The 263,764-nt window shown below is 42.8% G+C and overlaps 75 protein-coding genes across 75 annotated transcripts; 35 read left to right on the top strand and 40 right to left on the bottom strand.

Moving 5' to 3' along the window:
• Positions 1-7,040: 7,040 nt before the first annotated feature.
• F5B22DRAFT_642312 (renal dipeptidase) lies at positions 7,041-8,393 on the top strand (the record flags this gene model as incomplete). The annotated part of the gene is made up of 3 exons (XM_047978104.1): positions 7,041-7,239; positions 7,302-7,461; positions 7,514-8,393. The coding sequence occupies 3 exons, from the start codon at positions 7,041-7,043 to the stop codon at positions 8,391-8,393; spliced, it is 1,239 nt and encodes a 412-aa protein (XP_047835517.1).
• Positions 8,394-26,568: 18,175 nt separating this feature from the next.
• On the bottom strand, positions 26,569-27,749 carry F5B22DRAFT_271360 (TcdA/TcdB toxin, pore forming domain-containing protein). Its single transcript, XM_047970206.1, has one exon. It carries the CDS (start codon positions 27,456-27,458, stop codon positions 26,691-26,693), a length of 768 nt encoding a protein of 255 aa, XP_047835516.1. The 5' UTR covers positions 27,459-27,749; the 3' UTR covers positions 26,569-26,690.
• Positions 27,750-29,810: 2,061 nt separating this feature from the next.
• Positions 29,811-31,162, bottom strand: F5B22DRAFT_271322 (uncharacterized protein). The gene is made up of 3 exons (XM_047970205.1): positions 30,750-31,162; positions 30,068-30,691; positions 29,811-30,017 (listed from the first exon to the last, which is right to left on the bottom strand). The coding sequence occupies exons 1-3, from the start codon at positions 31,040-31,042 to the stop codon at positions 30,008-30,010; spliced, it is 927 nt and encodes a 308-aa protein (XP_047835515.1). The 5' UTR covers positions 31,043-31,162; the 3' UTR covers positions 29,811-30,007.
• An 846-nt stretch (positions 31,163-32,008) lies between these two features.
• Positions 32,009-35,463, top strand: F5B22DRAFT_589306 (uncharacterized protein). Its single transcript, XM_047973731.1, has 8 exons — positions 32,009-32,834; positions 32,917-33,137; positions 33,225-33,422; positions 33,498-33,521; positions 33,597-34,100; positions 34,181-34,310; positions 34,402-34,749; positions 34,871-35,463. The coding sequence occupies exons 1-8, from the start codon at positions 32,578-32,580 to the stop codon at positions 35,031-35,033; spliced, it is 1,845 nt and encodes a 614-aa protein (XP_047835514.1). The 5' UTR covers positions 32,009-32,577; the 3' UTR covers positions 35,034-35,463.
• An 897-nt stretch (positions 35,464-36,360) lies between these two features.
• F5B22DRAFT_589296 (Calreticulin family-domain-containing protein) lies at positions 36,361-39,291 on the top strand. Its single transcript, XM_047973730.1, has 4 exons — positions 36,361-36,900; positions 36,979-37,261; positions 37,317-38,101; positions 38,160-39,291. Exons 1-4 carry the CDS (start codon positions 36,712-36,714, stop codon positions 38,661-38,663), a joined length of 1,761 nt encoding a protein of 586 aa, XP_047835513.1. The 5' UTR covers positions 36,361-36,711; the 3' UTR covers positions 38,664-39,291.
• A 596-nt stretch (positions 39,292-39,887) lies between these two features.
• On the bottom strand, positions 39,888-42,767 carry F5B22DRAFT_633442 (methyltransferase domain-containing protein; the record flags this gene model as incomplete). The annotated part of the gene is made up of 1 exon (XM_047976829.1): positions 39,888-42,767. The coding sequence occupies one exon, from the start codon at positions 42,765-42,767 to the stop codon at positions 39,888-39,890; it is 2,880 nt and encodes a 959-aa protein (XP_047835512.1).
• A 1,722-nt stretch (positions 42,768-44,489) lies between these two features.
• F5B22DRAFT_271095 (density-regulated protein DRP1) lies at positions 44,490-45,975 on the top strand. The gene is made up of 4 exons (XM_047970202.1): positions 44,490-45,026; positions 45,147-45,166; positions 45,291-45,378; positions 45,466-45,975. Exons 1-4 carry the CDS (start codon positions 44,960-44,962, stop codon positions 45,873-45,875), a joined length of 585 nt encoding a protein of 194 aa, XP_047835511.1. The 5' UTR covers positions 44,490-44,959; the 3' UTR covers positions 45,876-45,975.
• Positions 45,956-47,453, bottom strand: F5B22DRAFT_271106 (uncharacterized protein). Its single transcript, XM_047970204.1, has 3 exons — positions 47,094-47,453; positions 46,749-47,034; positions 45,956-46,700 (listed from the first exon to the last, which is right to left on the bottom strand). Exons 1-3 carry the CDS (start codon positions 47,233-47,235, stop codon positions 46,076-46,078), a joined length of 1,053 nt encoding a protein of 350 aa, XP_047835510.1. The 5' UTR covers positions 47,236-47,453; the 3' UTR covers positions 45,956-46,075.
• A 294-nt stretch (positions 47,454-47,747) lies between these two features.
• F5B22DRAFT_271098 (von Willebrand factor type A domain-containing protein) lies at positions 47,748-49,028 on the top strand. The gene is made up of 2 exons (XM_047970203.1): positions 47,748-48,164; positions 48,219-49,028. The coding sequence occupies exons 1-2, from the start codon at positions 47,874-47,876 to the stop codon at positions 48,804-48,806; spliced, it is 879 nt and encodes a 292-aa protein (XP_047835509.1). The 5' UTR covers positions 47,748-47,873; the 3' UTR covers positions 48,807-49,028.
• An 88-nt stretch (positions 49,029-49,116) lies between these two features.
• F5B22DRAFT_642304 (Sybindin-like protein) lies at positions 49,117-50,401 on the bottom strand (the record flags this gene model as incomplete). Its single annotated transcript, XM_047978103.1, has 3 exons — positions 49,117-49,468; positions 49,568-49,690; positions 50,376-50,401. 3 exons carry the CDS (start codon positions 50,399-50,401, stop codon positions 49,117-49,119), a joined length of 501 nt encoding a protein of 166 aa, XP_047835508.1.
• Positions 50,007-51,234, top strand: F5B22DRAFT_271067 (HRDC-like protein). The gene is made up of 3 exons (XM_047970200.1): positions 50,007-50,674; positions 50,776-50,903; positions 50,965-51,234. Exons 1-3 carry the CDS (start codon positions 50,475-50,477, stop codon positions 51,084-51,086), a joined length of 450 nt encoding a protein of 149 aa, XP_047835507.1. The 5' UTR covers positions 50,007-50,474; the 3' UTR covers positions 51,087-51,234.
• A 584-nt stretch (positions 51,235-51,818) lies between these two features.
• On the bottom strand, positions 51,819-53,425 carry F5B22DRAFT_271080 (uncharacterized protein). The gene is made up of 2 exons (XM_047970201.1): positions 52,439-53,425; positions 51,819-52,387 (listed from the first exon to the last, which is right to left on the bottom strand). The coding sequence occupies exons 1-2, from the start codon at positions 53,142-53,144 to the stop codon at positions 51,999-52,001; spliced, it is 1,095 nt and encodes a 364-aa protein (XP_047835506.1). The 5' UTR covers positions 53,145-53,425; the 3' UTR covers positions 51,819-51,998.
• A 983-nt stretch (positions 53,426-54,408) lies between these two features.
• Positions 54,409-56,938, bottom strand: F5B22DRAFT_589267 (armadillo-type protein). The gene is made up of 2 exons (XM_047973729.1): positions 56,572-56,938; positions 54,409-56,518 (listed from the first exon to the last, which is right to left on the bottom strand). Exons 1-2 carry the CDS (start codon positions 56,840-56,842, stop codon positions 54,660-54,662), a joined length of 2,130 nt encoding a protein of 709 aa, XP_047835505.1. The 5' UTR covers positions 56,843-56,938; the 3' UTR covers positions 54,409-54,659.
• A 155-nt stretch (positions 56,939-57,093) lies between these two features.
• Positions 57,094-58,174, top strand: F5B22DRAFT_589266 (RWD domain-containing protein). The gene is made up of 2 exons (XM_047973728.1): positions 57,094-57,292; positions 57,350-58,174. The coding sequence occupies exons 1-2, from the start codon at positions 57,226-57,228 to the stop codon at positions 57,973-57,975; spliced, it is 693 nt and encodes a 230-aa protein (XP_047835504.1). The 5' UTR covers positions 57,094-57,225; the 3' UTR covers positions 57,976-58,174.
• Positions 58,175-59,651, bottom strand: F5B22DRAFT_589265 (uncharacterized protein). Its single transcript, XM_047973727.1, has one exon. The coding sequence runs from the start codon at positions 59,436-59,438 to the stop codon at positions 58,278-58,280; it is 1,161 nt and encodes a 386-aa protein (XP_047835503.1). The 5' UTR covers positions 59,439-59,651; the 3' UTR covers positions 58,175-58,277.
• Positions 59,652-59,714: 63 nt separating this feature from the next.
• F5B22DRAFT_271038 (uncharacterized protein) lies at positions 59,715-61,624 on the bottom strand. The gene is made up of 5 exons (XM_047970199.1): positions 61,116-61,624; positions 61,007-61,035; positions 60,803-60,943; positions 59,814-60,734; positions 59,715-59,756 (listed from the first exon to the last, which is right to left on the bottom strand). Exons 1-4 carry the CDS (start codon positions 61,330-61,332, stop codon positions 60,369-60,371), a joined length of 753 nt encoding a protein of 250 aa, XP_047835502.1. The 5' UTR covers positions 61,333-61,624; the 3' UTR covers positions 59,715-59,756; positions 59,814-60,368.
• Positions 61,625-63,548: 1,924 nt separating this feature from the next.
• F5B22DRAFT_270892 (formyl transferase) lies at positions 63,549-65,255 on the bottom strand. The gene is made up of 4 exons (XM_047970197.1): positions 65,221-65,255; positions 65,080-65,140; positions 64,784-64,833; positions 63,549-64,716 (listed from the first exon to the last, which is right to left on the bottom strand). The coding sequence occupies exon 4, from the start codon at positions 64,706-64,708 to the stop codon at positions 63,854-63,856; it is 855 nt and encodes a 284-aa protein (XP_047835501.1). The 5' UTR covers positions 64,709-64,716; positions 64,784-64,833; positions 65,080-65,140; positions 65,221-65,255; the 3' UTR covers positions 63,549-63,853.
• Positions 65,256-67,792: 2,537 nt separating this feature from the next.
• On the top strand, positions 67,793-68,941 carry F5B22DRAFT_642296 (uncharacterized protein; the record flags this gene model as incomplete). Its single annotated transcript, XM_047978102.1, has 2 exons — positions 67,793-67,843; positions 67,901-68,941. 2 exons carry the CDS (start codon positions 67,793-67,795, stop codon positions 68,939-68,941), a joined length of 1,092 nt encoding a protein of 363 aa, XP_047835500.1.
• Positions 68,942-69,586: 645 nt separating this feature from the next.
• On the bottom strand, positions 69,587-70,953 carry F5B22DRAFT_270536 (uncharacterized protein). The gene has a single exon (XM_047970193.1). It carries the CDS (start codon positions 70,587-70,589, stop codon positions 69,870-69,872), a length of 720 nt encoding a protein of 239 aa, XP_047835499.1. The 5' UTR covers positions 70,590-70,953; the 3' UTR covers positions 69,587-69,869.
• Position 70,954: 1 nt separating this feature from the next.
• Positions 70,955-73,275, bottom strand: F5B22DRAFT_270824 (Aldehyde/histidinol dehydrogenase). Its single transcript, XM_047970196.1, has 2 exons — positions 72,236-73,275; positions 70,955-72,172 (listed from the first exon to the last, which is right to left on the bottom strand). The coding sequence occupies exons 1-2, from the start codon at positions 72,957-72,959 to the stop codon at positions 71,118-71,120; spliced, it is 1,779 nt and encodes a 592-aa protein (XP_047835498.1). The 5' UTR covers positions 72,960-73,275; the 3' UTR covers positions 70,955-71,117.
• A 556-nt stretch (positions 73,276-73,831) lies between these two features.
• On the bottom strand, positions 73,832-75,516 carry F5B22DRAFT_270483 (armadillo-type protein). Its single transcript, XM_047970192.1, has 3 exons — positions 75,132-75,516; positions 74,542-75,064; positions 73,832-74,489 (listed from the first exon to the last, which is right to left on the bottom strand). The coding sequence occupies exons 1-3, from the start codon at positions 75,424-75,426 to the stop codon at positions 73,874-73,876; spliced, it is 1,434 nt and encodes a 477-aa protein (XP_047835497.1). The 5' UTR covers positions 75,427-75,516; the 3' UTR covers positions 73,832-73,873.
• Positions 75,517-76,096: 580 nt separating this feature from the next.
• On the top strand, positions 76,097-77,454 carry F5B22DRAFT_270455 (uncharacterized protein). Its single transcript, XM_047970191.1, has 4 exons — positions 76,097-76,611; positions 76,664-76,694; positions 76,793-76,920; positions 77,000-77,454. Exons 1-4 carry the CDS (start codon positions 76,312-76,314, stop codon positions 77,117-77,119), a joined length of 579 nt encoding a protein of 192 aa, XP_047835496.1. The 5' UTR covers positions 76,097-76,311; the 3' UTR covers positions 77,120-77,454.
• A 1,233-nt stretch (positions 77,455-78,687) lies between these two features.
• Positions 78,688-79,773, top strand: F5B22DRAFT_642291 (uncharacterized protein; the record flags this gene model as incomplete). Its single annotated transcript, XM_047978101.1, has 1 exon — positions 78,688-79,773. One exon carries the CDS (start codon positions 78,688-78,690, stop codon positions 79,771-79,773), a length of 1,086 nt encoding a protein of 361 aa, XP_047835495.1.
• A 1,068-nt stretch (positions 79,774-80,841) lies between these two features.
• F5B22DRAFT_589239 (ribosomal protein L6) lies at positions 80,842-82,724 on the bottom strand. The gene is made up of 6 exons (XM_047973726.1): positions 82,633-82,724; positions 82,415-82,508; positions 82,205-82,252; positions 81,883-82,138; positions 81,625-81,802; positions 80,842-81,553 (listed from the first exon to the last, which is right to left on the bottom strand). The coding sequence occupies exons 2-6, from the start codon at positions 82,458-82,460 to the stop codon at positions 81,500-81,502; spliced, it is 582 nt and encodes a 193-aa protein (XP_047835494.1). The 5' UTR covers positions 82,461-82,508; positions 82,633-82,724; the 3' UTR covers positions 80,842-81,499.
• Positions 82,725-82,928: 204 nt separating this feature from the next.
• On the top strand, positions 82,929-84,572 carry F5B22DRAFT_589236 (vacuolar protein sorting-associated protein 26-domain-containing protein). Its single transcript, XM_047973725.1, has 4 exons — positions 82,929-83,336; positions 83,402-83,479; positions 83,568-84,040; positions 84,122-84,572. Exons 1-4 carry the CDS (start codon positions 83,198-83,200, stop codon positions 84,395-84,397), a joined length of 966 nt encoding a protein of 321 aa, XP_047835493.1. The 5' UTR covers positions 82,929-83,197; the 3' UTR covers positions 84,398-84,572.
• Positions 84,405-88,800, bottom strand: F5B22DRAFT_269818 (nucleoporin Nup120/160-domain-containing protein). The gene is made up of 3 exons (XM_047970189.1): positions 87,672-88,800; positions 85,591-87,621; positions 84,405-85,535 (listed from the first exon to the last, which is right to left on the bottom strand). The coding sequence occupies exons 1-3, from the start codon at positions 88,309-88,311 to the stop codon at positions 84,688-84,690; spliced, it is 3,519 nt and encodes a 1,172-aa protein (XP_047835492.1). The 5' UTR covers positions 88,312-88,800; the 3' UTR covers positions 84,405-84,687.
• Positions 88,647-90,675, top strand: F5B22DRAFT_269744 (DNA repair protein rhp51). Its single transcript, XM_047970186.1, has 3 exons — positions 88,647-89,068; positions 89,139-89,286; positions 89,339-90,675. Exons 1-3 carry the CDS (start codon positions 88,982-88,984, stop codon positions 90,151-90,153), a joined length of 1,050 nt encoding a protein of 349 aa, XP_047835491.1. The 5' UTR covers positions 88,647-88,981; the 3' UTR covers positions 90,154-90,675.
• A 1-nt stretch (position 90,676) lies between these two features.
• On the top strand, positions 90,677-92,501 carry F5B22DRAFT_269745 (uncharacterized protein). Its single transcript, XM_047970187.1, has one exon. It carries the CDS (start codon positions 90,701-90,703, stop codon positions 92,285-92,287), a length of 1,587 nt encoding a protein of 528 aa, XP_047835490.1. The 5' UTR covers positions 90,677-90,700; the 3' UTR covers positions 92,288-92,501.
• A 1,110-nt stretch (positions 92,502-93,611) lies between these two features.
• Positions 93,612-95,754, top strand: F5B22DRAFT_270074 (putative histidine acid phosphatase). The gene is made up of 2 exons (XM_047970190.1): positions 93,612-93,635; positions 93,686-95,754. Exon 2 carries the CDS (start codon positions 93,878-93,880, stop codon positions 95,312-95,314), a length of 1,437 nt encoding a protein of 478 aa, XP_047835489.1. The 5' UTR covers positions 93,612-93,635; positions 93,686-93,877; the 3' UTR covers positions 95,315-95,754.
• Positions 95,755-95,827: 73 nt separating this feature from the next.
• On the bottom strand, positions 95,828-98,063 carry F5B22DRAFT_633427 (major facilitator superfamily transporter; the record flags this gene model as incomplete). Its single annotated transcript, XM_047976828.1, has 7 exons — positions 95,828-95,898; positions 96,000-96,167; positions 96,250-96,340; positions 96,466-97,218; positions 97,293-97,718; positions 97,838-97,941; positions 98,024-98,063. 7 exons carry the CDS (start codon positions 98,061-98,063, stop codon positions 95,828-95,830), a joined length of 1,653 nt encoding a protein of 550 aa, XP_047835488.1.
• Positions 98,064-100,156: 2,093 nt separating this feature from the next.
• On the top strand, positions 100,157-101,363 carry F5B22DRAFT_269768 (uncharacterized protein). The gene is made up of 4 exons (XM_047970188.1): positions 100,157-100,294; positions 100,448-100,474; positions 100,574-101,198; positions 101,271-101,363. Exons 1-3 carry the CDS (start codon positions 100,244-100,246, stop codon positions 100,970-100,972), a joined length of 477 nt encoding a protein of 158 aa, XP_047835487.1. The 5' UTR covers positions 100,157-100,243; the 3' UTR covers positions 100,973-101,198; positions 101,271-101,363.
• A 6,680-nt stretch (positions 101,364-108,043) lies between these two features.
• On the bottom strand, positions 108,044-108,880 carry F5B22DRAFT_269630 (uncharacterized protein). Its single transcript, XM_047970185.1, has one exon. The coding sequence runs from the start codon at positions 108,723-108,725 to the stop codon at positions 108,237-108,239; it is 489 nt and encodes a 162-aa protein (XP_047835486.1). The 5' UTR covers positions 108,726-108,880; the 3' UTR covers positions 108,044-108,236.
• A 2,924-nt stretch (positions 108,881-111,804) lies between these two features.
• F5B22DRAFT_269565 (uncharacterized protein) lies at positions 111,805-113,507 on the top strand. Its single transcript, XM_047970184.1, has one exon. The coding sequence runs from the start codon at positions 112,052-112,054 to the stop codon at positions 113,282-113,284; it is 1,233 nt and encodes a 410-aa protein (XP_047835485.1). The 5' UTR covers positions 111,805-112,051; the 3' UTR covers positions 113,285-113,507.
• Positions 113,508-113,605: 98 nt separating this feature from the next.
• Positions 113,606-114,781, bottom strand: F5B22DRAFT_269560 (DUF962 domain-containing protein). Its single transcript, XM_047970183.1, has 3 exons — positions 114,631-114,781; positions 114,449-114,532; positions 113,606-114,345 (listed from the first exon to the last, which is right to left on the bottom strand). Exons 1-3 carry the CDS (start codon positions 114,661-114,663, stop codon positions 113,875-113,877), a joined length of 588 nt encoding a protein of 195 aa, XP_047835484.1. The 5' UTR covers positions 114,664-114,781; the 3' UTR covers positions 113,606-113,874.
• Positions 114,782-116,146: 1,365 nt separating this feature from the next.
• On the top strand, positions 116,147-117,434 carry F5B22DRAFT_269492 (RNA polymerase Rpb7-like domain-containing protein). The gene is made up of 4 exons (XM_047970181.1): positions 116,147-116,591; positions 116,643-116,723; positions 116,790-116,959; positions 117,019-117,434. The coding sequence occupies exons 1-4, from the start codon at positions 116,343-116,345 to the stop codon at positions 117,032-117,034; spliced, it is 516 nt and encodes a 171-aa protein (XP_047835483.1). The 5' UTR covers positions 116,147-116,342; the 3' UTR covers positions 117,035-117,434.
• A 112-nt stretch (positions 117,435-117,546) lies between these two features.
• On the bottom strand, positions 117,547-120,611 carry F5B22DRAFT_269518 (phosphoribosylaminoimidazole carboxylase). The gene is made up of 8 exons (XM_047970182.1): positions 120,392-120,611; positions 119,640-120,328; positions 119,440-119,586; positions 118,906-119,365; positions 118,653-118,805; positions 118,568-118,583; positions 118,307-118,436; positions 117,547-118,189 (listed from the first exon to the last, which is right to left on the bottom strand). The coding sequence occupies exons 1-8, from the start codon at positions 120,426-120,428 to the stop codon at positions 118,010-118,012; spliced, it is 1,812 nt and encodes a 603-aa protein (XP_047835482.1). The 5' UTR covers positions 120,429-120,611; the 3' UTR covers positions 117,547-118,009.
• Positions 120,612-123,038: 2,427 nt separating this feature from the next.
• Positions 123,039-125,325, top strand: F5B22DRAFT_642277 (L-lysine-aminomutase; the record flags this gene model as incomplete). Its single annotated transcript, XM_047978100.1, has 9 exons — positions 123,039-123,308; positions 123,361-123,521; positions 123,577-123,941; positions 124,065-124,131; positions 124,239-124,405; positions 124,484-124,636; positions 124,783-124,817; positions 124,887-124,998; positions 125,153-125,325. 9 exons carry the CDS (start codon positions 123,039-123,041, stop codon positions 125,323-125,325), a joined length of 1,503 nt encoding a protein of 500 aa, XP_047835481.1.
• F5B22DRAFT_269317 (uncharacterized protein) lies at positions 125,215-125,818 on the top strand. The gene is made up of 2 exons (XM_047970179.1): positions 125,215-125,294; positions 125,385-125,818. The coding sequence occupies exon 2, from the start codon at positions 125,458-125,460 to the stop codon at positions 125,719-125,721; it is 264 nt and encodes an 87-aa protein (XP_047835480.1). The 5' UTR covers positions 125,215-125,294; positions 125,385-125,457; the 3' UTR covers positions 125,722-125,818.
• Positions 125,819-129,768: 3,950 nt separating this feature from the next.
• Positions 129,769-131,586, top strand: F5B22DRAFT_269195 (uncharacterized protein). The gene has a single exon (XM_047970178.1). The coding sequence runs from the start codon at positions 130,311-130,313 to the stop codon at positions 131,376-131,378; it is 1,068 nt and encodes a 355-aa protein (XP_047835479.1). The 5' UTR covers positions 129,769-130,310; the 3' UTR covers positions 131,379-131,586.
• An 825-nt stretch (positions 131,587-132,411) lies between these two features.
• F5B22DRAFT_589184 (uncharacterized protein) lies at positions 132,412-133,213 on the top strand. The gene has a single exon (XM_047973724.1). It carries the CDS (start codon positions 132,625-132,627, stop codon positions 132,871-132,873), a length of 249 nt encoding a protein of 82 aa, XP_047835478.1. The 5' UTR covers positions 132,412-132,624; the 3' UTR covers positions 132,874-133,213.
• Positions 133,214-134,440: 1,227 nt separating this feature from the next.
• On the bottom strand, positions 134,441-139,337 carry F5B22DRAFT_269177 (uncharacterized protein). Its single transcript, XM_047970177.1, has 2 exons — positions 135,251-139,337; positions 134,441-135,182 (listed from the first exon to the last, which is right to left on the bottom strand). Exons 1-2 carry the CDS (start codon positions 139,147-139,149, stop codon positions 134,531-134,533), a joined length of 4,551 nt encoding a protein of 1,516 aa, XP_047835477.1. The 5' UTR covers positions 139,150-139,337; the 3' UTR covers positions 134,441-134,530.
• A 2,230-nt stretch (positions 139,338-141,567) lies between these two features.
• On the top strand, positions 141,568-144,613 carry F5B22DRAFT_589181 (uncharacterized protein). The gene is made up of 3 exons (XM_047973723.1): positions 141,568-142,412; positions 142,510-144,497; positions 144,548-144,613. The coding sequence occupies exons 1-2, from the start codon at positions 142,104-142,106 to the stop codon at positions 143,953-143,955; spliced, it is 1,755 nt and encodes a 584-aa protein (XP_047835476.1). The 5' UTR covers positions 141,568-142,103; the 3' UTR covers positions 143,956-144,497; positions 144,548-144,613.
• On the bottom strand, positions 144,474-147,123 carry F5B22DRAFT_269144 (putative amino acid permease). The gene is made up of 4 exons (XM_047970176.1): positions 146,601-147,123; positions 146,330-146,537; positions 146,065-146,274; positions 144,474-146,002 (listed from the first exon to the last, which is right to left on the bottom strand). The coding sequence occupies exons 1-4, from the start codon at positions 146,968-146,970 to the stop codon at positions 144,943-144,945; spliced, it is 1,848 nt and encodes a 615-aa protein (XP_047835475.1). The 5' UTR covers positions 146,971-147,123; the 3' UTR covers positions 144,474-144,942.
• A 386-nt stretch (positions 147,124-147,509) lies between these two features.
• On the bottom strand, positions 147,510-150,508 carry F5B22DRAFT_589178 (family 47 glycosyl hydrolase). Its single transcript, XM_047973722.1, has 3 exons — positions 150,260-150,508; positions 148,189-150,175; positions 147,510-148,127 (listed from the first exon to the last, which is right to left on the bottom strand). Exons 2-3 carry the CDS (start codon positions 149,965-149,967, stop codon positions 147,957-147,959), a joined length of 1,950 nt encoding a protein of 649 aa, XP_047835474.1. The 5' UTR covers positions 149,968-150,175; positions 150,260-150,508; the 3' UTR covers positions 147,510-147,956.
• A 728-nt stretch (positions 150,509-151,236) lies between these two features.
• Positions 151,237-152,321, top strand: F5B22DRAFT_269062 (uncharacterized protein). The gene is made up of 3 exons (XM_047970175.1): positions 151,237-151,691; positions 151,768-151,995; positions 152,087-152,321. The coding sequence occupies exons 1-3, from the start codon at positions 151,356-151,358 to the stop codon at positions 152,285-152,287; spliced, it is 765 nt and encodes a 254-aa protein (XP_047835473.1). The 5' UTR covers positions 151,237-151,355; the 3' UTR covers positions 152,288-152,321.
• A 34-nt stretch (positions 152,322-152,355) lies between these two features.
• F5B22DRAFT_642270 (uncharacterized protein) lies at positions 152,356-153,097 on the bottom strand (the record flags this gene model as incomplete). Its single annotated transcript, XM_047978099.1, has 3 exons — positions 152,356-152,682; positions 152,742-152,958; positions 153,021-153,097. 3 exons carry the CDS (start codon positions 153,095-153,097, stop codon positions 152,356-152,358), a joined length of 621 nt encoding a protein of 206 aa, XP_047835472.1.
• Positions 153,098-153,696: 599 nt separating this feature from the next.
• F5B22DRAFT_589167 (nuclear distribution protein pac-1a) lies at positions 153,697-155,781 on the top strand. Its single transcript, XM_047973721.1, has 3 exons — positions 153,697-154,044; positions 154,117-154,285; positions 154,343-155,781. The coding sequence occupies exons 1-3, from the start codon at positions 154,010-154,012 to the stop codon at positions 155,546-155,548; spliced, it is 1,410 nt and encodes a 469-aa protein (XP_047835471.1). The 5' UTR covers positions 153,697-154,009; the 3' UTR covers positions 155,549-155,781.
• A 297-nt stretch (positions 155,782-156,078) lies between these two features.
• F5B22DRAFT_589164 (WD repeat domain-containing protein) lies at positions 156,079-157,641 on the top strand. Its single transcript, XM_047973720.1, has 3 exons — positions 156,079-156,404; positions 156,478-157,305; positions 157,370-157,641. The coding sequence occupies exons 1-3, from the start codon at positions 156,182-156,184 to the stop codon at positions 157,408-157,410; spliced, it is 1,092 nt and encodes a 363-aa protein (XP_047835470.1). The 5' UTR covers positions 156,079-156,181; the 3' UTR covers positions 157,411-157,641.
• A 502-nt stretch (positions 157,642-158,143) lies between these two features.
• On the bottom strand, positions 158,144-161,728 carry F5B22DRAFT_657237 (uncharacterized protein; the record flags this gene model as incomplete). Its single annotated transcript, XM_047980028.1, has 5 exons — positions 158,144-159,768; positions 159,903-160,070; positions 160,139-160,462; positions 160,583-161,063; positions 161,111-161,728. The coding sequence occupies 5 exons, from the start codon at positions 161,726-161,728 to the stop codon at positions 158,144-158,146; spliced, it is 3,216 nt and encodes a 1,071-aa protein (XP_047835469.1).
• A 926-nt stretch (positions 161,729-162,654) lies between these two features.
• F5B22DRAFT_268801 (RNI-like protein) lies at positions 162,655-164,353 on the top strand. Its single transcript, XM_047970174.1, has 2 exons — positions 162,655-163,043; positions 163,132-164,353. Exons 1-2 carry the CDS (start codon positions 162,849-162,851, stop codon positions 164,197-164,199), a joined length of 1,263 nt encoding a protein of 420 aa, XP_047835468.1. The 5' UTR covers positions 162,655-162,848; the 3' UTR covers positions 164,200-164,353.
• Positions 164,354-164,661: 308 nt separating this feature from the next.
• F5B22DRAFT_268796 (Dynamin central region-domain-containing protein) lies at positions 164,662-167,441 on the bottom strand. Its single transcript, XM_047970173.1, has 4 exons — positions 167,184-167,441; positions 166,710-167,093; positions 165,040-166,653; positions 164,662-164,983 (listed from the first exon to the last, which is right to left on the bottom strand). Exons 1-4 carry the CDS (start codon positions 167,280-167,282, stop codon positions 164,672-164,674), a joined length of 2,409 nt encoding a protein of 802 aa, XP_047835467.1. The 5' UTR covers positions 167,283-167,441; the 3' UTR covers positions 164,662-164,671.
• A 1,692-nt stretch (positions 167,442-169,133) lies between these two features.
• On the bottom strand, positions 169,134-170,633 carry F5B22DRAFT_268784 (uncharacterized protein). Its single transcript, XM_047970172.1, has 2 exons — positions 170,467-170,633; positions 169,134-170,414 (listed from the first exon to the last, which is right to left on the bottom strand). Exon 2 carries the CDS (start codon positions 170,204-170,206, stop codon positions 169,235-169,237), a length of 972 nt encoding a protein of 323 aa, XP_047835466.1. The 5' UTR covers positions 170,207-170,414; positions 170,467-170,633; the 3' UTR covers positions 169,134-169,234.
• Positions 170,634-171,016: 383 nt separating this feature from the next.
• F5B22DRAFT_589150 (uncharacterized protein) lies at positions 171,017-171,792 on the bottom strand. Its single transcript, XM_047973719.1, has 3 exons — positions 171,477-171,792; positions 171,146-171,390; positions 171,017-171,056 (listed from the first exon to the last, which is right to left on the bottom strand). The coding sequence occupies exons 1-2, from the start codon at positions 171,514-171,516 to the stop codon at positions 171,194-171,196; spliced, it is 237 nt and encodes a 78-aa protein (XP_047835465.1). The 5' UTR covers positions 171,517-171,792; the 3' UTR covers positions 171,017-171,056; positions 171,146-171,193.
• Positions 171,793-172,011: 219 nt separating this feature from the next.
• F5B22DRAFT_589148 (protein phosphatase PP2A regulatory subunit B) lies at positions 172,012-174,920 on the top strand. The gene is made up of 7 exons (XM_047973718.1): positions 172,012-172,203; positions 172,272-172,390; positions 172,471-172,511; positions 172,615-172,712; positions 172,791-173,445; positions 173,505-174,097; positions 174,161-174,920. The coding sequence occupies exons 2-7, from the start codon at positions 172,353-172,355 to the stop codon at positions 174,182-174,184; spliced, it is 1,449 nt and encodes a 482-aa protein (XP_047835464.1). The 5' UTR covers positions 172,012-172,203; positions 172,272-172,352; the 3' UTR covers positions 174,185-174,920.
• A 96-nt stretch (positions 174,921-175,016) lies between these two features.
• F5B22DRAFT_589135 (UAA transporter family-domain-containing protein) lies at positions 175,017-177,395 on the top strand. The gene is made up of 6 exons (XM_047973717.1): positions 175,017-175,258; positions 175,340-175,873; positions 175,935-175,960; positions 176,023-176,039; positions 176,110-176,453; positions 176,525-177,395. The coding sequence occupies exons 2-6, from the start codon at positions 175,613-175,615 to the stop codon at positions 177,149-177,151; spliced, it is 1,275 nt and encodes a 424-aa protein (XP_047835463.1). The 5' UTR covers positions 175,017-175,258; positions 175,340-175,612; the 3' UTR covers positions 177,152-177,395.
• A 204-nt stretch (positions 177,396-177,599) lies between these two features.
• Positions 177,600-182,048, top strand: F5B22DRAFT_589131 (uncharacterized protein). Its single transcript, XM_047973716.1, has 5 exons — positions 177,600-178,300; positions 178,378-180,020; positions 180,075-181,195; positions 181,248-181,335; positions 181,508-182,048. The coding sequence occupies exons 1-5, from the start codon at positions 178,219-178,221 to the stop codon at positions 181,865-181,867; spliced, it is 3,294 nt and encodes a 1,097-aa protein (XP_047835462.1). The 5' UTR covers positions 177,600-178,218; the 3' UTR covers positions 181,868-182,048.
• Positions 182,049-182,983: 935 nt separating this feature from the next.
• F5B22DRAFT_268533 (uncharacterized protein) lies at positions 182,984-186,909 on the top strand. Its single transcript, XM_047970171.1, has 4 exons — positions 182,984-183,271; positions 183,336-184,767; positions 184,819-186,645; positions 186,700-186,909. The coding sequence occupies exons 1-4, from the start codon at positions 183,074-183,076 to the stop codon at positions 186,723-186,725; spliced, it is 3,483 nt and encodes a 1,160-aa protein (XP_047835461.1). The 5' UTR covers positions 182,984-183,073; the 3' UTR covers positions 186,726-186,909.
• Positions 186,910-187,172: 263 nt separating this feature from the next.
• On the bottom strand, positions 187,173-189,060 carry F5B22DRAFT_268497 (TLC domain-containing protein). The gene is made up of 2 exons (XM_047970170.1): positions 187,988-189,060; positions 187,173-187,928 (listed from the first exon to the last, which is right to left on the bottom strand). Exons 1-2 carry the CDS (start codon positions 188,468-188,470, stop codon positions 187,347-187,349), a joined length of 1,065 nt encoding a protein of 354 aa, XP_047835460.1. The 5' UTR covers positions 188,471-189,060; the 3' UTR covers positions 187,173-187,346.
• Positions 189,061-189,651: 591 nt separating this feature from the next.
• Positions 189,652-192,772, top strand: F5B22DRAFT_633411 (Dor1-domain-containing protein; the record flags this gene model as incomplete). Its single annotated transcript, XM_047976827.1, has 2 exons — positions 189,652-190,944; positions 191,891-192,772. The coding sequence occupies 2 exons, from the start codon at positions 189,652-189,654 to the stop codon at positions 192,770-192,772; spliced, it is 2,175 nt and encodes a 724-aa protein (XP_047835459.1).
• A 350-nt stretch (positions 192,773-193,122) lies between these two features.
• F5B22DRAFT_268494 (uncharacterized protein) lies at positions 193,123-195,238 on the bottom strand. Its single transcript, XM_047970169.1, has 3 exons — positions 195,118-195,238; positions 193,791-194,929; positions 193,123-193,718 (listed from the first exon to the last, which is right to left on the bottom strand). Exons 2-3 carry the CDS (start codon positions 194,910-194,912, stop codon positions 193,473-193,475), a joined length of 1,368 nt encoding a protein of 455 aa, XP_047835458.1. The 5' UTR covers positions 194,913-194,929; positions 195,118-195,238; the 3' UTR covers positions 193,123-193,472.
• Positions 195,239-196,410: 1,172 nt separating this feature from the next.
• On the bottom strand, positions 196,411-197,935 carry F5B22DRAFT_589120 (Prefoldin beta-like protein). Its single transcript, XM_047973715.1, has 3 exons — positions 197,582-197,935; positions 197,295-197,461; positions 196,411-197,111 (listed from the first exon to the last, which is right to left on the bottom strand). Exons 1-3 carry the CDS (start codon positions 197,609-197,611, stop codon positions 196,940-196,942), a joined length of 369 nt encoding a protein of 122 aa, XP_047835457.1. The 5' UTR covers positions 197,612-197,935; the 3' UTR covers positions 196,411-196,939.
• F5B22DRAFT_589114 (alkaline dihydroceramidase) lies at positions 197,936-200,379 on the bottom strand. The gene is made up of 10 exons (XM_047973714.1): positions 199,878-200,379; positions 199,659-199,821; positions 199,563-199,601; positions 199,316-199,463; positions 199,110-199,249; positions 199,018-199,051; positions 198,781-198,951; positions 198,568-198,717; positions 198,495-198,504; positions 197,936-198,392 (listed from the first exon to the last, which is right to left on the bottom strand). Exons 2-10 carry the CDS (start codon positions 199,740-199,742, stop codon positions 198,251-198,253), a joined length of 918 nt encoding a protein of 305 aa, XP_047835456.1. The 5' UTR covers positions 199,743-199,821; positions 199,878-200,379; the 3' UTR covers positions 197,936-198,250.
• Positions 200,380-201,286: 907 nt separating this feature from the next.
• On the top strand, positions 201,287-204,244 carry F5B22DRAFT_268400 (uncharacterized protein). Its single transcript, XM_047970167.1, has 2 exons — positions 201,287-202,999; positions 203,055-204,244. The coding sequence occupies exons 1-2, from the start codon at positions 201,437-201,439 to the stop codon at positions 204,006-204,008; spliced, it is 2,517 nt and encodes an 838-aa protein (XP_047835455.1). The 5' UTR covers positions 201,287-201,436; the 3' UTR covers positions 204,009-204,244.
• F5B22DRAFT_268405 (ankyrin) lies at positions 204,083-205,668 on the bottom strand. Its single transcript, XM_047970168.1, has 8 exons — positions 205,353-205,668; positions 205,233-205,258; positions 205,019-205,147; positions 204,849-204,951; positions 204,754-204,767; positions 204,436-204,673; positions 204,280-204,374; positions 204,083-204,208 (listed from the first exon to the last, which is right to left on the bottom strand). Exons 1-8 carry the CDS (start codon positions 205,414-205,416, stop codon positions 204,158-204,160), a joined length of 720 nt encoding a protein of 239 aa, XP_047835454.1. The 5' UTR covers positions 205,417-205,668; the 3' UTR covers positions 204,083-204,157.
• Positions 205,669-206,950: 1,282 nt separating this feature from the next.
• On the bottom strand, positions 206,951-208,619 carry F5B22DRAFT_268123 (uncharacterized protein). Its single transcript, XM_047970166.1, has 3 exons — positions 207,661-208,619; positions 207,461-207,528; positions 206,951-207,393 (listed from the first exon to the last, which is right to left on the bottom strand). Exons 1-3 carry the CDS (start codon positions 208,239-208,241, stop codon positions 207,302-207,304), a joined length of 741 nt encoding a protein of 246 aa, XP_047835453.1. The 5' UTR covers positions 208,242-208,619; the 3' UTR covers positions 206,951-207,301.
• A 1,620-nt stretch (positions 208,620-210,239) lies between these two features.
• On the bottom strand, positions 210,240-211,854 carry F5B22DRAFT_268121 (prefoldin). Its single transcript, XM_047970165.1, has 5 exons — positions 211,696-211,854; positions 211,429-211,593; positions 211,223-211,332; positions 211,045-211,162; positions 210,240-210,965 (listed from the first exon to the last, which is right to left on the bottom strand). The coding sequence occupies exons 1-5, from the start codon at positions 211,718-211,720 to the stop codon at positions 210,928-210,930; spliced, it is 456 nt and encodes a 151-aa protein (XP_047835452.1). The 5' UTR covers positions 211,721-211,854; the 3' UTR covers positions 210,240-210,927.
• A 424-nt stretch (positions 211,855-212,278) lies between these two features.
• F5B22DRAFT_642250 (uncharacterized protein) lies at positions 212,279-213,936 on the bottom strand (the record flags this gene model as incomplete). The annotated part of the gene is made up of 4 exons (XM_047978098.1): positions 212,279-212,780; positions 212,837-213,121; positions 213,185-213,744; positions 213,811-213,936. The coding sequence occupies 4 exons, from the start codon at positions 213,934-213,936 to the stop codon at positions 212,279-212,281; spliced, it is 1,473 nt and encodes a 490-aa protein (XP_047835451.1).
• An 831-nt stretch (positions 213,937-214,767) lies between these two features.
• On the top strand, positions 214,768-217,330 carry F5B22DRAFT_589073 (ATPase). Its single transcript, XM_047973713.1, has 3 exons — positions 214,768-215,247; positions 215,321-215,805; positions 215,873-217,330. The coding sequence occupies exons 1-3, from the start codon at positions 214,924-214,926 to the stop codon at positions 217,257-217,259; spliced, it is 2,196 nt and encodes a 731-aa protein (XP_047835450.1). The 5' UTR covers positions 214,768-214,923; the 3' UTR covers positions 217,260-217,330.
• Positions 217,320-219,152, bottom strand: F5B22DRAFT_589071 (putative pre-mRNA splicing protein). Its single transcript, XM_047973712.1, has one exon. It carries the CDS (start codon positions 219,145-219,147, stop codon positions 217,582-217,584), a length of 1,566 nt encoding a protein of 521 aa, XP_047835449.1. The 5' UTR covers positions 219,148-219,152; the 3' UTR covers positions 217,320-217,581.
• Positions 219,153-221,510: 2,358 nt separating this feature from the next.
• F5B22DRAFT_268093 (glycosyltransferase family 17 protein) lies at positions 221,511-223,282 on the bottom strand. Its single transcript, XM_047970164.1, has one exon. It carries the CDS (start codon positions 223,199-223,201, stop codon positions 222,083-222,085), a length of 1,119 nt encoding a protein of 372 aa, XP_047835448.1. The 5' UTR covers positions 223,202-223,282; the 3' UTR covers positions 221,511-222,082.
• Positions 223,283-223,712: 430 nt separating this feature from the next.
• On the top strand, positions 223,713-225,965 carry F5B22DRAFT_589064 (pyridoxal phosphate-dependent transferase). Its single transcript, XM_047973711.1, has 5 exons — positions 223,713-224,373; positions 224,496-224,754; positions 224,832-225,394; positions 225,500-225,616; positions 225,694-225,965. Exons 1-5 carry the CDS (start codon positions 223,968-223,970, stop codon positions 225,825-225,827), a joined length of 1,479 nt encoding a protein of 492 aa, XP_047835447.1. The 5' UTR covers positions 223,713-223,967; the 3' UTR covers positions 225,828-225,965.
• F5B22DRAFT_589058 (uncharacterized protein) lies at positions 225,966-229,415 on the bottom strand. The gene is made up of 3 exons (XM_047973710.1): positions 226,849-229,415; positions 226,656-226,794; positions 225,966-226,599 (listed from the first exon to the last, which is right to left on the bottom strand). Exons 1-3 carry the CDS (start codon positions 228,785-228,787, stop codon positions 226,485-226,487), a joined length of 2,193 nt encoding a protein of 730 aa, XP_047835446.1. The 5' UTR covers positions 228,788-229,415; the 3' UTR covers positions 225,966-226,484.
• A 740-nt stretch (positions 229,416-230,155) lies between these two features.
• F5B22DRAFT_642244 (endoplasmic reticulum-golgi intermediate compartment protein-like protein 3) lies at positions 230,156-231,649 on the bottom strand (the record flags this gene model as incomplete). Its single annotated transcript, XM_047978097.1, has 4 exons — positions 230,156-230,329; positions 230,394-231,156; positions 231,225-231,405; positions 231,457-231,649. The coding sequence occupies 4 exons, from the start codon at positions 231,647-231,649 to the stop codon at positions 230,156-230,158; spliced, it is 1,311 nt and encodes a 436-aa protein (XP_047835445.1).
• Positions 231,650-232,678: 1,029 nt separating this feature from the next.
• On the top strand, positions 232,679-234,175 carry F5B22DRAFT_267907 (acetyltransferase). Its single transcript, XM_047970163.1, has 2 exons — positions 232,679-233,303; positions 233,458-234,175. The coding sequence occupies exons 1-2, from the start codon at positions 232,919-232,921 to the stop codon at positions 233,679-233,681; spliced, it is 609 nt and encodes a 202-aa protein (XP_047835444.1). The 5' UTR covers positions 232,679-232,918; the 3' UTR covers positions 233,682-234,175.
• On the bottom strand, positions 233,869-237,311 carry F5B22DRAFT_589052 (Six-hairpin glycosidase-like protein). Its single transcript, XM_047973709.1, has 8 exons — positions 236,485-237,311; positions 236,120-236,424; positions 235,900-236,002; positions 235,737-235,843; positions 235,435-235,576; positions 234,679-235,371; positions 234,190-234,551; positions 233,869-234,105 (listed from the first exon to the last, which is right to left on the bottom strand). Exons 1-8 carry the CDS (start codon positions 236,670-236,672, stop codon positions 233,981-233,983), a joined length of 2,025 nt encoding a protein of 674 aa, XP_047835443.1. The 5' UTR covers positions 236,673-237,311; the 3' UTR covers positions 233,869-233,980.
• Between the last annotated feature and the right edge of the window lie 26,453 nt (positions 237,312-263,764).

Raw genomic sequence — 263,764 nt, 5'->3', positions numbered from 1 at the left:
AAAAGGTCCTATATATTTAAATATTAACTTTTTATAATAAAACCTTATATTTTTTATTAATAATATAATTAAATTTTTAACCTTAAAGGTTATTAATTTATATTTATTATTATAATATTCCGTATATTATTTTAATATAATTTACTATTGCTTTACTATTTTATTTTTAATTATTTTTAATTTATTAAATTATTCTTATATAATTAGGACTTTTTTTAATATAAAGTTATCCTTAATAAATAATTTAAATTTAAAAATGTAACTATATAGGGCTTTAAAGGGTAACTTTTTAATTATTAAATTAACTATTAAATTTATAGTAAAAAAGGCTTATAAAAGAAGTTAAAGCTAATTAATTTATTCTTTATTAATAAAATATTATAAATAACCTTTAATTATTTAGTTTATTTATTTTATTTAACTATTAATTTTAAAGTAAAATGTAATTAAAAGGTATTATTTTATTTTAAAGTAATAATAAAGGTTAAATTAAAATTAACTTATAAAAATAATACCTTTATTTAAAATTATACCTTAGAAGTTATTATATAGGCATTTAATTTTATTATAAAAAAGGATAGTTAATTCTATTAAAGTAATAGTAATATTAATTAAAAATAGGTATATAAGCTTAATAAATCTATTAATAATAATTAATATAAAGTTAATTAGTTTTCCTTTATAAAAGGTCTTGGATAAACCTATAATAAAGTTTATAAAAAGTTCCTATATAGGTTAATTAGGAATTAGTAAGGTATTTAATTTGCTATATTCTTAATAGTGTTTTACCTTTATCCTAAAGCAGATTGTATAGGATTTTATATACTTTTAAACATTGTTTTATATATTTTTCTAAAAGAATTTATAGCGTAGAAGTTTTAAAGTATAGGTTTAATTAAAGTAATTAATAATAGGTTAATTATAATATAATTTAATAAGTTAAAAATGGAAGGACTTTTTAAAGGGAATATAAACCCTTTCCTTATAGTGAATTAGGTCTTTTTTTATTAATTATTAAGGGTCTATAGCCTTTTTAGCCTTAAGTTAACGTAAAATTACTTAATATTTAAAATCTTTTTATTAAACCTTTAAGATTAAGTTATTTAGGTTTTTAAATAACTTTAGGTTTTTATTCTTTTTAATACTTATAATTATTTATATTTATTTATATATAATTACTTATATAAAAATAATTTATTTAATAGGTATATATATAATATATAGCTTATTAATTAATACTTTAAGGTATAAATTAAAAACTTTAAATTACTATATTATAATAATCTTCCTTTTTAATATAGGAAGGATATTTATATTAACGGGTAAAATAGCTATAAAATTAAAGCGGTATAAAGGTAAATTAACCCTATTTTTCTTACTTACCCTATATTTAATAATAAAGTTAAAAGGAATTAAATATATATATTAATAGGCTTACTTTTTATTTAACTTTAAAGTCCTTATAAATATTTAAAGATTATTATAATTAGTTAATACTTTAATTAATAAATAGCTTCTTTAAAGGTAATGCTATTAATACTTAAAGCAATTTATTATTATAAGCATTTTTTAATTAAAAATATTATATTGCATTTTTTATTTAAAAAACTTATAGGAATAAAATATAATTAATTTAAATATACTTTAATTATTTTATCAGGATAGGTTACTTATAAATGCTACTTTAAAGGAATTAGTTTTTAATAATATTTACTTTTTAAGGCTAAAATGTATAAAAAGAATAGCCTTCTTAAATATAATTTAAAGATCTTTAAATACTTTTACTATAGTTATATTTAATAAGATTTAACCCTTTTTTATTCCAAATGTATCTTTTTTTAAATAATGCATTAATAATAATACAATTTAAGAAAATCTATTTATAAAGTAGCAATAAAAGTTATAAAATCTTAAGAATTATTATAGTTTTTTATAAAAATTTAAGATAAGTTATTAATTAATTATATTAATTTTTAAAGAATTTATTTTAATACTTTAATTAAAAATAATATAACTTAAAAATTTAATTTTTTTTAATAAAATTAATACTTAAAGGGCTTAATATAAAGGTTCACTTTTTATAATCTTTCAATAATAGCTTAAATATATTTTATATATAATTCTTTATTTATAAAAAATATAAAGATATTATTTAAATAAACAATATAAAAAATATTTAAAATATTATTAAATACCTTTTATATATAGTTTTAAAAGGTAATAGGAACATTTAATAAACCTATAGGTATAATTAGAAATTTATAATAGCTATAATAAATATAAAAGGTTGTTTTTTATTTATTTCCCTTTTAAATATAAATATAATAGTAGGTATTTTTTAGGTTAACTTTTATAAATATTTTCGTTTAAGAGATTTTATCCAATAACTTTAAAATAAAGGGTAAAATATAACAATTCTTATATAAAATATAGTTAAATCCCCTATAATCCATATATAAGTATAAACTTTTATCTTTTTTAAAAATAAAAAGGATAAATACTTCGGTTAAATTAATTAATTTTTTAATTTTTTTAACCTTTAACATTTTATTTAACTACCTTTATAGTTCTTTAAGTTTATTTTATATTAAAGGGTATATAAAATAATAAGGAATTATAATATTTTCTTTAAGTTTAATAGTTAAATTGCCTCTTTTTAAGTAGGAAAGTATATTAGCTTTATTTATATTAAAGAAATCTATAAGGTTATAAAACTTTTATAAAATATTATTAAATTTTATATAAGATATATATAATTTTAACTCTTTTAATTAAATTAATTTTAATAATTGGATAATTATTTAATAATATAGTTTATTTTTATAAACTTTTATAAATTAATATAAAATAAATATTTTAAAGTAATAAGCTTTAAGTTTAAAAAATTAACAATTTATACCTAAATTTAATATAATTCTTTAATCCTTTAAGGTAATTTAAAATAATAAAATAGGGCTGCCTTTTAAATAATAATTATAATTAATAACTATATATATATATTTAAACTTATAAATAATATTATAATTATTAATTAATTTATAAATAACCTAATAGGCTTTATATAATAAAAAACTACTACTTATAATATATTATAATAAAAGGGTTTAAAAAGGAGCTTTTTTTAATTTATAATAAAGTATAAAAGTAAGGCTAATATAATTATATTTAATATAAGAATTTAAATTAATATAAATTTATAAAGGTAGTTTTTTTAAGCTAAATATATAAATTATATAAAGGGTATAAAAATAATATATAATAAATATATAAGGGGGTAGATTTAATTTAATGCTTTTTATTAGTTTAAAAGGTATTAAGCTTTTAATTTATTTCCTAATTGTTTATTATATTCTGGAAAATTATAGCATTTTATTAAAAGGGGGATATAAAAATAATATAATAACTATTATTTATTTTTAGCTTTATCCTACTTTTTATTTATTTAAAATTTTTAAATGGTTTATTTTTATATTATATAGCTTATATAGTTAAAGTTTCGGTTTTATTTAAGTTAAATATAGTTTAAAGTAATATAGCTTAATTAACTATAATTAAAATAAATTACTTTTTTATAGTTTCCTTAATTTGGTCCATTTCCATTATTGCTTTATAAATAATTTAAAGGAGCTTTAAAGGGAGGTTAACTTTTTAAAATAAAGTTATTAAATTAGCAGTTTTTTTAATAATTAAAACCTTAAAAATATTAATAATAACTATTACTATTATTTCCTTAATAGCTATAATTATTATTATTACTTTAATAATTATTATTATTACTACTACCTTTATAATTATTAATATAATTATAGTTAAAGCTATTATTATAGCTATTATTATTATATCCTTTATATTTATTTTTATAATTATTATTAATAGTTTAGCTATTACTTTAGCTTTGGACTATATTTATAGGTGGTTTACTATTGGTTTAGGTATTCTTTAATTTAGGCTTTTTTTTTCTGCAGTTAACCCATTAGTCCTTGCTTATTAATTCCTAGCGTTATTATATTACATTAACTATTTTGGTCCTGGTCTTCGGTAAGGGGTTATAGAAATTTATTAATTCTTTTTATAGGGGTCCACTTAATTTTTAATAATATAATAGGGCTTTTTTACCTTTATTTCGTTTTAAATCCTAACTTTTAATATTAATTAAATATTAATTAAAAAGTTTTAAGTTTTAATTAATATATTATATAGCTTTTTTAAATTATATATTAATATTAATTTATAAAAAGGATAATTAGTATAATAAGGTTTTGGTCCAATTTAAAAATATATTTTAATTAAACTTTATTTACTTCCTTTTTATATATTTAAGCTTTTTTTTTATAATTTAATATATATTTTTATAATTTTTATTTATTTTATTATATATATAAAGAATTTTAGGAATATTAATTTTAAACTTATAATTAGCCTTATAGAATATAGTTTTTAATTCTTTTACTTATTTTAACTATTTTAAATAGGTAAATTTTATATTAAGGGGGTTATAATTAAATTTAAAAAGTTAAATTAAATTAATTTTTTTAAAAAAGTAGCATTTATAATAGTATATATAATTTAAATATAATTAATATATATAACTATTTTAATTATACTTTATATTAAAGCTAAATAATAAAGGGTTATTATTATTAAAATTATCCTTTTTTTAGTTTTAATAGTATTATTAATTATTAAAGGTTTATAAATTATTAAGGTTAAAATAATGCTTTAATTTATTTAAACTTAATATTTTTAAATTCTTTCCATTTTTATTTAAATATAATTTAAAAGGGGTATAGGTTACTTTTAAATTTTAAGCAACCTTCTTTTTTTTAAAAAGTTATTTCTTTAACTTTATAATTCTAATTAAGAATTAAGCATTTATTTATTATAATAATTAAACATTAGCTTTATTTATTAAATTAGGGTTATTAGGAGATTTTGGTAATTAATTTTAAGTTTATTGTTTTTTTAAAGATAAATTATACTAATTTTATCCTTAAGCTATCGTTAAAGACTTTCCTTAGTTCAAATTTCCTAAAAGAGCGTTAACTTTAATTATTTATTTATATATAAGTATATTATAATTAATAATATTATAAATAACCTTAAGGGGAAGCTTTAAAATTATTATAAATAGGTTAAATTTTAAAGGTTAAGTATAATATTATAAGTCTCTTTAATTTTATAATAGGTATTTAATAAAACTAAAGCTTAAAAAAGGGAAGAATCTCCTTTAAAACGTATATAGGAAGGGTATATAATATATATAAAGTATATATACTTTAAGGGCCTTAGGATACTATAGTATAATAGCTTCATTTATTAGATTAGGGTTATTGGAAGATTTTAATAGCTAATTTTAAATTTATTATTTTTTTAAAGATAAATTATATTAGCTTTATCCTTAAGCTATTATTAAAAACTTTATTTAATTTAAATTTTTTAAAAGAGCATTAGCTTTAATTATTTATTTATATATAGATATATTATAACTAATAACGTTATAAATAACCTTAAGAAAAAGCTTTAAAATTATTATAAGTAGGTTAAATTTTAAAGGTTAAGTATAATGTTATAAGTTTTTTTAGTTTTATAATAGGTATTTAATAAAACTAAAGCTTAAAAAAGGGAAGAATTTCCTTTAAAGTATATATAGGAAGGGTATATAATATATATAAAGTATATATATTTTAAGAGCTTTAGGATATTATAATATAATAAATATATTTTCTTTAAAAAGTTTAATATTTAAATTAATTAAAAAGTATTTATATAATATAATAATAATAAAGCTTATAAAAAATTAATTATATTTTATTTAATATATAAATTATTATAATTATTATATATTAATATTATTTATTTATTATTATATTAAGTGTAAATTTATAATATAAAAACTTTTTTAAATTAATTTAATATAATTTTATTATTAAATTATCCTTTAAATAAAGCTTAAAAAAATTAATTATTTTATAAATTTATATTTTATTATATAAACTATTAATATTAAATATTTTTACCTTTAAAGATTATTATTAATAAAAGGATATAATTATTAATAATAATATATTTTAATATTATTATTTATTTACCTTTATTAATATCTTTTTTAAATATTAACTAATTAATTATTTTATAAATAATTTAATAATTATTATTAATACTTTATTTAACCTTTATTTTATTTATATTATATTAATAATTCTTTAAAATATTAATAACTTTTAAAGGTTTATATTAATTATTATAATATTATTAACTTTTAAATAATTAATAAATTTTATTAAATAAAGCTTTAATATTATAATAAAAAAACCTTTTTAATAATATTAATATTATTAAATATAAAATTTATAAAGGTTTAAAACTTAATTAATAATAATATATAGTTTAATTTAATTTAATTAACTATTTAATATATTAATTAATATTTTAAATAAGGTAAAAAAGATTAAAAGCTTTAATTTATTTCTTTTTAAGTTAAAATTCTATTAAAATAATATTATAAAATAGTTTTAAAAATATCTTACTTTTATATTATTATTTTAATATTTAAACTAAGCTTAATATTATAAATAATACTTTAATAACGCTTTTTTTAAAAAATTAAAAGTATTATAAAATTTAATATAAAAAGGCAATTCGATTAAATATAAAAAAAAGGTCAAAAGGTAAAAACTAATTATGTTAGGTATAGGGATTTATATATGTAAATTCGTATAAAAAGCGCGTAACGGGGTGGCCGATGACGTGGTGGCCCGGGACCCTTGCGATTTGCTTAGCTTCCGTAAAACCAGCTGTCCATCGCTGGTTATTTTAAATATATTATCTCGATATAGGTATTTCAAATTCTTGCCGCTTGAAACTCTTTGCGGAATTTACAGTGCCGTGCGGCTACATGATATTATCGGGCTCCGTCGGATAGCTTTATACGTAATTAAATACCAGGTAGTGAGGTATAATTCACTAGGCAACCTGGTATGTGTCTTAGTTTTGACACCCCGACTCCTTCTTTTTTTCTGTTTCTCGGGAATAAGATCGAAATGCATTCAAAAGGCACCAAATCTCATCAAACTGGGATGGAAACTGGGGCAAGATCATCCAGGCACAAGTTTGGCCTTATAGTTACATCATTCACCATTTTTCTCGTTGTAGTTGGCTACCACTGCCACCAAATCACCAACGTCGCGATCCCAACGCACGGGGAGACCAGGGATGGTCTTGACATCGCTCCGATCATTGGTGAGTGTCTTCCCTGATGAGATATATTGTCTATTGATACTCATCGATGTTGTCGCTCTTAGATGGCCACGTCGACTTTCCTATATGGATCAGAGCTTTTTATCAGAATCATATTTATCAACAAAACTTCACTCGGGAAGGTCCCCTATATGGACAGGTCGACTTTCCACGATTAGAAGCGGGTCATCTACGAGGCGCCTTTTGGAGTGTTTATGTAGAATGGTAGGATGACCCGTCCAAGATCTCCGTGGCAGTCTGCTTAAAAATGAAACAGTCCTAGTGAACCAAATGATCACAGTGATGCTGCTTACCAGGAGATAATTCATGATACTCTGCAACAGATCGACCTCGTTTATCGCTTGGTACGCGAGTTTCCCGGCTACCTCAAGCATGCTTTCACAGCCGCAGACGTCGAAAGGGAACTCAACGATGGCAAATCACAAAGAGTTATTTCGCTTATGGGGATAGAAGGTCTACATCAAATCGGCAACAGCGCAAGTATATTGCGCATGTATCACTCTTTGGGAGTGAGGTACGCGACACTTACGCATACCTGCCACAACGCGTACGCGGACAGTGAGGAACCGAAACAACCACTACACAGCGGGCTATCGAGCCAGGGTCGCGCTATTGTGACTGAAATGAATCGTCTTGGTATGATCGTTGACATATCACACACGAGCTTTGACACCCAGCGAGATGTCTTAGGTGTTTCACTGGCACCTGTGATATACTCGCATTCAAATGCCTATACAATGCACAACCATACGCGAAATGTCCCGGACGATAAACTTCTACAATTAAAAGTTAATGATGGAGTGATCATGGTGGCATTCTATCCAGAGTTTCTTGGGGACAATGCATCCTTGGCGCTAGTTGCAGACCACGCACAGTACATCGGAGAGAAGATAGGATATCGCCATGTTGGAATTGGATCAGACTTTGACGGCATGGCCGAAGGACCTACAGGGCTTGAAGACGTATCGAAATATCCCGACCTGATTCAAGTTCTACGAGATCGGGGCGTCAGAGAGACTGACATTCGCGGAGTCGCAGGATTCAACGTTCTGCGAGTTTTGAAGCGTGCAGAAGAAGTTGCGAAATCTCTAGATGGAATGAGGCCCTTGGAGGATGATGTGAAACCATTTTTTTAAAGGAAAGCGTGATATTGGATGCTTCTTGTATTATGGGTGGGATGAAACGGCTAAAAGATGAAAGTACGAGAGAGAAGGGGGTCAACTGAATAGTGTTACAAACACAGAATGGACGGCCAACTCTTAATCGGTTCTTTTCCTTTTCTCGTTCCCCACTTTCCCCTTCTCACTGATGGATCTAATGGATCTATTCTTGGCTATGGATCCTATAGATCCAAAGGATCATAGATCCAGTGTACGAAGGTACATTCTGAATAACTTCATGTTCATTTCCTATATCTATATATTGTTCACATTCATCCTGTATCTAGTCACTCGTTTCTAGTTCCTTAGCTATCAACTTACTTCATTGACTACTATTTAGACTTCTATCACTGCATAGTGGTGGGAGTCCCTTAAAATCTCCCTAACGAACATATTGTCTAAGATCTATTGTTACCTGCAAATGAAGAACTTCCGACGTACTGCCTTTACCTTTCAGGTGATGTAGAGCAGGTTCGTTACAAATAGCTCTACCCAACAGCCAGGGGAAAATTCTCACATCCCCATCATATTGCTCAAGGTGCTTGCAATTGAGGCGATTCCAAATGTTGGTGTCATAGTACTGCCTAGCTGTAGTTTTATATATTTGTTCTATTATTATATAAGGAGGGAAGTTCTAGTTTTTACCCCTTATTCCCTTTTTTAACGTTATATATAATGTTCTTTAATTTATATTATATATTAAAAATTAAACTTTTTTAATTTTATAATAATATTCCTTTCTTTTAAATATAATTAACTTTAATTATATAAGTTTAAATTTATTTATAATATAATTATATAATATATATATTATATTATTTATTTTAAGTTATATTCCTTTTTAAAGTAATATAATAATACCTTATAGCTTTATAATAAAATTTTTTATTATAGTAATTAATTATTTATTTTATATACTTTTTTATTTTTCCTTTTTCCTTTTTTATATTTATTTTATTACCTTTTTATAATTATAATATTTAACTTTATTTTTAATTTTTTAAAAAAGGTTTTTTTAAATACTTTATTTATACCTTTTTTTATTTTCTTTTATTTATTATTATTATTATTATATTAATATATATATTTATTTTTATAAATAAAAAGTTTTACCTTTATTATTTTTAAATTAACTTTAATATATATTATAAAAAGAGTAATATTATTTAAAAGGTAATATTATTTTACTTTATATATATATTTAAAGGTAATATTTTTTTAACCTATTATATTTAATATAATAAATATTATAATTTATATAAATTAAAATATTAATTATATTTTATTAATATTTTATTTTTATTTTATAATTTCTTTTATTATTTTTAATTTTTAATTATATTTTTTTAAATAAATAATACCTTTAATAATTAAAAACGTTTATAATTTAAATTTACTTTTATTTTAATATATTATTAATATTATTATTATTATTATTAATTTAATTATATTATATTATAAAGTTATTATTTTAATTATTAATTTTACCTTTATATTTAAAAATATAAAAAAGGAAGTTTATAAAATATATATAACGCATCTCCCACTTGACCTGGCCACCCAATTGAGCTGGCCACCCTTATAATCTATATAAAACCCCATTATTTCAATGTTTAATAACTTTACGAATACTAATTGTACGATTTAATGATTAGTACCGTTAAATCCGTTAATTAAAGGGAAATCCAGTGGTATTTTTTACTATTTTTTATAAAATTTATTAAGCGAGATATTGAGCAATACGCTAAAAGGGCGCTAGGTAAGGATTATTTTAACGCTTACTTTAGCGTATTGCTTAATAACTCCACCAATATAGGTCGTATGAATTAATGAAGGGTACCGTTAAATAGCTCTTTTTCTTACAAATCTAGTGGTATATTTCATTATTCCATACGAACAATATTCGTAAAGTTATTAAATTATCACGTGATTAGCGCACCGATGTTTTTTGTATGGGCTAGGGGGGTGGCCAGGTCAAGTGGGAAATGCGTTATTTATAAATATTAAAAAAATAAAGATAATATATATTACCTTTATATAATTATTTCTTTAATATTTATTAATATTTTTTTTATTTCTTAAAAGGATTATATTATTTATAATGCTTATTTTCATTATTATTATTAATTTACCTTTACTTTATAATTATATCTTTATTTTAATAATAAAAAAGAAGTTTATATTTAAAAAAACTTTTAATTATTTTATTTTTAATTTAAAAATATAATTATTATAGCTTAACATTTTATTAAGGAGAATTTTTATAATTTTTTTTTAATAAATTTTTATTTTTATTTTCCTATTTTTTATTTTTATTATGTTTTTATTATAATAGTATTAATATTTTAATTTAAAATTTTTTACTATTTAACTTTATAGTTATAAAGCTTAATAATAATAAAGTTATTAAAATTTTTAACTTTTTCTTTTTTATTTTTTAAATAATTTAATTTTAAATTAATATAATTATAATTAAAAAAAGTATAAATTTAATTTAATAATATAAATTTTAATCCTATTAGTTTTTATTATTCTTTTTTTAATTTTTTAATATTTATTTAATTTTACTTTAATTTTCTTTTTATTTAATTTAGTTTAATTTAATTTAATTTTAATTTAAGTAATGCTTTAATATTTAATTACTTTATTTTTATTATTTATAGCTTTTTAATTTACTTTTATTATAATAATAAATTTTTAATCTTTTTTTTTAATAAATTTTTAAAATAATTCTTTTTTTCTTTATATAAATTTATAATTTTCTTTTATATTCCCTTTTATATATAGTTTTTAATAATTATTTTACTTAAGGTATTTTTAATTAATATAATAATTTTAATTTAAAAGGGTTAAAATAATAAAATATTATTAATTTATTTTTTTAACCTTTAAAGTTTATTATTAATTTTTAAATTAATTAATAAAGGGTTAATTATTTAATTTTATATTTAAATCCTATACTTTTTTTTCTTTTATTATTTAAAATCTTTTTAAATAATTATTTTATTTTTTTTAATTTTATTATTATTTTATAAAATTATCCTTTTTACTTTATTATTATATAGTTTATTTAAAATTAATTATTTTAAAATGCCTTTTTTTAATAAATATATTAATAATATATAAAATATTAAAAATATTTTATATTATTAAAATAATTATATAATTATAGTTTATTAATATATTTATATTATTTTAAAGGGGCTTATTTATTTATTTTTTAATTTTAATATAGGTTAGCTTATTTTAATATTTTTTATATTAATTTAAACTTTATTTCCTATTATATAGCTTAAAACGTTTAATTAATATATATTTATATTTTTAATATAATATTTTTAAAATATAATTATTAATATTTTAACTTTTTTTATTACTTTTTAAATTTTATTAATTATATTTAATATAATTAAAAATTTATTTTATTAAACTTTTATTTTAATTTTAATTAAATCCTTTATTAATTTAATTTTTATAATAAGGTATTAATTATAATTTATAAAAAAAGGGGTTAGCTTTATAATTTTAAATATTTAATTATTTATTATAAATTTAATTAAAGATAATTAATTTATTTAATTATTTTAATAATAATCATAATAACCTTTTAAATATTATTTTATTATAATATTAATAATCTTTATTTACTTATTAGTTTTTAAATAATATATTATTAAAGTATATAACTATATATTTAAATAATAATTTAACTTTTTTAAAAGTAGGATATAAATTATAAGCTTTTATTTAATATAATTATTTTTAATATATTATATAACGCATCTCCCACTTAACCTGGTCACCCAATTAACCTGGCCACCCCATTAACCTATATAAATAACATCGGTGCACTAATTATATAATAATTTAATAACTTTATAAATAATAGTTATATAAAATAATAAAATATATTATTAGATTTATAATAAAAGGAGCTATTTAACAATACTTCTAATTAATTTATATAACTTATATTCATAGAATTATTAAGCAATATGTTAAAGTAAACGTTAAATTAATTCTTACTTAGCACCTCTTTAACGTATTACTTAATATTTCGCTTAATAAATTTTATAAAAAACAGTAAAAGATACTATTGGATTTTCCTTTAAATAATAGATTTAAAGGTATTGATTATTAAATCGTATAACCAATATTTATAAAGTTATTAAAGATTGAAATAATAGGGTTTTATATAAGTTAAGGGGGTAGCTAGGTTAATTGGGTAGCCAGGTTAAGTGGGAAATACGTTATCCTTTAATAAAGGTAGCTATATTTTAAAATATCTTTAATTAAAAGTAAAAGCATTTTAAAAGGTTTTAGCTTTTATATTAATTTAAATATTCTATTAATATAAAGCTATATATCCTATATATAATTTTTAACTTTATTATTATATTTTTAAAAATATATAAATGTTCCTTTATATAAATATAGCTTTATTTTATTATATAATTATTTATAAATACTTTAAATTTTACCTTTATTTTATTAAAGAAATATTAAACTTTTAAGTTTTTTATTATATTAATTAACTTTATTATTAATAAAGAATTTTAATATATTTAATTTATAATAATATTTATTAATTTATTATTATTAAAGGAAAATAGTTATATTAAAATAATATTATTATACCTTTATCCTATTTATTTATTTAATAAGAAAAGGGCTTTATATAATAGTTGGAATTATATATTAATTTAAATATAAAGAAGAAAAGAGAACTATTGTATAGTGGCCCTTTTTGGCCAGGTCCTTTATAGGATAAGGATAATTATGGTTTGTAGGTTAGGTGGCAACAGCTGTCCAAATTAGCAGATGTATATAAGTGTGGTGGACCGTTTGGTAGCCCTGTACGCGTAGGGTATATGGATACCTATTGCTATTAGTTATAATCTATAATTACCCCCCTTTAAAAAAAATAGCTGCATCCTTATAGATTTAAATAGTAGGCCTTTAAATTAATGCTTTTTAAGCAAAGGAGGGGTACCTTTAAGTTTCCACTTATTGGTTTTAATTAAGGCTCTTATCCGTTATATTATATAATAAGTTTTTCTATAATTAATATTAAAAGGTTTTTTTATATTTATAATTTATATATTAGTTTAACCTTATTATTTTATATTTTATTAATATGTTCTTTTTTTAACTATTGTTATTAGTTTATTATTATTAAGGTATTCTTTATTAAATTTATTATCCTTTATAGCTTATAGCTAAGCTTTTAGCTATATAGGTGGTTTTATAAAATTTATATTTATATTATAAAACTCCTTTAATAATCTTATATTATTTTTAAAATTTTTAGCTAAGTATTATTTATGGTTTATATTTTATCCTTTTTAATTAACTTAATATTGTAGCTTTTTATAATACGTTTACGATATAAGGATCCTTTTAATTATGAATTCCTTTTTGCTTTTGGGCTTAATAACTTTTCCATTGGGATTTTTTACTGCTTATTTTGGTAAAGGGTTGTTTGGATACTTTTATAATTGGTTGGTATAATATTTATTAATTGTTTATTATGTAGGAGGAACTTCCAGAGTGTAGGTATTATTATTATATGTTAAAATCCTAAACTTTTATTGTATTATTGGATAGTTTAACTTATTTAAAGGGCAATTAGTTTATTAAAATTATTATTTTTTTAAAATAAATATATAATTATTTATATTAAAGTTAAGCTTATAATAAGATTTATTAACCTATTTTACTATATGTTTTTATATATTAGTTATAGTTACTTTTATAGTTTTTATAAATTAAATAATCTTTTTAGCTTTAATTTATATATCTTTATATAAAGCTTTCTTTTTTACGGGTAATTTAATAAGCTTTTATTTTATGGTCCTATTTTTCTAATTGAAATTAAATGGTATTAAAAATCCCATTTTTACTTTATAAGGGGCTATTTTTATAAATTAATAAGGTAAAGCTGCCTATATATAATTTATAGTTAGAATTCTTTTTAATTAATTATTTTAATAATGATTTATATATAGTTATAAATATTAATTAAAATATTTATTTATAATTTTAATTTAATTAATAGTTTTATAATATTTAAATAATATTAATATATACTTTATATTTATTAAGTTATATAATTTATTTATAAAGGTTAATATAAATTATAGTTTTTAGTTAAATATAATTATTATAGGTATCCTAAATACTTTAAAAGGTCCTTTATAATATATCTTAATAGTATTAGTAGCTATTATATATATTATATATAGGATTATTTATATATACTTTCTTAATTAATTTATTATAATTAATGCATTATTGTACTTATATTTATCTTTTAATATTTATTTAAAATCTATTATTAAGTGCCTTTATACCTTTTTAGCTATAGGTAAAGGCTTTAATATACTTAATGTTTTATTCCTTAATACTTTAACTAGTTTATACTTTAAGCAATTTACTATATATATATTACAATTATTATTAAGCTTTAACTATTAGTAATATATAGTAACTAGCTTTTTAGTTTTTATATACTTTAAATATATTATAGGTATATAGTTATAAGCTTCCTTAATTAATAATATATATAGGTAGCTAATATTAAGTATTATTAACCTTTTATTATAGGTAGTAAGGCCATTTTAGATTATTTATAAGTTATTTTTATAAGTTTCTTTTACTTTTTATTAATATATATTTATCCTTAGGTTTTTATAATTTACTTTTAAGATTTAGTTTATTAATTTATATCCCTTTAAAATATATTTAATTTAAAAGATTAATATTAATTTTAATAAGGGGCATAATTTATATAATATTGCTGGGTATAACTTATAAAACATAATTAATTATAAGCTTAATAGAGTTACTTTCCCCTTTTAAAAAGGGAAGAGGTTAATTATTAATTAAAATAGTATAATATATTAATAAGCCTTTTTTTTTTTTTATTAAATATATAGGTCTTATTATTTTTATAATAGTAAATTAACTATTATATTTTCCTTACCCGGGCAATATATAATTTTAAAATTATACTTTAAAAAGAGTGTTACCTAATAAACCTATTATAAGTTTAAGCATTGCTTTATATTAAAATACTTTAAAGCTTTATAATTTATAAATATTATAAACAGGTTTCCCTATATATTAATAAGTTTAGCTTTTTACTTTTTAAAAGCTAATACTACCATTAATATTTCTTTATTATATATAGTATAATTTAATTTAGCATTATATATAATTTTAAAAAAAAACGTTATTAGGTATTACTTATTATTATACTTTTATAATAGAACCTTTATAGCTATACTATTTAATATATTAATTTTTACCCTTATAGGGAGATTATAGTTAAAATGTTACAATGTAGGGGTTATAATTAGAAGTTCCTTTAACTTTTAAAACGCTTACTTATAATTGTCCGTTTAAATAAATGGTATATCCTTCTTTATTAATTAGTTTAAGGGTTTAGCAATTTAGCTATAATCTTTAATAAACTTCCAATAAAAATTATAAAAACCTAGGAATAATTAAATACCTTTTACTATTATTAATAATTCTTAATTCCTTATAACCTTTACTTTAGCTTAATTTATATATATATTATTTATAGTAATTATATAGCTTAAGTAATATATTTTTATAATATAAAACTTTAACTTCTTAAGGTTAACTTATAAACCAATACCCTTTAATTATTTAAAAACTTTTTTAATATAAATATAATATTCCTTAATATTATTAAAGTAAATAAGGATATTATTAATATATACGTTATAAAAGTTATTTAAAAAATTAAATAATATATTATTAATATATCTTTAAAATATTATAGGCTTATTTATAAAACTAAATAGTAATATATAATAATAATAAAATTTATAATAGGTATAAAATGTTATAAGATCTTTTTACCTTTTTTTTATATAAATATAATTAAAAGCTTATTATATATTAATTTTAATAAAGATTTTTACCTTTAAAATTTATAATAAGGTCTTTTTAATTAATAGTAATAGGTACCTATCCTTTTTTATTAAACTGTTTAGCTTTTAATAATTTATATATAAATGTAAACTGCTATATAGCTTTTTTATAAATAGGATTAATAAAGTAAAGGGTATATTATTAAGTTTAATAAAACCTTTTTATAACTATTTTATTAAGTACTTTTAAATAACTTTTAGCTTATTTAATAATATTTTATATAATAAATAATAGCTTAAGCTAGCTTTAAACTTCCCTTTAATAAACTTTATCTTATAGTCTATTCCTTATTAATAAAGGGGTAAGGTGTTTAAGTTTACTTTATTAAAGGTATATAAAAGGTTATAATATTTTTTAAGTATAACTTTTATAGCCTTCCTCTTTAGCTTTTTATTCTTTTCTTTTAAAAATTTACCTATACTCTTTATATACTTTTTAATAACCTTATTAATTTAATATATTAAAAGGCTTTATATACTTTTTTTATTATAATCTTATTTAATTATTATATTAAAAAGGTTTATATTAAATATATTAATGTTTAATAATCTTTCCTTATATTAATTAATTTTATTTCTTTTTATATAATAAGGACTTTAGGTATTCTTTTATTAACCCTTTATAATACTCTTTTCTGCTTTAGTTTATTTTAATGCTTTTTAGCTTCCTTAATTTTTTTATAGGTTAGCTAGGGGGGTAAAAGCAGAGTTCCATTTATAATATACTTTATTTTAACTATATTCTTTATAATAGGATTTTAAATTGCTATAATTAATATTATTATAATGGATGTTTTATATTTAAGGATAATAATCTTAAATATTATACCTTATTTTACCTTATTATATTATTATACTTTTTGCCTTTATTTTTCCTTTTGTTTTAATTTTTAATTAAAACCTTTATTTTTATATTAAACATCCTTTTAATAATATAAATATTATAATTAAATATTTATTTTATTTATTTTAATATTATAGCTTATTCTTTAAATAAGTAATAATAATTTAAGGAATATTAATTAATAATAATTATAATTAAGAAGGATATTATATACTTTAAACTATTTATAATTAAGGATTATATTATATTATATATTAAGAATAAAGAATAGTACCTATAAAAACATCCTTCCTTAAATTTTTAAACTTAATTCCTATACTTTAATTATATTTTATTTATTTTTATTATTATATCCTATAATAGGATAAAAGGGTATAATAATTTCTATAAGTTTTAAATATTATTTAATCTTTTTATTAAAATATATATTTATAATAATATATAAATTAGCTCCTATATCTTTAAAAGTATTATAGATTTATAATAATAATCCATTATTACTTAATGTATAAATATATAAAAGGGGTTTCCCTTTTAAGTATTTATTTATTAAATAGGATCCTTTATAATTTTCTTTTAATACCTTCCTTAAATAGAAGTTTACTTTTTTTAAGGTTATTCTTTTAACTATTTATTTTAAAACTTATTATTATTTATATTATTAAATATAAATATATAATTAATAATAATAGCATTAATATAAGCTTTTTTATCCTTTATTATAATTTCTTTTAAAGGATAATCTTAAAATATATAATTAATTTATTTATAATTAAAGTATTTCCCTTTATTAATCAGCTTTTATATTTTATTTTAAGTTATATTAGTAATTTAAATATAATTGCTACCTTAGTAATTACTTTTATTACTTGTACTGCTTTTATAATTAGTAATAAAAGTATTACTTATAATACCTTTATAACTATTACCATTATCCTTTATAATAGTATTCTCCTTTTTATAATTTATATTTTTCTTTTAATTACCTATATATAAATAATATACTATTTAAATGTAATATTTATAATATATATTAAAATTAATGCTATCTTTAAAATATTTGGAAATAGTTTTATTTATTAATTAAATTAATAGTTTATTTTTAAAATGCTTTTTCTATTTAGCTTTATTAAGGTTAGTTTTATTAATTAAATATACGAAGTTGTTTTTAAAAGCAGGAAACTTTTTAAGCTTAAACTTCTTAGGACTATTTTCTATATATAGGTTATAATATTCTACCTTAGCCTTTTTATTAGTATTTATATTATACTAGATCTTTTATAAATAATCGAATAACTTTTTAAAGGTTTTAATTTAGTTTAAATAGGAGCTTTTTAAATAGGGCTATAAGTCTTTAAAGGCTAACCTGCCTAAATGTATTTTAATATTTTATATTTTAATTAAATTAATAGTAAACTAGTTATGGTTGGTTTTTAATTAACCTTTTATATTATAGTACTATACTTTAAAGGCATTATTATCCTTTACGGAATTATTATAAAACTTAGAAATAAATACTTTAATAGATTTATAAGTACTTCCCTTAATATAAATAAATCCTAAAGTACTTTAATATTAATTAATTAAATCTATTATATATTAATTAATTTTAATAATTTAAGCTTTTAGCTTATTATGCTTAATAATAACAGTTGTTAACTTATTAAATAGTTTATTAATGGTTTATTAATTAGCTTATAAATATATTAAACCTTTTCAGCATTTGTTATTTATTTTATTTTTATTATAATATTTATTTAATAATATATATAGGTTATATATATTATTATAAAGTTAAATTACTTTACTTTTATTAATATTTATTAATTTATTTATTTATAATATTAATATATTTATTATAGTTTTATTCTTTTTTAATAGCTTATATAAATTTTAAGATTATTATTAATAGTTTATTATTATAAAGGTTTATAGCTTAAACTTTTATTATATCTTTTTAAAGTATTCCAATATATTTTTCTATATTATAAAGTTTATTATATTATTAAAATTAGGAATTTTTACCTTTAACTTTATAAAGAATGTAATAAATAGTATTATAGGAATTTTATCTTTAATATAGCTTTCCATTAACTTATTAATAAATGTTTAACCTTCTTTCTTATATTGTAAGTTGTTGGTAACGTAACGTTTATTAATAAATATAGGCTTTAAAATAGCAGCTTAATAATATAGTACCGCTTTTTTAAAAGCGGAATCTTTACCTTTGTTTTTATAACCTATAATGGTAATCTCTTTATAATTAGGTTTTAACATTATTAAAACTTTAAAAGATTATTTTTAGAACTTGGTACGGGGTTTTTTATTATTTTATAGCTATATATTAATAATGTTATTTAATAAAAATTAAACTTCTTTTTTAATATATTCCTATTAAACTATATATATATTATTATTTTATACTATAACTAATTTAATATAGTATGGCCTAATCTTTTTAATTTAAAGGTAAGTTTAGATTGGAACCGATTAGTTATAAGATGATTTATATATTAACTTAATTTTATATAATCGATAGGAAATATTTAAAAAGGTAATCCCTATACCTTTATAATAAAGGAGATATTTAAATTGTTATATAAAGGCTTTACTTTTAAAAATAAAGCTTTATATAATAGTTAAAATTATATATTAATTTAAATATAAAGAAGAAAAGAGAACTATTATATAGTGGCCCTCTTTAGCTAAGTCCTTTATAGGATAAGGATAATTACGGTTTATGGGTTAGGTAGCAATAGCTGTCCAGACTGGTAGGCGTATATAAGTGTGGTGGACCGTTCGGTAGCCTTGTATATATAGGGTATATAGGTACCTACTACCACTGGCCACAATCCGTAACTATATATTATTCTTTTATTTATTATATCCTATTTATTTTTTAATATATAGCTTTATTTTTAAAATAATATATTTAGGATTATAATATATTTTTTTAATTTATAAACTATTTAAAACTTAAAGTTATTTAAAATTTTTAATCAATAGATTTATTATTAATTTAATAGTTTTATAATAATAAAGTATTAAAAGGTTTTATAATTTATAATAATTTTAATTATATTTTTATACCCTTATAGCTTTAATTATTATTTTTTAAATACTTTTATTATTATTAATAATTCTTTATTATAAATTTTATAATTATATTTAATTAAAGAATATTTTATTAAAAAAAAGGTAATTAAATATTATTAATTTATTTTATTAATTTAAAAAAGCATTTCTTTTAATGCTTAATTTAAAGTATTTACTTTTATTATTATTTCTTTTAAAGGATTATAATAAAATAATATTAATATTATTATAAAAGCTTTTTTTAAAGTTTAAAATACCTTTATTATATTATTATTTAAAGGGGTAATTTATTTAATTTTAAATATAAAGCTTATAAATAATCTTATTATTTATAAAAAGCTTTAAATAAAGCATTAATAATAATTTATAAAACTTATAAATTATTATAATTCTTTTAATATTTTAAATAACTATTATATTATTTTTCTTTAATTAATTTATTTATAAAATAAAAGCTTTTTATAATTTAATATTAATTTTAACTTTTAACCCTTTTACTTAACGCATTTCCCACTTGACCTGGCCACCTAATTAAGCTGGCCACCCCCCCAGCCCATACAAGAAAGGTCGGTGCGCTAATCACGTGATAATTTAATAACTTTACGAATATTAATCGTATAAAATAATAAAATATACCATTAGATTTATAATAAAAAGGGCTATTTAACGGTACCCTCCATTAAATTCTACGATTTATATTTGTGGAGTTATTAAACAATACGCTAAAGTAAGTATTAAAATAATCCTTACTTAGCGCCACTTTAGCGTATTGCTTAATATCTCGCTTAGTAAATTTTATAAAAAATATTAAGAAATACCTTTGAATTCCCCTTTAACTAATGGATTTAAAGGTATTAATTATTAAATTGTACGATTAATATTCGTAAAGTTATTAAAGATTGAAATAATAGGGTTTTATATAGGTTATTAGGGTGGCCAGGTCAATTAGGTGGCCAGGTTAAGTGGGAGATGCGTTATTAAAAGAATAATTATATAAATATAAAATATTATTACTTTAAATTATAAACTTATATTTTTAAAGCTTAAATAAAATTTATTAATAATATAGTTAATAATATTTATAAAATTAATATTATTACTTAAATAAATATTAAAAGGGAAATAAAAATATAATATAAAGTAATAATATTTAAACCTTTAATTAAAATTTTAAACCTATTTATATAAATAAATAATTAAAAGATTATTATAATTAAAAGAATTAAAAAAGGCTTTATTAAATTAAAATCCTTAAATATATTAATTTTTAATTTAAAATATATATTTAAAGGAATAATTTTTAATTAAACTATTAATTATTATATAATTAATTAAGCTATAATAAAAGTAAAATAATTAACCTATATTAATATATTTATTACTATTTAAAGGTAATAAAATATTTAAAGGTATATTTCTTACTTATAGGATTAATAAATAAAAAAAAAGTAATAAAGATAAATAAACTTAATAAAAAATAAACCGCTTAAATCTATATTATTAATAAAGATAAAGATAAAGTTATATTAATAATTAAGGAAGGAATTTATAAAAAATTATATTAAAGTAATTATAAATTAATATTTAAATATATAAAGTATATTAAAAGTTTTATAAATTTAAAGATTATTAATATATATTATTAAATAAATTAAACTTTTATAAAGTAAATTATAATATAAGTTATTAAAGATAATTTAAAATTAATAAAAAAAATAGTTAAATTAAATAATAAAAAATAAAATATAAAACTTAAAATTTAAAATAAATAATTAATTAATTAAATTATAAGTAATATATTTATAGTTTAAAAGGTTATCTTTAAAAGAAATAAATTATAATATTCTTTTAAAAATTTAATAATTTTAAATTTAAAAAGAACCTTTTATATCTTTAATAAAATAGTTAAATTTTTAAACTTTAAATAAATTAAATTAAAAAACTTAATTATAATAAAAGATTTAATAATATTTATTTTAAGCTATAAAAAGGTAAATATTAATATTTAAAGATTTAAAGGGTTAAAAATTATATAATTATTAAATATAATAACGCATCTCCCATTTAACCTGGCCACCCTAATAACTTATATAAAACCCCATTATTTTAATCTTTAATAACTTTACGAATACTAATAGTACGATTTAATAAGTAGTACCTTTAAATCCGTTAGTGAAAGGGGAATCCAGAGGTATTTTTTACTATTTTTTACAAAATTTATTAAGCGAAATATTAAGCAATACGCTAAAGGAGCGTTAAGTAAGGATTAATTTAGCGCTTACTTTAGCGTATTGCTTAATAACTCCGCGAATATAAGTTGTAAAAGTTAATAATAGGTACCGTTAAATAGCTCTTTTTATTACGAATCTAATAATATATTTTATTATTTTATACAATTAATATTTGTAGAGTTATTAAATTATTATATAATTAGCGCACCGACGTTATTTGTATGGGCTAGGGGGGTGGCCAGGTCAATTGGGTAGCCAGGTTAAGTGGGAGATGCGTTATATTATAAAAACTTTATAATTAATATAATGCATCTCCCACTTGACCTGGCCACCCAATTGACCTGGCCACCCCCCTAGCCCATACAATAAACGTCGGTACGCTAATCACGTGATAATTTAATAACTCTATAAATAATAGTCGTATAAAACATTAAAATGTACCATTAGATTCGTAATAAAAAGAGCTATTTAACGGTACTCTTTACTAATTCTTACGACTTATACTCGCGGAGTTATTAAGCAATACGCTAAAGTAAGCGCTAAATTAATCCCTACTTAGTGCCCCTTTAACGTATTGCTTAATATCTCGCTTAATAAATTTTATAAAAAATAGTAAAAAACACCGTTGGATTCCCCTTTAATTAATGGATTTAACGGTATTAGTTATTAAATCGTACGATTAGTATTCGTAAAGTTATTAAAGATTAAAATAATAGGGTTTTATATAAGTTATTGGGGTGGCCAGGTTAATTGGGTGGCCAGGTCAAGTGGGAGATGCGTTAATAATATTATTATATTATCTTTTAATATTACGTTATTTAGTTTTAAAGGTTAATAAAGTTATATTTTTAATATATAAAACTTTTAATTATTAAAATAAGCAAGTTAATTAATTAAAGGTTTTAAAGTATATATATATTATTATTAAGTAAATTTTACTTTATTCTTAAAGCGTATACTAGTAATTTTATAAGGTAGATCCCCGGAATTGGAGCTATCTTAACTTACCCCCTATATTATATTATCTATTAATATGTCCTCTATTTTAATATACTAGGTTATAACCTTCGTTAAGCTATATATACTACGGAAGGCTATATGTATTAACCATTAATTAAATCATTAACTGACCTATTAATTAACCTATTAACCTATTCATTTATTTATACGGCCAGCCCTAAGGGCTAAAAGCTATAACTACTCTTATAAAGGTTATAAATACTTAAAAATAGGTATAAAAATAACCTTAAATAACTTTAAAGGTAATAATTATTATTATAATTTATAAAACTTAATATATTCCCTTTAAAGTAATAATTTATAATTAGTTATTATATAGTTTAATTTATTATAACGTTTATATTTATTATAATTTTAACATTTTAAATGTTTTTACTTAATAGAATTAATAAGTATTTAAATTAATAAAATAAAAGTAGTTTTATAATTAAAAGATATTTAATTTAATAGTTTAATTTAGTTTAATTTAAAGCTATTTATTAATTTTAAACTATTTAAATCTATAGGAGTAATACCTTTTATTATATTAAAATTAATATAAGTAACTTTATAATTATTCCTTTAACCTTAACTTAATTAAAATAAAAGTTTAATAAATTTATTATATATAATAAAAATAGCTTTACATTTATTTAATTTACTTTATAAGTAAAGTAATAAGGTTAAATAAAGGTTTTAAATATAAAAGGAATTTAACTATTATTAAATATTTATATTTTATAAATTCTTCTTTTAAATAATAAGGAAATTATATATAAAATTTATATTTTTAAATTATAAAGCTTTTAACCTTTTTAATATTTATATAATTTTATTTAAATTATAATAGATTTATTATAATACTTTTATTATTTTAAAAAAGTTTTATATATTAAATTTAATAATAAATAATTATAAATATATAATTTATTATACTTTTTAATTTAACTTTATATATATATATATAAACTTAGCTTTTAAGCTACTTATTATATTTTTATTAACTTATAATTTTCCTTTTAAAAGGGGTAATTAGACTTCAAATTTTTAAGGACCTATAAAAAGAGGAGGGTTTAATAGGATAAAAGAAGGTTTTTGGTACGAAAGAGTAGAAATAGCTATATTTTAAATAGCGCGTAGCTTTGCTATTTCTACTACGTAGGTAACCTTTAACTATTTTAATTGGGCGTTAAAGTCCTGGGCCAGGTTGGCTATAGCAATAGAAATAGCCGTTTAAATTAAGGCTTAAATCTGGTTTACGTTTAAATATTAATTTATTATTCCAAGTACTATATAGTTAATTTTATATGTAAAAACTAGCTTAACTGTACGAAAGGGTATAATTAAAAGGGGTATTGGTTAGCGGAGGGGGTTAGTAACGAAGAAACGAGCGAAAAGCTGTGTAGGGGGCGTATTTATATAGGGTAGGTTCGATTGTGGAGGGGGTCGAATAAAGGGTTAATTGTGTAAGGGGTCCGGTAGGTGATCGCGTAGGGGGTCGAATAGGTAACCGCAGAGGGGGTCGAATAGAATAAGGGTTGTAGCTGTGAAGGGGGCTATAGGGTAGGCTACGAAGGGAGCCTTGGTAGTAACGAAGGGTGATGAAGGGGGGGGGGGGGGGGTTAAGGGCAAGAGCTATGCGAGAGCTTTGTTAAGTTAAAATTATATATAATATATAGCTTAACGTAACGAACTTCTATTATATAAAAGCTTTCCTATAGTTATATAAATATACATTAATTAATCCTTAAAGGTTAACCATAAAGGGGGTTAAAAGAGGTTTAGCTATAAAGGGGGTTAATTAAATTTAAAAAGTAAAGAAACTTTAAAATATAAGTAAAAAGGCTATATAAAAAGGTACCTTTATTATATAAAGCTTAAGTTATTTAATAATTAATAAATTAAGGATTATATAATTATTATAATAAGTATAATATATAATATTATTAATGAATATTAAAAATATATTATTAATTATATAATAATAAAGTAAGGAATGATTTATTAAGTTATAACCTTTATTAAGCTATATATATTATAAAAGGCTATATATATTAACCATTAATTAAACCATTAATTAACCTATTAATTAACCTATTAACCTATCCATTTATTTATATAGTTAATATTAAGGATTAAGAGCTATAATTAATAACTTATTAATTATTATTTATTATTATAAATTCCCTTTAATATTTTTTATTATTTAAAGTTTATTTATTAATATAATTTTTAAAGTTAAAACTTTAATATAAATTTATTTTATTATATTTATTTATTATTATATTAAATTTTAATATATTTTATATTTAATATCTTTTTATTTAAATTTCTTTATTAATATATTTATATTTTCCTTTAAAGTAATAGTTTAAAATATTATATTTATTATATAAAGTAATAATTATTAAAAAAATTATTAAAACTATTTTAAAATCTTTATAAATCTTTATAATATATTTTTTAAAGTTATAATATTTAAATTTAAATTTTATAAAGCTATTATAATTATTACATAATTATTAATAATATTAATAATTATATATTTATATATAAAAAGTTTTATTAAAGTAGGAATATTAAAGGTTAAAAGTTTTAATTTTATAATATTTTAAAGGTAAATTTAAAGTATTTATATAAATTAATCCTTAAAGAAAAATATTACCTATTTTTTAAATATAATAAACTATTGTAATACTATTTAACTATAGTTTTATATATTTATTCTATTATTATATAAGGAGGGAAGTTTTAATTTTTGCCCCTTATTCCCTTTCCTAGCGTTATATACAATGTTCCTTAGTCCGTGCTGTATATCGGAAATTAGGCTTCCTTGGTTCCGTGACAGCTGCTGCTACGGGTATCACCTTACCTTCCAGCCACACGCTCTTTAATGACCTCTTTGAAGATCTGAACAGGGCTTCATACTTTGCTTTGCAAACCCCGGTGTTGGCGTCTACTCTCCAGAAGGCTTGGTGCTCAATAGAGTAGAAATAGACAACATCGCCGACAAAACCCCCTAGCTGAGTCGTCGCTGTCAGTGCCGCGGGCGCATTTCTTGTGAATAGCATTCGCTTCTTAGACACCTCATAATACGCCCGTCCTACCATTTCATCAGTAGTTTCATTGCCGAGTTTCTTCACCTTGTAATGGTCACGATGATATACTGCCCTTGCAGCTGATTCCGTTTGTCCAAGTCTTGGAGGTGGGTGTCCACACCTGCACTCCCTTGGGGATATGTGTCGGCGTCGACCTGTACGGTAGAGGTGCTTTTGTTCTTCAAATCGACTTTCAGTGTTTCGCCATTTGACTTGAGAACTAAAAGGGACTCATAATTGGCGTCCGAGGTGAAGATACTTATATCACAGACTTTAGCAGACGACTCATCAACGATTTCAACAGTCTGAGGTTTCAGTGTTCTGACATCAAGAAGCCATTTTGTAGTACTTTTTGAGCTTGACAGGGTTATATCCGCAATTTTCTCTAGCCCAATAGCATAGGAGCCCCCGGCGCCCTGGATCGTGTAACTCAACCGGCTCGACATTGGATATGGAAGTGGCGGTACCTGGAGCCTCATCGAGTTCGAGGTCAACGCAATAGTAACCCCCGTATCCACATACTCATGCGAAATCGTATCAATGATCCAGTGAATAGGGGGGCGAAAGAAGTCGAAGAGGAAGCTTTCCTCTCCTTCACCTTCCATCCGTCGCAAGACGTCAAAGCCATAGTCTCCGCGAGATGTAGAGAATGGCAGGTAGTTGTAGTTGTACCTGATAAACGACTTGGGGGTCAGCGGCAGGACGAGGCACTTGTATTCATCGTCACTCTTCACAGGTAGCTGGCAGGTGTCGGACTGTATTCCAATCTTCTTTCGGACATTGAGAGCCTTGCTACGGTCCAAGTCCATCCTCGTAGTTGTTCCTGCCCACCAGAGACCACCGCTGACATATGTGCGGTATATATACTGGCTATCGAACGTGACTGTGCGAGTGTTGAGGTCGACTTTCTTGATGACCGCGCATCGCTTTGGCAACAAGACCTTGGCATCATCTTCAAGTGTGTAAGCACCGCGCTTGTACGCGTCTTCCGCATCGCCAAAGTAACGCCCAACCTCCTGTGCGTTGGACGCCACCTTGCCCAGTGCTTCGACCAAACCCCCAAACGCAATGCCTAACCCGGCCAGGGGTACTGCCACGCTGCCTAGTACGCCGCTCAGGGTCGAAGCACCGACAATGCCTGCCGCAGTAGCTCCTGCGGCCACACCTAGGCTGATAGAGTCGAAGGCAAGGTGTACTATAAAGACAGCCTTCTGGTCCTCGGTCTCGGCGTGGGCGAGCTCAACGGCATCCAAAACTACATTGGCACCGGCGAAGATGATACCCGCCACCTCAGAAGCAGTCCCTAGACCACGACTGAGCGCCCGTGTGCAGCTTGTCAAAGTCTTCTGCCCCGTCTTTTCGCTCTCGACGAGCAATTTAGCCAGTTGTGCTACCTTGGACGTGTCTTGCAGTACACCATGACCGAGCTGCGCAATGTTGATGTAGCTGTGTGCACCTGGAGGGCCATCGCCAGCGTTGACCCGTCACTAGGAAGCCCAACCGCGGGTTTCTCCGATGGCTCCTCAATGAGTGTCTTGATAACAAACATAGAATTCAGACCGTCTACGGCTTCGGCGTCGAGGGCGTTGCTGCGACGGGCTAGGCTGCCCTTTGCATACTCAAACCCTCGAGCCATCCGCTTCAACTTCTCGTCCATAAGAGTCCGGAACCGCTTGATGTGTTCGTCATCGGTGCTGATCCATCGTGTCTGTGACGGATCCTCGACATTGATAAACTGAATCCGGTAAGTGTTGCCACTTGTCTCCTCTTCTATGTTTTTGAGGATCGGCATCCACGATCCATCCAAACCATGAGCCTTCTCAAGATCCTGTACTTCTCCTTCTTCTATCGCTCGCTGTCTAGGACCGCCTTCGGAGGGCCGAAGATTAGAATGCTCGTCAACGACTTCATACACCGCTCCCCCATGAGGTGAGAGGCGGCGACGGATGGGCAGTTGTTGGAGCGAAACTTCAGAAGCGATGCCTACGCAGGGAGTCAATAGGGAGTCGATATCCTGCGGCGGGACGCTTCAAGAGCCATGCCTGGGAAGGGGCGTGAGGGGGCTCTGCGGCGGGAGATCAGGAATTGTACAATTTACCAAATGAGGCGGAGGTTGTCGGCGCTAAGAGAACACCTCACCAACTAACATTGGCAGGCATCCTCATCCCACGATAATCCGAACTTGATCATTGCCTTTTACTTGAATGGCACAAACGTATCTGGCCCCTGGACTACCGTCTTTTGCATTATCATCACCTCGTTTCTGAAACCAACGAATCTACGCCTTCGTGGTGTTATGTTCTCGTTGATTCAGTCTCGAAAACCAACTCCCTTCTCTGATCCGAGGCTCCCAATGTTAATAGAAAATCATACCAATGCAAAGGAGTATTTAGAGCCTTACACCCACCACCTTTGTCCTGGAATTTCAATATCAACCATAATCACTCAACATCAACCGAACAGTTACCTGCGACAAACAAGAAGACAAACAAAATTCATTCCAGCATTTGAGGATTCTAAGACTATCTTAAAAGGTATGCCTATTATCTCATGTCTTCAGGTACACATCAGTATTAACAACTCGCAAGATGTGCCAATACGTCAGATACACAACCGAGTGTGGGTGTGAGACCCATGACGAAATGATCGGATCCCCGTGTAACCGGGTGGGCCAGGCAGGTCATTTCAGGGTGATCGTCGATAACAAATCCACGGCGAGATGCTTTCGATGCCGCACTCCGCCACAATAGTCACGGCAAAGTGTGGGGTTCAATTGGGCTGGGCCACGGAAGAGGGGGAAGCGAAGCAATGTTGATGGTCTACTGTCAAACTCATGTCACTCATTTCGACCAGGATACTAAGTACAGGTGTTAAATTGTTTTCGCTAGTTGTTATCGTCCAACTCTCGTCATTCATTTGCACCTGGATATAGGTGCGAGTTGCAGAATTTTGGTCTGTTATCATTCAACATATATCATTCATTTAGATCTGGATCTAAAGAATAGATGGGAACTGCATTTTTACCACCATTACCACGCTCGTTTTATCTATATATATAAAATACAATCCGCTCATTTGATTCAATTTGAGATTTAACTGCTCCTTCTCCTATAACTCTATTTCCACGTAAGCAGAAAATTGAGGGATAAGGCATTGCGAATAACAGCAGTGATTCTGCGTGACATCTTGTTATAAGTACCTGAGTAGTACAGCATAGTTGCAGCAACAACATCATCCTCCTCAAGTAGTCTTCCTAACATACATAACTAGATCACTGAATGACTCGTGAAATGGGAAGTGCAACTCATGATAATTTTGCTCGAGAAGTTTGTCGACCCTCGAAGAGTCTAGGTTAGTTCTAATCGCTACTTGTTAAACATCGGTTTTAAAGCATCATCTTAATACCTTGGAAGCTCACCTTAAAACAGAATCATTTATCTTCCTATCCCATATTATAACACCGGGACAGCAAATGTCTGCTATAATCTCTTTCACCGGAATATCGGCACAAATGGACAGCAGAACACTTGAATTGTCCAAGGCAAGAAATGCCTGGGGATCTTCAAGCATGGTAAACTCGGTAAGAGATAAAGCGTCTTGATGTTCTTGTGTATATACCGGGTCTTGCACATATCGCTTACTCGAAGCCGATAATACATTCTGTTCAATGAAGATCGATTGAATAGCAGACAATAGTATATGCTGGAGGACGGAGCGATGGTTAAGTTGAGTCTGTATTGTTAAGGGCCCTAATGCAACGCCAATGATTTTATCCAAAGCAATAGGGGATTTTACTTTAGCAAGTGCCGCTTGAAGCTGTTGGTAGTAGTCGCTAGTCCTCCATTGTCGTCCGATATCTTGGTAAGCTTTGAGCAAATCTTCGGTAGAAAATATCTGCAAATTATTTTCATCGGGAATGAGAGGGGTTTCTAGCTCTCTGTAACAGGCATTAATCTCCATCGCCAGGTATGCACGCTGGGGAGAGAAAAACTCAATGTCTCTCTCCCTTGTAAGAGATTCGATTGAGTTGTAGTTTATAACCCTGTTATATTGCATCGTTAGAGAGGGGATCGGTTGAATGAGTGGACATAATCACTGACCAAGTTGAACCCCCAACGTATAACTCGGCTCTCGACGTAAGTTGTTCCCGGGGGTGATCAACGGGGTTCGTATAATTGACTCCGTTGATGCCCCTTAGTGTGATATATCGACGACCCGAAGTAACTGTCTTGCAAATTTCGAGTTCTTGACCGACCTTCCGCATGGCTTCTTTGGTGAATAACGGGGTGCCCTGGTTGTAGATAGCCTTGATCTCATTGATTATCGACTTCATTTGAGCGAGTTTCTGGTCGGACTCCTCCATTGCAATACCTCTTACGTTATGTGGCAACATGATGGAACAGTGCGTGGCTGCTGGGACGGCTGCCTGGGTGAAAAACTGTTATATTGTTGGTAATGGTTTGCAGATTCCCCTGCTTTTATGCGACGTGTCTGAGGGTCAAGCCCCGCCCCTGTACAAGGCATGTGGCTTAAGTGGCCCTGGAGGTTAGGTTTCAACGTCCTCTTGCGGTCATATGGATAAAAAGAGGGGAAAGTTGAGCTGGTGGGACAGTTATTGTCAGATATAAGGAATATGATCTTAGCCGGAATATTGGCTAATGGGTGTCTAATGATAGACCCATGTCAGGGGTACAGGGTGTCAGAATTAAGGGTTAATTTAAATGGATTACCGCAGGCTACCCGTTGGGACTCCACTTCCGTCTCCAACTTTCTGACTTCCAGTAGAAGCGTTGGGGTCTTTGACTTGAAAATGACCGGTTGACTTAATAAAATCCGCCGGTACTTCCAAATTAGTATAATCTCCACCAAAATAGAAGTAGTTCCTGTTTTATATATATATACGCTATATTTATACTTTCTATTTAAATATTAAAAATATTACTAGTTACCTTTATTAGAATTATTAAGTTAACTAATTTTTTAATTTTAAATTAATGGTTAATATATTTATTAAATATAAGCGATGGTATATAGAATTCAATGTATTGATTGATGATCTTGTTTTTATCTATATAAAGCTTGAATAATGTCACGACGGGCGCAATGTGCAGTGTCGTCGGTGAATACTGGAAACACACTATTAATTATATGGTGACGAAGTAAGGAATGACTTGCCAGGTCATGACCTTCGTCAACTAGGCTATATACACTACGGAAGGCTGTACGCACTGACCACTAACTGACCCACTAACCTAGCCACTCATTTGACCCAACCTGTACGGCTAGCCCCAAGGGCTAGGAGCCGTAACTAATAAGTATAAATAGTTAAACAATCTTCCACTTTAGAGAAAGAGAAGAGAGATCAAGGCCCTAGAGACCCCTAGTAGATTATTAATGAATATGACTAAGTTCCAAGCCCTCTACAAGAGCCCTTGTCACAATATGGGATGACACTTGAAGACACATGCATTCAGTTCACAAAATTGCGGCTCTGCGAGCTGAAGTCCTGCAGATCCAGTGTACTAGACCTTCGATAGTCTGAGGCTGCCTACCAGTTCACCAGAACCAGCTAGTGGTGACGTCGAATCAACTGCATAGATACAATATGTGAGAGCGGGGTTGGCGACAAATAATTCGGATTGTGATGTTGGCAGATGACAGGCTACATGGTGTTTCAGCTTGCTTCTCGTAACGACTATTGCGAAAGAGGGAGATCACAAGCCTGATAGTAATCGGCAAGAAGTAACCATGCTAAAGGGAGTGCTTCTGATAGACTACAACTGACTTATAAAAGCCATGCCGGTTGATACTGCACGATTATTACTTCTCTAAGCTTCGAGCAACTTGTTAGCTTTCTCTGTGTTGTCGTTGACTAATTATCTACAACCTCGACCATTTGGGTCTCGTTCACTTACCTTAAATTTCACAATGACTCAACAATTCGAGTTTCAGTCACGCCTCAAGGTGAATCTAAAGACTGCAGATGGATTCTACGACCAGGGCATGGCCGTAACCCAAGGCATCATCAACTCCAGCTTCGAAGGCCTATACAACAGGTACCCTGACCTGCAGAAGATCGAATGGGACAATGATGAAGCCGAGATGAAGGCAGACTTGCTACCCTCGCGAATTCTCATCCCTGACAGCGTTGGGTTGAACCTGACAAAAGTGTATCATCAGATTCGGTTCGTGTTCTTGAGCCTTGCCAATTCTTTGTACCTTCGTCCCCGTTGACTATAAACTTCCGCTAAAACCATACCGACTCAGGTTTAGCAAAGGGACCCTGAAAAAGAAGGGGACCGTTCAACGAACATACACCTTGGACGGCTGGATGGTGTGTGTCGCCTGCGACCTAGACCAGCAGTTCATCAACAGGAAGGCGGCAGACAAGGAAACGAAGACGGAGAAGGCACAACGCGAGTTCATTGAAAACGAATTCGACGTGCCGGGGGATTATCGCATCGAACGTCTCTATGCTAAGTTAACTTGTAATTCTACTTTCACTCTCCTTTCTTGATGGCTATATGCTGCCGATCGATTGCTAACGCGATGGGTGACGTTCTCTTCATTACTAGCCGCGAATTGGAACAACTTCGATATGGATAATTCAGTATTTCTCGATTCAGACGGTAAAGTAATGAAATACGACGACTGGAAAGATGATGACGATGCTGCTGCCTCTGCATTTTCAAGTCTCTGTAGCTCCTGGGCTAGAGCTATGAATAAGAAGGGACTGACGACGCTGGGTATCAAAGTCTCTCTACCTGACAAGGGTGTGTGACATCTCAAGAATCGAAGATTGTTATGCTTTGGAACGTTCTTATCACTGACACTTAAGGTTAATATAGTTGCCAAGGAGCACCCTACATTCAGTAAGCGCAGATTCTTCAAATAACTTAACAGCCTGCTTCTAGGGACATGACTGTTAACTTTAGATCGTAACGTAGCTCCCACCTCCATGATTCATCAGATCTACCCTTACCGAGATAAGGATGGTAAATCCAGTACCGGCTTCACAACTCTCGGGAATGCCAATTGCCTTCTGTACCTTGAGAAGGTCGGGGGTGCCAAGCTACCTGACTCGAAACAAGTCGGCTTTTCAGGGAATTTCTGCCATCCTGCCTCAGGTCAGCTACCAGAGGTGAGCGGGTCATTTCTCGTGACCCAACCGCTCTTCGTGGAGAAATTCCTCCTAGAGCAGCTGCAGTCACTTAATCAAGCAACGACTATATGGGTCGGGCCTCTATACGGCAGTGCCAATGGCTGGGGCTTCCCTTACGACTGCGGCCATGACCCTGATCACCAGTCATATACCAGCAGCGTCTTCCAGTTCCAGAAGAGTGCGGATGGAAACAAGTATACGTATACGAGGAACATTGACAAATCGAAGGGGCCGGTAAACGATCAGAACATTGATAACGGGAAGACGTGGTGGCAGTCGGAGCATTGGAGTGAGTACTGTTACCAGACCTTCACATCCGCATCGGGCATGTCGATCCCTTACTGATGCGTTTCAACTTTTTCTTCTCAGGCAAGGCCTCTTCAACATTTACATTATCTCCCGGTACAGCAAAAATGGAGCTCAAGGGAGAGTTCCAATATTGCCGCGGTATCAAGATCGCCAACAATTCTTCCATGTCGAATCCCCAGCATCACTCTCAGTAAGTCAACTGATTCTCAGGAAGATAGCCGTTCCATAATCGCATTAGAAAAAAAAAGGTATGTCTGCTGATGAAAGTGCTTCAACTCCAGTGAGCTGTACTCTGGAAAATGGAACATCGGAATCACCATGGTGACCGTGGACGGAGGAGTCGAGCTCGTCCTGGGCGATTCGTCCAACAGCGACAACCCGATGCACCTAGAGATGACGGGAGAGATGACGGAATCCGAGTCTCTCAAAGCCTACCATACCAACGAAACAGAGCTACGTGACGCCATCGGCAAGAATATTAAACAGCGCATGAAGGAGCTAGGAAAATCCCTCACCAGTGGCGTCCATAGCCCTGGGAGATTCGTGTACTCTGGTGCTGGTCAGCTTGACTTTTCGAACCCTCTATTTACCAACAATGGATCTGTGATCGCTACGGTCACCTGGAAGCCGTATGTATTACCCCGAGCCCAAGATGAGAGCCATTTCTTCTTCTTCTTCTCCTCCTTTTTTTTTTCCCGGAAAGAATACTCCTATTTCATTTACAGTAGGCTGCTGACGAATGAACAATAGTATCCCTGCGGAGAAAAAGGTTCTCGTCAACCCCCTTAAGAAGGCGACGACATCCACATCGACTACGGCGCGGTATGTGAGTCTGAAGAGTGCGAACAATGTTAACAACCCGATGATTCCTCACCCATCGAAGCTGGGCAAGCTTGTTGTGGCTTCCGAGTAGCGAATGAAAGTGATGCTGGGCAGTTAATAGGTAAAGGTAGGAACGGGTCACGAGCGCACTTGAAGTCTCGAAACGCGGATCTCGGTCTAAAGCAGGGGCCGAGTGAGGTGAGGCCCGAGAAACAGCATAAGTGGGTAGTGAAGGGCAGTCCCTGGTTCGGCACAAGCTCGGGAGTGGATTGGCTGAGTTGGGTCTTTCATTGTGGTTATGATTCCCTGTATTTGACACCTAAACATGTGTCGTGAATATAGCCAATACGGCTATGGCGCGGGGTTGCAGTTATAGCCTATACAACCCTTCGCACTTCAATGCAAATCAATCAGCCAATATGATCAACTTCGCTCGCACGACCAATCATTGTCTTTGTAACCAGTTGTGATCTATGTGGCCCATATGATCAAAGACGGTACATGGTAAATGTAGCCTTTGTAGTCAGGTCAATTGTCGTCAACTGTTGTCAACACCCACAGCCAATGGGGGTCTTTCGTCATGTGGCTAGGCTTCATGTGGCTGATGGTAATGTGGCTGATCACACGTGGTTGCCCAGCTTATACCTACCTAGAGGTACTTCCTGTTCGGGTCTCTTGAAGAAACCCAGCTGAGAAGAAAAATGCTATATTAGAGAGCCTAGAATCGAAATATCAAAGGCATAAGATTAAATGTTAGAGACATAGTTTCATAGGAAGTGGGCTGTTTTATTAAACTTCTAGTGTACTCACTGGTATTTGGCAGTGTAGAATGAGTATACTTAGTAAGCTTACCGTCTATCGAGCCAATCAGATCCGCCAATTGATGTGCTAACCTAGCGGCTTTAGGCACCTTAGCCGTAAGGCATTATGGCACGGTTTTGCGACATGTAAGGCCCCGGAGTCTGCTAAAAATGGTGCTCTTGGCAACCGACTAGCGGTGCTCCATCTGATTCTGATGGGAACTGATACAGTGTATTAACTAAGTAGGATTCCTAGTGATAGAATGAATCATGGAAGCTTTGGCTGATAGGTTCGACCAACTGTAGCTTATCCAAGCTGTCGAGACTGTAAGACAATCATGTTCGTGTAGGTCTCTACAAATGCATACCTACTTGATTATATCTCTGCATATTGCAGGCTGGGGCGTGGTTACATAAGTACATACGAAGTACCTACCTACCCTTCTGGAGTGGGGACACATGTACCTCTTCTAGGTTGTACCCTAATCCCCACTAAGAGCTACTTTAGGTGCTGTGCTGCATCTAAAGGACACTGGGCAGTTTGCGCTAACCTCCCTTATAAGCATGGTACCTACTGGGGATGCCGGGCGCTGCAGCGATAGCTTACTGCCGCGGCCCCCCCAGCTGTCCCTCTCCCCCCCAAAAGGCCACGTTGGTGTTCTCCTAGAAGCAAAAAGGTTCTAGCAACTTCGCGCAGATAATAAATTCCAATTGATTGTCTCCTTCTCTCCGCTCGATGTCTTTCTTCCTTTAGTCTTTCGTGGAGAATCATTTTTCTTCGTCGTCAGCTCTGGGAATCCTTCATCGTCGTTTCCCATTCCCCTCGTCCTCCTCGTCTTGATCTGATCTCCCTTACCATCGCCGGGTCGGCTGCCGTCGATAACTAAAAGCTCTTTCGTGGACAGCTGTCTCTTTCTCCGCCATTTGGCTTCTTCATTGATTCTATATATATTTTATTCACTAGCAGTTATGCATCTCAACTCCGCTGTCGCTATTGCCCTTCTGGCAGGCGGTGCCCAAGCCCATGGCTTCCATGGCATGGGAGGCCCTCACGGTCACGCTGGCCAACACCACATCCCAGGTGCTCCTGGTGCCGGTGGCGCTGCCGCGAAGCCATCCACCTCGTATACCATGCCTGCCGTGATGCCCACATTCACTGTGAGTCTATCCTATGTTATAGCTTCCTAGCGCATACTGGAGGTGGTGAAAATGCTAACTGCTGTTCTTGCCGCATAGCCTACTACCGCCAAGGGCGAATTCGTCGAGCAGTTCGGTAATGGCTGGGAATCTCGATGGAAAGCCTCCCACGCCAAGAAGGACACCAAGGGCTCGGAAGAGGAATGGGCCTACGTTGGCGAGTGGGCAGTTGAAGAGCCCTATATCTACAATGGCCAGGTTGGCGACAAGTATCTCGTCGCTAAGAACGCTGCCGCCCATCACGCTATCTCTGCCAAGTTCCCCAAGGCGATTGACCCTAAGGACAAGACTCTTGTGGTCCAATACGAGGTCAAGCTGCAGAGTATGTTTCTCATTGCTTTCTCACATCTTTACATAAGCTAATCGTATCTGTCCAGAGGGTCTCGAATGCGGTGGTGCCTACATGAAGCTCTTGCGTGACAACAAGGCGCTTCATCAAGAGGAGTTCAGCAACGCCTCTCCATACGTCATTATGTTTGGTCCCGACAAGTGCGGCCACACCAACAAGGTTCACTTCATTTTCAACCACAAGAACCCTAAGACTGGCGAATACGAGGAGAAGCATCTTTCTTCCCCTGCCCAGGCCGACATTGACAAGTTCACTCACTTGTACACTTTGATTGTCCAGCCCAACAACACCTTTACTGTACAAAAGGATGGCGAGACCGTTCGTGAGGGCAGCCTCCTTGACCAGTTCTCACCAGCTGTCAACCCCCCAGAGGAGATTGACGACCCTGAAGATAAGAAGCCCGAGGACTGGGTTGACGAGGCACGTATTCCTGACCCTGAGGCCAAGAAGCCAGAGGACTGGGATGAGGATGCGCCATTCGAGATTGTCGATGAGGAAGCTGAAAAGCCTGAGGATTGGCTCGAGAACGAGCCCACGACCGTTCCCGACCCCGAGGCCCAGAAGCCTGAAGATTGGGATGACGAAGAGGATGGCGATTGGGTTGCCCCTCTTGTGCCCAACCCCAAGTGCGCTGAGGTTTCTGGATGTGGTTCTTGGACCAAGCCCATGAAGAGCAACCCCGACTACAAGGGTCCCTGGAGTGCCCCGTACATTGACAACCCTGACTACAAGGGAGTCTGGGCACCTCGCAAAATTGCTAACCCTGACTACTTTGAAGACAAGACCCCTGCCAACTTTGAACCCATTGGCGCTGTAAGTTAATTGCCCTAGTCTCTTTTCGAAGTGCGTTCACTGACTTGTAGGAAAATAGATTGGCTTTGAGCTTTGGACAATGCAAGCTGACGTGTCGTTCGACAACATCTACATTGGTCACTCCATCGATGAAGCCAAGAAGCTAGCCGACGAGACTTTCTTCGTCAAGCAACCCGTTGAGAAGGCTATTGAACAGGCCGAGAAGCCCAAGGATGCTGACAAGCCCAAGTCTCCATCTGACCTCAAGTTCCTCGACGACCCTGTAACCTACGTCAAGGAGAAGCTCGACCTCTTCCTCACCATTGCTGCCAAGGACCCCGTTGAAGCCATCAAGTTCGTTCCTGAAGTTCCTACCGCTATTGGCGGTCTTCTAGTCACCATCCTTGCTCTTGCTGGTATCCTCACATCTGGAGGCAGCGCCCCAGCCCCCGTCAAGAAGGCGGCTGCTGATGCTAAGGAGAAGGCCAAGGACGCCAAGGACAAGGCTGCTGAAGCTGTTTCTACTGGTGCCGAGAATGTCAAGGCTGAGGTGAACAAGCGGGCTGGAAAGGGCTCATCGTAAGGTGCGAGATAGTTGGGTTATGCAAGGAGTAAAAATAATTGCACCTCTACGTGGTTAGGGCTGGCCTGGAGATGGCCAGGGCCTGTAATACTATACCACCAAGGATAGGGTCTCTTTGTTGCAGTCGGTTACTTCGCATGGCGTACGTGTGTATTTACTTATTCCCAATAAATTGGTCAATTTATATATCTATGGAAAATTTTGTGCAGTGATTGATTATAGGGTTATCTCATGACGAATTGGCTAGTTGTGACTATCATCAATCTAGCTTCTAGAGTAGAGTATATGTCCCAGCACATCTATTGCCGAGGATTTGAATAGTCTCGTTTCAACTTGCCTGTTTGACTTGACACAATCTAGCCATGAATGCGACCTGAGACATAAATGGGAGATAGGAGTGCCTACTTAGTAGATCGGGTTAACCATGTAGAAGTAAGTTTAGCCTATAGGGCGGATGAATGCTTATCACGGATTCCGTGGTTAAAGCTTAGAAGCCGTATTATATTATACTGCAGAGCTAGCTATCTTTGGTTGCTTAAGTATACTTTTGGTGGATGGTAGACGTTGAATTCGATTACTTGCCAGTGTTAGTGTACGATCGCACATATAATTCACCGTGCGAGTGTCGATGGCTTCATTAAGTATTTGTGTATTTGTCCTACCGAGTCTCTAGTTCGATGGCTTGAGTAGATAGGTAGTTTAATGTAGTTCTGTAACGAATCACGGCATATCACAGACCAGGAGAAATACGAAGTTTTCCTTTCGTCCCTTAAGATCGATATAACCATCACCGTTATCGATCACAAAATGTCAAGACAAAAAAGACAAGAGGAGAGAGCGCTTTTGTTTTTTTATATTCTGTTTTTTTCTTCTTCTATTTCGTCTTCATTTCCTTTCTTAATCCATTCCTAACCAAACCGCACGGGTATCAACGCTATCAATGACTGCCTACCTGCCTAATCCACTTACGTCCAATCCTTCACTCCCTACCATCATGACCCATTCATTCATCTCATCCACTGACCGGGCGCCGTCCCCTTGTATGCAACCTCATTATCCCGGTACGTAACGCGCGCATCTGCGTACGAGTCATAAGACAAATATACTTAGTTAGACCATGTATATCCAAGTAAGTTACCAAACAAAAGAAAAGATAATGGTAGACTCAGGACTGAGTCTAGAGTCTGGCTTTCACACCCCTGCCGCGATATCACCTCCGGTAAATTAATTCCTTGGCTTCCTCGCGAAGCCGTTCAACATCCTGTATCCCGCACCACAGCTCCGACCCTCTTCGATGACGCCATGGACGCCCTCAAGACACTTGCCCGCCTCGCGGACCTCGGCAGCGTCGAGCCAGAGGCGGCCCTCGCCCGCAACTTTCTCCATCTCGCAGCGCAGGAGCCAGCGCTCCCACGCCCAACTACCAGCAAGCCCGGCGATGCTGGCGGCGCCATTGGTTGAGCCCTGAACCATGGCTGCGATCTCACGAGTCCTCTCGATGCCTTGGCTGTCGCGGACGACAGGGAGAGGCTTCTCTCCGGCTGGGACCTTGGTGTGGCCCATAGGGAGGCACATCCAAGCGCGGCGGACCTCGCTGAAGCCAGCTCGGCCCAGACGGCCCAGGAAGAGTCGAGTAGGGCTCGGGTCGTAACCCAGGGTCTTGAGCGAGAAGCCAAACTCGACTGATTTGGCGAGGCCAAGGGGACCTGCGTTCATGATGTCTGAGTCGATTACTGAGAAATCAAGATAGCCATCAGGCTTCAAGACTCGCATGATCTCGCTGAGGCAGCTCTCCCACTCATCTTCACCGTTCTCGCCGATGAATTTGAGAATAGAGTGAAGCTCCCGAGCAGAGACAAGATCAAAGTGTCCGTCGGGGAAGGGCAGCTTTGTCAGTCGCTCAACGGCGACCTGGCGGTGGTTTGATGGGCCACGCATATTGCAGTTTGACAGTTGACGAATTGACTTAGTGGTCACTGTATAGACTTTCGTGTTGGGATAGGTGATGGCGCAATGCCAGGCCCAATCGCATGTTGCTTGACCACCAAGGTCGAGAATGCGAGCACGGCTCTGGGCGCCTCCGATGCGAGAAAGTCTTGCCAATTGCTTAGCGATGGGGGCGGAGAATAGTCGTCCGTTGTTCAAAGCCTTGACTGCGCTTACGTGCCAGTTGGCTGTAGCCATCTGAGCGAACGCTTCCTCCTCCTTTTCACGCTTCAGCTTCTCCGGGTCATCAACGAGAACATCGTCACCACGAACAACGTTGGCACTCATGCGCTTTCGTGCGGACTGGGGGACTACCGACAATTGATACTTGCCGAGTAGCTGATTGCGATGGGCCTCACGTAAAGCAATGCGTTGCGCCTGGAGAGCCTCGAACCGTGGGAGACGGTGGACGAAGGCGTCTGATTGACTAGATCGGATGATATAGTCCTGGAAGGCCCGGTAGTATGCAGATTCTTTTTGAGCAAGCTTGGAGGGAAGAGTACGGGGAACATTTGTCTGGACCACGATTTCCGAGAATCGAACGGTCTTCTTCTTCTGAGTGATTGGGGATGCATCGGATTCTGCCTCGGATCCCTTTTCCTCACCCTTTACACTGATCTCAATTGTCTCTTGCTCCTCCGTGGGACTCGACTGTGACTCGTCTTCTACGACAACGCCTTGGAGATAAGCTTTTTGCGCCATAAGCCAGAGCTCTGTACGATCAAGGTTGACAAGAGCCGCTGACTGCTGCTTCTTTGGGTATTCAGGGTCATACACTTCTACAAGATCGGCTGCTACTAGGTTGTCATCTGGAGATGTGGGCTCAATCGCAGCAATGGGTGATGTAACGGGGCTCCTTCGTTCAATGCGGCGTGCTGTTAAGGGAGTCTGTGGGAGAGTGTTCTTAGCCCGTACAACCTGCTCCAGAATAATCGGTCGAGCGGTGGGCATGCCATCCGACATAGTGCCCCTGATTTCGATAATGTGTTCAACCGGGGCCGTGATTGTGGTGGAATCGATGTGTTGTACTGGCACAAATGCTGGTCGTGCAGGCATAGGGGGAGCTGGCTCTAGCCATGGACAGCGATAGAATTGTTCTGCAGTAGTTGAGGTAGGTGTTGCAGCATCATCAGGTGTCTTGGTAGGCAGATGCCAAGTGTGTCTTGCTCGTGGCGAAAGGCCGGAAAAGAAACCGCCGGGAGATGGGATCTCAAGTCTCGTCAATCCATTAAGAGGTTGTCGGCCTCCAGTTGTTAGCCTTAGGGACGGTCGGGTCTCAGAAAACAACCGCCGACTTTGCTGTGTCATCTCAGGCAGTCTCTCCTCCGGAAGTTCAATGACCTGCTCAGTTCGGTACTCATCGTCGGTATCCTCACTTCCAGATAATGCCTGTAATGTTGCTAGAGCAGCAGGCTGTAGCTGTACTCCAGACCAATCAGCCAAAGGAGCCTCGTCCGACTCCATAACTGGTGTTACTGGCGCGGACATAGCTGCCATCTGGTCGGATGTGAAGCTGCCATCTAAAGACGGTGGGGCTGATATCCTTGGTACTTCTTGAGCCTGTTGGGATTTCATGTAAGAAATCACTGCGGGGGACATCTCAACTCTTGACGGTGGTGTTGGTGGGATAGGAGTGGTGAGTTTCTTCATATCTGGTCTTCCAGACCAGCTCTCTAGACCAGATTCCCGCTCACCTGGGATAACTAGGGGCGGCAGCTCACGATGAGATGAAGAAGAAGTTGTTCTCGAGTGCTTTGCGGGAGCCGCACGTGAGTTCTCCTGGTACATTTGCGATGAAGTTCTCGTCATCTTTTGGCGGGAGTCTTCATCATCTGATACATCATATATATCATCGAATTCTGTGACATCAGTACTGACACTAGCCCTATTCCATGGATTTGAGCATGTTGATGGTGAAGCACTCTCGTCGAAAGATGCCGTCGACGGGGAATCGGGTAATATGGGTGCTGACATGAAGTGATAACCACGCGGCGTGGGGAACTGATCACTACGGGGTGATAGCCATTGCACTATCTTCTCATTTGTCGGCCGAGCCTGAACTCTCCGTTGGTTCTGCAGAGCAGCTCGCTTGCGTTGTGAAACTTCAGGCTCTTCCATTATTGTATTAAGTGACCTTCCCGGCCTTCGAACCTGCGAAGGTGACGGAGGTGGCTGATAGGTGCTCGCCGGTAAGAGAAACAAATCAGACATCTTGAAATGGGATGTACGGTGGAAAGTTCAATAATCCAATAAAGACCGAGGTAGTTTACGATAAGAGAAAAATCCGAAATCAGCAGTGAAATGGACGTCCAGCGTCATAGAAGGTAAATAAGGGACATGGAAAAAAAGAGCCCCCAATGACTGGAATGCTTCGGTCGACGAAGCGAAATAAGAAACGAGGCAACCGAAAGGAAGCTTAAAGAGAGGAGAACAGAAGGAACCCAGCCTACCGGGCGCTTGGGTATGAGTAGTTTTATTCCTTGGGGCTGTGAACCTCAAGCGGCTACGGTGATGGGGAACATTCTACGAAGAAGCCATCAGGCGCTTCCCCCAAGCGAGGACAGGCGCAGTCACACAGAACGCACATAACCTTGCATAACGACTGCAGGTTTGCCCAGAATGCACACTTACGCGAGCCCGATTGGGGCATGAGGGCGTGAAAACCATGGGCGAAGAGGACTCGCGGTGTCGCTGACAGATGGTAGTCTGCGATGCGATCGAGTTGGCGGCCGACAACTCAGCCCAATCACGGCTGGCCAGTCGGTCGGCGTGGAGAGATATTCTTAGAACCCATGTCGGCGCATCCAATCATGGGGCTGGCGCCGAGCGGTGGAGCGGGTGGGCAGCCGGTGATTGGAAGCCGACTCCATGTTCCCAAGCCAATGGCGAGGAGCTGCCTGCATCGGGCGCTTAATAGCCTAACGTCGCTCCGTGACCGTAAGCACGATAATCCGTGATTGGACATGCGACGCTCACGATGGGATGACTCGAGAGAATGGGGATGCAGACCACCGGAAGCAACTGCGAAGGGATACGTCATAGGCAGGCCTTGATTCCCTACTACGGTATGTATATTGATCGTGCCGACGGGGTCCGGTTCAGTGGCCAGTTACTGCAGGTGGTCTGGTAAATGGTCTGGAAGAAACAGCGCGCTTGGCCGGCGGCTCGCTGTGCCACTGTTACCCCCAGCCGTAACCAGGTTATAGTCTAGCTGGCATATCCATGTGACATATCATTCAGACTAGCGAGAGCAGTTCTTGAGGTTATCCAGGCCATCCATGGCAGCCCGACTGGATGTGGGGTGGTTTCGAAGCGCGTAGCAACAACCATTGTGGTGGACGGGCGGACGGTGGGTGGTGTGAGGCTACTATGAGCTGACAACGAAAGGGAGAGATGGATGTCTGTCGGTTGGAGAGGAGAGAACTAGACGCTGTCTAGACACCTAACTGCCAATGCTTCTAGATCGATGGTAAGATGTAAAGAATCTCAAAGCCTAGATGCATTGCAACGATAACGATAATCTGCTATGCGCGTCACAACATTGACAGCTACCTACCTACCTACCGGTATTGGATTGTCATGGAATGGCACATCTCCATGTATTGTAGTTTGTAGAATGATGATAGGGACCTACTCTGTAGTGTCCTTAACACTGTCCCTACCTGTATAATAACCTAGGTTGTAGCTGCCAACAGCAGCAATTTGACAACTGCATATGTACCTACTGGATGTGCTCGAGAGTTCAACGCCCGATTATGTAACTAAACGGAAAGAATTCAATAGGAGACTCCCGTCCAACAATGAATATGCCATGCCTACTTCTTACCTATCTTTGTAGAAATTTAATATAGATACCTACTATAAGGTATGGTTAACCTTCTTTGAATTTCTAGCCTTACATAGTACCTACATAGTAGGTACCGTAGGTGAGAATTGGGATGAAAATGCTGTGACTAGGCTGCGACTGGACAGAAGCTGGGCACTGCAACCCCAAGCAAGTGGGTCGACTTCTATTCAATCGCATCGTGTTTGAGCACGCGGTGCAATCACCAAACTACCCCACCATCGTCAATGACCCCGCCATCTCTTTCATGCCACCTTCAAATCAACAAGCAAAGCAACCAAAAAAAAAGAAGGCCACCAAGCCCGCTGATCTCGCGATACCCCGTCAATGCTGATGTAACCACAAGCGGGACTACACAAATCAGACCTCATAGCTTCATACACCTACCTACACCTACACATACAACAAGTACAATTTGATTGATTGCTTGATTGCTTGCTTGATTGATCGATCAATTGATTGGGCCATGGCAGACACCGAGCAACCAGAAGTTCCGAGCGAACCCCAGAGTCGCCATGTCACCTATTGCGGCGGTAAGTCGGTCCTAGCTGCTAGCGAACTGCTTGCTACCTATGCATCCCATTCCCTCTTTCCACCTCGCGCCCTGTAATGTGGGGGAGAGGAAGCTCAGCTAATAAACAATGTCGGCTCAGTTTGCATGCTACCCCCAGAGGTATGAAGCGCCCTCGCTACTGTCATAAACCAAGCAACCAAACCAACTACGAGCCTACACCCAGACCAGACCGATCGAACCAGTGAACAGAGGAGAAAGACGATGCTAATCTGCACAACTATAGTACTGCGAGTATGGCGGCACAGTCAAGAAATGCCAGGATTGGCTGCAGAAAGCTCACCCTGCCATGTATGAACATATATGGTCAGCCGGTACGTGTAGTCTAGTCTTCCATCCATCTCCGTCGATGCCAAAGCGGCGACATTGGCTAACCGAACCAACCGCGTGATAATATACAGAAGCGCTAGAAGCCGCCACCGCATCGCTATCCGTCGAGGCCCAGAAGCGCGCCGCCAAAGACGCCCAGAAGAAGGCCGCCCAGGCCGAGAAGGCCGAGCAGAAGCAAGCCGACAAGATGGCCAACAGCGTCGTCACGATAAAGCGCGTCGAGCGGAACAAGCGGAAGTTCGTGACGGCCGTGTCGGGCCTGGAGGCCTTCGGCCTCGACCTGAAGAAGGTGGCCAAGGAGTTCGGCAAGAAGTTCGCCACGGGGTCCTCCGTGACCAAGGTGCCCAGCGGCGGCGAGGAGATCGTCGTCCAGGGCGATGTGAGCGACGAGATCGAGGAGTTCCTCCTGGAGAAGTACAAGGAGATACCGGAGGACAACATTGAATTAGTAGACGACAAGAAGAAGAAATCGTCGTCGTGATTCCCCGTTCTCAGAATCCACTATAGTCACGCTGGGAGGCATCAAGATATTCGATTAATGAAAACGCTAATTCTTTTTGTCCCGAGGCAAATGTGATGCCGTTTAGCCGGCCTGATGATATCCCGTGGTCCCTAGCCGAACGCCGTGCGCCTAATCCTTTCTTGTGTACATGCAAACCGTCGTTTACCTAGGCCATCACTCTAAGGTCCCCGTTTCCTTAGCGTCCTCCTTGTTGTTGGCGCCGCCGGGGCTGCTTTTGCTGCTGGGGCGGTCTTCGTTGTGGCCGATTTGATTGTGCTCATCACGTTCTTCTTGGCGGCGGGAGCGGCTCTCGTTCTCGAGGCAGCCGTTTTCTTCTTTACCACGGTTGCGGTACTTGCCTCGCTCGATTCGCTGGCCATACTGGCCTTCCGTTTACCCCGAGTAGCGGTAGTAGATGGTGGTGGCGCTGCTGCTTTGCGTGTCCGGCCGGTTGCTGTCGTCGCGGTAGTTCCAGCACTGGAGCTTGCTGTTGAGGAGGCGGTGGCTTTCCTCGCGGTGGTTGCTGGTCGCGTAGATTTGGCTCTTTCTACTATACTTGAAAGGATATTTGAAGAAGCTTTGTGTGCTGGTGCTTTCATAGGTGATGCAGGCCGGCTGATTATAGATTTTGTAGGCGAAGCCGGCCGGTCTCTAGGGAGAACACGCGTATTTGATGATGTTGGTGACAGAATTGCTGATGCTGGAACCGGCGGCTTTGATATCGCAGGCGCGCCCCGTACTCTCTTCTTAGGGTTGTCGATAGCTTCGCCTTGATTCTCCTTGTCCGCGCCAGAAATCTCGGTGCTAACTACTGTTAGTTTATATGCGCAAAGGTCATGTTGAAAGCCGCACCTCAACCGTTTATACCCGCGAACCGGGCTGGCCGTAGGCACTGGCTTCCGGGGGATAGGCTTAGGCGATGTGCCATCCTTTGCTGGGACCGGCGGAGGCTTGTTTACATACTGAGGCCTGGGTGCGAGCCGAGTGTTTTGTGAGTTAAGTGTCCTCTTGGGAAGGTCCTCCATCCTAAGCTTTCGTAGTGTCGTTGGAACACGATTGACGCGCATTTCTACGCGTGATCTCAGCTGCTGTGCTTGTATGTTATACTGAGCCCTTAAGCGCCGCGCGCGTTCGGTAACTGAATTCATTATTATTAAACGCCGTTCCTGGGAGAAACCCCCCTCCATTGATACTTACTTTCTAGCTGAAGGTTGTCAATCAGTGCCTGCTTCTGAGAAAGCGTGATGCCTATTTTGCGCTTCTTGATTATAGGACTCCTCCGCGGGGAAGTGCTCGGCGGCGAAGGAGATTTGCGTTTTTGTGGCCGTACGGGAGCCATGATAATCTGTTGCAGTCAAGTTTCGTATAAGAATCGGTTGAATTACGCGTTCGAGGGTGTTATATATCAGTACAATTGGTGTTCTTGATATGAGCAGCGGATTCAATTTCAAGGGATGCGCGCAGGGGTGAGGAGCTGGCTGGTCGTGTCGAGCCTAGAATGTCCTTGTTTACATTTAAAAGCTACCCCGGTTTCTTGTGTCTGGCCAAACGCGGAACACTGCTTGTCACTACACTGCATCCCGACTGGTCCGAGCACGCATCTGGCCCCACCTGCAAGCGCTGTATTATGTACCTGTTATACCAATTCTAGAGGGGAGCCCAATATGGCTAGGTCGGTACTTACCGGTACATCACCTACGATGTACTTCGTAGTGACATGGTAGTGCTCAGTACAGTGAGCTCAAGGCTGCACTGACCTGACGTCTACAGCACGAAGCTTCCGGTCATCTATCACACCCAACGTCCACATAATTCCAGCCTTGTCGTTCCTAGCTGACCATTCCTTAAGGAACAGCATCGAGCCGCCTTCCCCCCTCACACTGGCAGTCCACGATCCCTCACTACTTGTTCGCAATTGCAATCCGGAACTACCTCACCGTCTATTACGCCCGATAGCCCCGACTTGTGCTTGTCAAGATGCCTCTTCAGGCTGTGATGCTGGTAGTGGACAACTCGGAGAGCAGTCGAAATGGAGATTACACACCGTCCCGCTTTGACGCTCAGGTCGATGCCATAAATATCATATTCGATAGTGTGACACAGGGAAACCCGGAATCGTCCGTTGGCCTGATGAGCATGGGCGGCAAAGGACCCGAGGTCCTTTCGACGTTGACAACGGAGCGAGGAAAGCTGTTGGAAGGTCTACACCGCACCAAGAAAAAGATATCTGGTTCTTCGCACCTTGCCACGGGCATTCAAATTGCTAGTGTATGTCCATCTCGCCCAGTCGACCCTTAGCTCGTACTAATCTTGATGTTATAGCTTGCCCTGAAGCACCGACAGAACAAATCGCAACGCCAACGCATCATTGTATTTGTATGCTCGCCTGTAGCTGATGATAAAAAGAAACTGGTCAGTCTGGCCAAGAAGATGAAGAAGGGAAATATCGATATCGACTTCATCTTGTTTGGTGATCTGGACGACGACGATGTACAGAACAAGTTGGAGGCCTTCAATGAGACTGTGAAGGGTAGTGATAACTCTCATCTTGTTGTCGTCCCTCCAAGTGGCAAACTTCTCAGCGATCAACTTCTTTCTACACCGATACTTGGCGAGGGAGCAGCGGGTGGCTCTGGAGGTGGCGGCATGACCGAAGGCGGAGGAGATTTCGGTGGTTTCGATTTCGACCCAAGCGCTGACCCAGAATTGGCGCTCGCCCTACGCATGAGTATGGAAGAGGAGAATGCCCGACAGGCCAAGGCCGCTAGAGACGAAGAGGCCGCCAAGGGCAAGACGAACCTAGATGATATTAAGGAGGAGGGCGAGAACCAGCCTCTGCTAAATGATCGAGGCGAGCCAAGTGGTGATAAGAAAGACAAGGACAGTGGTGACAAGATGGACACATCATAATCCGATGGGTCCCCCCTTTGAAATACCTGATGCATGCATGAATTTGGGTGTTAGGAGTGTATACTATTAGATGACGATTTGATACACTAGGCTTAGAGGAAATAGTTGTCCCAAGATCAAGGCCACATAGCTACGACTTCATACTTGATGAAAAAAACCCGTTTATTGCAAAGAAACCATTCACTCCTAAACGCCATGCCATGCAAAGAACCCCTAGACTATAACGTGCGTCGAGTTTTCATGCCTCGTGCCCCGAGCTCTCTAGGACTCCCCGATAGTGCTAAGAAGGAGAAACTCATCATGAGCCCCATCACCGAGAAGTATTAATTTCCCTGATGTAGGAATTCAGCTTTCTATCAAAGGTGTCGCAGCGTATAGGCATCTCAAGCGAGTAGAAGGGATTCTTGGTGACATAGTCGGCATACAGATCATAGACTTTGCGCATGGCAACATCCACATTAGCCTGGAGCGTGTCGGTGAAGAGGAGGAACTTGGTGCCAGTCAAGGTATTGAAACACTGTAACCGGAAGTTTTCAGACTCGAGTACCTCAAGACCAGATGGCGGGTCAGGACGATTGGGTATGCTGTCTGAGGCATTTGAAGCACCCTGTTGTTGTTGTTGTTGTTTGAGTGGATTCAAACGGGTGGTAATCGCGTGGACTCTGACGGTAAAGTGGTCAGCTCCCTACAGGAAAGTGATGCCAAAACATCTCGAGGCCCTGAAATTACAGTCCAGCTAAGACAAACTCTTGAGAACTCACCCATGGAAAGTTCCAGCTAGGACCAGATAGTCATTTGTATTCAGCTGATTCAAGCCGTCCCCAAAGGTGCGGTTGTAGATGAGACCCCCAGCCTTGTTAATGACAATAAGAGCTAATATGCCCCTTTCGACACCAATATCATTAGCCACTATTCAGACATTGGGGGATTCAGGGTAGCTTACATGATGATAGCTGCAAGTCGGGAACAATGATGGTGTAGGAAATATGATGCTTTACTCTGACCCTGAAAGCTTCACTTGATCATGTCCAAGCGCTCTTGAGAAGTTCAGTTGACCACCACCACGTAACTTATGAGCTGTGACCTTGGGGATGATGAGTGAGAGTCCTGGCCTGAGGAACGTCCAAAGTTTCCCTACATACACTTTCCCATGTACCTACATGGGAATGAATGTACTTTCCTCAATAAATAGTGGGAGAAGGTACCTACTACAACGCTAATTGGACTCTACAAGTACATACCAGGTACCTAATATAGGTAGCTGCAGATAGGCAGGTCAGCGCATTTCTTGCAGGCAACAAGTCCACTATGTAACGCGCTAGACTGGACATTCAACTCGCGTGCCTTTCAACTTTTAGATCCAGGCCAAATCTCGGAAAATCCCAGAGTTAGGCATCTGATTCAACCTCCTTACAAAGACCACGTCTCTCTCCCGGGCGCCGAAACTGCACAGACACCAATCACAAGGCCACGTATATATTGACCGCATCATTTCGACATCAGGAATTGGCCAATAGCTTCCCGGCGCATCGCTTGCTACTCGTGTCAGACGGCTACGCTTGAGCTCACCACCGATCCCGCTTATTCTTTGACATCGCAATCGCAAATCCTTCCCACCCTTCCACAGCCGATCACTCTGCTCGTGAGCCTGGAGACAAAGCAGCCGCCATGTCGCGCCCTGCAACAGAACAATTTCATCAGACTTCGCGCGCCAAAGCGGTAGCGGCCGGTAACGAAGAGGCATCGACAACGATAAACCTGGGAGAGTTCCAAGATGTCGACACATTAACGCTGTCAGAAGCTGCGCTGGTCATCAATGCGCTGGTAGCGAAGCGACGGAATGACCGCAAGAATATCAATGAGACCGAGTACGCCTGCGCAGGCCCTTCATGTATTTTGATGGTTTTACCATGCTGTACATGATGCTCTTCACACTTGACCATGGAAGCTAATATGTGCTCATGGGCAGGATGTTGACAAAGACCGTTGACTACTTAGACGCTTTTTCACGCTTCAAGAAAAAGGAGAATGTTGAAGCTGTTGAGCGGCTATTAAGCTCTCATAAGGAGTTCCACAAATTTGAACGTGCGCAACTTGGTATGTGACATTTTTCTTCCTCACGTCCTTGTCTACTGCAGGACTCACAATCAAGTCATAGGCTCTCTTTGCTGCGAAACCGCCGAAGAAGCCAAGACGTTAATCCCATCACTCACCGACAAGATCACTGATGAGGATCTGCAAGAGCTGCTTGATGAGGTGAACAAGCTGATGCCGAATTGAGCTGAATACAAGATTGGCTGGTTTGTGATCTTCACTCTGTTGGTGATGTCGATCATAAATGATGCCAGACAAGAACATCTAAACCGTCCACGCGTATATGATATTGCTCACCCCAAGCAACAAAGCACCGCCCGATTTTACCCCTTATCACTCACCAACTTCCTCTAAACCAATAGATCATGAGTGTGTTTCCTGCACGGCGTTTTGCATTGCACATTGCTTGGTTGCATAAAACTTGCGTAAGAAAGGGAGTAGGCTTGCTTTTTTCCCCCTTATTATTTCACGAACTGCATGAATGGCGTTGGGTATGTCTGCTACAGTTGAGGAGTGGAAGAAAATTGCCTTTGGAGGGGAAAAGTCTAGACTAATTTCCATCTTTCCTCTTTTTCCTTCATCCCCTTTACTTCCCCTTAGTTTATTCGTTTTGCTTGTATACCCCTGTCCAAGAGGAAGAGACTGGGCAAAGAACACTGGGGAGATTAGGGGCACCTCTCTAATTCCATTCTTGGGCTCCAAAATTGACGGAATAGAAGGAAGATTGTGTCAAATGTGAGATTAAAGAAGACAATACTTTTATTATAAAAATGTTTTCGTTGGGACCGGCTAGGCTTTCTTGCCTGCCTGCCTGCCTATCTACCTAGTTGACCGCTTATCTTTCGCTCACAATGTGACGAATAGGGGTAGTCAAGTCTCAAGCTCCTCGTACATGGTATCATCTCACACATTTCCAGTCCCTAAAACTCATAGTGCAGGGAACACCTCGTTGGATATGTTCATTAAAGACGCTGCCCTTTTCTTAATCTCATCCATACAGAAACACAAATCAACGACGGAATAGAAAAAGCTGCAAACATTATTCATCTCCATATGCGATATCCCTTCCCTGACGCAACTATCACTACTATCCACCCATCACGGTCCAGTTGCCCAACTATTAGCATACTGTTTGTTCATGCGCTCGTCTTCGGTGGCATTCAGCGTAGCCCGAGGTTGCACCCACGGGAGATTCGACGAGTCGCGGTTACTCTGGATACTGCCGCCGCGGAACCCGGGCGTCAGGAGCGGCGGATGGAGTTGGCCTGCGGCAGATGGCAAAGAGGGACGTCCGGGAGGCGGCAGCGCCGTCGTGTCCGGTGCCTGCGTCGTCTGGACGCCAAGATTGGGACGCTGTGTCTCAGAAGAGTCCAGCTCGGCGTGCGTGGGCTCCGGCTCTCGTATCTCGGGCACGGTCATCTGCTGAGCATTTCCTGGGTGGGCTCCAGGCGTGTATAGCTCGCTGCATCCGGCACGAGTCTCTGGTGCTATGACATGTAAGGATATAGGCGCTTGCATATAAACATATGGAGACATACCTGGAGGAGGAGGAGGAGGGGCAGGAGAATCACCACCTCCACGCCTACCCGTGTTGAATTCAAAATCGAAACCCATAGAGGGCGATTCCATGGGTGTAGGGCTGGAACCCCTCAGCGAAGACATGCGCTTCGACAGACGGCGCCGACGCGCGTACCAGAAGAAGCTCGTGAGAAATACTATGACGCCTATGGCGCTGATAACGCTAATTCCCGCGATAGTGCCATTAGGAAGACCGCTGTCATCTGACGACGAAGAGTTCGTCGGGAGCGGCGCCGGGAGCGTCCTTGTCGCACTGCTTGGGAAACTGGACGTACTAGCGACACTAGTAGACAGTGTCGTGCCGTCTGTCGCCGTGGTGGTGGAAGCTCCTATATGTGTAGAAGACTGCGAGGACGTGGATGTGTCCGGGTCGGAGGTGGTGGAGGTCTCTGTCTCCGTATCTGTCTCGGGGTCCCTAGTCGTGAAATCTGGCAATGTTGTTGTTGTTGTCTGGGTGTGTTCTTCTGTCTTGGTGCTTTCATGACTTTTACTGGATTGCTGATCAAGAGCCTCATCGCAAGGTTTTGGAGAATTGCGGTATGCGCACGGGTCTACCTTGCAACAACCCTCGAAATTGCCGCAATGATAGAAGACGGTCCCCTGCGTACAATCCCCCCGTGCAGCGATGGGCAGAGCAGGCGTGATGAATGGAAAAGTGATCATCATTTTGAAAACTTCGTTCGGGCGGTTAAGGTAGAACCAATGTACAAGAGATATGTAATGGATGGGAGAGAATAATCGAAGTTGACGGGCGAGGTTCTTAGTCGAACGGCCGTACCTGGAGTAGTAGGAACACAGAGGCGAGGCTATGGTATGACCGGTCAAAAGAAAATAGATACAATGTGCCACGGCTGTAAATCAACAATAGGTAGAAGCCGATAATAGTGAGCGTAAATTCCAGCAACAATGTCATTCACGCATTCGCTAGCCGGTTAGCACACCTCTTGCCTCAGTGAGTGTAAAGGTGTAAGAAGAAGCAGACGCCCGGGGAATTACCAACGAAAAGAAATAAAATAGTGAAATTCCCAAGAATCACAAGAAGTCTCAAAGTGATACCCGGCTGTGACCGTCGCTGGGATACGAATCCTAAGGTGTGATTCAAGGTATACAAGTTTGAGAATAGGTATTGTCCTCCTACACGATACCAAGGTGAAGAGCAACCGGCGACAGATGATCAGCGCAAGAAAGACAACGCATCCAGAGCAAGCAACTTCATCCAATACCAAAGGTTACCAACCAGGCCAATATCGCCGAGAACGAGAATGCCCGAAGCGCCTGGGAAACAGTCAGTCATTACATTCATATCACTTCGCGCCCGCAGCCCAACCCGCTCGTCCACACCGCCAGAACGGAGACCCCAGAGGAGAGCGGACACACACACCTATCCCAGAGCCTCGCGACTCCCAGGTCCGTGGACAGCAATACGTCGTGGGAGCAAAGCAGAGCAAGCGCCACACTATAGCAAACGCTCATACCAAGAGGGCAACAGTGCGGTGTTTGCCCGCCGGTATATTTTGCATCGCCCCCAAACCACGATCCACTTACATGCCTCATGGACAAACCTAGACATATGGCTGGGACGAATGATGGCTAGATATAACATATGGCTTAGAGTGAGACAACAATCTACATTATACATGAGACACAAAGTCTCGCTATTATTGTGCTCTCGATACACAAGACGGCCAAATTAGATGCCCCTTTGTGATACGTTTGTGGACATTGTCATGTAATCTCGCGTCTCACTGTGCGTCATCTTTCTTCCTCGTTCATCTACATATGCTGAAATAAAATCGCTTCATTGAGTAAGTACACCAATACTGCAAGCCGTGTTTGCGCGATCTACCACGGGCTATTTATTCATGTAGGGATCCCATCAGCACTCCAGAAAGTTACATAAGCCTTGGACTAGATGAGCCTCAAGGTGAAGGGGCAGTGATCTAACACATTCGTCGCTGTAACACGTCCGGCAGAATTCGGATCACTCTGTATTACGTATACGTACTATTGCTTAGCATGCTGGCACGAATACCTGCTGCCAGAAGAGCTACAATTATCAAAACCCCATGGTTATCAATGAAGAAAGAAAGAATTGTCCTGAATGTATTAAATTCAATTTGAATGCGCTTCCGCTTCTCTACATCGGAGTTCTCGAGCGCTCATAGCCCCATAAAACGCCGTCTAATTCAATTTCTCGAGTAATAACTTAGAGCCCATATTACCCACGGGCTTTTCCTTCTTGCCGCCCGATTTCTTGCCCTTCTTTGGCGCTTTCTCGGCTTCGCCGTCAGTTGTAGCAGCCTCCCGAGCTGCCTTTTGCTCCGGTGTTTCCTCGGTTGCTGCCTTCTCGAGTTGCTTCTTGTTCTTCTTTAGGGTCTTTCTCAATTCGTTCCCATTGGAAAAGTCGTCCGCCTCAAGTAAGTTAAGCACAACGAAAGAGCTAGGTCCTGTCGCCCAGGACATAATGTGCTCCTTGATGACTGGATATAGAATGTCGGCAAAATGAAGCGGTGGGTCACATGGTATAACTTTGCGTGTAGATTTATCAAAGTGGCCACCGGATATCAAGGTCTTGAACATACGTCCGCCATGAGGGAACTTAGAGATATGAGGAGGAGAAGAAAAAGTGGCTGCAGTATCATTTTCTTCGCCACTCTCTTCAGGCTCCGCATCTGGATCACCTCCTGCTGTTGATGCCACGGCTTTCAGTGCTGCGGTCTTGTCCCCATCGCAGGAAATAAGGGCTTCCGTCACCAATTGGCACCCAAACGAGGTAGCTACCAAGTCCTCCGGTGATGAAGCTATGGCAGCCAGTAGCGATGGCGACAGAGCCGCAACTAATTCTTTCCGGCGAGTTTCCGGATCCTTTTTGCTGGTAGTTTTGCGGATTTCCCAAATTTGCTCGAGTAGTTGAAGATCGTTTGCACGGCTTCCATCAAATAACACTTTACTCGCGCCTTCGAGCAGATATCGTATTGTCAACTTGGCGTTGGGGTCATTGGCCAGAAGAACGACGTTGGAAGCTTCATTTTGTTCCGACTTGCCTATTAATTCGGTAATGGTAGATTTTGACATTAACTTCGTGTCATCGATAGTGTCATAGGCAGTAAGTATGATGAGATGACCATGAGGATCGGAGGACACGAGTTGAAATGTGTCCTTGTACGTTTTCAAGATCTGTTTTCGATCTTTAGACGTGCCATATGCTAGAAGTAAGCATACTAGGCGAGCTCCGTGTTTGGTAAAGGCCATATTTTTGAGCAGATCACCATTCTCATCTTCCTTGATCATTTCCATGTATTCCTTGGCTTCCTCAGACCCCTGTTTCACATTCGTGTAGTACTGGTACATAGCATCGTGGAGCATCGTGAAGCCCGTCATCTTCTTCTGGATCAATTGATTGGTCAAATCCAGCAAGTATTTCATGATCGGTCCCCGTTTTCCTGGCTCCTTTTCCAGAATCTCCGAAAGCTCAGCTGTTGGCGCAGCGTCTCCTTCTTTGGTCCCCTTCAAGATGAAGGTATCTGGCCCATACCATTCCCGAAGTAGGATCGCCTTTTGTTCTTTAGACGCAACGCCTCGGTATATATCGTCCAGGATCCAAGATGCTTCTGGGTGGTTGATCATCTTTCGTACACGGCCATAGAACTCAGGAACGATCAGATCCCGGACCTCATTGTCGCCTTCGACAATAAGCTTGCCGATCAAGAACTTAGCGTACCTGCTTTCAGCTAGCAGCGCATAGGTACCCTGGAGCTCTTTCGCGATCATCTTCCGCCTTTCGGGTGTGGAGTATTTGATGGCTGTCTGAACAACGCGGACCGCATCGTGCTTGAGTGCGAAATCCTTCATTCGTCCAGTGGTGATGGCAAACAGCTCTTCGACAAGCTTGTCTCGCTCCTCCTTTGGTACATGCGACTTCCTGCGCAGTCTCTCCCATAGTTTCTTAGCTCGGTTCAATTCGTCGGCAAGAGGTTTGCCAGCCTTCCGCTCTTGGGCCAATTGTTTCTGTTTCTGGTGGGACTCTCTCGAGGTTTGACCTAAACAAGGTGAGTGAAAATCAACAGGTAGCTGCTGGGCGGAACATATTCACCTCTTTCGAAAGTCTTCCCAGCCTCGTCATCTCCATTTTTAGAGCGAGCAGGGCCATTACCATTCCTTTGATCTTTCTTCCCATTTAATGTAGCACCGCCTTCGTCATCCTGATCAGAAATACCGTCAAAGTCGTCGGCGTCACTTATACTATCGTCCTCGTCTGCGGGAGGCGGCGGAGGGCGCTTTTCGAATTTAGGTTTCTTGCTTGTTGAGTCTTTGCTACGGCTAGGGAGCTTCCTCTTACTTCCCGCATCGTTCTTGGGCGCCATGTTTGCTAGATTGGCCAAATTGACGAAGTCGCAAATCTGGTATCAAAGCAAGACACTTGCGCTTACAACTAGCACCAGCTTGAAATTTCCCTGGCGATCCGGCAGAATAAAAAATAATGGGCTTAGAATTTAGGCGGTGAAGTCCACCCCGGGGCGCTATCGATCCTCACCCCGCTATCGATAATGCTGATTGGCGGTGATTGGGAAGCTTGTCCCCCGCATCACTTCTAAAATAATAGGTAGAGATACATGTAAGCTAGACCACCTATCAGAGGCTCAACATCACTGCCCAAGCATTCCATGTTAGATTTACCTTTTTTGCGCGTCGTAAATTTCAATTAAATTTGCACTTGTAAATATTTCAGCCTTGCGACATAATAAAGATGGGCAAAGAAGACCAAATAGAAGAACGCGAAGTTCTTGAATCCATATTCCCCGAAGAAATCACAGGTCCGTCTCGCACGAGGAGTACCCCGCTATGCGCACGCCGTATTGACAAGGCAACAGATATATCAGATACCGAGTATCGCATCGCGATCAAGCTCAACCCCCCAAGCGACGACAATGACGAAGAGGAAGTGGAACCGCCAACGCTGAACCTACACGTGCGGTATCCCGAAGCATACCCCGACGAGGCCCCGATATTAGACTTATCCCCCGTTCCGAATGCGCCCGTACATCCACGGTTCTCCGTGGCAGTGGATAAGGGGCTGCTTCTAAAAGGTTTAGATGACACGATCCAAGAGAGTCTCGGCATGGCCATGGTCTTCACGCTTGTGACGACGCTGACGGAGCTCGCCGAGCAGCTAATAACGGACCGCAAGGAGGCCGCGGATCGTGTGCGGGAAGAGGCTCTACTAGCAGCCGAGCGCGAAGAGAATAAGAAATTCCAAGGCACACCCGTCACACCCGAGACATTCCTCAAGTGGCGCGAGGAGTTCAGGCGTGAAATGGAAGAGCAGCGGCAGCGGGAGGAGGAGGAACGGCTCGCCGAGCTCAAAAAGGCCAAGGTTAAGGAGGCCCCACGGCTCACGGGCAAGCAGCTCTGGGAGCGCGGTCTCGTCGGCAAGGGCGAAGAAGAAGACGACGAGCCGCCTACAGAGCAGGTGGAAAAGCTCAAGGTCGCAGCATAAAGCTGGCTATATGGGAAATGGAGGGTTGGTTCCAAAACTTGAACATAAACTTATTATTGTTGACAGAGACTCAGAACGATCTCAATTGGCATTTACACGGAGTTGTGGCGCATTTTGGGAGAAACTAAAAAGGATTCATCATATCTTGAGCGCTCGGCTACATCTAGTCTACTTTTCCTAGCATTGGGAATAAACCCCCTATTTTAGACTCCAGACTCCGGTATCATGCCAAATTGCCAATGTCCCAGATGTTCGTGAACCCCACTCGTCTTCACCGAATTATTTTCTTGATAGAAAAAGTTTCATTCCTTCATCTCCTCATCGCTCTCATCGTCCTCCCACACATCGTCGTCGTCGTCGTCACCAGCGGGCGCTTCCCCAAGTTCCTTGGCAATTGCAGCAAGGAGTTCTTTGGCGTGCTCCCCTAACCTGTCGTCTTCGTAATCTTGTAACTTGTAAAGGTGAAGACATTGGTTCAGCCACACACGACTCGATATCCACGAGGCTTTCCAGTCTTCCTCGGCTTTCTTTTCTTTTTGCTTCTCGCCTGTGACATAGAGACTCCAACCACCCAAGTACCAAACCTCCACGCTCTGGTCATCCTCCCCTACAAGTCTTTCCAGCACCTCGATGGCCTCTTGCTCCATCTCAACCTCCATAAGTAGCCTAGACAGACCGACTCTGCTGGGGAAATCAGGCACAGCAGGATCTTCAGGTGGTAAATCTTTCCATAGTTCGAGGCTACGGTTCAGCGCGGCCTTAGCATCGTCGAATCTAGATTGTGAAATGCGCACGTTGGCCAAGGTCTGCCACGTCTCAGCAAAGTCGGGCGCGACCATGGTGGCTTCGGTAGTAAGGGACTCGCAGCGCTGCTCGGCGTCCTCTTCCCACGACAGGTCGGTCATATAGACTTCGGCGACCGAGCACAGCGTCATGGCGAGCTTTTTCCGCAGCTCGTCTAATAATATCGTCTGCTCATCGCTCTGCTTGTCCTTCCCTTTCGCGCTCTCGAGAGTCTGGATCCGCGCCTTCAACGCCGCAGCGCCCTTCTCAAACCAGCCGACGCTATCCTTGCCGCCATCCTCGCTCAGCTGCGCCAGCGTGAGGAATTTCTCAGGGCCGCCACCAATGGTCTCGTCCTTAGCCCCGTCTTCGTCAATCGCGACCGCGCGCAAGAGATAAGCTCGCGCCGTCTCAAAGTCGCCTAGCTCGAGACTGATTTGCCCGAGGAAGTTCAGGGCAGAGAGCGCATCGTCGCTCCCTGGAGATGACCCTTCGAGGGCCTTTTCCGCGAGCGTGGCGGCGTCCTGCACATTGCCTTCCTGGAGCTGGAACTCGGCGGCCTTGACGAGAACTTGTGGGGACACGGGCTTATCGTTGTTGGCGCTGCCCCCTCCAGCGGCACGCGAGATGGCGCCTTTGCCCGACTTCTTGGATTTCTTATCTGGGCGCCGAGGTGCCATGGCAAAGAGACTTGTCGCAGACAAAGACGCCTGGTGGGAATTTATCAGCGGCGTTGGGACTGGCTGTAGCTGTACGAGACAACCTGAAAGCGGATTTATGGTAGAGTCCAAACAGAAAACTCAGTATCGATAAGGAATTGGTCTGGAAAGGGTCGTGGGGTAGGTAAGTAGGCATCGGCGATAGCGGGGACGTGTGGAGTGACGACATTAATTAGAGCCAAAGCACCCTACCTAGGTAGAGTAATTAATATAGGAACTGAACGAAATCCAGAATCGCATGAATCAAATATGCTGATAGAAATGCTTTCGTTGGATATCCTAAGACTAACATCAGAATTACTTTATCACGTTAAGAAACTTATCAAATTACCATACTGGATACTACTAGGTCAGATCTAGCCTGTTGCTAAGCAACAATTAACGGAATCGCCATGTGTTAGAGATTTAGCTAGAACGGCAATACAATTCTTATATCCCGATGAAACTAGCGTAAGATGTGAATATAGGAAAACATCTGAGACCTTTTGCGATTAATCTGCGAAATTAGCAGGCTAGGCTAGCTAGCATAATCCCAGTAAGCCCAATAATTTGCGTCAATAATTGAAGGCACTCCCACGACAGAATGCCCAATTATATTTGTATCTCCCAACTCGACTATTGTAATAATATCGAGGTCTGGTTCTCGTCTAAGCATTATCATTATGTTCACGGTCAACTCTTCCCCGTCATGTGGTCCGTTTTGCCCAGTTCATGAAGTTCGTCCTTTAAAAAAAAAACCAGCCCACTGAAATCTTGTAACGAGCGCCAGGGATGATGGGTATCAAAGGGCGGGTAATCGCTCTATCTCACAGGTGCCCCAACCCATGCGAACCCGCAAGTATGATGCATTAAAAATAAACGAGGGTAAGAAAAAATGAAGCCTGCAAGGATTTACTGCACTTCCTGTGCTTGGGCGGATTGAGATGATGCCGGTCGCTCCATGGGGCCTAATTCGGCTCCTTGGCCGCTCTGTGCACGCTTGCGGCCTGGAATAAACCGCGCCAGGCCCTCTCCATGCGCATTGGATTCCTGAGGTTCGGAGAATTTAGCGAAGAAGCTCTTCTTCTTTGGCTGTTGCTGGGTTTGCTTCTGGTCGTCGTTCAAGCCAACATCTTCAAAGCCCTCCTCAGCCGTAGGTAGTTCTCTTTCAAAGGAGCGATGCCTGGGTGAAGATCTAGGGATCCTTGCGAGACCGGCAGAGTCAAGGCTCTGTCGAGGAAAGTCGTGCACAAGGACTGGAGATTTTGCGCAAATATCCTTTGAGGGGAGAAACGGTCAGCACGCCCAAGACAACAATGGTGCGAATGAATAGAAGCAGCGCTTACAAATGATCGGCGATAGGAATCGAAGGATTCGCGAGAAATAGAAAAGTGCTCAATGTCGCCGATGCTACTGCGCGTATCGACGGAGGTGCGGGAGTTGGCAGGACGCCTCGGCCAGAGGCCCTTCTCCTCTGTAGGCGAAGGCTGCATGGTGATTGGTTAGCGAATATGGTAGTTTGTGCCAGGGCGCAGCGGTATGCGGCTTACAGGTAGGTAAACGCCACTGTCGTTGACAACTAATAATGAGACCAGTCAGCTATGCCGATTTGAGTTTCTGACATGAAGCCTGACGCATGGTGCGCCATGGCAGGCTTACCACTCATTTTGTAGTCGCCAGTATCGCGACTCTTGCTGGAGTGGATGCTCCATGCCGACGAGGTCTTGGACCCGACTGTGTCTACCCTTTCGAAACCTCCGTAGGAATCCCTCGAAATCTGCATTCCCGGGCGGGCATTCTCGTCGTTGGGGGCGCTGGCGACGTCGGCGCCGGTGTTTAAGAACGGTCGCTTAGCGAAGGGGTTGCGAATCGGCATGGTCGGATAGTCGGATGAGGGGCGGGGAGGTGATATTGTAGTTATTCAAAGAAAAGCAGGTGAAGAGTGCGTATTGTAGCGATGTGATTGCTATTGAGTATAGGTAGACAGTGTAGATGGTTGTAGTACAATCAATCAATCTATGTCTTTTATGTCTTGCAACGGTATTCAAGAATCATTGCGCAACTAAAAGACAAGTCTAGAAGTCTAGAAGTAAAGTGGGATGACGGGGGTATACCTTTTCCACGGAGATGGACAATGAAGAAATGGAATAAGACATGCACAACGGCAGATGGACATTAAAAGTCCCGGAACGGCGGGAACTACCAACGTAGACAACCTTGGAATTTTGGAATTGAAATAACCTGCCTCACCTGCCACCTGCCTGGCCTATCCCGTTGCGTTACGCTGCGCTGTAAACTTCCTAATTACATCCCAAGTAAGAGGTAGGTACACTACAGAGCAGAGACCCTCTTTGGTCCCTACTTACATGCTGGGGTAAGTAGGTAGTAAGTAAGTAAGCCCACACACACTCCGAGGTTTCTCTACATACCTCCACAAGGTAATCCCCTCCTCCTACGAAGTTAGTGGAAGTGCCGTGCCGTACAGGATGAGTACCTATTGTAACCTGTAGGATGGGTTGTGGAGCATCTTGTTACACGTGTGAGTTGTTTATTACGGGCAAAACGGGTGGTACTAGTAATCCACTGCGGCGGTGTCTCGCGAAGGGGGAAACAGACGATCCTGGGCTGACGATCTGGCGGATTGGGGCCAACCATCGTCGGGCGGGTTGGGTCGGTTCCCTGAATCGGACTTCGGGCACTGGCGGTCTTCGCGAGTTACTTACCGCACGTACTACTAGTATATCCGTGTAGGTATAGTGAGAAAGGCTTTTTTTCTTTCGTACCAATCGTAGAGGTACAAGGGAAAAAAAAGATTTTTTTTTTCTTTTCCCCGAGGTGGACTTTTCAATGCAAAAGTTCTTACTTATTTCTTCATCTCCCTGAATCGCCAAAGTCAAGTCCGTATCAGACAAGAATCAAGTGGTCGATCTATCAATCAAACGAAACACGAAACTCAAACTGCATATGGTACATAGTAGTCAATCCAGAGTAAGGTAACCCCGGACAGACCCGGATTTGTACACTACATCCTGTTTTTGGAAACACAATGGCACGCCATACCAACAGCAGCAGCGAGGTGTGGACAAGTCCCTGCCGAACCTGCGTCCCCCGATGTGCTGCCCTGCACAACTCGAAGCCATCGACCAGACACCGGCTTTGCTGTAGGGACACGGTCGGCAGCGCTCGGCGTTGCGTCAAGTGACTCGCTACTACATCATTGGTCGTAAGATGTGCCCGCTGCTGTGCAAAGTACCTGGTTTGCGGTCCAACTCGGGTTCGGGTTCGAATCTTCCCGTCAACGAGGCCGTCACTGGTGCCGGCTAGCCTTCCTTCGCGCAGATCTACTTAGTACTTCGTAAATAAATAGATACTAGCCTGAAAACTACGGCCGCTCCTTTAGACTATGATGGCCTGCTCTACCTAGCGTCATCATTATGTCACATGCAATCAATGACTTGTGCCTGTCACCACTGGATGATTGTGACTTGTGCCAAGCATTGCTAACATCCTAGGTATCGCTACTGTATTTCGCTCCAGTATGAGATGGCATGATGCTGTTGAGACGATGACCACGCGCATCTGTGGTAGTGCTTAGGATCTTGGGGTAAGATGCATACCTAAGTATGTAGAGCGGTGATCGCCTACTAATTAACCAAGTTCGCTGTGGTGGGAAAACTGTGCCTGCATAGCACAGATGGAGTGAGAAGATCGTCCCGACGGTCTGAGCACAGCCCCATTGTACCGGTAGTGAACAAAACCGCTTCATGTAACAACCCATATCAAGCATGGATAATAGAGGCAGATACCTATTCTCATCGTTACCCGTTAGATAGTGAGACACAGCCCCAGATACAGAAATATCTTGCCCGATATTGCAACAGTATCGAGCTGCTTACATTACAGCATTGCCCATAGTAATCCAAATTCCAATCGGAGTTGTGGGGGCCCAATCCTTCGATGACCTAAAAGGGTTCCGAAAGCCATCATGATTGGCTTATTGCCTTGTCATCGTCACTCTTCCCCTGTGAGAAATGCCAACCAGAGGCTTTCTTTTCCCTCCTCCCCAGAGTAAAGATCAATTGTCAGATTCAGCGACTCAAGAATGAACATAAGCTATTTATCAGACGATAGCCTCGTGAGAGATACGGGTCTTGCACTCAACGAGACAAGTTGTCTCTGTTATATTTTCCGCAACCTCCTAATTTTTTAGACCATCCTATACTATAAGTGCGCCAATTGACAAACATATCCTGACCTATTCGCTAAGAATAACCGAAGCCTGCAGCGTGTTTCATACTCAATATTGTCTCCTTCAACTTGGCTGATGAAGGGGACATAAATCTCGATAAAAGCTAACGAAGAATAGTAGTGTTTGAGGAAGGTTGTGAGATTCGCGTTTAGTTGAACACGACTGTCTTGTGGCCGTTGAGAAAGACTCTTTTCTCACTCCACCACTTGACTGCCGCTGCCAGCACCTGGCTCTCGACGTTACTGCCTTCTTCGACGAGCTCCTTCGGGCTCATCGCATGGTCTACACGTGCGACCCTCTGCTCGATGATCGGGCCTTCGTCCAAGTCGGCCGTAACAAAGTGCGCCGTCGCACCGATGATCTTGACACCCCGTTCAAAGGCCTGGTGATAGGGCTTGGCGCCCTTGAACGATGGCAAGAAACTGTGGTGGATGTTGATGATCTTGCCGCTCATTGCTTCACAGAGACCCGGGCTTAATACCTGCATGTACCGGGCCAGGACCACGAGCTCGATGTTGTTCTTCTTGATGAGGTCCAGGATCTGCTTCTCCTGTTCCAATTTCGTGTCCTTGGTGACCGGTAGATGGTGGAACTCGATTCCGTAGCTCTCGGCGAGAGTGCGGTAGTCAGGATGGTTGGACACAATCAAGGGGATATCAATGCCGAGCTGATTGGTCTTGGTCCTGAATAGCAGATCATTTAGGCAATGTCCAATTTTAGAGACCATGATCAACACCCTCGGCTTTTGACTAGCTGGCCTCAAGTCATACTGGTCTAGCTGCAGTTCTTTTGACAGCTTTTCAATAGGCTCTTTGAGGCTCTCTGTAGACTCAGCATGTCCGAAGTGCACCCTCATGAAGAACTTTTGAGAAGTTCTGTCAGAGAATTGTTGGAGATCTAGGATATTTAATCCTTGACTGGCAAGTAGCCCGGTGATAGCATGGACAATGCCAGGCTTGTCCGGACAAGACAGTGTAAGAATATGATCATCACCGGCAGACATCTTGACGGCTGGCTTGAGAACAAGAAAAATTAGACTGAAGTGATGCTCGCAGACTCTCTGTTGCGACTAACTGACCTTAACATGGATGGGAGTCATTGCCATAGAGGTTTTCTCCTACCATCGGCCTTACTTTCGGCTTCTGGATTAGTGCATGAAGTCAAACTTTATGCTACTATCGAATTGTGCGGCGAGTTGAAAATGCACTACATCTCCAATTGAGGTTCTGGCCAGCTTGAGTTACATCAATTAATTGGTGGGCAATTAACATAACCCTTCCGAGGCGAGCCCGACTCCTTGAGAAAGAGTGTTATGCCTATCCTTGAATCTGCCAAGCGTAGGATGGTGAGGGAAGATGGGTGAACACCCAATACCTAATAGTATGCTCAATAATTTCATCAGGACCTTTCAGCCAAGCCCAGGACTCCCGAAGAGCTGTGTGAAAATCAGTGAGGTATCATCACCTACGGACATCTGTATTCTGGATGTTCTAGTAGTTTGCATGTCATTCCTACCTTCTTAAAGTTTGTCGTTGTTAAAATGGAAATGGATATCTATAGCGTAATTTGTTTTGGGGTTTTATTTTATTTTCCGAGGTCCGATCCTTCTTTCACCTAGGGAGTCGACTGGAACTATGAAATATACATAGAATGCAATGAGCATCTCGGGCAGTAACGCAATGCCTTCCAACAGTTGCCCTACGACTATCGCCGACACGAGCAGCGCTTAGGAGCTAATGCGGAGGGCAAGCGAGTAAGGACGCCACGTTGATTACGGAGAGCGTAAAAGAATGACCCTACACGCATCTGACCTAACCTACTGACTACTGTATCGGCCTTACGACGACAAAGTATGGCGGGGTATCTATTCAGCCGACAATCGCACGAACGAATCCACTGAGCATCTGGGCGCGCTAGCTCGTCGTAGCATCTCGAACTCCAAAAAGGAAGCCTGCGTACGCACTGCTGATTTATATTGGTATTCATATGGTCTAGACGTCGGCTTCCGGCCGCACACAGAGTGCAAGTCCAGTCACTGGAGAGCGAACTCAATTAGGCGGCGGATACAGCGCATCGTTCACGTAAGGGATCATCGGTCCAGCTCGCTCAATGTCGTGGTCAAATGTTTTTCCAACCTCCAGAAGCAAATACGGACGTCGCCGCTAGATAAGCTCATGGATAAGACATACATACTGTATATTCGTATCTCGGAATGAAGCGAGAAATCAGAGACAAACGATCAGCGTGGCGTGCATTGGGGCGCCTGGGCACGGCTTTGGGAACCCTGAAAAGTGTGAGACTAAGACTAAAGACTGAGACTGAGTGTGTGAATGACTGAGTGACTGAGTAAGAAGGAGAGCTGTAAGAATCAGCGTTCCACCATCAACGGTTTTTGCTCGCAAAGATTGCCTGCTTAAGTATATTCTTCACATTGGAGGCCAATGGGCGAGGTTCCAGCAGGGCAGCTCTGCGAGATTCCATTCCATCGGCGACCCGCAGCGCTCGTGTTCGCGCGGATGCAGCTAATTGGTGTAACGTAGTGAGGATATGAAGGGGTAGAAAGGGGGCCACAACTCTTTTTCGCAGGGATGCAAGCTACTTTGGGCAGTGCGTTGGTTGACCGCCTGCAGCAACGCTTGCAGCGACGAGCTGCAAAATCAAATAATGATGTCGGTATTTGGCCCGCCTTAACTGTGGCCAAGTGTCTAGAACAGAGCACAGCGTCGTAACCGGATCCTCATTCGGCCTCGTTGTTGTCGCGAACCGTATCGACCACGTTGAAGAGGATCAGCTCATCGCACACCATTCATCTAGTGCAACGGACTAGAGCAGCTCCCAACAATCAAACAGCCATCGTCGCTACCATCGTTGTTTGAAGTGCAGGCGGCGTCGATGACACTTTGCTGCATATGTGCTGAAAATAGCCCCCTTGTGAGAGAGGGAGGGAATGTTTGGGAAGTGTCACCCGTCCCATTACATGTGCTGCCAGTATCCGCGATGCACGTTATACACCACTATCACCATCAGCAAATGTTTGTGCGTGTGTTCGGGCCGCTGGATGGAGGCTAGAGGGGCAAATGCTAACAGCACGGCTGCTATTTTGTCTGGAATACCCGTCCCATGACCGTTGTTTGCTTGTCTTGCATATTCATTGTTTCCTCAGGTCTGCCGTTGACGAGGGTGTTTTCGGCCCAGAAACCTTGACGCACCTCTCCGGCTATTTCCAACGGTCACTGCAACCCATCTGCATTCTAGATCCTGAGCATGGCGCGTCTTGGCAATTAATATATTCCTTCATCCTCGCAGCTCAGGCACACAGTACAGACCGGTAGACCCGCGTGGGTGCCGGTTCCCCAAGACAAAGAAAACCATGGCTGCTCGTGCAGCTTGTCTTGTAAGATACACATATATATGACCCTCTGTGCTCCGCCGCGGTTTGCGTGCTAAGTCGATGTTTTTATATCCCATTAGCGTCCCGTCAAATCGGATTCCATTTCTCCAAGGCAATTCCCATGGGACCTGATCGACGCCAGTAGGGGATCGCCGCTCGCCTTCAGCTTCTCGCCTTACTTCACCCAGCTCTTGGGTATCGATCGTGGCCGAGGCTGAGGTGTCTGTGCCGTGTACAGACGGAGCCAAGGGTGTTTCACACCCAGGAGGCTCGTATCGCAACAGGAACACATCATCCTGACTGGCTTGGCGTACGAACCTGTGTGACGTCCATGCTCGTAAAATAAAACAGTCTTATTGTAGTGTTCGAGCTACAAGACTGCTAAGCATTACAGCCTGGACCTAGGGAGCTCACCGGTGGGACGGGCCGTGCTTGCTCTCTTGTTCGAACAATCAGATAAGACTCGGCTGGCAGTGGCGACCGCAGTTTCGCACTTTTAAAATTGAGGAAATCAATTCGGCAGCACTCTCGACTTCGACTTCAAGTACAGGCCCTCTCTACAGATATTTCTCTCAGGAGCTCACTCCTATATCGATCCTTAGACCGCCGGTCTCAAGTACACACCACTCAAACACACAACATTCGTTCTTTGCGTTGGATACCCACTACCACATCAACTAGCTCAAACATTTCAACATGGGGGTGCAATTCTTCACTAATTGGGAGTTATGGGAGCAGTTGACTTTTGTAAGCTTATTTCCCGTCGTCGTGCAGCCTCCGACCTCAAGCTAACAGAGACGAAAGGTGTTAGCCGCAGGCATCGTGGTGGTGTTTATAATAGGGTGGATCAAACTATGGTGGATGCAGAGGCTGCTTAAGAAACATACCTTGCTTGACGAGGAGAAACGCGCTCGGCAGACGGAAATGCGCAAGAGCGGGCTTCCTGTTGGGAGAAGGGTCGACATTCCTTTCGGCGTGCGCGCCATCCAGAGCGGCGTAGAAGTCGAGGGCATCTGGATTTCTCGCCCTGCTACCCCCATAGACACCCGTAGCTCCAGCAAGGCTTCCTCTACAACTCTGGATATCGACAGTGAAGTCAGGCCTCAAGATAAAGGAAAGGCCGTAAACAGGCCAACTGCCACAGTCTCCGAAGTTGAGCCCACCCCGAGACCAAGTCCGCGCATTAGCCCGACGGGTAGTCACTTCGACCCAAGCATCCGTCAAGGCAGGGCGCCATCGCCTCCGCCGCACGCAGCATACATAAAACCATACACTTCACAACGCCCGATAAATGAGAATACGCATGTTGCGAGACTACTCCGCGCAACAGCTCAGCCAGATGCCGTCGTGGCCCGGCATCACGTCGAAACTTACATGCCCACATCTTCGTCGTCCAGCATAAACTCTTCCCAATCACCACGTGTCAAGCCAGCAATGGATCGGGTATCTTTCTCATCCGAGGAAGGTCTCGCGTTTTCCAGTCCGCGTCATCCTGCAGATGTCCGCAGCAAGCCCTCGAGCTACCACCGGAGTCCCTTCGATGACGCCGAGTCTCCACCGTCTGCCGCGTCCTCAAGAGCGCAAAGTAAATACTGCTCGAGAGTCCGGGCCGAGACGAGAGGTGACCCGTTCGAAAGCCCAGAAACCGACAGAACGTCAAGCTCGCATCCTCGATCGGCCTCTCGTCCATCGCTGGCATCGACGCGGCCGACTCCTATTCGCACCTACACAGAGCAGCGTGAGAATAGGTCAACGAGGATAGTGAACGCCGGCTTCGAGATATTACCAGCGGGGACCTTCGGCCGTCCAAGCGGTGACGACAACTCGCCAGGGCTCGCCAAATAATCTGCAGTTTCCTGATTTCTGTCAATGTACTGCGAGGCTAGATCTCTTGAGTAATGCAGGCATACACTAAAACGTTAATCCATCATCCACTTGTCTCTTTTCCCAGGTGTAATATAGCGGGAAAATGAGATGACTAAAAATAATGAATGAACACGATCGCGCGATATGCTTCATTCCTTCTTTTCTTTTTGCTGCATTCCTTCACTTATCCCTCCTTCGTTCCATCGGTCTCTACATAGTTATCGCCCAGGGGAAGAAGATAACGAAGCCGCACAAACACGCACATATACACGCAGACAAGGAAAAGGAGAAAGGGCAAGACGCCAAATGTATATAGAGAAAAGAATCTGATAGCGGACGTAAATAAATGAAAAGTCAGAATAGGAAATGTGCATTTCGTGGCTAGCTTGAATTGATTGCATCAGGAAGGTGAGGATGTTTAGAGGTGCGGTTGATAATACCCCGACACTTCTTGTGCCGAGAAGTATGAGGCTATTATGAATTAAACAAGGGCAACATTACAAATTCAAGTGGTGGTGGCAGAGAGATAGGCATTTGTTGCTATGAATTCTTGAATATTCTGTATTGTGCATGCTGTGCGACTTTCATCTTACATTTCGTGGTGTAGCATTACGAAATTCACTCATCACGCATCTCTCAATGAGTACCAGTAAAACATAAAACGGGTTGGCATCTTGGGTATAACGCAGGATCCAAGCGCCAGAGATGTACCATTTAATTGTCATGAGATTTACTCGGCTAGGTATCTTGTTCAATCCCTTACTAGTAACGCTATCGGCGGCAAGGCTCTGAATTTTTTATACGACCACTTGATCGTACAAAACTTCTCATTACTAACTCACCTATCCCCCATATGTCCTCTTCCTAAATCTTAGCAGCATAAAGAATACACCAACTTACCAACCAACTACGGAATAACAGCAGATACAAAACAATCCCACCAACTACTATTCTGCCTAACCTGCCAATCCATTTTATTCAACCACACGAGGATTCGATTCTGCAACAGATCACCCGGCACCAAGGCCCCAACACGCTCCACGACGAACCGGAATAACCGCTGAAACATCTCCCCATGCCTCCGATACCTCTTCACCCACGAATAATGTTCCGCACACGTCGCATCCGAGAAGATTTCCAACCAGGCATGCACCATCTCATGGACAAGGACAACGAGAAGATCGCCCAGTCCCAAACCACCCACCAGCGAAATCCCAATCGCGGCGCGAAACTTATCAAAAAGCCCAGCAACATCTTCGTTTCCATTAGTAAAGAAATGAAGCTTGACAAGAGATCTTGTGCCCCCTCCGTGAAACACACTTACCCGCCTATTCAAGAGTCCGAAGAAGAACAGCGCATCGAGATGCGAAAAGCACTCCGTCACGACGGCCTCGAGTTCGACGGTCTTCACATCGCGGCCGAGGAATAATCGACATCTCTCTGTGAATTGGATAACGTTAGGCGAATTTGGCTCGCGGACCGCGAGACAGTGGTTCTCGACGAGACGGGTTATGGACTTCGCGTCGTGGGATGTGGGATACGCGGGCTGAGACCACAGTGTGAATCGGAAGAATCTATCTGCTATTGCCTCTAGCGTTTTCACCTCGCTCTCGGTTTGTGGTGTCATTTTGCATGCTTATCTACGATAGGTACGTCGCTAATATTTGGAGGTAATCATGGGATACCTTTGATGCTCTATTATAAGTGGAATCTACCGAGAAGATAGACTGTTCAAACGCATCTATCTTCTTTGTCGTAGGGCGAGTTGTAGTACATTGATCAGGAGTCGCTTTATACAGGCAACAAGTATCAATAACCTTGTGCTGATATAAGGTAACATAAATGCCAAGATTGCGATATGAATTCTTTGTTTACTTTAGGGGAGTTTCGCCCAGGTGTAAGAATAAAGGGATTGTATTGGGAGACTTAGTAGTAGGTAGCTATTTGATATCAATAATCGATTACACAGTAAACTGCGAGAATGAACACGAAAGCGCCGCAAAAAAACATATGTAGACACTTATCGTCGTCTTAGTTCACATAAAAGCTCACAAGGATGGCTAAGCCGTTGGGTAGCATTTAATTATATACATTACCAACCTATCTGTATCAGAGTAACAAAAGTCTAACACCACAGTTTCATAGCATTTTCTAACTAGCTATGCGTAGGCATCGCCACATCTGCTTTCTTAGAGATGGCGTCCGCACTTGACCATAAAGCCGTGACCGTCTTTTGTTGTGTGTAGAAGTTGACTCCTGGCCTGCCATAGAAGGTGCTGGCACCACCACCAGCGATACTCTTCTTGTTGCCCGTGAACGAGAACATGGGAAGCGGCACAGGGATAGGAACATTTATACCGACCTGTCCTGCCTCGATATTTCTCCTGAACGTCTCCGCGGTGGGACCTGACCTCGTGAAGATAGCCGTGCCATTGCCATAGTCGTTCTTGTTAATCACTTCGATAGCTTCGTCGAGTGTGTCCACGCTGAGACAGACTAGCACAGGACCAAAGATCTCCTCCTTGTAGCATGTCATATCTGTCGTCACGTTGGTGATGATCGTTGGCGCGATCCAGTTGCCGTTGGGGTACTTTTCAGGCTTGAAGCCACGGCCATCCAACAAGATAGTGGCACCCTCCTTCTCGGCACTCGCAATTATCGACTCAATCCGGTCCTTGCTATAAGTTGAAATAACTGGGCCAAGATCAGCACCTTCTTCAAATCCGCCATTAACCTGAAGCTTCTTTGCACTCTCCGCCAGGTCAGTTAACCACTCCTTTGTCTCACCAACCATCACGAGGGTGCTCAGGGCCATGCAACGTTGACCAGCAGCACCAAACGCAGCACCGACGACTGCATTGATGAACTGGTTCTTGTTACAATCTGGGAGGACAGCCGCGTGGTTCTTGGCGCCCAAATTGGCCTGCACTCGTTTACCATTGGCTGATCCTCTGCTGAAAATGTACTCGCCTGCCTTGTTACCGCCAACAAAGCTGATAGCCTTGATATCTGGCGCATCTAGCAAGAAGTTTACGGCGCGGTGGGCACCGTGGACAACATTGATAACACCATCTGGGAAGCCGGCTTTCTTAGCCAACTCTACAAGGATCATAGCAGCACCTGGATCTCGTTCAGAGGGCTTCAGAACAAGGGTGTTACCGGTCACTGTAGCAATGGGAATACACCAGAGAGGAATCATGGCGGGGAAGTCTATGATCTTGTTAGTGACCTCGGCGAATCTAGAGATTTAAGAGGAGATAGTAAGCCACATACTGAAGGGGCAGATTGCAGCGACAACTCCCAATGGCTCCTTGTACGACCGAGTCTCCATATCTTTGGCAACCTCGAGTACCTCGCCCTTCAGGAACTCTGGGGCGCCACAAGCCGCTTCAGCAACCTGAAGACCACGCAGAACGTCACCCCTAGCATCGGCAAATGTCTTGCCTTGTTCTAGTGTAATGCTAGCCGCTAGCCGATCCCAGTTCTCGCGAATAAGATTTACAAACTTGAACATGATCTGCTGGCGAGCCATGATGCTGGTGTTGCGCCAGGCGGGGAAGGCCTTCTTAGCGCTCTGGACAGCCGCCTCCAGCTCAGCATCAGTCATCTGAGGCACACGCGTGACGAGGTTGTTGGTGGCTGGGTCATGAAGTTCGATGAACTCTTTGGTCTCGCTGGGCACGAACTTGTTATCTATAAAGTAAGGTGTGTCCTCAGGGGATTCAATCTTCTCATGAGTTGTAGGATAGCTGGTAGCAGTTGATGCCAGCGCACTCATGGGACGAAGGTGCTTGGCCGCAACGGCTAACCGCCCGGAGGCAGCAGTTGTGGGAGCCATTCTCGCTGTGGCAAATGTGGAGGGTGTTCGTAGAGAGGAAGAGGGAGAGTAGGACAAAGAGTAAGATGGTAATGAAGAGGAAGAGGAGTAAGAGTAGTAGAGACGGGCCGGTGTCCGACCAGCTCTCACGAGGGTTCTTGTCCTAGCAAGACGATGCATGATGGAGGACCTCACACTCTGCCCAGGTGGCTAACCAACCAACCGTAGTGTGATTTATGGGTGTCAGGTATCGGCAGCAAAGGACGAGCGGGAACGGGACAAGACACTGCTCTTATCTGGGTCCGGTGACCGCCGTCGGCGCCTCTGAGATGCTCTGAACCGCATACCAAAGGTACTACTTCCAGATCACTACTGCTAGGTGCTTATATATTGGGGTCCAATGTGGGGTAGCGGGGGAGATGGGCCCCGCCACTACCGCTGCAAGCCGAACCACCGAACTACCTAGGTACAGGCAGTATACAGGTACAGTTTACAAGTACAGGTCCGTGGCAATAGGGGCGCTGTTTATCTCCTATTATCGGCAATTAGTTACCTAATCCGACCTTCCTGTAGACGTAAGCATTGCAGTGCACCTCCTCTCTGCCACAGACCTGCCATACTTACATGTCCATGGCATTAAGGATCCTGAACTGATTACTTCGGAGGATATTACCTACTTCTAACCCACATAGAGTAGGTAGGTAGAGTAAGGTCAGCTAATGTAGATGTGCGCAGCGCACTAAGAGAGCTATTAGGTAGGTATATTGCTGATCCATAACACACGGGGCTAAGATACACGAAAGTCGGTTGGACATGTGCAGGTGCCGTCAATCGAGTCTCACTATGTTCCTTTCTTCCATGTATAGAATGACCACTATTCGTTATAGAGCCGTTCTGTTTCACTCTTTCTGTCTCAGGTTCTCAGGTTCTACAACACCTAGAACGTCGGGGGAGGAGCGTGCGTCGCCTCTATCCTACTGCACGTTCATATCCTTCCCAAGCTGTCAATGACATGCTTGCCCCTAATTTGGTGCTGCTGCTGTGTGGCGGCATAAGACAGATTCAGCCACCACAGTCGAGAGCCTTCGAGCCGCTCAGTTATTCTCAAAGCTGTATTTTAGCCAGCCGCCGAGGGCACGCAGGCTTTCCCATCGTACGTTCTCATCCGAGTCTTGCATAAGTTCCATGATGCGAGTTTTCAGTCCCAATTTCTCCAATTGGTGCCTCTTCTCGGGAACTTCTTTCACGAGACAGCCGATATCATTACAGGCTATGGCTAAGACAGCCTTGTCGTTTTCCCAAGGCTTTTTCATGATATCTGCAATCTTTCTTGGGATCTCGCCATTCTCGAACTCAAGAATCTTGCGAGCGTTTTCAGTCCAGAACACTTGGTGTCGATGAGGGGGTGACCATCTCAGATGTCCGGATTGGACCTCAGCCACATACTCGTCGAATGTTGTCTTTGTTTTCTGATACTCTTCTAACATCTCCTTAAGCTTGTCTAGGTCTTCCTGTAGATCTGGGTCTGTCATGTGACGTCCACCAACATTCTGAAGTAGCGCTGGCAATCTAGCCAGCACAGCTGTTGGGAGGAGTGTAGATGGATTAGTGTCAAGCAGATTGTGCAGCGTCGATAGGATGAGCCGTGTTGTTTTCTCTTTAGGAGAGAGTCGTAACAACTGGGTGTAGAGAAGAATGATATCGTACTCGCTGCTCATGGGTTAGTGAGTTATCGAAGTCCTTGTCTTGGGGTTGCACATACTCGTTCATCTCGTCACCTATGTCCTCCGATTCGAAACTCAATTGCCAGAGAACTAATAGAACGTGATATAAGAGTTGAATTCCAACTCCGCCGCTCAGACCCTCCAAACCGCCACTTCTCGTAGTGGTGTTTCCACTCCACAGACTGGCAGATGACTCGGCACCAACCCCAGCGGCCTTGCGCAAGATATCGACTAAAGGAGCAACAGCCTCACTTCGCTGCTTCCAGAATAGCTGCCTATTGGTTTGACTGTACAGCAAGGACGAGTATTCCATAACCGCAATATCTTGCAAGCCAGCATCGTTCGAGTTCTTGGTGAGACCACACAGGTAACTTAGGATCAAAGGGAGGAATCGTTCCGTAGCAGAAGACACATCCTGTGCGCTTGACATAAGTGTCGCGAGTACGGTGGACGTGAGTAGAGGGATGGGGTCCTCGAGATTGTTTGAGTGAGCTAGTAGTGGTGTAAAGTGTCGATAGAGATCTGAATCTTTGTAAAGAGCCTTCGCGAGAGCGGGAACGCCTTTGAGTAACGAACGATTTAGCATATCATAAAATGACGGCAGTGAGGAAGAAACTTGAGCACACACCTTGCAACAGATCGCCCAGCAGGACGAGAATGTACTGCACAACATCAGCTCGCCTGCTTGCGGACTCGAGAACACCCGGGTTGCCTGGTTCTCCAAGAAAAAGTATCCGATAGCCATCCAAATCGCTCTCGACGACCTGCTTTCTCTGTTCTTTCCGGACTTTGTCAACGGCTCTAATCTTGGCTAGTTGGCCCTCCGTAATGGTGCCTGCTCTCGCTGCGCCATCCCAGGGAATGGGACGCTGGCGGATGTTGTTCTGCAGCGAACCAAGATAGGGGGGAGGGTCAAGAGACATGGTGTACTGCGCCGCGACAGACAGCAATACAGATGAATATTCGACGGGAGAGAGGATCTCGCAATAGAGACGAGACACCGAGGGATATGGGAGCCTTGCGTTGCGTCGACTGTGTAGATATGATGGGACTAAGAGCGATGTTATTGGGTGGATGACTTGAGCTTTCGTATGAGCCACCAATCAAGTGGAGAGAATGGAGAGGCTTGGGGGAGAGCTCGAGCTTCCAGATCCCGCCAGCCCAATGACATAGTGCATCAATCCACCTGTAGTTAAAGTGGGCCATTGGATATAGTACTTGAAGTCTTGGTGTAGTGAGGATGTCAAGGTACATCTCGGCTTTTTCAACGAGGTTTTCGAGATTACGTACATTGTAATCTCTTTTTAATATCTTGAATGTGTATTGGAAACGTGCTCTTTTATTGTGGTTTTATTTTCCGGTGTTGTTAAATGGTAGATGGAGATGCTGATTTCTAACCTTGCTAGATGCTCGAGCGTCAGGGGTAAAGGTGCCCAGTTCGCAGCAACGTGGCACACCTATATTCAGCGAATAATTCACCTGGATGATTTTTCACACCGAATTTCCAATTTATAAGTAAGGTATTAATAAAAAGGCATACATTTCGACGAGTTAGGTGGATATGACTGAACTGGGATGCCTCATACTCCAGAGCCTGGTATTCTAGTACCCAGCTGAGAGAGTAAGAGGCCCCACAGGAGATAACCGAAGCCCGTAACTACCACTGGTAAGTTGCGACTTACATATATAACTTTCATAACTAATCGTCCTGTTCCCTCGGTCCACCTACATGAGGTGACATATGCACATCCATGACGTGAATTTATAAAATATATTATTCGATATATGTTAGAATATAATGCTGAGCAATGACATCAATACTCGCACCGTTCTTCGCGCCGTCCAGGAAAGGTGACGCCTGGTTTTTCGCCGGGCTCACCTCAAGCTTCCCTAATCTCGACGAGTCAGGTGTTGATGTTATACACGAGCCCCGGCTCTGTGGAAATGGGGAGTCCGTCCGGGGCTGCAAGGTCTTCGACGTTCCCCAGACCGACAGCCCGCAGGTAGAGGAAGTGAAGGGGGACGCTATGATCTCCCACAACGGCGCTGCTTTACAGGACCAAGTTCTCATTTTCCAATACAAAGGCAAAATCCATGCTGTCGATAACGTAAGTCGGTTTGGCCGGTTGAATCGAGTCTCATTGCTAAGTTGCCACGCAGAAATGCCCGCACTCGGCGTTCCCGCTGGCTAGTACGGATATCTACATAAAGGCTTGTATCTCGTTCTTTCAAGGGCGAGTGAGGCTAGAATTGTTCATACTGTATGCTAACTCCTGACCACGCATACAGTGGGCACCCCATTTGATATCGAAGACTTTGGCATAGTATTGAGCTCCGGCATCCATTGCCCTAAGCACGGCTGGTCGTTCGACTTGTTCACAGGAAAGTCGGATCGCAACAACTATATGTTGCGGAGAGTACGTGAGATCCCCCTTTTGACGATGCCGATGATTGTTTTGCACCACAGGTAATGAGCTAATCTTAAGTGTGCTGCAGTGGGAAGTCGAATTGCGCCCAGCGAAGATATCTGGCACAGATACCGATAGTGACGATAGTCAGAAAGGCAACAAAGATGCTCAGGAGGTCTGGGTGAGGCGGAAACAACGGATAGGTTAGATTTTAGATAATCTAGGGGTTGACGGCTCCGATGTTGACGGCCACGAGGTCAACTATTCTGGCATAGCACCTAAGAATAGAGGACAGCTGGACCTGGTTATATAATGAAATAAGCTGGGTAAAAATACGTATTTGTGTGCACACAATCATCACGATGCCCATCCTATAATACAATGAACCTACCTATCGGGTGCTGGAAGAGGAGGGGGTCGATGATAATTATGATGAGGACAGTAAGGCGCTTTGACACTAGCGGCAAATCTAAATAATCCCGTTGAGATGGTTATGGTTTATATACATCTATACCGAGATTGATGACCGATATGGCATACTTTGTTACCATCTGTTTGTCCCATCCACGGCTGCATGCAAGCTCTTAAGGAACCCCTAGTCTGCCTTTGCTTGGCAGCGTGCCCTCGGGAGCGGAACGAACAGCGGAACGATGGAACCCATGTCGAATCAATTTCAGGTACCTACACCTGCCTGTACTCGGTAGATCCGTGTTCATTTCATTTGCGGCCTACCTATCGATAATCACTTAGCACAACGGAGCAGGGGAGAGAGGTAAACATGATCCTTCGTTGGGCGGATCGTATAACAAGTGCGACGGCCAACGCTACCACACCTACAGCACCTAGTGTAGCTTGTACTAAGCGCTGTTGTTGCCAACTCATCGTGCCGTGCGTTGTTGGACCCGTGATCCCATTTGCCTCACGAGTCGATAGCCAACAAACCCATCCGTGACAAGATCTCGACGCTTGAGAAAGAGAAGTCCACCTCCATCTGAAACTGTCATCATTGCAGTAGCTGATCTTGATTTTCCTAGCTTTTCTAGCTTTTCTAGCTCTTCTAGCTCTCCCATCGCCAGCGACAGTCAGGTACCGGTCGTCATCAGCCAATCAGCGAACGGGGATACCCCTGCTAGAAACAGGCCAGAGCCCAACCAACCCCCTCTGTTTTTCTCTCTCTCGCTATTGCGCTCCGTAGTGACGAAGTACACCAACCCCGCGGTTTTTCGCAGCGACCAAGCTTGTCACTCGAGAAAAAGAGGCTGGGAACTTGACATCTGCAGCCCATGTAAAAAGTCGATGCATTAAGGGTCTCGCATCGTCTAACCTGTTCGCCTGTTTTGTCACATTCCTCTCTCAATTCCCTCTTCTTTCTTTTTTTCTAATCTTGCGGTTCAATCTAACAAACAGTTGCTGGCTGAGACTCGGCGACCTGACAACAAGCCAAGCGCCCAACTAACAAAGATACTTCCAAGCACACCCGCCGACGCGGCAAACAGAGGTACCTGCCTATACCTTACTGTTCCACCACACACACTCAGTGGGCGATAAGCGACGCAGGTCAGTCGGGCGGAACGGGACAATACCAGCTCACTCAGTCCAAAGCTGCATGCAACCACTCGACAGCAACCCCATTTTCCGATTCTCGAGCCTAGAGTAGAGTCGGAGGGGCAGCGACCATCATATAAGGTCGAGTGAGTCCACTCGCGCCGCCGTCGCCCTCAATCGTTGCAGCCAACGAGCCCAACCCAACTCGACTTACACGGCGGCACGCTCAAAATGCGACTCACTCGCCCCCCACCTGTGCTTCTCACCCTTCTCTTCACCGCCTTCACCGCTGCAATTCCGTACCCTCGCGATTTGCTCCGAGACCATGGTTTCGGCTATCTGATGCCCGAGGAATGCTCCGAGTATTGCGGTGCCAACAACGAGCTGTGCTGCTCCGCCGATGAGGCTTGCTACACATCCGCCGGTACCCCCACGTGTACTGGCGTAAGCCACCTTCTCGCTGAGCGGGACTATACGACGACATGGACCGAGACACATACCTACACCAGCACAATTAGCTCCTGGTATGTCCCGACAACTACCGCTGGTGTGGGAGATGATGGTGGCCCCTGTATTCCGCCAGAGGGATCGGGTCAGATTGCCTGTGGTAAAATTTGTTGCGCGAATTGGCAATACTGCGCGTACGAGGGCCAGTGTGTGGCCAATCCAGGTTTCAGCACATGGACCGAGGTCGTCACCACCGGTACCTATGTCACCACTCAGTTCTCGGCCCCATACCGGCCCACGAGCGGGCCTTCTGCAACTGAGACTGAGGCCACCGGCACATTCGCGAGCGCTACGGAGTCCGCTTCCAACACCAATGCGGCGGCCGGTGGCTCCACAACAGGCAGCAATTCGCTGAGTGCTGGCGCCATTGCCGGAATCGTCATTGGCACTATCGCCGGTATCATTCTGCTCCTACTGCTTTGCTTCTGCTGCATCGCCAGGGGCTTGTGGGGCGTTGTGTCCGGCATCTTCGGCGGCGGCAAGAAGAGGAGAAGCTCGGAACGCATCGACATCGTAGAGGAGCGATATTCCCGGCATGGTAGCGCTGCGGCTGCTAGACCCGCCCACCGCACTTGGTTCGGAGGAGGTGGCGGTCGCCCTTCGACAGCCGCCTCCAGGAAGGAGAAGAAGAAGTCCGGTAGCGGCCTGGGTTGGGTGGTCGCGGCCATCGGTGCCCTCGCGCTCCTTCTCGGCCTCAAAAGAGGCGACAAACGCAAGTCGGGTAGCCGACCCTCTCGAAGTGAATGGAGCAGTTCATACTACTCTGACTCCTATACTGCGACTAGCCCTAGTGAGTTTACCCCTGCTTGATAAAGTCCGATGAATGAGTGACCTTTTTTTGTACTGACTGAATCTCGCGTCTACAGGTAGTTTTAGTTCAGATAGGAGGACGCGTAGATCAAGACAATCCAGGGGAACACGGACGTCGAGGCAATCGAGAGGGACCAGGGCCTCAACCCGTCCATCGAGAATTTAAGTTCGCTGAGGCTGCATGCACCCCTGCCTCACGACCAATTATCTTTTAGACTCGATACCAGGCTGTCGCAGTCTATCAAACCTTGTTTATAATCCCAGGAGGACGAGCTTCGAACCTCCATTGCACGACCCCGGCGTTAAAGGAAAGAATCGGCACATTCTTATTTCCACGGTTATCCCTGTTGTTGTTGTTTCCGGTATATTGATTTGGATCGATCGAATTGATCGTTCAGGACGTAACGAATATCGTCCGCACGAAAACAGGACCTTTGTGCTTGAGACGATATGAGAACGATATGAGAGGGGTTGAACGATTCTTGGAACGAGGACCCTACCCCATGAATATCATGAAGGAAGATGAAACCGAGGGAAACTTTTCAATGAAGGAAAAGATTTCTTTAAACCCCCTCAAATGAGCTTCTGTATATGCGAATGTACCTAACACCCACGATTTTAATGGATATGAATTTTCCTCCTTCCATACCCCTCCCCCACCATTTCCCTGCCTTCCCCCTCTATTTCTCCCCGGTTATGTATAGTTGGGAAATGGATGTATGCGTGAGGCGGAAAATCGTGAAGATGCAAGGTGGAAAATATGCACGTATATAGAAACCAATCAAACAGATATTCGTCAATCAAAAGGACTTACAGCCGTTTTTGTGTGTGGCTGCAGTGTAGCTCTCAGACAGAATCCTGATTCACTTGCTAATTTTGTCTGTGTATGTATGTCTTAGTGACCATTTGAATGGGTTCATTGCATTTTAGCTAACTGGATAAGTTTTCAAAAATTTTTGTCGTATTTGCTCGGGTATCGATAATGCCACTTAACATTTCAAACGTACTTGCCATAGATAATCCATAGCATCTCATACATTCATTGAACGGAATCATCATACTCGTGTACTCACAACATTGAGAGGCAGTGCACGGCTTATGAATATTTCACATCCTATAGCGCAGTCACGAAAAAAGGGTAAGCGTATGAAAATCAAGCATCATATACCAGAATGATTCTCTTCTTCGTCATCTTTTATTTCTTCTCCTTTCCTATGAAAATCGCTCGTCTAGCTCGTCCGGGCCGTATGCACCTTCACGCATGGACAGCAAGGCGTGTATCGTCAGGCATTTTGACATGGTAGGTAGGTGTAGAGAAGTCGTGACACAAAGATCGCAACAAAATCTCTTAATGAAAGAGAATGAATAGAGCCAAAAGCAGGAATACACGGAAAGATGAAACCCAGGCAGCATCACTAGCATGTACGAAGAATGAATAGATTTTGCCTAAACTTTCTCGAATAAGCCCCGGAACACCGTGAGATGCCGGTCGGGTGGTTCGTTGCATTTTGGTATTCAACCCCATATCTGGAACCCTGTATTTTCGTAAATCGCGAAGCTCTTTCAAAAGAGTCAGGTTGTGGACGCATTAGGTCGTTTCCCGATAATTCCGTTCATTCAGATATTTTTGTTCCATTTTTGTAGCTATTTCCGCTACGTCACATGCAGATGAACCCCGACGACTCCAAGGGACCCAGAAAGCAATAAAGAAATCCCGAATGACCGTTTAGATATCCTCAACAATGTTTGTCTTCTCCGATACGTAGATACCGTCCAAGAACTGGGGTCTATGTTAGTTCATTTGCTCAGGCCGACATAGAAGGAATCAAGCATGTCCAAGGAATTCCTCACCTTTCGGATATCCTTGTTGCGGACACGGCAAATCTGTTGGATATCGGCTGCACTTTGTGAAACAGCCTCTAGGGAGTTGCCGAGGATCAGCAGCTCATCCTTCTGGGCCTTGGAGGCTTCGACATCGACACCGGGCTGCATAACGACTCGGCGAACCAGCTTCTCTCCGACGAAGTTTCTATAGCCTATTCGTTAGAATCCGTCCAAGTCGAAGTTCTCAGATTTCATATATTTCCGAGTAGTGGCGTTGAAACCTACCGGATCTCGACCTCCCACAATCCAGTCTCGCCGTTCTTCTCTAGGTTGACGTTGATGGGAAAGTGAGCGTATACGTAACGCATCTTGTACTTGTAGCCCTTGGTGACACCAACGATCAAGTTGTTGATGAGAGTACGGACAGTTCGGAGAGTGGCGACATTCTTTCTTGAGCCGTGGTGAATCTCGATACCGATGATGTTCTTCTGGGGGTGGGAGAAGTTGACAGCCAGGTGGCTCAGATCCTTAGAGAGCTTGCCTATTATTGCAGTATTAGATTCCCGCGCTCCTGTCCCTGGTCTATGGGGGGTAATCAAAATCGTACCTCTGGGACCCTCGACGTTGACCTTCCTGGACTTGATAGAAACGGTGACTGTTGGTGAAGCTCGTCAGCAATCGTCCGGGGCGTAACTGGTACTCGAAGTCTCGTGTGTCGTGCGCAATTGTCCCCAGCTAACCTAATTCGCTGCGCCCTTCATGTTGCCGAATCTAACTTCCAAAAGAAAAGAATCGGATCCAAATCTTTGTCACGTACCTCCCTCGGGAATCTCCAGGGTCTCCTGACTGTGAATGTACCGCATCTTGACGTGTGTTCTTCAGGTGTGGGGGGAATCGAAGGCGGAGTCGACCTGGAGACAGCAAGTTAGGAAAGTCTGTTGGAGTTGGAGTTGGAGTGGTGAAGCCGTAATTCAATAATAGGAAATACAAATGGCTTGTTGATATAACCGCCAGCGGAATGGGAGCAGGACATACCTGAAGAATTGGCGATGCGACGATTTGCTGTGAAACTTTTGTCGAGTGCACCAAGCAATGTCGAAGAATTTCGTCTAGGGTGGGAAATTCCTGTGAAGTCGCTAAATTGTAGGTACCTAGGTACCTGTCATAGCTCCCACTCATTTTAGGGTTCGTGAGAGGAGCGGGAAAAACTCGGCTGCCGAAGGGTGGGGACGCTTGAGCCAGCATTATATCGATTAGATAATCAAGCCTTTAGTGGAAAGACACAGCCACTACTTAGGTAGAACAAAGCTTCAGCCACAGTTGTTGTGATTCTTGTATCGTGGCTGCGTGGGGTCAATCTCCGGGCTGCGACGCTATCCCTGCATATACCGACTTCTAGGTAACAAACAGCCCCTATGATCACCCATCATCACCAAGCCAGAGACCAAGCTCCTTCAGCCCCACAGCTACTGCTCAAGGCATCAGCTACCTCCCTACCTAGGTATTTACCTATGATCCCGCCGTCATCAAACAAACTTGAGAACATTCCGCATCACTGCCCTATATTTCGTCCAATTGGTGTACGAGACAGTCGCCCGAGATGTCCTACTTTTTCTCGACTCCGGTCGACATCGACATCGTCCTCGATGATACCGACTCGAGACAGATGGTCGACATTAAGACCGATAAGAATAGGCGCGAGAAGGCACCTCTATACATGGATGGAGAGAGTGTGCGAGGTTCGTTTCCCAGATCGCGATATGGTTATAAGTAAGATACACCACTAACGCGCGGTGTTGCTCAGGACAAGCTACAATTCGACCCAAGGACTCAAAGAAGCTGGAACATATGGGCATAAAGGTCCAATTCATCGGCACAATAGGTTAGTACGGCATGAAACGCCCATGAGTAGCATGCAAAGTCTCGCTCCTAGATAGTCCGCAGCTAATGCGCATTCGCCATCTTCATAGAGATGTTCTTCGATCGAGGCAACCACTACGAATTCCTATGTCTAAACCAGGAGCTCGCAGCCCCGGGCGAGCTGCAGCACCCGCAGACCTTCGACTTCAACTTCAAGAATGTCGAGAAGCAGTACGAGTCCTATAACGGCATCAACGTGAAACTGCGGTACTTTGTGCGGGTGACGGTCGCGCGGCGCATGGCCGACGTCATCCGCGAGAAGGACATGTGGGTGTACAGCTACCGCATCCCGCCCGAGATGAACTCTAGCATCAAGATGGATGTTGGTATCGAGGACTGCCTGCACATTGAGTTTGAGTACAGCAAGAGCAAATATCATCTCAAGGATGTCATTGTCGGCCGGATCTACTTCCTGCTTGTCCGCCTCAAGATTAAGCACATGGAGTTGAGCATCATCCGGAGGGAGACAACGGGCGCCACGCCGAACCAATACAACGAGAGTGAAACATTGGTTCGATTCGAGGTATGGCTTCCTTTATCAAGGGATCATGGATCCCTTGATACCTGTTCCACGTTTTATATGACCTTGCTAATCAACCAATAGATAATGGACGGTTCTCCCTCTCGCGGTGAGACCATCCCGATTCGACTCTTCCTCGGCGGATTTGATCTGACGCCAACATTCCGCGATGTCAACAAGAAATTCTCGACACGGTATTACCTAAGTCTGGTGCTGATAGATGAGGACGCCAGACGGTATTTCAAACAGTCTGAGATCGTCCTGTACCGGCAAGCTCCCGATGCTATAACCAATGAACCTCAAGGCGTTGTAACAGTCCCAGAGGGGAAGATCCCCCAGCCATTACCTGCGGCAGCCTAATGGTTTATGAAACTAGTAATTTGTTGTAACGTTGGCGAAGAGGCTAATTTGATTGACCTATTCTGTACATATTCATTAGCGACCTACGAATTTCTTCAGGGGCATGGCCGGATGGCGTTTGGTTGTAGAGGCATGAAATCAAAACCCAAGAACTGGCATTCTGGTATTTCAGAATTGTCGCATCCTTGCCAAAATTATAATTCACTATCTCAAGGTATCATTTCATCCAGTACAACTTTCCCGTATCGTACATGATGAGTTTTGTTGTTATCTACAAGTGCTAGCCCCCTTTACAGGATTTCCATCTCGTCATCTGCGGCGAACCCGAACTGATTATTCTGTATTGCGGCGATGCGATCGAGCTCATCTTGATATTCTTTGCGAATATCAGCAAGGGTCACAACCCTACGTTTCCCACTAACGGGAGCCCCTTTTCCGGATGCAGCTTGTGGATACGGAACCTCTTCTGCCGTAATCCATGCCTGCTTCTGTTCCACACAGCTCAGGACGTTGATCAGCATCAGATATTGTCGTGTGATGACAGTATCGAGGACATCATCGCTGGTAAATTGATCCCCTTCACCTAGCTGACGGAGCTTTTGAATACGATCCATTAGGATCACTGCAGCGCCGCGATAATCATTCCTTTTAATCCGCCAAGAGTAGAGGATTTGGTGATACGGGACGCCGGTGATGACATCCATCGTGTCATGGCACTTCTGTGCTAGAACATCGTCCACTGCACCTTGAAGTCCAGGGAAGGACAACTGTACCAATTCAGCATTGTGGAGATTATCGCACATCCTCTGGATTAAAAAGCGCAATGACGAATGTTGTAAGGCACGGTCCTTCATCGTAATTAGGGTCGAATGCGCAAGCTCAAATCGTGATATGGCCGTAGCTCCACTAAATAGACGGCCTTGTATTTCCGTCCGTAGCAAGTCTGCATCTTTGGTCTTCGTGTTGATGAACTGTAGTGCTAGACGCGCGAAGTCGACAACATAACTGTAGGCCTTATATTTTTCATACAATGAAACTATGTGCGCGTAGTACCGTGGCATACCAGCGAATAACATGTTCCATTCATCATCGTCAAGCAAACCACAGCTATGTCTTCCAGGGTCCGCTTGTGGAATACCTTGGTAAAGTGTCAGTTTTTTATTGTAAGCGGTTATAGAGTTGATTAGACTTACTCATGCCATAAGCCGCCTTCTTGAAGTGCATAGCAGCACTAGGGTGATCACGAAGGGCAAGCGCAACACGACCCTGTATATAAACAGAAAATGGATCATCGTCACAGAATGGAGATAATTCAGTAGCCAGATCAGCTCTATCGCGTACTAACAAAGCGCACTGGATATAGTGAGGCTGCACCTCAATAGTGCTGTCTTGGGCACACAGGTCTGTAGCAGTCTTCGTGATGATGGAATTCATCTCTAGTGGATGACCTTGCCCTGGGTCTGATATGCCAAGAAGATGCCCTATGCTCTCTTCCAAAGCTGTATTGAGTTGATATTCTTCCCCTTGTCGTTTGCCGAGAACTGGAGAAGAGCCTGATGTCGAATTTGATCTATCAGTTCTCGAAAGAGGTGTGGGTAACCGAACATCCGCTAACCAACGAATGAGTTGCAGCCGGCTCAAAGCTTGAAGTAAGTCCCTATAAGCTTGGCCTATGTAAACTCTGTTGTGTAGGGCATCTTCCGGCCGGTCGAACTCGAACTCCATATGAACAAGAAGGATCAGTTGACTGAAGCAGACGTTCCACTGTAGTACAGCAACGTCTTCTGTAGTCTTCACGATAAGTTTACGCCCAAATTCGGTCAGAGGATATTCCGTAGGGCGCTTAGAATACCAGTGCTGATTGAAAGTGCGATGCAACTGCTCGTAGATCTCATTGGTTACGATGTTGAAATTGGGTCCTAAAACATCAGTTACTTGAGCACAATCTTCGTCAGATATCTGACGCCAAAATCCAGCTTTATCTGAAAAGAACTGGATGCGTTCCTGATCCGTCTTCGTTGTCTTTTCGAAAAGCTCCGCGCGAAGCACAGACTGACAAATCTGCAACATGCTGTCTGAAAACCCTTCAACAAAGTTCTGCCCAGTTAATATCAAGGAAGACAGATCGCTATTCTCGCCATGTCGAGACTTTGGGTTGTGGTATATCTGCTCCAACTTGCTGCACTCCCGGATTATAGAAATACTGTCCGCACATACGACTGAAGGCATTCCTGACATAGGTTCGTATACAAAGGACAGTGCCTCACCCCTTGGTTTGTCTATTTCGAGTAAAATTCGGTAAAATTTCCGCCATTGTGTTTCGCTAGAAGTGCGGAATTGGTCATACTCCAAAACGCCCGATGAACTCTTACGTAGGGACGCAGTGGAAGCAATCGCAGAACATATAGACTCAGCTATACTTCGATTAGAGTGGCGCACACTGTCATCCATATCTATGGCCAATTCATACGCTCTCAACGCCGCTTCTAGAGTTGACTGAGGAAATCTGCCTGATAATATGAGCTTAAGCCATCGTTCGCTGGCATCAACTGAATCAGAGGTGCCGGAGACTGGTGCCGATGGAGTAGTTGTATCTGAGTAGACGGATCGCCATTGGTTGTGCCAAGCATTAGGAAGTTCATCCGTCCAGAATGACAACTCCTGGACACGATAAGCAATATTATTCTTCCAGAGAATCCATAATTGGTAGCCACGACTGCCATGACGTTCCGCCACGCAAAAGTCGGCGAGTGTCCATACATCGGATCCAAGAGGCGGTATTGGGACAAACTGGGCGTCCGGGTACATATCGTTTAGGTCAACGGAGTTGCCATCATCAGATTTGAGCGTCCAGAACTTGAATTCTCCTGAGCCAACAGGTGAATATGTCACGCAGGTCCGCTCGCCCTCAATTCGACCTACAATGCGAATTAAGTTGGATTGCATAGGGTCAAGTCGCCATTTGCCTGTCTCATGAGGGTCTCTGGTAGCATTCAGCAGATCGATCGTTCCGATAATTTGGCCGCTATTAAGATTCCAAGCTCGAAATCGGTGGTCAAGACAAACGGTAAACAGAAATGAGGCGGAATCCAAACCAAGACTGGTTCCAACAGCAGCGGCAGCAGCAGTGGTATCGTAGTCGCCTCTGCTGGAGAGAATGCTTTTGAAGCCCTGTACCCATCCCTTCGCATTGTAGAAAGTCTCCTTCCAAGGGGGCTGAGACGCTGCCTGGTTGTCAGTTTTTCATTACGCAGACTAGCAGGGAGTTTCTGACCTGTGTTAAGTTTGCTTTTATCAAGCCGGATATGGCCACCATCCGTAAGAGCAACAATCAGTTGGTCGGTATTGATGGCGATCAGCCTATACGGAGTCTTGAAATTTTGGAGAGCATTAACGGTGAATATTTTGCATGCATCGCCTAGTCCACTCTCAACAAAAGATCGCTTGCGAAAAGAATCGGGCCGCAGAAGAAGGGTGTATAGCTGACCCGCCTCGTCAAGAACGAAGACGGTAAGCGCATCGTGATCGGGAGGATCAGAGAGGGCAATGCAAGAAGGTCGTATAGCATGCGGGAAGTGAAAGTTCAATATGAGATTGGCATCAGGAGCGCGCTCTGGTCTACAGACATCGACAGTTCGGAGGCTCAAGATGCCGTTGTCTTCAAGAACTCTCCATAGGAAGCTCTTCGGATAAGGATGATGTTTGCGATGATAGATTGAGGACGCGGTTGCGAGGTGTCGCGTACGAAGCGCGCCGTCGTCGCCATTCGACCTAATCGAGCCATTGGTCTGGCGCCTGTTTCTCGAGGCATTGGCGGTGGAAGGGAGCTTCACATCAACGACGTAGGTGGCCGATGCTGGCTCGAAGTTTAGTCTCGTCTCTTCGAAAAAAGCCGGGGGGTCGCGAGTAGCCATGCTGAATCCAGCAACGCCCAGCGAAGGGTTGCAGAGGATCAGAATGTCTTGATTGATGTATATGCTGCGAAGTTGCCACGCGATACTGGATAATTAGTTGGGATGAGCATCACCAAGGTAGCAAACAACCAACTTTTGGAGGTTGGGCCAGCCGTAAGTAGAGCACCTACCCATACGCGACGCAAGCTAGCTGCAGCGTTTTGGAGCTTGCAGGGAGCTCTTAGGCTGTTTTGACACTGGACAGTGAGGAATTCTTAACGGGGGCTAACTTAGCCAGGCGAGCCCAGGTACCTTGCTTAGCAGCTAGTCGGCTTCTTATCGCTTATCGTTTCTTGCTGCAGCAATTAAACTTTGGACTTTGGGTGCTAGTCACGTGCTTCCGTGATTTCCCAGCAGGAGCAGATTTGTTTTTTCCCCGCCAATTCTTGCCACTGCTGTCGCGTTGACGCGTTTAGGCAGGTAGCGAGCCCCTGCCTGAACCGGCCATCCATGCATCCAGTTCGATTCTTCACTCCAATCTTTCCCCGTTGCTTTGTGATCGACGTACCGCATTTTTGATTGATAGCCTCGTGGCCTCGGTTTCTCGTTTTACATCTTCAAGCGCCCGTTGTTTTTCTGTCCCGGAATTATTTTTCTACCCCAGAAATCAGATCCGGTTCATATCCCCACGATGGCGGAAGAGTATGAAGAGGAGATGAATGGCGAGGATACCGGTATGACCGGCCCTGGTGCTCCAACACCAATCAGTGCTTTAGAGGTATGCAAATTCAATAGTCTCTAATAACTATACACGGGGAATATTGTATTTACTCAGGCTTCTACCATAGGGGATTGCTGGCCTCACAAAACGTGATTGTCAGCTCTTAATGGATGGTGGTTATCAAACGGTCGAGTCCGTGGCATACGCACCCAAACGCATGCTAGAGCAGGTCAAGGGCATCTCCGAGCAGAAGGCTGCCAAAATGCTGGCTGAAGGTAATGGCTCTTTCATGTGGTATGGCTAAGGTCCTTGACTTACTTGCTTTAGCTTGTAAAATTGTTCCCTTGGGCTTTACTACGGCGACGGAAATGCACCAACGCAGAAGTGAGCTCATATCGATTACAACAGGGTCAAAGAACCTGGACACATTGTTAGCTGGTGGTATCGAGACCGGCTCAGTGACAGAGCTCTTTGGCGAGTTTCGGACAGGAAAGAGTCAAATCTGCCACACACTCGCTGTGACATGCCAGTTGCCCTTCGATATGGGAGGCGGAGAGGGCAAGTGTCTCTATATTGACACTGAAGGCACTTTCCGTCCGGTACGGTTACTAGCTGTCGCCAACCGCTATGGCTTAAATGGCGAAGAAGTGTTAGACAACGTTGCGTATGCGCGCGCATACAACTCGGATCATCAGCAGCAGCTCCTCACTCAAGCATCACAAATGATGTGTGAAACGAGATTCTCGCTCCTGATTGTCGATAGCGCCACGTCTCTGTACCGAACCGACTTCTCAGGTCGAGGCGAGTTGTCGTCCAGACAGACTCACCTGGCTAAGTTCATGCGCAGTCTACAGAGGCTCGCCGATGAGTTCGGAATTGCCGTTGTCATTACCAATCAGGTTGTGGCTCAAGTTGACGGTGGCCCAAGCTCCATGTTCAACCCAGACCCAAAAAAGCCCATTGGTGGCAACATCATCGCCCACGCTAGCACAACAAGAATCAGCTTGAAGAAGGGCCGTGGCGAAACACGAATTGCCAAAATCTATGACAGTCCATGTCTTCCCGAGAGCGATTGCCTTTTTGCCATCAACGAGGATGGTATTGGGGACCCTGCGCCAAAAGATGTGGAGAAGGAATGGTAGACACAGCCACGACTCCTTTGTAACTTTTATTATTAGGGAGCTTCTAATGAGCTACGGTGGTATATAGCTATGCGCGAAAGTAATGAACGAGACGAGACGGACATGCTGTATGAGCGGATTTGCATGGGAGGCGTTACCGAGGGTTTTGATTCACTTCGCATGTTTTTGCTTCTTATCTATCTGGTGGACTATGCCACATGTTCATTTGACGTCGAATCAGTTGTTTCTAGAATTGCTGCCAAGAGATCAATATAGCTTGCTCAAGCTCGATCAAATAAGAGATTCCCTCTTCAAAGCAAAAACAATGAATAAACATATTTTTCTAAAAACTAACCATTTACACAGGTGTCTTGCTAGGTTCATTCCTACTTGGAATATGTTGTTGTGCTATTTTCTATTATGCATATATTTAGCGCTTGTCAAAGAAACGGATGGGACTTTTTTCGAGGGGCTCTAGCCCACCCCTTACTACCTAAAACCCCCCTCTTTCTCGATCACTTACTGCTGACACCAATCATCTTATCTCCCCGCCTCGTGGCTACGCAACATGAATCGAGTCGCTAGTGGTAGAAGCAACCCATCTCACGTAAAACGTTCAGATATCGCTAACGCGAATACCATCTCTGATATCACTGATCTGCCTCATGAAGTCTTCCTTCTTATTATATATTACCTTTCACCAACCGAAGGTGTACTCTGCCGTCGCGTAAGCCGAACTTGGAGAGCAGTCTTCACGAGCGATGACGTATCATGGAACCTTATGAGATGCCATTTTCCCCGCGTGCGGGAGATGAGAAATGCGGCCGGAGATCTGGATCGCTCGGCCTGGGCTCACATATTCCCCAAAGTCGCTCGTCGGTATTTCTATCTGCGCTCTGCTACGCCCAGGGTAATTGAAACCATTTCGCAATGGCAAGGCAATGGATTTTGTCCAGTTCCAGACTGGGATCGTTGGCTGGAGTGGAATTCAAACCTGGCTAGTCTCCAGGTAAGAAACCCCAACTGGTGCCTGGACGATGGGCTTCTCATCTACCGAGATGTCAGCGGTGACTACGTTGCCTACGACTTGGAAACGAGTCGTTGCTTCTCAGTCCCTTTTAATCCCAGTGGTAAGATAGTTCGACGATTACGACTGGCGCACGGTATTCTAGTGATTGAATGGTACAAACCAGAAGAGAATCCCATACCTTATGTCACAAGCTTCATCGAGCAGTTCGCTACGGCGTTTGACGTGCGACAATCCACGGAAGCAGAGTCGGCGGATCTCCCAGGCTCTTGGGACATCCAATTTCGATCTGAGTGGAGACTACATCATGACCCCTTCCCTTACACTGATCGTTTCTTCTCAGCCCATACGGCGACACACTACGCACTCTATCTCTGGCAAGAGGACGGGGCACCCCCAGGAGAAGTGCTGGTGGAACAGCTCACCGTATGGGATATCAGGTGCGCTTCGCCGTATCGTCCATCGGAGGACTCAGGGCCTACGCAGCCAGGACCCAAGATCATTAAGATGTTTAAGAAAGATGATCTTGAGTTCCTTAATATCCGCCAGGGCCGAAGGCCGATGTTCCATGATATATGGCTCGACGAAGCAAATGTATACATCCACGACGAGTCACACCGTTGGCTTATGGGGCCTCAAGCTCCCATCAACCTACCACGTTGCCACTACGTGCGCGCTACCGGGATTCCGTTCTCTGGAATCGGGCCCCGTTGGTTCGATGAATGCGGCGCGGACGGTAATGTCCACATGAACTTCTGTCCGCGAGCCGGATCCGCTGCACACCGCGGCCCTATTGACACATACCGCTTCGATAATGCATGGCCTGGTTGGGCCCCCTGCTGGCGACACGAAGAGTTCCCATATCTAACAGTTAGTGATATGGTAGATGCGCAGGCCTGCGTGCGTATCGTGGCACGCCAATGCTTCGGCATGGAGACGCTGTCCTCGTACGTGCTTCCCAGTATCAGCTCTAGGGCCGAGGCCGACTTGGAAGGTGTATTCGATCATGAAGTCCGCTTTGCGGATGATTTATGGTGGCAGTTGGCTGCGGGTGGCCACATTATGGGTGATGAGAGATGGGTGGTTGGGGAAAATCAGAATGGTGGCATCACTATTATGCGTTTCTGACCTCGTCATCCTTTTCTACAAGCGCGATGCGAACTTGCTGTATATTCGAACCTTGCCTTGCCATGTTCCGTGCATGAATTTGATGTGCAGATTGACATCACATAAGTATATAGTAAGGCATAGATTCATTCCGTTAAGTCCGCCTCGGTTCTCTTATTTCACAATTACCAATGGTAGATAGCATCTTCATCCAAGCCCGTTTGTCTAGGTTGTCCACACAAATAATCAGAATTGCTACCAGTTCCAAATGAATCAGCGCGAGCATATCTCAACCAGAAAGTCCGTCTACGGACACAGCATCTTGCAAACATAATTAAATCCGCTTATAGTCTTCTGGACTAATATAGATATAACGTGGTACACCATACTAGTGGCACGACCAACCCCGCGAGCTCTCCACTCTTACGTGATGGTTTCCTTTCTTGCAATCAGATCCGGAGATGTTTCTTTCGAAAATTGCCTGTCACTAGCTCTATCCACAGGGTATGCGTAGCCGCTATCACCGAGACATAATATCGTAGCCTGCCATACTGACGGAGTAGACGCCGACAGAGAATGTTCCATCTTTGCCACCGAACTCTTACATTAATGCTTCTCAGTATCTGAAAATTATGGCATGATGGCATGACAGTACTGCCGTAATCATAACCAAGAACTCTGTTGACTAGAGTAAGCATGGGAAGATAACAGTAACCGATATCGAGAGCGAGCCAGAGGTTAGAGGGAGAGCAAGCGAGCGAGCGATCGATAAAAAGCCAGTATGTAATGGACAAGGAAAAGCTCAGCGGAGGCCCAGCTACTTGGCACCGGCTTTTTGTAGCGCTATGAAGCTTCGTCCTCTCGCCTAGACAGGACCAAGAAAGGCCGAATTTGCCATCATCCAGACTACTTATGATACGTTGCCGAAGTTGTTTTTCGCTCTCCGATGTCTTTCGAGAAGGGCAGCGAATTGCCTATTCGGAGCATCGACCGGACCAGGCCGCGTCCACTAGCTCTATCACGGGCCTGTTAGCGCTGCTCCTACTGTCGGTCTGCCTACCCATGCACCTTGCCTGCATTCACACTTTCACATGGAGGACGAGGCCTTATTGGAGCGCTGCTCAGTAAGTACACGCATGAATTACCTAGCCTCCACACATTGTACAGGGCTACCGGTATTGTACTGTGAAAGAGGTTGGATAGTGGGGTGGTTGTTCTGCGCAGCTCCTCCGAATTTTTCTGCACATTGCGCTACGCTACGCTACTTCAGATAGAAAGTACAGCACCATCGTGAAAGCATGTAACGTGAACCTGTAAGTGGTTACTTGCGCCTATCATGAGCCTAGGTGGGGAAAGCTGAGGGGTTATTGTTCGTTTCTTCGCGTGGATTTTGACATCCTGTCACTCTAACTTAAATAGCAGTTAAGCTTCTCGTGTTCAGGTTTTCGGGACGTTTTTGAAAGTTTACGGACTTCACTGCTCCCTCGCGACCCGGTTTCCTTCGTCGCTTGTTCTCTTGTATGACTCTTCTCTTAGTCCTGCCGTAGACGGGCTTCAATATTATACACATATATTATTAAAAACATAGTATAATATATCTACTACAGCATAATGGCCTCGAAAGCTGTCCTGCTGTCGTTGGCAGCCTTGCCGCTTGCCCAGGCCGAGACCGTCCTCGGCCTCTACATCTTCTCTCGGCATGGCGACCGTACACCCAAGGCCCTTAAGCCTACAAACCTGACTTCGCTGGGCGCCGAGCAGGTCTACGCCTCGGGCAGCTGGTACCGCAGCCAATATGTCGCTTCTGACGCCGAGACTCCGCTTCTCAGCTTGAGCTCCAATATCGTGAACCTGGAGCAAATGGCCGTCACGGCGCCCCCCATGGACAATGTCCTCCAGAACTCGGCTATGGCTTTCCTCCAGGGTCTCTACCCTCCCGCGGGCGACTTCTCAACACAGGAACTCCGCAACGACACCGAGGTGACCGCTCCGCTCGGCGGCTACCAGTATATCCCCGTCAACGTGGTTTCCACCGCCGCCTCGGGCGCCAACTCGGAGAACAGCGCCTGGCTTCAGGGCGCCAGCGGCTGCGACAATGCCGTGGTGTCGTCGAACAACTACCTCGCGTCGACCGAGTATAAGACGGCCTACGACAACAGCGAGGCCTTCTTCCAGGACCTCCTGCCGGTCATCAACGGCACCTTCGAGGCCAGCGCCGCCAACTTCAAGAACGCCTACTCCATCTACGACTACGTTGACGGCGCCGTTGTCCACAACCAGACAATCCCGTCCTCGGATCTACTCACTAACGAGACTCTGCATGAACTCAAGGTTCTCGCCAACGAGCACGAGTGGGGCCTCGCCTACAACAGCACCGACGAGATCCGTGCCATCGCTGGCTCCACGCTGGCTGGCCAGATCCTCGACGCCCTGAACGGTACTGTCGCCGGTCGCGGTGCTAAGCCCCTGAACATCCAGTTCGGCGCGTACGCCGTGTTCCTGTCCTTCTTCGGTCTCGCCAAGCTGCCCGCCCTGTCCGACGACTTCACTGGCGTCGTCAACTATGCCTCGTCAATGGCCTTTGAGCTCGTTACCAATGCGAGCGTAAGCGATGGGTTCCCTGGTGCGGATGACATCTCAGTGCGCTTCCGGTTCTCCAATGGCTCCGCCGCCTCGATAACCCCCTCTGTCTTCCCACTCTTCGGTCAGGACGAGACCCTGCTTCCCTACAACACCTTCGTCTCGGAGATGAGCAAGTTCGCCATCAAGGATACACCCCACTGGTGCAAGGTCTGCGGTGTCACAACCGGTGATTGCGCCACCGCTTCGTCTGGCAGTGATGGCGAGGGTAGCGGCTCCGGATCGGCCACCGCCTCGAACAACAAGTCCAACATCTCGCTCCCCGTCGCCGGTGTTATCGGCGCCCTCGTCACCCTCGCCGTTGTGCTTGGTGCCGAGGCCCTCATCTACTTCTTCTCCGGCCTCACGCTGGCCAAGAAGTCCACTCTCGCCGCTGCCCAGGCCGCCGCCGCCGGAAACAAGGCTTAAGAGGTCAGAGGAAGAACCCAACGAACAAAAAATAAATAAAGTAAAATCAAAAATAAAAAAGACATTCATTACGTCTGGAACTTATTACCGAGATTGAGCGATTGATTGATAGACTGATTGGTGTTTTTCGATAGCTATCTTTCCCAATCGGCAATAGTCACGAGTCACGAAAGGATTGATGTATGTAATTTGTAGCATTTGTTAAGTATATATGTACCTATCTAAGCAATACCCTATGAAGCAGAGAACAAGCAAGTATTACATACATAAATATCGTCGATCGTGCTAATGAGAATCACCACACGTCTTGAATGAACTACTATCAGTTTCATGATGGTCATATTGATAAGTTAGTATTAGTAATTATTCAAACTGAAATAGCTGAGGACTTGGCGATGTGCGATACAAACCTCAAGGCAAAGCCTAGTATCCATTTCATCGAACACCCAACTTGTCCATAGTTACAAGCTAACAATTGTAATTAAATATATTTTCGCGAACAGGTACTTATAATCATCTCAATCCACACATCTTCAATAGGTCATAGCGATGGAAGAAATCTCTGTTCCGTTTCCCAAAGATGTCTGTTCCGCAGGATTTCGTAAGCGAAGCACAATTACGTGAGTAGATAGAGAAGGACGACCACTGAGAGTAGAATCGGTGATGGTTTCCGGGTATAACTTACACATAGGCACGCTCAGGAAACACACGACAATCTGCACGGCCCCGATAGCGAAGAAGACCTCTCGAATACCGCCGCGTACAAGCCAGTCGTAAGCCTTGAATGTCAATCCGAAGCTGAATAAATTCTTGAAGATGATGAGGCACGTGAAGCCTTCGATAGCGAGATCCCCTATGAGAATTGTTGACATGTCAGAAAATGGATTCTAGCTTCAAAGTTGCCCCTGCTAGGAAGAAGGGTAGTAGAAACCTACGGTACGCATCAACAATATATAGAGAACTCGCCACAGCACCAATTACAGTACCAGCGACCTCGAAACCGAAGAATACAATTGGAACTACCCACTACCGATTTCGTTAGATCAACTCCTCATATAGAATCCAGTACACTCAAAGTGTAATGATGCATTTCGAATCAGGCCCTAATAACTGATCACTATGAAAAGGGGGGAATTGCAAGTGGGACGTACGTGGAATTGACTCTCCAAAGTCCCCTGGGCCGTAACAGCAAAACCAAAGAGGCCCAGGGTAGCGAACACGAGCTGCGGAATCACGAGCACGAGGCGAAACTCGGGCTCATAGATTCCACCATTAAGACGTGTTAACGCCTTCGCCGACCAGTCGGCGAAGACACCAGCGGTGAAAAATCCGAGCAGCGCACCGAGAAACGGTCCTGTATACGCATACCCGGTCTGAACCTCGCCCCAGAAAAGGGGTGGCCCGAGGAATATAGCAGCCAAGATGACGCCGATGAAGACTGTCCATCCGATCATTGTCCCCTGTATGAGCGCTGCCCACAGAAAAGCCGGCTGTGCGAACAGTGGGAGTGGGCGAAACAAGAGCTTCAAAAAATTCTCGTCTGTCTTACGACCATCGAAGAGCGCGAGTCTTTCCGCGAACGTCTTTTTCGGCCGAGCGGGCTGGGGTGTAGTAGTGACTTGTACTCCCTGTTGACCTACGGCTCTCTTTTCCTCATCATTGGTTGATCGGTCTTCCGAGGCTGCAGAGCCGCCGATATCTGTGTTTAGCGACGCGTCGCGCCGGTAGGCAGTTTCCGGACAGAACAAGAATACAGCGACCAGGCATGCGGCGCAGAAGATCGAGACCAGGTTAAAGGTCCACCACCATTTAATCGTATGCGTGATCTTTCCGACGAGGATAGGGGTGAAGAATGCGCCACCGAAGACGGCTAAGTTTGTGAATGCCATTCGTTTGCCTCGTTGCTGTAGTGAGTATTATTCACAGTGAGTCAATTCATCCTTCGTCTGTAGTTACCATGTGTAAGGGTGCTACTGACATGAACAAAATATAAATCTCCGACAGCAGCGTTCACGAGGCCCTCAAAGGGCGCCGTGCCGACCCCCTGGATAATGCGCGCCCATAGCAAGCTCGTGTAGTTGTGTCCGACAGCGCCAGCCCACGCGCTCGTGGCGATCAGGATGACCAGGCCTAGTATGAAGAGATGTCGCTTGCCCCATATCCGGCCCGAAGGCACGAAGAAGAACCCGGCGACGCCCACGCCCAGCAGGAAGTACCCTGTCAGCAGGGCGATGTAAGTGAAGTTCAGCCGGAAATACACCGACAGAGTCAGCGTGTTGGCGGCGAGGATGGGCCCTAGGGCGGTTGCGAAGATGGCCGTGAGCGAGAGGATGAAGGTGATGACATCGCGCTGCCAGAGTGGCCAGTTCAACGGATCATTTGGGTCATCCGACGGCTGGGGGTTCTATTACGATTTCCTTAGTAACAAGTCTTGCATCTCTACTTCCCACGCCCACTCGCACTCCACGAGCGAGGTACGATGCCGGGAACGGGAACTGGGGGGGTGCCTTGTCGTTTTCTTACCAGTATAATGGGGACGGGACCGCTACGATCACACTTGAGGCCGCGCGCATCGGTCGTGTCGGCAATCTGGGGACGATCTGGATCATCGAAGTATCGTGTCGTGCCTGTTTCAGCAACCCCATGTCAATAGGCAATGGACTAATTGTATCAAACTATCTCCTCGAAACCCTCCCCGCATGTTCTTACCTGGTACGTGGCCTGGGACTTCAAGGATTCCTAACCCCATCTTTGCAATCCCAGGGCCTTTCAGGACATGGTTTAATGGTTTCGAGATGCTCCCCACAGGACTCAAGGCTGGTGTTTTCTTGAGATTAGTATCAAAGTCGATACCCCAGATCAGTAGCTCGGACCTACCCTGAAGCTCTCTGCGGGGTGCATGGGACGATACGGCGAATTAGACTCAGGCTACGCTCTCGGAACTGTATCGGAATCCTAAGCCACAAAACTTGCCCAGGGAGACATACCTTGGTGTCTACTGCGTAGATTCCAATATCGCCTGCTTAATCATCCCACACCTAGGTAACCCTTCGTGGCAGCTGTTCCACTGTCTAAGTTAAGCTGTTTCATCGTCATTTCGATACATATCATCGACTTATCCAACTGTTTTATATTCTTCCATTAAGGCTCTTCTCACGTATACAAGCCATCAATCGTACCAAATGCGGCACACACGGACTTTTGGTTTACACATCCTGTCCATGCAGATGGTGGATCAAGGTTAGGTACCTCGAAATCTTTTTACACGCAAAACGTTCAGGTCTTGAGTTACAGGCCACTTGAAACTAGAGTTGGTAAAACTACGATCTAATACCAAGATCACATCATACATGGCGTAGTTTGATAAGCAATTATGAACTTGATCCACAGAGATGCAAAACAGAGTAACGCAACCAAGCGCCCGGGTTCCACTTGTATGATTGTGTAACTTGAGAATGTGGACTAAATAGTCGGTACCTAGGTATGTGAAATCCATCAGTAAAGCCCGTTTAGGCCGGTACAGGCGAGACATACCAAATGGGTAGGTGGACAGCAAGAACACCTATATCATGATGTTTATCGGGGATAATACATGGTAGTTGGCGTAGAATTCAGGGCACAGTCCAGTTACCCCTCAGCTTCATCATGCATTCCGATGGGGAAAGCAGCTCGTGTTCGGAACCCAACCGTCATGTACAAACTGTAGATCGCTGTTCGAAAGATCGATAGTTCGTTGGGCTCGGAGAGTAAGTGACGGACAGACTTAGTAGGTACCTAATATAACAAACCACGATGATAATAGAGCCCTGTGGAACTGTGCTACCCCGCTAATAATAGGGACCGTCTAGGATGGCGATAACACGCACCTATATCATGGAGTTGTGGGCAATAGGTAGAATACTGTACCGTATAATGAATCCGAATACTTGAATCGACGAGGACAGTATCCCTCACGGAAAAATCCGGTTTACTGAGATTACCAAATAATATAACGCTACCTACTAGGTGTTGAGACAGTGTGGGGTCATGCAACACGACATAACTCACGATGAATAAAGTACCTAGATAAACCTGCTCATACGTGTTAAGAATCGCTTGTTGACTTGGGGTGTATCTACAGGGCCTGCTGGCATGCTTGTTTCTTCGTACATAAGTAAATATAGACGACAAGGGCCTGCACGGTCCTTGCACGATGAGAGGCAGTGAGTGAGTGAGTGAGTGAGTGGTACCTTGTTTAGCTCTTGTTCTTCCCTTTTTCTTGCGCATCTTGCCTAACCTCAGCTCGTTGGTAGACTGGCAAATCGTTCGATGATAGCATCGCTCGGAGCTAAGGATCCTAGCTGAGGACTTTCGACCACGAATCAAAGGCCTGGAACGATCCTTGCGACGTCGACGAGGGAATTTCTGCTCCGATTTGCCTCAAGTCACCCAGCCAAAGCTGTATCTAACTCTCTCGGTAACCTATTATCGAACCTTGATGCCCTGCTAGGTATGACACCGATGAATGCCCGATCTGGTAAGCGACTGTCCGAGCTAACTATCGCATGGTTGTGCTTGGCATTTCCGATTCGGGCGAGGTCACATTCTCGCCCACTGCTTCCCCGAGACTATCTTGGAGCTACCTACTTACTTCGTAAATCATGGGGAAAAGAGGATCGTGGGGAAACCTACTTACCTACCTGGTCTGTTTACGCTAGTGTGTCCTCTCTTGCTCCAGTTCTGCTCCAGTCTAGACTACTCGACTACCCAAGCTAGTCTTGGACTGATATCTATCCATCCTTTTGGTGAGACGTTACAGAAAGGTAAGGGCGTGGAAACTCTCTTGCTTCTTCGAGAGAAGACATACCATACCGTACATATTTGAAAAACGACCTACCACTCAAATCGCCAGCACATCATTCAACCGTTGAAGGAGGTAAATTAGCCATCATGAAGCTCGTCGCTATCTTACTTGCCTTTGCTAGTATCGTCGTCACCCAGGTCAGTGACTGCCTCTATTGTCATGTCACCCTCCGACACGTTCTCGCGAGCTTGGACTGTTCAATAGCGAGATTTTCTACGTCTCTACTGCTATCTGTCCCCAGCGTCTTCAATATTAGCCTGTATGGGCGCTAATTTCAAGTTCGACCACAGGACCTTGGTAATCTTCCCGATTGTGCAGTAAGTTTCAGCCCCTCGAGAGGATCACAATGCCATCAAGTTCCAATTTCCAAAAGGCTGGGCTGCGGTTAGCTTGACACAATTAACTCGTATTTATAGAAGAGTTGTCTGGCCGAGTATACAACCGGCAACAAGATAGGGGATTGCGCCAGGCTCGACGCCAAGTGCATCTGCGCTAGCGATACTTTCATCAGCGGCATCGCGTGCTGTTTGGCTGGCGTCTGCAACGCCGACGAACAACAGCAGGCCGTCGACTTTGCCCGTAGTTTCTGCAGCACACAGGGAGTCACAGATCTTCCACAGTCAGTGACCTGTGCCACCGCGTCGCCGTCGTCTTCTTCTTCTTCGCCTGCCAGCACGCCGACCTCTGGGTCGACAAACCCCACAGTCGCAGGCACCCCGAGCGCGACAGTCACGCCGAACGCGGCCTTACCTTCTAAATCGGGGGCTAACGCCGGCCTTTTCGGCGGCGTGCTCGCCGCGTTAGCGATGCTGTGAGGCGGCTATTGGGCAATGCTGCCTTGGATATGCTTGAATTCATCGAAGGCGGGGCGCAAAATGCGAGGATTTATAATATGTACATCGAGATGAGGTCCAGAGCGGCCATGAGCGGCTATGAGCAACACTGAGCGACACTGAGTGGCAGGAAAATGTAATAAGGCTGCGTATTTATGATGAGGGCACAAGTCATAGCTCTTTTAATTTGGCAATGATCACCGGTATTGTATGAAGTATAACATTATGTTGCCTGACACCTCTTGGATGCTCTAAGGCTAGACCGCTTACGTTGTTCCAGGCTGCTCAGATCTCAGGTGATATTACGTGATTTGACGGCATTCGACTGTCTACTATTCGTAGTGTGCCTAGACTGAACGAAGAGATTCCTTATCGACGCCCAAGAGTAGGATACCCTCCCATATGACTCAGGAGATTGGTTGCCGATATGCAGGGAAGAAGACAGGAGGCTTTTACGCCAGGCGCTCCTCCATTATGGTAGGCTGTCTATCTGGCTGACATTCCAGGGTCGGTCTGGGTTAGGAGACGTCTGTGTGCTCGGGGAATCAGCCGAGAGGTTGCGCTAACAAGGTTGACTTAGACCTCCATTAGTGAAGACCAGGCAAGTCGGCTCGCTACACCGTTGGGGGGGTTCGTGCTGACGAGTAGCATTCACAGAGGCTAATAAGGAAGCATGTTCAATACCTCGGCCGACCAGGGCAGTGGCATGCCCTAACCTACCTAGGAGTTTCGCTCCTTCGAGCATGGGGTTATCCGATTACCTCTTGATATGCCCTTGTTGAGATCTGCCGTCACACGCGGATGTGCACAGACGGCCCCAAATCAAACCACTCTCTAAAGAGCGCGTCCCGATTTTCGTCCTTGTATTATAACCAGGTATGTGTCAAAGCCTAGTCTAGCGAATTATACGTGAGAACGACCCCTGATAGACTCCCACAAACCAGGCAAATCGGCAGATGTGGTGCACGTATCCCATCAGAGACTCCCATGACATACATATCTACTCCAGTTCGCGAAGTTCTCCCGTCGAACTGTTAACGGGCCGCTTTTAGCGCCTTGTCATCATGGAACTAGTAAGTTTCTAGAACAAAGCAACCGTGACTGCATCAAGACAACTTACTCATTGATCTTCCTTACCTACCTATGCAACATGCAGGCCCTAAGTTTCTTACATGCATACATAGGGGTGAACGTGCACTCCCGCCGCGATCCAGATAAGCGAGAATGTGGCCCATGATACATATCACCATCCTCCATAAGAGTCTGGCTCTGCCTGTAGAGATGACGCATAACCAGCGGGATGTAACGTACGGTATCGCGTTCGCCTCGCGACAGTCGGCGCTTCTGTGGTTTTTGCCCGTCCCTCGCTGATAAGAAGGGCGATGATAAGAACAGCCGAAAGGATTCAGGTTGGCGTAAAGGTCCTTCGTCGCTCCTTTTTCAGATTTCCCTGCATCTGCAGGCATTCCTTTCCGAGATTTGACCAGGGTGCGCTTTACCGGTCGACATATTGGATCTTGACAGTTAGCCTAGGTACCTTGTCAACTTACTTAGTATAGTAGGTACTTATATATATATATATATATATATATATAATACTATGTATCCCCTGCAACATACGTATACCATTGGGGGCTGGTTGTAGCCAAACTCTGAATTATCGCGTATGTGGCGCTTACTGCGGCTAACCAAGATATAGTTAATTCAACAGCTGTTTCGTAAATTGAGCTGGTCACACCGCTCTAGATACTTAGGCGACGATGGGCAAAATTGTCCACGCTTCCTGTAAACATAGGTCCTGTTCGCGACGGTGAGTTGAACCAAGGAGCATTCCACTAATTGACTGCCTTGGAAACAAGTGTCCTACAAGTACGTCCGGATGTGGCTACCTTACGTCGATGGGTGTCTACGCAGATTTGCTGCATGCAGCTCTCTTCAAGAGTAGGTTCCACTCGGGCGGCTACATGACAGTACATGAGCTGGGGGCGGGAAAGTGATAATATACAGAATATACGTGACATTGTAGAGGCTAAAGGGCTTAACTTGGCGTACATTTGAGGCTTGATGATGTAGGTCCGCCGCCGGTTCGTGTGAGCTGGTTTAGGCGCTGGCCGAAGATGGATGTTGGGCGCGTAGTCGTATTATAGAAGAGCCGCACTATCACACATGTATGTTCCTTGTCAGCTTACAATGACAACATTGGGGTCTACTTCTCTGCCTTTGCCTCTCTCTCCGCCACTTCCTCCGCCTCCGCTTCGGCCGGCGCTCCCGCCATACATGTACGCTGTACTACATATGAGCTTAGGCACTATTGGAGCGGCGGTCCTACACACGAGTCTGCTTCTCGGGTTGGCAATAGCGCACCGATTGTTAAGCTTCTTCTGGAACGCCTAGCACGTAGCAGCTAGGGGTTTTGCTACTATCGTCGACGCAGGTTGAGCCATTATTACGCATCGTGCAAGAGTCCAAGTCAGTGGGAGGGACAGGTGTCAGGCTTGCATGCTGCGACCCTGATTCTGACCACTACAGGCATGTATACCTTGCATGGGATGTGATGCAACGAGGTCTGAGAGTCGGTGCGGACGGCTAACGGGGAATATGGTCTACTAAGTATGTATTTCACTTGCCATAATTCACTTAGGCTGCTGTCGGCAACTTGGCAACTGGTGTTGTCGGAGCCTCTCTCTGTTCTCAATATCGAGATAGACGGGCAGACAGGTGGAGAGAACTTGCACGGGTCTCGTCGATCTGTGCACTCCGGTCGATGATGCGCCACAAGAGCCGATGTTCGAGATCTTCTTGATATTACCTACCTATTGTCCTGTGCTTAGGTACTGTGTAGGTCGTGACGGGAGACGTGATGTGTAGCAGGTAAATTGCCCAAGGTTGAATCTAGCTCGGACACACGCTTACATATTTTTATTAGGCTACTATATTAGGTATTCCGTTTTAAAAGTTGGGGCTAACTCTACCTAGGTACCTGGGTACCTACATACATAACCTATCCTGCACCTACGAGGGAGGTACATGTGTGGCTGCTTAGGTACCTGACTGCAGTGGTAGCTAACGGTACCCAACACCTAGAACCATCAATGCGTAGCGCTAGTAGTTTAGTATTGGGCTCTGACCTGTCGATAGGTACCTATGGAATTACCTAACGTACGTACTTACATAGCCAGGGCCTTACTTGAAGTTTCGTGATATGGCCGCCTCGACCGACAAGTGTATCGTTGCTATAGGGTATTGGATATACCTACATGGAGGTAGATAGCCGTATGCCCAAGGACAAGTAGATGAGTACAGTTGTATTACCTGGGTGCTAGCCGACCGGCCGTCCCGAGACTGTCGAACTGGTCCCGTCAACTTGCAGCTATCCCCTCTTTTTTTCACATGCTATTATCGCCGTTGTCATGTTATATAAGGGCCGATCAGCACACGAAGGGTACTTGTTGGCGAACGGAGGAGCAGCTAGGAGCTGGTTACCTACGTACATGGATACATCCGCAGTAGTTTAGTCGTTGGCTTGGGGCCTCGTACGGTCTTGAATTTTCCTTACCGCCTCGTCGCCAGTTTGATGAGGTTGTAAGTTTACCTAAGTGTCCGAGGTGGGCCGGTACATTTCAGCAACTTGGTGGCAGGATCTTGTACCTACCTACCGCTTTATTGCTGCTTACTTAGGTTGAAACAACTCTACACATGATTAGGTAGGTAGGTGGGCGTTTAATAAGAGAAAGTCTTAACGGGTTAGATAGGCATGCTCTACTAGATAGGTAGCTTGAAACTCGTTCAGTCGAGATCTTACAACAGCTTAATATCATATAGGTACATGGTCATATTACACACCCTGCTGCATACGGGTAGGTGTGATAGCTTCTTACAGGGATTTGCTGACCCCTCTCGATCCTCAGGTCTAAGCCTGAAGTGTATCCTGTGAGCACGTACAGTACTACCTATCCCCTACGCTAAACGCTCGTTCTTGTGTCGTCCTCGTGTCTATCGTCTCTTTTCGGTACCTTTTGCTCACCTTCCGCAGCTCTCTGTACAGATAAGTACTGAGTAGGTATGTTGTTGTTGTCGTGAGTTGGGCAAACCCTAGTCTAGCCTGCCGGTCAACCTCCTTGGCTACCTACATACCCAAAAGCGAGTGTACTTACTACATAGTATGTATGAGACTGGCAATAGGTAGGCACGACCTGGTCTACTTACCGACACACATCGCGCATGCCTTCCTTACCTGGTGTCTACACACGTATGTAGTTAGTAGAGTGCAAAAGTTCCTCCTGCTATCGTCCTGAACCACATCTTCGTCGAGCCTCTGTCTTTGCCTTCTACCATTTCCGCCTGTCCAAGTCACGCCGGTCTACGCAAAATTACCATCGTCCCTTGTCGCGGTCGAGAGCACGGCTATTCCCCTCGATGATCGTATTATAGAGTCGGATATTGGCTGCTTGAGCTCCTCTGCATCGTAGGTAGCATACAGTAGGTAGTTGCCCCCGTCTGTCACACCTGGACCAGGTTCGCGTTGCCCTCGCTCGCAATGGCCATGTCGAAGAAAAGACATCATACGTGCCAACCCGTTCTCCGTCATGGCCCTCGCCGACAGGGACAGGGCTCGTTGGAAACCCATGTCCATATGTACAAGTCTTACCTCTTCGACCAGGCATCAAGCACCCCATCCCGAAGCTTGATAGGGCGCCGAATCTATGTAGTTATGTGTGGTCTCCCTACACCACACACGCACACGCACTGCGTCCCCTAGAGGCCTCATACCTAGTCCGTTTCTTTTCAACTTGTCGATGGATAAATTGGGTCCTGCCTCTACCGTATGATGTATTCTGTTATACTCTTCCCTGGCAGTATGACTCCCCTACGTAGCTTGCCCACTTCGACCTCTGGGGCTAAGACAGGGAAGCCCTGTATCCATTGATCACCGTGTCTTAGCTTCGGCACCTATCTCAACTGATATAAATATCTATATGTATATATATATACATAAAGATCCAGGGCATGCCATCACCGTCTCCTATCTCCAGCTTCACCCCCAGTATTCTTCTTCACGCCGAATTGTGGCTACAGCACAGTATCCATAAGGAGCTGTTTCTTTGACCCTCTTCTCCGTTTTCACATCTTCGAGGTACGTGCGTCCTGTTACCCCCTGTTACCCTGTCTGTCTCCATAGGGAATATGAGGCTCATCACCCGCAGTCACTAGCTCTTCGAAATCATATTGTCTTCTTCTGGGGCGCCCACAATGTGTGACTTTACGAAGAACTACTACATATACACATCTTGTCTAGACCCAGGCACACACTTCTTTCGCACTTCTATGGATGGAAGTCGTAAGACCGCATGCCCAAGGGGACCGCACGAGCGCTACATCGTCCAACCTGGCGAGTGCCCATTATGCGGCTGATACGAAGCCCAGTCGACCGATAGCAAAGCTATCATACTACCAAGCAAGGAGGTTCATAGGCTCGTGACCAATGGTCTCTGATCGAGAAGAAGATCTCGGGAGCCTCCGATTTTTTCTGCATACATGCAGCAACAAAGAGCTTTATTTCCTGGGTACACTGGTGATCGACTCGATGTTTTCTTATGCATAGTTGCCTACCTCTTCTTTTGGAGGAGGGTTCATACGGTTTTCTTGGGCAAGGCGTTGAATCGGGAACGGAACTACAGGTTTAATCCGCACCATTATTTGTATATTTTCAAGGGTGTTTGGCGTCGAGATACCGGAATAAACCATCGCTGGTTGGGTAGAGGGCGGTCTTCTGTAGCTTTGAATGGCGTATCACCAACGGCCGCACCATCGGGAGGCAAAGCAATATGGAAAGAGTCGGAACATTAATGCGTGTGGATCAGGTCGCATGAACAGGAAGCCAAGCAAGATCTATAAATTCCCCCCTCCACGCTCTCACGCCTTTGACGACATATCAATGGAACATAAGCAGGCTGTACTAGTAGGGAGTCGGGATGGTAGATGCGGGCATGAGATACGAATTTCCATTTGCTACTCGGTCTTGGACCACGATGGGTGACGAGTCAGTTGAAGCAGAGCAAGTATAATTACGGTTACTATTATCGGAAGACGGCGTCACCAAAGAAGCCGTAGATGATGGATAGGCTGTCTCGATCCTCTTCCTGAGCCAATTGAAACATGAAAATGTCCCGCAATCTCATCTCTGTTGATCAGTTCAGTCATAGACATGGCATGGTTGACGCGCTATGACTTAGGCATCCTAACAACTCTATTATTTGCGAGCCTTGCCGAATCAGCTGCGCCGCACACGTCTTGAGCCATACCCGAGGCAAATGTGGGACAGCCGTCAGCAATCGTCTACTTTAACGGTTTTGCCTATAACTGGAAGCAGCTGTTTAGATGAGAGCAGGTCATCTGACTGCGGCCGCTTCCCATTCAAGCACCATTTAAACAAGAAGTAAATGCGGCCATGCGCTAACATAACTCTACACCCTGGCCAGGCAGGTCAGCACCGTCGAACAGGGCCCCTCTCAATCGCAAATATAGCGGTTATAACAGGCTTGAATATACACCAGGGGTCATTTAGTGCAGTATACCGTGCCTGGGTATACGCATAGTCCCGGTGGTAGCTTTTCTTTTACTGCCTCAGGTAACCCCCACGACAAATAGATACGTTTTATTATACGGGACCACGGAGGCTTCAAATGAAAAGGCCACGCTTCAAAGTCGCGAGTGGGGTTGTCAAAACAAAACAGGCCCAAGAGTCTTTATACCCCATTTTCCGCCATCCGCATGACCACAGACACGGAACCACGTCACAGCCAACAGATGATTGCTCGCCAAAATGTCTCCCAGGCAATGGTTTCGCTGTTCCAATCTAGTCTAGATACCCAATGATCCGCTCATTTTTGGTTAGCATATGGTGGCTAGCCTATGAGATAGAACAGAGAATCATCTGAGTGTAATATGAATTTTTCATCTAGGAACATTAGAAGCCCTCTTTCCTAGGTCTGGATCCAAATTCATTTCCCTCGCCGTGCAGGAATGATTCTACCGTCTATTCTTCTTTCCCTTCCTTTCTGCCGCGAGGGCCATGAATATCAGTCGTGGTTGAGTCATAGACCAAGATATTGTTGGCTAGCCTGCTTATAGATGGCATGTTACAACTATGTACACAACACGCAGCCTGCCTGATAGCTAGTCGAGCTATACAATTAACGAACCACTGCGAAACCCTAAGCTCAACCTCCCTGCTTCTCTCGTCATTCTATCGGCACGCAAACGCCCACAGTCCACACGCAAAAGAGGGAGCGGGGGGCGGGATGTGAAATCTGGTAGGGGGTTTAGATTGATGCGATATGCTAAGAATAAACACGTGCCATGTGTTGAATAGCAACATTCGCATGTCAATCCACGCAGCAACACCCAAGGTGCAGCGCAGCAGTGCAGGCAGGATCTTCCTACCCACTGGTGTGGCATCTTTCTCGTGCCGTCCTAGGGGCACATATTCATTTCTCTTCTGCTGGAGATCGAGAAGTATGTATGATTCTGGAAAAGAATTGTATAGTGGGATGCATGATATGGGATCTGTATTCGAAAGCCTCTTTGCCACCGCCACGGCTACTCGTTCTCTCACTCCGAATTCTTGCTGCTTGTAGAAAAAAAATGAATGTGCCGTCAAAATCAAACCTGGAAAGGTACCATTCGGCAGCAACACTTTTACTCGCCTGCGTCCGGCGGCCCGGGATCTTCCCATGGCATCCCACCCTCGTCCTCGGTCCCTATCTCCTCCCGACGAGGTACAGATCTCACTCCTCCTACATGTAGATTACCTACCATGTACTACCATGTAACTCGACGGGCGGGATGCGGTTTGCTGCAGCCCAACAGCGAAGAAATTTTCTTGGCAAGCGTCAGCAATACATGACTTCCCGCTTGTCAAACGATGTGGCATCGGGCTCTACTACTAGCGTGCCTCTATAAGCTGGGAGTACCAACGAAATAACGATAACAACGACGATAGTGATGAGAATTATAACAGAAAATAACTAGCCCTTCTCGAAGAATGCCACCCCTTGCCGTTGGTCAATCAAATGGGAATCCCCTTGTGATGCTAGGAGAAGGACATGCCATACCACACCGGATCGTCAAAAGGCATGGCACTGACCCTACTCTACCATCCACTGGTAGTACTTTGCCAAAGTGCCAATACCAGTCGAAGAAGGTAACCGGTTCGAGTAATCAGTTCCATGTCTCTAATCATGTGAGCTTTCTACACTATATCAACGTTGATCTTATTACTGTTATAATAACCGGCATACTGTAGGTAGGCTGGTGTTGTACTGCAATCATGAGGATTCGTATACGCTGGTCTCCCTTTCCCCCTCTTTCCTTCTATCATGTCTGCCTGCTGAATTCATCACTGTCCTATCTATCTAAGTACCCACCAGCGGGGGAGAATTGTTGGACAAGATGGTTATGAAGAAATAAGAAGGTCCTTCATGATCTTCCCAAGGCATAAAGCCACGGGAGCAGGGCTTATACTTTACATATACTAGGTATCTATATGGAAGTGCACATACAAACAGGGGCCACTTACAAAGGGACCCAAGTGTTCGTTTCTTGTCGGAGATAGGTACCCACTAACAAGATTTTATGTACTACTTAAGTAGGACAAAAGCTCCGAAGCGGAGCTGACCTCTCTGCGGTTCTTGATTTCTTCACTCGTGGGGAACATTATTATTTTGTAGGTGATGAAACGACTATCTTGAATTTGATAACACACACACTGACCTACCTGCATACACATTCTCCATATAGGTACACATACATATACTAGTCATACTACTTAGTATATACGCAACAACCTTGAAATGGGCACTTGCTGTAGCATTCTATCCACAACATCCACAACCACTGCTTCGACTAGGGGTGTACACGTACTCTGTACACTATTTGAGAACCCTGGTGGCCATAATCCCCATGTCCTGCCCAGGCAGTCTCCAAGTCAGAAGAAACCTGAGTCCTTGCCTATGCTAGCCGAGACCGGGCAAGCGGGTTACTACGCTCGTTGCGTAAGTAGTCTAGTAGAACGATGTCTTTCGATATGTAAGGATCGTTTCTTGTCGGTCTTCTCTTTCCACAGCTACTGTACGCGAAGATGACGTTTCTCTCGATAATCCGCACGTATCTAAGCGGAGCGGCACAGCAACCCTCCCTTGCCCGACGAAAGCGAGCTTTTTGCTTACCGAGCGTTTGGGTTGTCTAGGTCCCGGGTACCTCACTCTCGCTTCTCCCCACTATTCCACACCCACCTTTTCCCTCAGTCTCGGGTATGTACTTTTATTGTCGCATTATGGCCGCGCTCGGACTGTCTTGGGCGGTCCCTGCGGTCGCTGATGATCGTAGGGGAAAAGATGACTTACATATACTGCCTGCTGTAAGACTGACTTGCTTGCTTGCTGCAGGAAATCTCGGCCTAGAGAGTTGGTTGGTCTTATGTGAGGTGAGGTAGGTGGTGTGTGGTAGTGCGCAGTTGCAGTACCTACTTAGGTAACATAAGCACATAGGAGCAAGTAATTAACATTACTTGCTCCAACCGACCTTGTTGAAATCGGACCCCCTGGTTCCTGCAACATCGGGTTTCCTTTTCAGTTTCCTCCCATTTGTTACCAGTGTTGCGATTGGTTTATTAGACGAGTGGATGTCTTTTGCGGGATCTTTACCTCGTTTGTCGAAAGTCCCTCGGGTACACGTATTTTAAGACTCTCTAACGTAGTGTGGTAAAGTCTAGTCTTGTCTCCTCTAGGCGCGTCTTGTCTCAAGCAGCTCTCCTTGTTGTCCGTAGCCTCGTCGGAAGTCGTAGGCTGTATCATGTGATATCACTAAGCATGCATGCATGTGAGTATGACTACCTGCTTTCCAGATAGATGGAAGGATGATGGATGGACGGGATGGTAGACTGGCTAGCGGACTATTGAGATTGCCAAATGAGATAGATGAAATTGACGAATGAGGCAAGTGACAAATAGGCCGTGTTGGAAACGAAACTACCTTGGTTGCTAATTTACGTGTAACCAGCCGCACGGCGCAACTATGACACCACGCTACTTAGACAGTATACACTGATGTGTAGTGTAGTTCGGAAACCTGGTCCATGTATAACCTGTGCGCCTGCGTAATGTATGTGTAGTGTATGTACATGTATGTATGTTTGTAAGCAATCCTTCGGGAATTTCGATAGAAATTAGTAAAGTCGCACGTGTTGGTTAGCTCGACCCAGAGTTACGGTGAGGAGCCGACTTGGCTGATCCTAGGTAGTACAAAAATAGCGAAACCAACTAACAATACGAAAGAGAGAAATCCTGGACCAACAATTAAACTGAATCGCCGGTATGTGTCACTCATTCAAGGGTGAACCTCCTTTCATACTTCCTCTTCTTAGCAAGAATAGGACTGACTGGTCCACTGCGTGTTTCTTATCGCCGTAAATATTTTCTGAGGTGGATAAGCAATGAGGTAGATAGGTACACGCACAACAGTCCGCGTCATGGGAAAAATACATTTCGTCATGTCGTGACAAAGACATTGTCTTGTGAAGCTCAACGGATAGTGCTTTTGTTCTTTCACCTTGTTGTGTTTGGTGTTTCACCCCCTTCTTTCAAAGAACCTATGCAGTAATGTACAAGTAGAGCTGACTGACCGTAACAGCATTGTTAAACTAACAAGACTTGCAAGACAACACAATAACCAGGAAGCCTCTAGAGTCTTTACAGACAATGCACTCACTCTACCTAAAGTCTTCGACAAAGGCCCTAGAATGGAGCGCATATTTAAGACACCTGGAGTTTCCAGAAGAATTCGGAGGAGAATGTCAGAAGAGGAACATGCTCGTATATTCACCAAAGCTTTTATTTTGAAGGCTTAACAAGACCTGTTGAGTTACCAAAAAGCACCAAAAGGCAAGATAAAACCCCGTCCACAAGTACCATTGTCTACCCAGTGTAGGAACCTCGTTTTCATAAGAGAGGGGGCAAAGCATACAAAATATAATCAGTAAACGGCAGGTCTGAAAACGCCGTCATGTGTGTGAACTCGTACGAGCACTATAGCCAGTGCAACCATATCAATACCACGGTAACGAATTGTCCTACGCATCACAAGCAGCAGGCGTCCGCTAGAGGCGTCTTCGGCAGCATATTTCGGCGCAGTATACGGGAGAGAAAGAACTGCGGCAAAGTCATTCCACACGAGCTGCGAATTGAGGGATACTGCCAGCACTGCTCGATCAAGAAGCAGCAGCTACGGGGCGAGGTAGTCGGGAGAGGCGCGCTGAAAGTCCGGAAGCAGGGCTTCCAGGAAATCTTTCAGGAGGAGCGCAAAGAAGCCGCCAGGAACGCACTGGCGAAATCCGAGAGGCGGAATCATGATGCCAGAGGCAACAAGAAATCGAATCATGACATTATCCATGTCGAAAACAGTGTCTGGCTAAGCGATCTTTATTATCACCCGGAAACTCTAGCGAGGAAGGAAGCATACGCACGAGAAGCCGCGCTGGCGCCGCCGATTGCTGCCCAGAAACAGGTGAGGAACCAGAGCGATCAGGGAAAGGGAGATGTGCGCCATAAAGCACCGACAGCAACAATCCAAGATCGACGGCGGGGAGAAAGGAGAGAGGCCGAAAGCAGAGATGAGTGGATGCCGGCTTACGGCAGCGAGAAGCCTTTGAAGAGACCGCTTCCGCCAGCAGCAGCACGCGGACACACCGGCCGCTTCGCAAACAACAGTAATTACAATGCCGCTCCCGGTCTTCCACCAGCAGTCGGCCCCCCTCCCGTCCCACAGCCTCTTCGTACCCAGCGGAACAACAACAGCCGATCATTCGCATCCAGGGCCCAAGCAACAGGATATCCCGACCCCCGCCACAAGCCGAAGCCCGCCGCATACAGCGTCTCCCCCTCTACTGCTTATTCACCATCCTCATCCTCTCGAAAACACCTTGGCCCAACACAATCCAGCAAAGCCGAGCGACAACAGGATCGCAACAAGATGCGCCAAGGCGAAGACGCGCTGATGCGGGCGCCGGTGCCGTCAGGAGGAGGCAGGGGGCCCAAGGAGCCGAGTCGCTGGGAGACGGGGAAGACGACGTTGTCGGAGCTCGTCGAGAAGACGCGGAGACTGTCTGGTCAGACCGACTCGGACTCGGACGTGTCGTTCGTGTGCCAGACCTCGCGGGCGATTAGCGAGGAGGGGAAGAACAAGAAGAAGGGGAAGAAATCGAAAACATCTGGCGAGAAAGGACGTCGTCATCGTTGAGTAAGTTTGTAGCAACACAAAGGACTTTGGCCCACTCACTTGTTCATCTTTAGGCTTCTTCTCACTTCTCTTCTCTTATGTCGAATCATTATAGAGTAAGTAACTGTATTTGCGTTATGGTAAGTAAGGTGAGTTTTGTTAGTGTTTAGATACCATTCACGATAGTAATCGATCAATATTCTGTTTTCTCCTTCTTTTTTGGGCAACTCTGTTTCATTTGAGGTTTAGTACTAGAAAATGCATGGTCAAATAGGGGAAAGGGTATCGTAACTTCTAACTCGTATATAATATAAATTGTATAAGCAATTAGCGATGGCTCGCTTTCTATACATCTTAAGTAATGCGCCAGGGGTATCAGAAAATCCTCACCACAATGACGCCATAAGCTAGCTATTAACCGTTTCTTCACGAAGTGTCTGACAGCGACTGTCACATTGGCCCACGATATGCGAGAAACGGCCGGACGACGTCCTTTGCCGGGTTCTAGGAGGTGCCCCAGATTATATCAAGAGTCATTCCCCATATCGCATCAACATCGGCGACGTCGATTCAGTTCTAATGAGACCCTCGCCATGGCTTGGGAACAGGAATTATTGAGCCTTGCCATTCTTGACCTTAGCAGCCGCCTTCCGACTCCTAAATTTGGCGATTTCCACTTTCACGGCCTTCTCTACGCGGGCTTGAAGCTCCCGCCGATAGCCGAATTTGAAGAGGAACTCAAGCCACACGAATAGCGGCGCAAGGAAGATGGCCTGGACTAGATTGTCCAATAAAGCAGGCGCTCGGCCTTCGAAAGCCCCATGGCCCAGGAATTGAAGCAGCCAGCAGACGACGTGTACGGCGATGGCGACTTGGTTGGTCAACGTTGGATCGCGGGACAAAGCGGCCTTCCCTAACGCGGCAGCACCCAGACATATAAAAGCTAATATTGTACCGGCGACGGGCTCTAAAAGTACGTATAAGCCGCCCCAGGCTAGCGCAGCGAGGGTGCCGAGATTGAGGTCAAGGTTCGGTATGGTTATGGCGTCGGGAAGCGGAATAAGCGTGCCGGTGTTGGCGCCCTACAGGACAGGAACGAGAAACAGCCCGATTAGACTTAGGTCAAGGAAAGGTTAGAGATGGGGGAGGGGAGGGAGGGGGTGCAAGAGAAAATGAAAGGCGTACAAGAGTGAAGCCACTGAACAGAATCAGTGGAACACAGACCATGTGAATGGCAACATTGACCGCGTTGTCGTGGTATGCACCGTACTTTTTGAGACATGTCAGCATCAGCCAAATTACGTTTTGAGAACAAGCCGGCTTGGCCGGGACAAGGCTGAAGGGCCACCGTAGGGATGATTACTTACGAAGGTGAGCTGCTTTTCAAGATTGAGAGCCATTTCGAGGGTTGAGGTCTCTCTCTAAGATATAAGGTAGATTGTTGTCGTTGTTGAAGCCAACGGGAATAGTGGTGGAGTCCGATTGTGCTCTGGGACAGCCAAGTTCCTGTTCCTCGTCCTATGGTATGGTAGGACCACAGATCCTGTCGACAGATGGATAAGGGTATCCCGACCTACGCACGATACCAACCAAGTAGAAAGCAACGCAAACGTTTATATCATCGAATAAAGACTACATGTGGACCTGTGTAGTGAGAAAAGACGGGCTGCTAATATCTACATCTGGAGCATCCAGATTCAATCATGAGACAGGAGTCAGCTCAAAATGGAACGGGCAAGTGTCCAATTACTTGGAGGGGATTGGGGATCAACAGTGCAGCATTTTTTGTGCTACTCGCGGTACCTGCAGGTACCTACTTTTAGGTACTTCGCTCAATAGGATGGGGTCATCTATTTTAGCATCGATTTTAGAATCCGTCCCAGCATAGGTTAGGTAAGTAACTACATTCACATCAGTGTTCAATCATTAAGCAAGCACCCTGTAGATTCGGCAAATGGAATGCTCAGATAATAAGTGTAGATTCCTACTACCTACCTACCTACCTATGTAGTTATCCATTGTAACAGCCTGGCTGGTGTAGCCGCAAAGGCCCAGGCTATTTGATACAGCCAAGCTGATAACGCCTTAATGCGGTAAGATACAAACCCTACATGTTATCTCCAAAGCTCATCTTGATTCTTATAGTAAGTAGGTTACCTACATATGGATTCTTTAAGAATTATTCATGCTTTTTGCTGTGTTCATCAAATCCACGTGTATCAATCATGGGTAGGGTTCTAGAGGCACATCGACTACCTAAAGGAGAAATGTTCTAGAAGAGGTCATGCACTAAAGAGTGCAAGAGCATGCACCTAATCATGAACTACACAGGCCTACTTGAGCAGTACCAGACAGTACCTACACGGTTAAGGGGGCCTAAGGGTATCTAGTGTAGGTGCGCCCGTACCTACATGTACCCATGTACATACGCAAGGCAGCCAGCCAGCCTTTCCTGCTTCCCTTTGTCTACGGATCCAAATTGTGCGGCCAGCCAGTCGCCAGTCCTCTCTCTCCCAAGCTTGCCCATAACCATTTTCCAGGTAACAACAATCCTTAACATCGCCAACCACTGCAGACGGGTGAACACTGCGCGATTGTTGCGACTCTCTCATTCTCTCTTATTCCAACTTGCGCTTTTCGCAGCTCTTAATTTGATACCCGGACTTTGTACTTTTACCGTTCTTTGATAGCTTTGTTTATTCTGCCTTACCACCCACCAAGAGCCGTTCGTAATCGAGTCTGCGCCCGGTCGCCTGCCGTCATTGTCTATTGTCTATTGTCTGTTGCTTGATCGAGGGCTGTTGCCGACAATCCCTTCTGCTTCTAGGGCTCCTATGGTATGGAATCTCAAGTCTGAATAGAGTTGCCACAGCCATCTTGCACCTTGGCGCCAGCACGCGCGTGCGTGTCCGGGCCTCAGCCAGACCTCAGCGATTACCTTCCCTGCCTCTCGCCGTCTTCGCCTTGACCAATCCAAAGCTTCGCATTCCTTCTCCTCCTCCTCTGCTGCGGCAAACATAAGTACGGCCGACCCGCCGAATCGAAAGATTTATCCACGGTCGATATAACATCTCCGACCATGTTCTTCCTGTACAATCTTGAGCGCAGGGTAACACTGCATCCCTCGTACTTCGGCAAGAACATGCACGAGCTGGTCACTGGCAAGCTGCTGAAAGACGTGGAGGGAACATGCACCGGAAGCTACTATATCATCTCTATTATGGACACCTTTGATATATCTGAGGGGCGCATTCTTCCAGGCAGTGGACTCGCCGAGTTCACTGTTGGCTACCGTGCTGTGGTCTGGAGACCTTTCAAAGGCGAGACGGTGAGACTACTGTACTGCTATCGGCTGGTATCGCATTCTTACAGGATCTAGGTGGATGCTGTGGTTGTTAGTGTGAACCAACATGGCTTCTTCGCCGAAGCTGGCCCTCTCCGCATATTTGTTTCAACCCACGTAAGTATCACTGCGTCGTCCACCTGCGACCCAGTTTGAGAGAGAAGTTGACAAATCCACATCAAGTTGATCCCTCAAGACATCAAGTGGGATCCCAATGCCACTCCTCCTCAGTTCACCAATAACGAGGACACCACCATCGACGTTGGGACCCATGTTCGAATCAAGATACTGGGTACTCGAGCCGAGGTTGGTGAGCTCTGGGCCATTGGTAGCATCAAGGAAGATTACCTTGGGTATGCGCCCTTCCTGCCTTGGCATCGACTTGTGTTTGTTTACTGACATAAATAATCAGCACCTTGCAGGTTTGATGTGAAATCCAGCTCGTTTTCATCGTGGATTTTAGCCGAAGGCCGGTTGACTTCTGGTTTTCGATGGACTATCGCGATATCAAAAACAACTGTGGAGGCGTTGCCATAACTAGATCTTATAGGGCAGATCTTATCTATGCATTAGACTTGCAGCAGCGTTTCATCAGTGCTTATATACAAGGTAAAGTCCAACTACCTACTCGATTCCAATCGTCAGCCAGCCGTGTTCGTACCAGTCTAAGCAAGCCGCCAACTGCGGGGAGGCCCTTACCCTCAAGCCCTACGCCCAAATTGTCGATTTTTTCGATCAAAGGTAGTATGGTGTCGGGAAGTTCGACCGCTAGGTGGGATGAATAATACTACTAATAGCCCGAGTCGGTATTGCTAGTACGGTGATCTTCGATAGCGATGTGCATATACCCCCCCTACCTACTAGCAACTGCACCTGATAGTGAGGGTGTAGTGGCACAGACCAAAAGCAATATTCAGAAAAATTTACAGAGAGCAGGCTCAGCCGAAAAAGAGAATAAACGTAAAGATATTTCCGCCTCCGCTTAATTACTTGAGCCTACCAATAGCTTATGGTACTGAATGAAGCCTGGTTGCTTTATTGCTGTGCGAATAAACTAATACCAGTGCACTATGATGCCTAGTTTGGATTGGTCTATTTGCCGTGAATATGTTTTGTTGCTGGAGAAGTGAAGGACACGCCATGATTCATACCCAGTTAACGTGACCTAGCTTGATACCTACGTAAGGCAAAAATCACATCACGATGTTTTCGTTACAAGCACGTGATCATGCTACTCACAATGGTATCTCTATCTCCTTTTCTACCGTACCTAGTTTGTATAAGACGGTCCTGGACAGCTACTACTCAAATATTGTTTCTTTATCTCCCGGCACCCGAAGACTGTAACATCAGTCACGAATCCAGGAATCCCTTTTCCCCAACTCCCACGAAAGCTTACTCGATCAAGAGTCTCGGTTTAAGTATTTTTCCCAGCCCATGGAGCGAATCGCCTCGTCTTTGGCGAGGACTTCGTTCTTCATCTTCTTTTGGTACGCCTTCATCTTCTCGGCGTACTCGGGGAATGCAGCTCCCAGTATCCTGATAGCTAGGAGGGCAGCGTTTGTGGAGTTGCCTATTCCGACCTGTTGGATGGTAAATAGTCAGCGAGTCGGTCTGGCAGGAGAGTATGGAGAATAGGATATCGAGGAGTCATGGAATCCATGGGAGTTAGACTATATAGAGGGGGTTGGGCTACGTACGGTTGCGCAGGGAATACCTCGGGGCATTTGGACGATAGATAGTAAACTATCCATACCATCCAATACGCTCGCCCTCACGGGAACTCCGATTACTGGTAGGCAAACCTCGCTCGCTACCATTCCGGGGAGACTAGCGATGGTCAACAGTTGGTCTGTGAATCATACCGAAGCTTGCAAGGTTTTCGGAGATTATGTGTGGTCGCCAGACCGGCAGATAGGACTTTCAATCAGAAGCCTATGGTTGAGAAGAAATGTACTCACTGTGCGGCTCCTCCAGCTATATCCCAATAGGTCAAAATTAGCACAGTTCCCTAAATCAAGGCTCTTAGAAAGATGGACCACTTACCAGCTGCAATAATTACTTTGCAACCGGACTTATTCATCTCATCGGCGAAGTTCATCATTTCTTTAGGTGTACGGTGTGCTGACGTGATCCGAACTACGAAAGGTACCTCGAAATCTTTCAATATTTTCAATCCGGCAGTGAGTGTTCCAAGATCTGCCCAGAAAACCAAATGTCAGTATTTGCTATTACTAGAAAACGAGATAGGATTTCGGTGATATGCAGTACAGAGTGAGAGAATGAGAAGAATACTAACCCGAGTCGGATCCCATTGTGACTGCTACCAAGGGGGTCGATTGTGACTGTGACGCCAACACCCCTGATATTTCTTTCGATCCGATGCGCTCTGCCCTAATCTTATCCATGCATTGGATGAGGTGATTAATCCGCTCGGAAAGCTGCTCGACAGACGACTGACCCCATGCAGTTATATGTCCAATTTTTCGCCCTGGCTTCGACTCTTTACCATATAAGTGCAGTGCTGCGCAGGCATGTGAATGGTAGAAGCTATTAGTCAAATCGACGAGTTTATCATGAGAATGGGGCTCGGCGCCACCCAGTATATTTAACATGATAGCAGACGGGAACTGAGCAACAAAGGAAAATTCTGGTGACGGGACCCTGTCTAATATAGCATCTAGTTGAGCACGGAACTGGGATCTTTGAGGTACTAATTCGATACTCAAATGGCCAGAATTGTGCGGTCGAGGAGCAACCTGGCATTCTTGATTAGCAGGTGTGTAGATAAGTCGTGAAATCTTGTAAAGAACGAAAGAGATAATGTACCCACCTCATTTACAATAATCTTGTCGTCATTATCGAGGAACATTTCGACGGCAAATACACCTCGTCCCCAGAGTCGACTGACTACGTCGCAGGCTACCTTTTGGGCCCTCTGAATAATGTCCTCGGCAACGTTCCGCGGTGGGAAAAAGACCTGTTATGAACTTAGCATATGAACTATGATACTGTACGAATAGGGTCGGTTACTTTTGTGCAAATGCTGTCTTCGTGGATCGTCTCAACGACAGGATATGGGTAGACTTTCTTCAGATTTCCATCGTCATCTTCAGTCCGCATTACCATAACGGCCAGTTCCATTTTAAAGGGGACGAACTTCTCGGCATAAAGTGGCTGATCACCCATTTGTTCAACTGCGGTCTTGAAGTCGTCGGCAGAGTTGACTTTAAAATTGCCCCGGCCATCATAAGATCCCTTGGCGCCCTTTAGCATGAAAGGAAACCCGTAGCTTTTCGCGGCCTGTTCAATGGATGTGAGGCGCGCATCGCCGGACTCGATGGCCATCTGAGGAGCAACAGGGAGTCCATTCTGGGCGAAGTATTCCTTTTGCTGGTACTTGTCTTGTATCAGACGTATGGTCTTGTAGGAGGGGTGAACTGGGACCCGCTTCATGACGGTGCCATTTCCATCAGGGGAGGGCACTTCGACACCTTTAGTTGCGATTTCTTCCAACACATCGCACTCGACATGCTCGATCTCAACAGTTAGCACATCGCAGCGTGCGGCTAGAAGTTTGATCTTTTCAGAATCTTTGAATGACCCAGTAACATGAAGATCGTTATGATTAATCTGTTTGGCGGGGCAATTCTCGGCGTCCAGCACTGCAACGGTGATGCCGAGGGGAGCAGCGGCCTGGCAGAGCATTTGCCCAAGCTGGCCTGAAATGAGAAGTCAGCAATTTGATTTTTAATAAATCATTTTGTTATAAAAGTATTTCTCACCTCCGCCCAATAGGCCGATGACAGGGTTCTTAGCCATGATTATGGAAAGTCGAAATACAGATAGCGCTGCCTCCGGAGGACCCTGTTTCGATAAAACCCTTTAACAGCTTCCTGCACCAATTGCTCGAGGATTGAAGTTCACTCCAATGCTCTCAGGAATTATCTCGACAAGTTGAGTCTGTTAATTGTCCTCCTTATGCCTATGCAAAGGTGTGCCAAGCAGGTACCTTGTACCTACCTTAAAATATGTACCGGTATTGCTCCGATCTAGGCTCATTTCATTGCCCGCCTGGCAAGGCCAGGGCTGGGATAGGTTATTGCTGATTGGGGTAAGCGGTGAGAGAGATTGCGGGTCTTTCAGCCACATAGTCCCGAGTAGTAAAGCCACACCTGTCAACATAGAGCTACATCCATGATGTACTACATGTACCTCCTCCAGCGATTTGGGTGCATCTCAAAAGATTCATCGCGTTGGTTGGATAGCAGTAAGGGAAGTAACTTTGGTTCCGCTCCTTTTCTGCTCTGCATAGCCTTCTCGAGCGCATCCACAATAGGATCAGGCCACGAAGGATTCCATGACCAGCACAGTTCTCCGTTACCCTGCATTGCTTTCCTTTGATAGGTACTTGGTCAAGCCACCGGGCCCGACAGCCTGGAAACAGTGCCGTGCGATGATCCTCCATACTGTATTCCTACTGTATACATACCGTATCTGGGGTAAAGAGCCAATAGAGTCAGTCTCCCCAAAGATCCCCTGCTAACTTAAGCGACGTATTGTATCACCACTTGAGATCTTACAACTGTATACCAAGGCGCAGAGCAGAGAAGAGCAGACGTATATACTTATTGCTGAATTTCACAAAGTGTTCTCCGCTTCGACGACGTCGTGAATATAATATCTCCCAGCTTGTCCCGCGTGCAAGCACCGTCCTATCTGGTAAAACATTCTCACCTCTTCCCGCAGCTTCCTACACCTTGGGAAATCGCGGGGACACCGTTCGATTCAGTGCCAAGAGAACTTCTTGTTTGGTTCAATGATGACATACACTACTAACTGACTGGCATGCATGTTAACCCCCCAATCCTGTGGAGATGATTCCGAGCCGCACGTAGGCCTAGGTTAGTTGTTGGTACAGGTAGGTAGGGAGCACCTTTCTGGCACCGCCTTTGTGTGGCATACGTTGACCGAGTTTGCCCAGGGTCATCAACGAAAAACAAGCGGAGGTGCCCATCAATAGGAGGCCCATTGTCTACAGGGGCTACGCATTTTATTGCCTCCAATATTGAGTTGCTAATTGTAGCTTGTGGTGGGCGTCAATAATTAGTTCTCTCATCCCATCTCACCGAGGTGCTCTGCTTCTTGTCGAATATACCAAATGAGCTATCTTGAGACTGCTCTGAAATATGCTTTGTACTATGCCCATATGGAAACCTTGTATTTCTTCCCAACAACAGAAAATCCTTCTGACATTGGCTGGCATGGTCTCAACCGGTGTGCCCCCCACGCAGCACAATATCACGGACTGCATGTCTAGGTATGCAGGTAAGCTAGAGGATCATATAGCAGGATCATGTCTCTGAGCAAATACATCGTTTCCCGTAAAACTGTAGGTTCTTTCTCCAAGTCTGCATTCAAAACGAGGCTAGATGAGCATAGTCGAGGCGTCGAGTACAGTTTAATCATGTGGTTTAGATCTAGCGTCTTGAAGGTAATGGTATATAGTGAGAGTAAATGAAGTGATAGAGTAGCAAGTATATTGTGAAATCTAATACACACATGTCCCTCGTCTCGGTGTATAGGGGAACATTCCCTGTCGTAGTGGTGGTTGTTATGTCAACAATCGAGATCTCAACCCAGACTAGCCACAGCCTTGGGAAATCCATGATGCCCCGAAAACTTGCCGACCTCTCTTTTCTTTTTCAACAATCTTACAGAAAACAGATAGCCACAACGTAGACATACTTATGGATATTCATATGGAATTAAGGCATCGGGGGGGTAGGTGAACAAAGCCAATGAAAATTAACGCTGGGCGTATAAAAATGACTCTCGGGTGCCCTCCACCGGCAGTGTAAGCCAGCTCATGATAGGGGCTAGCACTTTTGCCCCCCATAACAAGTCTTGAAATGGCAATGATCAGAAAGCTCGTTATTTGGGGGCATGATCAGGGTTGTTTCTGAGTGGCTGAGGTGCGATGAGGACAATGGAAAGACTGCAACCAACACGATATTATCTTAATAGCACTGCGGACAGCCACTACATCATTGGCTCTCAAGCGTTCATGCCGGCCGCTAAGGCCAACGAGCATAAGGTATGTGTCTCTCGGTCTGAAATTTACCTGTCCCATCCCAGACTAGACAGGTAATAACGTGTTCTAGTATCACTATCCTTGAACTTAGATGGCGCTGTGTAGGGACAACTTTAACAATAACCCAATGCCCGCTTTCAACACGGCTGTCAGTGACTATTTAACGATTGCCAGCCCTGTTTACTAGGCTAAACGTTGTGGATAGTTGTCTCAATTCTCAAGCCCATTGAACTCGCATCTATCCTTAGAATCTAGCGATAACCTGGAGCATCTATCGTCTCCTACTATACTCGTATCGAATACATCGTCTACGTGGTTCCAGTCTCTCATAGACCACCATGTTTTCTTCCACAGCCCGTAGTCGACGGCTTATTCCTCGACAAGTGATGCCTTGGATCACTGCCTCCTTCCCTATTACCACAACACGTCACATATCGAATATACCATCTTCTTCTACTTACGTAGCCCCGATAGCCAACACTACGTCAATGGAAATGCCCCCGGTTATCTCCAAATCCCATCTGGAAGAGGGAGAGTTCTGGCGTGAACTAGCCCTTTACAGGGATGTCAGCCTCCGTGACTTCTACTCTTGGTCATGGAATATAAATGTAGGCAAGCATCAGCCGAGAACTAACCTTCTCGCTAACGAGATCAAATCAGAATATATTAGAGCAGAAGAATAAACTGTCCGAAACCCTTTACTCTCTGCTTCCAGACGAGGTACCCCGATCGGTGAGTATAGGGGGTATGCAAACAGCTGACGAATTTGTTACCGATGTTTGGGGTGGGATCAAAAAATCCGCCATGTCTGTACGTGTCGTGTAAGTCAACTCTTCTACCATCTCGAAGAATGTTCCCTAGTACTAAGTCCTACAGGCCTTACGTCCTGAGTAGAATTAACTGGGCGGACCCTGCGAATTGCCCAGTATTTCGACAGTTCATCCCATTGAAATCGATAATGATCAAAGACCACCCAAAAGTCGAACCCGACTCCCTCCACGAATTACAGGACATGCCAGTCGAAGATGTCGTACATAGATATCCCGATAAAGCTCTCTTTCTTCGTAAGATGACAAGCACACTCGTCAATGGAAACATGGCTGAAAAATCTCTAGCTCTCTCCGTATGTCCGACCTACTGTATCTTCTGCACAAGATCATACGGCGTAGGCGCCCACACGTATATCACCAAAAAGACATTCAAGCTCGGGAAGAAGAAGCTGGAAAACGCGTTCGCCTACAGTTAGTTCCCTGTATTCATTTGTTTCCCCCCAGGCAGGTTTTACGCCTCGTTGCTCCTACACACTCCCAAAATGCAAACTTGAATATATATTCTGGTAATTACTGACTCCAGCGTATAAAAAGTGAGAAGCCAGCCCCAGCTCAAAGACATTGTTATCTCCGGTGGCGATGCGTATTACCTGCCATCCCAGTATGTATCCCGCTCGTTATTCTCTTCCGATCCTTTTGGGTTTTCGGACGACCTTCACTGAAAATTCCATCATATGCGGTTATGCTGAAACTGAAATTCTGGGACAGTATTCTTGAATGGATCGGGGACGAGCTGATCAGCATGGACAATATCGAGCGGTTCCGAATCGCAACTAAGGGTCTGGCGGTAGCCCCCAATCGAATCCTCGATGACGAAGATGACTGGACGGCGGCACTCATTCGGATCTCAAACAAAGCGAGGAAAGCTGGCAAACGTGAGCTTGTGTTTTTAATATCACCAAAGACCCCATAATATTGTCATAACCAATAGTCACTTACGTGAGGAATCCTAGACTTCGCCCTCCACACGCACTTCAACCATCCCAATGAGATATCGTGGATCACAGAGAAGGCCAGTCGCAAGTTAAGTGAAGCCGCGGTTACAGTTCGCAACCAAACAGTCCTACTGCGCGATATCAACGACAATGTCGCGACTATGTCGTCCTGTATGTTTATCTCTGAAATCATAACCCCCTTGTTCTAATAAGCAAGAAAAACCCCTCTTCGGGATAAAGACTTGATACCACGAGAGCATACAGAGATCCTTCTATCCTATATTAACGAAGTTATCGCTAACTCCAGCGCACTACAGTGATCCAGAAGCTCGCCAAAATGCATATCCACCCAGTGAGTAGCACTCCTACCCAACAGTTCCTTCACAGAAGCCACACACTCACGAGATGCTTACTCGAATAGTACTACGTATATCAGTGTGACATGGTCCCGCGAGTCGAGCATCTACGGACTCCGCTCCAGACTATCCTCGATCTGCAAAAGCAACTGCGCGGTTCGATCGCCGGGTTCGACAGTATGTGATAATCTACCCTGCCCATTCATGTCGACGTGGTAGATGCACGATCTATTTCTAACTCCATCAATACCTCATGATTTCCCTTCTTGAACAGCTCCGCTAGCAGTTTGTCGTGATAGGAAATCTAGCTGACAGAGTTTTCCCGGCGCAGTGCCGAATTTCGTCGTCGACCTTCCCGGGGGCGGTGGCAAGAGATTGGCGTGTGACTACGAATCGTATGACCGGGACACTGGCGTGTCGACGTTCCTGGCACCGGTCATCACGAAGAATGGTAAGGAAGGAAAGATATATGAGTACTATGATCCGATCAAGCCTTCTTCGTAGGCTGATGGGTCGCGGGTAGGGAAAGGGGGGAACACATGCTGGGGAGTTAGTTTGATGAGTGCTTTGGGGTTATGATTGATGATATTTTCTTAAATTATTCCATGGTAACCAGATTGTCACTGATGCAGACGGATGCGCACCAGGTTGATCATGTCATTGGGCACGACCGGTTTTTTATCTTCTATTATGGGTATGGTTATGTTCAGTTCTGTTCAATCGTTCATTGTATGGGCACACGATGTTACGAGTCTTGATTATATCGAACAGGAATCGAACTCACTCCTTAAACACATTCAATTTGTATATGTCGGATATGTGCGTAGGCTAAATTCATTTCTTAACTTCCTTGCCGTTGTAGATTTTCCAGCATACGCGGGAGCTGTGGTAGCTGGTTGAATTACTTACACGCTACCCCATAACCAGTACATAACTGCGCAGCTGCCTGCGTCTTTTCAGACGTTAGACATGTGTTTTTATTATCTGAGATCTCTCTAGAGTACGACCAACCAGCGTGCTTCATGCCCCGGGTTTTCCATCTGCCTACCTTCAGCTTATTTGATAGGTATGTATGCCTACTACTGCCCACCTATCATACAAGGCTTGGCGCGTGGGCAGGCCCTGCGCAAAAAGCATCGAACGAACGGATGAAATAGATTACCAGCTCGCTATCGAAATTACGAGGATGCATGATAGATTTGGACCTGCGTGAGATCGACAGGCAACAACACTCTGTATACATACATAGTGATGCCCCCTCTCGGCGTTCTTTGACGGTAAACGGCAGAATCATCATGATTATGATCTAGATATTAAAAAAGGCTTAACCGAAGGTAACTGTCGTTGGCTATACATATACCTGGTACTACCTCGAACCGGGGGGTTTTAGGCGACCAGAGAGCACGTTTGGGGTGTTGCTTCGAGCATACATCTATTTTGTGCACTTGCTGCCTGCCTGTGTATACTACCTAATACTACCTACGATTGTACAGGCCGATATGTAATTGTTGAGTCAAGGTTACATACATTACACTCAGCTGTCCCTCTCCGTCTCTTTTCTCTCTCTCTCTCTCACCCATGCGGGGCCAATTCCCACCATCCTCTCGCTCAATCAATCAATCAATCAATCACACACTTGATTATTCAGCGTTCTGTTTCTGCTCGCTTAGCAGTCAATATGCGTGCTCTGTGCAATCAATATCTTCCCAAGGCGATGGAGAGTTGGGTCCAACAGGGCGGCTACAAGCAAAGCTAAGATAGGAAAGACGCGAAGGATTGCACTTATGCCGAGAGCTATCAACAGGCGCCTAACACATGTGATGCAATGCGATGTGATTGATGTGATGCGAGGAATGAAGACCAGAGGGAGGGAAGTAGATCGACCAGTTGGAGGTCGCGAATGACTTATATTATATACCTACTACCCTCGGTAAGACTCTGCTAGGAGTTAGCGCATATGTATCACTGGTCAGGTGTTCGCCGCTGCTACAAGATCAACATTGATGGAATTTTTTGACTTTGATTTGAACGCGGGGAAGAAAGGGATGTACCTACAGTACCTACACGTAGGTGTCATGTCTTATCTTAGCAATATTGGGTTTCGTCATGCTATAAGTAGGGACTCTGTTAATAAGTGCTCTTTAACGTAGTGTATGTCCGCTTGCTATTAATTGCGTTCTGGATTCTGACCGTCTGGGGTAATCCGCACATGCGTGGAATTGGTAGAGCATCTTGAATGTCACCTACGGCTTACCGTACCCTGTAATTGCAAGGGAAGTAAAGTGCGCAGACCTTTCCGCTCTCCACGATCACCCGGGGAACTAAGTAACTACCTACGATAGCATCGCAACCAATAGGACGGACCAGTTCTGTCTAGGGTAGGGAGGGAGGGAGGGAGGGAGAGGCGCGACGATCCAGATATCGGTAATAAGAAAAAAATAAAAATAAAAATAAAAAAAAAGTTCGAGATGATGGAAAGAAAGGAGTCTGAAAGGAGAGTGGCTAGACAGACTAGACTAGCAATGGCAGAAATGTGACGCCTACGCTAAGCGTGAGCAGGCTATCCCCGATCGGTGACGTATCGCACAGGGTCTGACGCTGATCAGGGACAGATAGGGCCATAGCTAGCTAGCCAGACCAGACAGACGAGCAGAGCTGTCAAGTCTGCCATCAAGCCAACGAGCTAGTGTAGGCCTGCTTGCTAGGGTCTAATAGCCTGTGGGAGGAATTTGCCGTTGTTGGGTTAGTGTCGACGGCTTCATTTCATCTCTTTGCTCTACCTGAGCTACTCCTATACGGCTAGACGAGTACGTACAGTACTTATATCATAGAACACCCTTCCCAAGCTCTGTAAGGCAACCGGAACATCAGGCTAGCAAAGGGTGGTATGGAAGGCTCTCCCTCTCTCTCTCTCTCTGTGTGTGTGTGTGTGTGTCTAAGATGGTCGTGGTGATGTAGGAAACTCGACAGGAATGCCACGAGGTCATTGGTCGTCACAAATTCCGTCACAGCACACCCGTTCATACGTCCACGTTGGCTCTCTCACTACCCGTAGCGTCATTACCCCTGCACTAACCCAGGCACTAAATCCAGGTACAATAACACTAGACCAACATACTCAACTCTATGGATCAGAGTCGCTGTTGGATAACGGGCAGAGCGGGCAAAACGGGCACGAAGGAATCGGATGGTCTAGCCAGAATCTGGCCATGTTCCTCCGACGAATCTAGATAGGTAGCTCTGACAGGCCTACATAAAGCGTATCTTAACCCCCATTTCCCTTTTGGGATGTGTATAAAGTATGGATGATACCTAGATATAGACGATTGTGGTGTAATTGAACGGTGGGTGGGTAGTGGGTGTCTATGGGTGGTAATAGGATTAAGAATGACAACTCGCTGCTACTTTATTTACCTAACTCTGCCTAACCTACCTACATAGGTAGTAGTTCAGACTTCAATTACCACCTATTTATAGCGTCTTCTTTTCTTCTTTTTCTTCTTGGTCTATTGTATTAGTGATATACATACACTAGAGACATTCCAAGAGTATAGTTCACAGGTAATACATGAGCATGTCGTAGAGCTACTGTACGTGTTATGTACACTACTGTGTAGAGTAGAGCTCGGGGAGCGCCAAGGAATGGGTCAACGTCCACACATACACGTGTAGACTTGTAGACTTGTGCTAGTGCAATGTGTTAGCGCCCAGGTGAAGTCTCTCTTTCGGCATGGCGTTATGTGTTATATGTACCTACTTACATACCTAGTAGTTTATGTAAGTGGTTTATGTAGTCTACTACTGTATAAGGGAGGTAGGTAAAGATGTGAAAGATGTGAGTTATGTTGTAGTATTATTATACTGAGGATGGTAAGTAATTCAAAGCTGCAGTGGTTATGTTTGAAGTCGTATACACGTGGAAGTATTCTCGTGCATACATACATACATACTTACTTACATACATAGTAGTAGACTGGACAAGGAAAAGCTCAGTCAATCGGTCATTCGGCCGGTTCATTCAGTCGGTCAGTAGGTATGCCTGCCTCAGACCTGCCTGACTGTCTAGGTATATCTATCAACCTATTGGCTTCTCCCCAAGTCCTCCCTTCTCGCGCCTCGTTCCTGCATCTGCACCGGCTGTGGCACCGGACCCCAGCAAATGCGCGTGGCCAGGCTAGACCAAATGCTACGGCATAATACGACGTTGGGCTGGCAAGAATACGGCTCGGCTAGCAATTTTTTCATGGATTTCATGGGATTTCATGGAACTCGAACCAGTCCGCAACCAGTCCACGACACAGCTTACCGCTGCATTGCATTCTCGTACCCAGTCCAGATCCAGTCGTACCCAGCAGCAACTCTCGAATCACAGCCCTCTGTTCCATCATTTTCCCTGTTTGTGTAGAGCGACACTGCTGTCTTGTTTATTCGTGGCTTTCCCCCAATTTATCGGGTTACCACTTAGTGAATAGGTAGGTACCTGCTGCAACCATCAGGCCAGGCCACGCTCCCAAGACAACAACGCACACACATACGACATACCTAGTGTACACACAACATAACACAACATAGTACGGTTACAGACGGTAGACTGTGAAGCAGGTTCCGGTATTCTGCTACCTACATAATTACGTAGCAGCAGGTTTACATAGTACTTAGGTACACTACTGGATGCTCAATGGACCTGTACAATAAAACTGCCGCTCATACTAACCAAGTACTAATCTAGCACGTATTATACTAAATGGTAGCATCCGACTCTGTTACCTAGACCCCAAGCACATTAGCACGCGGGTAGCTTTGAGCTTTCTTTCATTCTTCCTTTGAATGTATATGTAGCAGGGACGTCGTTGGATACTCGGAAGCTTGTATCATCATCTGCATCCGTGCCTCCCCTCCCTGTCTCTCTGCCTACCCAACACGCTCTTTCCTTGTGCCGTCTCCAGGGACAAAGCCGATCCCGTCTCCGCCTCAAGTACCTCTCTATACTAGCTTAATTGTTGGTTGCCGCTCTTTAATCTCTCCTCTTCCCCTCCTATCCCTTCCCCTTACTCTTTCTACCCTTTCGATTCCAGTGTACACTACTTCATTTCCGCCCACGTTGGTGCCTCGGTCGCCGAGGCACAATATTTTTGTCTTGTTCGTCGATCGTTGGTTGGCATTCTCGAGCCCGGATTCTCCACATCGTCGCGTTGGAACCTAGTGTTTCTCGACGTCGACTTATCCAAGACAAAAAGCGAGACAAAGACAAACACGTACTACTTCACGTCGTACAAGCACCATTCACTGCGAAAAACCGTCGTCGACCATCTTAACTGTTGTTGCCCGGTTGGGTGGTCGGTTGTGTGCTGCCTCTCAACACCGGAAACGTGCCGACGATATCCTCTCCGGCCAAGAGAGAGAAGCTGTCTGGGCCTGGACGTCACTGGCGACATATTCAAACGACAACTGACGTTGTACCACCAGAGGCACCTGGGTAACTGCCCACCATGTCCCATTCACTGCTGGCTAGTAATATGGACATGGGATCCATGACAACCACGGGCAAGCAGCCATCCGTCTTTGACGATCCCTCTCATAATGTTCTCTTCGATAGTTTAAGCTGGTTGGATGAGGATGACGACCTGAATCTTCGTCTAACACTCGACGATTACCAAACCGACCTAAATGTATCCAGACCCACGACGACAACCGGTCCTCCTTCGCTGTTCCGCCGTCGCCTGTCTGTTAACAAGTTATCGTTCAGCCGCTCATCCACCTCTAGCCGCCCAGGCACTAAAGACTCCTCGGCAGAGCAAGCTCCCATGACAACTCACTCTCGCCGGAAATCTAGAGCCCTTTCTCTCATCACCCCAAAGCATAATCCACAGACATCTGTTGCGTCGATTGACCTGGCTGCCGCCCATTATCAGGATCCTGAGGCGCGTCACAAGATTCGTGCGTATTTGGCTTCGCCGCAAAAGTTTGACGAGGCGCTACAATATGGCTTCCCTGCGAACCATCCATATCCCATCGTCATGCCAACAGACGCGCCGAGAAAAAGTCGAATGCTTTCCCGAGGTCTTTTCGTATCAAACCCGGAGAGATTCAAGACATTTCTCGCCGATGATAGCTCATCAATCTACAGCGAAGAAACTTCAATTCCCGACTCCGAATCTCCTAGAACGCCTCACACTCCCGATAACTTGAACGGTATCAAGCCCTTCTCTCTATCAGGTCAGGGCTCTAACATCCCAAGAAAATTCTCGGAGGGTTACGGGCCAAGCCCCAATGTTTCGCGTGAGATGACACTGCGCATGACATTGACACGGCCTGATTTACGGTCCCACCAAGACGAATCCTACGGCAGCTCAAATGGTGTTGCCCCACGTAGTTCTTCTTCTCAGCCACGACCCCCGATACGACCTTTTCGAGTCGATTCACCCATACTGGACTCTGACAACAACGACGTCACGAAGGAGAGCATGGATCAAATCTTTGCCGATATTGACCGGGAATTAAGTTCGTCATCAGAAGGAGTGGTTAAACGCTTCTGGAATCGGATGCGTCGAGGTTAGCCAAAAAATAACCCCACTTGGGACGAATCTCACATGAATGCACGACGAACCGGACATTATCAACGACACATGAAACTTATTTTCGGCGTGTAGATAGATTTCCCCCTCTCTGCCTTCAACCATCATAGAGCGATCGCTCATTCATTTTCTGTATTATATCCAAGGAGCAATATGTCTACCTTCTTTCCTCATCTCATATCTCCTTTAAGTATGCTCTTACGTGCGCTAGCTGAGAGGGGAGAACATGACCGGGATACCACGTCAACCCGGTCTTCTGATATTTATTAACGAATCTGATTACGGCATGGAGTTAGGAGCTGGTTGGAGGCATCTTTCGAGGGGATTTTGGTACGTCCTAACATTGATTGGACTGGTGCAGTGGTCGTTATAAGAATCTATACAGTTCATCCTGATGGATGCAGTTTAAGAGGTACACAGCACAACCGGAGCAAAATACAATTATCACAGATGATGTGGAATATTACATACCCAGTTCAAGGCTCCAGATTGTACTTCTCGAAGCTTTTATAGCACTACTTTCTTCTACTGTGATTGTCGCGTTTGTTATTTGCGTGTCTGCAGATAGGTACCGAGCATCGTAGCTGCAAGATTGACATCTTGAATCATGCCTGGCCCCATGAACTTGATTCGATTCTTGGCATGGATCGTTCCCCCTCTGGCCAGGCTTGCAATAGACTTATGCGCAGGCACACTCTAAGCAAAACTACACAAGACTGGGAATATACCGTTTTTTTTTTTTTTTTTTTTTTTTTTTTTTAGCTTATTCTCTGTCATGTCATTGATAAATACAAGGGCTATATAGCATCGTGGACGAAGGTTAGAGTGATAGAAAGGCTTATAAGGGAACAAGTTTACTGTATGGGATAGCACTTTCGACTGTGCTATCGCTACTAGGTGCTAGTCCTATCAGTCCTTTAAGCTTAGGAATATCTGCGGGTAGAGAGATGTATGGATGGTGTAGGTCCGATGTGAATCCAGGGGTAGGTAGGTAGGTAGGTAATATCTTGGATAGCGTGCTTAGGTATTCATTGCTTAGATATGCATTACCTAAGTTGGTATGAATAGATACTTTGTAATACTATTGTTGCCTATTGATTACATAGGTCTGTAGGTGCGAAATGTACATGTGTGCCGTGCCTACATATGTGATGTAAGTTGGTAGGTAGGTACATTGCTTCAGGTGAGATGAGTATCATACATACATATATCTACCGTACATACACGCATGCACGTGCGTCTATATGTATGTATATGTATATATGTATGTTGGCTATATTCAGGTACGGGTGAATGTAAACTGGTAGATGTGACGGGATGGGATGGAATGGGGATGATAGGTAGATGGATGCACGCACTTCAGATGATACGACTCTGCAGCGCTCGGACGTCAGGTGTGTCTACCTACCTATCTGCACTGCCTCTGACTACTTGCTTTCTGCTGGGTACGCGAGTGTGTATGTATGTATGTATGTAGGCACAGACTTGAACTATATTCTCTGTACGATATTGAGCTTGTGTTGCTGGCAAGACGTCTTTCCGTGATTATTGGGAAATCTTGATATATCTTTGCGCCGTTCTGTCCTTAGGTGAATAGTAAATTTCCTGCTAAGAAATATGGTGTATATGGATTCTTTCGTTTCAGTCCATACTCTTGTTTTGTTTTTATCTAGTTCGTCTTGCATCCTCGACTTCCGTAGAGTAGATATGGGTTGGACATGAATAGATATATATCCAGGTAAACGAGTCCGCAGGTAGACATCCTAATATATATGAAGTAGCGAAACATATATGAGCAGTGCACGAGCGGAATGAATATATGATGTTTCAAGAAAAGTAGGCCTTTCCTCATTTAATTTTTCCGACATTTATTCCAACTATATTGTATCTGTAACCCCAATCTATCTGTGTTTCCCGTCTCTATGGAGCCTATCTGCTCTTACTGCCTACCTACTCACCTAGTATACATGCGGGACGACATCCCCCGAGCTTCAATATTGAGAAGTCTTGTCTACACACCAATCTACCTACCTAGGTACCTGCCTTCCCACCCTCTATTTTATTATATTATTGCAGCTTTGCAATAGATACATCCCTTACCCCTATTCTTGTTCTTTCCTGTTCCTATCACCGTCTAACTATCCAACCTACCTACTCGGCCGTCCCCATTGACCGAATGAGTCGTAAAACCGGCCCCATCTAGATACCAAATTCATTAGTCCGTCCACTCCTAGCTCCCTCGACAAAGGGAAATAATCAGGCCCTCCCTAGACTCTAAGAGAATATTGGGGTCTATATGCATGCCCATGTTCGCTTCCGCAATTCTCCCCCTCTAAACCAAACCAGAGAGACAGATTGGGGAACAGCGTTGGGGGCTGCCCTAGATAAGGGGGAAATGATAATAATAACTACAATATTTCCCCCAATTACCCTTTCCTTTTTACTTTAAAAACCATTGCAGATAATCACATATTCGTATACACTAGTATTATATGCCGTGGTAGTAGAAGTATATTAAAGAAGAAGAAAAGGGGTATGTGGGTTAGGAAAGATACCGGGAGAGCATAACGTACGCCATTCTAAACCGACAAAGATCTAGCCGGATAGGTATCTATTAATATTCCAACTCCTGTCATATTATAAGGAGTAGTATAGTGAAACTAAATAATGCCAATTCGGGGTTGTATTCCCGTGCTCTGCTCTATCCACAAGAAATCTCATCACGCATCATCAGCAGCTACGTCTATCTACAGCCTTGATCTTAGCCAAAGATCTAGTTATCTCACAGTTCTCCTACTATAGAGCAAATATGTATCTACGAAACAAGTAAAATGTCTAACACAGATATTGATTATTCTCGTTCGTTCAATATACGTAAACGTTCTAGCCAAAAAAAAAAGAAAAGGAACACAATAATGAGAAATCTGACCCAAAGTCCAAGTGTTGCCCCCCATCGACGCCAATGCTGAATACCCACAAGCAAAGCAAGCAAGCAAGTATTCCCCTTGTCAATAATGCCTACATATGCACACACCTGCTTCTGATCGTTCGCTACCGTTCACGACAGAGCGATGGATCAGCCCACCAAACCAGCCTTAACGTGATCCGACACCGCGGCTGTTCAAACGTTCTACTCAGGCCTCGTCATCACTATCGTCGCCCAGAAGTTCGCCCTCGTCATCATCGACAATCGCATAGTCACCTCTCCCGCGGGCAAAGCTATCTCTCGTAGTAAACCTGCGCTGGCCGTTCGACCGTAACCAACTGTAACGACCACCACTGTCCCCTCTGCCGCTAAGTCTCGATGCCGCGGAACTTACCGTTCGCCAGACGCTAGAGGCTACCAAGGGCAGCGCACCAACGACGGCGACGATAGCCGATACGGCAATGACGGGATATTTGACCCACGGCGAGTCCTGGTCCAGGCTACCCTGCTCGCCCAAGCGGATCTGGCCAAATTTGCTTTGCCAGTTACTGTAAACCCACCAGCCCGCCAAGGCGGCAAAGGCGATTGGAATGACCACAGCGAAGAAGATGGCTACTCCTGACACACCACGTTTCTTCTCAAATTCTTCCTCGTGGCCAGGGCATGGGCGATACTTGAAGACTCTCTCTGGGTCAAAAGCGCCGCCCTTGCATGTTGACAAGGGAATGCGGCGGAGAGCGGAACGTTCAGGATACTCATCCAACTCTGGGTTCTCGCGGCACACCTCTTCTGGGTCTTTAGGTTGAAGGCCATCGACAAGAGTACAATAATTGTGAGCGTCGAGCTCATAATTATAATCACTGTAGGGTAGGCACGTCAGTTGATGATAACACTTGCGTAATTGTCATCTGAGTTCAAGTGGACTTACCATTCATAATCTTCCCGCGTACACTCGCACGTCTTAGACGTATATACCTGCTGCAGCTTTCGCTCATTGTAGCAGGCTCTATCTGTCTTTTTGCGGAGGTACCAATTTTTGTGCCCAAACAAGCAGCCATCGGGTTGTAATGGATGCTCTGGAGACCATAGCTCATAGTCGGACTTATTTGGGTCGTCTTCGTCGTGTACACACGGTCTATCACTGAGCCCAGAGAAGTCAAGGTTGAACGTGATCAAGTCCTCGCCTGTATAACCCCAGAGGAGAAAGTTTCGAGAAGCCCCTGATCGTAAAGTGGTGATATCAGCAATAGTCACGTCCGAATCGGTGAATTCCATGTCTTTCCATGATTCGCCACGGTCAAGCGAATAAGAGACTGATTTAGTTTTTGTGTTTCGCTGGGCGAGCACAATGAGAGAACCTTGATCACCGAATGACCAGATCCAGGTACCCTTCTTCACTTCTTTCCAAGTCAAGCCGGCATCCTGTGTCATGAACGTATCGGCCTCTTTTGCGTTGCCAAGAATAGGCCCGACGTTTCCGATCCCGAACATCAGTCCGATGGCGGATTCGGAAGAGTATGCTGTCCCACGCTCTGCTCTTTCGGTGTAGCCGTGGAGATGGAGAGCACAGAAGGCATCGCCTTCTCGACTGGAGCAGGTGTACGGCTTGTTTTCAGAGTCCTTTTGAGGTGGGGGAAGGTAAGACCACAGGGCACCATCGTTATGGCTGATTCGAGTTTGGAGATTCTTCACTTCTGAGTCACTGTCTTGATTCGCGACAGTATTTACGAGCACGACTCCCTCCAAGCCCAACATCTTTTCAAAATCAACATACCATGCGTCATTTGCGTTGACACCAGAAATGCTCATGACGTATGACGTGCCGTTGGAGTTGCTTTTCAGGATTGAGCCATACCGACGACTTTTTTCCGTTTCCGTAGCAACAAAAAGATTAACAGCATGTGTAGAACTGTCAAGGACAGTGTATGAATTTTGATGAGGGACCTGAAAGTTGACTGGGAAGTGTGCGTGTGCATACGTCTTTCCGTCAAGACTGGCTAACGCACTTAACGTTCCCTCGGTCGTGTTTTCAGTTGCCACTACGATGAACTCAGCCATGAGCGCAAATTTAGTGATATGATCCAAAGCCACAATAAACTCAACGTTGGGAACCTCATTTGTATACTCCAGTTGGAGTGGGTTGTTTTCGGCATCATTGCTTTCTTGTGCTCTGGCCGAGCATATGATCTGGGCCTTAGGGCGAAACTTATATGCTTCAGAGCCGCTAAACTCACAACGGTCCACGTAGCGCTTCAGAGTCTGCCAATTGTCGCCACGATCCATTGAAAATGAAGCTTCGATATAGCATTTATCACCAGTACATTTCTGACCATGCCATATGAGCCATTCCGGTCGATTAGGGTGGAACGAAAGAGGTGACATCGGAGATTGTCGGTCTAATGGATCTGGTGCTTTGAATGAATCAATGCTCTTGCCTCGATCAGTTGTATAGTATACCTCCTTTTTGGTGGTGAGGAAAAAAGCCATATCTTTGACGTAGGTATGAGTCACAATGCCGAAAATATCTTTATCTTTGAGCTCTTTTGGTGTAGCCCAGGTTTTGCCGTGGTCGTGGGTGATGTAAATGCTACCGGCGCTGCCTAGTACATTTTCAGGTCGTGCAATGACTGTCTCGTCATCGGAATTGCTATTCTCGCCGCGCTCAAGATAGTGTTTCTCGAACTGATTATAGGATCCCTCGAATACTTTGCTAGTGACTTCGACTTCACTAGTGGAGTTGCTCGGCCGTGATTTCGCATCAGAACATTTCCACTCCTTCTTGTCGTCCTTTTGTTTACCCTCTGTGCGTTTGCACTGGTTTCCTGGGATAAGGCGCCAGCCAGACGAACCCATAAACTTCTCGTCAGGGTCATCGGATGTACAAGCATCTTGAGGGGCAAGTACTCGACCTTCTAGCTTGCATTCATCACCATCTCGTACAAAGTTGAAATCGCACTCAAAGTCGACACTTGTGCATTCGCAACGGGTCGTGTCTTGCGGTAGCCCATTGAATTCTTCCTTAATAAAGCACTTTGCGTCTTTCTTACGCCGCTGGAATTTTTGCGTATGCCCCATCACACAACCAGGTTTACCGTCGTCATTTTTTCGGGCGTACCAATCTTCCATGTCGGACTTCTTGCACGTGTTCTCGTGCAAACCTTCGAAATCAATAGATACCACACAAAAACTAGGTGATTCTTCAGTCCCTTTTTGAGCAGTGAGGATGAACTTTAGGCTAGTCGAGTCTTGCGTTGTTGTTAGTACCCAAGGAAGGATGGCGAGATCGTCGGGTAGTTTTGTGGTTTTCCAGCTCAGGCCGTGATCCAGTGAGTATTTGATCTCTTGAACATCTACCTTTTTACTGTCCTGCACAGCTAGGAGAACTGAGCCCTGGTCACCAAACTCATACTTATGCGGGCCCTTGGGTCCTTCGATCCAGGTCTTTCCGGCATCGTCAGAGATAAAAAGATTAGATTCCCAATAATCTTTCAGGAATTTGCCGCGATTGCCATTGCCCATGACCAGACCAGCGGCAGGACTCGAGAAGACCGAACCAACATTGCTCTGTTCTGTCATCGAGTGGAGGTGTATAAGATCGTCATCTGCTTTGATGACCTCGAAACTCCTGCCATCGTCAAAGGTGATTTTTGTTGTACTCTTCTTCTTAGCTTGTTCTTTTCCTAGTACGTCTTCCCAATTATCAACTTGGTTGACTAGGTAAACACCCTGAATCCCAGTGACTTGCTCGAAATCGACGTGGGCTTCACCATTACGGTTTGTATGCTCGACATTCCTCGTGAAATAGGTGCCGTTCGAGTTGCTAGTGAGCAATGTACCCATGGGAGCAGATGTGCGCTTGCCTGAGCGAACATCAATCTGAATACTGTAATTTGTACTTTCAAGAACCGTGTATGACGTTTGAACGAGCTGATGGTCTTGTGGGAAGACAGCGCGATGCCAGACCTTGGTATCATCAGTCACAAAAAGCGCCATTTCGGTACTTTTAGGGGAGGATATAGCTGCCAAAAAGTACTTCTTGACTCCGAGAATGCTAACAACGCCCTCAACCGGTCCCTTGCCGCTAAGATTAACCTCTTTCTCATCTAGCGTCTCACCATCGTCGAGGCTCTTGAAGTAATTGTCGGACACGAAGAGTCGGTTATCATCTAGTGAGAATATGCCCGGTCTTACAATACATAGTATTCGGGTTTCATCTAGTTTAGAATCGCCCGAAGTGAAGACCGGAGACGACTTGGCCCACTGACAACTCTGTGTTTGCTTGCGGAGTATTTGTGCCTTCTCTTTGAAACCATCGGTAGTATACAGGGTGAGATCCTCGCAGAAGAAGCCTTCACATTCCATACCAGTGAATAAGATTTTGTCGGGATCATCGGCGTGGAAGGTCAGCCAGGTATCTGTATTCTTGCTGGTGTAGGCAGCAGTATAGAACTTTTCCCAGTTCTCTCCCTTGTCTGATGTCCTCCAGTGTACGTTGCCGTATGTCAATACGTATGCGCGATCTGGATCGTACTTGTGCATCACAAGGGCAATACTCTCCCCATGGTCTATGCCTTTAGTCTTGTCCCATGTGGCACCGCCATCAGTGGATCGCCATACCATATGAGGCGCGTTCATTTCGCGAAATAAGACGACATTGGAGCCTGGGAAGTACTCGGGAAAGCCTGGAAGGCTGTCGAACTCGGTGACTACAACAGTAGGTTCGTCTTTTGCATGTACCGTTGGCGCTGTCGAGAGAATAGTGGCTAGAACGAGGAGGGCGGCCCACCACGCCGAGGCGGTTGCGCCCATAGATCGCGACGACCTCATGGTGCTATGGTTATAGGAGGCAGAAATAGAGAAACCATAGCAAGATCACCCGATGTGCGGAAGGACGGCTGGTGGCACCACGAGGCGGGTAGAAGATGGACGATATCGACGAAATCGATGATAGGTATTGGCTGCTGTTGATGATAGACGGCAATAGTGGTTGGAGAACAGCTCTTATCAGTGGTAGTGGTAGTAGTACATGAGGAAAGCGATAATGGACTGAGGGTATATTAAGGTTCTAGATGCGCAAAGGATAGCAAAGGATAGCGGAGTGGGGGGTATTTAGTATAGGTTCTTTGAGTTACTTTCGCAACTGCCGTCGGAAAGGAGATGAAGGGCCAAGATCAAGAAATCAAGAAATCAACAAAACTGGAACATGGCGATAGGAACAAGTTGCAACATGCCTCAGCTCCTCGCCGCGTCATGGATAACCACCTACATAGTAAGTAAAAAAACAGCTGAAGACCTATTGCTACAGCGCTACGCCCTATCAAGGCTGGTGCTGCGTACGTGCACAGGTCCACTGCCATCTAGCCAGCCTGCCCTGCCCTCGCCCTCGCCTACCTGCCACAGGCGGCTCCCTGGATCTCCGAGCACAGGTAGGTACTGTACCTGGACTAAGCCAGAGTTAGGTTAGCTATGTAAGGTATGTATACATAGTATGTATGTATTGGTACATTGGACAGGCGAGGGATCGGGCCACTCGGAGTCGCTTACTTACATATTTCTACGTGCTAGAATGCCAAATCGTTATATCTTTTCATCAATCAATTACCGAGGTAGAGCTTGCGAACGGGGAGCGGGACTACCTAGTCTAGTAGCGTTGGATCAACAGAACCACTAAGTACGTACTTATGATCACTCTTTACATAGTAGAAGACAAGTTAATTAGGCACCTACATTTACATGTTCAACCTACCTATGTAGAATCCGTGCTGTCTTTGATGAGCATATTTGTACTCTGTTAGGAGTTCATCATAACGCCAAGCCTAGAATCCCGGTACTGTAGATCGATCAATCAAGATAGAATCTTGACCGTGGAATGAAACTTGACATGGTTTCCGTGGGCATGTTGCACGTGAACTGCTTTCATCCTCAAGTATATGAAAACTGTGCACAGGTCGAAGGCTACAACTGGTGTATTCCAAGATTGCTCCGTGTCCTCAGGTACGTAGGGCGCATTTCAGTGGTGTCTCATGTCGGCCAGCAGAGGTGGTTGTAGATTATTGTGCCTACCACTCGAGCCACTTACCCGCTAAGGATCGAGTTCTGATGAAACTTGGATGAGCCGGGATATTATTCCCTGTCGATGTATACTTGTGTATCCATAATGGTGAAACGCCCCTTCTACCTGCCTTTTTGAGACGCATGCTCTCCCAATTGGAACGCGCTTAACTTGAAACTTATCTAGCCCATGTGCCTGCCCGTGTGTAGGGTAATACAAGAAAGTCTATCAATAGACTACCGAGTAGGTACTCAGCTCGAGCACTCGAAAACTCTTAATACTGTGCCAGGTAGATATTTTAAGTACTCTTGATTATTTACACCAAGCTACGGTAGAAGCATTGACTAAGTACCCGTTGGGTACATACCTAGGTAGTATGCGAGGAATAGTATGTATATAAGTGATCTCAAAGTTCTGAGGCGCCTGAAATGCCAAAACCCCAAACGAAAATCTCACCGTGGCATAATTGTTCAGTTAGTCCATTTGGTGTCAGTATCCCACGTGCTTTAGCCTACCGGCCGTGTTTCAATTCCTATATGTAAGTATCTATGTACTGTATGTAGGGGTTGGTATTTTCCACATGTTCGTACATGTACAGGTGAGAAATCGGGTGCCTACAGGCACCTAATATTGCAACCCTTTCACAGTAGGAAGAGGGAATATAAGGACCTAGGTAAGCTCAATAATATTACGGAGGTAGGTAAATATCACAGGGTAAATGCGTGCTACCGTGCTACAGGTCGAGGATTCTCACGGCGCATTTGGTTTCTGCCCTTATCCTCCAAGTACACATCGCAAATACTTCCAAGGTTCACTGACCTAGAGGCTAGGCATATAATTGTCCGACCAAGAGTTTTGCTCAAGACGCGTGCCTGCATTTACCCATTTGACATCATCAGCACTCCTGTACGTCATGGCCGTAATACTTATGTGATAGGAGCTCATACCTACCTAGGTATAATTACATGAGTCGCCTACATGCAAGCTGCTTCCAATGGCACGGCACATAGCTACCTACCTACTTTGTTGTACTATGTATCGAAGACGATTACATGGTACTGACATATGCAAGTAGGTAAGTACCAGTTACAAGTACCTACAGACTTGCCTACAGTGCACCCGCATCTACGGTTGGGGGTGTTCTGGTAGGCTACTTTAGCACCTGGGCGACCTGGGCAAGCATGCTAGACCCCCCTGTGACTCGCATAACGCAGCCTACAGTAGTGTGGTGGGGCGGGCGGTCCTGCTCCTCAACCACTTACAGAGCTCTCTCTCTCCCACGACAGCCCATGGCAGCAGCAGACAGACATGGGCATCTTCTCCCTCCTCGTCGTTACCTCCATCCTGTGTGCTTGGTTGCGCGCTTCTTCTTTTTCTCTTCTCCCTCTCTCTGTTTCTTTGTTTACTGTACATACATCATCAACTCATATAGCCGGTCAGCTCCTCCAAACGCTTTGTACCCACGCGTTTGCTGTCACAACTCCTTCTACCCTTTCTTCTCGTTACAGAGTCGTCCCTATTCAACAGCCGACTGCTTGTAAACAAACCTCGTCACTTTTTCTTCCCCAGTAACAACAGCAAGCTGTCCATTTTGCGCCTACAGGCATCGCCAACCATTGCCCACAGCTTCGCACTTCCCCCAGCCCGTTTGTAAAGCCAGGTATCCATATCTACTTGGGCGGCGTTATTATCAGTTTGCTTCGTTGATCCAGCTGTCTCAGCCTCCACCATGGCCTTAGCAGCCGCGTATCAGCAGTTTCTCGCTGCTCCTAATCCCTCCCATCTAGCTGAGAACGCGACTCTAAACTACATCACAACTACCACGACCTTCAGGGGTCCCTCTGACATCATTCAGCATCTCAATACTCTGCGAAAGCAGATTAAAAAAAAGAAGGAGAATATCCTCTCTCTTGTTCACGGCCAGAATGCTATTGCCATTGAAATCGAAACCGTACTTGAGTTTGTCACCTCTGGCGCTTCCTATTTGCCGTCTCTCGACGACAATTTCGTCACTGACCGTACCGTCTACATTCCTATTGTGAGCCGTTTTCCTGTCATTTCATTCTCCTGTTTGCCTGCCGGTATTGCGCCTATTCAGTTTCAACCACTAACTAAATCCTGCGCCTTGGTTGTAGATGCATATCGTTTCCTTTGATGACAATGGCACAATTCTTAACATCCGTCAGAGCTGGGACCAAGGCGCTTTACTGAAGCAACTCGACATTATTGGCAAGACTGGCCGCAATTGGCCAATTCGGGATAGCAAGGAGCAGATTAAGATGATAGAGAATTGTGTCAAAGCTGCCACCGGCACAAGCTCATCGGCCCAAAACTCGACTTCGGTAACAGACCGTTCTAGGGGCAAGCCGACAAGTGCTACACGAGACCCTCATGCTTCACTTTCACTGTTTGAATCGCGCGAGGAGCAGGAACAGGCCCTAGCATCCGTCATCTCTCCAAGAGGTGGAGCTCGCCCACGACAACGCGATTTGAGTGAGATCTTGAATGATGAAGAAGATAATACTCCTTCATCTCCTAGCGCTGGACGGCAGCGATCAATTTCTCCCAGCAAAGGTATCGCACCCCGAGCCGGCCCACGACCACGACAACGTGGTTTTGTCGAGATCCTAGGAGATGAGCCAGTGGGTGGTGCCGAATCTTCAGTGGCCACTCCTGCTCCCAAAATTGGAGCTGGTAAAAACTTCCAGCCAAGTCGCCTGTTTGAAGCTGATGAAGCAGTGGATGAAGACAATTCACTTGATGACATCAAATCCCCGGAGCGTTTCATGAGGCCCCATCCCTCGAAATACGACCATTTTGAATTCACAGACGGCACTGATCTCCCGGATGAACCCCAACCAGATCCTACCCCACGAAGGACGAAGCATAATAGCCAGTGGTCCTTCGATGATTTTGTCACACCCGCTAAGTTTAAGCCAACCAAGTCTCTTCGTCACCAGGAAACGCGTAAATGGGATGCAGACGATGCGGACGCTGTCCAGACTTCAGACGTAGCGGCACACAAACCTCGTCGTGACGCTGAGCCACATTTTGAATTTATCGACGACGGAGAGGCGCCGGCTGATAAGCGCCCAATACGCCCTCGTGGTGCTACGCACAACAGCGGCCTTGGTCTATACCAGAATAACTTATACGATGAGGATGGGAATGCGCCCGCATCCACTGAGGCTCAGCCTCTTGGATCTATTACCAATCTGAAGGACCGCGATCGAGACTTCGAAGCTCATTGGGCCATGAATGACAACCCATCCCCTGACAAAGCCCAGGCCAACGTCACCGTAAGCGATGATCGTAAAAAGGCCGTTAAAATGATGGAGTCCAGTTGGGACGCGTATGACGAATCGCCGGTACAGAAAGAGAACAAGCCAATTACCACTAGAAATGGTGCCAAGAGGACCGACGAACGTGGTATCGCCATTGGCGGTGATGGGATGGGTGGCGGCAAAGGCTCCACGCGAAACTGGCTCTTCAGTGATGAGGACGACACCCAACCGACTAAGCCTGTCCCGGGTAGAAAGCCGCCTCCTTCCAAGACCGGTGGCTTCAACTGGGATTTCTAGGCGACCCGGGATGCCTCAATGCGCTGAAGGAGTATCATGGTGGCTCGCAGGGATACCACCAGCAACTTCGTAATGACCTTTAACGCTACTACGCCAATAACGAGCCATGAAGTCCAGTTATGTAACCGTTGACCTAGCGGCTACTGTAGAATTTTGGTCTTATCATTTTTTTTATTGGAGCATTTACAACATAAGGAGGCGAGGTTGGCTTCGATTGTATTATGACGCGTTAAACAAAACAAACTAAAATGGATAATGATGGAAACCAGGGACCTACTCCCTGTATGATGAACTTTTGCTTCTAGGTATATACTTCCTGTCGTCGGAGCCGCCGTGGCCTGGTTTCAACCCCATGGTTTTGAGATAAGGTATTTGGCTCCAGTCAGTTAGCTTGTAGGAAAAGCCTGTCCTGTATTGTAACCTTCCGACTCATTCGGACTTGAAAACTATCATAAAAGCAGCTAAACGGTGGGTGTGCAAATAAACGTTATTTTGACATCAACATGAATATCACGTACCAATTATTTTCCGACACGAGTGAACTGAATAATCATCATCCGATGTCCCATTTAACTTTGAATGTCTAACGTACGTAACTAAACTTCCAGGGAATTCTGCCAACCCTGTCGATGCTCTTGTCTACGTCTACTTCATTCGATACTTACATTACTAGATCAAAGACCAAACGCAAAGGCTATATATAAACCCCTCCCCAAACACCTAGACATAAATACCCCTTTCATTTACCCCCGCCGTCCCCCTTTTCCCTAACCCCTTGCTTCGCTTCCCTTGGTATCTTCGATATCTTCCCTCATAAAGCATGATACAAAACTGACATTAAAAAAAACATGAAATCATAAACAAGGAGAGACATGCCCGAAATTGTGGATGGGTCAAGACATATATGTCAGCATCTAGAAAAGGAGAAAGAAAAAGAAAAAGGGAAAAAGAAATAGTCAAAAGTGTGCAAAATCCTGATAAACCCTCTCAACACAATATTTTATACAATTTCTTCCACTTGGGCCAGCTCTTCCTCTCCTCTCTCTCCTGGGCGATCAATATAGGCAGGTTGAAGTCGCGCCGGCCGGTATCGACGTCCATGTCGACGACGCGGATATACGACGTCCTGTGCCACAAGTAGTGGCCGACGAAGAAGATGATGACGACGGGGGCGGCGAGGTAGACGAGGAAGAAGCTCTTGGCGAGCTCGGCAGAGGTCATTTCCGTATAATTGACGGGCCACGCGCCGATCCAGAACTGCGCGACCAGGATGAGGATGTTGATGATGAGGCCGACCCAGGAGCCGAGGACGCCGACTTGTGAGTGGAAGGCGAGCTCCGAGACTTTGTGGCCCTTGTAGGCCCATGCCTGGCGGAAGCGGATGTGTGCGAGACAGATCGAGGCCCAGGTGAAGATGGAGGACAGGCCGGAGATGGCGACGAGCCAGTCGAGGACCTCGCCCTCCTGCTTAAGGTCGGCGAGATAGGAGAGCAGGCCTACCGAAGATGAGACTATGATGGCAACCAAGGGTCGTCCCTTCCGGTCGACGTAGGATAAGATCCGGGGTGCTTGGTTCTGGTCAGCCAACGCTGCAAGGGTCCGGGAAGACCCGAATACAGACGAATTCCCAACTGAGATTACAGAAATGAGGATAACCACATTCATGATGGAAGGAAGGACTTCGATGCCGGCGTTCTCAATAGCGATGACGAAGGGCGATGCCCTCGCCGGTTGGTCGTCGTTGAGGAGGAGACGTTGTTCGTTATAGGGCACGAGGAGACCAATGAGCGTGAGAGCAACCACGTAGAATATAGTAATGCGCCAAAACACCTGCTTAATGGCCGTGGGCAGGGATTTCCTTGGATTCGCCGTCTCGGCGGCGGCAAGACCAACCAGTTCAGTGCCTGCAAAAGCGAAGGCAGCAGTGACAAAAACGCTGCATAAACCCTTGAAGCCATTATGAAAGGCGCCGGGGTCTCTCCAGTAGCGGCCTCCGATATATCCCTCTCCTGGGGTACCGCCAATATTGAGTACAATACCCAGCAAGCTACACCGGATTAGCGCCACATTTATGATATGCGCAACTTCGATTGAGCAGAGAGTACTCACATGAAGCCAATAACGGCAACAACTTTAACAATGGCGAATATAAACTCGGCCTCACCGTAGCCTTTGACCCCACACAAGTTGATGAGTATGATAGCTAAAAGAAATATGGTAACGAAGATGGCCTTGTTCAGATTCGAGTTCCAGTACGTAGTAACAATAGACGCTGATATGACTTCAAGGGGAAGGGCAACCATCCATTGCAAGGCGTAGCTATTGACATAGTTAATATGAGTACTATGAAGAAGAGGAGAAGGGGTCAACGCACTTCCAGCCCATAGCGAATCCCCATGAGGGGTGAAGGAAACGAGTCGAATAGGCGGAAAAGGAGCCAGCAACGGGAAACGAGACAGCCAATTCGCCTAGCGCCTGAACGGTACAGTACAACATGGTACCAATGATGAAATACGCGAGAAGGACAGAAGCCGGGCCTCCGCTCTCGAGGGCACGGCCAGACGCAACAAATAGACCAGTTCCTTTTTAAAGAAGCAAGCAAGTCAGCAAAAATGTCCCTCGAATCATGTGCCCAGAATCCATACCGATAGAACCGCCTATAGCAATCATTTGCAGATGCCTTCCCTTCAGTTTCCTGGCGAGATGTGACTGGGCAGTTTGCAGGGTAGCCAGCCGCAAGTCGTAGTAATGCGATCCGGAGCCGTTCCTCGCGATCATGGGGCGATAGAGATGCGCCGCCTCGGCGGCGTGTATCTCGTCCAAGGGGTCCTTCGGCGTGATGCGCTGGGTGGGGTCGCGTCGGAAGCCGTCGAAGAATTGGCCCAGCATGCTCGGCTGCGTTTCGTCGTCGTATAGAGGCTCGCGCATGGTGTAGCTGCTGGCGGGGGCCAACGAGTCCTCCTTGATGGGGAACATGCTCATCTCGATGTCGCGGCTGCTATATGAGGACGGCATGATGGGCGATTGGGGTCTGAGAAGAGGTGAGGCGAGGCAAGGAGCGGCACCCGCCGCTAGGGCGGAATATTCTTGTCGTGTCGCAGAGTGGGATGGAGAAAGAGCGTCACGGATGTGGTGAGAACGAAGGAGGAGGAGGGGTCCAAGAAGTGGGATATGGCTGGCCTCTTCTCAGCGATTACTTCTCTTCGATGGGACAATGGGCGTCTACTATAGTTTCCAAATAAAACAAGAACGAGGAGGGTAGTCTACGTCTATCACATCAGGTGGTCTTGCATTTGCTTTCGGACGATAACGTCGCTGGTGATGGTGGTGAGGCTAAGTCGCCTTGGACTGCTCATCTGGGTACCTACCCTGGAAGTACCTAGAGCCAGGCTTACTTACCTACATCTGTACAAAGTCAGTAGGGCAGAGCCTAGAAGCACAGCTGATAGCAATGCATGTCTCACTTGGAATATAATAATAGTAAGCTTAACCGCTGTCAAGGTTAGGTGGCTACTTAGCGTATGTACCTCTTCACGCTAAGGTGCTATTTGTGGAGATTTAAAGCACTCTTATCATCAGCAATTAAGATGGTCTGATTGGTGGGCAAAGCATACCCATTTCCAAGGTCCAAGGTGCTGTCTAGTAGGAAAAAGGTACTGAATAAAAAAGAATGTGTGAAAATTGTATGAAATTCATAAACTCCTTCGAAGTCCCGTATGTTTTGATCAAGAGATACCGAGTTATATGTAGCTGACATTATTATCAGCAATAATGCATTCCCCTCTCCAACCTGTAGATTTCCTCGAGTAGTCTTATAGCTAGAGGATTTTTGCACTATTTGGCTTCCATACAATGTCCCAGATAGCAATATTTATGTGCTTGGTAAGGTCTGCTGGCCATTGCCTTGCTCAATGATGCACCGCTAGCTGCCTAAGTATTACGATGGTAATCCCATCAAACCAAAGACACGGCATGGTCATAGAAAAAACTTAGTTTCATCATCAAGCCGCTGTGGTATCTACCGTCTTTGGCTTTCGTTGCCATCCCGTCGAGAGAATCGGACCCATGTCAAATCGTGGAAAGGGGTGAGCCTCCGTATTGAGAACTATTTTGTCCAGCGGGAGCAGGTCATTAGGGGAGAAAAGTAGATAGAAGTATTTCAGAGTTTCGGCCTGTCAAGATTAGTTTAGAACCCTGCTAAAACTACGAAGCAAGCGCTGTAAGAGTACTTACCAGCCAGAAGCTTTCCATATTGTCGCGAGTTACCGGAGGTATCTTGTTGGCGTCCGAAAGGCTCGTGAAACCCCCGCCATCTGGCACTGCTGTGTAGTTCATGAATGATTTGAACATCTCCCAGCCCCATTCGCGGTATTTGACCTCGCCTGTGATCCTCCACATGTAGAACAGACTCTCCACCGTCTCGGGTCGTTGAAGGTTGTGAACATCGGCTGCGTGCACGTCAAAATCCTTGCGCCACTCCGCCTCCGGGTCTGGGTCGAAATCCGCCGGTGCCTGATGTGGAGCGGATTCAGGAAGAGGCGGATCAGCAATGTTGAAGTATGTGATTTCAGCGGCTAAGCCTGTGGCCATATACTTATACATGCCCCAGCAAGTGTGCATTAGCTCTCTGGCGAGCTGCATATCAGCCTCGTTCTTCTTTGTCCAAGGTCCACGCTTCTTGGCTTCGGCTTCAGTCAGCCCTCCCGTCACGGCGAGGGCGATAGTTCCAGGCATGAAACAGACTAGGTGGTCCATCTTGGGGGTCAGTAAATTATCTAACCCGGACTGTCGTTCACCAATAATCGTGAACTTTGAAGGCTCGGTGTAAGTGACGAGATGATCTCGAACTCCCTGAAGGGTCTCATCCCACATCTCGAGGTATAGCGACTCTTGCTTGTTCGTTTGTAGATATTGTTTAATCAGATATTCATAATACGAGTCTCCCCTGCTGCCTAGTCGAATGTTGCTGCCGTGGAATTCACCAGTTTTGGGATTGATGTAGATGGGTACGAGACCGCCTTTGGGGGCATTGTTATCAACCACTTCCATGACCTTCTCTGCCTTATTCCAAAAGTCCTTCTCGCCTGTTAACTTGGCAAGATATTTGAACTCTAGCTGCAATGTAGTTGCCTCCGCGGTAGACGAGGCACCCCCGGCATCATGCGCGGGGAGGGCCTTATACTCTCCAATGTTGACGCTTGCATAAGGGACACCAGAGGGTGAATCGAAAGCTACTACCAGGCGATCAGCCAGATCCCTAGCTTTTTCGAGATAAAGATCTTCTCCGGGAGCGCCTTCATCATCATCGGAGAGGGGTGCGAGAGTGGGATATTCGTTGGACAAATAATGAGCCGATAACAGGCCTCCAAGCATACGGATGGTGGTTTCAAAAGTGCTCACATCCTGGCTCTGATCATATGTCAATGAATTGGATATCCATTCCCTAGCATGGGTGACACGGGAAGTGAGATTCATGAGAATCATTGTATCCAGCGAATCGACTATGATCCAGCCCATACCCTTAGGAGTCATCTGTCTGCCTTTCTTAGACATCGGATGGAATTCGTCGTATCCCCATGCATAACGTGAGTACGCATCGAAACTCAGCTCAAAGGCTTCAACGACGCGCTGGCGCCGGTGTAACCAATCCTTAGACTTGCCGGACTCGGATGACGAAGTCAGCCAGCCCCAAGAAGAGGTGGCAGTTTCATGATGCTTTTGAAATGCACCAAAGTAGTAGAGTAGCGATATCACTATAAGTCCAAAGCCGAATGTTCGCTTCCGCCTCCAGAGCGGCCGGCGGCGATGTGACGGCGGATATGCATACGGCTTATCCTTGTACATGGGCAGAGCATTGCGATTCTCGAACAAGCCAGTACCGAGTATGCCTCCTCCAGACCCGTTCTTGCTATTAGGACCACGCGCAACTGCCGTACTGCCCCAAATATGGTCCTCAACGACCCTTTGTGGATTGTTAAAGGAAGGCGCGTTTCTAGGCACTGTAAAGGACATATCGAAGTAAGGGACGGTTGCACGCCCTTCTTAAACGGCCTCAGATGACAACCAGCCCGAGGCCAGCTCCAAAGGCCACTACCCAGATGATAGAACGCTGCGGGCGCCTCTGCTATGGCGTTGGTGCAACAGATTGCAAAGGATAGGGAAGTCGGGGGCGCGAAGACAAAGAGGCAGATATGTGGCGTCGGTCCGGGATGGTGTTAGACTGTGGCTAATCCGTCAGGGCAAGATCAAGAGTAGAATGCTTAGATAGAGAGTTTTCATGCTTATGCTTATGATAGCTACATACCTATCTCTACCTAGATATAGTAAAAGCAAAGCTAACACTTTCGCAGCAGCGGACAGCAGAATTGCAAGCTGGGCCGGCTTTCCAAGGTTAAGGGATGGATATTTACGTCAAGAAACAATGGCATGCGGCGACCATCTTGTACTATCCTCTCATCCCTCGTCGACCTTCATACCTGAGTTGTTCAATGTCTGTTTCGCCGGCACGGTGGCACTTGAAGAGGACAAAAAAGTTGGAATACCTACATAGTACTGGAAGAGGAAAGTTGTCTCAATAGCATTCAACCCTGGATAGGAATTGGAGCTTCTGATTGCAGCTCTAGTTGCTTTCGATACGGGGTACCGCATGGTTCATGTACTGCGAGTTATCATAGGCCGCACGCTACAGCACATGCGCCACTGAGCTTGTACCTATATGTACTCGCTAGCAAATGCGACTTTCACCTGTATGAATTAAGACAGAAAGCGGCTTGGCGTGAAGCACTGCCTAGTACTAACAGCTAACAGTAAATATCAAGTCCCTTACTACGTACTCGGTAGGCTATCATAGCAAGTACCTAGGTATCTAGCTCGTATGGGGTAAAAGAAGTACTACCAGGGTCTCCCAAGTTTTAACCTGCATTTAGGTAACCTACTGTGCATGTACTTAGTACTTTGTAGCTGTTTCTTTGCATTTACCCCTCGTCATCCAGCTGAGTGGTTCAGGCCTATATGGTACTTCCTGCATATTGTAAGTTCAAGATATCTATCTCAAAAACGACTGCTTTATAATGAGAGATATGATTATTAAGTATTCGAGGGCAGCCTGCTAACATACACTAGTAGGTACCCAGCTGCCCAACCTATACTGCTGTACCTTCACATAAACGCGTACATATTGAACAAATTATAGTTGGACTTATCCATACCAGTGTCCCATGGCAGCTGGAAACCTTAATCCCCCCCTATATATCCTATCACATACCTAGCTCGTTGCCTAGGGAGAAGTGGACCGACATTATCATAATAGTTTCGAACGTCGTGAAGTAGTAACTAACATCGCCGATTCAATATCGTTGGGCTCCCAGCCACCTCACCAACCTGAGGCGAGCGCAGGAGCTATGGCCTCGAGTTATCGTTGCTATCCCTTTCTCACCCAAGAGGAGTTTGCCGAGGTGTGTCATTATTTTGACGCAAAATACTGTCGGACTACTCTGGGTCCCCTTCGTAGTCAATGGCAGCTCAGACTTCGCACGGCCTTAGATACTTCTCCGAACTCGGATACTGGCGTGGTGACCTTCATTCAAATCACCAAGCCACTCGAGAGCCGTCGGAACAATGAGGTCGACAACGAGCTCGCATCCCGCCTCGGCAATTTTGCTTTGAACGAGCCTCCTTTGCTAGACACGGACCAGTCCATGGCTGATAGTATGCTGATGAATGAAGAATTAGATACGGTCTGTACCATTTGGAAGCTCGATTTTGCTACAATTTGTAACTCTTTGGTGTCTTGCTAACGTATTTTCCTGCTAGGAGGTGGTTCGATATCCATCCAAACTGAACCCCAGCAGGGGAAATGGTATTGTAGAGTACGAAATTCACCTTCACCCAACATATCAAGCACCGTGTCTGTGGTTTAGTTTACACAATTTGCCATTTGACGAGTCGCCGCTCGATATCGACTCCGTTTTCCGACATTTGGTGCCAGACGAGTTCATACATCGTATCGGCCACAATCCCATAGGAGGGATCTCCATCGATGCAAGTATTTACCTGTGCTATATAAGTCAACGATGCATTCTCATCGGGGCTTCCATTGTCTCTACCTCGTAGACTAACACCAAGCTTACAGCATCATCCCGTCACTGGCGTGCCGACATTCTTCGTCCATCCGTGTAACCTTGGAGATGTCATGGCCACTTTCGACTGCTCCAAGGAAGATTATCTCACGGTTTGGCTAGGTATAGCTGGAAGCTGTGTAGGATTGGGGGTGCCAAAGGAATTGGCCATTGGGTTAAGCGTAAACCCGGCGCCACAGCTATTGCGTACCTGACACCGCAGCTTGGCCAGTAGATGTTGTTAATAAGTGCACTCGAACCGAATCGCTACGACGCGCGTTCTTTACTCGTCATCGCTGTCCTCCTCCATTGCTACATCTTCATCACTGTCGTCCCCTTCCTCCTCTTCCTCGTCGCGAGGCCGTTTCTGACCGCGAGTATCAGGACTTGGTGCATTAACCGCAGGAACATTTGTTGCCTGGGGTGGTTTTGCCGGCAGGCTATGTGATGTAGGCGCCGTCGTTGCGGAGGCTGATGTGGGCGCAGGCGCATTAAAGATGCTTTGTTGGACTTCGGTCATCTCCACATTTGCGGCAGCCGAACCAGGCAGTTTGTAGGTGCCATCAAGTTTTGCGATGGCATCCGACTTCGACTTTGCGTACTGAATTTGCTGTGAGAGAAATACGATTAGCTCTGCCTAATTTTCTCTAAGCTGGAATTGAGGCGTACGAGTTCTTTGCCTAGAAACTGGAAGCCATTTAGAGATCTCATGGCTTGTGTGGCAGCATGAGTGTCACGGAAAACTATATGCGCCTGGCCTCGCATCTTCGCAGTTTTCAAGGCAACAACATCGAGTACGGGGCCGTGCGTAGAGAACAGGAGATAAAGAGCGGTCTTCAGGTCGGCCTTGTTGATTTTCGCCGATGGCAGATTGGTGACATAGAGACTGTTCAAATAAAACGGTTAGCAATGTTTTCGCGAGCGAGCGATCCCACTGCTACTACTTACGTCTGGTTTGGAGGAGTTGGGGGTGTTTTGATTACAGGCTTGGGTGGCGGCGCTCGAGTAGCGACGGCGGCAGACATCTTGAGAAGGTTGAAGGAATCGGTACCTAGTAAGTCGTAGCTTCTCTTATTGTTGAACTTCTAATTGAAAGTGAGGACCGCGATGGGGTTTGTTGTTTTCGATCCTAGCCGCTGCGTCAAGACCAGAGGAAGGCTGGACCTATCGATTGCATTGTGGGTAAAAGATGTAAGTAACAGCTATTTGTATGCAGAACCAAGAGAGCCGCCTATAAAAGCGAAACTCCCGCTAATCGAGGTGTGCGCGAGACCCACAATTTGTACCTAGATGTACCTTCTCCGTACCAAGTACCACCAGCAACGATTAGTTTAGATGCCTTCACCAAAAGCTAGCTCCAGATCAATGTAACACCCCAGTTCAGGCGCCTCTTCGAAATGTTCTCGGCAATTATTTGAGGCGGATATACTAACTTTAATGCTTTCAAAGAGGGCTTGGATGTAGCATAGATTTAATTATTAAGGAAGGACTCTCTACTAGCTAAAAAGGAAGCCTTATTAAATCATACTACACAGAACCTCAATTGCACAAAAGCAAAGACCGTTTTATTATAAAACGGATCTTAGTAGGTATGTGTTATGGGGTCCATTTAAGTGATCCGTTGAAGCGACTTCCTAGGAAGTCGCTTCAACACGATTAATCCACCTAAGTCAACAGCGCCGCTCGCATCGCATACCGCATACACTGAGATTATATTCACAACGCACCATTGGTGTGTAACGTAGACTTCGCCTGATTAAGCACAATTTTCCGGAAATTCCACTAGGGAAACTGTCTTTTATTTGGTGCTCTCCGTTCTACCCTTGCGTACGTTAGAGCTTGGAGCTACCTGGCAAGCCTAGGCTCCGTTCCATGTAGGTAATACAAGTGTATACGAACAACAACCACCGCGTCGCCTCACTCCCACACCCCGTGCCATGAGTATTTTAACTAGTCGCCAAGCTGATGAGCTGTATGTCACTCACCCCATCATCTTCGTTGAACCCGCTATCCTATCAGTGATACTAATATTGCTTCTCATCAGACACAAGTCGATCATTGCATATCTGACCGCAAATCGGCTAACAGCCGCGGCAGCGGCTCTTAGAACAGAACTGAACCTCGATGAAAATGAGTTCGACCCTGCCACCGCCGACAAATACAAGGGATTACTAGAGAAAAAATGGACGAGTGTTGTTCGGTTGCAAAAAAAGGCACGTGCAACTAGATCCAATTCCGTTACATGACATCTGACAGCCGTCTCGTTGCAGATAATGGACCTTGAGTCAAGAAACGCCGCATTACAATCCGAGCTCGACAATGCAACGCCCGTATCCCTCTCGATGCGTAATAAGGATCCATCGTCTTGGCTGCCCAACTCACTTCCCCGGTACACTCTCGAGTCGCATCGAAGCACAATTAACTGCATCACTTTCCATCCAATCTTCTCTGTGCTGGCAACCGGCTCTGATGATTATACAATCAAGATATGGGATTGGGATACTGGTGAACTTGAGAGAACAATCAAAGGACACACTAGAGCCGTTTTAGATATGGAATATGGTGGTCCCAGAGCTAGCACACTTTTAGCATCTTGCGGTTCAGACTTGACTATCAAGCTATGGGATCCAGCGAACGACTACAAAAATATTCGAACGTTGCCAGGCCACGACCATAGCGTAAGCGCTTTACGGTTCATACCTGGTTCTGCTAATTTACTAGTTAGCGCGAGTAGAGACCAGACGTTGAAGATATGGGACGTTATCACTGGGTTCTGTCTAAAAACGCTCAGGGGACATACTGGTTGGGTTCGAGATGTATTTCCATCCTTCGATGGTCGCTATCTTCTGTCTTCTGGAGACGATATGACGGCACGTTTATGGGATATCTCATCTACTACCCAAGCCGAAAGTAAGGTAACCATGTTCGGCCACGAACACCATATCGAGTGCTGTGCGATTGCCCCTCCTGCCGCATACAAATATATTGCCCTGGCTGCAGGACTGAAAAAACCGCCGCCAACCAGCAGCTCAGCCGAGTATATGGCCACCGGCTCCAGAGACAAAACGATACGTCTATGGGATGCCCGCGGCACCTGCATTTTGTCTTTGGTTGGCCATGACAACTGGATACGTGCTCTTGTCTTCCACCCCGGTGGCAAATACCTTTTATCAGTGTCTGATGATAAGACATTGAGGTGCTGGGATCTGAACCAGGACGGACGATGTATTAAGGTCATCGGAGAGCCGCATGACCGATTCATTACCTCACTGCAGTGGGCACCCAGTGTTGTACGAAATGCAGAGCATATAGTATCCGCCGCTGAGCAGCCCCAAGATGAGGAACTGAGTAGTAAGATAGTCCCTTATGCTACATCTAAAGATAGAATAGCAGGAGGTAAGCCCGGAGACGTACAGATTCGCTGTGTAGTTGCTACTGGAGGGGTAGATTGTAAGTTGAGGATTTTTACAAATTAAGCGACTGCCAACTTAGTAGATAGCAATTATGACCAAGTGTGTTTCATTATCAAGAGTTCGTAGTACAAGGGGATGTATATATTACCGGTGTCGCATGTAACTCTCTGTTTTATAGTTACTATATTTGCGTGTTCTTTGTTCCATAGGTTATGAGAGTATTAAAATGAACAATGCTACCTAGGTAGTTGTAGGGCCTGTTCTCTCTGCTCTCTCAAGTGGCCAACGGGTAGGAGGGTTGAAAATAGTAGAGAATTGCCCTCAATCAGGTAAAGTCTACGTTACACGCCAACGGCGCGTTGTGAATATAATTTCAGTGAATGCGGTATAATATTTGCATTGTTTTAACCGTTTATAATCGCTTTCTACGTTTTTAACTAAATGAAGCTTAGTTCTTTCTCAGTCCGGACTAATGATCAAGGTGGCTTAAAGCGGAAGTCGGTCCACTACCTAACCTCGGCCCACCTGCCGTAACAGAACCCCACCTTGACGCAGGGACATCTGTCAGGCAGCACGTCACTGTAACCTCCTCTTCTATCTTCAACTATCTACCTAACCTAAGATATCATCAACCAGCCAACTCCGGTAGTAGAGAGCTACTCCTACCACTCATTTCCTCTCCGAACTCGATTTAGAATGGCGTCGCCCGAGGTGCACCACCTTTTCCACAGGCCCATTGCCGACCACTCGTTCTCGGCCGATCGCCAGACGCTGGCTGTGGCCAAGGATACCGGTGTTGAGCTCTACGGGAAAGCAGGCAACGCCTTCAAGCTGAAGGATGAGCTCAAGGGTCATGACAAGACCGTTACCGGCGTCGACATCGCGCCGCAAAGTGGCCGCATTGTTACGTGCTCTCAAGGTATCTGATTACTCCCTTGTCGCCCTCCGCCCAGCAGGATAGTCGATTCTAACATCGCCTCGGGCACGTCTAGATCGAAATGCTCTTGTCTGGGAACCCTCCCCAACCGGATACAAACCTACTCTTGTTCTCCTCCGCATTGCCCGGGCTGCTACGTTTGTTCGATGGTCGCCCTCCGAGACGAAATTCGCCGTGGGCTCTGGCGACCGTGTCATCGCCATCTGCTACTTCGAGGAGGAGAACGACTGGTGGGTCTCGAAGCACCTGAAGAAGCCCATCCGCAGCACGATTACCACGGTCAATTGGCATCCCAACTCGGTTCTGTTAGCCGCCGGCTCGACCGATGCGCACGCCAGAGTGTTCTCGGCCTTCATCAAGGGCGTTGATGCCCGTCCCGAACCCAGTGTTTGGGGTGAGCGCCTGCCTTTCAATACGGTCTGTGGTGAGTATCTGAATAACTCGGCTGGCTGGGTCCACTCCGTGGCTTTCTCGCCCAGTGGAAATGCCCTCGCCTTTGCCGCTCACGATAGCAGCATCACCGTGGTTTATCCCTCAGGCCCGGAGCAACCACCTCAGGCCGTCGTCAGTGTTAGCACCCAGCTATTGCCATTCATGAGCATGGTATGGAATGGCGAGGACGAGATCATCGCCGCTGGCTATGATTGCGAGGCTTTCCGATTCCAGGGCGGTCCTTCAGGATGGCAACTCACTGGCACCTTGGAAGCCAAAGGACGGCCTGGTCTCGGTGAAGCCCGAGAAGAATCTGCGCTGAACATGTTCAAGCAGATGGATTTGAAGGGTAAGGTCAAAGATGACACCCAGCTGAAGACGGTTCACCAAAACACGATCACGACTCTTCGTGTTTATGAAGGAAGTAATGGATCCGTCAGCAAATTTAGCAGTAAGTCTCGCCCAATAACGGTCAATACGAATAGCCCTAGGTCAATGATTAACATTTCGTACAGCAAGCGGTGTGGACGGTAGGATCGTCATTTGGAACGCGTAGATACCGTAACCGGACATGAAACTCTATGTAGTTGAAAAGAAACAATTCTAAAATTTGTATCACGACTATGGTTGACTGTTTGGTCCAACTGTGGGAGGATGGTGATGATAATAGCTGGAACGAGACTCTACGCCTCAAGGTTAACCATTTCTTCTCATCACGATCAGTTACAAGTCACAGCAATAGATTAGCAAGACACAGTAGCAAATGTATCGTAAATGTATTGAAGAATGCTACATTGGCAAGTGTAACGAGCATCGTCCCAAGCGGTATTGTCGAACCAGCCGCTGAACAGATTCGCGTGTGAATGGTCATCGATACTCTTACATGGTCAAATCTCTCTCTTTCAGGCACAGTTTCATGTCGTGTCGTGTGCGGGTTTCTTTCAAAACCAGAGCGATCAGAGGATTTGTCCATGGCCTAAGTGGATTTATATGATTTCCACTCATGAAACCCAGATGTCCGAAGGGACGGTGTCCTAGTCGAATTACACGAGATTATGCCATTGAAGTAAGCTGAGAGCTAAAGCCCACCGCTATGCAAATCCCTAGCCTTAAGTCTAGGCCGACGTGGTATAAATAACTGGATGAGCTGCTCTGCTGCAAGTCCGAAATATGAAACCACATAGACGTACATTACACAACCTTGGGGTTTTACCAAAGCCACAGATAAAAAGCGAGTCGGTCAGAGAAAATAGGTAGAAGCTAAAATGGCTATGACTTCGTTGCCTAGTCTAGCTGTCTCGTCTTATTGGAGTATTAGGGCAAGGTGATAAAGCTTGTTGATCCAGCTGTGATTCCAAGCCAGCGATCAGATCAAAACTATCATCTTCGTCCTCGTCATCTCCAGCATGCTTTGGGGGCTCGTGGATCGATGGGGAATTGACCCTTGAATCAGAACGAGAGTCAGTATCTATGTTTGCTTTAGATTGACGAATAGGTTTTAATAGCGAAGATTTGCCTCTAGTCCCTGAAACATTTATTTTTGCAAATTTTGAGCTAGACTTGGCCCTCCTCGATATATTTTCGCCCGCACAGCGTGTTACGTTGTTGCGACTGCTTGTCACTTGAAGTTTCTGCTTGCGCCGAGTAGGGAGAGGAGTGGGGGGATCAAATATTCTGTCATTAGCAATCACAGTTCCGATGTTGCTCCAGGTACCTGGGAGAGCACCCTGGATAAGACCAAGCTGATCAGGGTTAATTCTTGCAATGCTACCTGATTCGGATAAAGTATGCGGTGGGAGGTATATCATATCAGTACACCAATTAAATACTGGTGCGCCAATGGCATGTTGTTGCTGACAATGTCGCTGATTAAAGTGTTTGGCCAGTTGTCCTAGATTGTAGAATTCCTCGTGTCGATGTGTATCTGATGTGGTGCCTAGCCCAAGGCAGCAGACTTTGCATTGCAGGCCGTTAGCTTTGCGAACAGGGCGCATTCCGTCTTTAGTGTATAGACCATCAACGAACAAATGTAGAGGTAGTAGCTCTGAGAATCTTGTTTGAAAACGGGCGCACACGTGATGAATCATAACAAACACCTTGATAGACCTCCGAATTTCTTGTAAGGGCGCCATAGTGAGCCAAATTTCTCTCGAGTTCCGTGCAATCTCCTCCAATTTTTCGTCATCTGTATCAGAAGGCTGAAAGTAGTGCGAGGAGTGGAGTTCCGGTGTCGTATGGCTTCGATAAGGTATGTAGCTGTGGTTTTGATATGAATCTTCAGTGTCAAGGTGAGAGCCTCCTCCGTGGAAAAACGATGGTTGAAATTGACGGATAGGCCCAGCTGGAAGCGATTCACAATAATCCGGAAGTGCTTGCCCGTGCAACGGATAAGCATAATTAGGCCAAGACGGGATATATGGATGAAATTGATCGTGTGGTGGTTGTATTTGAGGTCCTTCATAATGAATATGTGATGATGTAGGATGGCTATATATTGGCATTTGCGCCTCATAGCGATGAGGCTGTTCTTGGTGGGCTATTGTTAAGAGCTCCAGCCTCTCGTTGATCTTACGCTTGGGAAATTCGGCTTCTGGTTTCCTCACAGTGTATGGTTTGGGGTGAAAGGGAGGTATTTTAGGCCACTCTGCTCGCCAATGAACTACGGCGTTGCCTAGACTCAGACATCTCGTGTGTTTCGCAGCATAATGCTGTATTACTCCCTCAAAGCTGTATAGTTTGAAGCTCTCTTTATAGCAACTACTACAGTAGAAGAGGTCTTTTCCAAACTCTTCAGTAAAGGGCTTAACTTTGACGTCGAAAACCCACTTCATGTTTTCAAGCGTAAGCTTCCTTGTGAAGGGACCATTTGGAGAATCGCGAAGAGGTTCTTTGCCGGTAGCCCGAGCAACAGCATCTACGTCTTTTAGTATATTTTCCGGAGCTAAATGATAAAAGTTTGAATGTAGTAAGGGTGTAAGATTAGGAAGAGGGGGTTACGAGAAGGTGTGGTGAATCTCTTACACATAATTCAAGTATAAATGTGCTTACCTTCGGACTCGACACTGGCATAGAACTTCTTCCGTACGTAGAGAAGGACCTCAGCAGCAAATCGTTCACTCTGTTCCTTACCAAGACCAGTGCGGCAATTTGCCCAGCTATCACGAATAAATTTATCAGCTAGCGCTGCAATTCGTGCTCGGAGAGGAGCCTGGGCGTCTGACTGATAGGTTAGTGATCTCGACCGATAATGCTAACGATCATCTAGATTAGAGCAAATTACTTGCCATCCCAAGCTTTATCAACTTTTTGTTTGGCTTCCAAGGTCAGTTCCTGTACACCCTGTGGATTAGCCGTCTTTGTAGTGGTGACCTGAGAAAGAGCGGACACCATCTGTGATTGGTGCTGTTTCGGGTCTATATCTTGTCGCTGGGCCATCAACAAGCGTTTCAGCAAGCTCCAGGCCGTATCATCTAGGGGGGACGTGATCTGGACTGCTGCCTTGAACGAAGGGATGAGGGCTAATACATGAGCTGGTAGCGGCGGTTCGAGTTCTCTGGCTCTTTTTTCTATCTCTCTTCGACGAGCGGCTTTCATTACTTCAGCCGTCTCTCGTGTTTTGTCGGGCTGAATAACGACATGCGACAACTTCTGGGATGTGGGACGCGGAAATTCTCCTGCCACCATGATCAGCACCCGGCTTAGTCAATCGAATCTCAACGTTAACTCACGAGGGGAGATAGCGGGGAGCTTTTGAGTATCGAAGGTCTTTGATAGCTCTATAGAGCTCCCCTGTCTTTCAAAAGGATTAGCGGCCATTAGAGGCATTGACTCTTTTACAGCTTCGTTGGATGCGTTATTAGCTGTTGTCGAGTTATGACACAAACGCCGCCGCATCTGGTTAATTCCACCAGATACCTCAAATTTCTCCCATCGAAGAGACTCGGCACGGTGCTCCTTCCCACGTCCCTCTAGGCCCTTGATCCACTCTCCAGCTGTTGCCTCGCCCATTGCCCTGACCGACGTGAATTCTTCTTGAATAGCCGTTACATGACTCGAGAGAAACAGTTTGGTAACAGTTAGCTCCAAAGTTGCTCGCCCTGTTTGCAGCACCGCAGATGGTATTATGTGCATGCTATCGTCGATAAAAATGAAAGGTAGCGCGGGTATCAGACATGAAGGTACCGAGGATGAGAGCAACAAGTCAACTTCCTTGTTGATAGTCAGACAAGTCTATCAGACGGACAGAGGAAACCCACCTTGATAGTTCTGTCTAACAGACACGGTCCACAGCTTCTCAAGGCAAAGGGCCAAATAGGCCGAGGACCAGCATGCTTATGCTGATCTTTTAGCGGATCACAAGTAGCATCAAGGTTCATTCTACCTATCGTGCCACAAAACTGACATCTATTATGACAAGCTAATTGCCACATTTGAAGTTCAGTATGACCTCGGAGGGGGGTAGGCATGGCTGCCCAGAAACGTCTTCTTGAAAGTTGCCAGATGACTTCTGGCTTCAAAGTCGCGAGGAGCCGAGGAAGAACAGGAAATTGGGCATGATGGGAATGGGTGGGTGACGGATTGAGTAGAAAATGAAAACACTTGTTGACAGACAGGAGTCTACCAAGCATTTTTGGTGGAAGAAAGGCGAAAACATGTTGCCATATTTCTGCAGACAGCTGCCAAGCATTCGAGGATGATTGAAAGCAACGATCTGTGCTTTCGCCACTTTTGAGCTTTTTGCTTGGAACGAATATGCCACTTGCAGGCGGCTTTCGTTTCTTGGGATCAAGCCCTGTCTGTGAGTCCACATAGCTGTCGGGAGAAGGGCATGGCCGATTAGCCTTGGGTTGGGGGACGGGAAGTATATCCTCCATGTTTGAGGACAATTTCAATTGTTGGTGTTGGTGCAACTCTCTGTGCTGGTATTGACAGCGCGTCAAACTGAATACTGCTAGCTTCAAAAGCTATTCTCACTGTCTTTATTAAAAGATTGGTCAATGCGAGGATGCAGCTGTGTCGTGGTTCGTTTGGGAGGTCCACCGATGCTAAGTAGAAGCTCTCACTCCTAGTTGGCAAAGGTGGTAGAAATAACGATTTGTCGTGGGCAGCTTGGGTGTCTAGAGCTCGTTTCTTTCCCAGGAACGGGTACCATCAACTGTATGAAAAAACGAGATTTTAGGAGACGAGGCAGCAGGCACGTTGGCCCGAATGCGACAATGCTCCCTGTTTTCCTAAAGGTGGTTTGGAGGATAAAATCATGTCCCCAGATGACACAATTAAGCTCCAAAGCAACCTAGGAAAATAGGAATCGAAAGAGAAATGCCGATGAAGGCCAAGTAACTTATCGAGTTTACTCGTGTGATTCAGAGCATTCACCATAGGAAGAATACCTGGCAACTGAAGATGAGAGAGGACCGCTTAGTCAAGGGGAAGCCAACTTGGCCGGAGGAGTGATAGGGCGAGAACGTGAATACCGAGGACGTTTGAAATGGAAGACAGTATGTCTGTCAGGACCCGAATCTACCTAGGTAAGTCCCTAGGTAGGTACTACTTGTAAGTTGGCGAACAATGTATCAAAGCAAAGAGTACCTAAGGTATTATTCTAATGCCTGGGGAACTGCAAAGTCAAGCTTCGGAGCATTGAACAAAGCATTGAATGGAAGGTTGAATGGAAGTGCCCATGTCTTCAATGTACCTAATACATATATGTACTGTATGTGTAGTAGAATGCAGGTAAGCAAACATCTATAAAAGTTATGCACTTAGACAAGCAGTACCCCTCCCCCACCACGGTAGAACTTACAGAACATTCTAAAGTGTGAGGTCGGTCCTGACAACCCCCCCCTTTTTTTTAGTCTCGAGTCCATAAACAAAACATCAAAACATTCCTACTTAGAATCCTGTTGCTTTCGCTCCCGCTTTCACTAGCGACAACTATACACCGTACTTTTCTTTCCTTAACTAGATCGAATTACCTTGCTTAAAAGTCGCAAGATGGCCGCAAATTCTACAGTCTTCTCCCTCGAGGGGAAGGGCCTAAAGCTGGACACCGCTGAGGATCTGGAGGCTCACATCGGCCCCCTGCGAGACATGCAAAATATTGAAGAAGTGCGCGTCCTCGGCAACACCCTCGGCATAGGTGCTTGCAAGCTTCTCGGCGAAGTCTTAGCTACCAAAAAGACGCTCAAGGTATGTTGATCGCGGCTCCTTTCGATTATGTTCACATTCTGCCTGGCGCTTCATTCCATATCTGACCTCATTCTGATCAATCCTTTAGGTCGCCAACCTAGCCGATATATTTACAGGACGTCTATTGAATGAAATACCCGAAGCGCTCTCATACTTGCTCACTTCGATCGTTAACCTCCCTAATCTACGAACCATCAACCTAAATGACAATGCTTTCGGCCTCAACACACAGGAACCCTTGATTGAGTTCCTGGCCAGCCATGTTCCGCTACAGCACCTATACCTCAACAACAACGGGCTAGGTCCCCACGCCGGCATCAACATCGCTAACGCTCTCACAAAACTCCATGCGAAAAAAGAAGAGGCCAGGAAAGCTGGACAGGATGTCCCCAACCTAGAGACAGTAATCTGTGGCCGTAACCGCCTGGAGAATGGAAGCATGACGGCCTGGGCTGAGACCTTCCGTCTCCATAATAAGGTTAAAGAGATCAAGATGGTCCAAAACGGTATTCGACAGGAAGGAATCTCACACCTGCTGAGCGAGGGTCTGAACCATACCACCGACCTGGAGGTTCTGGATTTGCAGGACAACACCTTCACCATAATGGGTGCTAAGGCCCTTGCCAAGGTCGTCCCATCCTGGGCGAACATCCTCGAACTCGGCATTGGCGACTCGCTTCTCGGTGCCAAAGGTGCAGTCTTGTTAGCCGACGCTCTGTCCAAAGGCCAGAACCAGAAGCTTCAGACCCTTCGCCTCCAATACAACGATATAACTGCAGCAGGTGTCAAGGCCTTGTCGACCGCAGCCAAGGCGAATCTCCCCGCATTGAGGAGAATCGAGCTGAACGGGAACAAGTTTTCTGAGGCTGATGAGTCGATTGACGCTCTGGAGACGCTCTTAAGCAAGCGTAAAGAGGAATTTGGCGACGACGTTGTGGATGAGGATGCCTGGGGCGTGGATAGCCTTAGTGATTTGGAGGACGACTCAGATGAAGAAGAAGAAGAGGAGGAGGAGGAGGAGGAAGAGATAAGTAAGGAGGAGAGGGCCGAGAAACTCATAAAGGACGCAGAGGAAGCTCAGGAGGAGCCCACAGTGCAGCTGAAAGACCGGGACGTCGATGACTTGGCAAGCAAGCTTCAGAAGACTAGCATCTAGAATGATGCGAGAACACGTAAACGATACCCCATAGATTCAACTCGGTAGCTGAATGCGAAGTGAAATATCCCAATCATAGAAAGACCTGCAGTGTTGTTCTAAGCTTCATTGTGGTAGATAGTATTATATCTAGCGTCACTGCTTATTATGTTAATTTAAATACGCATGCATGGCGCACGTGCTGTGGAAAAGCATGTTGCGATTGTGGATTGGGTTGTCCTGTAGTACACGGTAGGATGTCTAAATGTACAATATGTCTGATACTCCTCCCTCTCAACGATTCCATTCCTTCTAGCAGCAATCGGCTTCGCGTTTCGTGTGGTTGGCCCGTCTTTTTATACAGTTGGAGTAGACATTACAAGCTGCTCATGACAGACGCTAGAGGGGAGCAACCAATACAAATATATCCCCCTTCCCCTTCCTTCTTCCCGCAATCCAGAAACAACAAGTAAGCAATGGGACGTCCTCACTTTTATATGACTTCACCAATGATCTTCGCCGCTTCCCTGTACGTCTGCAGTAACTTCTCACACTTTTCTCGCTCCTTCTTGACGCCGTCGTCTTCGTACAACAACTCTTCAAACAGACTCTCTTTGTACAGATCACTGACAAGCCGATTTTGCACAACATCCTTGCAGTGGTTTACAAGGAGATGCATTACAGCCTTGGGAACTTGATCTGCGATCGATTCCCGGACGATGTTGAAATAAGAAGATATAAGTGCACGAATGAGCTCCGTTTCCATAGCCTCACGCTCGGTGAGAGCTGGCTCCACGTTGTCGGCCTGCATTTGGTGATTAGATCTAGCTGAATACGGACTGAAATGAATAAGCGCCTTACCATTTGTTGAACTAGGCCAAACCCACCAGCCTCGGGGCTTGCAAGGCTCTCTTCATCATGAGCCAGAGAAGAGGTAGGTCGATATGGGAGTTTATCTTCGCCACGTCGGATACTCTGGCTAAAAGTTGGTTCCGATACTTGGCTAACATGACGCGGGAGCGGTGAGGGAAGACCAGCCCCTGACGGTTGGTTCGTACCATCCTTCCCGAAGAAGTACGTCAAGAATGAGTCTCGAGTATTACCAGTGGATTGAGTGCTGAAGGGAGCAGGAGAATTTGGCCGTATACCATTCATACCTGCCACGATACTTCCGGGCCCGTTCTCCCGAACAGCTGGCGACATACTCCGAGAGCCCTTTTGCAGATGTTTCCGAGGATGTGATAACTCAACTCCCCCATGGGCCGCTTCCTCCTCTTCTTCCTGAGGATCAGTGCCATTGGTACCTAATTCTTTGAGTCGTCTCTTCTCCCGTCGATTCCTTTCCTCCTGGATGAGCTTCTTCCTCTCGCGCTCCTGTTTAGCGCCGACAACGTGACTCATAGCAGCAGCGGCCCCCAAAAAGTTGGGATGGTTTGTGTTTATATATGCACGTTGGATCGAGATGAGAGATTCCACATAAGATGACGCAGGCCCCAGTCTTTCTCTCAGTAAATCCGAAACGACTTCGATAAGTTTGGCCTGAAGTCTTGGATAACGTGATAGTTCCGTTGAACCGCAGGTGTGGCATATCTTGATCAGTTCCTCATAAACAAGCTCGACGCAACGCTGACTTGGCATTTCAAGTAGCTTGATCTGGGGCTTCACGAGTAAGTCAAAGGCCATTTCGGGAACGAACAAACTGGGGCGTGGACCAGTAGAGTTACGGATGGCAGTTCTGATATCCAGAGCGGACAGATTTGAAGTAGGGTCGATCGATTCTAAGGAGCTGCCAAAAACAGAGTTAAAGATGTAGTAAATCCGGGCACCTCCGGATAGCTCTTTAGTGGAGATCTCGGTTGAGGTACCATCAATAGACGAGATGAATGAGGTAGCGAAGCGTGTCATTAATTGAAGAATCATAGAACCACGATGCTCTTTTCCACTGAAGTGCATATCCCCATAGCTCGCGAGTTCTTGTTGTGTCTGGCCCATTAGAGTATTAAGGCGGGCTTTTATGTCCGGTAGACGCTCCCGAATGTGAGCCATGAGCGTTTGATTAAGCGTCTTGGCTAAGAATTGAGTTCCACACCGCGCTGCAATGTTCCGGTATGCTGGATGATGGCGAAAGAACTCTGATTCCGCTTTGAGAGCTTCTTCCATTGGTCGGTTGCCCTGGATGTCTTGTTGTGACCGGTTGACCACTCCTACAAACCCCAACTTTAGCGGATATACCCGGCCGGACAGAATATCGAGTGCGTTTGTTCCATGATCCATAAGATCTACTTTCGTCAGCACTCCGATTGTTCTACGGCCTAGAGGGTCCACATGTCTAGCGAGCTTCAACGCTTCTGAATTGACAATGTCCACGTTTGCAGGAGAGACCGCGAGAACGATGCTGTTCGGCTTTGCAATGTACTCGGATATCAAAGTTCGCGTTTGTTTTTCGATATCTGCTGGCTGATCGCCGATAGGCACCTAGGGCACACGGGGGTTAGTTGACATAAGTAATTGATAGTGGACCGTAGACACACTTTTGTCAGACCCGGGAGATCAACCAAGGTTAAGTTCAGTACATGTGGCGAGTAGACTTTGAGGTTGATGGGTTGCCTGTTAATGCCCTTATTGGTACCGGCAACCCTAGACGTTTCATTTTCAATTTCGCGCTTTACATCGCCGAAGTCGGTAAAGCGACGACTTGGAATGTGGTGAAACTCAGCCCACTCGGAACGACGCGCCTGCGTGGGATTTCTATACGCAGCATGCGCATCCGGCTCAGACTCATCCTCTTCGACATTGATCAATTGCAAGATCAGCGGCCGTCGGGTCACAATGCCACTTCCTCTTGGGAGAAAGTCTCTCCCAACAATGTTCTCGAGCACAGACGATTTACCGGCTGATTGGGATCCGACGACAACCTTTAAGGGGAGAGTAAAACGTCAGTACAGAGCCACAATTAATTATAGGTAAGTTTATGTGATGGAGTGACATGGGACGGCATGACGTACGATTTGCGGGAGATCGAGAGAATCCGAGCCGATGGTGTTAAAAACCAAGTCCTGAAGCTGATTGACGACACGCAACAGGTCATCCCCTAGAGCAGCCATCTTTGGTAACAAAAGACTCGTAGTGGCCGATATGAGAAGATAATCAGAGCGCAGATCTCGCAAGTCTTTCCAGCGGTTGCCTCGCTAGGTATAGCACTACCACCACTTTAGATGAACGCAGAACGGCAAAAGAAGTTGCAACGCGGAAGCCGTCAAAGCTCAAGGAGAAAGCATATGGGCGGAATGCTTCGTGGATGTCCCTATACAGATGGTAGAATGGCTGATGATCCAGGAGCCGTTAATTTGGGGGCATGATAGGGAAGAAAGTAGATGGCGTAAGAGGTTGCGGCCAGTAGAGAGGTATCTTGATTGCGATTAATGCGGTTGCTGCTAAAAAAATGCAAGTTGATTTACGCTAAGAATCCACAGCCCAGGCCCTTGCAAGGACCGGTACATATTGAGTACATGCAGGTAGCTAGGGGCCCAGGTCGGCACACAGCTCTCCTACAGAGCTGCTTGAGCAGTACCTTACCGCCCCGGGGGGGTTATTCGTAAGGGTTACTGCAAGGGTTACGGCACTTCGAAAGGCTTACAGCTGAAGACACTTGCAGGGCATTTACCAAGTGGCAATCATGTCAAAATGGAAACCATTACGGCGAATAGATTCTATTACCGTATAATAATTGTATATAAAAATAAAACCTTACCCATTCATAATATTTGCCATTAGCAGACATAATTGCCGTAACTATGTCCAGCCCTTTAAAATAGCCCATATAGCCCCCTATAGCCCCCTATAGCCCCTACAGCCCCTACAGCCCCTACAGCCCCTACAGCCAATCAGTACAGCCAGTACAGACCTAGCCATACAGACCTAGCCATACAGACCTAGCCATACAGACCTAGCCATACATACAACCAATCCAATCCATCGCCACCTTCAAGGATAATCGCTGCAATCAATCCACCACCACCACCACCCTGTACGCCAGGAAACCTATCGCAATCGCTTCGCAATTCAGAACTTTAACGGGAGATTTCTTAGCCTTCGTTAAATAACATACTATAAAGTAAACTACGGTCATACCCATCTATAGTAATTATTTCTGAATTTGGACATGGTATTCCGCTTTGACATGGTTTCCAAATTAAAAGGAATACAAAAATTCGAAAGGTACACTAAATTAGTATGGAATTCATATATAAAAGCCTTGTAGCCATAATAACCAATTGGCAACAGCGTATTCCACCCGTCACACTTGCAGAAAGGCATACTGCGCCAGTAACCCTTGCAGTAACCCTTACGTATAACCCCCCCGGGGCGGTAAGGTACTATATTTCCCGCCAGGTACAGCTCCGGTACAGTTAGGTACCTCCTTGGGTTAAACAAGGTACTTATGGGTGCGTATAGATTGGTTATATAACAGCTTAAGAATGCGAAAGTGACGCAGACCTCCCAAGTTAAGTTACCCAAGATGCGATATATACAATGTCGAGTAAATACATTTTGTTTGTAGCCATTAAGCGAATATCTGCATGTGAAGAGGCCTAGCTTCAAGCATTCAAGCTGGTGGGATCCAATGTGAGCACGATGACACGATACCTCAAGTCCACCGTAAGAATATGCACGTATTCACTTAATTCTACATGCATAAGGTAGACTTAGTAGGTATGAATGTAATAATCTGTCACAACTGCAGGGAATCTACATAACATTTGAGGCTCCACTAGCATTGACAGCTCCCGTCGTTTGTAATTGAAATCTGCATGTACGTAGGTTCGGGTCACAAATATACATCAGGCTTGGCATGATAGGCCAATAGTAAGGGTGATGGACATTTACAGCCTCAACCTCCGTAGTAGTATGATCTATTATTCACTTGGGTTTCTACCTCCAATTCTTTCACAATTTCGTTCAATGAGGTCGCCTGTTGTAGAACACAATACATGGCTCAACCCATAATGTAGTGGGATGATTTCCCCCCTTCTTTTAGTGCTTCGAAGGCTTTCGCCTATGTAGAAGAGCCCCGAACGTGTGCTAATATCTGGTGAAGCCTCCGGACCGCAGTGAGGCCGCTTGTTGCGACGGCTTCTGGACTTGTTGATGCACTTTGTAGCTCCTGACGTGCTTCTAAGACTAAAGGACTCAGATCGCCCCAGACCTCATCAGTGTACGACGATAAAACGGCCCCCCATTGACTGAACCATATGTCCCGGGCTTCGTCCGTATTAGATACTCCCAGATGTTGTATTAATTGCTCATCACTACCACGATCTGATATAAATTCCGGGACAAAATCCAGTACATCACCCCAGCCTGCTCCCGTTGACGGCCGCTCTTCAAATAATGCTCTCCGAAGTGCTGAGCGCTCCCTATCTGTCATGTTTGGGGTAATGTCGTCATCTTCTACCGCCAGTGGTGTGTCGAGGAGATAAACAACTTCAGAGCCGTCTCTCATGGCGGCGATTGCTGCATCGGCCAACTTATGATTCACGTTGCTTTCACTGGTAGAACCACTTTCTTGTCGTCCTACTTCACGAAATGCTGCGAAACTCTCTTCCGAACTTTTTATATTCATTTCAGTGCCCGATCTAAATGTAGATCCCAGTGGCAACTGAGCACTCGAGGAACTTGTGTGGGTGACATGTGCTGTTTCCTGGGCCGCTGTTGACGGATGCTTGGTGGTAATAGAAGATCCAGCCTTATTAGAAGATAAGATACTAGAGATCTGCTGTCCGTGAGCGTGGTTGGATATAAACCCACTAGTTAAACTAGCAGCTGATGATGCAATTCGAGAGAAGGGGTCCTCGGAGGGTTGCCTGGAATCCATAGTTTTGGAAGAATTAGATTCCGTGGGTGGTATCAATACAGAGGTATCAAGTAGCTCTGTCTCCTCCTTTCCTTTCCCTTTGCCCTTTTCTTCCTCTCCTCCCTTCCCCTTTCTCTTCATGCCGTCCTCCTCACTGAATGGGCGCCGCTCCATCTGGATGTTGAGAAGTATAGCATATACGAGGCCCCACCGTATATTTAACCTGCTTTTCGTTCTTCTGGGGACCACAAGCGTATAATACTTGATATCGTATGCGTTTGGATAAGGAAGCCCTAACAGTCGATGGTGAACTTCCAAAGACAAGTCGCTCAAAATCACCTTACCGTCCTTACTCCATGCCAAGGATAGACGTGAGCGCTAACTGCATAATACTGTTAATTTCAATTTACTTATTCCGATAGATACCTACGTACTGTAGACATGCATACCTAGTTCATCTGACTGGGAGTTGTCGTTTACTTACTTCCTTGGCAGAGAGCTGAGCATAAAGTATCTTGTTAGGCTTTTTTTCAGCATCGTAGCGCTTTTGGTGGCCATCGTTGAGGAACCCCTACTGCTTCGTATCAAAGCTGATATGTAAGAGAACGGCTAGATTCTGGTTGCTTGACTTAGAGAGAGCTGGCCTCACTTAATATCAGGGTATGTCAGGATAGCGCTATACGATAAGGAATTTTGTAACTATGAGTATGGGGTGGCGTTCACTAGGTACAAACTCTGGAAAATCGGGCAATACACTTTTGCCGCATCTTCTGCCATAATTCGGTTGATCTTATGGTTACACTGTTGGGAGACTCATCTAGGTTGATTCTGTTGCTATCAGACATGTAGAATCTAGCATCCTGATTAAGTTAAGTTGGACGTCCAGGTAAAGATACAAATTGTGTCACTAGGACTAAGTTTATTTAAATAATTTACAAGTGGAGATGAGTCTATATACAATCACAAGCAACGAACTATGATAATGGGACAGCTTCTTCGACTACCTACTTGCCATATGAAAGTCCTAATACAATCGATGGAATTGAGCAACTTGAAATGGAGTTATATGCATTTTGGTGTTCTATTGGACTGAGTGGGGGAGGGGCAGCTTACCTAAGAAAGCTCCTAAGTCAAGTCCCCTCTTGACATCATATTAGTAACTTATTTATCTTTGTGCTCAGTAGACCTTATCCATGTGCACAGAACTCGCGTGACGACCGAGAAAAGTGGCATCCCTAGAAGATTTATGTTTGAGAGATGATTCAGCTGTATTGAATCCACTCGGAATACTATTCGCTTGATTTGCTCAGCTATACCAGCAATTATCGATTTTGCAGAGTTGAACAAGATAGCAATGGGTTGGTCTCCCAACATCAAGATTTGCATTTCGGAAACCCTATCTGCACAACTCAATTAAATTTATTGACACTATAGTGCGCATCAGTGAGGACAGAACTTAGAATCTTATAAGAAAACCAACGCATACATACCTACCTGCATGTCGGCATATCTTTGTTGGTGTTTAGGGTACCTATGAGCTAAGATGTGGGTGAAGCTTGATAGTGTACTTACTGTAACTGTGCCCAACTTCGAAATTCAACCCCCAGGTCTGACATTCGGCGGCTGATGTGAGGTTACGTTTCTAGCTGGACAGTAGGTCGTTACTTTCTAATACGTACTTGTAGTAATACTCAGGCATGTAAGCATACGAATATGTAAGTAGGTACCGTATGTTTTCTTACATGGCGTCTTTGTGACCTACCATCCGTAACCGTTCAAGTCAGCTAAGCATGATGTACCTATCTACCTGTCTTTGGTGTGGATGCCATCGATCGACAGTTGGGAGGTACAAGACCCCTCCACCCCAATGGTAGGCCCTAACGTTGGCTGGTCTAGCGCCTCTGCCTTGCCTGGCGGACTGCACTTGAAGTACGGTACCCTCTGCTGGCGTACGGCTACCCTCACCTACTGCCTACCTTGCCAATCCGCTGTTCAGCCAAAAACTATCTACGTCCAACCCTTGCGCATCATTTATCATCATCATCATAACCATCATCATCCCCTCCACCACCCCGCGACTCTCTCAACCCGACGGGGCCCTACCATCAACTCTTCACTCTCCCTCGCGTAAGCAGCGCCCGGCCATCTTCTTGCTGCTGCTTCTTGTCCTTGCAAGCGTCTACCTGACCCGCCGCTTTGGGGTTTGTGCTAACCATATCCCCCCACGAGGGCGCATTAGCAGCTATCTCATCGCAACCTCACCAACGCAACAACAAGCTCAATCACCTCACCGCCCTCTTTGCCCCTTACTGCACCAAGCATGGCCGACGCTGACCCGACCGTATGGAAATTTACCCAGTTCGTAAAGCCCTCTCCTTGGTTTCCTTCTTTCTCAGAAACCGACCCAGGCCTTGCGCTACCTGCGCTAACTTGCATAGGTGTTTTGGCGACAAGGGCGATGTTGAGGATATAACAGAAGGTGTGCCACCCTTCCACTCCCGAAACCTCGATTTCCTAGCCGCTACGGCCTGGCTGCTACATTAATACATCATTGATAGCTCCTACTTACGCTACGCTCATAGCCGATATCATATCAACCGTCGAGTTCGACCATACGGGCAATTATCTTGCAACAGGAGACAAAGGAGGGCGAGTCGTGCTGTTTGAGAGGAACGAGACGGTTAGTGTGCCCCTATTTGCCCGTGCCAGCTCAACGAACCCGGTAGCTCTTAACAGTCTTGCTCTAACGCCGGTGTAGAAGAAAACATGCGAGTACAAATTCCATACGGAGTTTCAGTCACATGAGCCGGAATTTGACTACCTAAAGTCCCTCGAGATAGAAGAGAAAATCAACAAGATTAAGTGGTGCCGTCGCCAAAATGCGTCGCACTACCTTCTATCCACTAACGACAAAACGATAAAGCTCTGGAAAGTTTTTGAGAAGTCGCTCAAGGTGGTAGCCGAGAACAACCTATCGCAAGATGTCACACCAGGAAACATAACCGGTGCAGGTGGTGGTGCTCCTAGGCCACTCCCACAGACACAGTTCAAGAACGCCGCAGAGCTGAAGTTGCCCCGCCTAACACATCATGATACGGTTGTGGCTGCGGTTCCCCGGCGCACGTACGCCAACGCACATGCCTATCATATCAATAGTATCTCAGTCAACAGTGACGGCGAAACTTTCATAAGTAGTGACGACCTACGTATCAACCTGTGGAATTTGAATATCCAGGACCAAAGCTTCAACATTGTGGATATCAAACCTGCCAACATGGAAGAGCTCACAGAAGTCATCACTGCTGCCGAATTTCACCCTGTTAGTTGCAATTGGTTTATGTATGCTAGCTCTAAGGGCACCATCAAGCTAGCTGACATGCGAGAGAGCGCTCTGTGTGACCAGCACGCAAAACGTACGACACCATCTGAGTTACCCCAAAATGACACTTCATCCCTGCTAATATCTTGGTAGTGTTTGAACAGGATGAAGATCCTGGAGCAAGATCCTTCTTCTCCGAGATCATCTCCTCTATTTCTGATGTCCGGTTTTCTCATGATGGTAGATATATCCTATCCCGAGACTACCTCACTGTGAAGATTTGGGACGTCAACATGGAACGGCAGCCCGTGAAGACAATACCCATTCACGAGCATCTTCGTCCAAGGCTGTGTGACACGTACGAAAACGATAGCATCTTCGACAAGTTCGAGGTTGTCTTCTCCGGTGATGCCAAGAATGTTATGACCGGAAGTTATAACAATAACTTCATGATATATCCCTCGGATCCCGAGAAAGAGACGGAGGTCGTTCTGCAGGCTGACAAGTCCGCATTCAAAGCGAAGAAGGTTGGCATACCGACGCCAATTAACTTATCAACAAGCCCTACGGCGACAAATGGCAATAAGAAGGGAGGGTCACGTGCAGGCAGTCCAGCGGCGGGGGCAGGCCAGGGCCAAAGAATGCGGAAGGAGACGGATGCAGACCAAATCGATTTCAACAAGAAGATTCTTCACATGAGTTGGCATCCATTCGAAGACAGTATCGCAATCGCTGCAACCAATAACGTAAGTCATGGCTCGTAATACCTCTCTTCTAATGTTAGAACCGAAGTGACTAATTCGGCGCAGCTGTTTGTTTTCTCTGCGTTGTAGAAGCAAGCAATGTAATATTCTGTCCCTTCCCACCAGTATATTGCGTGGCAGTCACCACCTTCACTAGAGCATAGGGATACCCGGTCGCCTTTTGAGGAGTTGCGTCTGGAAGTTTCGGTGGTTTCCCTTCCCATCTGCATTCGACCAATTCCACCTTACAGCACTTCTGCCTACCATTCAGACCGACTACATAGGCTGCTGTTGAAAAACCTACAGTGACAAATACAATGACCTATTTGGTGGCACCTAACGTTTCATACCTGTGATGCCATTTCACACCCTGAAGATACATGTGTGCGTGATGGGACTTCCATACCATACCAAGGTTGGAAGGCGCCAACGCTGAATGATAGAAGACCTACAACAGCTGAGGCAGCACGAGCATATTGGGGGTGATAGTGATCGCATTAAGGGATACCTCTGCACAGGGTAGAAAACAACCTTGTTTTATCAGCTCAGTAACATAGACATTAAAGACAGGCTGGCAGCATATACGAGATATCAAATGCATTGGTGAAAGTACAGTCAAGATGAAACAGCCGGTGTCATCACCGTTATCCCATCTACCTAGCAGCTACTATGAATCTGGATATCACTTTTAGAACTCTTTGAATAACATGTAGACTGCCTACATATATGCTAGGTCCTTCAAGTTATAGTGTGAGGTATTGCAGAACGTTCATATACAGTAAATATATTTACACTGTATGTCATAGGTAGGTACCTCAGAAGTACCAAGACATTAATGCCTGCTTATCTAAGGCATCCAATCCGCCTCCTAAATACCCGTCGGCAGGTACCCGCTCACTCTGCACCCCGCTGAGACTTGGGAGTTACCATACTGTTAGCACTGAGCACGAGCATGGGACCTTGATTAGGAAAATTGGATGAGCCGCGATCAAGCCACCTTACATACAATACAGCCTAGGTAGGAAGTCATCATCTGTCTTGTCATCTCAGCTGCATACGGACCTGGGCTTTCTACAATCTGCTACTTGCGATTTCCCTCTAAATTGCCGTGCAATCAACAAACAGCAGGTTGTCAGCTCTGCCGTGAGAATAACCAGACTTTCTGTAAGCTTTGACGTTTCCTGCTACCTGCCGTACCGGGGCACCTTAGCTTGTAGGCGTGCGCTTACACGATCTCTATTGCAGGAGAACATTTCAGCTGCCTCCTCCAGGCATGGTAAGTTATTCTGGACACGAGACGACACGATCAATTTCTCTCGCTCCCCTGCAGCTGTCTCTGTCTCTTTCTCCTTCTGTTCGCTTTTTCGTTCTGTTCAACCCATCATCTCCGCGCGTCTCGTCTAACTAGAGGCAGCATACGTTGTATCGTGTCCTTATCTTTTGATCATCACATCCATCAACAACCACCTCGTTCTCAACCACGCCCTCACGTCGTTCGCCACTGCGGTTTCAACAACCATGTCGAGCCGCTCGGCTCCCCGAAGGCGCCAAACTTTGCGCGAGTCGCATGCTGTTGCCCGCAATGGTGGTCCCGTCACGCCCAAGGTGATCAATGCCGGTCCTTCACTCGAGAAAGCCGAACTGTACGGAATACACGATCAGCGATCTACTCATTCGAAGCTTATGGGGCTTGCCGGTCGCATTTTCATTGAGACGATTCCACAATGGCTAGCTGTTGGTGCTATGCTGGGGCTAATATTCGGTGGCTGTTGTTCCAACGTGCGTTGAAGCATCCGTCCTATTATCCCAGGGCAATTAGCTGATCGGAGCGAATCTATAGGTTTTTGCTCTAGAAGCTATCGTCAAGTGAGCGCGGCCCCCCATTCCGCCTCGCTGTTTCCACGTCCATGTTCCTGACCGTTCCACAGGGTTGAACCAGCGAGCGGTACGATGTTCATGGCACTGGCCTCATCCTAACCTCGCAATTGGATAGACACTCACTGCATGACTGATAGGGACACTCTTGACTTTTGTGCAGTTCCTTTTCGTCGCAGTCACCGGATACGTCTCGCAGTTCGATGCTTCCAGACCCCCGTTCTTTCTACGGCCGAACCGAGTACCTATCCGGCGCTGGCTGATCAACATAGTGCTGTTCTTCAGTATCAACCTGCTCAACAATCATGCCTTTAGTTATGATATCTCAGTACCTGTCCATATCATCTTGCGTTCCGGTGGTAGCATCACTACTATAGTAGCTGGTAGTCTCTACGGCAAGAAGTACTCCCGCATTCAGGTCACTGCTGTAGTACTCTTAACGATAGGTGTCATAACGGCGGCTTGGTCAGACGCCCAGACAAAGGTATAGTATCTCTGTATCCCCATTCACCCTATTTCAGGGAGTAACCGTGGTTGCACTAACTCTATCTCAAGCAACCTGCAGCTGAATCGCCTCACGAAGTATCAGCGCCGAGTTTTGGTACGGGTCTTGGGATTCTTTTCGTTGCTCAAGCCTTGTCAGCGGCGATGGGCCTATACACAGAGGAAACGTACAAACAGTATGGACCTCAGTGGAAAGAGAATCTGTTCTACTCGCATTTGCTATCACTCCCGCTTTTTCTACCATTCACCAAATCACTTGTCCGTCAACTTATGCGCCTCGTGGATAGCCCACCACTAGTATTGCGGCTTCCGATAGACCAAGCAAGCTTGATGAACTTACCAGAGGGCTGGCAAAAGGTGGTAGCAGCAGGCATATCCATCCCCAGCCAGGTAACATACCTAACACTCAATGTTCTTACGCAATACGCTTGCATTCGAGGCGTCAATCTATTGGCCGCTGTGTCTTCAGCACTAACTGTGACAATTGTGTTAAACATACGCAAGTTAGTGAGTTTGCTGTTGAGTATCTGGCTTTTTGGTAACCGCCTCGCGCCAGGGACACTGGTGGGAGCTGTTGTTGTGTTCTCAGCTGGAGCCTTGTACTCCCTAGACTCAAAGAAAAAGGAGAAGAAACCAGCAGCCTCCAGGCCGAAGGTGGAAAGTGGTCGGACTGGATAGTATGCTGTCGTCGCATCAAATTCCTTGCCCCTTGACCGAGCCCGTAGATAGCAGCAATACAATTGTGCGAGTTTTATGAGGAGTACCAATGCGCATGGAACCTCTCAGGTTCCGATGTTGATTCCGACCTGTTATGTTAGGACCGTGTCAACTGGGCGTAGGCGTTTGTCTTGGTGCTTTTTGATTAGCTCAATTCTCCGTGAGACAAGCTCTTGGCCCGTCGTAAATTGCGCCTCACATTAATGGATCTATCTGCTTAGATGCAAAACAGATTCGGTTCTATTTATTTGCAATCTAATACTTATGGGATTCCCTTGCCCATCATTACCTGTCTAGGTTCATTTAACCTGTATTGGCCAATTCATACATTTATCAGTCAAAAATATCTATCGCGAAGTCAAGCGATAGCGTGAGTACTTCGCCTAGCAATACCCATTTCGGGTTGCAATGGAAATGTCACACCTTGTCCAATCAAACCTACTACTCGCGAGACAAGAGCTTACCATCTGATTGATAGTGCTACCTGGGCATGGAGGACAAATGCTCAATCATCAGCGTACATGACATACCAACTGTCCACAAAGGCAGGTAGCGACATCTATAAAAACGAGCACGGCTGGCTTTAAATGCTGTGCTGTACTGTTCATCCAAGCTTACATCTCGTGGGAGGCTACCTAAGTACTCACCCCCCACTCATCCTCATCTGTCTGATTACCTCCCCTTCCCCCTCCTGGGCAGTTGTTTATACAGCATCCTGCCTAACCAGCCTAACCCTCCTTACCTACTTAGGTACCTACCTAACCGGGAGGGTGTCGATGACCACGAAGCTGGTTAGGGGCCCTAAAAGCACATGCAGGTACATCAAGTACATGTATGTATTTGCATGGTATACATCTGCCAAGAGGTTGAGTACCGACACTACGGCTGCGGGAGGGGCTCCATTGCAGGACGGGAACGTCACTACAACTTGCCTATTACCATATTACCAGGATTAGGTGGGGAGGTAGATATAGATAGGTGGTGTAGTGGGGCAGCCAGTTATCTACTGCCGCTATATCTGGGAGACCATGTCTGAGCCTGAGAGACCCCTCGGCCTCGAGCAGCTTGTCCTCGACAACTTCCCGCAAGTTGGATCTTCCGAGATGCGCCGTCAGTACCTAATCTATCTATACGCCCTCCTGTCTCCCCACACCACAACACCTCGACTGACAAGGGCCTTATTATAGCAAGTTTCTATTCGACGTCGCCGCAGCCGCAGGCGCGCTCAGCCCGCCAGACTTTCGACTTCGACTCGGACGGATCTGACACGGCTAGCCCCGCCATCCACCACAACGAGTCGGGCGACGAGCACGACGACAAGGGAAGTGGCGAGAACGATGAGAACGACGAGAACGACGAGAATGACAGCGGCCACTCGTTGCGCCATACGGAGAGTTCCAGCGTCGGTCTTCACGTCGCTGTGCTCTCCCCCGGGCTTGAAGATGGCATGCTGCCGAGGGATGTTCCTAGGAAGACGACATTCTATGATCCCGTCGCTGAGCGGCAGATGAGTCAGACCGATGCCAAACTCTTCTACCAGAGAAGCCAGCGGGATTTACTCAAGAATGATGCCAGCAGCCGCGACCAATCCCGTCCCGCTCCTCAATGCAGTCCCCCAACCCTGCCCAACGATGGTGGTGGTATTGGCGCTGCTGGCGCTGCTGCTGCTGTCCATGGGCAACCACATGCCCGGCCGAGCCTTATGAATCTCCCTCCGGCCGCGCAGAGTTACAGTCTGCCACATATTGCAGGGTCGCCCAGCCCTGTGCCCCGCGGCTCCTACATAGCTCCCCGGACTGCCACACGTCCATCTCTGGGCGAGCATACTGGCTCTCGGATTGCAGGCCGCCAGCCAACTCATCGCTTTGTACGTGAGGAGCCAGGCTTTGATCCAAATCCTAGTATGGAGCTTCCTGGTGTGGCGCCTGTTGGTATTGCCGATGCTTCAGGGGACAACGATGCGCATATCACCGCTGAACTCAGCGCAATCTTTCAGAACATCCAGAAGGTGCTCGACAGTCGTCATAAATATATTCGGCTTTCTCTACAACGTGATGGGGATAATCCCCATGATGATCCAAGCTGGGTTATCTACCCGCCTCCACCCGAGCCAGCCTGGACGGATCCGCCGCCTGATAATCAAACCCATGGCCAAAACACTGGCGCTAATAGCATGACCAACAGTATGGTTCTACCGCCGCAGACTAGTCAGGCGCAGGAGACCGAAACAACGGCCGTTGAACAAGGTCAATCGCAATCTGAGCGTAAGAAACCATTCAAGAAACGCAAGGCCGGGCAAGACATCGGAGAGGATTTTGACATAAACGACCTATTACCTCTTCCTCCGGCCTCAGAATTCACTTTCCGCCTCGATGAAAACGGTGTGTACCAAGTCTACGAGAACGCGGCTGCAGATGCGGCGAATACCCCAGTCGTCGGTGTACCCACTATCAAAGACTTCTATATGGATCTGGAAAAGATTTTGCTTATATCTTCTGATGGACCAAGTAAGAGTTTCGCCTTCCGGCGACTACAGTATCTTGAAGGCAAATTCAAACTGTATTCACTCCTCAACGAATACCAAGAGACTGCCGATACCAAGAAGGTCCCGCACAGAGACTTTTACAATGTGAGAAAAGTCGATACACACGTTCATCATTCCGCTTGCATGAACCAGAAGCATCTTCTCCGATTCATTAAGAGTAAGATGAAGAAGTGTCCCGACGAGTATGTGCTTTCTAGGGATGGAAAGAATCTCACTTTGAGAGAAGTTTTTGAGAGTATCAACCTGACTGCATACGACCTAAGTATCGATACGTTAGATATGCATGTACGTACTGATAGCGGCCAATTCAGTTGGAACAAGAATTGACAGCATTCCTAGGCACATACGGATTCTTTCCATCGATTCGACAAGTTCAATCTAAAGTACAACCCAGTCGGCGAGTCTCGTCTCCGAACCATATTCTTAAAGACAGACAATCACATCCAGGGTCGATATTTGGCTGAGATTACTAAAGAGGTTATCTCCGACCTTGAATCAAGCAAATATCAGATGGTAGAATGGCGTATCTCCATCTACGGTAGATCCCTAGATGAGTGGGACAAACTAGCTGCCTGGGTCGTTGACCACAAGTTGTTCTCGCACAATGTTCGATGGCTTATTCAGATTCCACGACTCTACGATGTCTACAAGGCAAGCGGTTTGATGGGATCTTTCGAACAGGTGGTAAGAAACATTTTCCAACCATTGTTCGAAGTGACCAAAGAGCCAGAGAAGCACCCAAAGCTTCACATTTTTTTGCAGAGGGTGATAGGCTTTGACAGCGTTGATGATGAGAGTAAGGTAGAACGCCGCCTCTTCAAGAAGTTCCCCGTTCCTAAAGAATGGGATTCACAGCAAAATCCGCCATATAGCTACTGGATCTACTATCTTTTTTCTAACATGACGTCGCTTAACTTCTGGCGTCGGCAACGTGGTTTCAACACATTCCTGCTACGGCCACATTGTGGCGAAGCGGGCGATGTCGAACATTTGGCAGTCGCACTATTATGCAGTCATAGCATTAGTCATGGACTTCTCCTGCGCAAGGTGCCTTTGTTGCAGTATATTTTCTACTTGGAGCAGATAGGCATTGCTATGTCTCCTCTAAGTAATAATGCCCTCTTCCTTGCATACGAACGGAACCCTTTCATTCAGTATTTCAGACGTGGTTTGAACGTGTCTCTATCTACTGACGACCCTCTACAATTTGCGTTCACTAGGGAACCGTTGATGGAAGAGTACGCCGTGGCGGCACAAATATGGAAACTCAGCCCCGTTGATATGTGCGAATTAGCTAAGAATTCTGTCAAGCAAAGTGGTTATGAACATTCTATCAAACAGTCCTGGCTGGGTGAGAATTTCAACTTACCCGGGGCTGAAGGGAACAGAATGATTAAAACGAACATCCCTGATCGACGGGAGGAATACAGGCATCAGACTTGGGTTGAAGAACATCGAATGTACGTGCAGTTCAATCGTTAGCTATCTTGAAATCATACTAACACGGATTAGGATATCAAGATATACATCTAACCACGAAATGGACGAAATCTTGGAGCATCAGCCATCAACCGGGGTCAACGCGACTTCATCCCTATCGGTATGTTGAACCCGAAGATCTCCCCCTGATTTTGCATTCTTCCCTGGCGTTTATGAATAGCCCGAACGAGACGGCCATTGAATTGGTCATCATGGATTGACTTTAGTCTGGTTCAACGTCTACGAACAAGCCATCGTCTTCCCAGGACACTCACTAATGATTGTGAATGAAGGCAAATCCGGCAACGGGTACTGCGGCATCAGAATATAAGGTTCCTGTCTCTCCCGGTCTAAGCAATGTCGAACGTGGAAGAGCCGAGCTTAGAAACTCTCAAGGAGATGCGCCTAGTAACGCAGGTCAGAACACAATGCCAAGCTCTCCCCTCTCCTCAATGAAGCGGGAGTCATCTTGGCCAATAGATGGGCTCGAGAACTTGCACTTGTCTAGCCATGAACCTAGATACATTCCTGGGATGATGGCGAGGGCTTCGAGACGCCAGAGCAAACGACGCAGCTCTACGCATGAGTCGGATGATGCGGCCTCAGCTCGCAACAATCTTAAGAAGACTGCTGGGAGAGAAGAGCCGACTTGACTGGCAGGATTTATTTATTTTACCATTTATATTTCTCCTTAGGTTTACGATTTGCGCGTTTACTTTGGCGGCTGCATAGGGCTAGAATGAACAAGATGTAGAAAAGATACTACTTAAAATGATTAGTTATATGTAAACTTAGAAGAGCTATAAAAATCATCAGAGCATATAATATCATCCGGAACACATGCACCGCTATTGAGATTGCGATTGCGCCTTGCGCTTAGATACGTCTATCTGGTGACTGGTTACTTTTTGATCCCTAGGTATCTAATTGCATGTAAAGGTAGCGCAGATGTAGACAGGAATATCCACATATAAAAATAACAGTAAGAAACATATTCATATATGCCCTAGGCAAGGGCGTGTCTCATCAGGCAGGTACAGCACGATATTTGCATACCTTCTTAGGTACCTGCCTCTTGGTGGGGCCTTTGCAGTGTACTTAGCGATCTTGAATCCTCTAACGCGTGCAAGTACTGTATCTCCCTCATACGCATGTATTTAGGTACCTACTTATCTACGTAGTAAGGTTAAAGTTAGTGCCTGCCTGCCTTACGTCTCCCCCCCTACCAGCCCCTGCCGAGCTGAAGACTTGTAGTCTACCCAGTATGCTGATGTCAGGCATCCCCAATCCGCTGTATAATTCACCCAAAGACCAACCTCTTCTCCGACAGCACGGCACTCCATACCTACGCTTGCTTGTAACATAACATCTCGTTGCATAAAGATAAGTACGCAGCTATCGACGGCGATCAGTCGCATATAATCCCACCGCCCCCCCGGATTGGTCGCCCACGGCCTGGGTACAGAGTTGTCCTGAACTCGTCACCCCTATGTCGGACTTGCCCATCATCCGACTTCTTGAATATTTCGAATAAATGCGATTTTAATGCGAGCTGTCGTATCTTCATTACAGTTTTCTTAATTCGATCGCCAGGCTCCGACGAATTCCTTCTTGACGGTACCCGGCGTAAACCATCCCCGGAAGCTCCGCCTTCTACGGTGTACCACGAACGACCCATCAAACAAGCGACGACGCTTCGATTACCCTTGGTAGTGGCGACGACGGCGACGACGGCAGTTCCGCTTACTTCCTCTAGTACTAAAGCTTGACCTGTCCTTGCGTAATCTTGTAGGGTTTACTAGTGTGTCTTGTGGGATCGCTTTTTTCGCCCATTCCGGTATCGCATTCTCTCGACCATCATGGCGTTTCTAGGCATCTATAAGGCCATTTACGATTATGCGCCGCAGTCCGAAGGAGAACTTACCATAAGCGAGGGCGATTTGCTATGCGTGTTAGAGAAAAGCCAAGAAGATGATTGGTGGAAAGCTAAGAAGAAGGCAAGCGCCGATGAAGAGGATGAGCCCGTTGGTCTGGTGCCTAACAACTATGTGGAAGAGGTGCGAAGTTTACTGCTCAATAATCGTTGTGATCTACGACAAAGCTTGCTAAATTCTATCATAGGCCCAACCTGTCGGGCAGGCGAGGTCCCTTTATGAGTATACTCGTCAAACTGACGAAGAGTTATCGTTTCCTGAAGACGCAGCATTACGTGTGTACGATGCCTCCGACCCGGATTGGATCCTTGTTGGCTACGAGAAAGACTTCGGCTTCGTACCTGCGAACTATATTGAGATAAGTAGTTCATCTGCTCGACAAGTACCACAAGTACCACAAGAGCCTGAGTCTGAGGATGAGCCGGCGTTGGAGTCACCGCCCCCTCAGCTTCCTCCTCAACTTCCCACACGACCAGTAGTCCCTGTAGAGTCGGAAGAAACCAGGAGTCCTCCGCTTCCGGAGCGGCCATCATCCATACCCTCTCCCCCTCCGCCGAGCGGGCCAGCAGCCGCTCTAGCGAGCGTCATGCAAGGAAGAGCGGCAACACGCGATCCGACCCCTCCTCCTATCACGCGTGCTCCTCGGCCGTATGTAGAGGAGCCAGAGGAAACCAGGGAAGAACTAAGCCCTGCTCTCCCAATGCGACCACGATCACATTCAAGCGTATCGAACGAACAATCCGTACCATCCCCGCGACTTCCACAGCGAATTTCAAGTCGTCCTCCTACAGATAATTATGACACTCACCCTGCGCAGTTCAGCCCTCTTGCGCCTGGCGGCTTTCATATGTACAACATTAATGAAATGGTATCTGTCATGGGCAAGAAGAAGAAAATGCCAACGACATTAGGAGTCAACCTAAAAACTGGTGTAATTTTAATTGCTCCTGAAAAATCTCAGGATGGCCCTACTCAAGAGTGGACCGCTGAAAAGATGACGCATTACTCGAGAGAAGGAAAACATGTGTTTCTGGAACTAGTACGACCAAGCAAAAGTATTGACTTCCATGCAGGGGCGAAAGATACAGCCGAAGAGATTGTCAGCGCGCTTGGTGAGCTCTCTGGGGCCGTCAAAGCCGAGGGTCTTCGGGAGGTCATTGCGGCTGGAACTGGAAAAGGCACTAGGAAGCGAGGTCAGATAGTGTACAGTTTTGAGGCTCAAGGAGACGATGAGGTAACGGTCGATGTGGGAGACGAAGTGGTAATCCTCGATGATACGAAGAGCGACGAATGGTGGCAGGTCCGGCGACTCAAGAATGGGAAAGAGGGTGTTGTTCCAAGTAGCTATGTCGAAGTCCTGGAAACGATAATCTCCGGGGGGCCAACCGGGGTTAACACAGGCATAAGTGCCGTGGCACAAAATCGACAAGAGGAGGCACGTTTAACAAGAGAAGCCGTCAAGAAAGACCAAAAAGCAGCAGAGGTAGGGCCTGGAATGCACTTATCTGAAAGACAAAGTAGTTTGTCTGCTAGAGACAATGGTAACCTTTCTACACAACAGCGAAGCAGACACGACAGCGGCCGCGCAGATACCAGCCGGTCAGGGTCATCCAAGTCCAGTGAGTCTCCTCGTCTCCTCGCACGTTTTCCCTATTAACGTATTCTCGCAGAGCCAGATCCATCAAAAGTGCGCACCTGGACCGACAGATCGAAGTCATTTAGCGTTGAAGCACAGTTTTTGGGTCTCAAAGATGGAAAGATCAATTTACATAAAATGAATGGTGTCAAAATTGCGGTCCCCCTGGCGAAGATGTCTTTGGAAGATATCGAATACATCGAGCGGACCACGGGTGTATCCCTGGACGAGGAAAAGCCACTAGCTATTGTGAAGCGTGAACAGTCCATGCGGAACAATATGAAAAAGGCGACTTCATCAACCGCTTCATCAAATCGTATTGGGGCTTCCGTAGAGCCTGCAAAGCCAGACTACGATTGGTTTCAGTTTTTCCTTTCTTGCGAGGTCGCTGTTGGTCTGTGCGAGCGTTATGCTCAGGCGTTCGCGAAAGATTCCATGGATGAAAGCGTACTACCAGATGTCGATGCTACTGTTCTCCGCAATATTGGGCTGCACGAGGGCGACATTATCAAAGTAATGCGCTACTTGGACAAGAAATTTGATCGAGACGGAAGAAGAAGGAATGGAGAAGCCGACAGTGAAAGCGGCTCTACAGGCGGTCTCTTCTCGGGTCCAGGGGGCACGCTTCGGAACAATACACGAAAAGGGCGTCCTGCTCCAGCAATCCAAACAAATGACGTTATTGACCTGAAGGCACTCTCCCAACCAAAGGATGGCGAAAGCGGACAGTCCTCGTCGTCCTCCCCCGAAGAGTCTCGTTCCAAGGCCGCTACTAAAGGCAGTGGTGGCTTCGATGATGATGCATGGGACGTGAAGCCAGCCAAACAACCAGAGCCCCAATCCAAACCCGCTCCAGAACCCGAACCCAAGACGACGCCGGCTCCTCAGCCTGCTCCTCAACCAGCGCCTCAGCCTGCCCCAACACAGTCTATGCTAGATCTTTCTCTGCTGTCCGCACCACTTGAGCCGACTAAAGTAGAGTCACCAGCACCGACTCCTCCCGTCACCCTCCCGCAACAGACACAAGTCGTTAGCCAGCCGCAGGTAGTGCAACCAGCGGCCCAGCCTCAAGGAGCCACGCCGTCATTTTTCTCTGGCATCCCTCCTACACCAACTGGGCCCTCCACATCAGCACCATCTTTGAATCTGGGGCTTGGGACCCGGCAGCGGCCAACACCCCCCCAGGTCATGAGCGGACAAGGTGCACTCATGCCACCTCCGCCGGCGCGACCTTTATCAGCACCACAATCAGCTCAGCCGAGTGGATTCGCTCCACCGGCAATGCCAATCTTACAACCCCAGGTGACTGGCATTGCACCCCCAGGACAAAGCTTGAGCGAACTCAACCAGCAGCGTTTCCAACAACCCTATATGGGCAACTTTCAACAGCCAACTTCTCAAGGCTTCATGCCAGTCAACATGCAACAGCCTACTGGATTCGGACCCCAGCAATTCATGCAGCCTCAAATGACAGGAGCGCCTCAAATGCAGAGTCCATTTGCCGATCCACGTGCTCAGCAGTTTCCATCTCTCCAAGCCCAACCTACAGGATACACTGGTAACTTCCAACCTCCTCAACAATTCCCGCAACAGACGGGTATCAATTCGTATTTACCGCCAGCACTAGAACCTCAGAGAACCAGCATAGCTCCTCCTCAAGCTCAGATGCAACCTCAACAAACCGGGTTTGGAGGCTTCGGTGGTGCGGGATTCAACCCGGCGATGAACGGGTCACCCCAGCCGCCACCCATAGCTCCCCTACAGCCTCAAAAGACCGGACCCGCACCCCCTGTACGCTTTGGCGTTGCCAACAAGATCGCTCCACAGCCAACAGGCCGTCGTGCCAATCTTGCGCAAGCAAGTAAGTGACGCACTCTGCCTTGCTGTATAGACTTAACATACTAACTCGTTCCAGCTCCCCAAAACCCTTTCGGTTTTTAGGATCGGTCGTCGAAAAAGAGGAGGCCAAAGAACAATCATCTCATTATGATAGATCCAATGCGTAGATAGCTATGGGCTGTGTCAGCTACTATATTTCAGGCTTCGCTGGCTTGTCTATATCAATACGTCCTTTCATGGAACTTAAGATGAAGAAGAGTGTCATGAGGTTCACAGAGGCGGGGTCTGTAGCTACATTATTACTAAAGGGAACCCTTAGGGAGGCGTGGAGGTAGTTTGGACACAGACTTATTGACGAGGCATTGCATCTGGCCATTTGATTTATCGGCTACCTTCCCATGCTCTGCCAATATACAGACTTTAGTACGCCCTCTAGTATATAACACTAGCAGTATTTAATTATTCATCATTAATCTATCCCTTCATGTCCTGACAGCGCTACGAACCTCACGAGTTCCCCTTTCCCGTAGTGACTATTAATACGAGGGCGGGGACGCGGTGCTTTGATGCAGTACTCGCGTCGAATACATACTTGACTCCCCAGTTGATCTAGGGGCAGTCGGACTGGCCATTGGAAAGACCTCGCGCTACCTTTCCCGCTTATATAGCAGAATGGAGACATGCTAGGGCTTTAAGCATGGCTTGAGATGACCCTTGAAGCTATTAGATTGGCGGTGGCGCATCAGGGTCCTCTCCATCTAGAATTGTCCGCCTTCTTGGGCGAGTTGTGACTCCGTTATTGGCCCCCGTAGCTACAACGGCGATACCATCCTTATTAGCCTTAGCTGATGCCACGGGTGCCTCCTTTTCTTCGGCCTTGGGATCAAATCTCTTGCGGACGGCTTCGATCATCTTGAAGAACCAGTAAAAGTTGAGTGAGTTTAGGGTCAGGTTGCTGCCGACGTAGATTGTGGCTAGCCATAGGGGCACGCCGGTGGATGTGGTTACAAATTGCATGCTCTCAGCATAGCGCGCCGGAAAGCCTGCCGTACCTGCCTTCTCGGCGGCTAGGAAATCTGGCCCCTGACTGATACCGGCGTATAGGTCGCGGTAGACGAGGAAGGACTGGTAGGTGCCCCACACCAGGCGGCAGGAGAAGAACATTCCAATGAGGACAAGGCCGTTGTAGAGCTGAGCGCGAGAGCCAGTCATGCCGAGCTTGTCGAAGAACCAGTGGATATTAAGGAAGGGCGAAGACAGTTCCCATAGGATGAAATTAGTGCTGTAGAAGTTGACAAACGGTCGCTGGTCCCGATTGTTAGTCGACATGTGGAGAGCCGAAAGGCGTGCATAGGATCACTTACGAAGCCAAAAGAGTAGACGAGAACAGCGCTGACGGCGTGAGCCAGCATGCCCAAGCCAAAGATGTTCACATTAGCAGCGGTGACAAATAAGTCCCAGAGGAAGTAGCCGGCGGCGAGAGCCTGGATCATAGCTGGACCTCCCGAGTATCCCCAGAGACGCTCTTGCCAATCCATCTGCTTCCGCTCCTCATCGACGAACATCACCCACAGGGCCAGGATGTTGATGGTGGTACTCTGGACGAAGGAGACGACATGGACGTCCCAGTTGAGCTTCTTCGACTTAGACAGCGCGGCATACTGGCGGGGGAAGAGGCGGGAGGACAATACGGGCGACACGACACTGCGGATGAACTCGTAAAAGGCGGCTATTATGACGATCTCGTGGATGTGTAGAGGGAGCGTGGGCAGGTTGAGGTAGTCGGCCCAGGGCTGGATGGCGTTACTTAGCGCGGGGATGGGCGGTATTGGGAAAGGGTCCTTCATGCTGGGTGTATATAATTCGGTGTCGGACGCTGACACGAAAGCGAAACGATGAAAGAGGATGCTGGCTCGCTACGAGCGAGGTGTTCCCGTCCCCGTCGAGGATTTATACGTATGAAAGGACGTAATCAGACCCAGGTTTGGGGGGAACAACGACGGCCTGCGTGATGATGGTGCGTGACGTGGTGTATCTATACCCGGGTAGGGAGTCAAATGGGCAGCGACTGGACAAGCTTCAGCTAACCCACATATAACCCTTATTTACACTGGGCTGATCTAGCTCCAATAGCCTTGCGCACCGAGGAGAGCCAAGAGCGGACAAGCAGTCTAGGCACCACATGCAGATCCGTGATCCGTTGGAGGATTACCCGTGTCTGTCCGTGGTCGAGTTCTTGCGCAGTGTTGGACGCTTTCGATCTATTTCAGGTATGTGTGTATAGAGGAGAAGGACAGTAGGAGACACTGCGATGGGAGGAATAAGTCGCAAATAATGGAGCCGGCTTTAGGTGAGTTTTCGATGAATGATGTAGATATAACGACGTTGAACAACCCTACAGTCAGTCAGACGCTGAAGCCGTACACAGCTGAGTGATGCACTGTACGTCACTTACTGTATTATCTAGGTACCTTTGTACAGTGCACCTGGGTAAGGTAGGTACCTAGGTACCTAAGTTATAGTAGGCCACCCCTGTGGCTTCAACAGTTGGGTCCCCTGCCAGACCCTGCCATGTACAGGCTACGGGATACAGGTCTTAGTGTACTGAAGTACCTACCTAGCGCACCTGGCCAGCAAGACACAGCCCACAGTGGACAATGTGACTTTCTCACGCGCGGCTACTTAGTACTTGCAGGTCATGCTCAAGGCACGCTTCAACTTGAATTCCCGGCCAAGCTATTCTTAGCATTGAATCAGTGTAGCTTGGGGAACTACTTGTTGGTAGATACTCAGGCAATCAAGCTACTAGGGTGCTGGAAAATAGGGCGTTATTTCTCATTTGCTCTTTCCAAGCTTGCTCACTCTCTAAGTTGACTGGTCACCAGTTAGGTACGATGAGATAGGCTTGCCTGGCTCAGTCATTCACTCACTTAATCACGACGGTCACTGGGCGGCTTATCTACGAACACAGCGAGAGTTATCTATTATTTCAGCATTGGACCTCGGGCCGTTGGCCGAATAGCCTCAGATGGCCGACCTACTCTATGACTTGTTGACTCCGTCTCTGTCGCCAGATAGCCGATCATCGCCTCCAGACCCTGTTGCTTTGGAATATCTTACCAAACTTGCCGCTCAGCCGCTTGAGCAGCTTGAGACCGTTGAACCACAGACGCTGGCTCAAAGCTCCCATTCTCTATTGCTATCCCTTCAAGGGCTCTCTCAGCGCTCTCATAAAACCATCATCTCATCATCCGAGAGCCATGCAAGCCTGGGCCGCGCCCTTCCTGCATTGGCGACTTCTATATCCGACCTCAAAGCTGTCATACCGAAACTGGACGATGCTGCAGTCCGCTTTTCTACTACTTATCACAAATCAGCCGACAACGAATTACTGAAAACACGGAAGACGGCATTGCTTCTGTCACGGAATGTTGAGCGAGTTGTTGATCTTCTCGATCTCCCTACTCTACTTTCATCCGCTATCGCTACCAGCTCATCTAGCTTGACTGCCAACTATGCTTCTGCTTTAGATCTGAATAATCATATACGGCGGCTCCACACCCTGCACCCGGACTCTTCCCTGGTTTCGGCGGTTGCTCACCAAGCCGACGAAGCCATGCAGCTCATGGCCAAGAACCTCATTTCTAGTCTACGGACGCCGAGCCTTAAGTTGACAGCTGCCCTCAGAACTATTAGCTGGCTGAAGAGGGTTGCACCTGATTTAAGCCCATCGGGCAATATAAGCCACAATGGAGCTGGTGATAATGATGGTCTGGGAGCCTTGTTCCTCATATGCCGACTTTCAACCCTTATGAACATGCTTCAAGCTCTAGAACCACTGCGTGAGCTTGCAGACAAGGAAAGGCTCCGCCAACAGCAGAATACCCCAGCTAGTGGTTCATGGTCAGGTGGTCAGCAAACCGAGCGATATCTGAAAAGATATATTGAAATATTTAGAGAACAGAGTTTTGCTATCGTGTCAATGTTTAAAAGCGTATTCCCGCCACAGGCGTCGAAGGAGTCGTCCACGCCAGACGGACGGGATCCACTACAATCAATGCCTTCAATGTTGTCAACTTTTCCCCTCCATATTATTGAGATGCTTGTAGAGACACTACGAATCTATCTACCCAACGTTAGGGACCAAGCATCACGAGACAGTTTGTTGACTCAGGTTCTGTATTGTGCCGGAAGTCTTGGGCGACTGGGAGGGGACTTTGGTATTCTGTTAGCCAGCCTCGACCTCGGTGAGAATTTGGAGGATGAGTGGGTAGAAGTTGTAAGACGACATCGCCTTATGGCAGGACGCCTTGAATCCATTGTTGGCGCTCAAGATAAGATTAATGCATAATCCCACCCAAAAAAAAAAAAAAAATAGCCGCCATATTGAGGGCAACCCCTATAATTACTCCCATGGCCTTGTCAAGTCACGTCCGTATCTATACAATAGACCGACATCTGAGAGAACAGCCATAATGCGGACTACATACACCAAAGCCTACCCATCTACCTGGTGACATGTACCAACGGGATGATAGGGGTATTCTTGAAAATTGCATACATCCGGTTTCAACATATTATCAATATGCGACTAAGCGAATCGGGCGTTGTAACCCAATGACGCGCAGATGGCTACGTCCGATGCAAGGGGTACCGAACGGGCGGGAAATTTTTGACATGAGACGCCGTGAGCTGCCGAAATGTGATGTCAAATATAATCTCGACTCTATATTTGACTCACATGTGAAAAACTTGACCTCAAACAGGTATCCCGCCTGATCCTACATATTCGCCTGTAGTTCGTCTTACCTTACCTAACGTTGGATCCTTGATTGGCGTAGAATAGCGCGGGGCGCCGTATCTGTCATAATTTCAGACAACGGAGACGGGCTGGACCTCCCACCACAGGTCGAATAGTCATTGCTAAGACAAGAAAGAGTGTTCTTGCTATCCGCCCCAGCCGACATCAAACCACCTACATATCCTTGCTTCGGTGATTCTTGAAGGTACCAATGGCTCGACAGTAGTAAAACCATTGCTACCGCCTTGCATAGGCCTTGCTGTAGAGCTCGTCAATCATGTCACAGCAGAGAGGCCAATCCGGCAGGTCATCGAGCTGTAAGTGTTACACGACTGCTTCCTGGAACGAGTCCAGAAGCGAGCGCCATCGTTGCACTGCACTGCATCGCTAACACGAAGCTACATCACCAGCCTTCCACTTCGTCGCCGGCCTAGGCTCCGGCATCTCAGGCGCCGTACTTCTCCAGCCTTTCGATCTCCTCAAAACCCGAGTCCAGCAGTCCGGCACCCACTCGATCCGGTCCGCCGTCCGCGAGATAGCCCGCTCTCCCAATGTCGTCGCGGCCTTCTGGAGGGGCACGGTGCCCTCTGCGCTGCGCACGGGCATGGGCTCGGCCATATACTTCACGACGTTGAACACGATCCGTCAACAAGCCTCAGCCTTAGCAGCACAGTCTCAGCTCCACAGCCAAAATCAGCATAATCGTCCCTCTTCATCCGCTCTCCCAAAGCTCTCCAACACCACCAACCTCTTATCGGGCGCCTTCGCTCGCGCCTTCGCAGGCTTCATTCTTATGCCGCTCACCGTGATAAAGGTGCGCTACGAATCTAGTATGTACTCATACGCCTCCGTCATCGGCGCGGCCCGCGACATATATCGGACTGGTCGCATTTCGGGCTTTTTCGCGGGGTTCGGGGCGACGGCCATGCGCGATGCCCCCTACGCTGGCCTCTACGTCGTCTCGTACGAGCAATTCAAGAAACGCCTCGGCCAGATCTATGGTCCTGGCGAAACCCACCACCGCCTCCCCGGTACCGGTATGGCGGGCTCAGTATCGGCCACCATCAACTTCAGTTCGGGCGCCTTGGCCGGCGCCACGTGTTCCTTCATATCGAACCCGTTCGACGCCGTCAAGACACGCATTCAACTGCAGCCACATGTGTACCGCAACATGTTCCACGCCTGTCAGATGATGGTCACACGCGAGGGCGTCCGGTCGCTCTACGACGGCCTGGCGTTACGTATGACGCGCAAGGCCCTTAGTTCGGCGTTGGCGTGGATGATGTACGAGGAGTTGATTCGCAGGGCCGAGTCAACTTGGCAGCGGGACACGGGTGGACATGTATGATGATATTACGAGAGCAACAAAATGACTATAAGTATAGAGTGGCGGAAGAACCATTATTACATAGTACTACTACTACCACCAACACTACCACCACGACGAAAGAGGTACCACTGCTTATGGTACCACTCGCCACTACTACCACGCATAGAAAACGCCCAGCTCACACAGAAACCCAGTCACTCGAGTGACTCATTCACTCGCCCACCCTCTCACCCAACATCAAATGCGATGCGATGCGATCAATGGCTTTCGTTTCCATCGTTAGTTTGAAGTACCCACATTCCATAGCATTCAATCATGAGGATAGAGAAAAACAAAAATATCAACTAGAAAGGTGGTGTAGTAGGTAATATTTCTCCTCATCTTTCATAAACCTCATTATGAATAAGAATAGAGAGAAGAGAGAGATGCCACAACAATGAATAAAAGATAAATTTCAATCAATCAATCAATCAATAGTGCCTCCTTATCTCCTATGCCTTTACCCCTGTCCTACTCGCCTGCCCGCCTATAAGCTCTCATTCTCCCATATTTATTTCTCTTTCTAACCAGAAACTACGTGGTAGTACTGTATTGTTTCGTAAAAACGTAAATGGCATAACAAACCATGGACCAGAAATGACCAATGAGGGTTTACTCCTTTCCGCCAATAAGGAGGAATAAAACATAGGGTATATGGAAAAGCAATGAGAAGTGATGCTTAAGCTGGGCGACCGCCGGCAAGGTACGTCAGCAGGGCGGGGGAGCGGCTCCTGCTCTTTCTGCGCTCCTTCTTGCGGACCCATTCAAACTCGGGCTGGAGATGATGGTGATGGTGGTGCTTCTTGTCTTCGATGGCGAGAACGAGCTTGCTGCTGCGCTGCTCGCGGAGCACGCGCGTATGTTGCCAGAGAATGTCCTGTTCCTGTTCGGGAACCCACCGCTTGATGAGGACATACTCGGGATCCTGTCGTACTATGTTAGTGATCCTGGACTCTTCTCTCATATTGAGCAAATATAAGAGGGGTGAGTAACTGACCTGGTCAATCAAATATTCGATGTCGTAGACACGAAGGGTCTCGAGCGACAGATGTCGTCGGGCCATGCGCGTGTACGTAGGCCGCGATCTCTCCTCGTGGTAATGGATCTGTGGCACTGGCTGTGGTAGCGGTGCCACTTCCTTTTGTTTCTCTTTTTTCTTTTCAATCTTTTTGCCTGCAAGGATGGCGTTGATCTCTTCATCACCAAGACCAGACTTAAGGAGCTGCTCTTGCATACGCTGCTTATATGCGCGGTCGCGCTCCTCAGCCTCCTCCTTTTCTTTCAGGATTCGCTCGGCTTCTTGCTTCTTGTATCTCTCTACGGCCTCTTTGGCCTCCTTTTCGCGGCGCTTCTTCTCTGCGAGGGCAGCTTCCTCCTCTTTTAGACGGTCGAGGTCTATCTTCTGTTTGATGCGGCGCTCTAATTGCTCGCGTTCAGACTTCTCGCGCATCTCATCGAGCGTCTTCTTGGCTTCGCGCAGCTCGCGCTCTTCACGGGCAGTTCGCTCACGGCGCTTTTCTTCTTCATCGATTTTCTTGACGAGTTTCAACTCCTCAAGTTCCTTTTGCGCACGCTCAAACTCGTACTCTTTCTGGGCGGCTTCGCGTTCGCGCCGACGAGTACGCTGCTCTTGCTCAAGCTCGCGCTCATATTCCTGGCGCGCAGTCTGAAGGGCCCAAGCATCTCGTTCGCGTTGCTCGCGCTCACGCTCATAACTGGATTCACGGGCACGATTTGGGCGCCGCTCATCGCGGCTATCATCGTCGGACTCGGAGTCAGACAAATTATAGATGCGGTTGTTAATAACAATCGGTTGTTGCGGCGCTTGCGCAGGCGGTGGCGGGCTAGCAGAGCTAGAGCTAGAGCGGCGATGGCGAGATCGGGAGCGTGACCGGCGAGTGGTCACGACCATGCGTTCACCAGCCGCGCCAGCCGGGCTAAGAAAAGAGTCTTCAAAGCGAGAGCGGGGGTCGACATAACGGGGTCGCGGTGGTGTGGCACGGGCGTCCACATATTGTACAGGGGCACGACGAGCTGGTGAGGGCGAGGGACCTCGACGCCTTGAAATATGGACGTCGAGGTCAGACTCGTCGTCAGAATAGTATCGACGTCGACTCATAACCAATACCTTGAACGCTTCCTCTCTCTAGCTTTAGAATTGTGTGAGGAGAAAAAATGAAAAGAGCCCTAGGTGATATAGAGGAAATACGACACCGTATTTAAGGGTCCTTGCGCCGAATACGACTATATCACACCGAACGGTAGACAGTTGAAGGGCTCCAGGTAGTGCGCAACAGTAGAGGTAAAATGCGGTAGAAGCTCACGTGTGGTAGAGAAGTCAGATAAAAGAAGTCGTAGGAAACAGGAAGAGGGACAGTGGCGTAAGGAGGGGAGGGTAATCAAAGTGGGTAGACGAAGGAGGAGAGAGGCTGGATCGCTTTTAAGTCTGTCTTTAGTACCGATGACCGACCCCAGTCGCTTGCCCAGTCTTGCCCGCTAGTCAGCTCTAGGAGGCCTGCTTCTGGTCTGGCCTCATGAGAAAGTGAGGGTGTGTGGCCCAGCTGCTTGGATTGGCGATGGGGCATGACGGTATTACCTCCATCTGGCTGCTCCATCCCACGTACATCTTCTATTACCCCTTCGGTAACACTGCACCTGTCCTCGGCCCTGGTCGGAACCTGGCCTGCCCCCTCTTCTCCTCTTCGCAAAGCAGACCAGAGGTTGTGTCAGAGGCCGCTCATGATACGCCACTACTGCACCACCTCGCATGTCGTCGTCGTCTGCGGCTACTGGTATGGATACTCTCCAAGTACCGAACCAGAGATGGGCAAGCGAGGGCAGGTAAGCAGGTACTTGGTAGACTGCGCCACTCATTTCAACTGGCTGATCGTCTCAAACGACGGCCCAGAGTCGGGGGTTGCTGTCCACTGGGGTGCTTGGTTTGGCGGTAGTCTCATAGGGCTGCAGCGCTCGCTGTTGGGTACATGGCTTATTTGCAAGGAGACTCATCTCTACTTAGGGCAGTGTTGCTTCTCGCCGTAACGAACAACAAAGTCCTTCGCCTAGCACAACGAGATACCGCCAAGTTCCCGTCTCTGGTGGCCAACCTGGTCATTTGAGAATCCCAGGAACATGATTGACCGCCATATTGTTCCTGGTGTACAGTACCTATCGGGCATGATTTGGGGGCCAAATGAACACGCAACTGGGAGATGGAGGGGGTGGGGTAGGTATGCATGTAGGTACTTCGATTGTTGGTTCGGTACCTGTAACCCGCCTGCCTCCCTACCCAACAGTAGGTACCTGGCCTGCCTGGGGATAGGCATGCGCCGACGACGTGGAGGGGAAGAGGGGAGCGACTCAAAAGTCAGCACAGCTGCTCGGCGTGTACATGTACATGTACATCTACCTAGGTACCTACGCAGTCGCCAGCACCCCCTACCCTCGGCGGCGGGCCGCTAACAACCCTAAACAAGTTAGTTGATCCTCGCAAAAGTCCTATTATTAGGACTTGCTTAGGTACATGGTAGTGTGTAACGCTTGGCCCAATGATTACTAAGTGGGTGGCTACCACACCATCTTACAATGTGCCTATGATCTTAGTTCACAGCCTTTCTCACCAGACTAGAGGCGAAATGCTAGGTGCCCAGTTAAATAAATAATTATAGTAGCTCGAGTAGTATGACCTGGGTGCCTCCAGGCCTACAGGGCAGTACAGAGTATGCGAGGTTCTAAATATCTCTCCATGTGCTAGGGACTTGACAGGAAATAGTTCGGTTGATGATTATGAATTGTGGCTGGTACTATGTAGTGCAGAGTGATGAGAAGACGGAACCTACCACTACTATGTAAGTAGGTTGCCTCGTTGCCTCTGATGATCAATCAGGTTTCAGTGCTCATCCGACGCACAAATCTTCCTTAAGCATTCGTCTGTTCTGTTCATTGAACCGTGGGGAGATATTGGCTAGAAGAGGGCCACATATATCTGAGTGTTTTTAGGTATTGTCTGTTATTCCACGACATGAGCCCAGACCCGTTCTGTATACTGCGGTGTGCGTGACATGTACAGTAAATATACTGAGAGCGTCAAATTTCATACTCATCCGTCGGCCATAGCAGAGAGAACCTCCGGTCTGTGCAGACAGATCAGGAGGCGCCCGCACCACCCCGCAACATACGATCTATCTGGTCTTTGCTGTTCTTCTGTGAGACCTCCAAGTAGTGCAGCCTCTTGCCGAGTCCCTCCACGTCGCCCTCGAGCTCCTTGATCTGGGTTTCCAGCTTGTCCTTCATTTCTGCAACGGGCAGCGAGATGAACCTAGGAGATGACGTTAGCCAAGCGCCAATCCACCCAGGGGTAGGGGTAAAATTAGAAGACCGGTAGGGAGCACGATGAGTTTGCCCAAGGTCGCAAGCCGGAGATAAAGTTCGGATGAAAGAGGCAGAGACGAGGACGTGGAAGAACGGGGGGAAGAGACGAACGACTTGAGGTGATACGTACATCTTGCCAACCCCCTCGTAGACATTCGTGCTCGGGGGTAACGACGATATCTCGGTGCGCGTCAGTTGTGCCATGCGCATCTCACGCTGTTTGGCCGCCTGCTGCGTCCGCGTAAGCGCGATTTGCTGCTGGGAGGCAATTGCTTGCGTTTCGACCTCGCGCAGGAGCTGCGTAAACAGAAAATCAAACATGTCAGCTTCATTGCTCTTTGTTGTACCATCGCCACGTCCATCATGGTGTGAAGGGATGAGTAAGATAGGCAAGCGGGTAGTAGATATGCCACCCACCTTTTGCAGAGCCTCGTTTGAGATAGACATATTTCGCACCCTACGAAGTATACACGATGGCACAACTTTGTCTCAAAGGGTTATTCTTGGCTCCGTGTAGATATTCTCTGATTATGAGACTCTTCAGGTACAAGTTGAGTTGGTATCGTTTGTAAACTTGAAACCTACATGCACATAGGTAGATTGGTATTTCCGTGGGGTTGCACCAACTGGCCCTACATTTACTGCAGAATACCTGCACTTGGAAAGCCTGCAATTTCATACAGTGCACATGGAGGTATAAACACGGTATACTGCTGGATTGTTCTTAATTACCTCCTTGTCGCAGAAGACAATTTACGTGGTGAATGCTAATGCGCGAAGGCTTTCAATGAACTTTTCATTACGTTTCATCTTGTGTTCTGAAATTCCTAGGCTCGAGTACCCAGGCGAAAATTGATGTCCGTTACAGGCAGCTGGTACATAAGTAAGTACCTTTGGGCACAATCGGCATTTTGTGCCAAGCCTTGAGCCGCCTATGAAAAAGGAGGACTACACTCCTACAATACGTGCATATACTACCTGATGGTAGTTGAGCTGTGCGTGAGCTATCTAGCATTTAGGCAAAGGCCTAATGCAAGTATCTGCTCATGCATATGATTCACCAACGACATGAAGACAAGCTTCAACCTACTGCCCCTTCTTGTCTTCTCCTGCTGGTAGATCGTCCACGGTTCTGACATCAGGCAGATGGAAGACGGATGGCCAGTATAGACGGAATTTGTCCTCATCGCCATCCAAGCATCGCTGAATCCAGATGCGCCAGACAATACTGCAGAAAATTAGCTTGCCATTTCCTTTGGCCTTATATTCAAACCTGGCATAAGCCAGTCATGTAACAACAAGGATTAGGCAGGTGAGATGAGAAACGTACTAGTAATATGCTGAAGATTCATGTTAGCTACTACTCGTATTGCTCGCAACGCAGATCAAAAGAATGAACATACCGCCTATGCCCGTCATAAGGTGCCACCATGCATGGCCCTCCAACACAACAGACCACGGCAATTGAATCTGGTGGCGCCAACGGCGAATCTTGTTGCAGTACATGTTATCCAAGTTCCAAATGAGATAACCACCCAAGAAAATGCTGAGGCCTAAAACGGGACAATTAGTTCTTGTGTATTTGTATTTGGTCGGCAAATCGGCATTAAGCTCACCAGTCGCGACCATGATCCACATCTGAGAGAGAAACGCTCGGGTACTCGGCATGGTAGAACTGGACGGCCGCTTTTGTTCACGGGCTTTGAGAGCTGGTCGAAGAACTCTCTCCATGATCCACATGTTGGAGAAGACTACGGTGGCCGTGAGAATAGCGTATGCATCTTGGTCTTCATGCATAAAACGGTCAGTCCAATCTCAGGAACATGAGCTAGAGGCATGTAAAAAGAGCTTACGGAACTGAGGGTCCTTGGTTTCATAGTAATGTGCCTGATTTGCGGTCTTGTCAGCGAGCGCAGCCAACATTCAAGCCTACATATGCACCTACCGTAATATAGTAGGCCAAGCCGATAAGGCCGGTACCAAGCACAAACGAGAAGCCGGAAGAACGCCCATAGGAGAACGTAGCATATGCCATGAAGCATGTCGTATAGATCATGGCAAGCTCGTCAACAAGTTGCATAGGATCTAAAGGAGGAGCGGGTTAGTGGTAGAAATACACGTGGGGTAATTGGTCAGTTCCTGGTAACGTACACTTCAGCGTGGCGTGAAAGAGAGTTGAACCACAACCCACAATGATATAGCCGATGAAGGTAACGAAGAAGATGGGAGCGTGACCATATTGAAGGCAGCCTTTGAGGCCACGGACTCCAAGCCAAAGAAAGAGGAAGTTGGTGATGGTCTAATCAAACACGCTTGGAGTTAGAGAGTCAAAACCCCACGATACTGTAGACAGGAAATAAGGGAAGGGCAGCGTGAGAGTGTTCAGTGACTGGCTTACATTGCAGACTTCGGCGATATAGTAGCTCATAACATAGTCCTAGTTCGAAAGTCAGCCGATTACTCTCTCTTGGAAACAAGGGGAACGTTGATGAACCTCTTCACAGAAATTGAGAGTGACCGTCTTCTCTCCCCAGAAACCTTCACGTGGCTCGTGATAGGGAAAGCTGAGCGCCGACATCTTGACAGTCGGCGTGAACGAAGATTGGGTAACAGCGTAGAGTCAAAGTAGAAAGAATGTCCCAAAAGGATAGACAGGGCTGCGCCTTAGTCAGACTGCACTGCGGCGGAATCTTCAATACAGGGAAAGCCTTGCCTCAGTCCACAGATGGATGTAGATGAAGTGACGTGGCAGGCAGGAATTCACGTCTCTAGTTGAGTAGTTCACGCGGCAGCTCACGGTGTTTGTTTGCCTATGTGGCTTTCCAATAAAAAGGTACACGAGTACAACCAATCCTCCCTGCAGCAGTCACCAGCAACAATGAGTTTCCCTACCTACATAGATGTTGTTTATTCATGTGTTTACTTGATACAAAGGTACTATGTAGAAGAAGATAGCGGGAGCCGAGAATGCCGAAAGTCGCCAGTGTCTGGTCTGGTGGATCTATGAACAGCAAAAACTTCACTACACTACACTACAGATGATATACCTATGGCTCTTTCTGTTGCATGACATTGAATGTCTTTAGAGAAGAATGAATGGTGGCCCGAGATGCATGAGACTATGAGCGTGGCTTTTCATCAACTGCTTTCTGAGGTAGGTATTCTTATCTACAAGCTAAGTGCGACGTCATGATACATTCATCGGATGCTTTATAATAGTAACGCGGGATCAGAGAGAGCTAGCATTCTAAGTACGTAGTAGAGTAAGTATGTATTTACCTGCGTGCTACGTACCTCCGTCTAGTGAGAGGCTGAGTGAGCTGTTGCAACCCCTGTAAGCCATAAATATCCTTCAGGTACCAGCTAGGTATTTCTTAGCGTGTCCTTAGCTAGATACTACTTACCTATATCTCTTGAGCGGAAAGATCTATATCAGAGCCATATAATTACATACCTGGCTCAGACATGCAGAAAGGGCATCATGATATACCTATACCCCAGGCCTAGAAAGTCTAGTGATCTGGATTCAAATTGTGCACTTCTACCCTCACTCTTGGTGTGGTATCTGAAGTACAATACCACCATATTATGTATGTAGATATGGTATGGGTACAGTCCGATGTACCTAGGTAGATAACATGAAGGTAGCCTTTTCGAGTAAGGCTTGCATGCACTAGCGTAGCTACCCTCAAAAGCCCATATGAGGGTATCTACCTAGGTACGAGGTCCCGAACTCCCGGGCAAGTGCTGTACTGCTAAGATACCACCGGCACTGGACACTCAACCTTAAAGGTAACGACGCTTTCAACCGAACGGACGGTGACCCTGTGAAGAAAATCCTGCGCCCAACAGCACAGCACTCTGCCATAGAAACCCATGCCATCCATAGCCGTGGTCTGCTCTGTCAGCTGTTTCAGCCCTGTTCCTGCGTACATAATCTTGCCAGGTGGTACATAAGGCAGTCCGTTCATTGGCACCTTATTGTTACACCTCGCTCACGCATATACTCTCTCCCTCCCTCTTGCTTCCGGTATCTTGTCTTTCTTCTTCCCGGGCCCATGCATTGGCAGTTGCCAGTTCCCGCTGTTCAATCTCAATCTACATTGAACTGTCCTTACAGCTTCTTATGAGTCTGCCAAGCGTCTGTTCACTGTCTGCGAGACCACCATACCTGTTGATACAATGCGCCGACACTTTCTTCGAGGCTGAATATCCCGCGCTCAAGGCTTCTTCCGTCTCGGACCCAACTTGCTAACCAGCTGATATCTCGATATGAGTGCTCCCCAGAAGTCTTCCAGATGGGGGTCCTTCCTCTCACAAGCCGTGGCCGGCGTCGAGGCGCGTCTGGACAATATCTTAGCCGAAGACGGTAGCCCTAAAGAGTCCACGACATCTGCCGTCACACCCAGCGCTGCGCCAGTACCGCCCACACCCCCTACTCGCTCTGCCACGCCTTCGAAGTCTGCCAACGATAGGCTCCAAGAGCGCCTAGCCCGTGCTGTCGCTGCTCGAAATGCTACTTCTACGAGACAGAGCATGGAAGTCGCTTCCGTCACCTCTAGCCCGCGCCCAAGCTCTGATGCTCCGGAGCGACCACCCGTCACTGCTATTCAAGCAGAAAGCCCAAGACCAAGTCAGTCTGTGGAAGAGACTGCAGAACCCGTGCCGCAGGTTCCAATGAATGCCTCCGTTGTCGCCCCTACGCCTAACACCAATGACCTGCCCACCACATCCAGTCCGCGATCATCATTACATCTCGAGTCGCCAGAAAAAGAAAAGGAACCTGAGCAAAAATCCACCACCAGTAATGAAGCCCAGCCTACAGCAACGCTTGCATCAGATCCATATATAGAGCGAATTAGCAATCTCGAAAGGACTCTGCAGGAAATACAGTCGCAGCATCAGGAAGAATTAAATAGCTATATTGAGCGAGTAGATGCTCTCCAGACAAAGCTACAGTATCTCAGCCGAGAAGCAAGCGAGCATGCCAGGAGTGCTGCTAAGAACGCTCCGGCAGGCAGTTCAGAAAAGAAGATAGCGGAGAAGGATGACCAAATTGCCCAACTGATACAAGAGGGCCAAAAACTAGCCGCTACAGACCACCAGAGTCGTACTATCATAAAGAAATTGAGAGCTCAACTTATTTCAAATGAGAAGGAGCTTAATGAGCAGAAGTTATGGCGCCAGAAAGCGGAATCAGAACTGGCTGATTTACGTAGGCGGATAGAAGATTCTGATGATCTGGAGAAAGCGAACGAGGAAGCTCATCGACTAATAACCCAGTCCAAGAGAGAAGTAGATAAGCTGAAAGCTGAAAATGAGGCGAAAGATCAGTCCATAGCCGATCTCACGCAACAGCTTCAAGAAGAACTGGAGAATGCTAAGTTACTAGCAGCCAAGGCAGATGATTATCAGCGAGAGGTAGAACAAAAACGAATAAAGGAGCTTGAAGATACTGTTGCTGCACTCAAGGCCTCGAAAGCGGAAGCAGAATCAAACGCGAGCTTAAAGATTACGGAGCTTCGAGACAAAGCCGACAGAACATCAGAACGTGCCCGAGCGATAGAGCTTGAGCTGAAGGGAGAGGTACAGATGTTAGAGAGTAAACTAGAGGCGCTGAGAGCGAGTGCAGAAGAGGCCTCATCCGGCGCCGTGGGAGATGCGCAAGTTAAACTACATAGACAGATTGAAACGCTCCAAACGCAACACTCTATTGCTAGTGAGAATTGGCGAGTTTTGGAAGCATCCCTCGAGACTAAGGCCGCCAATCTAGAGAAGGAACGAGATGAGGCACTTCGTCGAGAATCGGAGATGAGGAGAAAGGCACGCGAAGTGGTGAGTTTCTGTAGCTATATATACATCAACAATGCAAGCGCTAACCTACAGCCAGGCCAATCGCGCCAAGCGTCAAGAAGAAGAGTTGGAAGAGATGCAAAGGCAACTTCCCACGGTTCAAAGTGATCTCAAGTCATATCAATCACAACTTGACACTCTTAGAACAAGGGCGGAGCAAGCTGAGACGGCTCTGGCAGACGCTAAAGCCGAACTTGCTAGACATCAAGCATCATTGCGGAATGACAAGGGAGAGCGTACAGATGACCGCCGAAATTGGTTGGACGAAGTCCCCACGGCCGCCGCCCGCGACCGTGGTCGTCCAGACTCTCCCTTACTCGCAGCGCCACAACGTACCTTTAGCGGAGATAACTTTCTTGGATTACAGAACTACTCGAACAGGTTTCGTAAGACTTCAGCTCCTTCTAGTAATGGTGAGCCTAGTCCGAGTGACCGGGCATCGTTAATAAGACGTCCATCTGTTCAACCTCCCATGCGATCCCCTCTACTCTCCTCAGTATCCATCTTACCCACGGCAGCTACCCCCTCTCTCGCTAGCGGCTTCGATTTCGCCCCCTCGCAGGTGGCAGATCGAGATGATGTGCTAGATGGCCTCGAAAGATCGGCCTCCCCTCAGAACGTCTTGCAGGATATGGTCTCAGTCTCGACCACAACAGCAGGACCTTCCGTTCAGCTGGTGGAAAGGATGAGTGCAGCTATTCGCAGGTTAGAAAGTGAAAAAGTGGCTGCCAAGGAGGAGCTCGCGCGTATTTCAGGTCAGCGAGATGAAGCGCGTGGCGAGATTGTAGCGCTTATACAGGAGTTGGAGACGAGCAAGACTGCAACCAAGAGGGTGGATGAGCTTGAGAAGGAAATGGCCGAGATCAACAGCAGGTATCAAACAACGCTGGAAATGCTAGGGGAGAAAAGCGAGCTAGTGGAAGAACTACGCGCAGACGTACAAGACGTCAAGGCCATGTATAGGGATCTAGTAGAGCGGACTATCAAGTGAATTGGGATGCCACAAAGTTCATTTGGTAGCGAGTCCGTTCTAAAACCCAAGCGTTCTACCTAGGTAGTAGATTTTTGGTTATGGAACCATATTTTTACTTATCACTTACCCCTAGACACGTGCTTGATCAGGGCTATCCAACAAAAAGATCAAAGTTCGATGCCTTCATTTTCAGCCTCACGTTCAATGTACTTCCGGATCTGCGTGCATTCAGTAAGCCTAGCTGATACGTCTTCACAAGAGAGATGGGGAAGATAGAAAGAGCACGAACCTCTTTGTCAGGGGCGAGATCCAGGGCGAGGTACCCGTCCGAGTCTCTCTTATTTGTCTCAGCGCCCGCCTTTAAAAGGGCGATAGCGACGTGTCCTATCACAACATGAGCCTACACATCCCCGACTATAGACAAGAAATGGGGAAGAGATCATACCGTGGCCTTCAGCGACAGCGTGGTGCAAAGCCGTAGAGCCAGCAATGTCGGACGCGTTAATCGGGCTGTTGTGCTCGAGCAACAGCCTGACCATGGGCTCGGAGCCTACGGCCGCCGCTCGATGCAGCGGGTACTGGCCGCGGCGATCCTTGACGCGAGCCGAGGCAGGCGGCTTGTTGGCGAAGAGCTTGCGGGCCACCTCGAGGTTGTTCTTGGACGCAACGAAGTGGAGCGCACTCTGTTATTGCCATCCGTGGAAATGAGTAAGCTCGTACATACAGACGTACGTATATACTATGTGTGAGAGCGGGGACACACCTGGCCTTGGGTATCTATAGCGGTCGGTCAGCTCATGTCTATAAGTTTATTCGTTGTAGAATAGGTGAGGAAAATAGGAAGTGATTAGTTTGTACTTGTCTGGTTTACGTCTGCGTCTCGTGAGAGGAGAAGGTCGACGATGGCGTCGCCGTCTTTGATACTGGCTGCTATCATTAGGGGTGTCCAGCCACTGTCATCCTGTAAGTGCTTGTTAGATGAACTGCATGTCGAAGTCATATATATATGTTATTGTATGGACTCTTACCACTACATCTGGATCAAAAGATTTCTGCTGCGATAGTAAGAGAATCATTTGGTGTTGATTCGAGGACGCAGCCCAGTGGATGGGATAGCGACCGTCATCGTCTTTGCGCTGTGAGACTTTTGGGTTGGCCTGTGATTGGAGAGATAGAATTTTGTTAGTAAAATGGTTAATGAAGATGGTGCCTTCGCAGGTTGACTTTATTTTCCTTGCTTACATTTAGCAAAGACTCGAAGATGGATACTACATATATCGTATCTGAATTAGCATGTCCCCTCATCTAGATTGATAAGTAAAAGGGAGACAAATAAATGAAGACGAGGATATATGTGTTTACATTTGCCCTCGCGCGCGGCTGCATGTATGGCGAATTTGTCGTCGGTCTGCCCTGATGAAGACATGTTTGTCTTCAATCACTCTCTCTACCTTCTTGTCGACTAGGTCGCGAGTGTAAACAGCTAGATGACTGCAAACGCTAGCGTGCAATGTGACTTGTACTTTCGGTGTAAGACTTGGGTGAAAACAAGCTTATAGGAGCAATCGCTGCTTGATTTTTGGGAGAGATCAACGTTCCTTGGATGTAGGTTGAGGGAGTCGAGATGGATGTGAATGGCTTCGTAATTACATGCCTAGGTGCATCATGTTCATGTCGGCGTCTTCAGGTTTATAAGCTATTTCGCTGTAGAGGCAGTACGTGGGGTGCTTGGAGCCTGTAGTGGGACACTGTCTTAAGCTTGGGTAGGTACCTAATATACATTTAGGTACTTCCTGGGTACCCAAGTCTACTTTGAGAGGTACCCCTATAACATCATACCTACATATACTTTCTGGTTAGAGATAACCTTAACCTTTACTACCTTAATGGGTCACAGTCGCCAGCGACTGTGTGTTTCTATAAACCCCGTAGAACCGTGTGAAGTTGGTCTCTATCTCATAGGCAACATAAGCTGCGACTCAAATGCATCATATCTGCACGGAAGGTGCTCACTAAGTACTACCCGCCCGATTTCGATCCGCGAGCTATCGAGAGATGTCGAAATCGCAGAGAGAAAGGGGCTAAGGTGCAAACCGTCCGGTTGATGGTTCTTATTCTTGATGAGATGTACACCCTGTGGCGAATATATCTATAAGGGTTAAAAATCCAATGCTAGTAAGAGGTCTCGGACGGAAAGTATCTAACTATCCAGATCTACCGCTTTTATATTCGCTGTTCACAATGTGTACGTATCCCTCACCTCACCTTCCGTACCTACTGAACTAGAGACTAATATTATTTGAATTTCTGAGATCAGTTTCATAACTGATCCGAAAGCCTGCGATTACACATGTGAGCGTGGTTGGGCTTGAGACCAAAACCGTAGGTGCCAAAAGGGAGATGGCCATTGTTGACGTGTTAGATGAGATTCCGGTTGGCAATGCACGTTTGGAGAGATTAGGTAAGATGGAAACTCCAACACCCGACGTAACCGAAATTGAGGGTTCAATGAGGCTGGAGAAAGAGGATAAATCAGCTGCGAAACGTAAGTCTGAGGGACGCATGGCACCGGCGTCGAGTTCAAGTTGAAGACACTGCGATTCTAACATCTGTAAGTATGATTATCAGTAACGCTGTGGCCTCAGGGGTCATGGACGGAAGGTGTAAGTCTGGCACTCCTTCAAGACAAATGATGGTAGAAGGATAGAACAAGAGCATCTCATCGTCTATAGGAACACTTGAATATTATGCCTTGCTGCAATATTCTCTATGAGACTCAACTCATATACTTATGGAGGAAAGGGTGTGGGGAAATTGCTTGGATCCGAGCGTACCAACGAATCTGCAATCCTGCTTTGGAAACTGCTTCAAGATTCACCATCCACGGTTGTAAGGAGCTTGACTGGCCTATTACTAGAGCCCATTTTGGGTAGGAGTTATAATCTTCTCATCCTCATCAACTCAGAGAGCTCTTGAAGACTTTACTCTCACTTCAATTCTAAACTAGCACAGGCACTTTCAGTACTTGGCAATTAAAAAAAACCCCCCCAAAAACGTACGTTGTCACATAGATAACTCGTATTCTCCGCTCTTCGCTCAATTCATTCACCATTTCTCATCTCCGCTATGCTACGCCCTATTCTCCGAAAACTATATTTACATGAATAAAATTTATGGATGGGGTATATATGAACATGTACAAGATAATAGTATATGCCGAAATTTCAATATTATATATGCGAGGTTTTTGAGGTCTGCTTCCCATTTGGAATGATGGCGGATGAGAAAGGGGAGGGGAAAGGGAAAGCAGTTTAGAAGACGGTGCGGAATTGGTCGACCTGTCGGTGGCCGGTGGCGTCGTAGCCATCGACGAAGTAAGTTCCCCAGCCTTCGACCCAGGTGTCTGAGAGGTAGTGAGTCAGTAAGGTCTGTTCTACTGACGATAGATAGAGTTAGGGATAAAGACTCACCGTAAGTAGTCTCTGGCTTGGTCTCGCAGAACCACTTGAAGGTCTCGTTGGTACCGGTCAAAAGGTCACTGAGTCAAGTCGAGTTAGTAATTACCACAAGCAGAGTAAGATTTTCAAAATATGTTTCGAGAATAAGCAGGACCTATACCCCCCAAAACATGTTGATGAGGGGGCAATGGGAGATATCAGGGGGGACTAACTCGGCAGGGAACTCCGCGACGATCTGATTGTAGATGGTCTCGTTGATGCCAAAGACGCCGGGTCCTCGGTAGTCGTTGGCAATGCCGTTGATAGAGCCCCAAACGAGGGGCTCCTTCTGAGAGGCGAGGCCGTAGGCACCCTGCAGCGCAATGGCGTCCCACATCTGTTGAAGTTTCCTCTCGCTAATCTGCTTGCCGTCTGGGTGGCTACGGACGAAATTGCGCATGCCATTGGCACTGTCAACCTCGAAGCGCAGATCCATGGTAGTCCAGGGGCTGTCGGGGGTCTGATCCCAGCCGAGATCATGCAGAAGGATGGTGATGGCCTGGGCCTGAGGGTCAACGATCGACTTGAGCGTCGCGTTGTTGTTGAGCTGCTGGGCACCAAAGAGCCATGAACGAATTTGGTGCTTGACGACGTAGTCCTTGAGGCCCGAGTTCTTGATCAGGGAGAGCGCATCACGGACGATCTGGGTGTCGACGACCTCGATACCGGCGATGGTTGTTGTTGGGTAACCCCAGTTCTTGCACCCACCAGCGGCCGCGGCGGCGACAAGGGAGAGGAGGACGGCGGCCTTCATTGTGACGGTGAATGGGATTAGAGAATGAGGAACGTTACTTTACAGGGAATCAGCCACGAAAAGAGTGACCAGAAGTGGCAGGGAGAAGTGAAGGTGAACACAGGTAAGAGAATTCAAAAGACTCCTCAGGACGACATGCTTTATATATTATAGACATGGTCAACCGTCGGGTTCTTTTACCGATCGATCCTTGCTTGCGTTTAGCTTGGATCCTCTCATCCTTCGGCATCTAGTGAATACTACCTTGTCTAGCTGCCGTCACGATGTAAGCAGTACCTAGCTTCATCCTAAAGAACGTGCCTGATATTACCATGTCTTCAACAGGAACAAGGAGAGCGCGCTAATCCCATTCTTGGGATCACTCTCCGCTCTTTGCGCCGTTCCTTATGCAGTGTAGAGAGGTGCTTAGTCGGCTTCTGATATTCTATATTGTATGTATACGCTTCATCATCTGCACCTCCACGTGCTTGTATTAGTGTGTAAGTAGCAATATGATCTGAGCTCGGATCCGAGATAATGGTACTGCTGGCTGGGAAGAAGGGAGCCAATGCGTGTAAGACGGATGCGGCTGCTGAGGGATGTGGAAAGGGATCTGCATCCGCCGAGCTCGTGGCTTGAATCCTACACCATAGAGCCATGATCTGAGTCTCTCTATTGAGTAAACTCTTTGCCCTCCAAATATGATGCTTACAGGCAGGATTTCCGTGTTACACAAGAAATACCAACCCCCCGCCCCGTTAAGGGTTATGGAGTGGTGTGATCATCGCCTCACTGGGCAGATATGTCATGTTGCAATTTGACTGCTAGGCATCATACAACCAAGTGGAAGATACTCACATAGGTATGTCCCAAGTGAGAGATACAGGCGCGTCTACTGGACAAGGCATCGGCCATAATCCATAGTCTAGGCTCTTGTTACACGCTTCGCTACTTGACGGGGAAGGAAAGTAGCATCCTTGTAGTCATTGTGATAAACTCTATCCTCAAATTTTCGAAAAAATATTGCGATACAGTAAATGCTGTAGCAGTAGGTATGCACGTGTGCGGCACAGCAGGGAAGCGGCTGACTGTGCGTCCACGAATACTAGCTGGGTAACTATCCGTCAACTTGGGGCCACGCTCAAGGGTCTCAAGTACGCAAAATGGGCGCCGTTAGAGGGATTGTCGATCTCATGCAACATGTTCAAGTTTTATTACTTAGACGAGGACTACATACGTACTACTATGCTGGGCTGAGAGAGGCCCATCTCTTTCTCATCCATTCTAAAAATAGGAGCAAGCACCTTGTCTCTCTATCCGCCTTACAGTAATGACCTCGGTAACCTCGTCATGGGTAGGGTCGTATCCGCAATATTGGAACTTTGGTCGAGATGTATATCTATTATTTTATTGGATGGCAACGTTTATTTGAGCAATGACAACATTCAACAAAGTCACAACTTGAGTACGGAGTAGATGCATCAGATAATTACCGTTATCTATATCGCGATACTCCAGATGCGTCCTGATAGAATCACGTCAACTTACACACAATGAATATGTATCATGTAAAGTACCTAGCAGGCAGTTTGTCAATGTATATTTTCTAGAAACTTGATGCAGTAGAACACACGTAGATGCGCCGCTGTGGGGTGCACTAGGATGCACCCGCGGCCGAACGTACCGTAGCTGCCAGATTCCTCCTAGCTCATCCACTTTGGAGACAAGCTCCTTGGGTTGCCTGGTTCAGGGTCTGTTCAGGGGAACCCAAGGCGCTAGCCAGTGCTTGAATTGCTTGAATTGCTTGACTTGCTTGACTCTGTAAGGAGGTTGTCCTCCTTAAGCGACCTTCTGCCTCTTCTACAAAGTAGGTTTGCTCAATACCTTGATTAATGAATACCTAGTAGTGAAGTAGCGGGATAGGGCTGTTACCCGTTAAGCAACGTTAGATTTCAGCTACTGTGCAGTAGTCGAAGCTGGCAGCATTCCTTCGGTTGGTCCTGGACTAGGTAGGTAGTGTAAGTAAGTACTATGTAGGGAGTAGTGTACTGTAACAATATGAGGCTTCGCAATTCCAAATATGATACTAAGGTATTTCAGGTTAGGTTTATATAGTTGAGAGTACCGTGTAGGTATCTCGTTCGTATTCAATAATTCGCCATCGCCGAGTTAAACCAGAGTAGAGTATTTGTATAGTAACTAGGACCACGATCAAAGTCCCATCCCCTTTGCTTTTGGTTAACGGTCATTTGTGTATACTGTATAGAATTTAAAGGATTCTATGGGCCTAGATGGAGGATAGCTATAATACCTCTCTACTTGGCGTTTTCAACCAAGTGAAATAGGAAGTACTCTATTGTCACACACGTGACAATCATCCTCAAGAATTTTGGCATTTTCAGTCACCACCCAATACCATCTGCAACGATCATGGTGGACCATTAAGGGGCAATCTTATTCGAGCCTCGGTAATGTGTTCATTGTGTTAAAACGCCACTGAGCCTAGTATGGCCAATGGCTCTGGTACTTAAGACGCAGGATGACCAATTGGCAGCAGGAGTAGATCATCTCGCCAGTCCTGCCTCGTACGGGACAAGAATACTTGGCGTAGGGCAAAGTGATTGATGTATACCTTACTGTCGGCATATTCGTAGTCCTCGCTCACATAGGTAGGGCAGCTGAGCCACGGCCTCTGAACAGTGGTTGTTTACTGCTGCTGGTTCGAAGCCATTTTCTGCCTCAATACTATTTTGTTGACACCGAGTTAGCTTCCTCGAAGCATGACACAATACAAGTAGTGAAGCGCTTTGATTGTGAGGGCTACCTTGTTCAATGACGCGGACATTATTCGTCTTAGACTGCACGATTCCCTCCAACTCTTTGATGTTCCCTCCCACTTCGGTCATTTTGTTTTCGTAAAACTCAGCAGCCGATTTTATGCTCTGCGAGGAATGGTATGTTAGGTCGTGAAGAAGAGAAGAGGTGTAATAGGCGTAACGCACCTTTTCAACGTAAAACCCCGTGCCAACATCAACAATAACATGGGAGGCGCTGGCGAGTGTTCCGCTGACATAAAGCGAATTCGTAAGCGGTACAAGCACAGGTTTGTTCTCTATCGCGGTGTTTCGACTTCAAGTTAGCTGGCGGGGTTTTCAACTTTTTTTCCTCGGTCGCAGGGTTTAGCTGGGATCGGTTTGTAGGTAAGTACCTTGAAGAGCTGGTGATTTGCCGCCTTGGACACAGCGTAGACAGTCCCGAAACTTGGCCTGCGCGGCCTGGAGTTGGGTGAAGGACGATGTGAGGTGCTCGAGTTCTTGGTCGAGCTGGTTCTTGACTTGGGTGAGCTGCTGGACGCTCAGGGTGTCGAGGTTGACTGGACCCGGTAGAATACGATGCGGTTAGTTTTCTTGGTGTACGCGCACGTGTAAAGGATGGGAGAAGAGGCGGCGATCATTAGATCTAGACGGGGACATACCTGCTTCACCGGCTTCGGCGGCCATAATGCGCGAGGTCGAAGGGCTGGGAGTACCGTATAGGATATCTACAAAGACGACCCGCGGGATGTTCAGATACCTACCTAGAATGATGGCATTGTGGAAGAAATTGCCTATTTTGGGTTAGCTAGGTAAACCCCCACCATCATTTACAGACCAGATACAAATTCACAAAGCAACATTATCACGAACAAGAACAATATCTTGAAGCCCGTACCATTACAATTTTAGATTCTTGCAAGTTTATAGATTTTATCACGCTATTATCAGAGGACCATTCGTCCCTGAATCTTCACATGGTTGCTAACGCGGTCTGATTACATTATTATTCACACAGACAAGTCACTACCTATGGCATTGTCAAGCCGACCATACATATGCATACCAACAGCAGCCTAAATTGTTCTGCTGTATACAATAACTGATAGTCATCCTTCTAGGCTTATTTGAACAGCTTGGATGGATATAACACATCAATCCATCATACGTGTAACGAAACATCGCTCTAGCAATGTGTTTCAAGCATCACCATTCAGAAGAGTCCTGCCCGCACATGGTCCAATATTAGTTGTGGCTAGCGCCTCCAATGAAGTCCCGGATCTCTGATATGGTATGGACAAGGCCTTGGACCCTGTTCAATGCGTCTCCTTCCTCATCTCGCAGAAGGCCTTGGAGATCATCTCCCCAAATCTTTCCAACTGTCTCACCAGCGTGGACGCGACTATCTTGGTCCCAATCCTCGCCATACATGGTCACATCAAAATCTGTCTCCGGACGAGCCTTCATGTTCATATCGCGGATGGTTTGCCAACGTCGATTGATCGTAAACTGGAGCACATACCCACTCCCTTTCCAGAAGAATCGGTATATGTTTTTAATCGTCACAGAGTTGAGCTTCGTCGCCAGCGGAACACCTGCTGGCAAGCGAATCGTGGGATACGTGCAGAAATCACTGCATAAACCTTGTAGCTCAGCGCTACCCTTCTCGAGGTATTGCTTTACCGCTTGTGATGCTCCTTTTTTCTGATCTCCTGGCAAGACTTCAATCTTCCAATCCAATTTCCTACTGAAGCATTTTATTTAGCAGGCCCATAAGACACTTGTATGTATAGGAGAACTTACTTGGCGATGCCAAGGCTGATAGCCTCGAACTTAGAGACCTGAGCACTCTGGGGAATAATTCTAGTCCGTACCAGGCTGAATCTCAGGGGCTGGTTCGGTTTCTTCTTCATAGTTTCCAGCTCAGTTTCGTACCTATCGTCGTCATGACAGCACTCTAAGACGTATATAGGGATGACATCAGCGGACGTGGCAGTCTGATTATCCATTGGGACACAGGGGCTGTCAGGTCCCCGGATTCGATCTAAGACTGCCTCGATGGTCAGGTTTGTCGGTGCTTTTCCCATACTAGGAATCCTCGTCAATATTTACCGTACGTTAGGCGCCCAAAACAGAGCTTGGGAGACTCACCGTCTGTCTAATTGACCTCTAGCGCGAGGATGCGTCACCATGCTCTCGAACTTTTCTAATGTGAATTCTCCAGTTTTATAAGTGTCAAGGAGGTAGCATCCCAAAGAAATTCTCAGAACCAATGATCTATAGAGGCCAGAGGCCTTTTCTAAAGCTTCACATAGGTCCTTGGAGAATGTCTGGTTGGATTTATCTGAAGACAGTCCTGATGCCGACCCCGATGTGTCAGACATGCTCTGTAGGACACCCCGTGCGCGTTTAGTGTCGCCAATGATGTCAAGGGATATTCGAAAATCACTTGCCCCGGGAATGGTAGGCGGTTCCACGAAGATGACCTTGTCATTAGCAGAGTGACCCGAGATATGAGCCGCTGCCATTCTCTGTGCTGTGGCGACTAGCGCGAGGGCATCCTCTTCGGTAGGTGCTTCGATGCGAATGTAAGGCACTGTCGTCTCTCGAAACTCTATGGTGGCCTCCTTGTTGCCCTCTTTCAAGTCATCATGGACGGCTTTGATGACGCCTCTAATAGCGTCAGGCTCTCCCGACACAATAAACGATGCCTTTTCGTGGCAGGATAAGTTAGCCGACTTCTATTATGACGGGGTAGAGGAAACCTGAAAACGTACTACAGCATTTTTCGGAGACTTGGAAGTGGACAACTCTTGTTTTGAACAGAGAGCATTCAGTTTTATCTCAGCAATTGGCGACAGAGGAGCGCTTAAAGGAGCGGACACTCTAGATGAGCTTTCCATCTTTCCGCTGCTAAGATTTTAGAGCTGCCGATACTCTCTAAATGCGATCCAGGCAGAGAAAGGTAGATGTGTCTTCGGTTTGCAGAGGTGAGATAAGCTGAAGATTCCTCAAGAGTGTTTGGATGTTTCCAGAGGACCAAGTGAGCTTGTGCATCTTTGGGGGAAACAGCAGGTACCTATGATAAGTACCTCCTATGTATGTCAAGTTGTGTTGTGCAATAGCTGCTGCCACCTCTGTCAGGATACACATGGCCTTTGCAAAGGTGTTTAGCCTCACATCACTGAGTAATATGTAGGTACTTCCCCCAGGCGGAGAGAGCAGTGCGATTTACCACATGCATTGGTACCTCTACCGCCTACCAGAACCACTTTGAAGTATTGCATAGTACCTATGGGTAGTTCCTATAGCTTTCTATCTATATCCAAGGTACTCAATGAAAGAAGAAAGAACATGAGAAGGCACAATCAATTCTACTCTTCACCTTCTTAAACTCCATTCTGGTTTGGTAAAGGACGTTTGAGGCAGCTGTCTCACCTGCACGCCCAATCATAACCTTGGAGTACCTTGATGTCCTTAAGCATACCGACAATACAACACTGCGTAGGTCCTCTATGACACTCCTAGGTGTTTTCATACGCAATTGTACTCTAAAACAGAAAATCCGATGATGGCTGAGAAGGTGGAAGGTAGCAGGTAAGTCGTCTAATACAGCTACCTATGCAACTTATGGAACCTGTAAGTACTTACGTAATTGAGCATATCTTAAATTGAATCACATGATTTCGCGCCCGATGCGCTCCGAGACGCGTTTTGGCTCCTTGACCATATCCACTTTACCTAGCAACTACACCCATGTCCCGATTCCATGTAATGCGCCAGATGCGATTTCCGAGCTGCTACCAAGTAATGGCTGACAGACATATTCGAGCGCACATAAAAACGGATTGAAACGCCCGTCAGCCAGAAGCATTAGCTGCATTGGCGACATGCCCCGCCGACCTGCTGCTCAAACCACCAAAGATGACCTAGATGATGAATGGGAGTGGATATACCGCTCCGTTCCAAGTCAGTCGAGCCGGTCGCGCCATGAAAACGCCCAGCATATCGTTGGCGCTCGCAATGGCGAATTCGAGTGTCAAGTGGGCGACTGTGTCCTACTAAAGACCGAGGGCGCTAATCAAGCCTGGGTTGCCATCATCACGGACTTTGTAGAAGCTGACGAGGATGGGGACATGGCCGCCGACTTTCTATGGTTTTCCCCCGAGAATGAGATTCGCAATGGTCCGCGCAAGCGCACTGACTTCCTTCCTGTATGTATCCCCCCGTTTCCGGTGATTGCGACTGTCAGTCCGGGGGACCATTTCGTTAATGTACTATGTTTAGAACGAGTTGTATATTACCACCTCCTCCGATATAAACCCTCTTGCTTCCATAAATGGCAAAGCGAATGTCATGTCTGCCGCGGCATTTTCACGCGAATTCCCTACTGGAAAGATACCCCGCTCATCGCCCTTTTTCAATAAAACCTTCATTTGTCGCCGAGGCTGCAACGCTAGGACAACCACATACACTTCCGAGTTTATTTGGGAGAATATCTTTTCTGGCAGCTCCGACGATATCACCAAGCTCAGGAGGCTGGTTGAAAGTGGTACGAAGTCCACTAGGAAACAACCCAAATTACAGGCTTTGGTAGACGATGCTGCGGCGGATTATTCTCCTCGGAAAAGGGGACTCTATGATGTGCCGGAAGATGAGGAGACAGATCATGATGATGGGTATCTGTCTTCAGAACATGAAGCTAAGGCCAACCCGAGAACTCCACGAAAGAAACAAAAGACATCTCGAGTTGCTACACCCTCAAGTCGAAAGTATGCCACCCCTTTAGAACGTCTCCCGTCCGACCTAGAGTATCATATTCATGCTGATTTTGCGTAGTCGGATAGTGGTAAAGAAAGCGCTGGAATTTACGCCGCTTGCTACTCGTATTCTGTCACCTAGTCACAATCAGTCATCACCGTTCCAGATCGCTAGAGCTCAGCTACATGTGGCCTCTGTTCCCACCACACTTCCATGTAGAGAAACAGAGTTTGCCATTGTATACTCGCACCTCGAAGCTGCCATTACGGATGGCTCAGGGGCATGCATATATATCTCTGGTACACCTGGCACTGGCAAGACGGCTACTGTTCGCGAGGTCGTTTCCCGACTGGATGACGCTGTCCGGGCTGACGAACTGGATGATTTCATCTTTGTCGAGATCAATGGTATGAAGATCACGGACCCTCATCAATCGTATTGCCTTCTTTGGGAAGCCCTTCGCGGACAAAGAGTAAGTCCAAGCCAGGCATTAGATCTGCTAGAGCGAGAGTTCAATAACCCTAGTCCGCGCCGTGTTCCTTGTGTGGTATTAATGGACGAGCTGGACCAACTTGTCACCAAAAATCAGAGTGTCATGTATAATTTCTTCAATTGGCCTGGCCTGCGACATTCACGACTAATTGTGCTGGCTGTGGCAAATACGATGGATTTACCCGAAAGAACACTGAGTAACAAGATCAGCAGCCGCTTGGGCTTAACACGTATTACGTTTCCTGGCTACAACCACGAGCAGCTAATGAAGATTATACAATCGAGACTTGAGGGTGTACCAGGCAACATCGTGGAGCCAGACGCCGTACAATTTGCGAGTCGCAAAGTAGCCGCCGTGAGTGGTGACGCACGGCGCGCTCTCGATATCTGCCGACGAGCCGTAGAATTGGCCGAGGCAGAGTTCAAAGGCCCCGGCGGCGATCCCGCCACACCCAGTAAAAGAGGCAGGGGAAAGACTGCAGAGTCAGGGAAGGGGAAAAGCTCTCTTGGCAGAGTCACGATTGCGACGGTCAGGAGGGCCATCAACGAAGCAACAACGAGCCCATTACAGCAATATCTGCGGGGACTCCCGTTCGCTTTCAAATTGACACTTGCGTCTCTCGTAGTACGTAACGAAAGAACGGGCCTGACGGACTCGACCTACGGCGACGTACTAGAGGAGGCGAAACGCGCCTTGATCCTGGATGCCGCGAGCCGGCGGGTCAGCTTGCTGACAAGAGGCAACGCCAACGACTCTCGCTGGGCCGGAGACGCGCGGAGCAAGACTTCGAAGAACGTCCGGACAGCGGGCGTCCAGGCCGCTGCGGTAGGCTTGGCTGGTGCGGGCATCGTGATTCTAGAGGGACAACGTGCTGAGAGACCGAGCAAAATGAGACTTGCGGTCGGCGACGAAGAGGTCAAACTTGCGCTTCGTGATGATCCTGAGATCAAGGCGCTGGGTATAGCATTCTAGATGGGGAATAACCCAAAGTAATAGAACGAATTATGAATGATGTATATCGAATTTTCTGCTGTGAGATATCTTCTATTCCCTCTGTGATGACGCGCTGGTTACACTATTAGATCATGACCTCTGGGACCTTGTAAATATGAAGTAGTTGGTTGGTTGATCATATAACCCTCACGTTCAACAGTATTTAATCAAACATCTCTTTTCTCGTTCCATTGATTCAAATTGTGGGTATATAGGTACTATTAAGACTAAGACAGTGGATAAAACCGTCTATCTCCCGCAGCATATACAATCTTGTACATTTTTCTCTCTGTTTTCCTTCTTAAAACCTCTGCCGGCCCAGGGTAGGCTTCCACTCTAAGGGATGTGTCTCAGGCGTCGCCTTCTCATCCGGTTTCCAAATCTTAATTGTCTTATCCGCCTCTCCCACAATCAGTCGCAGGCCAGTGCGGTCAAAGGTAGAGCTCATGATACCAGCCTCGGCATCGAGAGAGCCAGGCTGAGCGATGGAGTCTAAGGATTGGAACCGGTGACCCGACTTCCAGTCCCAGAAGCTCATACTCCCGTTGTCACCGCCGGAGAAGAGCACGTCCTCGTTGACGGCGAGCGAGTTGATGATGGAGTTGTGGCCCTCGAAGTTGCCCATGAAGGCGCCTTCAGGACACTTCCACTGCTTAATGCTGCCGGTGCTGCCTGTGGCGAAGGTGAATTCTGTTGGGTGCATGGCGAGTGCGCGGACGCCCTTTTTGTGGTGAGTGAGTACGCTCATGGTCTTGCCCGCAGCGAGATCCCACAGCCGCACTGTTGCGTCGAGAGAGCCGCTGATGACCTGTGGGTCTGCCTCTTGACACTTGACGTCGGCTATTGTGCCCTTGTGGCCACTCATAACGTGGACGTTGCTGCGTGTGCGCATATCCCACACCCGCACGGCGCCATCTCGACCACCTGTGACGAGGACATCAAGTGTCGGGTGCAGCGCCAACGTGTACACGCCGCTCAGATGGCCGTGGTAATGACGGATGACCTTGTTCGTCTCCAAATCCCAACATTTAACCATCTTATCTTCACCGCACGAGAAGAGATACGGATGCCTTGGTGACACGGCGAGACCACGGACTGTCGATATGTGACCCGTTAAGGTGAGGCGCAGGTTGCCCGTGGCGAGATCCCAGATCTTTATGGTGCGGTCTCCTGCGCCACTGGCGAACCATTGATTGTTCGGCTCCACGGCTAAAGCTCTGACCCAGCCCAGATGACCAGATATGACTCTCATCAGCTTCCACGGCGGGTGCCATTCGGGCTTGATTTGCTGCGTTGCCTGAGCGCGTGTAGTGCTTAGGGCCTGTGACGGGGTATGTGATGGACCAGAGCCTGGTGGCGGCCGACGGATCTGAACGAGAGCAGTAGACTCTTGGGCAGGCGTCTTCTCTGCTATACCCTCTATGAGTTTCTGTGTCTTCTGCTCCTCAGGGGTGGCGGCGGCGGTAGAGTCGCTGGCGGGTGCTTTCTTGGCTCTCTTGCGCGCGCTGGCTGCATTGGCTTGTTTCTGAGCAAGGGCCGGCGGCAATGACTGGAGGTTTCGATATTCTGCGTGAAGGCGTAATGATAATGCATCTTTTTCGCGCTGCTCTTCGACGGGGTCTTGCGCGAGTCTCAGCTTCTTTCTGGGCGATTCTGCCGCACCGCTGGCGAACAGTAGTTTTGATCGCTTCGCGTTCTGCATGGCGAGGGACGCGAGGTTGGGCTCAACGACCTCCATGGCGGCGTGTCGCGGCTTGTCGCGATCGAACTTGAATATTCCGTTTCGTTGTTTAACTGAAGCAAAAGGGAGATCATGTGTAAATGGGTTTCTATATGGTTGCGTTGTCGAGTTTATACAGTTGGCCATGTATCTAGATGGGAATGGTAACATCAAGTTCAGCCAGTAGCTACCTACCTATATTTTTGGGTAGGTTAACCCCATTGGACTTAGCGTGCTCCACTAAATTATCCACTGGCAGCTTGGGCAAGCATGTTCTTATGTTTAATTGCATATCTTGTATTTTTATGTAAGCCAAGCTCGTTTTTCATGGAGTACCAGCAGAGCGACTTCATGGAGGTGATTTGGTAGTGATGAGAATGACGTTGAGCTCAAGAGATATAGTAAACCGGTGGTATAATTAAAGAGGGAAACCCGAGGTCTTATTCAAGCTCAGAATCCTGTCATAATACCTGCCTATCACGAACACCTCTGGAACTAGATACGATTCAAGCGATGCTACTCGAGTAAGCTTGCTTTGACTTATTCGCCCACAGTTTGATGCTAAGAGGCTCGCTACCATGTTCAAGGTATCTAGTCTGGAAGGTAGTCACATTCATATTAGTATATTTTCTTCTCCTTGACTGACGAACAGCAACAACAACGGGTTGCTCAGCTAGTACCTAGGTAGGTTGAGATGATATTAAAGACTTGACTTTTGAAATAACTGGGTAGTGGGTGGGACAACTTGAGAAGAGATTGATTCCAGCAAGACTGGTGAGCGCGGTACTATGGTGAATCCATTATCCCACTGACGAGAAGACACTACGTCACAGTCGCGTGTTCCTGAGAGTAGACCTGTCAGGCAGGTACAGATTTCTCATCCAGCGCTGCTACATGAGGAGGAAGGCATCGTGCACTCTCGCAGGTGTGCGTGTCAGATTCCGGCGTCGAGCGTGAATGAGCGTGAATTATCGGGCGCCTCCGCTTGTACCTGCCTTACACTACGCAGATGCCTCCTATGTCGGTTCGGCACCTGTTTGAGATATGAGGTTTGCAGTTGTCGCGGCTTCCGTTTTCGTGTGTAGTATCATATTGCAGGTGACGCTCATACCAACCGCGATTGCGTGTGCCCGTATTCCCTCGCTTCCTTAATATTACCTCCTCATCTTCCTCTTGGCTGTCTTCATTAAACAGACTCACTCTTTCTCACGCACACTCGTATAGATAAGGTAAAATCGCCTGGTCTCGCCTCTTGACGCTTCTCCGCCGCTCCTTACCAGTAAAATCACCTGTCATAACATTGCTCTACGATCACTCGATCCTCAAAGAACCCTCTCCTGTCTTATATAATGAAGCCCTCCATCGTTGCTACTCTCGTAGCCTTAGCAGTTAGTCCCCGAGCCCTCGCTCAAGGTTTCCTCACCAACTGCACATGGCAAACTGCCATGCTGGTTGACAGCTACCTGGGAGCATATTGCAACAATGACAACTGGGAGATTTATAGCTATGACTGGACTTGGTAAAAGCGCCCTGTTTCGTCATAGTCTGATTCGATTATGAAACTTATTCTGCTGCTATCAGGTTCGATACCTCTTACTGCCTCATGAACAGCGGCGGCCAACTCGCCCCCTCCAGCAAGTCCGTTTATTCCCCCAATTCCCTCTACCACCACACATGCTTATCTCAAACCGCAGTGGAGATTATTGGCGCAGTTGTAAAGGCTGTACCATTCGGGCCAGCAAAACCGAATTCATCATCAACTGTACCTGTCTGACATCCAACTACAAGGTCACGCCGGCTACGTACGACCTCAGTGAGTGCCTACATCACTAGTCGACATCAAGAGGAGGCGTGGTGTCTTTTGTCTTTTAGCTAACCTGCGTATAAATAGATAGAATCATCTGGAACCATGACGGCTTCTTGGGATGCTTCGAACATTTTGGTAATAGGACCTTGAGAGGACCTTTCTAGTCCCACAACTTACTGGAGGACAATCTAGTGGCATGGCACGAACTAGGCTCGCATCTCCAAACTATCTTGTGTCATAGTCGCTTACGTAGACACTTGTGCTGTGTCACGCCAGATCGAACCAGTGTGCCGTTATGGCTTGACATCTTGTGATCTACAGATATCTTGGTCCTCTCAATATGAAGAGAAATACTAGTATTCACTAGTATAGCTATCATTGTGACTCTTGAGATTGTGGTATTCCTATCCTTCCCTTACCAACCGGGTTGGATCTAAGGGAGGCCAGTACGTAGTAGCTTACAACGCAGGTGTCGTGGTGCCCTACAGCCACATTAAATGATTCATATAAACATGATGAAACAGTAATTCATCACGGCGCCTACGGGGTGGTATTGTCATAAAGAATCGGGGGTGTAAAATCGTGTTTTGATGACTTATAAATGACTAGGTTGCGAGCAAACCCCGTAACCCTAGACACCCTTATCGAATCAAGTCATCTCGTATTATTCCTAGGCATACTAGGCCAACGTGTTCTTGGTATATAGAATCGTTTGTCACCCATGATATTGTTTCGTTATCGTCTCAAACGGGAACGAAGGCGGCCTAGGAAAATTAATCACTTGTACCTCGACTTATCACCAAGGTGGTAGACGCCGGGGCAAGACCGACTACGGAGGAATAATCGCGCAGAGTTCCGGGGGCTTGGTAAATAAGGGAAGAAACCTCTCGCCAATTCAGTAACTGTCTAACGTATACAAGAGAAATGCTATTGTACAACAAAGGGCGTGAGACTACTAGTAGTAGTACTCATCACCCGGGTATCCTTCTAAGATGCTGTGCTCCGTGTTGTCACAACGGTACAAACTGATTGCGGCAAAGAACGGGGAAAAAAAAATATAGGCTACGGACAATGTAGCCGTTGATGATGAAATAGGTATACATATTGAATATTCGCACTTCCCGGTGCCAATCTGGAGGCATTATGCAGGTCCAAGGCAGCCAATGTCCCGGGGAAGAGAATGTAGGGTTCGAAGAGAAAGCGTCCCAGTCATCATCTCTGTTTAAAGACACAGGATGGCAGCTATTGTAGAACGCCTGTTCTTTCTCTGGGCGCCTACTCAGAAACCGGTGTCTTCTTTTCCGGATAGTCTAAAAAGCCAGCGGTCGGGCCATCACGGTTGGTCAGCCACGGAAACCGATCTGGCTGCGCCAGAAGAAGGCCTGGTATGTCTCTATTGTTTTCTATCCGTTCGTAGAACTGTCCCTCGCGATCCCACAGGTCTTTTCCGTTTCGCACCCGATCGGCTATGCGGTCGGGATCGCGGTAGGCCTCGTGGTTCATCCACACATGAGAGAATGAAGAAAGCTTGGTCAGAACCTCTTCTATCGTCGAAAAGCACGTCGAGCAATGCCAACCCGCGCTCCACAGATTACCCTTCTCAAGTTTGATAAGCGGCTGCAACCCACCATCCGAGTTGCGTAGGTTCACTGGCAAGATTGTCCGCCAGCCTTGGTAATACGTAGCCTGCGGGTGATCCCACTGCGTACCGACATGCATGAACTGGAAGCTGTAGTAGTAGAAGTGGCTTCTCAGAGTGAGCCGTCGGGGAAATTGGCATGCCCTAAGCACTGTTATAGTCTCGGGACGCACAAGTTCGTCAACGTCGGCGACGATAAGAACATCCCCATCGACGGGTGCTTTGGCGCCGGTTAAGCGTGGTAGCACTTGGTCGTACATAGCATTTCGCTGCAGGTCCTCCCAGGCCCAGGCCGGGTTCGCACGGTCGGAATGAAAACCATCCGGGATCTCCAGTTGGTGGTAAATGATCTTGTCGCGGTAAGCGGCGAAGCGGTCCATATTATCCTTGATGAACAAAGGCTTGTCGCGGTTGGTGAATGTCTTACTAGACTCGACAATGACAAAGTAGTCGACGTAGTCATAGGTACCGTTCAGGCGAATCTCGAGCCATTCCAGCTCCGTGTTGACCATGATGAGGTCGAACACCTTTCTATCCTGGGCATTCTTGAACGGGCTCCACCCGTGCTGCCGACACAGATTCCGGACCGCATTGGGGTTTGCCAGATCTACGTCACGCGGGTCAAAGCGGGAGACATGGTGGACAGATGTGTCTATCCAATTGGGGTTCAGCCATAGGAGGAAGATCAGGACCAAGCCGAAGATGAAGGTCAAGCGAGTACATCTCCGCCTGTCGAGGCGGAAGTGAGATGGCATGTCCCTACCGCAGGGGCATTGATCCGATGTGAAATGATAGCCACCCGTTAAAAATACTCCAGCTATGGAAATTGTTATTCATAAGATATTGGAAGGATAGTAAATCCTAAGCTAGAATTCCATGAATCTAGGGAATAACAGGCATATTCTACCCTTTGACGTTCAGGGGTAGGGGGTGAGGATGGCTAAATGTTCGAATGAACGGCCCTGAAACCAAAGTGGACTGTTGGTCCTGAAGTAGTAATGCCAGGTACTGAGTAAGCCAATCATAGTACCGGTATTCATTCGCCTTGCAGGATTGTACCTAGGTAGGTACATACTGAAGTAAGACATTAATTAAGCAACCCCAGGGAAGATACAATAGAAACTACATAGTACGAAGTACTATGTAAATGCATGCCACGCTAGTCTAGTCTGTACATAGTTAGACTGACTTCCTAGGAAGTCGGTGGACCATTTCTGGTGTTTGTTACAACATTATATTCCTTACATAATACATACATTAAAGTACGTATGTAGGTCTGGGGAAGAGGACCCATGGACTTGCGCATTGCCCAATCGGGTACTACAAATCGAGTAGTTACTTGATTCGTTAGTTCAACGGCTCAACTGGGACGAGTTCGCCATCCATCTATCCAGATTTGTGACCAATCTCCAAACAGATAGTCTAATGTAACGTTATACAGCCAGCTACCTGCCGAGGGGCATCACGATATTGTCTTGCCCTTACAGGCAGCTCTCCCGTCGCATACTCAAGTCTGGTGAGATGCTCCCCTTGTCGAAACCTAGCAGAAGTCTCTTATCTAGAACACGGTCCCGGCAACACCTCCCCGCCCGCTGCCGTCCCGGAGCACACAGGTTTCGGGAGTTTTCCCGCACTGGACGGCCGAACTCGGCTCGGCCCACTGTATATCTCACGCCCTTGGGTCATACCGAGAATCTTCATGCGAAGACCCCGCCGGCGAGTCGTAGGATAAGAGTCCACGCCCTGCCACTTGCTCTGCTCCATACTATACCCGTGCGAATCTCTACACGTACATTCTCTATTTCTTCGGCAACTTGGGACAATTCTAGAGATACCAGCGACATCATGAGTAACAACGCGAACGGTGCCGCGGCCCCGGCCAGCAGCTGGGCAGGCCATCAAGGCGCAGCTGCCTTTGACTTGCGGAGTGAGTGGTAGTTGAGTAGTCAGTCCGTTCATGGCATACAACACATGGACATCATGATGCTGCTTCTACTTCCCCTTTTTATCACATGACCTGAAATGGAACCTAACCTTCGCCATGCCCAGGCGACACCATGACAACACCAACTGCGGCCATGCTCAGTGCGATCCAAACCACAACGCTTCTGGATGATGTATTCGAAGAAGACCCTACGACCATAGACCTCGAGGCGCACGTGGCGGCTCTCACGGGCAAGGAGGCAGGCCTCTTCGTTTTGTCTGGGACCATGGGGAACCAAGTCGCCTTACGAGCGTTGCTCACGCAGCCACCTCACAGCATTCTCTGCGATCGCGATTCTCATATCAATAAATATGAAGCCGGCGGGTACATCAGTCTCCTTTTCATCCCGTCCTCTTTCTGTCTTCCGACCCCTTTTGCGGCACTGACTAGAAACCCTGCAGCGTCGCCTCCCTAAGCCAAGCCCTCTTGATAACCGTCCGGCCTCGCAACGGACGTTATCTGACTCTAGAAGACGTCCAAGAAAACGTCGTGTTGGGCGACAACGTCCACGGGTGTCCAACGCGCGTCATCAGTCTCGAGAACACCCTCAACGGCATGATAATGCCGCTCGCAGAGGTCCAGCGCATCTCCGCGTTTGCGCGCGAGCACTCTATCCTCATGCATTGCGACGGTGCTCGTCTGTGGGAGGCCGTCGTCTCCGGCGCTGGCTCGCTACTTGATTTCTGCGCCTGTTTCGACACCATTAGCTTGTGTTTCTCCAAGGGTCTGGGAGCTCCCATTGGTAGCATCGTCGTGGGTTCCAAGAAGTACATCAAGCACGGGAGATGGGTGCGCAAGGCCATCGGCGGCGGATTGCGACAGTCCGGCGTCGTTACGGCTGCTGCTCGCGTCGCTGTCGACACGACTTTTGGTAAGGACCCCAATGGCCAGGATGGTCTTTTGAAGGCGTCGCATACCACCGCGCGACGCGTCGAGAAGATGTGGACTGATCTTGGGGGACGCAGTAAGTAAAACTTCTTTTGCCAAGACCCCTTGTTTCCCTCCCACTCCTATTTATCCCCCAAACAATTTTCAGAATGCCAATTCCTTACCTGAAATGTTCTTATAGTGCAATACCCCGTTGAGACGAACATGTGTTGGCTAGATCTGGAATCATTGAATTGCAGTGCGGCCAGATTCCAAAAACTCGGCCAGGAAGCAGGTTTGAAACTTTCAGGAAACCGCCGTAAGTGTTACGCCTGAAAGAATCTAGGGTCTCCCTGAATCTTCAGTAGAGAACTTCACTAATCCTCGTTGTTATAGTCATAACTCACTACCAGATAGGAGAAGAAGCCATACAGAGATTAGCGGCCGTCTTCCAACAAGTAGCGCAGGAGAAGGGCGCAAATAGCGTCCAACCTGAGAAAAGCCAAACAGCAGGGATTTACGGAAAGTAATACTAGGGACTCGGAAGCAGAGAACATTCCGTGGTAACTGACGCTGAGGTTAATCAACGCCTTCCTTGCGAGCGTTAGTGAGGGGCTTGTCACACGACTTGGATTGGACCGTGTTCTTGACAATAATATTAGATTACATGTCGTAATAAAATGCTGTGAGGATCAAAACCCCAACTTTTATATTGCGCTTAGCTAGTTGAGAGTCTTGTGCATTGTCCAACTGCCGTCGGAGTACGATGATGCTCTTCATCTTTGTGACGAAGTATGAATGGTGTAACCTGAGCTATAACTGGCTACATGCTTTTGTAGACATGTTGTCCTGATACCCGTTGCGCCTCCGGTTGTTTGAACGCCTCTGCATTTCAGCTAGCCTCCCGGAATGGAATGCCTGAATATACACATAAAGAAATCTCGATGCCTAGGACTTTTTGGCCCCTCTTACCGTGTAGAGGAATAAATATTGGCCAACGATACTGTTCGCCTCGAAGTCGAATATAATATATCGAATGAAAATATGAACGATGATATAATGCCTGTGATACGTTCCCCTGGCCACCATGTCAAATGACCACGGTATACACGCTAGTTTTGTCGAGATATACCTCCGCAACCATGAACGCCGGATAACGATGACCGAAATGGATCCTTAGGGAGAATTTAGGATGTAGTTTCCTTCGACTTCTTGCCGAAAATCCCTCGACTTTTGGACTTGCTTCTCGCTTTACCCGACTTTATGCTGCTTGTGTCATCATTGTATTTCGCCTTGTGTATCCTAAGATAAATGTGTTAACGACTTGGAGGGCACAAATGGACGCGAACGGAACTTACCAACTATTCCCAGGCATACTCATGCCTTTTGCTTCAGCCATACGGTAGAACTTGGCGCTCTTTTTGAGATCCTTCTTACAACCAATGCCTTGCGCATAACAGAAACCAGCTTCTGTGAGTGCGTCTACATCACCCCAACCTGTGAAGTGCTTAGTAATTTGATCCTTACCAATATGACGTAGGCAGAACTTACTTCCTGAAATCTCAAAACATCTAAGTGCAAGCGCTTTGTCCTGTTCAATACCCCATCCATTCATATGGCTGACACCTAATTCATATATACTGAGCGCAAATTGAGCTTTCCGGGTTTTGTTCTCCATGAAATCAATGGTTTTGCCTTCTTTAGCATGATTTTCATCTTCCGCAATTTCTGCGCCGGCAATATCGGCGGCTTTCCGAAGCCACTGAACGCCTTCCTTCTGATTTGGTCGCATACCCCAGCCATGTCGACAGGCCAGAGCATATAATAGCATGCCTGTGGGATCACCACCAAGTGCAGCAAGGCGTAAATGGTAGGTTGATTCTTTCACAGACCCCTCCTCATGACACTTGATGCCCTTGGCTAGATGTTCCTCTGGGCTCATCTCGGCCGCGGTGGGTGCAGAAGAATGTTGTGACCTGGCTGGCTTGATAGTACTGGCGGAATCACTCGTGGAGACAGACATAGGTGTTCGGGCTCTTGGTTGAGCTTGATCATGGCTGCCTGAAGTCAAAGTTCGCCCTCTAGGGATGTCCGTAGACAGTCTGCTATCTCTAGTTGATGGCCGACTGATATTGGAAGATGGCTCACCATCCGCCGACATCTCAGTGGATAGCTTACTGCGTTCTAATGACGGACGACCTACAAGAGGGTCTCCTATGACTACACCATCTTGGTATCGGGAGGAGGAACTGGAAGGCCGAGTGGGAGGAGATGGAGGAGCCTGTCTATTTCCTGCTGACGCAGGTGGTTCCCAAGCAAATGAAGAGGACGGTGATTCAGCCTCATGAAATAGAGTAGAGTTTCGTTGCAGTGATTTGCCACGTGGCAATGAATATTTAGAGTAGATATATGACGGTGCCGGGTCTCCCCCAGCTACGGAGCCCTCTGCAAAGGCATCGCTATGCATGCTGACGGGTGTATGAGCAGTATCATCAGCTAATATAAACGAAGGGTGGCTATCTGAGGACGCCTGCCGGGACGGCGCATCTAATGTCGGCGTACCTGCGCGACTTAGCGGACGCGAGAAATTGAACGAGGGCCGCGGCAGCGGTGCGGATGCTTCTGAGCTGATTGAAGGCGATCTCTGATAATGGGCAATGGGGGATGCGAGTACTGGACCAGAGAAGGCACTACTAGATGACAGTTTCCGCGGAGGCTGAGAGTGGAATGACGCACTGAGATTCTCTTCATGGGGGAAGGTGGTATCTAGAGGGGCTGACATGATGCTCGACGAGCGCTTTGGAAACATAGGCGGAGGCGGAACCAGGCTAGCTGATTCGTTTGAAGCCGTTTTGGTGAGCTTCTCGGGCGATGCTGGGAAGCGCCCGCGTGACGGGGATGCACGCCCTATACTTCCTTGAGGACCCGCAGACCGAGGCTCCGATTCGAGATCACCGGGCGATTGCTCCCTGCGTGCACCGTACATACCATTATTCTCGTCAAGTTTCTGTAGCGAACGACCACGCAGACCATCTTTGAATGGATTTGGGGGCACTGGTATAGACTCGTCCGGGGTGGGAGGAATCCGACTCATTCGCGGGTGCACGGAACGTGGGCGATCTTGAGGGGTTTCAATTTCAGTGGTGAGACCAAGCCCGGCGGGCTGCTTCGGAGAGAGGCCATCTTGTTCATCGGTCGAGTCGTAAGATAAGGAGCGGAAATACTCAGAGCGGCCTTGGACAACCAGAGGACTTTCTGTGGTCAATGGAGGAAGGCGGCTCACTCGGTTGCCGCTCTTCGCACTCTCTTCTAATTGTTTGGCAAGCAGGCGGCTCTGTAGGGCAAAGGCATCGAGAGGTGATAACGCAGGTGGAACTTCGCCAGCGACATGCAGACGTGGAGATCGAAGGCCGCGCGAGGACATGGTGTGGACCGTGTTGGAAGAGCCGGAGCGTAGGTCGATAAAGTTGGGGCGGTTCGGGTTCGCCATGATGAATACTGGCAAATGTTGGCCAGACAAGGTGAATCAATCTGGTATCGGAGTTGGAAAGGCTGAGGTGCGAAATGGAAGGTGCCGTAAGTTACAAGTCATCAAGACCACATCAGGGTCTACCTATCGTGTTGCACCCTAACAGGAGCAAAATGAAGGGCAAATGCAACGCGCACGAGGATCAAGTGGGAAAGTATTGCTATCCGCTCTGATAGTAGTAAACCGGGCTGGACGATGCATGAATTATGAGGTCAATGCTGCCTAAGACGAGCGGTAGAACCTCCATGGAACGAGGGATCGTCGACAGCGAGCGGCACAGAGCGGTTTCGTGACAAATGATGGTTGGAGTCGGATGAATCACAGTCAGGTTTCGGGCGTCTGAGGCTGAGGCTATCGAGGAAAAGGGCGCGGGAGCGGACTAGATAGCGATATTGACGTAGGGATGAACAATCGGGTTGGGAGACAGAGTGATTGGGACGACTCGATTGACTGACTGGCGGATCGATTGATTACCTAGGGCAGGTAGATTAAATGTCCTCGTGCTGGTGGTGGTTGTTGAAGCTGAAGAAAGGGGGTAATTTAGCGGACAACACGTCAAATGACCTGTTACTGGACGAAAAGAATGGGGTCTGGTCTTGGCCTAATGATACCGTCTATGGGGTACATTAGCAACCCCTGGCGGCGCCCCAGAGGCGTCCTGGAGGCAGCGGCATCAGAGCGGCATAGCGCATCTAACAGAATCTACCTACCTAGGTAGTATTACCTAATTACCTAAATGAGCCCAAGTACCACTACCGCCATGCAAGTCTAGCCTTAATTGGGTATATGGTAAAATAGGTACATATGTACCTGTGTGCTCAAGAAGAAGGGGTCCAGACAAGGGTCGTTTCACACGCCATCGAAAACATCTAATTCCTACAGTTCTACATCTGACACTGGGCTTTTTAAAAACTCTCTATGAACTACCTAGGTACCTTGTAGCGGCTAACTACTCTTAAGTTTGGCAGCTCGCAGAATCTGGGGTCAGTTATGCTTAACTTAAAGGACGCCGACATGAACCTTGGAGCCCCTAGAAGGTCTTAATTTTGAAAATGCGGCGAAAAACCTTAGGTACTCAATCATCTTTCGAGTTTAGGTACCTACGCCTCCACTACATGTAAGCAGATACCTATAGAGTTCAGCCATGTGACCGTTGTAGAATGTCAAGACAAATAAAGGAAGATGGAACAAAGATTGGATCCGTTACTCGAACTATGTAGAAAAATCCCAACTCCATATGAATGCACAGCTATCAAAATCCAACCCTAGACCTAATCGACTACATAATCTACACTGACAAGAACAGTAGTTCGGAGGCTGCGTGATGCGTTATAGATTCTTGGACTGAAGCTTCTTTATCCTCGTCGCCCCTTCGTATACACCTCGGTCTACGGCTGCCGCTACTGTCAACGTGCCACCAAGTACGGCGCAGAGACCTGCTAGGAAACCCGAAAATGTCTTGGCTCGCTCCTCCCGATTGATCACCTTCATTGGCGAGATATCCTATAATGTCTCATATCAGCCTGGATCAAAACACGGCATCCCAATCCGTTATTGGGGTACTTACATAAGAAAAGAACACGCCTGGGATACCACCTCGGGCATGCATGCGCTCCTGGTGGCCCTCAGCTGCATCATCGCCACCGTTCAAGCTTCGCTTGTGGCTGGTGACAGAGTACTGGTGCGTCTCCATGCTACCGTCGAAGCCACTACCCAGACTGCCTAACCAGACATTTTCATCCGCAGTTCGGTCTGATGTGCCCGACTTAGATGAGCTTAGAGGTAAGTATGCCGTAGGCACAACTTTGAGGAAATACATGAAGTTAAAGTTGGGGTCGTCGGTAATTTGCTTGACCTCGTCAAGCGGGTTCAGGTGGTGGTTCGTCCAGAGGCTCCTCTTGGCATGCTTCTTGGTCACATCCTCAGGAAGCTGGGGTCCGAATCGGAGCTGGTGGATCTCGTGCTCAAATGAATGCCTCACGGGGCTGTCCCAGTAATTTTTCAGGTCATGGACGTGCATGTTGCCGTTGCTGAAACTCCTTCCTGGAGCGAAGTGAAAGTTTCCAATCACCTTGTTCACGCGAATGGCACCCTCGATGCGGCAGCCTTCATGTCTCTGCTCGTCCAACTTCTCGGCATAGTGCTCGCGCTGGCATTGCTCAACACCTTCGCCACGACCAAAAGCCCATGATGCCTGCGCATATGCCTCTCGTACTTCGTCACAAGTATTGCAACATCCTGGTTTAGCTGCATTGGACGGGGCCGGGGCACTGTAGCAAGAGCCACAATAATCCGGATCCAAGTGAGTAGCTGCCTCATTCGCATCGTGCCTATGATGATTGTTAGTGATGCTGATAGGACGCACTAGAAGTGCAATCACGTCGAAATTTGTACTGACAGCGCGAGCGCAGTAATATCAATAACCCGTCCACCTTGCGAGGCGGGCTGCAATCGCACTTTTTTCACGCCATGTAAAACACCATGCTGCTGTTCGCCAGATACGTCCATAACATCGAGGGTAAGGAGCTCGCAGGGTAGCTTCGGAAAGGTAACGTTCATATGGATTTCCATGCGTTCGCCTGTCAAGGCTGTTAGCAAGCTGACGAATCAAGAATATATGAGAAACGTACCCCGTCCCTTGTCAACAATGAGCTCAGGATGTATGACAATCCTTCTGTAGTCGGACCATTCTCCCCAAGCAAGGTAGAGAACAACAATCACGGATATGATTGTGACAATGCCACCAGAAGTAGTTCGTATCCTTGCATCTTCGACCGTCTTAGTAAAGGCATCAAGCCTGGTGAACCTCGACTTTGGAGGCATGGCCGGTAGTCCGATCCGGAGGTAAGCTGCTCAATGGAGGTTTGCGAAAGTATCCCCGGCTATCCAGACAGCTTAATATGCGAGGCTAGCGGTCGGCGGCAGATTCTGGCAACGAACAATAGCAAACGGGACAGATCACCGCATATGCGACATGAGACAGAGGCAACGCGCGTGCATGAAGACAAAGATGGCGGATGCGACAACGTCGACCTCGAATCGAATGCGCGTGGCAATGTGGGTTGATCGTCGCGGATAATATATCGTGGGACTAGTACGGGGTGGACTACTTTTCAGTAGAGGAAGGAATCGGGAGGATTTGAAGCTGGTGAAGACAGCTGGCTAATTGAGGCTGCTTGACCTGAGCCTCGAGAGGGATGCTGCTTGGAAATAGAGCACAAGTACACTACAGCCGGCACGAAAGGCCACCTTCGCTTTCCAGGGATGAACCAATCAATCTAGCCAATTGGGAGCTAGCCTGAGCTTCCCTAAACAGGGCCTGCAGGCACCCTTGCTCCAGTCCACGTACCTGTACCTACCTCCTAAGGATTACCACCCTGAGCCCATCTCGATTCTCCACGTGCCTTTGATCCCAATCCAGATCTCAATCCAGGGTCTATGTATCTGCAAAGTCAATTGGAGTATTACTTGGTACCTAGTTGACCTAGGTATATAATAAACTTGGAGTAGTTGCGCATGCACGCTCTCTAGATATCGAGTGGACACGGACTCACAACATCGACTACGACTAACGTGGCGCTCGAGCCGTCTGCCCAGCTCACGCAACACCATGGCCACTTGGAAATATTATGGATTGTAATATGATTCATCATTGAATCAACCTCAGCTAGAAAGCAATGATTCGCAACTGCCTAATGGAGATATAGATAGATCACAAAATATAGATGCAACGACACTATCAAAGTGTGTGTCATGTTTGCTTACATCGGATGAGTGACTCATGCCGTGATCGTGATGTCTCTTGACCCTTCACTATGTGAGTAAGGAACTGGGTATAACTGTGCAACTTGCTCATTATCGTCTCTCTGCAATGTCCATGTTATTTGGAAGTTTGAAAGAGTGGACGAATACAGCAATACCATTCAAGCAAATCGCTCTTGGAACTTGAAGGAACACCAATGAGATTCTTCAGATCAGCTCGCTGATAGAGATTCAAAAAATAAAACAGCACCGCTGTTCAATATACGAGTGACGATAAATATCACCGCTTCCAAGTAAATCAGAAATCACGACAACACCCGGAAAGAGAAGATGGCAACTCAGAGCAACAACACCCCAGCCGCCACCGGCACGCCGCACACAATCCCCCCCACAGCAATCCTCACAACCGAGAAGTTCTATCTGCGGCGCTATGAGGCCGCAGATGCAGAGGCTATGTCGGCAGCCGCCAACGACCCAGAGCTAGCCAAGTACCTGCGGTCCCGGTTCCCGTCGCCGTACACGCTGGCCGACGCCGAGTCTTTCATTGCGCACTGCAACTCGCTCGCTCCGCCCGCGCTGACCTTCGGCATTTTCACCGTCGAGGCGGGCGAAGTCGCCGGCACCGTGTCGCTCGAGCCGCCCAAGGGCGATCCCATCTACGGTGGCACGCGGGAGCTTGGGTACTGGGTGGCGCGGAAGTTCTGGGGTCAAGGGAGTAAGTAATCGCTCACATTGCTCTTGACCACTGTTTAGATTCACCTATCTGTATTGCGGATCGGATATACAAGGATGGGAAGCGGTAGCAATCAGATCGCCTATTTACATCTGTCCTCATTATGCTTGAATTGTCCATTAATTGATTTTTCTAGTCATGACCGAAGCTGTCAAGGCTCTTACACGATGGGCTTTTGCCAACGTCCCCGAACTCTTGCGCATCGAGGCTACTGTTTTCGAAGGCAACAAGGCAAGTGAGCGTGTGCTCGTAAAAGCTAGCTTCGTTAAGGAGGGGACCCGGAGGATGGCTATTGTCAAGGAAGGCAAGGCGATGAACGAAGAGATGTTCGGGCTTATTCGTGCTGATGTACAAGTTTGAATTTATCATCCGCTCTCCAAGAGGTTAGAGGCAGATGTGTGGTTAATTTGCGAAGTAGCGTACTATTCGTTTCACATAGCCATATAATTCGAGAAGGCAATCTACATTAAAGGGGCACATATGTCTAAATGTTGCATGACTCTGAGCAAGAATGAGTATAGGAGATTTCAAATTATAGAATAATGAAAACCATTAGATATTGCCCACAAAGGGTATGATTATTTAACAGCATTCTAATCTAGGTTGTTTGTAGCATATAGAGAAGCAGATACATCTATAACGCTTTGACCATATTCATTCTACTGAGCTCTCCTGCCAAACTTCTTCGTCCACCGAGCGTCGATACGAGACAGGTAAACAGCCCTCTGGCTTTCCCTCGTGTCGAGATCGGCCGCTTCCAGATCGCCACAATCCGGGCGTTTCACTACGTTCGCAGTTAGCAAAAGGAGAGATGATGCAAAAATTACAAGGAAAGCTAATAATTATGATCAGGGGGCGGGTGACGTACGCTTATTACCAAAGGTATCCACGGCCCATATGAGCACGCCGTTGGACCACCCGAATCCCTCGACGACTTCGTATTCACCACCACTGCCGGCTACATTGATCGACGCGTCCGAGTATTTCTCAAACATGATGCCTTGTGCTTCGGGGTCCTCGATTCCGCCGAGGCGAGGCAGCTCGTCGGTGGAACCGCCCGTTGATCGCCATGTGCAGAAAGTGCTGTCGAGGTAGCGTTGTGCTAATGAAAGGGCTAAGTCCTGCGTCTCGATATAATACGGGTCCTCTTTCCCGAAGGTGGCTGGTGTGTTGAGCAGGCCCTTCATGATTGCGTACATCAGCGGTGGCCAAACATTCGGCTCATCCCATCTAAGGATAGTTAGTAATTACATCTCTTCATCCATTATGCTATTTCATCAGAGTATAGGCCTAAGCGATCAAATCGAAGGCCGTTCATCCTGAATATTGTGACTAAGAAGAATGGGATGCCACTTACTGTTGGCCTGTCTTGAGGTTAGTGGAAGCAATAGCACCAGCTTTGTCGGACAAAAGGGCCGCGACGCGCTTGTAGGCGTTTCTGACGGCGAGAGGGTTGTTCTTCACCTGAACAGGCGCGGCACCAAGCCAGAAAGGGTAGAACTGTGCAGGACTAAAGGCGATCTGATAGCCATCAGGCGCATCCGCCCGTTGTTCATCTGTCGTATCCTCGTCTGCAATGGTATACACATTCTGGGCATTAGATGTCAAGTTGAAGTCGAAATAGCTGCTGTACTTGTCATTCCACATCAACTCAAACATGGAAGCGGATCGGTTCTTCGCTAGCTCCTCGAATTCATCGGCTGTGGTATCATCACCGGCATCTCTGAGGTAATTTGCGATAGCTATCTCGTTGGCGTACAAGATAGAATTTACATCGACACCAATGACGTTTACCGTGTTGAGGGATCGCAATGGGAAATAAACGTCGTTCACAGCATCAGACGGGTTTGCAATCCAACGGCTGGTATAATCCCAACCCGACTCGGCACCCGAAGCCAGGTTTGCATACAGATCGGCCTTTTCAGAATCGTTAAGCGCGTGCGTCTCTGGGTAGATGATACCTGACTGGGCGTAATACGATCTGTTGTTTGCAGTGACGTAGTCCTCACGATATGACTCGGGTCGAGGCTCAGTGTTCACGACCGCATAGCTTTTTGAGGCGAGAGATTAGTGACCAGCCTTGAACCATCATCGAGTCAAAAATGTAACTCACTGTGCCAAAGAATGTGTTTCACCGTCGACTGTGAACTGTACAGTCCGATTCGTGGTCCAAAAGCTGTGCTCCTTGATGAGAAGCGGCAAGGCTCGATGCAAGATGCTTGTGTCGTTCGTATACTCAACATATGTCTTAACCACTATGCATTATCAGTTAGTCATTGCAAGTTGGTAGTATATATATGTATGTATATATTTGTAAGGCGTAAGCGCATTCAAGATAGGACTCTAACTAGAGAAGAGTGCTAATGCCTTCAAATTCACCCAATCAAAAGGACGAGAAGCACGAAAACTACTTACTCTGCGTCAAGAGCGGGGGCTGAGATCGATTCAAGTAGTAGATTCGTGCGCCGTTGGGAACAAAGCCAAACTGGTCAACGAAATCAAGAAAGTTCTCAATGATGTTTCTGCATGCTGCGTCAATATTGGATGTATTCATTATCATAGACTCGTACCACCATACCGAGATATTTCAGTAAAGCTACCGCCCGTTCGTAATAAGCCTTCCAATATCCAGAAAGAATCCCAGTAATAGGGTTCTCGGAAGCGACCTCCAGCGACGACAACTACAGATCGAAAAGTTAGTGACTAGTATCCTTCCTCATCGAGTCGTTGGGGGGCTGGGAAAGGACACAGTTCCTAAGGATAGTTTCAGGTATGGGGCAAGGTATGTCAGTACTCACAGGTGCGATTTATAGGAATATAACTATCTACACAGTCATCGCAACTGTCGGCACCAACATACTTCCTCGTCAAGTCAGGCCAAATGTCAATGACTTTTTCCACAAACTGCTTGATTACGGAATCTTCGATGTTATCTAGAAAAATAGGATCAGTCTCTAATTGATCGACGGGCACCTCTTCGAGCTCTGAGCCGGCCTCTCCAAAGTATGTTGACAAAAATTCCTGCAATGCGGTGTTATTGCTAAGAGGTTTCTCTAATTTTTCGAAAGCCGCCAAGACTTCATCTAAGGGTTTGATTGTTGGCCTACATTTGCATAAGTTAGCTGAATTTGACGCGGAGTTGGTACCAAGCTCTCATTCTCACAGGTCTACAAATGTTTTCGAGTCAGAAAACGGCCGAGCCAACTCGACCTGCTTGAGAAGCTCTCCCGTGCAGTACACGGGCGAGTCACATGGTGTAAAGGTTGAGCCGTTTTGATAGAGTGCCTGTGCCGGCAAGGCCCCGGCAAGTAGCACGACGGCAGTGGTGGCTAGACGCTGCATTGCTGCCATATCGAACAGTGGCCTATCAGCGAGCCGAGAGTTGATACCGGCAGCTGAAGGGAACCGATGTTGCGGAGTAGGTAAATAAAGAAAAAGTAAAATAAATGTGTCGAGGGAGGACAACAAAGATATACTACTATACTTAGGTAGATGAGGCGACCAGGGGCAATTAGTAGACGGCAAGCGATTCCGTACAATTTCTCTTATATAACACTCCACTTCACTGCGAGCAATTCCGCGCAATTGCCACTGTTATACATCACAGTATAAGTTAGGTATGATATAAACTTGCCTGGCCTAACCTAACTTCATTAAGTTACAGATCTTCCTCTCGAATGCTTGGGTGCTGGGGAGGTACAGTCCGTTATGTGGGATTGGCAGTTCTGGTGGTAGCAACGGGAACACGCCATTGCAATGACCCTGCTTTCGTGGTGGCATTCGGCCTTTGACCTGCCAACTACGTCAATGGTCATATGCAGGTGATCTCCGGGTCCCTCGTGGCCTGTGGGAACATGGTTCGATCCCTTAGCGTGGTAACGATGCGTACATTCGTCTATCGCTTTATTATACATTCACAGAGGCGAGTGGAAGAAATGCCGGAGTATCTGGATTTATTAGCTTTTGTTTTTCTCACGTAACCCGTATCTTCCCCCCCCCCCCCCCCCCAAAAAATTTCGGGTTGAAAAAGATAGAAATCGCATTGTGTGGTGAAGTAAGGCTTGAATTCAAAGCGTCATTATATGTATGAAGTCTAGGCAAACCGGGGTAGATTACAGTCAGCTGGTGGAGAATACCAGATGAGGGAGAACGAATAGAAAGAAAGCGAACGAACCAGGGCGAAAACCAAGCGTTCCGCCCAGATTGGTTGATTGTGGGGGAGGTTGGGGAAATGCGGCTGAAGATTGGAACATGTTGGGGTTTTGATTTTAGTCATGGCGGTTGCTAGCATCGTGATCCTTTCAAATTCTAAGAATCATCATTCGGCATTGGCCCCTAGGCGGTCTATCTTGCTTCGCTACATATCTCCTTACCTAGGTACGTAATGAGTACCTATGGTTTACTGTCTTGACATATTATTATTATACAGGACATTGATAGCGGCTACATGCAGTCAAGGTTTCCTCTTACTCACTCCCTAGGTAGGTATGTAGGTAGGCAAGGCGGAATGAATGAGGCAATTGGTAACAAGCCGGCATAAGTATGTCAACATTATGCCGCTGTGTCTAGTGATCGGCCCGAATCTGTTACCAGGTTTTTAGGTAACCCTGTCACTTCGTAGGTATCTGTCCGTACTAGGTACCTATCTAGCAGTGCCTTACCTAGCCTGCAAGAGGCTGATCACTATAATACTTACATAGTAAAATTAACTTCACAGCAACTGCACATGAGTTATTTGAAATTGATGATATTATGGTTTAAAGAGTTCGAGAGGAACTCCGCCTTGCTGTAACACAACTGTCATTTTTAATAAGACATTCAAAGCTCTGTCATGACGGAGAAGTTGAACTACTATACTACGGTTTGAGTATCGAGAGAAACATGTTGCAGATCTTGACGGCCGTAAATCAAAACCCGTCCTAAAATGGTGTTGCTGGCGATAACTGGTCTATTCAACTATCAGAGCTGCGTGAAGCCCCAGTGAATGTCGTCGGAGTCAGCTATAGAGGTCAGCAGTATAAACCCTATCACAAAAGGTTCTATGTTTTACCAAATGCCAAGCATGCAATGAACTAGGCTTAGCATACTTGCCGCTTTTTTTTAAGCTTAGCTTAGCCAATCATCAATTAAGTAATTATAAAACGGTCCATATATATTTATATATTATTTTATATAAAGATAAATAAACCTTAAAATAGTTTAAACTTTTAAAACCGTTTTAATATATTTTAACTATTAATTAAGGATTAAGCCCATTAATCGATTAGGATAGCTTATAGGTATAGATTTTATAACTAACAATCTTTAAAACTATATTTTCAATAATAGATTACCCTTATTAAAAAATTTCGTAACTAATGAAAAATTAAATAATTAATTAATTATTAAATATAATTAAATATTTAATTAATTAATAGTAAAAAAAGAATAAAATATTTATTTTTAAACATTAAGTAAAATTTTTATATTATAAAACCCTGCTATCCAAATTATTCTATTTATACGTATAACTTTTAAAGCTATTTATATTATTAATATATTATTTTTAATGCTATTTTAAATATATTTATTATTTTTAAATATTTTTAAGCTAAATAACATTTTTTATATTTATATTTTTGCATTTTAAAGTTCGCTTTTAATACTTTAAATTATTCTACTTATTTATTACTATTCTTAAATATATAAAAAAATAAAATAAAAAATAAAGAAAAATAATAAATAAAAAAAGCTTAATATATATATAGGATACTTAATATTTTATATATAGGGCTTATTAACTTATAGCTCTATAGTTAAAATACTTTACATTTATAGCTTTATAAGTTTTAACCTTTAAAGTATATCTTTTTATATTGCTAAATATAATACTAGTTTTATTTAATATAATATAGCTTTATAGCATTTATACTTTTTTTACTATAATAAAAAAAAATAATTTAAATTATTTAACCTTAAAGTTATATAATATAACTATTATAATATAATAATATAAATAATTATAACCTTACTTTAAACCTTACTTTTAATAATATTTATCTTTATATAATCCTTTCTTATATATAGGAACTTAATAAGGTAATCTTTATAAATATAAAGGATATATAGAATTAATAGCATTAAAAGGTTAACTATATTAAAATTTAATTTTATATTAAATAAATAAAATAATATAAATTATAATACTTTTAAGTTAATATTTATTATATTAATAAATTAAATAGTATTAAGCTTTAAATAACTATTAATAATATATTTTAATAGTATTATAATATAAAGATATATTATATTTATTTATTTAATATTTTTAGCTTTATAGCAATTGGAGCGTAGGATAGCTTAATAACTTAAAAAATAACCTTCCGGGCCAATAGATAGTTTATTTATAAATGGACACTTTAAAAATTCATTACTCCTAATACAATTAAGTTCTACTTTAAAGAAGGTACCTAAATTAGTAATAAATAATCTTTAAAGCTTTAATTATATAACATTATAAATATTCCTATAAAAGCTTTCTACGGAGCTCCTTTATTTAACTTTATAATAGTAAAATAAAAAGCATAAGCTTATAGCTATTAAATAAAGTATAAAAAGGATATAGCATATTTATTCCTTAATATATTTAACATTTATATATTATTAATCTATAATAAAGGATAATAAAACATATAAAAATAATTATAAAAGGAGGTTAAAAAAGCTATTAAAGATAAATATTATTTTAAAATGTTATATTTTTATAATAAGCTTAAAGCTTATAAAAATAGAAGCTTAATATATAAACTTCTCTATTATATTTAACTTGTTTAACATTCTTAAGGTTTAATGCTTTATTATAAAAAAAGAAAAATTAGTAAAAATGTAAAAAAAATTAAAATTGGATAAAAGCTATTGTATTATTATTCTTTATAACCTTAGTAATATTAATAAAATATAACTTATAATTATATATATAAAGCAATATAAAGATAATTATTCTATTATATTTTAGCTTAATATTAAAAATAAAACATTTATTTAATAAAGTTTTATTAAAGTAATTAGGTAAATATTATAATAATATCTTAATATTAAATAATTAAATACTTTAAACTTATAATAGGATTATAAAAAGGTAGTTAAAGCTATATAAGCTTAGCTTAACTTATTAAATAATATTAAATAGCTTCTTATATATAATAATTATAATAACTTAAAAGTAAAAAATAATATAAATAATAAGGGAATTAATATTAATTAATTTTTTTTTAAAGTATATTAAGGCTTAATTATTATTATAATATAATCTTTATAAATTAATTTAAATAATTACATTTAGGTTAAAAAGCTTATATTAATATATAATAATCTTTAAATCCTTATAATAACTTTAAGTTATAATTATCTAATTATAAATATTAATATTAAAAGGTTTATAGAAAAGCTTAATAGATTTCCTTTTACCCTTATTATAATTAATATATATTTATAGTATATTTTAATTAGTTTTACTAATTATCTTTATCTTTATAAAGAATTATAGGTAAGATTTTATATAGATATACTAAATTTAAATTTATATTAAAATTATACACTTTGCTTAATATAGTAACTTTTATATATATAAATATAAAAATAGCATTTATTTATTATTTATTTGCTTTAATAATAGGTATATTTTAATAATAAAAACATTTAGCTTAAATTATTCCAAACTAATAATATAAATAGTTTAATATAAATATATAAGCTAATTAATAAATTAAACTTTAATTAAATAATTAATACATTATATAACTATAAGTTTATTAAATTATATATTTTAACTTTAAATTTAATTAAATTAATAGGATATAATATATATACTTATATATACTTTTAAACTATTTTTATATTAAATAAAAACTTAAAAGATAATTTAACTTAAATAATAATAGTTTATATAGCTATAAAAGCTCCATTATATAATAAGCATCAGTTTTAATTACTTTAAAATAAGCTTTTATTTTATATTATAAAATGCTTTATTATAAAATTAAATAATAATAATGGTATAAAATAGGCCTTTTATAATTTTAAACTCCTTTACTTTAATTAAGGTAAGTTAATAAAAGTTAAGGCAATATATATATAAGCGCTATAAAGCTATAAAAAGGTATAAAGCTTAAAGTATATATTAACGCTTAATATAATTAATAATCTTAAGCTCCTTTATAATAATTAAAGTAAGCTAATAAAAGTTAAAGTAATATATATATAAATATTATAAAGTAAAGAAAAGGTATAAGGCCCGGAATATATATTAACGTTTAATATAATTAATAACTTTAAAGCCCTTTATTCTAATTAAGATAAGCTAATTAAGGTTAAAGCAATATATATATAGGTACTATAAAGCTATAAAAAGGTAATTAATCCTTAAAATATTATAAGCTATTAATTAATAATTAATATATTATAAAACTTAAGATTTTTATTATCTATTTAAGGTAAATAAAATAAAGTTAAAATTTTAATAAAATAAGCTTATATTAACTTTAAAGCATTATTTAGCCCTTTATATAAAGATGTTTAATTATTAAAGAATACTTTTCAAAATATAATTCAGCTATAATAAAGTAAATCAATGCTGCTTACTTTTACCACCCTAAAAATAATTATTAATAAATAATATTTTAACACTATATAGAACCTTAAAAGATTTAATAGCAAAATATAATAAAGCATTATTTAATAAACTTATTTAGGAAAATAAATATTAAAAAAGCTATAACTATATAGATTTTTATATAAATATAAAAAACCTTTAATCTTTATTCTTTTATTTCTATTACTTTTATTAAAAAAGGTTATAAAGGAATAGGTGAATTTATAGTCTACATTACCTTTATCTTATATATTTATACTACTATATTTAAAAATAAATCTACTATTTTAAAATCTTTTATATTATATTATAACCAAGGTTAATTAATTAAATATAAGGTCGATTATAAATCTAAAATCCAATTTCGTTTAAATACAATTAAGTTTATTTATAGTTTCTATAAAATATATTTATAACTTTATAAAAGGATTATATATTTTATATATATATAGTATATATTTTATATAAATAATTAAACCTATTATTAAAGCTGGATTATTAATAAGGTTTAATTTAATACTTTTAATATAATTATATTATTAATAACGGTTTTTAAAGGTATAAAGCATTTATTATATTAAGCTAAAAGTGTTTAAAATTAAAGCCTACTATAATAGTTATATAACTTAATTTATAATACCTATTTTACCTTTTATTATATATAAACCTTATTAATAAACTATTTAAAAAGATTAAATTATATTTTTTAATTATTATTATTATATTATTTATAAGATTAAATCTATTGGAAACCTATTTTAATTTATATTTAAATATATAAAATTATCTTTATAGGTAGAACATTGCTTTATAATTATACCTTAGCTATCTTTATTATATAAAAACTAATCTTATTTTAAATTATTATTTTATACCTTTTTTATAGCGTTAATAATAGAATAACGCCGGTATTCTTTAATATTTTCCCATTTTCTATTTTATTATATAAGAATTATTATTTTTTAACTGTTTTATAAAAGGTTTAACTAGCTTATATTATATAACTCTAAATTAGGAGGGCTCGAAATAAAGGTAATAAAGGTTAAGCTTCTACCCATTAATAATATCTTTAAAGAAATATTTTTAAGCGCTTTATTTTTCTTATTTAACTAATATATCTAGATCCGGTACTATAATTTATACCGAAGTATTATTATTTTATAATATATAACTATTAACTAATTTTTCATTTTACATTTTTAAATAGAAGTTAATATAAAAACCTATTTAATAAGGTTAAGGTTATTTATATTTTAACCTATCTTATTATCCATATCTAACATTTACCAATCTTATATATTAGCATCCTAATTAAAGTTTCCATCCCTATCTACATTTAACATTTATTAATCCTATATATCAACACCCTCGCTATTTATACTATACTATTCAATATAACTAATATAATTAATATTATACTTATTATTATACCTACCTTAAAATATATAAAACATAAACTTTTAAATAAATAGAAATATAATATTAATATTCTTTTTTAAATAATTAATAAAGTTATTTATAATAATATAAAGCTGGTTATTAAAATAAGCTTTTAAATATTAATAACTATATTATTTTTTAATTAGCTCTTTTATATATAAAGTAATAAATATTAAATAAATATCTTTATATATAATTAGCTATACTTAATTAAAGTATTTAACTATAATAATTATTAAGCTATTTAAGTTTTATTTATAATTAAATTGCTATAAAGGTTAAGCATTAAATAACGCCCTCCTTACTATTTCTTAATTTAAATTTAAAAAATATAAATAAATAATTTTATTTAAATTAAACCCTAATTTTTAAGCTTAATATACTAATTAATACTAAGCTCTTTAATTATATAAATATATTATTAAATCCTTCTTATCGTCTTTCTTTAAAAGGTCCTTACTTAAAAGTTTTATAATGTTTTATATAATAATAAAGTAAAGAACTTTTATATTATCCAAAAAGTATACTATATAATTTAACTTCTTATTAGATTTATATACATTAAAAACTATTATTTAAATAAAAATAAAAAGTTAATTCTTTTTTAAAATAAGCTACTTTATAATATTTATATATTATTATAAGTATTTAAAGTTTTATTATAATATATAAATTATTAAAATTAAATAATTAACCTATTATAATCTTTATAAAATTTCTTCCTTTTTAAAATTATTAATAATGTTTTTAAATATTATATTTATTTATAATATATTTAAAACGTAAAAATCGTTAAAATAAAATATGCTTAAAATATAAAGCTTAAGTTTATAAATTATATTACTATCCATAAGTTTAAACACAACTATAAACCTTATTATATAGCACTATATATTATATATATACTTAAAATAATAGATAACTTTTTAAAAAGTTATAAATTAATAATTAAATACTTATAATATTAAGAAAAATAGGTTAGCATAAGGGGTAGTTTTAAGGTAAATTTAAAATAAAGTATATCTTTACTGTATTTTTTACTATAATTTTCTTTTAAATAGCTAGTTAAAGCTTAAAACATAGGCTTAAGATTTATAATATAAACTTAAAAGCAGGTCCAAATCCTAAATATTTAAATAACTTTTATAATATTTTAAGTTTACTTTTATTAAGCTTTATTTATTATTAATTTATATTAATTAAGCTTAAAGGGTAATTATATATCTTTACTACTATATATTTATTTAAAAATTAACCTTTATTAATAAAACTTTTAATTAATAATTAAATAGCCTTTAATAAAAGATTTAAAGGGTTAATATTAAGTTAACCCCTTAATTAAATTTAATAATATAATTTACCTATATATAGCTTAACCGTCTATTAAGGAAATAAATATCTTAATTAGCGAAGCGCTTTAATGCGGTATTTCCCGTAAAGATAGCTAATATATATACCCTTAAAAAAGCGGAGGATAAATAGCTTAAAGCTATATAAATCAGCTATATTTAAATTAAATTACTATAATAATATTAAAAGTAAGTTAATAGTAATATTATTAAAAATAATATAACTATTATTTAAGTAATTATATCCTTTTTATTTAAAGATATTAATAAAGTAATTGGTTTTTTCTTTATTTAGCTTCCCTTTTAAATTAAAGAAAAGATAATTTAAAGCAATCTTAATAATACTTTAAAACTTAAATAATATTTTAGCATTAAACTACTATAACTAAACCTTTAAGTTAAAATATACTATAATAAGTTATATATCTTAAATTTTATATATTTATTAAAAGATACCTTTTTTATTATATTTTTTATAAGTAGCGTTAAGTATAAATAGCCCTTAAACCTTTAATATAGTATATTTAAAAATGGCTACCTTTAACTGCTATTTATTTTTATACTTATTTTTATCCTTTTTCTTTATTCCATTTAAAAAAAGATATTATTAATATAAAACAATACCTTAATTTAAGTTAAACTTTTTAAAAATTATAATTTCTTTTATTATTCATCATTAATATAAAATGTTAACTATTAATTAATATATACTTTTCCTTAACAATACTATATTAAATAATAAATTAAAATTAATTATTGTTAAGCTAATATTATTAATAAACTATTCCTTAATAAATTATATATTAAAGTAATAATATATAATTAGCTAAAAGATTTAAAAAGATAAAGGTATTATTAAGGTTAAATTAATAATATTATTATTATTATTTTCATTAATCCATAGTTAATTTCCTATTAAATATATAAATTATAGTAATTATATACATTTTATTCTTATATTTACCGGATTATTATAAAACTATTATAAAAGGAAATATAATATAAAATATAACTATTCGTTTAACATTATTACTTCTTATAATATATTATATTAAAGCTTTATAATTTATACTATTTTTAAAAGTAATATTAAGGAATATATTTAAACTATTTATTAACTATATTACCTTAACCTAATAAAGAATATTAAGGTTTATATATCTTTAAATCCGGGCTATTCTATAATTTTAAAATTTATACCTATATTTCTATTATACCTTTACTGCATTTTTATTTATCCTAATAAACCCTAGCTTAATTCTATCCTATATTAAATAAATGTTTTAGCATTTTTATATAGCTTTAATCCCTATTTATACCTTTTAAAATCCTTATAGGTTTAAAGTTCCTTTTTAATTACAGCCTTTATTATAAATAATTGTTTTATATTAATATATTTATTAACTTTATAGGTAAAATTAAAATTAATAATATTAAAAACTATAAGCAATTAAATAATATAATAACGCTTATAATATTATTTAAAAGATTAACAATAAAGTTAATAGATAAAGAAAGGGTTAAAATAATATCTTTTAAGCTAAAATACTTAAATAGGTAGTTTAATAAAGCTATTAATCTATTTATTTTAATTATAATAATATTTAATATTAAAAAGTTATTAGCTTATACTTTCTTTTTAAAAAAAATTAAAAGGAATTAATATAACTAATTTTATTTATATTAATTTTTATAAGTTATAATAAAAAATAAAAAATGTTATTAAAAAATAAAGGAAGTTATATATTAAATAATTATATATATTTATTTATTTATTATTTAGCTATTTATATTTTTTACTTCTACTTAATATTAATTTATTAAAGAAATAATAATTATTCTTTTCTTAAATACTATTTAATATATTTAATTAATAATAAATAAAAAAGAAAGTATAAGTAAAATATAAAGCAAAAGGGTCCTTATAGTTAAAGTTTATAAAGTAATAATATAACTTAAGTAAAAGGTTACTATAAGCACTATACGTTTAATTAACCTATAAGGTAATATATTATTAATAAAAGGCTTAAAAGTTAATTAGCATATAAATATAACCTTGCTCCAGCTTTTATTAAAAATATTATATATCTTTTCTACCTTTAGATTTTTTTTAACTTTACTTTTATATTTTATTTAACTTAAATATTTAGTTTATATATAAATAAATATTAATTTTATTATAGATTCTTTAAAAAAAAGGCCTTAAAAAGGGCTAAAATGAAAAAATTATATAAAAGTATAAAAAGGGTTTTAAATCGATTATAAAATAATAAATAATAAACCAGTTTTTAAAAATATAAAACTATATATAAAAAGGGATTACATTTATTAACTTTAAAATTAAAATAATTTATAAGTTTTTAAAATATAGCTTATCTTTTATATTTTTTTAATAACGTTTAGCAATAGTAAATTTAAACTATAAATAATTAAATTCTTAAAAAATTTTAAAAAGTTTATATTTTATTTAAGGTATATTATAAAAGAAGGAATAAAACTTAATAAAACCTTTTTATAATAAGGAATTAAATTATATTAAAAAAAGTTTATAGTAAAATATTAAAAAGAATAAAGTAAAATATTAATAAAGTATATATTATTTATTTTATATATTTATATTTTAATATTATATATATATATATATACTTCCGGTTAATAATTTAATTATTAACCTTTTTTTTATAGCTAATTAAATTAAAGGGGAAATTAAGAAAACTTTTTAATATTATGCCGGACTATAAGCTATAGAAATATACTATTATTATTATATTTATCTAAGTTAAAAAGTACTTTTAAAGCTACAATTAAAAGATATTTTTTTAACTATGCTTATATATAAATCTTTAAGTATATTTATCCTTTATAACGTATACCTTAGCTTACATTTTAAATTATTTTAAATCTTTAACCTAGGGTAAAAGTAAAGTTGGTTTTTACTATAAGGTATATATGTATTACCTTTATATAAAATTATTAATAAAGGAGAATTAATAAAACATTTAAAATATTACCCTTATTATCTTTTAAAATAAGTATAATAAATTAAAATTTATATTATAAATAATAAAAAAACTAAAGGGGTATTATTCTTTATTTAATAAACTATATATAAAATAACTTATAAAACTATTTAAATATTATATATAAATATTAATTATTATATAAGTTTACTTTAAATATTTATAAAGATAATATTTTTAAATATTAACCACTTTATATAAACCTTATATTATTTTTCCTAGCTATTTTTTATATAAAGGGGGCTTTAAAAAACTATTATAGGGCTTAAAGCTTTTTTTAACTTTTGGACCTAAAAGTACCTTCCGGTTAAAAATAAATATTTATCCATTAGTATTAAAGTGTCCTAAACTAACTTATCTTTTCTAGCCTTAATGGAAGAATCCTAATAGTAGGTACCTTTATTAAAAAGTTATAGCTAATAAAGATTAAAGTTAGCTTTTTAAATCCCTTAAGTTTTTATAATTATAAAATAAAGGGCCTTATTAATATTAATATATTATTTTCTTTATAATAGTTTAATTAAAGTTATAAATATAAGATTAAATTATTATATTTATTAATTTAAATTTAAACTTATTATATTTAAATATTTAAAGGTAAAGGTTTATAGGTTATAAAAATAATAAAATGTAATAATAATATTATATAAATAAAAACTTAAGGATTAATAGTTAAGCTATATATTTAAGTATAAAAGCTTAAAGAATTAATATTAATAAATATTTTTATTAATTTAAAGTTTAATAGGAGTTAACATTATAGTAATCTTTATTAATTATAAAGTAGGAGGAGCTAAGCTAATTAAAGGAATATTAAGGAATTTTAGCCCAGATTTCAATAATATTAGCCATCAAATACAGCTATAGGTTTAAAGAAAGATTAAGCACCGCCAAGCTTAACTATAAAGAGAAGAACTTATTTTTAAACAACGTTAAAAGTGTCCTTATATACCCGGATTATAAACTTAAAAGAGATTTAATAGCAATATAATAAAAGGCTTTAAATAAGCTTTAGAAAAAGAAATTAATATAAATTTAAATTAGCTTCCGGATATATACCTATTAAGGTATAAATTACTTATTCTTCTACCTATAGCTAATCTTACTATTGTATTAATAATTGGTTAATTTCCTATTTATAAATATATCTTTTTAAAGCTTAATTAAAAAAGCAGCGTTTAATACCTTAATTAATCTTTATAATAATAAAACAAAGGTAGATCATTATAAATTTAACTTAAGTTAATATTTATATTTAATACTTAACCTATAAGTTTTATATATCTTTTATTATTTATTTATACTATTATACCCATTATTACCTTATTTAAATTAATAAAATAAAAAGCTAATTATATATTTATAATTATAAAAAGAGGAACTGTTTATTTATTAAGTTCTATTTCCTTTATAATAAATAGTTTTTAAATCCTAAGGCTTAAAAGTAATATTATTATTATTATTTAAAATATAACCCTTTTTTTATAAAATTAATATAATAAAGGATAGAAAGTACCTTTTTATTAAAATATTATCCCTTTTACTTATAGAACCTATACCTTAATATAATAAGTTACCTTTATTTATTTTACTTTTAAAATAGTTAAAAAAGTTATATCCGGTTTTATAGCGTAGAATAATTAATATAATATTTAAATAAATATTATATAAAACTATATAACAATATATAAACTTTTAGCTATTATATATATAATATATATTATATCCTATTAAGGGTTTATAAGGCGTTTAAAAGAAGGTTTAAAAGGAAGTTAAATATTAAGTTTAAAAGTAATAACAATATAAAAAGAATAAAAATAAAAGGTTAGGTCTTAAAGATAGAATTTATCTTTAAATATTATACCGGATTAATTAAATATATTAAATATATTCCTATCCAATTTTAATTAATAGCTGGAATTAAATATAATAAACATTTAAATAATAAGCATTAAAGCAAAAAAGAAAAAAAAAGAAAAAAAGAATAAAAAGAAAAATAATGTTTTATTATATAGCTTATTAATTTAATTATATAAAAAATCATTTCTATAATAACTATAGTTATTTTAAAAAAACTAAATAATTTAAAGCATAAAAGGTAATATATTAAATATAAAATTATACTATTTTAATATATTAATAGGATTTAACTTTACTTAAGCTTAAATAAATAAATATTAATTTAATAATTAAAGGTAAAGTTTAATTTTTAACTTAATCCTTTTAAAGTAAGATTATATATAACTTATAAAGATATATACTTATAAAAAATGTTGCTGAAAATAAAGCATTTATTTTTTAAAAACCTTAATAATTATTTTATTAGGGCTTATAAAGATTTATATAACAATGTTGGAATAGCCTTTAAAGTAGTTTAAAGCGTTTTAAAGTTACTTTAAACCTTTTTAAGCTAAAGAATATTAATATATATATATATCTTTAAAATAACGCTATCCAATTATCCTTTAATAAATAGTAACAATAGTAGTAAAACTTTATTTATCTTAAACCTAAAAGCTTTATATTATAAATTAGTAAGCTTTAAGCTTAAAATAACTACTTTATTGAAGAGCTTTAATATATTAATTTACAGCTGGATATTAAAGTTTAACTATAATTATATATTAATAAATAGTTAAAGCTAACTTATAAAAGATTTAAATTTTTATAAAAAGAGCTTAAAGCTATAATTTATAAAAAGATTTATTTTTATAATATAGCCCTAAAATACTTTTATAATATTTTAAAGCTAATGCTTATTTTAGCTTAGTTTTAAGAAAACTTTAATATTATATAAAATAGGTTTATATAAATTAATTTCCTTACTTTTAATAATAATTATAAATAGTTTTTTACCTTATTAAGCATTAATGCTTAAAAGTTTAAAAGTAGTTATTTAATATATTTAATCCCTTTATAATAATAAAGTATTTATTTAATTAATTTTTTCCCCTAATATTAATTATATTTACTTACTTATATTTTATATAAAAGTAAGCATAATATTTAATTTATTATAAAAGGTTAATTATTATTCTTTTTATATACTTTTTTATTATGGTTAAAATATAAATAAACTTAAAGGCTTATATATTATCTTTTAATCCCCCTTTTTCTTTTCTTTATATCCATTTATATAATTAGCCTATTAATATTATCCTATTAAAGCTTAAAAATTAAAAAAGCCTTTAATATAAAACTATATTTATATTAAATAAATTTAATCATTATTATTATTATTATTATAATAATTAATTCCTTAATTTATAGCGTTTTATATTAAATTAAAAATATATAATATATTAAAATATATTAAAATTATATAAATTAAAATATAAGTTGTAAAATTTATAATAAGTTATATAAATTATTTAAAAAAATATATAAAGAATTAAACTACTTTTTAATAAAAATAAAAAAAAGCTTTAAATTATATTTAACCTTTTATAAAGCTTTAATAAAGAAAAGGAAAAGGGAAAAGTATTTAAGTTTCCTATTAAGGTATTATACATTAATGCAACGTTCTTATTTTTATAATAAGATTTATTACTTTATAAGATTCATTTCTATACTTAATTTATTAGCTTTCCAGCTGCCTTACTATCTTTATTTACAGTATAGATTATTTTAATTACTTTTAACACCTTTTTATTTATCTTTTAATAATATTTCTTAATCTTTTAAAACTATTTATTAAAATCCTTTATAATATTATTAATATATTCCTTAATAATTTAAATGTAGGCTTTAAGTAATTTAACTTAAGTATTTAAGGATTAAATTTATATATTAAAAGTTTTAATATAATATATTAAGATCTTTTAAAAAAAATTAATAGAAGTATTAATTATTAAATAATTTAATAATAATAAGTCCTATATAGGGTTTAAATTAAATACTCTTAAAAAAAAGCTTTCAATTAATGCTTAAAAGTTATTAAAGGAAAAGCTTTATTATTAAAGGCCAGTATTATATTAAAAGTTTTAAAAAGAAAAAAGCAAATTAAAATTTTAAAAATTTATATTATTAAAGCTTATATTTTAATTATTTATAGTAAAAAAAAGAGACTTAAAACTTATAATAGTATTAATAAATTAAGATATATAAGAAATTATATAAGGAATAATAAACTATAAATAATAAAAACTAACTTTTAAAAAAAGAAGAAAAAAAAATAAAACAATTTAATAACGTTTTAATATTTTATTTATACTTAAGCTATTATTATACCCTTCCCCCCTTCCCAATAGCTTAAACAAACCAACTATTTATATTAAATTAAAAAAAGAGGAGGTTTATTATTAATTCCTATTTTAAAATAAATATATAAATAATAGGGTTTATATAAAGCGTTAAAAATAACTAACGCTTAACTTTTAAATATAAAATATATAAGAAGTATAATTAATAATAAATAAAAATTAATAAGAACTATTTTATATAATTAGTTAGCTTATTTAAAGGAAAAGTATTTATATAATTTAAATTATTATTATAAAATAATATATTTTTATTAAAAATATATTAAATAAAAAGTAAAAATGTTTTTATATATATATATATCTTTTAAATAATATTATTAAAAATGGGCCTTTTAAAAGTATAGCAGTTAAATAAATGTTAAAAAAGATATCTTAGGTTAAAATAAAAAAGGGTATATATATAAAAGTAAGCCTATACGTTTATACTTTTATATATATAAATATATATAAATAATATTTAATATATAACATTATAATAAGGATTTTATAATAATACTATTTAAAAAAACTATTTAAATATATTAATAATAATAAGCTTTTTAATTCTTTCTTTCTTATATTCCTATATAACTATCCAATACCTTATTACATTCTTAAATATTAAAAAGCATTAAAAGACTTAGCTAAAATAACTAATTAACTTAAGGTTATACGGAAAAAACGGGCCAAGTTATTATAAAGCAAGATTATTAAATATATTAACCTATTTAACCTAAAAGTTATTTTAATTATTTAAAATAAAATAAATAAAAAATATAAAATATTTTAATTAAAGTTAAATAAGAACTTCCCTTCTATAAAAAGTAATATTATAAAACCCCTTAGGGTTAATTAAAATGGAAGCTTAGGTTAACTAATTTAAATAGAAACCTTAAACATTGTATATTAATCCTAAGAATAAAACTAAAGTTAAAATAAGCGTAGCTAAATATAGCAATAATCTTTAAGTAAAGATAAAGCGGATAAAAAGGTAGATTTTATAAATTAAAGTACCCAAGCTATTTAAATTTCAATGTTTTAATTTTTTAAAGCTAGGATTATATTAAATAAGGGATTATAAAATAAAATAAACATAATATTATAATTAAATACTTATTATTTATTAATTAATTATAAATAATATTATTTTTATATTTTATAATATCTTTTATTTAAAAGGCTTTAATATTCTTAATTTAATTAATATAAAGATAGGTGGACCTAAGGTGATTATTTTATACAGGATCTTATAAAATGAATAACATTAGTTATATAACTTGCCCCACCCTTTTTAACAAAATGCAATTCTATTTCCTTTTAAAATATAAAGTAATAAGTTCCGCTCCGTTCTATTATTATATAAGAGTTATACTTTAAAGGGCTACCTATACTTTATTTTAAATTCCTTAACTATTAACCCCCTTTTTTACAATATGCTACCCGGGAATGCCACCTAATTCAGCAGCATTTAAGGGAAAAAAACAAAAATCTCTTTAATATAGGCACCCTTTCCCTTTAACGTTATAATATCTATAAAGCTAAATTAATAATTACTTTATAAAGGTAGTATTACCTTTAAGGCTAATTATACGTTAATAAATAACTAACTTATTATTATAATAATATATATAAACTTTAATTAATGCTTTATTAATTTTAACTATTATATTATAATTTAATGTTAATTAACGTTTAATATAAATAATCGATTATATTCCCTACCCCTACCTTCTTCCTTTTATCTACTTTAAATTTATTTAAGTATTATGTATAGTTTAACTATAATAGCTTTAAAGCCCTATTAAAAGAGTTATAAAAATTGCCTAATTAAAGTTAGGCTTAGTGGAAATGGCCACGTTAACTTATATATATAATAAAACTATAAGATAATAGTAAATTAAAAAATAGCAATGCTAATAGAATAAAGGAAGGGAGGGAAGAAGTAAAAGGAAAAAATAATAATAAAACAAAAGAAAGTAGGGGGTAATTCCTAGCCTAAGGAAAAAAAAAGTAGGTTAATTAAATTAAAATAAGCACTTTATCCCACTATCTATTCTAACGTACCATTTAATTAATATTCTATTTTATATTAAGTAAAGTTTTAAGCTTATATATAAATATTTTAATAATATTATATATCTAACTATTTTAACTATCTTTTCCTTATTTTTTTCAATATTATTAATTTAAAATATTAATAATAATAGTAATAATATATTAGTTTAATATTTTATAAATATAAATATATTATAATATATTGTTTTAATTTAAATACTATTAATAGTAATATATTTATTCTTAGTTTTCTATATTAAAATTATTATATAATATAAATTATTATATTTATTATAATTTATAAACCATTCTTTAATAGCCTTACTAGCTTTATTAACCTTAATTATAAATACTTTCCATTATATAACTCTCTTTATCTAATGTAGCATTTGATATAAGTAGCTAGGTTATTTTATATAATACTATATCGTTATAATAGCATTGCTTATTTCTATATCAACTATAGGGGTACCTGGGGTATAAGGAAAAACGCCCTATCCTTTAAAAAAACCAACTATACTAGTTAAAAAATTCTATAAGTCTCTCTTTATAATATCTATTATTAGGTTTACTCTTATTATAAAATTATTAATTTTACCTATTATAATATTAACTTTAATAATAAAGTACTTAAATATATTTAATTAAAATATAATAAAGCATAAAATCCTACCCTTTTAATAAATAATTTAATATAATATTTTAATAAAGCTGCTTACCTTCTTATTTCCCTATCCTTATTAATAATAACTACTTTAAGCAGGGTAAATAAATAAAGTGTTAAATCTAATAATATTAAAGGTATGCTTATTATTATTATTGCTGTTATTATATTTATATCCGTTTAAAGATTTAATAATCCAATAGGGCTTATTATATCCTTTATTTTAATTAACCATTCGTAAAAGAAATAATACCTATTATTAATCTCCTTATAAATAGAATTAATTATATTATTAAAATTATAATAATAATTTAATAAATTAAATTTAAATGTTTAAATTTAATTTTAAGTTTTAATATACCTTTAATAATTAACTACTTTAATAACCTATCTATAATCCTTATAATATATTTATAAATAAAGTTACCTTACTTACCCCTTTATAGTTTAATTAAAAGTTATAATCTAATTATCCTTAAGCTACTTAAATTAATATATACCCACTAAAATAAAGGTAGCCACTTATAGCTATTAAAGTTTTATCCTTAAATTCGTAAAGATTTATATAAAAATTTACCTCCTAATAGTATTATTAATAATAGTTAAATATATATTTAATTAATAATAGCTTAAATAAATAAATAAGCTTCCTTTAATTTAATAGTTTACCCTTTATTTTTAAAACTATACTTCTCCTTTTCCCCCCTTTTTATATATATTGCTTTAATACCATTCTATATAAAGGTATAGTATTAACTAAATCGATAGTACTTTAATAAGGAATAGGAAAGGGAAGGCAGCGCCTATTCCTTTAATAGGGTTAATTATTTATCTTTTTATAATAATATATTAATCTAATTATAATATATTTAATATAGTAAAATATAAAGTTGGAAAGAAGTTTAACCTTTAACCTTTTTAAATAATAGTATAGTAATATTTTTCTTTTTCTTTTTCCTATATTAATTAATCTTTTTATTTATTTTTTTTCTTTTAACTATTATTAACTTTAAATATATTAAATAAAAATATTATATAATATTTATATAATATATCTTTAATTAAAAAAATCTTAGACTTTAATTCTTTTTAAATTTTTAATAACCTTACTGGTTTAATCCTACGCTTTACGCCCTCCTTTAATTTAACCTGGTTTCCTAAAAGAACCTATCCTACTAGCCCTTAGCTATATTAACTATTACTTTAAACTATAATCGCAATCTACTGTTTACCTTAAATAGATTATTTCGTTTTAAAAGTAAAGATCCCTTTTCGAAAGGGGGAAATCGTATATATTAAACCTATATATAGGTTTATAATGAAATGGCGCGCCTTATCTAAAGCATACGTTAAATTCTACCTTAAATTAATAAAATAATTGGACTTTTAAAATAAGATAATTACTATTATAACTTAAACGTTATAAGTATTAACTACCTTTTTAAGTATTTTATTATTATTAATTTTAAGTAATCTCCCTTTTTATTTAATCCTATAGCTAAGTTAATTAAGGAAGGAGCATATTATTAACTCTTATAATCCTAAAGGCTATATTATAAGATAATAAAGATAAATGTGGAATATTATTTAAATATTATATATCTTAAAACTTATAATTAATAATAAGATTTTTACCTTTTATATTTTAATTTTTAATCCTTATCATTTATAAAACTTAGCTTTAAATAGCTTTATTATAGTTTTTAATATTTTATAATAATTATTTTTTAAAGCTAATAAATATATATATATTAATTTATAATTTCTTTTTCTTTTTTCTTTTTATAAAGGATTAATAATTATTTATAATAATATATAAAGGGCTATTACTTACTTTAATTTTAAAAATTTAATAAAGAATATATATAATAATTAATTTTTAAATTATATCCTTTTAATTATTAATAATCCTTATTATTAATATAAATGTTAATAATAAACCGTTTTTAAAGAATAATCCTTAATAGAATTAAAAAGACTTTCCGAACTAACTGAAATATTAGTAATGCTGTTTATATTTTCGAAAATAGTTTTATTATTAAAATCTCCCTCTTTAGTAACCTGCTCCCCAATTTCGTACACTTCGATAAAAACCATAAAAAGCGTTCATATACCGTTAATAACTTTTTAATAAAAATATAATTAAAAGAGTTTAATATAATAATATATATTTAAAGTTAATATTAACCGGCTATATTTTATATAAGCATTTAATTAATAGGAATATAGATAAGAAATAAGTAATACTTTTAAAAAAAGGCTATAATAAGTATAAATAATTAAAAAGGCTACCCATTTTAAAACTATACTATTAGCTTTAATATTAACTATATTAAATCTAATAAGCATTAAAATATAATTCTTATAATACTTAATAGAAATAAAGATTTTAATTATATACTTATTTTAATAATATAAAAAAAAAGTAAATATATATATAGTAAAATCACTGGGCGTTAATTTATTAAATATAATATTAGTAATAGCTATATTAAACGCTTAACCGGTATTATTTAAAGCTTATACTTAAAGACGTTTAAAGGGATTTAGTTTATTAACCTTAAAGTATAGGTTAAAAGGATTCTTAATTTTAATAAAGTAAGTGACCACTTTTATATACCTTTATACTATTTAATAAGATTTATAAAAAAAGAGGATAATTTATTATTTAAAGAGCTTAAATAATAATATATAAATATAAAATCTTAAAAGCTTAAGAATTTAATATATAAGATTTTAATAATAAATATAATACTTATTATTATAAAAACGAATACTTTAAATTCTATATTAAGTTTTTATTAAAATGTAAAATTAATAGAATAAAAGGTAGAATATATAAAATAAAGTTCTAATTATAAATAGATTATTTATTAAGCTTTTCTTTTAAAAGGGAATATCTACCTTTATTTATATTAAACTTTAAACCTGGTATAGTTCTATAAAAGTTCTACCTTCCCCTTTTAACGCCTAATAGATTTAAGGGTTATATAGGTTTATAAAAAAGGTATAATTATATATATATATAAAGCTATAAATAAAAGGGGTATATAAAATTTTTAAAATATAAAAAAGGTTTATAAATAATACTTTAAATTATTATTTTAAGAATAGTTAACTTATAGTTAAAAATATATTATATAATATATTTACTTTATTTTTAATTTATATTAGCTATTAAAAATAATAAAATAGTTAATACTTTTAACTTTACTTATTTAAAATGCTAACTTTAATATTTTATCCTATAAGGAAGAAAGGATTAAAAGCCTTTAAAAAGTAATTATATAATTAGTAAAAGTAGGATCTTTTTAAAATATATTATATTATTAACCTTATTTAATAAGTTGGCCTTTTAATCTGCCTTTTTTAACCCTTTAAGCAAATAAGCCCTAGCTACTTTTTTAAACCCCTATAAATAATAAAGAAGAACAGGTGGTTAAAGGGGGGAGGGTTAATAAATATTATAGTTAAAGAACTATATATCTTCCCCCTTTTAAAATTTTAACCTATATTATTTATTTTTTAAAGTTTATAATAATTATAAAGCTTATTATTAAATAAAATAATAAATAAATATATATAATATTTTATTTAATAATAAGCTTTATAATTATTTTAACCTATATTATTATTATTATTATTATATTAAATATCTTAATATTAATTTAGCTTTATACTATTTAATTAACTTTTATTATTATTTTATTAATTATATAATTTTATTATATAAGCTTATTAGGAATAAGCTAAGCTTATTAGCTTTTAATTATATTTTTTATTACCTTTACTTTAATTATATTTATTTTAGCTTTACTTTTTATTAAGAATATTATAACTTAAAATATAATTTTTATTATTAATAACATTTTAATAATTTATATTATAATATATTAATTAATATTTATTTTATTATATTAGGATTAATAAAAGATTTAATTACTTTTATATTATAATAGTATAAAAAGACTTATATATAAAGCAGTAGTTACTTTTTAAAAAACAATTCTTTATAATAATAGGCTTCTATTATCCAATATTCTAATATTATTAAAGGTAGTTAGCATCTTTTTCTTAATTTATAATTTAATTATAAACTATATAATAACTTAAAGCCTTATTATTATTACTATAACATCCTTTTTTATAATAAGCTAAATAATTATATTATAGGTATTTAAGTTTTATATAAAAAATATAACTATTTAAATATATTATTTAGTTATAATTTTTATAATATACTTACTTTTTATTACTTATATCCTTTTATTTACCTTTATTTATATATATATTTAATATATTATTTAAGGAATATTAAATATATAGGTAATAATAATTATTTTATTACTTAAAGCCCGTATTTTATATAATACTTAGGTTTAAAATATATTTATAGGGTTTATAAAGCTTAATTAGTTACTATAAACTTATCCGGTTTATATAGCACCTATTAAGCCTTATTTGTTATTATAATCTATTATTATTACTGCCTTTAATATAGATTTAACGAAAGGATATTAATCTTTTATTTAAGGTATAGGTTATAGCTATTAAAAATATATTACAGTTATAAATTAAATAAAAAGTTTAAATTATATAATAAAATTATTAATAGCGTTATAATTTATAGGAAAAAGGTTTATAATAAAACGGATTAATTAATAAAATAAATAAAGAAGGAAATTTTTATATTTATTATAATATTATATTAATAATAAAGAATAGCTTTAAAAAGGATAATTTAAATTAAAAGTATAAAGGTATTAATAAAGTATTATTAAGAATTAAGTATACTTTATATAAGGGTTATTGTTTTATTAAATATTTAATATTTTATATAATAGATTATAGTTTTATTATAAATTTATTATTTTTACCTTACTTTTTTTAATATATATTATACTTCCGTTTTTTATTTAGATTAATTAAATTAAGGGGTTTTTAATTAAAGAGTTTAACTTACTTAAAGTTTATAATTATAATATAACTATTATTAACATTATATAATATATTATATAATTTAACATTATTATAAAGAATATATAAATTATAAATTGCTTTAAACTTAATATTAATTATATTAACGATAACAGCTTTATTAACCTTATTATATAGATTAAATAAAGGTTACTTAATTTAACTTAGGAATAAAAAGTATTTATAAATACTATTGTTATAATAATATAATAAAATTAAATCTATATTGTTAAAATAAATAGGAATGTATTTCCTTTAAATAGTATATAACTAGTTATATATATTTTTTTTATATTATAAATAGCTTAAATATATATACTTTACCTTTTTAATAATAAAAATATAGCTATAAAAAAATAGGCGGACTTTAAAAAGTATACCAATAGATTTAAATAGGTAAAGTAATATAGCATTAATATTTAAACTATAATTTTTAACTAATTAAGCTTAAATTAAGGTTTAAAACTTAAATAGGTTAATATATTATTATTAATAATTATTAATATTAAAGCATTTATTATTTATAAGCCCGTTATTTATTAGTTTTAATAAATATACTTAGGTATAGAAAGCATAGTTTTAAATTCTTATTTATATATTTTTTTAGATTTATTCCTTAGTTATATAGCTTATATTACCTTTATTATAACTACCCCGCTTTACACCTTTAATTATAACGCCTATTAAAGTAAGTACCTTTTTAAAGGAGCGTAATAATTAAAACGTTAATAGGGAAGGGGGGGGTTTCTTATCCTTACTTTCATCTTTATTTTAATAGCTAATATTATTATCTTTTAATTAATAATAGGAGTACATTTTAATAGGTAAACGTATAAAGCCCTTTTAGCGTTAAGCTCTATAGGGAAATGCTTTAAGCGTTTTACGCTTAGTTTTAAGGATATTTTATAATACGTTTTTAAACTTAATTGTTTAAATATCCAGGTTATTTATATTGTTATACCAAGCTAAGGGCAGCAGTAGGAAGTAAAGGGCCTATAGTATAAAACTAAATACTTAAGCAATAATAGTACAATAAAGTTAATTTTTATTATCCTTTATAATATTTAAATTTAATATATAAATAAAATAATATATAATAAATAGGTTATTAAGGATATATAAAAAGATAAAAATCTCCTTTATATATATATAACTATATTAAATATCTTTATTAATTATATAAAAGAATAATTAAGTTATAATAATAATAATAAAGTACTTTAATATAAAAGTAAAGCTTTTACTATCTTAATTAATTATATTACATTTTAGTTAAATTTCCTTTTTTAAATTAACAATAACCTTATCTTTAATTAACTTATATAATGCTTTATATTTAATTATAAATGTTAGGATATTTTAACTATTAAATTTCCTATATATATAAAATTAATTAATAAGCCCTTTTTTACCTTGCTTAACTTTATAATAAGCTTGCTTTAAGGTTAGGGTTATAGTATTAATATTAACTTTAACATCCTTAATTATAATTATTTACTTAATGGAATAAGAAATAGCATTAATTATATTATTAAGGTTTATATAACTTTTAAATATAATAGATTTTAAAATATTAAAATGGATATAAAGTAGCTTATTATTATATACCTTATTAACCAACTTTTAAACAGCATTTTTAACTATATTATGCTTAAAATATTAAAGGCCTATTTTATTAATAATAAAATAGATTAAGGATATAATATAATTAAGCTAATATAAAAATAGGAAGATAGGATTTAAGGAAAAGGATTAATAAATTAATAGCTAATCCTAATTATTCTTTTATTATATTAAATAATTATTCTATAAAATAATATATTAAAGGTAAATATAATTAGTTAAGTTAATAGTATTGCTTTATATAATTAATAACTTTTTAATTATTATTTGGATAGTAAGGTTAAATAAATAGTAAGTTTTAAAATATTATAGGAATACCTATAATTTTAACTTTTTATTATATTCTTCCTTTTCTTTACGTTTACGTTGCTCTTCTTTTATAAGTTTCTTAATATTTTTATATTTATATTACTTTTTTATAAAACATTTTTTAACTGCTTTAAGTAATATATATAATTTAATAACCTTATTATCTATTAAAGTAATAATACTATAAAATAAAAGGTTTAAAATAATAATGTTTTATTATAAATAGGAATATAATATAATATAAAGCCTTTTTATTATTCCTTATTTTATAATTAATTAATTATATAAATGCTTTTAAGCTTAATCTTAAATATATTATCTATTTATTATTTAAGCTTAATATAAAGTAATATATAAATACTTTTAACTTATTTTAAGCTTCTATTTACTTCCTTCTTTTTTTATATTTATATACTTTCTTTATTTAATTAACTGCTTTAACTTAATATTTATTAAAGCTGGACGTTAAATTAAAATTATAAGCTATAATTTTAAATGCGGTATATATAATAAGGTTTTTAACGCAGGGTAGCAGGTTTATAATAACTACCTTTATTTTATAGGCTACCATGCCCTTAAATTCGAATGCAATTAATGTGCCCGCTACTTCAACTTTAATATAGCAAAATTCTAATATATAAGGGATTTAAACTATTTTAAATAGGATTACTTAAAATGCTACAAAATGTAACCTATAAAAAAGCAGCTTATTAATTATAAATATAATAAATATAAATATTATAATAAGTATAAAAGAACTTTTAATAATTATAATAATATAAAAATAATATATTTAACCCCTTTAATTTTTACTTTCTTTATTTAATATAATTAAAATAAATTCTTATTAATAGCATTTTTATTTATATATATATTATAACTATTAAATACTATATTTATTTTATAAAAAGAGTTACTTAATAGCTATTAACCTTTTATATTATGTTAAGTTAAGCTCCTACCTTAATACCTTTTATATAAACTATAATTTAGTTTATAAGATTATTTATAACTTAAATCTTAACGGTATTATTATTAAAAACTTAATTAATTAACTTAATTTAATATAATATAAGGCTATTAATCATTTATATAACCTTAAATATTAAGTTTAGGAATACTTTATTTATTATAAACTATTTAAACGTTTAAAAAGCTTTAATTAATATTTAAGCTTACCTATTTATAAACGTTATACCTTTTTTTTTATTAAATAATATAAGTTAATAGCTTATTGGTAAATTAATAAACTTTATATTATTATTTTAACTAGGGTTATAGAAAGGAGTTTACTTTATTAGCCGGGTTTTTAAATCACTTTAAAAGTAAGTTATATAGTTATATTCGGTTTAAAAAAGTATAATATAATATTTAAAATATAATAAACAATAATAAATTAATTACTTTTTAACCTATATCTTTAATTAATATAAAATAAAACTAATTTATAATATTTATACTATTTAATTATAAAAGATTATATTAAAATTAAAAATTAATTATTTAAAATTAAACTTTAAATATACCTTTACCTATTTAAGCCTATTTAGAATTATTAAGCTAAATTTATTAAATTAATATTTAACAGCTAAATCTTTAATTAAAATATAGGAAAAAGTTTATTTATAATCTCCCTTTACTACTTTTAATCTTTATATACTTCTTCCTATCCTTTAATAAATAACTTTATAAGCTAATTAAATTTCCTTATTAGGTTATATATACTATTACCCTCTTTTTAAAATATTAAAAGTCCTTAAAGACTATTACTATTTTATAATGCTAGGAATTCTTAAAAATTACTATTTTATAATATTATAAATCTACTATTCTATATATAAAGCTATAGGTTATAATAGGCAGCCTGCTTTAAAGGCGGATAAATAAGTTAAAGATATTTAAAATCGTTTATTAAGTTTATAAAAAAGCTTAAGGCTGCCCATTTTAAAATAATCCCCTTTTTAATTAAAAATAAATCAATATATTTATTTACTATATTTATTCCTATCCATTAATAAAATGTTATTTTTATTATAATTTCCACCTTTTTTAAATTAATATATATTTTAGCTTAAATATAAGTAATCGGTAATTAGTTGGACCGTAAGCTTTTTAATACCTATATAATACTAATAA

This window comes from Xylaria bambusicola, assembly GCF_022495145.1.
Source record: "Xylaria bambusicola strain CBS 139988 unplaced genomic scaffold F5B22scaffold_3, whole genome shotgun sequence".
Taxonomy (NCBI): domain Eukaryota; kingdom Fungi; phylum Ascomycota; class Sordariomycetes; order Xylariales; family Xylariaceae; genus Xylaria; species Xylaria bambusicola.
Note: the sequence above shows the minus strand (reverse complement) of the source record. Positions and strands in the feature narration are given on the sequence as shown.

Coding starts and splice junctions, on each gene's coding strand:
- F5B22DRAFT_271360 (XM_047970206.1), bottom strand. CDS start 27,458: ATGGACTTGGACCGTAGCAAGGCTCTCAATGTCCGAAAGAAGATTGGA.
- F5B22DRAFT_271322 (XM_047970205.1), bottom strand. CDS start 31,042: ATGTTGCCACATAACGTAAGAGGTATTGCAATGGAGGAGTCCGACCAG. Junction 30,692..30,749: donor TACGTTGGGGGTTCAACTTG/GTCAGTGATTAT, acceptor GCAATATAACAG/GGTTATAAACTACAACTCAA.
- F5B22DRAFT_589306 (XM_047973731.1), top strand. CDS start 32,578: ATGACTCAACAATTCGAGTTTCAGTCACGCCTCAAGGTGAATCTAAAG. Junction 33,138..33,224: donor TCTCTATGCTAAGTTAACTT/GTAATTCTACTT, acceptor CTTCATTACTAG/CCGCGAATTGGAACAACTTC. Junction 34,101..34,180: donor GTGGCAGTCGGAGCATTGGA/GTGAGTACTGTT, acceptor TTTTCTTCTCAG/GCAAGGCCTCTTCAACATTT.
- F5B22DRAFT_589296 (XM_047973730.1), top strand. CDS start 36,712: ATGCATCTCAACTCCGCTGTCGCTATTGCCCTTCTGGCAGGCGGTGCC. Junction 37,262..37,316: donor ATACGAGGTCAAGCTGCAGA/GTATGTTTCTCA, acceptor GTATCTGTCCAG/AGGGTCTCGAATGCGGTGGT. Junction 38,102..38,159: donor ACTTTGAACCCATTGGCGCT/GTAAGTTAATTG, acceptor GTAGGAAAATAG/ATTGGCTTTGAGCTTTGGAC.
- F5B22DRAFT_271095 (XM_047970202.1), top strand. CDS start 44,960: ATGGCAGACACCGAGCAACCAGAAGTTCCGAGCGAACCCCAGAGTCGC. Junction 45,167..45,290: donor TTTGCATGCTACCCCCAGAG/GTATGAAGCGCC, acceptor GCACAACTATAG/TACTGCGAGTATGGCGGCAC. Junction 45,379..45,465: donor TGAACATATATGGTCAGCCG/GTACGTGTAGTC, acceptor GATAATATACAG/AAGCGCTAGAAGCCGCCACC.
- F5B22DRAFT_271106 (XM_047970204.1), bottom strand. CDS start 47,235: ATGGCTCCCGTACGGCCACAAAAACGCAAATCTCCTTCGCCGCCGAGC. Junction 47,035..47,093: donor TGACAACCTTCAGCTAGAAA/GTAAGTATCAAT, acceptor TAATGAATTCAG/TTACCGAACGCGCGCGGCGC. Junction 46,701..46,748: donor CGCGGGTATAAACGGTTGAG/GTGCGGCTTTCA, acceptor AACAGTAGTTAG/CACCGAGATTTCTGGCGCGG.
- F5B22DRAFT_271098 (XM_047970203.1), top strand. CDS start 47,874: ATGCCTCTTCAGGCTGTGATGCTGGTAGTGGACAACTCGGAGAGCAGT. Junction 48,165..48,218: donor CGGGCATTCAAATTGCTAGT/GTATGTCCATCT, acceptor TTGATGTTATAG/CTTGCCCTGAAGCACCGACA.
- F5B22DRAFT_271067 (XM_047970200.1), top strand. CDS start 50,475: ATGTCGCGCCCTGCAACAGAACAATTTCATCAGACTTCGCGCGCCAAA. Junction 50,675..50,775: donor AAGAATATCAATGAGACCGA/GTACGCCTGCGC, acceptor GCTCATGGGCAG/GATGTTGACAAAGACCGTTG. Junction 50,904..50,964: donor ATTTGAACGTGCGCAACTTG/GTATGTGACATT, acceptor ATCAAGTCATAG/GCTCTCTTTGCTGCGAAACC.
- F5B22DRAFT_271080 (XM_047970201.1), bottom strand. CDS start 53,144: ATGATGATCACTTTTCCATTCATCACGCCTGCTCTGCCCATCGCTGCA. Junction 52,388..52,438: donor CCCTCCTCCTCCTCCTCCAG/GTATGTCTCCAT, acceptor TACATGTCATAG/CACCAGAGACTCGTGCCGGA.
- F5B22DRAFT_589267 (XM_047973729.1), bottom strand. CDS start 56,842: ATGGCGCCCAAGAACGATGCGGGAAGTAAGAGGAAGCTCCCTAGCCGT. Junction 56,519..56,571: donor TGGGAAGACTTTCGAAAGAG/GTGAATATGTTC, acceptor CACCTTGTTTAG/GTCAAACCTCGAGAGAGTCC.
- F5B22DRAFT_589266 (XM_047973728.1), top strand. CDS start 57,226: ATGGGCAAAGAAGACCAAATAGAAGAACGCGAAGTTCTTGAATCCATA. Junction 57,293..57,349: donor ATTCCCCGAAGAAATCACAG/GTCCGTCTCGCA, acceptor ACAAGGCAACAG/ATATATCAGATACCGAGTAT.
- F5B22DRAFT_589265 (XM_047973727.1), bottom strand. CDS start 59,438: ATGGCACCTCGGCGCCCAGATAAGAAATCCAAGAAGTCGGGCAAAGGC.
- F5B22DRAFT_271038 (XM_047970199.1), bottom strand. CDS start 61,332: ATGCCGATTCGCAACCCCTTCGCTAAGCGACCGTTCTTAAACACCGGC. Junction 61,036..61,115: donor TGGCGACTACAAAATGAGTG/GTAAGCCTGCCA, acceptor TCTCATTATTAG/TTGTCAACGACAGTGGCGTT. Junction 60,944..61,006: donor ACAGTGGCGTTTACCTACCT/GTAAGCCGCATA, acceptor ATCACCATGCAG/CCTTCGCCTACAGAGGAGAA.
- F5B22DRAFT_270892 (XM_047970197.1), bottom strand. CDS start 64,708: ATGTCTGCCGGTGATGATCATATTCTTACACTGTCTTGTCCGGACAAG.
- F5B22DRAFT_270536 (XM_047970193.1), bottom strand. CDS start 70,589: ATGACACCACAAACCGAGAGCGAGGTGAAAACGCTAGAGGCAATAGCA.
- F5B22DRAFT_270824 (XM_047970196.1), bottom strand. CDS start 72,959: ATGCATCGTCTTGCTAGGACAAGAACCCTCGTGAGAGCTGGTCGGACA. Junction 72,173..72,235: donor CGCTGCAATCTGCCCCTTCA/GTATGTGGCTTA, acceptor ACAAGATCATAG/ACTTCCCCGCCATGATTCCT.
- F5B22DRAFT_270483 (XM_047970192.1), bottom strand. CDS start 75,426: ATGTCTCTTGACCCTCCCCCCTATCTTGGTTCGCTGCAGAACAACATC. Junction 75,065..75,131: donor GCTGGGCGATCTGTTGCAAG/GTGTGTGCTCAA, acceptor CGTTACTCAAAG/GCGTTCCCGCTCTCGCGAAG. Junction 74,490..74,541: donor ATAGGTGACGAGATGAACGA/GTATGTGCAACC, acceptor ACCCATGAGCAG/CGAGTACGATATCATTCTTC.
- F5B22DRAFT_270455 (XM_047970191.1), top strand. CDS start 76,312: ATGACATCAATACTCGCACCGTTCTTCGCGCCGTCCAGGAAAGGTGAC. Junction 76,695..76,792: donor CTCGGCGTTCCCGCTGGCTA/GTACGGATATCT, acceptor CCACGCATACAG/TGGGCACCCCATTTGATATC. Junction 76,921..76,999: donor ACAACTATATGTTGCGGAGA/GTACGTGAGATC, acceptor AGTGTGCTGCAG/TGGGAAGTCGAATTGCGCCC.
- F5B22DRAFT_589239 (XM_047973726.1), bottom strand. CDS start 82,460: ATGCGGTACATTCACAGTCAGGAGACCCTGGAGATTCCCGAGGGAG. Junction 82,253..82,414: donor CCTGGAGATTCCCGAGGGAG/GTACGTGACAAA, acceptor CTTCACCAACAG/TCACCGTTTCTATCAAGTCC. Junction 82,139..82,204: donor CAACGTCGAGGGTCCCAGAG/GTACGATTTTGA, acceptor CTGCAATAATAG/GCAAGCTCTCTAAGGATCTG.
- F5B22DRAFT_589236 (XM_047973725.1), top strand. CDS start 83,198: ATGTCCTACTTTTTCTCGACTCCGGTCGACATCGACATCGTCCTCGAT. Junction 83,337..83,401: donor GGATGGAGAGAGTGTGCGAG/GTTCGTTTCCCA, acceptor GGTGTTGCTCAG/GACAAGCTACAATTCGACCC. Junction 84,041..84,121: donor AAACATTGGTTCGATTCGAG/GTATGGCTTCCT, acceptor ATCAACCAATAG/ATAATGGACGGTTCTCCCTC.
- F5B22DRAFT_269818 (XM_047970189.1), bottom strand. CDS start 88,311: ATGGCTACTCGCGACCCCCCGGCTTTTTTCGAAGAGACGAGACTAAAC. Junction 87,622..87,671: donor TAAAAGCAAACTTAACACAG/GTCAGAAACTCC, acceptor ACAACCAGGCAG/CGTCTCAGCCCCCTTGGAAG. Junction 85,536..85,590: donor GAAGGCGGCTTATGGCATGA/GTAAGTCTAATC, acceptor CACTTTACCAAG/GTATTCCACAAGCGGACCCT.
- F5B22DRAFT_269744 (XM_047970186.1), top strand. CDS start 88,982: ATGGCGGAAGAGTATGAAGAGGAGATGAATGGCGAGGATACCGGTATG. Junction 89,069..89,138: donor CACCAATCAGTGCTTTAGAG/GTATGCAAATTC, acceptor CTTCTACCATAG/GGGATTGCTGGCCTCACAAA. Junction 89,287..89,338: donor TGCCAAAATGCTGGCTGAAG/GTAATGGCTCTT, acceptor TACTTGCTTTAG/CTTGTAAAATTGTTCCCTTG.
- F5B22DRAFT_269745 (XM_047970187.1), top strand. CDS start 90,701: ATGAATCGAGTCGCTAGTGGTAGAAGCAACCCATCTCACGTAAAACGT.
- F5B22DRAFT_270074 (XM_047970190.1), top strand. CDS start 93,878: ATGGCCTCGAAAGCTGTCCTGCTGTCGTTGGCAGCCTTGCCGCTTGCC.
- F5B22DRAFT_269768 (XM_047970188.1), top strand. CDS start 100,244: ATGAAGCTCGTCGCTATCTTACTTGCCTTTGCTAGTATCGTCGTCACC. Junction 100,295..100,447: donor CTAGTATCGTCGTCACCCAG/GTCAGTGACTGC, acceptor GTTCGACCACAG/GACCTTGGTAATCTTCCCGA. Junction 100,475..100,573: donor GTAATCTTCCCGATTGTGCA/GTAAGTTTCAGC, acceptor TCGTATTTATAG/AAGAGTTGTCTGGCCGAGTA.
- F5B22DRAFT_269630 (XM_047970185.1), bottom strand. CDS start 108,725: ATGGGAAGATCCCGGGCCGCCGGACGCAGGCGAGTAAAAGTGTTGCTG.
- F5B22DRAFT_269565 (XM_047970184.1), top strand. CDS start 112,052: ATGTGTGTGAACTCGTACGAGCACTATAGCCAGTGCAACCATATCAAT.
- F5B22DRAFT_269560 (XM_047970183.1), bottom strand. CDS start 114,663: ATGGCTCTCAATCTTGAAAAGCAGCTCACCTTC. Junction 114,533..114,630: donor TTGAAAAGCAGCTCACCTTC/GTAAGTAATCAT, acceptor TGTCTCAAAAAG/TACGGTGCATACCACGACAA. Junction 114,346..114,448: donor TGTTCAGTGGCTTCACTCTT/GTACGCCTTTCA, acceptor CCTGTCCTGTAG/GGCGCCAACACCGGCACGCT.
- F5B22DRAFT_269492 (XM_047970181.1), top strand. CDS start 116,343: ATGTTCTTCCTGTACAATCTTGAGCGCAGGGTAACACTGCATCCCTCG. Junction 116,592..116,642: donor GACCTTTCAAAGGCGAGACG/GTGAGACTACTG, acceptor TACAGGATCTAG/GTGGATGCTGTGGTTGTTAG. Junction 116,724..116,789: donor GCATATTTGTTTCAACCCAC/GTAAGTATCACT, acceptor ATCCACATCAAG/TTGATCCCTCAAGACATCAA.
- F5B22DRAFT_269518 (XM_047970182.1), bottom strand. CDS start 120,428: ATGGCTAAGAACCCTGTCATCGGCCTATTGGGCGGAG. Junction 119,366..119,439: donor ACAAGATTATTGTAAATGAG/GTGGGTACATTA, acceptor CAAGAATGCCAG/GTTGCTCCTCGACCGCACAA. Junction 118,806..118,905: donor CACAATGGGATCCGACTCGG/GTTAGTATTCTT, acceptor TTTTCTGGGCAG/ATCTTGGAACACTCACTGCC.
- F5B22DRAFT_269317 (XM_047970179.1), top strand. CDS start 125,458: ATGCGCACCAGGTTGATCATGTCATTGGGCACGACCGGTTTTTTATCT.
- F5B22DRAFT_269195 (XM_047970178.1), top strand. CDS start 130,311: ATGTCCCATTCACTGCTGGCTAGTAATATGGACATGGGATCCATGACA.
- F5B22DRAFT_589184 (XM_047973724.1), top strand. CDS start 132,625: ATGCACGTGCGTCTATATGTATGTATATGTATATATGTATGTTGGCTA.
- F5B22DRAFT_269177 (XM_047970177.1), bottom strand. CDS start 139,149: ATGAGGTCGTCGCGATCTATGGGCGCAACCGCCTCGGCGTGGTGGGCC. Junction 135,183..135,250: donor ACGCGGGAAGATTATGAATG/GTAAGTCCACTT, acceptor CCTACCCTACAG/TGATTATAATTATGAGCTCG.
- F5B22DRAFT_589181 (XM_047973723.1), top strand. CDS start 142,104: ATGGCCTTAGCAGCCGCGTATCAGCAGTTTCTCGCTGCTCCTAATCCC. Junction 142,413..142,509: donor GTACCGTCTACATTCCTATT/GTGAGCCGTTTT, acceptor CCTTGGTTGTAG/ATGCATATCGTTTCCTTTGA.
- F5B22DRAFT_269144 (XM_047970176.1), bottom strand. CDS start 146,970: ATGCCGTCCTCATATAGCAGCCGCGACATCGAGATGAGCATGTTCCCC. Junction 146,538..146,600: donor TGCTATAGGCGGTTCTATCG/GTATGGATTCTG, acceptor TTCTTTAAAAAG/GAACTGGTCTATTTGTTGCG. Junction 146,275..146,329: donor GGATTCGCTATGGGCTGGAA/GTGCGTTGACCC, acceptor CTATGTCAATAG/CTACGCCTTGCAATGGATGG.
- F5B22DRAFT_589178 (XM_047973722.1), bottom strand. CDS start 149,967: ATGTCCTTTACAGTGCCTAGAAACGCGCCTTCCTTTAACAATCCACAA. Junction 148,128..148,188: donor ATATGGAAAGCTTCTGGCTG/GTAAGTACTCTT, acceptor TAATCTTGACAG/GCCGAAACTCTGAAATACTT.
- F5B22DRAFT_269062 (XM_047970175.1), top strand. CDS start 151,356: ATGGCCTCGAGTTATCGTTGCTATCCCTTTCTCACCCAAGAGGAGTTT. Junction 151,692..151,767: donor TGAATGAAGAATTAGATACG/GTCTGTACCATT, acceptor TTTTCCTGCTAG/GAGGTGGTTCGATATCCATC. Junction 151,996..152,086: donor TAGGAGGGATCTCCATCGAT/GCAAGTATTTAC, acceptor CCAAGCTTACAG/CATCATCCCGTCACTGGCGT.
- F5B22DRAFT_589167 (XM_047973721.1), top strand. CDS start 154,010: ATGAGTATTTTAACTAGTCGCCAAGCTGATGAGCT. Junction 154,045..154,116: donor AGTCGCCAAGCTGATGAGCT/GTATGTCACTCA, acceptor GCTTCTCATCAG/ACACAAGTCGATCATTGCAT. Junction 154,286..154,342: donor TTGTTCGGTTGCAAAAAAAG/GCACGTGCAACT, acceptor GTCTCGTTGCAG/ATAATGGACCTTGAGTCAAG.
- F5B22DRAFT_589164 (XM_047973720.1), top strand. CDS start 156,182: ATGGCGTCGCCCGAGGTGCACCACCTTTTCCACAGGCCCATTGCCGAC. Junction 156,405..156,477: donor CATTGTTACGTGCTCTCAAG/GTATCTGATTAC, acceptor GGGCACGTCTAG/ATCGAAATGCTCTTGTCTGG. Junction 157,306..157,369: donor ATCCGTCAGCAAATTTAGCA/GTAAGTCTCGCC, acceptor CATTTCGTACAG/CAAGCGGTGTGGACGGTAGG.
- F5B22DRAFT_268801 (XM_047970174.1), top strand. CDS start 162,849: ATGGCCGCAAATTCTACAGTCTTCTCCCTCGAGGGGAAGGGCCTAAAG. Junction 163,044..163,131: donor CTACCAAAAAGACGCTCAAG/GTATGTTGATCG, acceptor TCAATCCTTTAG/GTCGCCAACCTAGCCGATAT.
- F5B22DRAFT_268796 (XM_047970173.1), bottom strand. CDS start 167,282: ATGGCTGCTCTAGGGGATGACCTGTTGCGTGTCGTCAATCAGCTTCAG. Junction 167,094..167,183: donor CTCTCGATCTCCCGCAAATC/GTACGTCATGCC, acceptor CTCCCCTTAAAG/GTTGTCGTCGGATCCCAATC. Junction 166,654..166,709: donor ATCTCCCGGGTCTGACAAAA/GTGTGTCTACGG, acceptor CGTGTGCCCTAG/GTGCCTATCGGCGATCAGCC.
- F5B22DRAFT_268784 (XM_047970172.1), bottom strand. CDS start 170,206: ATGGAGCGGCGCCCATTCAGTGAGGAGGACGGCATGAAGAGAAAGGGG.
- F5B22DRAFT_589150 (XM_047973719.1), bottom strand. CDS start 171,516: ATGCGTTGGTTTTCTTATAAGATTCTAAGTTCTGTCCTCA. Junction 171,391..171,476: donor GATTCTAAGTTCTGTCCTCA/CTGATGCGCACT, acceptor TGGGAGACCAAC/CCATTGCTATCTTGTTCAAC.
- F5B22DRAFT_589148 (XM_047973718.1), top strand. CDS start 172,353: ATGGCCGACGCTGACCCGACCGTATGGAAATTTACCCA. Junction 172,512..172,614: donor TGTTGAGGATATAACAGAAG/GTGTGCCACCCT, acceptor CTACGCTCATAG/CCGATATCATATCAACCGTC. Junction 173,446..173,504: donor GTGTGACCAGCACGCAAAAC/GTACGACACCAT, acceptor ATATCTTGGTAG/TGTTTGAACAGGATGAAGAT.
- F5B22DRAFT_589135 (XM_047973717.1), top strand. CDS start 175,613: ATGTCGAGCCGCTCGGCTCCCCGAAGGCGCCAAACTTTGCGCGAGTCG. Junction 175,874..175,934: donor TCGGTGGCTGTTGTTCCAAC/GTGCGTTGAAGC, acceptor GCGAATCTATAG/GTTTTTGCTCTAGAAGCTAT. Junction 176,454..176,524: donor GGTCAGACGCCCAGACAAAG/GTATAGTATCTC, acceptor CTCTATCTCAAG/CAACCTGCAGCTGAATCGCC.
- F5B22DRAFT_589131 (XM_047973716.1), top strand. CDS start 178,219: ATGTCTGAGCCTGAGAGACCCCTCGGCCTCGAGCAGCTTGTCCTCGAC. Junction 178,301..178,377: donor TGGATCTTCCGAGATGCGCC/GTCAGTACCTAA, acceptor GCCTTATTATAG/CAAGTTTCTATTCGACGTCG. Junction 180,021..180,074: donor TCGATACGTTAGATATGCAT/GTACGTACTGAT, acceptor CAGCATTCCTAG/GCACATACGGATTCTTTCCA.
- F5B22DRAFT_268533 (XM_047970171.1), top strand. CDS start 183,074: ATGGCGTTTCTAGGCATCTATAAGGCCATTTACGATTATGCGCCGCAG. Junction 183,272..183,335: donor CTAACAACTATGTGGAAGAG/GTGCGAAGTTTA, acceptor ATTCTATCATAG/GCCCAACCTGTCGGGCAGGC. Junction 186,646..186,699: donor TGCCAATCTTGCGCAAGCAA/GTAAGTGACGCA, acceptor AACTCGTTCCAG/CTCCCCAAAACCCTTTCGGT.
- F5B22DRAFT_268497 (XM_047970170.1), bottom strand. CDS start 188,470: ATGAAGGACCCTTTCCCAATACCGCCCATCCCCGCGCTAAGTAACGCC. Junction 187,929..187,987: donor TCGTCTACTCTTTTGGCTTC/GTAAGTGATCCT, acceptor AATCGGGACCAG/CGACCGTTTGTCAACTTCTA.
- F5B22DRAFT_268494 (XM_047970169.1), bottom strand. CDS start 194,912: ATGAGTCGACGTCGATACTATTCTGACGACGAGTCTGACCTCGACGTC. Junction 193,719..193,790: donor TCGAATATTTGATTGACCAG/GTCAGTTACTCA, acceptor ATAGTACGACAG/GATCCCGAGTATGTCCTCAT.
- F5B22DRAFT_589120 (XM_047973715.1), bottom strand. CDS start 197,611: ATGTCTATCTCAAACGAGGCTCTGCAAAAG. Junction 197,462..197,581: donor CAAACGAGGCTCTGCAAAAG/GTGGGTGGCATA, acceptor CTGTTTACGCAG/CTCCTGCGCGAGGTCGAAAC. Junction 197,112..197,294: donor TACGAGGGGGTTGGCAAGAT/GTACGTATCACC, acceptor GTCATCTCCTAG/GTTCATCTCGCTGCCCGTTG.
- F5B22DRAFT_589114 (XM_047973714.1), bottom strand. CDS start 199,742: ATGTCGGCGCTCAGCTTTCCCTATCACGAGCCACGTGAAGGTTTCTGG. Junction 199,602..199,658: donor CTCTCAATTTCTGTGAAGAG/GTTCATCAACGT, acceptor CTTTCGAACTAG/GACTATGTTATGAGCTACTA. Junction 199,052..199,109: donor GCTTGGCCTACTATATTACG/GTAGGTGCATAT, acceptor ACCGCAAATCAG/GCACATTACTATGAAACCAA.
- F5B22DRAFT_268400 (XM_047970167.1), top strand. CDS start 201,437: ATGAGTGCTCCCCAGAAGTCTTCCAGATGGGGGTCCTTCCTCTCACAA. Junction 203,000..203,054: donor GGAGAAAGGCACGCGAAGTG/GTGAGTTTCTGT, acceptor ACCTACAGCCAG/GCCAATCGCGCCAAGCGTCA.
- F5B22DRAFT_268405 (XM_047970168.1), bottom strand. CDS start 205,416: ATGTCTTCATCAGGGCAGACCGACGACAAATTCGCCATACATGCAGCC. Junction 205,148..205,232: donor TCTTCGAGTCTTTGCTAAAT/GTAAGCAAGGAA, acceptor CTCCAATCACAG/GCCAACCCAAAAGTCTCACA. Junction 204,375..204,435: donor CGCTGTCGCTGAAGGCCACG/GTATGATCTCTT, acceptor ATGTTGTGATAG/GACACGTCGCTATCGCCCTT.
- F5B22DRAFT_268123 (XM_047970166.1), bottom strand. CDS start 208,241: ATGAAGGCCGCCGTCCTCCTCTCCCTTGTCGCCGCCGCGGCCGCTGGT. Junction 207,529..207,660: donor GTCGCGGAGTTCCCTGCCGA/GTTAGTCCCCCC, acceptor GACTTGACTCAG/TGACCTTTTGACCGGTACCA. Junction 207,394..207,460: donor CAAGCCAGAGACTACTTACG/GTGAGTCTTTAT, acceptor ACTACCTCTCAG/ACACCTGGGTCGAAGGCTGG.
- F5B22DRAFT_268121 (XM_047970165.1), bottom strand. CDS start 211,720: ATGGCCGCCGAAGCCGGTGAAGCAG. Junction 211,333..211,428: donor CAAATCACCAGCTCTTCAAG/GTACTTACCTAC, acceptor ACACCGCGATAG/AGAACAAACCTGTGCTTGTA. Junction 211,163..211,222: donor CGGGGTTTTACGTTGAAAAG/GTGCGTTACGCC, acceptor CATTCCTCGCAG/AGCATAAAATCGGCTGCTGA.
- F5B22DRAFT_589073 (XM_047973713.1), top strand. CDS start 214,924: ATGCCCCGCCGACCTGCTGCTCAAACCACCAAAGATGACCTAGATGAT. Junction 215,248..215,320: donor AGCGCACTGACTTCCTTCCT/GTATGTATCCCC, acceptor TACTATGTTTAG/AACGAGTTGTATATTACCAC. Junction 215,806..215,872: donor GCTACACCCTCAAGTCGAAA/GTATGCCACCCC, acceptor GATTTTGCGTAG/TCGGATAGTGGTAAAGAAAG.
- F5B22DRAFT_589071 (XM_047973712.1), bottom strand. CDS start 219,147: ATGGCCAACTGTATAAACTCGACAACGCAACCATATAGAAACCCATTT.
- F5B22DRAFT_268093 (XM_047970164.1), bottom strand. CDS start 223,201: ATGCCATCTCACTTCCGCCTCGACAGGCGGAGATGTACTCGCTTGACC.
- F5B22DRAFT_589064 (XM_047973711.1), top strand. CDS start 223,968: ATGCTCCCCTTGTCGAAACCTAGCAGAAGTCTCTTATCTAGAACACGG. Junction 224,374..224,495: donor AGCTGCCTTTGACTTGCGGA/GTGAGTGGTAGT, acceptor CGCCATGCCCAG/GCGACACCATGACAACACCA. Junction 225,617..225,693: donor GAAACTTTCAGGAAACCGCC/GTAAGTGTTACG, acceptor TCGTTGTTATAG/TCATAACTCACTACCAGATA.
- F5B22DRAFT_589058 (XM_047973710.1), bottom strand. CDS start 228,787: ATGGCGAACCCGAACCGCCCCAACTTTATCGACCTACGCTCCGGCTCT. Junction 226,795..226,848: donor ATGTTTTGAGATTTCAGGAA/GTAAGTTCTGCC, acceptor AGCACTTCACAG/GTTGGGGTGATGTAGACGCA. Junction 226,600..226,655: donor AGTATGCCTGGGAATAGTTG/GTAAGTTCCGTT, acceptor CATTTATCTTAG/GATACACAAGGCGAAATACA.
- F5B22DRAFT_267907 (XM_047970163.1), top strand. CDS start 232,919: ATGGCAACTCAGAGCAACAACACCCCAGCCGCCACCGGCACGCCGCAC. Junction 233,304..233,457: donor GAAGTTCTGGGGTCAAGGGA/GTAAGTAATCGC, acceptor TGATTTTTCTAG/TCATGACCGAAGCTGTCAAG.
- F5B22DRAFT_589052 (XM_047973709.1), bottom strand. CDS start 236,672: ATGGCAGCAATGCAGCGTCTAGCCACCACTGCCGTCGTGCTACTTGCC. Junction 236,425..236,484: donor TCGAAAACATTTGTAGACCT/GTGAGAATGAGA, acceptor ATGCAAATGTAG/GCCAACAATCAAACCCTTAG. Junction 236,003..236,119: donor TATTCCTATAAATCGCACCT/GTGAGTACTGAC, acceptor TTCGATCTGTAG/TTGTCGTCGCTGGAGGTCGC.